This window comes from Cucumis sativus, chromosome 2 (genome assembly GCF_000004075.3).
Source record: "Cucumis sativus cultivar 9930 chromosome 2, Cucumber_9930_V3, whole genome shotgun sequence".
Lineage (NCBI taxonomy): Eukaryota > Viridiplantae > Streptophyta > Magnoliopsida > Cucurbitales > Cucurbitaceae > Cucumis > Cucumis sativus.
Genome location: NC_026656.2, coordinates 22082975 through 22326379, shown reverse-complemented (window position 1 = coordinate 22326379; position 243405 = coordinate 22082975). Strand labels below are relative to the sequence as shown.

The 243405-nt window shown below is 33.0% G+C and overlaps 35 protein-coding genes and 1 non-coding gene across 54 annotated transcripts; 17 read left to right on the top strand and 19 right to left on the bottom strand.

The window, feature by feature from the left end:
* The first annotated feature begins 9109 nt into the window (after positions 1-9109).
* On the top strand, positions 9110-13975 carry LOC101216715 (tRNA (carboxymethyluridine(34)-5-O)-methyltransferase). The gene is made up of 3 exons (XM_004138593.3): positions 9110-9375; positions 10717-11825; positions 12497-13975. Exons 2-3 carry the CDS (start codon positions 10738-10740, stop codon positions 12582-12584), a joined length of 1176 nt encoding a protein of 391 aa, XP_004138641.1. The 5' UTR covers positions 9110-9375; positions 10717-10737; the 3' UTR covers positions 12585-13975.
* A 563-nt stretch (positions 13976-14538) lies between these two features.
* Positions 14539-20002, bottom strand: LOC101216716. Its single transcript, XM_004138761.3, has 7 exons — positions 19632-20002; positions 17815-19227; positions 16852-16907; positions 16533-16766; positions 16150-16441; positions 15570-15766; positions 14539-15129 (listed from the first exon to the last, which is right to left on the bottom strand). The coding sequence occupies exons 2-7, from the start codon at positions 19141-19143 to the stop codon at positions 14976-14978; spliced, it is 2262 nt and encodes a 753-aa protein (XP_004138809.1). The 5' UTR covers positions 19144-19227; positions 19632-20002; the 3' UTR covers positions 14539-14975.
* A 1382-nt stretch (positions 20003-21384) lies between these two features.
* LOC101216949 (pentatricopeptide repeat-containing protein At4g18520, chloroplastic) lies at positions 21385-23812 on the bottom strand. Its single transcript, XM_004138762.3, has one exon. The coding sequence runs from the start codon at positions 23693-23695 to the stop codon at positions 21836-21838; it is 1860 nt and encodes a 619-aa protein (XP_004138810.1). The 5' UTR covers positions 23696-23812; the 3' UTR covers positions 21385-21835.
* Positions 23813-24356: 544 nt separating this feature from the next.
* On the top strand, positions 24357-28849 carry LOC101216948 (uncharacterized protein At4g37920). 2 transcript variants are annotated; one of them, XM_011651614.2, is made up of 6 exons: positions 24357-24657; positions 25456-25850; positions 26120-26291; positions 26902-27146; positions 27493-27680; positions 28399-28849. In XM_011651614.2, the coding sequence occupies exons 1-6, from the start codon at positions 24501-24503 to the stop codon at positions 28556-28558; spliced, it is 1317 nt and encodes a 438-aa protein (XP_011649916.1). In that variant the 5' UTR covers positions 24357-24500; the 3' UTR covers positions 28559-28849. The 2 variants fall into 2 exon arrangements, with proteins under 2 accessions (XP_011649916.1, XP_004138642.1); XM_004138594.3 differs by having other exon boundaries at positions 24358-24657; positions 25459-25850.
* Positions 28850-29462: 613 nt separating this feature from the next.
* Positions 29463-33461, bottom strand: LOC101217188. The gene is made up of 3 exons (XM_004138595.3): positions 33327-33461; positions 32613-32740; positions 29463-29935 (listed from the first exon to the last, which is right to left on the bottom strand). Exons 2-3 carry the CDS (start codon positions 32683-32685, stop codon positions 29715-29717), a joined length of 294 nt encoding a protein of 97 aa, XP_004138643.2. The 5' UTR covers positions 32686-32740; positions 33327-33461; the 3' UTR covers positions 29463-29714.
* A 337-nt stretch (positions 33462-33798) lies between these two features.
* Positions 33799-39211, top strand: LOC101217189 (probable disease resistance protein At4g27220). The gene is made up of 4 exons (XM_011651905.2): positions 33799-33885; positions 34065-36919; positions 37376-37921; positions 38245-39211. The coding sequence occupies exons 2-4, from the start codon at positions 34106-34108 to the stop codon at positions 39001-39003; spliced, it is 4119 nt and encodes a 1372-aa protein (XP_011650207.1). The 5' UTR covers positions 33799-33885; positions 34065-34105; the 3' UTR covers positions 39004-39211.
* Positions 39212-42070: 2859 nt separating this feature from the next.
* On the top strand, positions 42071-47871 carry LOC101217421. Its single transcript, XM_004138596.3, has 13 exons — positions 42071-42316; positions 42416-42503; positions 42868-42967; positions 43080-43153; positions 43253-43324; positions 43654-43731; positions 44671-44795; positions 45042-45114; positions 45518-45579; positions 45657-46037; positions 46180-46276; positions 46730-46938; positions 47488-47871. The coding sequence occupies exons 1-12, from the start codon at positions 42234-42236 to the stop codon at positions 46928-46930; spliced, it is 1434 nt and encodes a 477-aa protein (XP_004138644.2). The 5' UTR covers positions 42071-42233; the 3' UTR covers positions 46931-46938; positions 47488-47871.
* Positions 47872-48239: 368 nt separating this feature from the next.
* On the bottom strand, positions 48240-51480 carry LOC101217422 (uncharacterized protein DDB_G0290685). Of its 2 annotated transcripts, none has more exons than XM_011651612.2 (3): positions 51328-51480; positions 50935-51068; positions 48240-48908 (listed from the first exon to the last, which is right to left on the bottom strand). In XM_011651612.2, exons 2-3 carry the CDS (start codon positions 51046-51048, stop codon positions 48468-48470), a joined length of 555 nt encoding a protein of 184 aa, XP_011649914.1. In that variant the 5' UTR covers positions 51049-51068; positions 51328-51480; the 3' UTR covers positions 48240-48467. The 2 variants fall into 2 exon arrangements, with proteins under 2 accessions (XP_011649914.1, XP_004138812.2); XM_004138764.3 differs by lacking the exon at positions 51328-51480 and adding an exon at positions 51218-51242.
* An 11652-nt stretch (positions 51481-63132) lies between these two features.
* Positions 63133-67678, top strand: LOC101217648 (transcription factor TGA7). 3 transcript variants are annotated; one of them, XM_004138597.3, is made up of 10 exons: positions 63133-63521; positions 63867-64008; positions 64623-64804; positions 64904-64978; positions 65106-65165; positions 65248-65328; positions 65398-65455; positions 65673-65944; positions 66458-66679; positions 67186-67678. In XM_004138597.3, exons 3-10 carry the CDS (start codon positions 64637-64639, stop codon positions 67366-67368), a joined length of 1119 nt encoding a protein of 372 aa, XP_004138645.1. In that variant the 5' UTR covers positions 63133-63521; positions 63867-64008; positions 64623-64636; the 3' UTR covers positions 67369-67678. The 3 variants fall into 3 exon arrangements, with proteins under 3 accessions (XP_004138645.1, XP_011649911.1, XP_031737433.1); XM_011651609.2 differs by lacking the exon at positions 63133-63521 and adding an exon at positions 63671-63687; XM_031881573.1 differs by lacking the exons at positions 63133-63521; positions 63867-64008 and adding an exon at positions 64012-64226.
* A 1139-nt stretch (positions 67679-68817) lies between these two features.
* Positions 68818-73605, top strand: LOC101217891 (protein disulfide-isomerase 5-2). Its single transcript, XM_004138598.3, has 5 exons — positions 68818-69241; positions 70903-71006; positions 71240-71613; positions 72031-72335; positions 72986-73605. The coding sequence occupies exons 1-5, from the start codon at positions 69026-69028 to the stop codon at positions 73310-73312; spliced, it is 1326 nt and encodes a 441-aa protein (XP_004138646.1). The 5' UTR covers positions 68818-69025; the 3' UTR covers positions 73313-73605.
* A 483-nt stretch (positions 73606-74088) lies between these two features.
* LOC101218128 (receptor homology region, transmembrane domain- and RING domain-containing protein 2) lies at positions 74089-78187 on the bottom strand. 2 transcript variants are annotated; one of them, XM_031880729.1, is made up of 5 exons: positions 77790-77930; positions 77453-77556; positions 77099-77326; positions 75789-76193; positions 74089-75013 (listed from the first exon to the last, which is right to left on the bottom strand). In XM_031880729.1, exons 2-5 carry the CDS (start codon positions 77493-77495, stop codon positions 74415-74417), a joined length of 1275 nt encoding a protein of 424 aa, XP_031736589.1. In that variant the 5' UTR covers positions 77496-77556; positions 77790-77930; the 3' UTR covers positions 74089-74414. The 2 variants fall into 2 exon arrangements, with proteins under 2 accessions (XP_031736589.1, XP_004138647.2); XM_004138599.3 differs by lacking the exon at positions 77453-77556 and having other exon boundaries at positions 77790-78187.
* Positions 78188-86952: 8765 nt separating this feature from the next.
* On the bottom strand, positions 86953-87891 carry LOC105434677. Its single transcript, XM_011651605.2, has one exon. The coding sequence runs from the start codon at positions 87773-87775 to the stop codon at positions 87188-87190; it is 588 nt and encodes a 195-aa protein (XP_011649907.1). The 5' UTR covers positions 87776-87891; the 3' UTR covers positions 86953-87187.
* Positions 87892-89047: 1156 nt separating this feature from the next.
* Positions 89048-92480, top strand: LOC101217649 (uncharacterized membrane protein At4g09580). The gene is made up of 4 exons (XM_011651604.2): positions 89048-89559; positions 90905-91175; positions 91257-91427; positions 92034-92480. The coding sequence occupies exons 1-4, from the start codon at positions 89324-89326 to the stop codon at positions 92163-92165; spliced, it is 810 nt and encodes a 269-aa protein (XP_011649906.1). The 5' UTR covers positions 89048-89323; the 3' UTR covers positions 92166-92480.
* Positions 92481-93086: 606 nt separating this feature from the next.
* On the bottom strand, positions 93087-96524 carry LOC101218368 (subtilisin-like protease SBT3.6). 2 transcript variants are annotated; one of them, XM_011651601.2, is made up of 3 exons: positions 96236-96524; positions 96045-96142; positions 93087-93332 (listed from the first exon to the last, which is right to left on the bottom strand). In XM_011651601.2, exons 1-3 carry the CDS (start codon positions 96457-96459, stop codon positions 93277-93279), a joined length of 378 nt encoding a protein of 125 aa, XP_011649903.1. In that variant the 5' UTR covers positions 96460-96524; the 3' UTR covers positions 93087-93276. The 2 variants fall into 2 exon arrangements, with proteins under 2 accessions (XP_011649903.1, XP_004138648.1); XM_004138600.3 differs by lacking the exon at positions 93087-93332 and adding an exon at positions 94130-94461.
* A 2433-nt stretch (positions 96525-98957) lies between these two features.
* Positions 98958-105687, bottom strand: LOC101217892 (erythroid differentiation-related factor 1). Its single transcript, XM_011651600.2, has 9 exons — positions 105305-105687; positions 105053-105174; positions 104067-104274; positions 103386-103911; positions 103067-103318; positions 102787-102978; positions 102631-102705; positions 100002-102524; positions 98958-99730 (listed from the first exon to the last, which is right to left on the bottom strand). The coding sequence occupies exons 1-9, from the start codon at positions 105475-105477 to the stop codon at positions 99416-99418; spliced, it is 4386 nt and encodes a 1461-aa protein (XP_011649902.1). The 5' UTR covers positions 105478-105687; the 3' UTR covers positions 98958-99415.
* A 3387-nt stretch (positions 105688-109074) lies between these two features.
* LOC101218603 lies at positions 109075-118572 on the bottom strand. 6 transcript variants are annotated; one of them, XM_011651598.2, is made up of 6 exons: positions 117669-117850; positions 115946-116059; positions 115800-115870; positions 114855-115436; positions 113371-113416; positions 109075-109303 (listed from the first exon to the last, which is right to left on the bottom strand). In XM_011651598.2, exons 2-4 carry the CDS (start codon positions 115950-115952, stop codon positions 114855-114857), a joined length of 660 nt encoding a protein of 219 aa, XP_011649900.1. In that variant the 5' UTR covers positions 115953-116059; positions 117669-117850; the 3' UTR covers positions 109075-109303; positions 113371-113416. The 6 variants fall into 6 exon arrangements, with proteins under 6 accessions (XP_011649900.1, XP_011649898.1, XP_004138649.1 ...); XM_011651596.2 differs by lacking the exon at positions 109075-109303 and having other exon boundaries at positions 113260-113416; XM_031881148.1 differs by lacking the exons at positions 109075-109303; positions 113371-113416 and adding an exon at positions 118455-118572 and having other exon boundaries at positions 114637-115436; positions 117669-117802.
* LOC101218129 (gibberellin-regulated protein 9) lies at positions 110766-113158 on the top strand. The gene is made up of 4 exons (XM_004138767.3): positions 110766-110910; positions 111022-111045; positions 111737-111797; positions 112471-113158. Exons 1-4 carry the CDS (start codon positions 110857-110859, stop codon positions 112650-112652), a joined length of 321 nt encoding a protein of 106 aa, XP_004138815.1. The 5' UTR covers positions 110766-110856; the 3' UTR covers positions 112653-113158.
* Positions 118573-120572: 2000 nt separating the features above from the next.
* Positions 120573-125683, top strand: LOC101218369. The gene is made up of 7 exons (XM_004138768.3): positions 120573-121193; positions 121699-122550; positions 122787-123142; positions 123644-123855; positions 124461-124717; positions 124839-125017; positions 125164-125683. Exons 1-7 carry the CDS (start codon positions 120938-120940, stop codon positions 125245-125247), a joined length of 2196 nt encoding a protein of 731 aa, XP_004138816.1. The 5' UTR covers positions 120573-120937; the 3' UTR covers positions 125248-125683.
* Positions 125684-126150: 467 nt separating this feature from the next.
* On the bottom strand, positions 126151-126636 carry LOC105434762. Its single transcript, XM_011651904.1, has one exon. It carries the CDS (start codon positions 126634-126636, stop codon positions 126151-126153), a length of 486 nt encoding a protein of 161 aa, XP_011650206.1.
* A 2024-nt stretch (positions 126637-128660) lies between these two features.
* Positions 128661-134578, bottom strand: LOC101218991 (probable magnesium transporter NIPA4). Its single transcript, XM_004138603.3, has 9 exons — positions 133950-134578; positions 133752-133808; positions 133023-133113; positions 132779-132939; positions 132525-132652; positions 132305-132442; positions 131610-131702; positions 129124-129229; positions 128661-129040 (listed from the first exon to the last, which is right to left on the bottom strand). Exons 1-9 carry the CDS (start codon positions 134128-134130, stop codon positions 128943-128945), a joined length of 1053 nt encoding a protein of 350 aa, XP_004138651.2. The 5' UTR covers positions 134131-134578; the 3' UTR covers positions 128661-128942.
* Positions 134579-135674: 1096 nt separating this feature from the next.
* Positions 135675-139288, top strand: LOC101219234 (5'-3' exonuclease). Of its 2 annotated transcripts, XM_011651594.2 has the most exons (6): positions 135675-136105; positions 137382-137549; positions 137750-137984; positions 138163-138385; positions 138484-138639; positions 138851-139288. In XM_011651594.2, exons 1-5 carry the CDS (start codon positions 135728-135730, stop codon positions 138611-138613), a joined length of 1134 nt encoding a protein of 377 aa, XP_011649896.1. In that variant the 5' UTR covers positions 135675-135727; the 3' UTR covers positions 138614-138639; positions 138851-139288. The 2 variants fall into 2 exon arrangements, with proteins under 2 accessions (XP_011649896.1, XP_004138652.1); XM_004138604.3 differs by lacking the exon at positions 138851-139288 and having other exon boundaries at positions 138484-138826.
* A 1072-nt stretch (positions 139289-140360) lies between these two features.
* On the top strand, positions 140361-141853 carry LOC101218604. Its single transcript, XM_004138769.3, has 2 exons — positions 140361-140852; positions 140952-141853. The coding sequence occupies exons 1-2, from the start codon at positions 140530-140532 to the stop codon at positions 141436-141438; spliced, it is 810 nt and encodes a 269-aa protein (XP_004138817.3). The 5' UTR covers positions 140361-140529; the 3' UTR covers positions 141439-141853.
* Positions 141854-142173: 320 nt separating this feature from the next.
* LOC101218842 (pentatricopeptide repeat-containing protein At1g79490, mitochondrial) lies at positions 142174-145185 on the bottom strand. The gene has a single exon (XM_004138770.3). The coding sequence runs from the start codon at positions 144801-144803 to the stop codon at positions 142332-142334; it is 2472 nt and encodes an 823-aa protein (XP_004138818.1). The 5' UTR covers positions 144804-145185; the 3' UTR covers positions 142174-142331.
* A 1221-nt stretch (positions 145186-146406) lies between these two features.
* On the top strand, positions 146407-151335 carry LOC101219471 (RNA pseudouridine synthase 3, mitochondrial). The gene is made up of 10 exons (XM_011651592.2): positions 146407-146600; positions 147127-147449; positions 147808-147873; positions 148215-148373; positions 148625-148672; positions 148769-148849; positions 149557-149673; positions 149802-149903; positions 150123-150281; positions 150862-151335. The coding sequence occupies exons 2-10, from the start codon at positions 147138-147140 to the stop codon at positions 151231-151233; spliced, it is 1416 nt and encodes a 471-aa protein (XP_011649894.1). The 5' UTR covers positions 146407-146600; positions 147127-147137; the 3' UTR covers positions 151234-151335.
* Positions 151336-152536: 1201 nt separating this feature from the next.
* Positions 152537-154048, top strand: LOC101219073 (hypothetical protein). The gene has a single exon (XM_004138771.3). The coding sequence runs from the start codon at positions 152613-152615 to the stop codon at positions 153759-153761; it is 1149 nt and encodes a 382-aa protein (XP_004138819.1). The 5' UTR covers positions 152537-152612; the 3' UTR covers positions 153762-154048.
* A 930-nt stretch (positions 154049-154978) lies between these two features.
* LOC101219710 (vacuolar protein sorting-associated protein 52 A) lies at positions 154979-171053 on the bottom strand. Its single transcript, XM_011651591.2, has 22 exons — positions 170673-171053; positions 170406-170481; positions 170009-170103; positions 169736-169793; positions 168731-168826; positions 166781-166882; positions 166282-166365; positions 164862-164942; positions 164361-164504; positions 163176-163267; positions 161597-161678; positions 160136-160318; positions 159093-159208; positions 158941-158999; positions 158441-158541; positions 157778-157828; positions 157291-157470; positions 157058-157192; positions 156593-156667; positions 156155-156212; positions 155717-156069; positions 154979-155600 (listed from the first exon to the last, which is right to left on the bottom strand). Exons 2-21 carry the CDS (start codon positions 170430-170432, stop codon positions 155765-155767), a joined length of 2124 nt encoding a protein of 707 aa, XP_011649893.1. The 5' UTR covers positions 170433-170481; positions 170673-171053; the 3' UTR covers positions 154979-155600; positions 155717-155764.
* A 1263-nt stretch (positions 171054-172316) lies between these two features.
* Positions 172317-176291, top strand: LOC101219951 (transcription initiation factor IIA subunit 2). 2 transcript variants are annotated; one of them, XM_011651589.2, is made up of 5 exons: positions 172317-172639; positions 172710-172763; positions 174245-174393; positions 174486-174536; positions 175715-176213. In XM_011651589.2, the coding sequence occupies exons 3-5, from the start codon at positions 174265-174267 to the stop codon at positions 175853-175855; spliced, it is 321 nt and encodes a 106-aa protein (XP_011649891.1). In that variant the 5' UTR covers positions 172317-172639; positions 172710-172763; positions 174245-174264; the 3' UTR covers positions 175856-176213. The 2 variants fall into 2 exon arrangements, with proteins under 2 accessions (XP_011649891.1, XP_004138655.1); XM_004138607.3 differs by lacking the exon at positions 172710-172763 and having other exon boundaries at positions 172318-172639; positions 175715-176291.
* A 470-nt stretch (positions 176292-176761) lies between these two features.
* LOC101220187 (transcription initiation factor IIA subunit 2) lies at positions 176762-184580 on the top strand. Of its 2 annotated transcripts, XM_031880803.1 has the most exons (5): positions 176762-177137; positions 180746-180814; positions 183170-183318; positions 183422-183472; positions 184146-184580. In XM_031880803.1, the coding sequence occupies exons 3-5, from the start codon at positions 183190-183192 to the stop codon at positions 184284-184286; spliced, it is 321 nt and encodes a 106-aa protein (XP_031736663.1). In that variant the 5' UTR covers positions 176762-177137; positions 180746-180814; positions 183170-183189; the 3' UTR covers positions 184287-184580. The 2 variants fall into 2 exon arrangements, with proteins under 2 accessions (XP_031736663.1, XP_004138656.1); XM_004138608.3 differs by lacking the exon at positions 180746-180814 and having other exon boundaries at positions 176766-177137.
* A 1437-nt stretch (positions 184581-186017) lies between these two features.
* Positions 186018-188774, bottom strand: LOC101220426 (phytolongin Phyl1.1). 2 transcript variants are annotated; one of them, XR_004214439.1, is made up of 3 exons: positions 188482-188774; positions 186950-188235; positions 186018-186796 (listed from the first exon to the last, which is right to left on the bottom strand). XR_004214439.1 is itself a non-coding variant. In XM_004138609.3 (2 exons), exon 2 carries the CDS (start codon positions 187948-187950, stop codon positions 187120-187122), a length of 831 nt encoding a protein of 276 aa, XP_004138657.1. In that variant the 5' UTR covers positions 187951-188235; positions 188482-188774; the 3' UTR covers positions 186821-187119. The 2 variants fall into 2 exon arrangements, 1 of the variants encoding a protein (XP_004138657.1); XM_004138609.3 differs by lacking the exon at positions 186018-186796 and having other exon boundaries at positions 186821-188235.
* An 841-nt stretch (positions 188775-189615) lies between these two features.
* Positions 189616-193648, bottom strand: LOC101220662. Its single transcript, XM_004138610.3, has 5 exons — positions 193222-193648; positions 192708-192778; positions 191734-191839; positions 191404-191536; positions 189616-190165 (listed from the first exon to the last, which is right to left on the bottom strand). The coding sequence occupies exons 1-5, from the start codon at positions 193299-193301 to the stop codon at positions 190001-190003; spliced, it is 555 nt and encodes a 184-aa protein (XP_004138658.1). The 5' UTR covers positions 193302-193648; the 3' UTR covers positions 189616-190000.
* A 1001-nt stretch (positions 193649-194649) lies between these two features.
* LOC101219311 (myosin heavy chain, striated muscle) lies at positions 194650-200070 on the top strand. Its single transcript, XM_011651588.2, has 12 exons — positions 194650-194916; positions 195045-195131; positions 196098-196231; positions 197080-197138; positions 197231-197285; positions 197378-197428; positions 198288-198348; positions 198717-198757; positions 198825-198923; positions 199091-199138; positions 199371-199490; positions 199631-200070. The coding sequence occupies exons 1-12, from the start codon at positions 194868-194870 to the stop codon at positions 199697-199699; spliced, it is 873 nt and encodes a 290-aa protein (XP_011649890.1). The 5' UTR covers positions 194650-194867; the 3' UTR covers positions 199700-200070.
* Positions 200071-200194: 124 nt separating this feature from the next.
* On the bottom strand, positions 200195-207860 carry LOC101220898 (probable sucrose-phosphate synthase 4). 2 transcript variants are annotated; one of them, XM_031880474.1, is made up of 14 exons: positions 207552-207860; positions 206195-206284; positions 204611-204810; positions 204378-204441; positions 203978-204177; positions 203423-203903; positions 203104-203235; positions 202788-202919; positions 202509-202685; positions 202221-202274; positions 201990-202052; positions 200965-201807; positions 200742-200869; positions 200195-200585 (listed from the first exon to the last, which is right to left on the bottom strand). In XM_031880474.1, exons 1-14 carry the CDS (start codon positions 207765-207767, stop codon positions 200297-200299), a joined length of 3069 nt encoding a protein of 1022 aa, XP_031736334.1. In that variant the 5' UTR covers positions 207768-207860; the 3' UTR covers positions 200195-200296.
* Positions 207861-208585: 725 nt separating this feature from the next.
* TRNAL-AAG lies at positions 208586-208666 on the bottom strand. The gene has a single exon. It is a non-coding gene; the product is annotated as a tRNA-Leu (tRNA).
* Positions 208667-213919: 5253 nt separating this feature from the next.
* LOC101219550 (probable carboxylesterase 18) lies at positions 213920-215241 on the bottom strand. The gene has a single exon (XM_004138773.3). The coding sequence runs from the start codon at positions 215120-215122 to the stop codon at positions 214121-214123; it is 1002 nt and encodes a 333-aa protein (XP_004138821.1). The 5' UTR covers positions 215123-215241; the 3' UTR covers positions 213920-214120.
* Positions 215242-217808: 2567 nt separating this feature from the next.
* Positions 217809-223694, bottom strand: LOC101219792 (eukaryotic translation initiation factor 2D). 2 transcript variants are annotated; one of them, XM_031881349.1, is made up of 9 exons: positions 223318-223694; positions 222698-222809; positions 222351-222541; positions 222164-222258; positions 221651-222079; positions 220923-221031; positions 219433-220081; positions 218773-218942; positions 217809-218288 (listed from the first exon to the last, which is right to left on the bottom strand). In XM_031881349.1, exons 1-8 carry the CDS (start codon positions 223450-223452, stop codon positions 218821-218823), a joined length of 1842 nt encoding a protein of 613 aa, XP_031737209.1. In that variant the 5' UTR covers positions 223453-223694; the 3' UTR covers positions 217809-218288; positions 218773-218820. The 2 variants fall into 2 exon arrangements, with proteins under 2 accessions (XP_031737209.1, XP_011649889.1); XM_011651587.2 differs by having other exon boundaries at positions 218808-218942; positions 223318-223693.
* Positions 223695-226367: 2673 nt separating this feature from the next.
* LOC101220030 (dynamin-2A) lies at positions 226368-239137 on the top strand. 2 transcript variants are annotated; one of them, XM_004138775.3, is made up of 22 exons: positions 226368-226825; positions 227768-227818; positions 227934-228054; positions 228374-228466; positions 229022-229083; positions 230121-230238; positions 230594-230936; positions 231605-231752; positions 232568-232669; positions 232794-232913; positions 233235-233318; positions 233455-233582; positions 233699-233783; positions 233922-234054; positions 235409-235485; positions 236057-236113; positions 237060-237201; positions 237307-237458; positions 237651-237764; positions 237871-237938; positions 238056-238225; positions 238378-239137. In XM_004138775.3, exons 1-22 carry the CDS (start codon positions 226664-226666, stop codon positions 238608-238610), a joined length of 2763 nt encoding a protein of 920 aa, XP_004138823.1. In that variant the 5' UTR covers positions 226368-226663; the 3' UTR covers positions 238611-239137. The 2 variants fall into 2 exon arrangements, with proteins under 2 accessions (XP_004138823.1, XP_031736909.1); XM_031881049.1 differs by lacking the exons at positions 226368-226825; positions 227768-227818; positions 227934-228054; positions 228374-228466; positions 229022-229083 and adding an exon at positions 229588-229610.
* The last annotated feature ends 4268 nt before the right edge of the window (positions 239138-243405 follow it).

Genomic DNA, 243405 nt, shown 5'->3' with positions numbered 1-243405 from the left:
AAATAACTTGCTTATATGATAATATTAGAAAAATTGTAAATATTATATATTAAAATTCTAAATGGATGAATTTTATAATGTATGTGTAATTATTTTCCTCTCCTATGCATTTTCCTTTCCAAAGCAGTAGTGATTGTTTTTGGTTTGAAAACTAAAGAGAAATGCAAGGGCTGCTGTACTTTTTATTTTTATACATATTTTAATCATTCTTCTTTTTTTCTATACAAATTAAAATTACGCTTTCTAGTTTCTAGTACAAAAGTACGACTTTTCATACAAATATATATTGTAGAATATTACACTCAAGCCTTATCTACTAATCATTGTTACGTTATGTTCACATTTACCTTAAATAAGATATTTATTTTTTAAAAAAATTGAAAATTATATAGAGAAGTTTGCAAACATAGCAAAAAAAGAAAATTATGATAATATAGTCTAATTTAATAATTTGCAATATACAAAAAATGAGAGGTTATGAGTTGTCTTTTTCTATTTTTTTTTTTTGTCGTATCATGTAATTTTCTTATTATTGATTATGGTTGATAAATGTGAATAGAGAAAGAAAAATGGTTGAAAATGGTTTAGTTAATTAAAACATTAACAAATAATATTCTTTTCACAGCATAACTATAAGAGAAAAAGATTAATAAAGGAATTGAGGTTGTAATTTAAATTAAATTTCGTTGATAGTAGTAAGGAAATGGACAAGAAATTTATGGTCGCATTCATAAATTATTGGATCCGCCAGCGAATATGAAAACAAAATAGCGAATTTTATTTTTTTAAAAAAGTGGTTTATAGGCTAAATTCCATGGACATGGAAATTTTACAAAAAAAAAAAAAGGAAAAGTAAAAGGATTTTGAGAAGACATGGATGTAATTTTTCCACATCAAAAGAATAATGATTCAATATTCATTTTGATACAATTTCCATGTAGTTCACATCACTTGATTATTGGCTTTTTAAACTTTGTGGACTTGGAAATAAAGTCTCTTTTTTATTATTTTTTATTTTTATGTCATTTTAGTTATTCTATTTAGTAGTTGGTTTACTTTAAGTCAATTCTCCTAATTTTAGTCTAAATACTTTTCATATATTCTTGATTTTAATTTTAATTTTGTTATATATTATTATTTTTGCTATAAATTTTGAAAATATATATGTCACATCTTGTAAAGCACACATGTCCCAAACCTCACACTGTGGCATGCGACGCGACTTGCCGTGACAACACGGAGTTGGTAGATTTAGCTCTGCGCATTGAAAAGAGTGTGGGAGGAAAGAGACCAATTTCAGAATTTAGTGAAAAAGAAGAGAAGAAAAGTGTGGAGGTTCTAGTAAAAAGTCCAAGTATGCATTCAGTCAAAGATTGCGTCGGAGTAGCAATCCAAAGTGGAGGTGCACTGAATGTGGTAAAAGACATTCAGAGGTTTGTAGGCGAAATAATATTGTTTGTTACAAGTGTAGGGAGAACATGGACATTACAAAAGTGAATGCCAAGTTAAAACTAAAGTAGGCGAGGAACCAGCGCAAATAGGGGTGGTGTCACACTCAGTACAACAACCTTCACGAGGAGGCTCTCCGGTAGACAAAAAAAAAAAGGATTGTGGATATAGAATTTTAGGGACGAAATGACGAAATTCTTAAAGAAGGGGAGAGTTGTGAGCGACCCATGTATGAATCGAATGGTCATTTTGAAAAATAAGAAGATAAGTTAAGGATTACGAAGAAAGAGTTTTTGAAGAATTAAGCGTTTTGATGTTTGACGTTGAGTTAAAGTGACACAAGGTGAAAGAGAAGGTGAGCAAGACTAAATGGGTGGTTTGAGGTTCAACGCGAGCAAGTTAGACATTGAGAGTTAGATAAATTTTGATTGTTTTATAATTTTTTTATACACTATGCTAAAATAAAAAGAATAAAATGTGGTTTGATACACGTGATGCTTACAAAAAATTATTGAATGATTTAATAAATGTGAAGAGTATGTAAAAAATATTTGCAACCATCAACTCTAAGGGACAAAAGGAAAACCATGGCACATGTTTTTCTTCACCATTAGCCCCCACTCCCTTTATATGCTTTGCCAAAAAAAACAGAAATTAAATGTTATTATCTTTTTAAATTTGCTATAAATAATAGCAAACTTTACCGTGATGATTAGGTAAAATTTATTTAACGATTTCTGAAATCACATTAGATAATTTATGTATATCTATAGTATATATAATCTATACCTACATATATATAAATAGGTTGGAGAAGCTTCATCTTTTCATTTTGCCTCTTTCATTTAACTAATGGTAATTCTGTCAATTTTAAAATGAGAAATTTTTAAAAATTTGTTAAATAAAAATTTAAAAGAAATTTGTAAAGTCAGCAGTTGTTAAGTTAATTAACAATTAAAATCTAATACATTAATAAGATATTGATTACACTTTAATCTTTTTAATTCCAAAAACGTTAGCTTCCTAATTTTAAAATGGTAATTTTAAGTATAACATTAACACCAATTTTGAAAATTTTAAGAACTTGTTAAATAAAAATTCAAAAGAAACTTGTAAAGTCACCTAAGTTGTTAAGTTAATTAACAATTAAAATTTAAATATAATTAATTTAGCTTCCTACATTTTCATTTAATCTTTTTAAAATTGATTTTCATTAAAAAAAAAATAATTGTTACAAAACTATCCACTAACTAATTAATTAAACACTTCACACTAATAATAAATAAAAATAATTTTATGTTTAAAGTCTCTTCTTATTCTACAAGTTTAATTCACTATGTAAAATCTATTATGCTAAATGAAAAATATCATTATTTCAGTTTGCGATGAAGAACAATGATATATAAGTATGATAATCATTGAGGCCACGCCATTGGAGCATCAAGTCACGTACAACCAAGATGAAAGGGTGAATCTATGATTTATTTTTATTGTATTTCATAATCATGGGTTGCTTTTAAAAAAATTGATAATTAATAATTTATGGTTATTAGTATAAAAAAAATTATTAATAAAATATGTAAAAAAACACACAAATACTTCCAACAAACTTTTCTTCCATTTAAATATTTATTATCTAATAATTTACTACTTTACTTTGCATTTGTATTGTGTAGAAAATATTGTATGAAAAATATAATTTAATAAGAACGTAATAAAAAAATACAATATACATATTTGAAAATATCATTTAAAATGTTCGATTTATTGTGTATATTACAATACCTAATATTAAACAAATAATTTGTTAGCACAATTTCTATGATATTTTTTTTGGAATTTTTTAAAATAGAATAACTGACAAACTATTTACAGTTCATAGCAAAATTTAATCTAAGCCCAAAATGAATAACTAAAATAATTAAGTATATAGCAATATTTTAAAAAAACTATCCTCATCCAAGATTTCATATACAAAAAAGATATTTTATATTTGGTAGACGGTCTTGAACCAAAGAACAATTTGAAAAAAAAAATAAAAGAAAAACTACAAAAGAAGAAGAGAAAAATACGATGAAAAAAAAAATAGCAGGAGAGATAGAAGAAAAATGATGAAAAGAAAGGGCAAATCTGGAATATTTAAAAAATGACAAGTTTCATGAGTCTTTTTCATTTTGTTACACGAGTCGTAAATAATTTGTCGATTTGTTATATTTATGAAAATTAACCTTTCAATGACTAAAATTTCATAAAACTCAAGTAAAACTCAAATGTTAAATATCAAAATTCAACATTTCTATTACAAACTTAAAAAAACTTCATAATAATATGTATGAATTGTAATATTTATAAGTTGTAATATATATTTTAATAATATTAGAAATTCGAGTTGACCCAATTTGGGCTGGATTGGGTTAACCCGAATTTCTAAAAATGTCATCCAAACCCAACTCGAAAAAACATAAAAAAATTCAATACAACCCAAGCCAACACTTACAATTTGGGTTGGGTAGTTCGAGTTGTTCGGATTGTTGAATTATTGGAACACCCCTACTAACCATATTCAACTTTCCAAAATAAGTTAAAGATGAGCATAATCATTCACCCATAAACAAAAAGTTAAGCAATTACCCTTCACCAACAAATAAAGTTAAGCAAAAAATGCACAACCCACCCGATCAATACAACATGCATATGAAGTTTTTTTTTCTGTATTTATTAACTCATAAACTCACCCATCTTCACACATAAATACTCATATCAAGCAATTAAACAATCCACTCCTCAACCCCCGGGGCCGATTTATTAAGGAGTCAAGGGGCACGTGCTTCCCCTCATATTATCTGTTTTTGTATTTTAATATTAATTGTAAAGTGTCAAATTACAATATATATTAAACTTAGCTCTATTTTAACTAAATTTTTGTTTTGGTATAGTGGTTGTGCCCCACTACTTTTTATTCCAAACGTCAATAATTTTATTTTTTCAAATATCAAATTTCTTCCTAAATTTCAACCAGTAAGATAAAACCCTAACTTATTTCTTAACCCCATTTCTTATCTAACAAATATTTAGAAAAAAATACAACAAAGTCGGTGAAGTCCTAACTTATATACTAACCTTCATTTGTTTATCTAACAAATATTTTTAAAAAAAATGCAACAAAGTCCGTGATTCAAACTTCCACTCTCTCAATAATATTCCATGAAGAATGTATTATTTTTAATTTTATTTTCTTACCTGATGCAATTTTAAATTCACATATTTACATTCCAAAAAATCATGTGAAAATTGTCGGTATTTCTTTATGTGGTGAATGTTATTGGATTATCAGTAAAACGCCAAGTTATTTTTTAAAAACTTTTTAGTGTGTTTATTATATAGTGTCTGGTGCCACTATATAAACTTTTTGGATCCGTCATTATCCCCACACAAAACATATTTAATCATACAAGTCACCCCCTACACAACAAATCAAGAAAATAGAATCCACCCCTCAACACATCCTAGTAAGCAAAGTTCACCCACTCCTCGACACAAAAATAATAAGAAAATTCACCCACCCCTATGTGACAACAACAAATCAAGAAAAGAGAACCTACCTCTAACTCTTTCACGAACATCTTGTTCATTCAGAATCATCTTAATATGAAACTTTGTCGCCTCTAAAAGTTGGGACACTCATTCGTAACAATTTATCTTTAAGTTTGATCCACTTCTTGTTCATCTTTAATAATAACATTTTTCCGACAAACTTGTGAATTTAACACAAGTTACTAACATAAAAAAGTAAAATAAATTGGTACAAATAAGAACACCTGAAAATAAAATAATCTCAAAGATTAACTTCGCAAAATCAACCCAAAAAAAAATTAGATAAATTCAAAAAACAATTTGATCAATCCAAAAACAAATTTATATCATTTCAAAAAGATGACTTCAATCAACTCAAAAACAACTTCAAATCAACTCAAATGAAACTTTCCTCTACACAACTCTAAATTCACGAAACTTCCCTCTACACAACTATTATAAATTCAATCAACCAAAAAAAAAAACTTTTTCTCAAAACAAAAACAACTCCTATCACATAAAACAACTTCAATCAACAAAAAAGAAAAGAAAAGGTAAAATAACTTCAATTAACAAAGAAAAAATAACTTTAATCAACCCTAAAAAAAATCTTCAATCAACCCCAAAAAATCTTCAATCAACAAAAAGAAAAAAAAAAAAAAAAACTTCAAATAATTTCAAAAAACATCTTCAATCAATTGGAAAACAACAAGAAAAACAACTTCAATCCACCTCAAATAATCTGCCATCAACAAAACAAAGCTTCACTCAACAAAAAATCAAATTGAAGCTTAAAACATAACTATTCAATAATACAACTTTTATTTTTGAATAGGAGAGTTTGTCGGAAAAAAATCAAAATAATTGAACTAAAAAGATTTTTAAAAAATTAAAAAAATATAATATAAACCATATTCATGGTCGATAAAAAAAATAAAAACTAAATAGAAAATTATAAAATAAATCCCAATATGATTAAAAGAATGAAGATTTTAAAATCTTAGATAAACTAAAGGTTGTTACAAATGATTTAATTTTTATGTTGAAAAAAATATAAAGGAATGAGATTTCCCGTATCAACGAAATTCAATTTTAAAAACCACAAAATTCAGATAAACACAAAAAAAAAATTAAAATTCAACATGATTTTCTAAAGATAAAAGGAAGAAAAGAAGCCTAAACCTTCGTAGATTCCTCTCAAGAACACCCACAAATCTTACTTAATATTAAAATAGTTGTGAACTTATGTAATATTTGCTTTGGTGAAGAAAAAACTCTCGAGAGATTTGCAAAGGAAAGATCCTGAAAACAAATGGAAGAAATGGATTAAGTGAAAATTAATCCAAAAGATCTCTTTGTATCTTAACCATTTAAGTGGGATGGGTAATTATCAAAATAACTTTGTCCCAATAACTCATCCACTAATTAAATTTACATTAATTAAAATAAAACAAAATTAATATAAATTTTAACTATATTACATCATATATAACAAAATAAATTAAAATATTTATGAGCTATAACAAAATTTTGAATTCTATCGATGATGGCCACGGATAGACTTCTATATCGTAGAATCTAAAAACTTTCCTACATATTGTAAATATTTTGTCAAATTTGCTATTTTTGACAATTCCTTTGTAATCAATGCTTTAATTCTCTCGTATGACTTATAGTTCTAATATGAATCGAATCCATATTAATTTTAACTTATAGTTTATTTATGAATCTTATTCATATTATTATTTCAATCATATTTAAATATTAATTTCTCTTATAAAAACTTTATATTATAATTTATCAAATACGTTATATTAATTGTAACATATACAATTTATTCTCTTTAATCAATTTGAACAATTCAAATTAAACCAAAATAAATTTGATTATCAGTTATCTTTATTGAACTAACACCAGGATCTTATGAACCTGTAGATTGAAGCTTGAATGATATGAAATTAATTGATTAAACTCTTTAATTCAATTAATCTCTATCCATTAACTATCGATCATTTCACTAAAGACTAACAATTGCAATTTTTTTACTGTAGATATATTTCTATGTCCATTAGTTAGACCAATCGACAATGCAATGACCGTTCACAAATTGCTCGTAAGTACAAGTAGACCAAAAATGATTGATTTACCCTTGTAATTACATTTAACTCCTTAAATATCCTAATTCCTTTAATGAATAATAAGTTATAGTCTCATTACAACGAACTCCTCTCAGGCCAAGAGAGGGTGTAGCTCCACATTGTTCAAGCCCTTCAGAGAGCAATTTATCTACTTACTCTATATATAGAGAATGAGTGAATTCCTTTTTGTGTAACTGTCACACCCCACCCTATAGACCTGCTTGCTTGTCTTCACGAGACGAGGTGCAACTTGAGCATTATTGACGCAATTAAGCTCGAAAGTCACTCGTCTTAACTTCCTTAACATAGCTAAAACGCCATAACACTTAATTTAACAAAAGTACTTTAGGCGATAAAGAACTTAACACGGAACGATAAAACAACTTTAACTTTTATTACCAACAAGGCGTTTAGTACAACACTATATACAGAAACAACACTTAACCAAAAATACAACAACAACAGTTAAACTTAAAACGCCTGGTAGCTCCTTGCCGCTAGCAAGCCCAAACTTCCTCTCCTCTTTGGCCTCCGCCTAAGTCTAAAAGATAAATTTTAAAGAATAATTCTAAAAGACTTAGTGGGGTTTTATAAATCATTTTCGTAGTACCATTTCAGAAACATGATTTCGCAAATCCATTTTAACAGAACAAAATAACATATCAAATCATATAAATATATCAGTTCGTGCAATCACTATTTCACATAACACATCTTTTCGCATAAATGATTCATCTCAAATAAACTCGCATAGTTAACAATCATTCATTCCGCTAAGGATCCTCAATCATCCTCTACGCTATGTCACGTAATTTCACATTTGAACTACTAAGATTATCAACATCCGAGGATATAAATATTTGTCCTTGTTGCTTAGGCCACTAAGCTTTATACGCTCATTTCAATGCATAAGTCAGCTTCTTATCACCATGTAGCCCCGAACACTTCATGGTGGTCTTGATTCTTTATATACACATAGAAGTTAGCATCATATCAATGAAACAACTAATGATTTGAAAACCATTTCATAGCATTTAAATCACAGTTATCAAATCAAGCTTTAAACGAAACTTATGCTTGAAAACATATAAATTTTTCATAGAAATCTCTTTTGAAGTATTTTCTCATTTGAAATCATCTTTCAAAATAGTGAAGATGAATCACAAGAAAGATTTTAACATGAAATTATTTAAGAAGACACTCACAAACTTTACTAAAGAAGTCCTTCTTCTTGCGTAGCTAAACCAACAACACTTCAACACTTTGCTTTTCTTCTTCAAGACAAAAGGACCGAAGTCCTCTATATAAGAGTTCTTAAACTAACTTAGTCATGCTAAAACTCTTTTCTGTTTGCTAACTCCTGCTTCTTAATTACTGAAGTATTAGATAATTGTATCGTCTTAACATCTTTGCGAAGAAAAGTTCTTCAAATCTCTTTAAATATATATTTTTTTTGAAAATATGACGGAAAAAAAATAATTGACTAAGAAAATCAAAATGAGAAAACAAGAAATTATTGCTAATTTTGACTAAAATTTTCAATGCAATTGTGATATTTAAATAAGTTTAAAAACAAACATTCGTCTTTTTTTTTATGAAAATCAATTACAATAAAATTTTTAAAAAATACATAAATGCACGAAGTAATATACTAGAATATTGCATAAAAACGAGTTCAGATCTAAACTTTAAAGTCCTTTAATGATAAAGGTTCTCAAATATTAGTCAAAAGCATAATTAACCAAGTTGAGTGAGAAATTTTCGTATACCTACACGGAAGTATAAACTTTAATATCAATATTATTCCATCCTCAATTCCAATCGTTATAAATAAATAAATAAATAAATAAATAAATAAAGGAAGAGATTTTATTAGAAGTTTATTAAAATGAAAAAAATTAAAGTTAAAAATTAAGGAAATAATATAATTAATTAGGTATTAAGAAGAGTGGTAAATGAGTGTAGAGTGAAACTAGGGCACTTCATCTTCTTCGCTTGACGACGAAGACCACCAACCAACCAACCAACCACTTGAAGAAAGCTCCCATTGCGAGATTTGTGCTTCCATCTTCTCTTCTTCGTTCTTCTCTTTTTCCAATCAAGAATTAGATTCCACTATCTCAACCTTCCATTTCCTTTTTTTTTTTTCTTCTTTTTTTTGTTCTCTCTAATCTTTGAGCTCAATCATGCCCCCATGCTGTACTTGAGAGCTATCGTGAGTTTCTTTCTCGCTTTCTAGATCTATTTAAATCATGCTTTGGATTTTGTTATTTGTACCGTGTTTTCTCTACTTTCATACTGCTGTTCTTTGTTAGTTTCTTACATTTCAATTGCTTGGGGGTTTTTGCTTCTTACCCTGTTTTAGGATAATGGGTTTTGTTTCCTCCACCCTTTATTTGGCCCCCCTTGGAAAGCTGTGAAGATTCAATGATGAATGTGATGATATTTGCTATGATAATACGGCCAAGTTGCTACATTAATGTTAACCCATTTCATTATTGCCTTGTCCTTTTCCCAATCCTCCGATGTCTACCGTTTCTATTGTCCATATTTTGGCTAGACCTGTCTAAATGAGATTTCCTTTCCTTCTGGATAAAGACCTTGCCCTTGCTGTAATTTAAAGAATCAAATCCAGTATTTTAGAGGGAGCTATTCGGTAAGATTGAAGGAACTGAGAAGACCCAGAATCCTTGATGTGTATTAACAGTGAATGAATAAACAATTTATTAAGTCAATGACAGGACTTGATGTTTGGCTATCGTTCTGTAATCTATCAAAGCATGGATTCGTGGGGTAAAAGAATTCCAAAGAAGAGGATGTATTGTCTTAAGAACTGAGAATTCCAAAATAACTTTCGAAAGAGTTGCAGGGAATTTGCAATGTCTCATATTATTAAGCCACTGAAAGGAGTTGATGGAGAAAATAACTGAGGTTTCAAGCCTCTAGTATGTAATGCTGCAATTTGAATGGCAGTCATTGAGCCCGTGCAACAGCTTAACTGAATACAATTAACTGTGTTTACAGTTTGTTTACCTCGTCATTGTTTAAGATTTTGAAATGAAAAGATTTATGATGGCTTGTTTCAGCACATTTTTAAATGGATAATGAAAATTGGAAAAAGAAAGAAAAATGACAAAGGTTATTATTATTATTATTTGTATTCAATTAGGATGAAAACAAAATTAACTTAATCAAACAATTGTTTTTGGTAGGAAGATGGATGTTTGCAGAAGTGAAACACAGGGATTTTTGGATCTTTTAATTGCTGCATTATACACAGCCTCTAGTTGGAGAGCCTAGTATTGAACTTACAATAACGATTATCTTAATTAGTTTATATTGGGGCGCTTCTTATAATCACTCTTGTTGTGGCTTGGGAGATGTTCTTTAAGCCTGCTCTTTGTAGCCTTGGATTCTAACTAGATTATTGTGTTTTCTTTTATACATGCTTGTTCTTATAAAAAAATGTTGTTGTATATGTATATTTATAATTGTCCTCTAGATAGTTATAGAGCTGCAATAGTTTTAGACCTTATAGAGCCTTGGTTTCTTGCAGGGTACATCTAACTGAACTTTTATGCTTCAATCTTTTGACCGTTCTTCAAGAGTGAGCAAATACTTCTGTCATAGTTGCAAGATCTTTGGTTTATCCTCTGTTGTAATTGGTAGCGGGCATCATTTTAGACTTAATAGTGCTATGAAAGAGATTAAAATCAAAGGTGGTTCTAATGCAGATCCTCATCCGTTAAACGATGAAACACATGCACAACTGTCTTGTGCTATTCAGGGATGCACAGCATCAAATGTGCAGTGCACCCCTGAAATTGAAAAGAAGTATGTGCATCGTGTTTATGATGCCATTGCACCCCACTTTAGTTCCACTCGATTTGCAAAGTGGCCAAAAGTTGCATCATTCTTATCCTCATTACCTCTAGGGTCTCTTGTCTTGGATGCTGGCTGTGGTAATGGAAAGTACTTGGGTTATAATTCCAACTGCTTTTTTATTGGATGTGATATTAGTGCCCAACTTATCAAAATTTGTAATGAACGGGGCCATGAAGTTTTGGTGGCTGACGCTGTAAATCTTCCTTACAGAACTGGTTTTGGTGATGCAGCCATCTCCATAGCTGTATTACATCATCTAAGTACAGAGAACAGGAGGAAGAAAGCAATTGAAGAATTAATACGCGTTGTCAAAAAAGGTGGCCTGGTTTTAATAACAGTCTGGGCTGTTGAGCAAGAGGACAAATCTTTATTGACGAAATGGATGCCACTTTCAGAGAAGTATGTTGAAGAGTGGGTTGGACCTGGTAGTCCACGCGTTCGTAGTCCATCATCAATGGCACTTGAAAGCATTCCTGAAATGAATGAAAATAATTCAGGTATTTGTCTAAAGGATTCTAAGGAAAACTTGACTGGAAGCATACCAGAAAATAAACCTCCACCCTCTCAAAGTGAAAATGATTTGGCGAATTGCAACCACGAAAACTTATTGAAGACCCAACAAGAGTATTTTGTCCCATGGCACTTACCTTATCATCGTGCGGAAGTCAGTGGCACGTCTGCCAGTGCCCTTGCTAGTGGTTTGGCAAAAAAAGATGATAAGAAAGCAGCTGTTGTGTATAACAGATACTATCATGTTTTCAGTGAAGGGGAACTTGAAGGGTATTCCTCTCCCTTATCTCTATTGTATGATTTGTTTTTCTGGTCTCCTGTCGATTGTTGCATTTGAGTGAGTCTCTTGAATACATTTCATTTCAGATGTGACTGTGCTGTTCTAGATCTAGTGTGTTCAATTGTGTCTTTTATTCCCTTCCTTCGATACTCTATGCATTACATAAGCCATATATTTTTGGCAGAAAACTAGCTGGATTAAAATTTTAATTTGCCAACTAAAAAAGTTGCAAGAAGCATCAGTAGCAGTAAAGTTCAGTTTTGCACATGGTAGTTGATACTGGTCCAGTTGATTACCCATAGTCCATTTTAGGAATGTATGGAGTGTAGTAAAGGGACCTAAAATTAAGCTTATCTTCTTTTGATGTCTAATTTTGGGTTATCAGTGGCATATATTAATTTGTTCCTGGAGCAGTGCCTTGTTACTAGTTCAAGTTCTATTACTATGTCATTAGGTTATAACTGGTAACCAGGATCATTCACAATTTCCTTATCATTCCTTCATTTGACTTAAGATGCCATCTCTGTAGAATTAGGGAACTCAATATATTGTAATTCAAGACATATTCTTTTTCGATTTCTTTATCCCTTTGATATACAAATACATTTCTACATAATAATTTGTTCTTTTACCTGCCTGTTCATCTTGGGCGCATTTGTAGGTTGATTTCTGGTATGGACAATGCTGTAGTAGTCGATCGTTTTTACGACAAATCAAACTGGTGTATAGTTCTTGAGAAGTTGGTGTGAGTATTTAAACGAGTTCATTGCCATAATGAAGATATGATTCGAGCATGTCTGCCTGCTGTGCGAACTCAAGTCAGGCTTTCAAAATAACTGGCCCTGGTAAGTAAACTGCTACCTTGGCTTTGTTCGTATCGTCCAGTAAAGGTGTGGGGATGGAAGATCTGCAGGCTCTCTTGGAGAAAATGCATGCACTGTAAGGATTTACAATTGTATTATGATGAATAATCCGCTGGATTGTCCTTTGGTTCAGTTCTAGATTATTTGCATTGAAAAAGTTGGGCTTCTTTCTAATAAAAACTTGTTTTTACCATCCCATCTCTTGAGAAAGTTTTTAGGAATAGACAGTTTAATTCCTTTGAGGCTCAGGTTTCTGGTGCAAGATTTTCTGGATTTAGAAAACACCAACTATAATTTGTTAATTTGTCAAATGGGATTGGTTAGATAGCATGGACCGTTTGTTGACGTTTAGTAGGTCACTATTTATGGGTGCAAGTGTAGCTTGTCAGTAGGGTTATCGTTTTCTTCCATAAAAATCCATCTTGAAGTTCAACCTTTTTCCTGCTTTGGTCACTGAGTCTTCATGTTGTAGTTTTTAGTATCACTGAGTTTTTGAGAATATGTGCATTTGGTCCTTTGATCCTTCAAGAGATGTTTGATCACTGAGTGAAGTTAGTAAATTTGTGTTTGGAGTGTAGAGTTGTAAGATCGAGTTTTTTTATTAATTGTGGATATTAGAGATAGAATTTATCTAAAAACATAAAAATTTGAAGAAATGAAAAGATGAAATTACTTGATCATGATGTTGATGTGTGCTAACTTCGTTAGTGTTGAGTTGTTTATTTCGTTAGTGATGTGTGCTAACCTCGTGATTATTAGCCCACTGGATATAAGGGTTTGGGACCCTAATCTTTTGCAGGGGTTCTCTTTTTTCCAGTGTATGGTTAACTCTTCCCCCTTGGGGGAGTTGGTCTTCTTTTCCGCGTAGAGGATTTAGGTTCCTAGAAAGGTGAGGTTTTTACTTGGCAGGTTCTTCATGATTGTATTAGTACGTTGGATAGGCTTTCAAGGAAGGTGTCGTCGTTAGTTGGGCCCTTTTGTTGTATTCTTTGTTTGAAGTTAAAGGAAGATGTAGACCATATTCTTTGGCATTGTGAGTCGCATTCAGCATTTCATATGTTCGTCATAGAGATGTTAGAGATATGATCGAGGAGTTCCTTCTCAATCTGTTCGGGTGGTTTTCTTTGGCACGCTAGTGTTTGTGCCGCACTATTAGTGTTGTGGGATGAGAGGAATAGGATTTGTGGAGAGGGGCAACGGTGAAATATGATCTCTATTCTTTATGAGAATTTGGTTTTAAAGACTTTGTTACTATCATTTAAACATGATTTTGTGTAGTTGGGATTCCCTTTGTGTAGTTGTCTCTTATATTTTGTGTGTCTTCATATTCTTTTTCTTAATAAAAATTGTTCTTATAAAAAAATATAAGCAATTGCCAAATGAAGCAAAACAATAATTTGAGTTTTATATTTTTAATACAGAATTTTCCCTAACCTAAAACAACTAAGCTACTAGTTTGCTACTAGTTTGTATTTTGAATGTAGATTATTTTAGTTTGGGTTATAATAACGTGTTTAGTGTGGAAATTATTTTCGTCTACTAGGAAAATGCTAAACACTGGCAAATAGTAAATACCGTAGCTAATTGAAAGTTTTTAAACAGTGTTAAAGAGAACTTTTAACTAATTGGTATGATTATTACCTTTAAACAATATGAACACGTATAAAGGGTTAGATACTATAAGAGTTTAAAATGTTAATAGGTGGTCTAAATATACGTTTGTTCACTTTAGTTCATTCATTTCTTTTTAAAAAAACTAAAGTGATCGTTCACATTTAAAAGTACAAAAACTAAAATGAATATTTTAAAAGTACATATAAAATTAAATCACAATCAAAAGTACGTTGATCAAAATAGTTTATACATTTATTCTCGCCGTTCAATATCACATAAATAAAACTTATTTAGAACTAATTCTTTCAAACAAATCATAAGTTTTACATATAGAAAGTGATCAAGAAACAGGCAGTACTCTTGTATTTGGTCGTATCATATTTCTTTCAATACAATATGCACACTACATTCTGACGCACAATTACATAGTAAACAATTAAGAAAAGAACTCCAATATTGTTGTTGGCTTTTAAGGTACTCAGAAGGAAATAAGTTGGCTTTAAAATACTCATCAATGTTGTTAATTTCTTCTACTTTTGCCTTCCCTACACCGTCTCATGAGCCCTTTTGGCAATACTTACTTCCAATCTTCATACCTTTTGGTTTGGTTTGTTTGTATGACGAAAGCGGCAGCACTTTTGCGATTATTTGGAGCCAGCAATGTTAACAGTTCAAACCCCAATCATATGGTTGGTATAATACCTTCAATTGGGAACTGGCAAGTAATTCAAGCAATGTTTGAGAATCATCTGGCTTTAAGTAGTTTGAAGCATGCTTCATGGCTTCTTGCTCGTTCTTACCGAAGTCCGTGCTAAACCTGCACAACAATGGATGTGATAGCACAGTGATCAATATCTGTAATTACTATCAGATGTTTGTGACACAATAAAAGGTGAAGAGGCTTGAACACTCGCACGTATATCAGAATCAGAAAAATAAAAAATGAACATAAGGCTGTTTAGATTTTTCTACCATGTCCCAGATATTTCCATCCAAAAGTTTTGGACATAAGGTCTCAGGAGAATACTGTTCCACGCAAAATGATTTACATACAAATTTACAAGAGTCCTTCCTTCCAAGACAAATGAACAAAATTAAAATTATCAAAATTTTAGCTATGAAATGATGATTGTGTTTGTGTAACTAAGGGAAGGGAAGCAAGTCTACCACAAAGTAGGACTCTAAATGAAAATTTAATGAGGCAAGAATGAAACTAAAATACTAATCAAGGTTTCTGGGGAACTGTTTTCATCTTACCATTTAAGAATCATATTAACCGATGTAGCATTGTTATTCAAATCCATGACAAGTCCTCCTTCTCTTAAGAAACTTCGTGCTGCTTCCACCAACTCATGATCTATATTGCCTGGAGAATAGCATCGAAGGGCAGGCCCAGATCGGGTACCACAAACTAGTGCAAAATGAATTAAAGGCTCCACATACGGAAGAGAAGCCTACAAAATAAGAAAAGTAAAATTAGCCGGACGACAAAATCTTGAACTACCGAAGAGATTCGTACGAGACCTAAAGAAGTTGCCCCACTTGTAACTAAACAGGAAGACAAACTGACAGAAAGCAAGACTATTCATTTTAAGCTTATGATCAACTATCACAAAAGAGTCAGATGACTGTACTCGAGTTAAAACTTGTATGCAGAAAAAGGGTGTGGTCACAAAACCTCAATGAAAAAAAGATTAACGAACACCAAAGGCAACTTAGGACTTTCATGGATAATCAGCACATTTAATAAAACAAATATTTTTTTTTTACCAACTTGACATGTAATCTTGTTCCATTAGATCATAAAATTAGTAGATCAGAAAGGGGGATTTCTCACTTTGGAACGTTTATCTCTTGCACCAAATGGTTTCATGAGATTGTAAGGTGGTCTCTGATTGCCCCTCAAAATTCCATTTTGAATAGCTGAGAGTGAATAGGTGGCCCCTCCAATAACATATTTGAAGTCTCCGAACAATTTCCTTCTTTCCATTGCTCCAACAGGATGTCCACATACCAATATTGCATGGATAGCCATCATATTATAGAGATTAATAAAGAAAGCGATCTTCTCTTCCCGTGCCAAATTATGCACTTCAACTCTTTGGAGCTCTTCCACAATTCTCAAATACCTGTCAAATATTTGCCGTCAAATCAAGACCCTTGTATAGACTGGAAAACACTTGGAACAATCTTCTTTCACAATTTAGCCAATGAACTGACCTAGCAAATTCCTCACTCCCATGAATACTTCTGTAATCTACATGCTTTCCATCCTCTGATACATAGGCTTCCAAAATGGCGAAGGATAAAAATCTCAGCCTTGATGCAATATCTGTTATTGGCTTTGGTTTCACCTCAATGATACCTCTTGCAACGTTGTGACATTGAGTTGCCACGACGGGATCATCATCCAAGAACCGGTATAAATGGCTACCATCTTCAAATAGATTTTCCCTGAAAACAGGATTGTTAATGACAAATGAAACGGGTGGCAACCATGGAAACTGAAAGGAGAAGGCAAGAAGCTGGAGTAACTTACTCGAGAACATGTTGGAAGAAAAGCTTGCTTGCGAGCTTTCGTCCAAATTCAATAGCCTGATCATTGCACCAAAACAATAATTGTTTTTATTTTTCAAAAAGAAATCGAAGACATCTCAAGGATCATTTAGAGATCGCATAGCTAAAGACTTGAACTCAAACATCAAAGTTAAGAGCAATGTCATGCAGTTACTTAACACATTTTTGTAGAAAAGAAAACTGGAACTACCGTGTCTACAAAGAGGTTAGTATTTTAAAGCCCCATTTCTACAGCTATAGCTACAGCTACTAGGAAAACATACAATATCCACACATTATTCTTTGCTCCATAAACAAATAAACGGAAAAGCTTAGAACTTTAAAGCACTGTCTTTTTGGAAGGAATAAATCTAAAAAAAAACTGACCATTGATATGAACTTCCTACATGCCTCCAATATGTTGGGGAGGGTAAAACTTCCTTACTACAGAGTCTCGAAAAAGTGTTTTCAAAACAAATTGCTTTAATAGTGTATACCAACCATTGATCTGAACTAGTAATATTGGAACAAAAACCAATTTAAATTTAGCATGAATCAAATACAGAAACAGAAATTTTATTCAACATGGTGGGTCACAGTGAAAAAACTAAGAATGAGAATGAAAATCGAAAGTGTAAACACCCAATTATTTGTTTAGACCGAGAAAAAGTTACTTTCATTGAACATTCCGTATGGTATATATTTCTTTGTTTTGTAAAGCATTGTAGAAAACTTCAATAATATATTACACATGAATAATAATCATATTAAAGGAATGCCTACATCCCAATAATCTGGGGAAAGACTCAACATAAGATTAAAAAAAGCTCTCTAAGACAGACTCAACAGAATCATATTAAGAGAGATAAATAGTGAAACATTTGTTATTTGAATGAGGAGTTTTTTCTTTCTAAAAATATGACAAAAGGAAAAAAGTCCGACTCACCTCTTCTCTTTCCAAGTATTGATCCTCTGACAAGAAATCCACAGCTTCTGAGCCCAGGAAACAGTTGGTGAATCGTCGCATTTTGCAGTACCGGTCCTTGACAACAATTGATTCTTTCATTTTTCGAACAATCATAGCCAATTCATCAACAGTCCCACTACTGGAGACATCATCTTCACCAGAAAGTGGTGGTAAAGGGGCTTCAAGGGTTGGTGCTTCGGCTTTCAAATACTCAATTTTCTCATCAAGCTTGCCAGACTCATCCAACTCTTTTAGTTCGTTCAAACCTCCAATAAGAACTGTATTAAAAAATATCCTTGGAACGGCAGGGGACCCAGCAAGTTTCTCAAGCTCCAACTTTCTACTCGGATAAACATCAATATTGATCTCAACGTATCCAAGTCTCTTCCAAAACAAAAATAGTCTAGCCTCTTTGCATTCTTGACAACCTAACCGTGTGTACAATACAATTCTGCCTTTTATAACAATATCAAAGATTGAGTCTCCAGTAACATCCTCAAACTGCTCGGTTTTGATCTGTGCATCAGCATCACGTGTTATCTTAATATAGTTGAGAGGATTCCAATTGGATCTATCCAATGGTTTTTCAGGTATTTCCTTGGCTTCATTTTCTTTATTGGAACCGGAATCATCCTTAGTTTCCTCGGAAGGAGTATCTGGACTTTCTTCATCTTTTTTTCCCGAAAAACGACGAAGAACAGTAGACACTGCAACAACGCCCTTTTCTTTAACAAAGTTCTTTAGTGCCAAAGCCCTGTCAACAACACCTTGGCTCTCTGTATCACTATCCATGGAACGGTTTGACAAACTCCCACTACCTTCAATCCCAGGAACTTCAGTCCCATCAAAAACTGGCTCAGGAGATTTCTCCTCGCCAATAACTTCCCCAGTTGGTTGATTTGATCCAATTTGAGCCTTAGAACCTACAACATCATTGTCTGAATCATCTGACGACGATTCAGATTCTACATTCTTATCCTCGTCTAGCTTTTCATTAGAATCACCATTGCTAATAATCTGGTCCGACTTTTCACCTTCGGATTTAGACTGGAAATCCAGTTTGGCCTCCACCTCGTGATCCACTTCACTTTGGACAATCTCTCTCTCCACTGTTTCCTCTTGAGCCTCACATTTCGAATCGTTGTTCTTATCCTTTACTACTTCATCAAGCCCTTGATCCTTTGCTTGAGTGGCGCTATCCCCACTAACTGATAAGGGCTGTTCAATCTCCACTGTAGACTCTCCTCCATCATTCTGTTTAGAAAGGTCACGTTCCTCATCCCTTTTAGCAGTCGGTGAAGTCGCCATCTCTTCCGTACAGTTTCAGTCGTCCCTAGTAAAGTTAGTGTTTCCTCACTCCCTCAGCACCTCTCAAATTTAGCACTCAAGAGCCTGCAAAACGATCGCCACAATTGAAAGAGTTGGATGCAAAATAAAACAAAGAAGTAATCCAACCATATCTATGGGGAAAGAAATCTTAGCAAGTTCAACAAAAACCACTCCAATTAGATTAGCTCCAAGCAGAGTACAGAAACAAAACTTCTCAACGTCATAAACAACAGCACCATCAACGCCTCGGCATAAAAACGAGGGTTAGTCAAAGTGAATTTCTCTCACTAGAATCATCACTCACACACGACACACATGACTAAATATCAAACTCCTCCACTTCCATTTCCAAAAACCTTAAACATGATACAAATAAAAACACACACACAAAAAGTCGTCGATGATTTAATATCATCAAAGAGGGATGAACAGAATGGAAAGAGAAAGAAGAAGAGGAAAAAGCATACAGGATTGATGAGGAGGAGAATTGAGAAGAGTGTAATATCGGTGTGGTGTGGGATGAGAAAAACGAAACCAGAATCCAGAATCCAGTAACAGATCTTTGTTGACGAAAACGGAGTGATGAAGAAGGTTGGATGATCCAAAGGGGTTTGAATTGAGAAGAAACAGCAGAAACATGGTAGAAATAAAGAAGAAACGGATCAAAATATGTAGAGGGGATTGAAGATTACAGGTAGGAATTAATTGTGACGAAAGTTTCCTTAAACATTTTCGTTCATTCTTTGTATTTGAATAGAAACCGCCGGAAGGAGTTCGTAAGAAAGTAACGAAAAAAAGAAAAAAAGGTTAGAAGCGGGAAGTCCGTGCGCTGAAAATAGAAAAATAAAAATAAAACACAATAAACTGTTTTTCTCTTTTGACGCCGCCCGCCCGCCCGCTAAGCCTTTTCCTTTTTTTCCTTCTCAATTTTTAATTAATGCTTTGACTATACTAAAATACAACGTTACGTATAATTTAGCCTTAACTGACATATACAAATGTTCGTACTCCATGATCTCAAAGAAAACAATATATATGTTTGTTTTAATACAAAGGGAGTGTTTGATCCATCAACTTTATAAATAGATACTAAATAATTAAACTTTAATAGTAAACACAATCGAAAAACTTAAGTTATATGCCAACTTGTGTGTAAGTTGTAACTGATATATATTAAGTTGAATTTTCAAGTCTTCGTACTTTATAAAAAAAAATAGTAAATGTGTTTACTATTAAACTGTGTTTGTTTTAATATACAAGAGACTGTTTGGTCCACAAACTTTGTAGTTAGAGTTAAAACTGAAACTTAAAATCAACCGTATAAAAACTATACATCGTTGAAATTTATGATTTTTTTCCCCATTTATCTCATTTTTCATATTTATTAAGAAAATGTTTTTTACAACTCTACCTCACAAATGAAAACTAATACCCAATGGATAACAATTGTACTGTCTTCTTATTGATTTACAATAGTTTGGAGAAAACAAAATAACTAAAAATACAACAAAATGATAACTAATATCATCGGTTTAACATAAGCTAACTATACATGATAATAATAAACACGTTTTCTAGTTTCAATAGATTAACTTCAAACTTCATAATTCAACTCGATGCCCAAAACACCCTTTTGGGGTTAGTACATAGTATACATATTTTGTTGAATGACGTATCATAAATCAATAAAAGTTATAAAGTAAGATTTTAGCTCTCGATTGGGTCATGTAATATTTTTTCCTTTTAATGTTTTATGTTATAGTCGAAGATATATACCTTAATTAGTTGATTCATTCTAAAATAGATGTATTACAATCAAACAGAGAGGTTAGGTTTCCTTTTGAAATTTTTTTTTTTGAGAGGTTAGGTTACAATTAAGATTTTAAAAAATCACCTCCATAATTAACGTTAAAATATGTATACTATGTACTAACCCCAAGAGGAAGAAACAATTATAAATAAATAAACTTTGCAAAATAAATAAATAAAAAGAAACATTTAAATTCGTTAAAGACAAGAAAATAAAAACTATATACCTAACTTGAACCATATTTTAAGTGTTGACCTAATTTTGTATCCAATCAATATCTCAAATCTATTTTTTTCCCTTATTGTCCATTTCTCCTTATTTCAATTAAAAAAATTGATAAATAATAATAATAAACCAAGAAAAGAAAATTTTGTCTCGTCGAGATAAGGAAATAGAGCTCGGGATGTATATAATCTAAGCAATCTTAAAGATGGTTAAGACATATACTCGTGATCAAAAGTTTGAATCATTTGGTCTACATGGTGTAAGAAAAATAACATTTCTAAAGATTCATAGGGTTCTATCATATGAAAAGCAAATTTAAGTAGGGGTATTCATAGAACTAGATGGGTATGGATTTACAAAGATTACATTGAATATTTTTACAATTAAGTAGGGTTGGGTTGTAAAATACATGATGCATGGAGCAGATAAAACATCTCAGCTAGGTGGGGTTAGAGTTTGATTATTTGTTTCTCCCCTCTTCAAAACTTTTGATTTATGGAGTGATAAGAGCACAAGAAAGTTATTCAGATCATTGGCATTCCAAATGAAACAGGATGAACAAGTGCAAACCTCCTCAAGATGGCAAGATTTCCGTCGTTGAATGTCTGAGTCTTGATAACCATTGTAACTGGGAGGTCAATGAGTTTGCAACCTATATTCAAGTGATGAATCCACATCACATTTCACATCTCCACAAGCTCCATAAACTGTTCCAAGAATGTAATCGTCCACTTCGAAACCTTCCGCCTGCATCCGATACATGAGCTTTAATGCCTCTCGGCACAGACCGTTCCTAGCATAACACAAAATCATGGCCTTCCAAGAAACCAAATTCCTCACCGGCATACTGTCGAAAACTTGAGAAGCTTCGGTTACATATCCACATTTTGCATACATGTAAATCAGTGCACTTCCCACAAAAACATTGGACAACGCAGATGTTTTGTTTGCGGAAGAGTGGATCATTTTCCCTTGGAGGACAGCTTCCATCTTGGCACACGCTTTTAAAGTTGACGAATAAGTAAAGGAATTTGGTTCAACACCTTCCTCTATCATGTTTTTTAGAAACTCAAGCGCCTCGGACTCGTGCCCAAGATGAGCACATCCAGAAATGATGGCTGTCCAAGAAACCACATCTCTTAGCGGCATCAGCTGAAGAACCATCGAGGCCTTAAGTTGATTCCTACATTTACAGTAGAACCAAACTAGAGTGCTTCCTATGTGTATATTAGTTTGAAATGAATTTTTTACAATCTGGGCATGAACTTCCCTCCCAGTCAATGATGCCTCAATCGAACCGCAAGCGCGGAGAATACTTACAATGGTTAAGTTATTGGCAGGAATCCTTTGCCTCTTCATCAACCTAAAGAGGTTCAGAGCCTCCTCACCGAGCCCCTCCCGTGCATAACCAGCTATGATTGACGTCCAGGTAACCGTGTTCCTATTCCTCATCCCGTCGAATACTTCTCTAGAATCTGCCAAGTTTCCGCACTTGGCATACATATCAACCAATGAAGTCCCAACAAAAACATCATTCTTGATTATTTTCTTAATTATCAAACCATGTAACTGTCTCCCAATCTTCAATTCCCTCTCTTCTCCACAAGCCTTGAGAACACTGCATACGGAAAACTCGTTTGGTAGAAATTCATCGCTTAGCATATTTGAAAACATCGAAATCGCTTCTCGTCCAAGCCCTTGTTGGGAACAAGAAGTTATCATGGAAGTCCAACAAACAACATCACGCCTCCGCATACGTTCAAATGCAACAAAAGCACTGGAAATATCTTTACATTGTGCATAAAAGTAAATAATGGCACTGTCAACAATCAAATTCCCGCGATTACCTTTCACAATAACGCCATGAATTTGCCTCCCAAGCTCAAAATCCAACCTCTTAGCACACAAGTTCAAGATGCAAACAAACATCTGCCCATTTGCTAGCACCCCGCTCTTGACCGAATCACTGAACAACGCTAAAGCTTCTTCAGTCAAATCCAAATCAATATATCCATTAATAATAGCCGTCCAGGTCACAACACTCCTCATTGGCATTTCATCGAACACCTTTCTAGCATCAACCAACATTCCCAATCTTAAGTAAGAACTAAGCAAATTGTTTCCAACATAGATCCCAAAACTTGTAAAATTTCGCAAAATGAAAGCATGTACCGCCCTTAATTTCTTGACGCTACGACTAGAGCGAAGCCAAACCCCAATCAAATAGGGACTCAAACATCCACTCACCGACTGATTGCTGCAAGATTCTACATCGGCGTATTCTTCAGTAGTAGTACATTTTCCCGTTGCGCAAGCGACCGGCAAAGCCTTGGAATGGTCTTCGACAAAATTGAACGGGAAACTTGTGGAGCTTTTACAACGGTTGAAAGTAGTGAGGTTCCATTTGGAACAGGTCCGCCGTGTGGATAGTGACGTTGACGTTGGTTGAAAAGTTAAACAAGGCGGTGATTGAGAAATGATAGCCGGCGAGAACATAGCCGGAAAGTGGTTTGAACTTCCCGCCACGGCCACAAATTCGGGTTGAAAATTAGTATGTCTTTAATTTCACCGGATAATTTGAAGCACAGCCGTTGGTCGGTTGGACTTCCCTTGTTCGGGCTGGGGGGCAAATTTGGTAATTCACATTGGATATTTAAAAATGAGGAATTTAATTACATTTTTTTTTTCTACCTGACATCAGTTGAGTTGAGCTCATGTCCGCAAAAATGTTTTTTTGTCCTACATCGTTTTCTTTATATTATTTATTTATTTACAATTCTTTTTTTTATATCATTTTAATTGAATCAAAGTTTATTTTAAGTAACTACGAGAATGAATGTTATCCATTTCTTGTAAACTCTAACGGAGTAAAATGTGTAGAAGAAGTGGTAGTTGAAAAAAAATAAAAGATTGATAATCATCTTTTTTTATTCTAAAATATAAAACCAAGTTGAAGAGAGACTTAATCAATTAGACACGTTTGTGAAGATGCAGATTACCTAAACTCGAACAAAAAAGAGGACAAATAAGGTCCCTTTCGAGTTTTTTTTGTTTTTTTATATATATATATTTATAAGAGTTCTCTAGATTTTTCCCTTAAAAGTAAATAAGCAGAAGTATTTGTATGGATTTTATTAATTTTATTTTTTCCTAACTTTTATTTGTGGCTTTTAGTTCATTCCAAACCGCCTAAGTTATGGAGTTTAGCCCTTAAACCCTAACAAAATCCCATTCCGTTGAGAGAGGAAGTGAAGGTTTTGTTGTTTCGGTTCAATTCTACATTCTTCTTCCATATTCCACAATGGAGCTTCATTCCGCAACTCTCCACACCTCATTCTCCTTCTCTATCAGAAGCACACCTCTTGCTCACGGAGACGCCTCTGCCGCTTGCTCTCCCTCCCTGCCATCGCTTTCAAGAATCACAATTCGAAACTTTTCTTTGGGTTCGAAAAGTAGAGGTAATTTTGCTAACTTTGAACTTTGTTAAGTTTCCGATGAGTTGCTAAGACTGAACCACGAGTTTCATACCTCTCTATACTTCTGTACTATTGCTCGATGCTTTCAGTTTCATCCGGGTGAGACCTCTGTATAATTATGCATACTTCGAGGAAAAGGATTGAGATTTTGATTCTGTGTTCTCTTTGGTGTTCTGTTCACTATACGAAGAATAGTAGTCTGAGAGGCATATTATCCATGGCGGATATAGAGAACGAAGGTTGAAGACGAATTGGGGGGGAAAAAAAGGAAAGAATGGAATTAGGTGGCGATAGAAATACAACTGATACCATATTAGAAGAAAAGACTTTCTTTAATAAAATATCTCTCGTTTTTTACTAATGGCTAGAAACATTGATATATACACATGTGAAAGATTAAAAGGAGAATACAACGTTGTTATAGAAATAACTATTTTTAATAACAAATAATAACAAACTAGCTTCTAATAACTACAATATTCTCGACGTGGAAAAATGGTCCTTAAGAATTATTTAAACCGAAGTGTCGAAATTCGGCCACAATTTCTATATATACGCATGTGTGTATTGATGTGTATAGCTATGCATTGGTCTAGATGCTGAATATATGTTGTTTAAGTTATTGATTCCTTATAGTTTGTGTTTCAAGCTTCATATTGACTTAGCTAAGCAGTCACAAAGTGAAGGTAGTATGAACAGTCTAAAATTGCAGAAATTTAAAAGAATTGTGACAATGTTCTTTATAAAGTAGAGTGAAGTATTAGTAATTTTGTTGAATAGCAGGGTTCCCTTCACTGGTATGTCATGATAGACCAAAGAAGTCATCCTTTTCTGCCTTTGTCAGAGGGGTGAAAGCAGTACCCAGTGATTGCAATTCAGAAACTCTTGATTTATTGAATCCCTCTTCTGATGAGCCAGTAAGAGATGTTCAAAATGCAAAAGACAGTGTTGAAAACTTGGACCAGCATAAAATGACCAAAGTGTGTGATAAGCTCATTGAAGTCTTCATGATCGACAAGCCAACTCCAAAAGATTGGAGACGGTTAATTGCTTTCAGCAAGGAATGGGACAATATCCGTCCTCATTTCTTTAACAGGTGCCAAGATCGAGCTGCCTCTGAAGATGATCCTGGTATGAAGCATAAGCTGCTTCGTTTTGGAAGAAAGTTGAAAGAGGTATACCTTGGGATCTAAAAAAATTCATAGTAAAAGATTTGACATAAGAGTTGTGGACCTTGTTTCTGTAATTTTGCAAATAAGAAGAGTAGAAACTGACACTTTGTATCTAAATGAAGTTAGGTCTATTGTTGTAAAACCCATAGAGGATGAGTTGCTGAGGGAAGAATTGAGATGAAATGTTGACAATGGTTATTTTATTGATCAGATAGTCGTAGTATGTGATTTGTCAATCAACCTTATTGTTTCCTTCTATGAAATTTCCACAGATTGATGAAGATGTGCAGAGACATAATGAACTTCTTGAAGTTGTCAGAGCAACATCACCTTCAGAACTTGGTGAAATTATTTCTAGGCGTCGCAAAGATTTTACGAAAGAATTCTTTGTGCATCTTCACACGGTGGCTCAATCTTATTATGATGATCCGGCTAAGCAAAATGGTAATACTGCATACTTTACAGTTGGGAAAATAGTAAAGAATAAATAGCTTCCAAGAGGATGAGGAAGTGTGGTTTAGAAAGCAATTATATTGGTTGAAAATACCCTTTAAAGTTCTAATTATCGTTTCAATCTGGTCCTTAGATTTTAAAATATTACATTGATTTTTGAATTTAATTTCCATTTAATCCTTAGGATTTAAAAGTTTTAGCCGTTAAGTCACGGCTAATATCTAATTAAAAGTTTCAATCTGGTCCTTAGGATTTAAAAGTGCGTTAACTCACTGCTAATGTTTACTTAAAACATTATCATTTGAAATGACCAAATGGAAACTACAATCAAAACTAAGGGCCTAAAGGATACCTTCCCTATATTGTTTTTTATGCTATTCAAAGAATTAGTGGCCTCTTAGAAATTGTTCCTTTATCATAAGAAGTCCTGAAGAGTAGCTAGATTGGTTAAGACATTATGTATCTGTCAACTGTTTGAACTTATAACTCCACTTTTTTTTTTTTTGTTAAGGATGTCTCTGGTGAACGTTTTTTTTTAATTTGCATATATGGTATTGATAGATGAACTGATATCCACCCCCACCATATTTCAATTGATAAGCTTTGGCAAAACTTGGGAATTCCTGCCTTGCTGCTGTACAAACATATGATGCTGCTACTGAAAACATTGAAGCACTGAATGCCGCAGAGTTGAAATTCCAAGATATCATTAATTCTCCAACTATAGATGCCGCTTGCAGAAAGATAGACAATTTGGCAGAGAAAAATCAACTTGATTCTGCATTAGTGTTGATGATCACAAAAGCTTGGTCAGCTGCAAAGGAGTCAAACATGATGAAAGAGGAGGTAATGCGTTTGCTCTTCCTGATCGCTCCTGCTGGAAACAGGTGGTTTTATGGTCTTATTTCTATGATCTTGTAGCTTGGCAAGGCATCATCCAACTATTCCCGAAATTTCAAATGATTGTTTAAGTTAGTAATCATCGAAACTTCCAATAACGCTTCAAATACAATTATCTATTTGAATGAAATTACTACAGCTAAGGGCACCAGGGTAAAAAAAATACCAATTATTTCTCTTGATTTTACGTGTTTCTATGTTGCCTCATGCAAGCAAATGGAGAATGTACGTCTTCAGTTGTTGCTTAATGACTTTCTGATGGTTTTATTGTTGATTTTGTTCTCTTTGTTAGGCGAAAGACATACTATACCACTTATATGTCACCGCAAGGGGAAACCTTCAAAGATTAATGCCAAAAGAAATCAGGATCCTGAAGTATCTTCTCACAATTAATGATCCTGAGGAAAAATTAAGTGCTTTGAAGGATGCATTTACCCCCGGAGAAGAACTTGAAGGACAAGATGTGGACTGCTTATACACGTATGCTATCAGACCTTATTGTTAAGAATATACTGAAATACTAAATATGCCATAGTTTATTAGCTCGACCAAAATTAGCGATTTAGCATGATATCAGATCTTCTATGTTCAGACCCTTAGGGTTTTATTTTCTTATCTACAATGTTGTTTTTCTACTTGTTCGATACTTGACATTGCACCATTTCTTGTAGCCTGCAAATGGGATGTTAAGAATACATCCAAACAATTAGATATTAGCGGTGAGTTAATTAACACCCTCATTGTCGTCATACCTTCTCATCAAACAAGAAAAAAAAAAAAAGAAAGTGGGTGATGTGGTAGGATTAGAGTAACTTAGGTATCTTGGTAAATCCTTAATTGATTAGGATTATGATTAGTTTATTTGATTAATTAAGATTAAGATTAGTTTACTTTACAATTCTCTATTTCTCTTCTTGGGTCATAACTTTTGACACATAATCAAGACTTTCATTTTAGCATTAGTATTGGAGATTTCTCTTCTTTTATCCATTTGGAATTTAGGCTGCATCAAAAAGCCTTAGTCTTGTTCGTCCTCGTAGATCTTTCGAGCCTTTGATGTCCATCTAGATAAGAGTACGAATACTACCTTGACTTTACATTTGCACAACACCAACCACAATCACTTGAATGCTGTATGAAAAACGTCCTTCAGAAAGGCAATCTTATTAGGTTTATTCTTGTTTTTGGAAACTTTTAGGACCCCAGAGGAGCTTCACACGTGGGTAAAGACAGTGGTAGATGCTTATCATTTCAGCAGGGAAGGCACCCTCGTCAGGGAAGCCAGAGACCTTATGAATCCACAGCTCATCGTTAAACTTGAAGAATTGAAGGGTCTCATTGAGAAGAAATTCATGTGAGGTACTAAAGGATTTGGTAGTTAGGTCTTAATTAGTGCATCAAATGTTGTATAGTGAACTTTTTTCTTTCTTTTTTGCCTTTTTGTGTAACAAAATGAATATGAACAATGTATTCAAAATAATTTATTTTTTACCCGGAAATAGAGTGTAGTTCAAGACTTCAAGTGGTGAGATATTTGTACCTGTTTTGCAGTTTGTATCCTAATCTGCAATCGTAACCAAGAGAATGAGATTTATTGATTGTGTTTACTAATCCATTCATAGTAAAAAGAGAATTTGTGGTGTTGTTTACTTCCGTATTGTAGTGAAATATCTGATTATCATAATGCTTTTTTCTATTTCTAATTAATAAAAAGATAGTGACTAAAGAAAAATGGTAAAGGGTTGAAAGTTGGTAGAAAAAGTAAAGCAATTGATTAAAATTGTCAATATAAGATGATGTTTTATACATAAATTTAACATTTGTTAAAGATAAATTTGTAATTTATTTAATTTAAATGAGTTGGTTTTGATATTAGTTTAATTTTTATATTTATTTGATTTTAAAATACGTTAGTTTTGATTATATTCCGTATTTTAGAAAGTTATTAAGTTTCTACTTGTAAATAGCAACTTAGAACCGAGCTTTTGTTCTAGTCTTTTATCTACAATTTGTTATAAATACAATTACTATTTGATTAACTCCAAATCACCTTTCGGTACTAAACATGAATAGATGACAATCACTTCTAAAGGTTTGATTCCAAACAAAAAATTGATTGTTTGAAAATAAATTTTACGATATGAATTGTACCCAAATTTCTTGAGTTAAAATTACTATCCCAATTATTGTGACTACTTTATCAGGGTGTACTGATTTGTAAGATATCATATTCATTGTGCAGAAAAATCGTTGGGAACAAACTAAAAGCAGATGCAGGGAGGGATGATATTTAAAAGATCAAATACCTTTTATGTCTAAAAGGGAATGGAACAAAAATGTCAAATAATGGGATGTTGATGAAAAAACTTATTGCCAAAATCAGAATCCACGTTTCGAGTTTCTGTGCATTTTGACGTGAGGGTTTATACAAAGTTAAGAAAACGAACAAGACCAACAGAGGCGCAACGAATCTTCATATCGTGCTAAAATGGCATACGCATGTGTTTGGTCAAATCATCCAGAGGCTGTCTTCTTCTGCTGAAAGACGACTGCATAGATTGGAACACCCACGCCAATGCTGAATGCAGTTAAAACTCCAAGCGTCATGGTCAGCTTTTGATATTTCATCCTATCCAAATTGTACATATGCTTCGCGTGCAAATAATATGGTTCATCATGTCCGTGAGCATGTCCTCCCATTCTCTTCACACCAGTTGAGTGAAACCCTCGATTAGCTGTGGCATGAGGTTGAACAGAACCATCATTTTTTAGGATTTAGAAACCTTGATTTAGTGCATTAATTAAGAGACAAATGGATGGAATAATCTATGGAAAACAGATATGAACACAACAAGAACAGGATAGCACGCCATTTTTTCTAAAAGTCTATGACATGGATATTACAAAAAAATTGTTTGCTAAAAAAAGATTCAAATATATAATTTTCATACCAGAAAACTAAAAAGTCAAGAAGATTGTGCAATTTTACTCTAAAGAATAGTCGTGATGCATATTGTTCTCAATATTTATTAATTATTTGATGCAACTATAGTATGAAAATGGGAAATCCAAAATGTCATTCTCTAGCACCAAGAAATTAAAATATCTCAACTAAATCAGTAAACAAAAATTAAGCGTTTGTTGAAGGAAGACAAATCTGGGATGCATTGCTCGTAGCCTATGAGATCAATTGAGGCTTGGAATATATAAAAATAAAACAGAAGGCTATGGTGATAAAACTTGATGTTGAAAGTCAAAGGCTTTGGAACTAAATGAAGACTCTGGATTTTCAACAGCAAACTTTTCTGTTATCATCAATGGCAAGCGGAGAGTTAAATTGAGAGCCACCAAAGTCTTAGGCAAGGGGTGCCCCCTTCTTCTTTATCACTATGAATACGATGGATTTCTTAAGCAATACTCTTACTTTGACATCAAACCATGATTTTATTAAGGGTTTCTTAAAATGACTCGCTTCTAACTAATCAGGTTTAGGGTGCGGACTTCATTCACTTTCTCCAATGATGATGTTTTTATTGATATTCTTTCTAGTCTTGTAGGATTTTTGGGGGAAGCTTGAGGGCTCAATGGACAGAGATTTGAATTTTGGGCATAAATTATGATGTTGGCTAGTTTCCATTGCCAAAAAAACGTGATTGCAAGCTGGTGTTTGGCCAACAGAATGCTGTCTATGAAGAGCAATTTCCATTTCATTTTGACAAGACTGGTAGAAGATTACATTCCTAGCAGCAATTTGCTACTTTTCATTGCTTCAAATCCCAGCTACCGAGGCCAACCATATTGAAAGAAGCTTAATTTTTCTTGGGTTTCTGGAAAGAGGGGAAGCAACATATCGTGCATCGTCCAATGGAGCAAACTCAAGTTTAGATTGTATGACACCTTAGGAAGATCAAGGCTAAATATGGTTTGTAGCATTTTGATCAAAAGCCACCCAAGAAGTGCAAAAGTCTCTTGAAGTATCCCTTGTCACCACATTCTCAACCAAACATACCTCGCTTACAGCCACATCCATTGCTTGGTCTGAGATGGAAAAACTACTGTTTCTAGAATGGCCACTGGATTGGGGATGGTACCCTCAGTAGAAGTTATCCCGAACTTTATACCAGTGCTGAGACCAAAAATTCCATAAAAAAGGTTCAGAATCATGGAAACAGCTCTTGGATTCTAATCTTTAGAGTGAATCTAAAGATGAGATTACAAGATGGGTTTCTTTCACTCAAATCATTCCCACCATTCAGCTCAGAAATTAGGATGGTCACTGGATTTGGAGCTTTGAAAGCAATAGCATCTTATTATACTCTTTGGTTTCTCATCTCAATCTGAATGCCCCCACATCATCGAAGGATCTTTACAAACAACTATGGAAGTTTTCTTTCCCGAACAAAATTAAGTTCCTTCTTTAGAAAACTTCCCATTCTTGCCTAAACACAATGGAAAACAAAAAATGCCCTTGGCTCTACATTTCTCCATTTTCATGCTACCTTTGCAAAAGAAGCACCAAAGCACAAAATCATATTTCATTCCACTATCAACTTTCAGCTGCAATCGGGGCTGACCATCTCTCTACTTGCCCCCTCTTTGGACACCATTAGTTGGATCACAATATTGTTAATTGATCAGCCTTTCAAAACTAATAAGGGGCATCTACAGTCTATTTTGATCCAGGCAATTTTATGGAAGATTTGAGATGAGAGATCCAACATAGTTTTTCATGACAAAGAAATAACTGCCGGAGATTTTCTTGAGTTAGCTATTTTCCATGCTTATTACTGGGGTAAAAATTTACAACCCCTTCAAGTTCATAGTTTTTTTTTATATATCTGTGGGTGTCCAGACTAGCTTACGTGCACCTCGACTAATCTTACGATCCAACCCACCTGACCCTACAACATTTTGGTGTTAAAGAAACTTGTAGAAAATTAATTTTTAGGTAGGTGGTCACCATGAATTGAACTCAAAACCTCTACTGGGCCAATCCATGATGGTTCCCCTTCAAGTTCATAGTTTAATTTCCTTGTTGCAAGGTGGAGAAATACATTTAGCAAACTTATTTTTTCATATATAAATATATGCACACACATGCACTACTTAGTAGTGCCCTATGCAATGTTCAACGTTCAAGCGTAGAAGTATTTGTCAGAATGTTCAAACTTCATTGTCATGTATGCATGAACTAAGTTTTATGATAAACTTTTGTTGTTCTCTGACAATTTCTTTTAGTTTACCTACACTTTGATTAACGATTTGATAGTTTATTTATTTAAAATTGTTGGAGAAAATCCTAGAAATCTATTATGAACTTGAGAAAGATTGTTGCAAGTTAAGACCATAGGAAGAAAGTGTAATACATAAGGTAAAGTAATTCTAAATTGCCAGCTAATAAAGTAACAAAACCTGATTTCACCAACAATGGTTCTGAAGACTTCAGCAGCTTTGCACATGACTTCACTCCATTGCTCAAAGACATTTTCTCTGCTGGCAGTTAGTTCTCCCTTTTCGGTAATTTGGTAAACCAACAGTTCCTTTAAAATGAAGATAATTTAATCAACTCATACTCATACAATAAAATAATTACTAAAGGCCAGTTGTGTGTGCCGGGAGTGGAGAACCTCGCTCACAAACAAACTAGAAAACCAAATAATCTAAAACTCTTTTTCATGTTTGGAACAAGTTTAGGGAGAAAAAAAATGATTGCAAATTGCTGATTTGGGTATTGAGACGGGGGCAGAAACACCACAATTTTATCAAGATTGCAGACCTACAGAAACTAATAAATACACAAAAAAATAACACAAAAATAAACAAAAGGGATAAAGCGAACATCCCAGATTTCTACGAATAATACTAGATGGTGAATATAACAAAATGGAACACAGTAATTCTTCAACTTCGTCATCTGCTTCATATAAACAATAAAGCAACCATCGTATTCTTCATTCAGACAATTACAAGATGCAAGCAGAAAAACATCCCAAACAAATCCGTGTCTGAACGACACAACAAGGAGACTACAAAAGTCCATCAGAAACGGATCCTGAAGATTAGTTTTCATTTAACTAGAAATCATGAAATGAGATCAACAAGAAAGAGCGAAACTTGATGGCTTACAGGGTCGAGAAAACTGATCCCTCTTGCTTTCGCGGTGACGAAGATCGAAGGAAGATGTGCACAGGAAAACCAAACCTTCTACTTTTAAATTGGGCCGAGGGTTGTTCTATGGGCTGGGCTTAGTTTCTTAGGTAGTTTTTTTAGGAAACGGACATGTATGACTATTTTACAAATAGGATATAGAAACATTTTTAAAATATTGCCAAAACTATCCTTTAGACTTGTATGACTGATAATACATTACATCAATATTTGCAACGTGATCTATCAGTGAAATTGACTTATTTGTAACATGATCTATCAGTGAAATTGACTTATGGATATTGCCATAAGATTTTTTTTCATAAAATTAAGGCTTCCATACTTTCATTTTAAATGAGTTCCCGGTAAACTTTTTAGATTTTTTGAAAATGTTGTTATGTATTTAATGATCGTGGCTACTTCTTCTTCCATTGACTCCTCAGCTAATAATTTTGGTTTTTCTCAGTATTATCTTCTTCTTCATTTTTCTCTGCAATATCTCTTCTCCCTATCAAGACCATCTTATTTATTCAATCAGGTCAAATATTTCATCCCTCACCACTTACTCATCAATATATTTCTTTGAACATCTTGTGTTTTTTTTTTTTGGATAGTTTTTACTTGGTGATCTGTATGTGTTCACTTCTACTTTTTTGTTACGCAAAAGCTTCATAGTTCATTCCTTGTGGGTTTTTAGCTCTTAAAGTATTTTTGTAGGTTTTGATCATCCTTTTCAAGATCAAGAACAAGGGATAATAATGGACATCCTTGTTTCAGTCACTGCAAAAATTGCTGAATACACAGTTGTGCCCGTTGGACGTCAGCTTGGTTATGTAATTCACATTCATGCCAACTTTCAAAAACTTAAGACTCAAGTAGAAAAGTTGAAAGATACAAGAGAATCTGTGCAACAAAACATCTATACTGCAAGAAGAAATGCTGAAGACATAAAACCTGCTGTTGAGAAATGGTTGAAAAACGTTGATGACTTTGTTCGAGAATCTGACAAGATATTAGCCAATGAAGGTGGACATGGTAGACTGTGTTCCACCAATTTAGTCCAACGACACAAGTTAAGTAGAAAAGCAAGCAAAATGGCGTATGAGGTTAATGAGATGAAAAATGAGGGGGAAGGTTTTAATACGGTCTCCTATAAAAATGCTATTCCATCGGTTGATTGTTCACTGCAAAAAGTATCTGACTTTCTTGACTTAGACTCAAGAAAATTGACTGCGGAACAAATCATGGATGCACTCTCTGATGATAATGTCCATAGGATTGGAGTGTACGGGATGGGGGGTGTTGGTAAAACAATGTTAGTGAAAGAAATTTTAAGAAAAATTGTTGAGAGTAAGTCTTTCGATGAGGTGGTAACATCCACGATCAGCCAAACACCAGATTTTAAAAGTATTCAAGGACAACTAGCTGACAAGCTAGGTTTGAAATTCGAACGAGAAACAATAGAAGGAAGGGCACCTATTCTACGAAAGAGGTTGAAGATGGAGAGACGTATCCTAGTTGTGTTGGATGATATCTGGGAGTATATTGATTTGGAAACAATAGGAATTCCAAGTGTTGAAGATCATACAGGATGCAAGATATTGTTTACCTCTAGGAATAAACATTTGATCTCAAATCAAATGTGCGCCAATCAAATTTTTGAGATAAAAGTTTTAGGAGAAAATGAGTCATGGAATTTATTTAAGGCAATGGCTGGTAAAATTGTTGAAGCAAGTGATTTGAAGCCTATAGCCATTCAAGTTGTGAGAGAATGTGCAGGTTTGCCTATTGCTATTACTACTGTTGCTAAGGCATTACGAAATAAACCTTCCGACATTTGGAATGATGCCTTGGATCAACTTAAAAGTGTTGATGTGTTTATGACAAACATTGGAGAAATGGACAAGAAAGTGTATTTGTCACTAAAATTGAGTTACGATTGCTTGGGATATGAAGAGGTCAAGTTATTATTCTTGTTATGCAGCATGTTTCCAGAAGACTTTAGCATTGACATGGAAGAGTTGCATGTATATGCCATGGGCATGGGTTTCTTACATGGTGTTGATACTGTGGTAAAAGGACGACGTAGGATTAAAAAATTGGTTGACGATCTTATATCTTCTTCTTTGCTTCAACAATATTCTGAGTATGGGTACAATTATGTGAAAATGCATGATATGGTTCGTGATGTAGCTATATTTATTGCGTCTAAGAATGATCACATACGTACATTGAGCTATGTGAAAAGATTAGATGAAGAATGGAAAGAAGAGAGACTATTGGGTAATCATACCGTGGTGTCCATTCATGGTTTACACTATCCTCTCCCAAAGTTAATGTTACCCAAAGTTCAATTATTAAGGTTGGATGGACAATGGTTGAATAATACGTATGTGTCAGTGGTACAAACTTTTTTTGAAGAAATGAAAGAGCTCAAAGGTTTAGTATTAGAAAAAGTGAATATATCCTTGTTGCAACGACCATTTGATCTTTACTTCTTAGCAAACATTAGAGTGTTACGTTTACGGGGATGTGAATTAGGGAGCATAGATATGATTGGTGAATTAAAAAGGCTTGAAATTCTCGATCTTAGTGGATCTAACATCATCCAGATTCCTACAACAATGGGTCAATTGACACAACTGAAAGTGTTAAATTTATCTAATTGTTTTAATAAGCTCGAGATAATTCCACCAAATATTCTTTCAAAGTTGACAAAACTGGAGGAATTACGTCTGGGAACTTTTGGTAGTTGGGAAGGAGAAGAATGGTATGAAGGAAGGAAGAATGCTAGTCTTTCCGAGCTTAGGTTCTTGCCACACCTTTTTGATTTAGATTTAACCATTCAAGATGAAAAGATTATGCCAAAACACTTGTTTTCAGCAGAGGAGTTGAATCTTGAAAATTTCCACATTACTATTGGTTGTAAGAGAGAAAGAGTTAAAAATTATGATGGAATCATTAAGATGAACTACTCTAGAATATTGGAAGTCAAGATGGAATCAGAAATGTGCTTGGATGATTGGATAAAATTTTTGTTAAAGAGGTCAGAAGAAGTGCATTTAGAAGGATCAATTTGTTCAAAGGTTCTTAACTCTGAACTGTTAGATGCAAATGGCTTCTTACATTTGAAGAATCTCTGGATTTTTTATAATTCAGACATTCAACATTTCATCCACGAAAAGAACAAGCCTTTGCGAAAATGCTTATCCAAATTGGAGTTCTTATATCTTAAGAACTTGGAGAATTTGGAAAGTGTAATTCATGGTTATAATAATGGTGAATCTCCTTTAAACAATTTGAAGAATGTAATCGTATGGAATTGCAATAAATTGAAAACCCTATTTTTGAATTGCATGTTGGATGACGTTTTGAATCTCGAGGAAATTGAGATCAATTATTGTAAAAAGATGGAAGTGATGATCACTGTGAAGGAAAATGAGGAGACAACCAACCACGTTGAGTTTACTCATTTGAAATCTTTATGTCTATGGACTTTACCACAACTTCATAAATTTTGCTCCAAAGTTAGCAATACCATCAACACATGTGAATCATTTTTCAGTGAAGAGGTACATTCCATCGACACATATTTCTATGTTTAATTTCTATATACACATCTAAATTAAATTACCCTTTTGTTCATTTTATTGTTCCTCCCACAAGTTCCTTCTAGTATTTGTGGTTAGTAATGATATCAGGGATCAAATTTTATTCTTCTTTGTTTTAGAAGACACTCTTCTCTCAGTGTAGAGATGATGAACCCTTTCTTGTTTCATCCATTAATAATATTATTTTTAAACTACTGAAGTATATAAATGCATGTTAGGTGATGTTCCAGGAAGATTAAAAGAAGTATATTTTAGAATTTTCCTATCCAAATAAGCTGATTTGAAGTAATCGTTTTGCACAATTTGTTATGGTAATTTTATAAGACTATATACATTATATGTTGTTAATTAGTATCAGCTGTGATGATTGTTAATTACGTTGTTTCAAACTGAATTTTCAAGTATAAAAATTTGTAGGTATCGCTTCCTAATTTGGAGAAGTTGAAAATTTGGTGTACAAAGGATTTGAAGAAGATATGGAGCAATAATGTACTCATTCCCAATTCCTTTTCCAAACTTAAGGAAATAGACATTTATTCATGCAACAATCTTCAAAAAGCATTGTTCTCTCCAAATATGATGAGCATTCTTACTTGCCTTAAAGTCCTAAGGATTGAAGATTGTAAATTGTTGGAAGGAATATTTGAAGTGCAAGAGCCAATTAGTGTTGTTGAAACAAGTCCTATCGCCCTCCAAACTTTGAGTGAGTTGAAACTATATAAACTTCCAAACCTTGAGTACGTATGGAGCAAAGATTCCTGTGAGCTTCAGAGTTTGGTAAATATAAAACGTTTAACCATGGATGAATGTCCAAGACTTAGAAGAGAATATTCAGTCAAAATTCTCAAGCAACTTGAAGCACTAAGCATAGATATCAAACAATTGATGGAGGTTATTGGGAAGAAAAAGTCGACGGATTATAACAGGTTGGAATCAAAGCAATTGGAAACTTCTTCTTCCAAGGTACATTATATATATATATATATATATATCTTACAACACATCATAATTAAATTGTTATCACTAAATAATCACTTTCTAGGGAAAATCTTGTGGAGTGAAATATTGTTATTGGAGGTTCAATTGTTTATGTGAAAAAAGAATAAGCAACAAATCTCTTAAAGTAAAAGCTATGAATATAACAGTGTGATTTGTTTCTTTTTTCATGTAGATTGTGTTGTTAGAGAAGTAAAAATATTTTTGAATTTGTTCTACTTTATAGAGCATATATATTCAATTTAAATGTTATATATAGAATCTTAATTAACAAATTAGTAATTGGTCAGGTTGAGGTTCTACAGTTGGGAGATGGTTCTGAGTTGTTTCCGAAGCTTAAAACTTTGAAGCTATATGGTTTTGTTGAGGATAACTCAACCCATTTGCCAATGGAAATTGTACAAAACTTATACCAATTTGAGAAGTTTGAATTAGAAGGAGCATTTATTGAAGAAATTCTCCCCAGCAACATATTGATTCCTATGAAAAAACAATACAATGCAAGACGATCTAAAACTTCACAGCGTAGTTGGGTTCTATCTAAGCTACCGAAACTTAGGCATTTGGGGAGTGAATGCTCACAAAAGAATAATGATTCAATCCTACAAGATCTGACCTCTCTGTCCATTTCAGAATGTGGTGGATTGAGTAGTTTAGTGTCATCATCGGTGTCTTTTACGAACTTGACGTTTCTTAAATTGAATAAATGTGATGGACTAACCCATTTGCTGAATCCTTCGATGGCTACAACGCTTGTGCAACTTAAACAGTTGAGAATAGGAGAATGCAAAAGGATGAGTCGTATAATTGAGGGAGGATCATCAGGTGAAGAAGATGGAAATGGTGAAATTATTGTATTCAACAACCTACAATTTTTAATCATTACTTCTTGTTCCAACCTAACAAGCTTTTATCGTGGAAGATGCATCATTCAATTTCCATGTTTGAAACATGTATCTCTTGAGAAGTGTCCTAAAATGAAGTCATTTTCATTTGGAATTGTAAGTACATCTCATTCAAAATATGAAAAATGTTTCTTTAAAGAATGATGATGATGATACTCACTATCGTCCAAAAGAATCCAAAGAGAGATAGTGGTGGAAATTGATATGAATTTTATCATCAGAGAATACCAGAATTCCAAATTTGTTTGGAGAACAGGTTAGTATGTTTAATTAACGTTTTAAATGCTAATTAATTTTTGTTATTTGAACATTCTTCTTTGAATAAAGTTTGAGGAATAAGGAATTGTATCGATATTCTTCTGCACTATAAAGCAGTTTATATGATTTCATCCACAAGGAAGGTACTCTTCAAACCTCAACGGGAACTTTTATGATCGTATTAACATCACTCTCGAATATATATTTTTAATTATTCAAAACCTTTTAAAAGAAATCAATAATTAAAAATATGTGTTTAGAGTGATTTTAAACTCGACAAAAGGTCTTGTGTATTGAATTTTTAATGAATGATATGGATGATTGTTATCAATAAATACATGTTCAGTAGTTTTCGGTTCCTAAAATTGTATAATTAAATAAGTAAGAGAAAATGAAGAAAAGGGAAACATTTTGTTGCTTTGATTATTATTTTTCTTAATTGAAACGTGCATTGAAATAACCAAGATGCACTCTGATGGACACCAAATAGTGTTGCTAAGTTGTGGGATGATATTTGCATGTTTATTTGTTGCTGCTCCTTTAGACGGAGGCTTTTCAAACAACTACCGCCCTACCTCTATCTCTCTCAATTTGTGTGTCTCGTAGATTAATCAGGGTGTTACGATTGTGTCAACCTAGTTAAGATAATCTAGTGCACCTACTGACTCATACTATATAAATTATTTATGGATAAAGACACTATATATATATATATATATATATATATATATATATATATATATATATATATATATATGTAGATATCAATTTATCGTTTGGTAAACCATTTGAGTTTTTTCTTTACTTGGTCATTTGTGGATGTGACTTTCTCTCTTCTTTGTTCATTATAAGATTTATATTTGTTTGTTATTATATTATAATGAAATAAATATTGAGAGGTAAATTGAAATGATTATTTATCACAAATAACATGAGAAGAGTTGTAGTTTACTTTCATTTTTTTAAAGTACATTAAATGACGATAACTTAAGATTGACATTAATAAAAAAAATGAGAATATAAGTGGATGAGTGACTTTTTTATAAATTAAAAATAATATTGTAAATTTAGAATTTAGCAATTTTATAAAGAACATTCTCCTTCTAAGTCAATTTTAATATAGTAAGGATAAAGATTAGAATATTATATTATATATATAAAGATCTAAGATAATTTATAAATAATTTTCACACCGATTTTTTAAGTTTCAAATCTTTGATTTTAATTTATTTCATTATAATAGATAAAAACACACTTTTAGATCCATTTGATTATGTTAATTTAGTTTTTAAAGTTTCAAAATAAACACTTTCGTTTATAAAGTTATAAAATGCTTCTAATAGTTTCTTAGTTGATTTGACCCTTTGTTAACTAACGAAAAAATGACATGACACAATGAGTAAATGAGGTGACAATAGGAGTGTAAATGGGTTAGATTAATGAGATTCTTTTGGAATAACTCAAATTTTCGGATTGATCAAATTAACAACACAAATAAGGTTTTCAACCCAATTCAACTCGAATTGGTTGGATTGTTAGGATATTTATTCATTTTTTTCTTTTTTTAAGTATATTATTTATTAAATTAAAATACTTAAATTTGTCTACTAACACATTTTAATAATTAAAATTTCATAAATAAAAATTAAACTCAAATTCAACATATCTATCCATTACAAACTTTTTTAAAAAACTATGAATTATAATATTTATAAGTTGTAATATATATTTTATAATATTAGAAATTCGGGTTAGTTTGGGTTTAGTTGGGTCAACCTATAATTAAAAAAATGTAACTTGAACCTAACCCAATCCGAAAAAACACAAAGAAAATTCAATCCAACCTTTACAATTAGCTTAGGTAGTTTAGTTGTTTGAATTGTCGGATTATTTGAACACCCCTAGATAATAATTTATAAATAAATTTTAATTATTTTTCAATATTATGCGAATTTTTCTATCATCAATAAGTATCATCCACTTGCAATGTCCAAAATGTTTGATTTTGTTATGTTTTACGTACATATGCATAATAACTTTGAACTTTAAGCATGGTAAGTTTTTAGCACAAACTTAATTATAATTTTGTTAAATGGTATCTCAAATTTAGATAAGTGGGAAGAAATGCTTGTTTAAAATTAAAGTATGATATGAAATTGATTGAAGTTTTTGTTGAATTCTATAGGTATTGTTGGTTAAAAACTTCAATCTATTGAATTTATAGTTTATTACAGGTTTTAGTATTATTATTTTCATTAGAATTATTCGATAAATTAGGTTTAGTTGTTAAATTCGATAAATATTTTTGTTCATTTCACTATTTTTGATAATTTTTAAATAAATTTAAATTAATTTAAACCTAAGTAATTAAAAGTAAATGTAGTCAGACATTTTCAAATAAATAGTAAAAATTGAATAAAATATTTATAAAATATAAAAAACATTTAGATTATACTAAATCCATTCATTGATTATCAATATCATTGATAAAAGTTTATCAACGTCGGTTAGTCTTTCATTGATTAATAATTCACTGTTTTTAATAATTTTTCGTACAACATTATTAAACATGTAAAACTAAATGAAGCTTAAACAAAATTTTATTATCGTATTTAACATAAATTAATTTACCAATCTAATATTTCAAACTTTTTTTTGTTGCAATTTCTAAAGATAAAATTGACCAAAAATATTTTTTAAACATCCATATTTTTTTAATATAGTAAAGATATAGATACATATATAAGGATTGAATTAGCATAATCACGTAAAGCCAATTCAATAAATTAGATCATTTGGTTGTAAATAAATAAATAGGTAAGTAAATTAAAATAACCCTTCATAAAACCCTCAAGGGTTAAAGTTGAGTTCGAGGGGGAAAAAAACCTCAAATATTGAGAGATCCTCTTACGTATTTATTATTTATGCCTTCATTATTTGTTCATTGGATTGGAATATAAATAAAGTTTTAAACGTGAGATGGCATTTCAGTTTCCACACCATCGGCTCCCGCGGTTCAAACTTTCCCCCTTCCGCTCCGACTTCGAAATCCAAATTCAGATTATCGTAACCACAATCTGATTCCACCCACCAGATTCATGACTAGGAATTGATCCATGATGAATCGAAAATTCTGCAACTGCGCTATCTGTGAGAATTCAAATCAAGCTTCCATTTGCACCGGTTGCGTCAATCTCAGGTATCCACGTTCTTCAATACTCTAATTAACTTCCCTGCTTCATTCCGAGTAGATGCTTGTTGAATTCAACTCATCTTTTTCGTTTCAATTTTCCGCCAGATTGAATGACTACAATTCTTCGTTGAAATCATTGAGAGCTCGGCGAGATGTGTTGTATTCGAGGTTGAGTGATGTGCTTGTGGCAAAGGTTTGGTGGTCTTCATCATTGATTTTCGGTCTCTTTAATTTTCTCCACGTTTGAGGTTTTAACTGTCGTGAATGTTCCTTTCTGAAATTCCTCTACCAAATTACCGGGAAAAGAATCTTGGTAGAGTTGCTTTCTAGAAATTGCTGACGATATGGCCGATGCTTCTATTTTTTCAATTATTCTTTTGTTATTTCATCAATTATTACATAGCATTCGATCTTATGTTTTTACTTCGGCTTCGTGTAGTTCCATTTCTTTACTGTTGGTTATTATGTAGGGAATAGTATTATTTATCCATGCAATGTACTTGTGGAGAAAGTGCCCTGGTCCAGAAATTTTAATTTGTTTGATTGTTGCTTCTCAGGGGAAGGCAGACGACCAATTAAACTGGAGAGTGACAAGGAATGAGAAACTTACGAGCTTAAGGGAGAAACTCAGGCGCAGTAGAGAGCAACTCGAGCAAGGTTTTTGAACCTTCAATAGAACATTTGAAATCAATCTATTCCCTTAGATGTTTGCTAAATTATGTTATGTGCAAGTGCTTATCAAATTTAAAAAATTATTTTATTCGATCAGGAAAGGCAGAGATTGAGATGAAATCCTTTGATCTCCAATTGAAATATGCAATGCTTGAATCAGCCCGTTCAGTGGTACTCCTTTTATTTATTTTCTATTTATACTAGTTGTATTACCTTTCCTCCTCTCTATTTAAACATCGAGAATGGTCGTTTGTGGATTTTTTTATGCAGTTGGAAAAACAACGACTCGAACAACTGGAGAAGGCATATCCTGACCTTATTAGCACCAAGAATCTGGGACATGTATGAACTACATTCCCCTTTTAATATGGAATTTATTTTCTAACCTGTCTTTCAAATCTCGTTTCTTTCTAATATATTTTTGCATTAATATACTTGTTACATGTGCCATTTATCTGCACGAACTGTTTAGGCTAAAAAAAAATAGGGGAATGTTTGAACATATATAAATGTAGACAGTTAAACTTTACTTGGTTGATGCCTGAGAATTATGGTTCCCCACCACCCCCACACCCACATATCAAACTATGCTGAAGAATTCTATTTTTTTTTAGTTGGACCTCTTTCACAGTTAACTCTATGCTTAATGTAAAAATGTTTTATGGAAACAGATGGCAATCACCTCTGAACGCCTTCACAAACAATCTGTGGTCATAAAACAACTATGCAAATTGTTTCCACAACGTCGGGTAAGCTCTTATCTGTATGTTCATTTCACTTCCTGACTGCTTAGTACATGCTACTCACTGCTGTTGGCTTTCTAATGAATCATCTTTTTTCATAGACAACTTGATTATATGTTGCACAAAAATGTATTTGGATCTTTCCCCATGGTTACACTTTAGTATTCTATTATTTCAATATGAAAATAACTTTTTTGAAGCTAGTACAGAAACTATCAGGTCTGCTTACTCAAATCTTTCTCCTTTTCTTTTCTTTTTGTCTCAAGAAGTTTAGCATCTGGTCTAGTATGATGAGCCTTATAGAGTTAAAGCTGCAACACATTTCCTTGCATTAATGCAGTGCTTTGTTTTGGAAGAATCGGAAACGGTTCTTACAGGAAAACTACAATTTGAAACCTCTGTATGGCTATGAATTAAAATTTTCTACTTGCATATGAAATAATACCCTTCTATCTCCCTTCGACACGTACTTGTAGTTAAGTGATGTCAGTTTAAGCCAAGGGCTCAGACCTTTTAATTTTTGGTTGCAAATCTATTTTTACTAACAAAATTAAAAAGGGATAAACTTTTTTTGGAGTAGTATACACAATCAAGCTAAAGAACATGACCATTATGGGTTGGTCTAGTGGTAAAAAGGAGATATTGTATCAATATCTAACTAACAGGTCATGGGTTCAATTCGTGGTGGCCACCTATCTAGGAATTAATTTCCTACGAGTTTCCTTGACACCCAAACGTTGTAGGGTCAGACGAGTTGTTCCGTGAGATTAGTTGAGGTGTGTGTAAGTTGGCCCGAATACTCACGAATATAAAAAAAAAATTCAAGCTAAAGAACGTGCTCAGTCCATTAAGTTAAGAAAATGTTTCAAAAGGATGAGAGTAGTTTTTTTTTTTTTGCTGACAAACGTTTTCCCTAACGTGTCCACATTCAAAATATGATTGTAGGTACTAGTTCGTGGGGAGAAAGAAGTGGGACCCGGTGAACCATTTGATCAAATCTGTAATGTGAGCTTACCAAGAAGTCTGGATCCCCATTCTGTTGAACCATATGAGCTTTCAGCTTCTTTGGGGTATCTTCTTCTTTGTCTGAACTATGATGGTTGGGTTTTGAATATTTGTGGTTTATCTGTACACAACACAGATTTTGTAAGATTATGCTGCCTTGGATTCATTTTATTCTTCCTGTTGGGAATGTGCTGTCTCATTTTCTGTACTCCTTACTCCCAAGTGTTATTGATGAGGGCTTCTTCCTGCATTTTTTTATAATCCAATGTTTTTTTCTCATTTAATTGACGTCTCCTTGATTTAATTGGCAGATATATGGTGCAACTTCTAAATCTTGTTGTTCAATATTTGGCTGCACCTGCTCTTCACACCTCGGGTTTTGCAGTATGTACAGTTCTTAAAAATTTCTATCCTACGATGGCTTGGTTAAAATATTTGACAAAAAAAGAAAGTTGTTGCTTATCAAAGTCACTGAAAATTATTTTATAATTATTTTGTTTTCTAATTATGGAGATGGTTAAAGTTGTGGATTTTATCGATAATCTTGATGGTTTAATTGAACATACAGTGTTGTGGAAAGGATAACTGATAATAATGGCTACAAAACTCCTTTTTGTGTCCCAGAAGATGTAAGGGGTTTAGTAAATTTACGTTGTATGAGATGAAAGGATTTCATCTATAAGTCATTCAAATTTAAATTAATATTTTTTCAGTTTTCATTCTTAGTTGTTATTTTCGGCACATCTTCTTTTAGTAATTTGTTCATTCACCTATGCACATATTGTAGGGTTCTTGTTCACGCATATGGCAAAGGGATTCATATTGGAATGCTTGCCCATCTTCTCGAAGGTAAGTTGATTGAATTTGTAACCTGCATTCCAAAGTCTTATTTGTAACTTTTGGACTGAAAGCAATGAATTTTACAGCAATGAGTATCCAGTCTTTATGCCACGTCAAAGTTATTGTTCAACAAGCGGGGAGAATTCATGGTCTGATAAAAGCTCTAGTAACTTTGGGGTTGCTTCGTTGGAATCAGAGAGGAAACCACAATTAAGTTCACTTGAAAATAGAAGTTTCAATTACTCCTCCGCTTCTCCACATTCTATTGAATCGCACAAGGATTTGCAGAAAGGGATTGCCCTCCTAAAGAAAAGTGTAGCATGTGTTACTGCATATGGCTATAACTCCCTTTCTTTAGACGTTCCGTCTGAAGCTTCAACTTTTGAAGCATTTGCTAAATTATTGGCTACTCTTTCTTCGTCAAAGGAAGTGCGTTCTGTTTTTTCCCTCAAAATGGCTTCTTCCAGGTATTTTCATCAAAATTTCACTTTTGGGGTTTTTTCTGACTTTTAAACTTGCTTGCTTCACTAAGTTTTATTTGTCATACAAGAAATGTAGTCATACGGCCTAACCTGTCTGATACACTTGGTTATATCTTCTGCACTCAAGGTCCACCAAGCACATTCAGAAACCGATCAAATCAACGTGGAATGTGAATTCCATCGCATCCAGCATGCTGTTCGAGAGTGGACATTCACAAATAATGGTATGAATTTGCAACTTGACGTTGAATTTTGTATGTTGCATCAATTAGTTATTTAGGTTCTCCCCCCTATCATCTGTTAAAAAATTTAGTTATTTTAAATAAATGAATACAATCATAACTTTCTGTCTCCCTACCATTACCCTCATTTAGATTGTATACTTTGAAGTTCGTTAGTTATCATCACAATAAATCCGTCATATTAAAATCAACTGGAAATGCATGCAGATTTCTCCGGTTATTTCTTCTATATTTTCTTGTCTCTTCTTCTCTGGTTATTTCATATTCCTCTTCCCTTGTTATTTTCCAAATTGTTAAATTAATGACACTCCATATATTTAAAATAGAGAGAATGGATAATCTTGAGAGTACTGTCTGCATATCTGCGGCACTTGGTTTTGTTATTATTTTTTTTTTTTCATTATACATATATTTTTTTTTTGCGTATGAATGCAGAAAACCAATTATGAGAGTAACCTTCCAAGTTCTGCTTCGAGTTATCTTTATGCCACTGAGTTCTCTGATACTGGAAAGAATGATTCCTCTATTGAAGGATGGGACCTCGTAGAGCATCCAACTTTTCCTCCTCCACCTTCCCAAGCCGAAGACATCGAGCATTGGACTCGAGCAATGATCATTGATGCCACCAAACAGTAATTTAATGGGTAACTAAACTAACACTCTTTTCTACTTTTTGTTTTTTTTTAAAGCTGCCACCAAAATCAAAAACACCTAATATTACTTATCTCATGCTGTTTGTTTCTCTTGTACATGCTTTAAATTTTCCTTCTCCAATGCTGTTTCTACTTTGTAGGTTATGTTTTCAAAAATACCCATCTACACGTACAAACACAAGAAAGATTAATCAATCAGTTGTAAATTTCCGAGTTTTGAAGATATATTAGCATATATATATCCTCAGATCGAATATGTCTTGATTTTAGTAGCCTTGCAGTTCAACGTGGATGCAAAAGAAAAATATTTACGTGCATCTGAGTTTGTGTACCCCACTAGATTGTCCAATTATAACTTGTCACATGATAAACTCTTTTTATTTTATTTTATTTTTAATTTTTGTTGTGAATGGAGGAGAACGCATAAAGATGTGTGCATCTTAGTATTACCCGCTCATTAACCCCTTTGTAATATCATCATTTTTGGACTACTAAATGCATATTTATTTCCCTCTTCTTTTCCGTTTGGTATCACATCAGGTTCATGAAGATAGCGCGAGAAAGAGAAGTAGTCGGAACTACCCAATGCTCGACCAGCTTTCGACATGTAAATAATTATGGAGACTTCATAAGGTGTACATCTCTGAACATATTTAGGTTTAGGATAACTTTTATTATTCCATCATATCCGGATTTATTTAGAATTAGGATAACTTGCAGCTATTTCATCATCTTAGCCAATATTATTCTTGGATTATTATTATTGTTTCCCCTCCTTTATTAATGGGTGCACATATAGGAGGAGTTTGTCGATGGGGACGTTTTTCAAATGTACATAGAAACTGGCCTTTAAAATTAGTTCATTCCCTTTGGTGTTACGATTTTACTAGACATGAACACTAAGGTTCCCCCCTTTGATCACTATTTGACTTTTAGTTTTTGAACGCTAATTTCCATAGAATTGGCTATTATAGTTTATGGATTATAATAATTTGTGTATAGAATTTAAACTATTTTAGTTTGGATAGTAAATAGATAATTGTTTGTTATAAATAGTTGCGTACACTCCCTTGAGTTTTTCATATATTTAATATATAAGTAAATTTTCTTTCACCACTGGTTTAAGTTTTTGGGTTAATTGATTATTTAAGACAAGACACTTTCTTACTAATGTTTTAAAAAATCAAGTCAAAATTTAGTAATTACTTAAGGTAGTTTTCAAAAACTTTTTGAAATTTTTAGAATTTGGTAAGGGTTATGTGAACATGTAACAATAGAAAGAGCAGTAGGTGTTTGTTGAATCAATGGAAGAACTTTCATAAAAAAAACTAAAAACATTAGTGCATACACAAAGGCTATAACACTAAGATAGCGATTGCTTTGTTTAGGTCAAATTGGCTGAGAGCTTTTAGTCTCCAAAACTTACAATTGGAAGCAAAGCAGTCTCATTAGGATAATTAGAAAGCGCTTTCACTGTTAGCATATTTTTCCTTTTTCTTCTTCTTCTTCTTTTTCTTTTTCTACTTCTTTCTCTTCTTTGGTGGTGGAAGGGTTTCTTCATCATCCTCTTCTCCTTCAAAGTTGTCTTCCTCTGCATCTTCTTCATCCACGTCATCATCGTCTTCATTATTATCTTCATTGTTCTCATCACTCCCACCATCATCATTTTCTTCTTCTTCCTCATCACCACCCTCACCACTATTCTCACTCCCACCATCACCATTATCATTGCTACCATCTTCTCCTCCTCCGTTAGCACCATCTTTAGTAGGAGGAGCATTTTTACCTTCTTCTCCATTTTCATGCACATCTTGATCCTCTCCAAGTTCGTTATCGCTGTCGTTATTCTCATTCTCATTTTCTTCTCCCTCGATCGGCCTTGTCGTCTGACATTTCCTAGACTTGGATTTCCTTTTCTCGTCGGATGCATCAATGACATCCATCTTATTCGAATCAAGGAACTGGATGAACAATCAAATTTGAATTCATGTCACAACAAAAATATACCCCCCCAACAGTGAGTTAAACAAAATGCAAGAAAGAAGTACAAGCTAATTATAAACTATCTACCAAAAGGAACCAAAAAAGTAGAAGCAGGAATGATGATAAGAAAAGAATAAAGGAATAAACGGAACTCCAAAAAGCGATGTGATTCGATTTCTCGTGGCCCCAATTCGGCTAGGGGAGGAAGGTGACATAATGGGCCAGGGATGCCATTGTTGAGCCGAACAAACACAAGATTGAAGTTTATGTGAAAACTAAATGGGTTGGGTTTAATTTATTCATATACACAGCAATTATATTTAAATTATTAACACATCTACTAACATTCTTTTTTAAAAAATTGCAAAGTTGCCAAACTTAATGAACTTTATATATATCTATATATATATATATATATATACACATACATTTTTTTTCTTTTTCTTTTTCATTTTATATCTTTTTGTGATAAAGAAAACTCTCTTTTCCCCTTTTCCTCCTTTTTTTTTTTTTTGTTTAATAATGTTTACTTGAGGAGGTGGATCAATTTTCCAGATTTATCTACATAAGTTCACAAACTTAGAACACTAATTTCTTTTTACTGAGAAATTGAGATAGAATTAGTGAACTTCACATTTTGTTTTTATACGTGACGTCACAAAATATGAACTCTCATTTGTTAGTATTTCTTTTCATTATTTTTGTTTAATCTTTTAATGTTTACAAACTCTCTGACATTTTTCTATCATCTTTACCTTTTTATTTTTAATTGTTTTCTAGTCTCTTTTGTACAAGAAAATAAATTAATTTGTTGATAAAATCATCTTTCCGTTTTAATTTAAAGAGTTTTTAACATTTGAAAATTATTTACGATATATTTTACAAAATTTAAGAAACATAAAAACTCATACACAATGTCCACACAAACATGTATAGAAAACCTTCCAATAAAACAATGAAAAGATCGAGTAAAATCATTGGAGAGTTTGAAAAGTAAAAGAAAAAAACTAAGAGTTGGTGGCATTATTGAAAAAACTAGAGAGAAAAAAATCCACCCTCACCCCTAAAGTCAAATAATTAAAAAAACGAGAGAGAAAAAGAAATTAGGGAAAATCTCAACAAATAAAACGACGTTGAGGAGAGAGAGAGAGAGAAAATGGAGTCTTTCCTACGTATTCGAAAAAGCAATTGTAAAAAATAGCTTTAAGAATTTGGCTAAGTCTCATTTTATGAAGATTCTAAATAATGACAAAATTTTGGCTCGATTTTTACGAATAATCTTAAAAGTACAACACCATATTCTTGCAAATATTATTTAAAATAGCATGAGGTTGAAGAAGACAGTTTTACTTATTTATATTATTTTAGTTATAAATTTAAAAAAATAAAGTTAGAAGGAAATTTTGCTTATAAAATGATTTTAAAAATGGAAAATAAAATGTGTAAAAAGTCAGAGGACAAAAAGCCTTGGGAATCTCGCCTATCATGAGTTCAAATAAAGACAAATTATGGTCTATACTTTTCAAGTGTTAAAGTTCTATTTATATATATGTGTTTTATGATATAGTCATATGTTCCGTTTCAGTCTCTAGTCATTTGCATTAAAACAATTTAAATGAGGTTTAAATCTAATGGTCTCCTTCAACTTTAATCTTTAAAGGACGAAGGTTCATATTAGTCTTGAAAATCTTATAACAACAAAATATTAGTGATGTGTATTTATAAATATTTTTTGATTTAGCTTTGAAAATTGTTCTTAAACGTGTTTGAAATTGAACATTAACAATACAATCTCAGGAGATATCGTATTGTAACAACAATTAAAAAGGAAAAGAACACGGGAAATTATTCCGACTTAAAATCACTTTCTGCTTCTAACCTTTTCTAAAAGTAAAATTCAAAAGCTCACAAAAAAATATTTAAAATAATAAAAGACAGAATCATCAACATAACAAAAACGATCACTAACGAAGTTGAAAGAAGAAAAGAGAGGTTTAACTTCACCTGAGACGAAGCAAGCAATTCGGCCAAAGCAACAAAGCCAAACAGCGTCGCCGAAATGCCTCCGGCAAACGTTAGAAGCAAACGCTGATGAACAGAAGCAGTTTCGATCTCCATTGTTGTACGGTCCAAAAAATCTACAAATAAGTAGAACGCAAAAACAACCTACTAAGTTAGATCTACTCACAATCCAGTACTTTAAACAACCGCAAGATCATAATAAAGAACAATCAAAATTTATTTATATATATATATATATAAAGAAAAAGAAAACAGAATCGAAAACCTCGAATCATCGTATCTTCCAGATCTGAAAACCTAATCACTAATAGAAACAGAAAACGAAGAAGAAGAAAATAGAAAGAATAGGTAGAATAAGGTTAATTAAAGCGTTACCTGTGTGAAGAAGTGGAGCAGGAAGGAAGAAGAAGAAGAAGAAGAAGAAATGAGTAGTGAGGGAGCAGAGAGAATTTGAAGGAAAAAAAATGAAAGAAAAGGAGAAAGAAAAACAGCGGGAAAGTGAAAGGAAAATGAAGAATGGGAAGAAAAGGAAAGGGAAGAATCAAATTAGTGTGAGAAAAGAGAGAAATGAAGCTCAGAGAGTGTGAGGGAGGTTTGAATATGTGAGACGTGGCAGAAGAAGGAGCGTTGGATATGATTGGGTTGAAGAGAGCGAGAAGATGGTGGAGATTGAAGGAATCTGAGAAAGGGTGTGTTTGGTTACGGGATTAATGGTGGGAATGGAATTAGAATAGAATAAGAAATAGAGAGTATCAATTCTAAAGGTATCATATGTCCCTTTTTCTAAAAATAATTTAGAAAAAGAAAAAACCTCATTTATTTCTTTTCTTTTCTTTTCTTTTCTTTTCTTTTTTTCCATAAAGAAGAGATTCTTTGTATGGGTTATAACTTCTAGTAAATCTCCTCATTTCTGTACACTATCCCAATCAATGGACTACATTTGTAACAATAAAGAAAGACCGATAATTTCTATATATTTTTTTGTAAGGTAAATATATGAATTTAAAAATTACATTAAAAATCAAAATTTTGTTAAAATAAAGTATTATTTAATATATATTATAATATAAAACTTCAAAATTAATATTAAAATACAAAAATTCATAGTGTGAGTGAAGCACATGTTCCTCTAATCTTTTAATAAATCCGTCTCTACAAGACTTATTCTTCATGCTCTCTCTTTCTTTGTTTTTTTCTTTTTCAATAAACTCAAATCGTTATCATTAAAAATATTTCATTCAATAATTAGATTTCAAACTAATCCTTTTTTATATATGATTGGTGGGATAATTTGAATTGAAAGAGATTGTGCATATATATAAATTTAAAATGATCAATTCAAATACAATGACAATAAAAAAAATATAAAAGTTAAAATAATGATATAGGAAATAAATAAATAAGTATAGAAGAAGGTAAAGGAATAATGAGATATCCTTAGTTTTTCACCTAAGGAGGGGGGAATCTGAGTTAGGGTTAGACGCAAACGGTCGTTTTCGCACCAAAAATAGTTTCTCTCTATTCTCTAATTAGACATCATCATATCCAACGAAAGTTTGATGAATTTTGCTCTTTTTGAAAATGTTCATTGATTTTTTTTAAATAACTCAAAATATTTCCATTAGGATCATTTTTTTTTTGTTTAATTAAAATACTTGTTCATACACTCTCAAATAAGATGAATTATTATGAATAACAAAAAAAAGTTATATACAAAATATAACCCAAAAAAAAACTTAAATGAATTATAAAGAAGTTGATAATTTTTTTTAGATAATTTCAATTTTTTGTTACATTTGAGAATGACTGATGTAGAAGAATGAATTATATCAATAATTACTACACTATCTTTAGGTAGGTACAATAATAATTCTCATAAAATGGGCATTTAGAGCAATGTACCTTTGACAACTCTTCAAGGTGGAGCTATTCCTAATAATTACACCTTTTTATAAAAAAAAAAAAATAATTTTCAATAACAAAAAAGGAAAATCACGTTCAACCAAACAAGGGATGACAAATGTCGCTAAACATTAGGTTATCAACATTTACTATTAACGTTGCGAATAAAGATTATGAGCCTATTTTTTTGAGATAAACACGAGGTTCTATGTTTTAAAATCAATTCATAATAAAAATAGCAATCAGAGAAGAATATGTAATTAGTTCATTTTCTTCGATAACTATTTTTCTTGTACAACCTAAATTTGATTTAAGCGTTTAAGACGTATTTAGAAACCACGACGATGTATTTTAATTGGTAGATATGGTTGAAGTTGTGAGTAGCTAAATTGCAACCACTTTTTGGAAAAGAATAATAAGCTTTTAAGCTTTGCAACAATTTTATTTTTTTGAAACCTTTGTGATTTGTATTACTTTTTTTAGTTTAAAAAGTGAATAAGATATTTGATAATAGTGTTTCTTTTATAAAAAAAAAAGTTATTTGATTCTACTTTTGTATACGAGAAGCCGTCTATTTCAAAGTGTGTGGGTCAACTACTACTCCATATGGTCACAAAAAGTTAAGTTCTCTTTAACATGTGTAGGGACATTCTTTCTACTATGAGTGCAAATCTCATCTATCAATTTGGTTTTCAATATAAAATTTATCATTTGTTTGGATTTGTTATTGGTAATTTTAGATTGAAGGATATAATTGACATTTAGTACAAATAGAAACGATAAAGTCAGTAAAAAGTATGATATTGGTCAAATGGCGACTAAAGACACAAAAATGGACCTAGGAAAAGGTTAAGCCAACAATGTGCTCAGTCTCAAGCAAGGTTGAGACGTGTTTGGCCTTGGAGATTGCTTTAGGCCCATGATATGACCCAAACAAGATGCTCGATCTTAGCTATGTCGAGATCGATCCTAGACAAACATGGAATTGGTCTTACCTCTTATGGAATTACAAGAAATAATCCAGATAACATTTTATATAAATACATCATTACTCTCAAAGTCTCTAGCTTTCATGCTCTGTCTCTTATTCTCTAATTTAAGCATCAGAGTATGTGGCATCAAATCGATGTACGTCTTTTTTTTAGAAGTCACATTCATCGTCTCCTTCATGAACAAATTCAATGTTTGGTGTTACATGAAAGTTAAAAGTAAATTTACATTTTCGTCAAGATAAAATTGAACCAGGGATATATACCCTTTATAATAAACTTTAACCCATGTCACTTTTAGTATTTTAATTATAATATGATGCATGCATTTTTTTTTCTTCTTTTGTTTAAAGTCATCCATTAGGATGGTGCATATATGTTATATGATATTTTAATCTATTAAAGAAAAAAAAGTTTAAAATTACATTGTTTATTTTGAAGTTTGTTCGTTTTATCATCATACTTTTAATCGATGAACTAAACTCCAACTATCTTTAAAAAGTATGGACCAAAATGGTAGTTTAATAATAATAATAATAAAAGAAATATATCTAACTTTAATTTAAAAAAGAGATAAAAAAAAAAGACTTAATTCAAAACAAAAACAAACGTGAAGATAAAATTGAAAATATGAATATACATAGGACCTAAATATCCATACTTTAGTACAAATGACACAATATAAATTACAATCACTAAAAACAGAAATACACCATGATTAAGACTTACATCTCAAAACAACATCCGATCAAAACATTTTTATTGTTTTTCAAAAACAAAACCCAAAACTTCCAATAAACATTCAAAACCCTAAATTCCCTCTTCAAATCGTTCTATGCCAACCTCCCATCAACTCAAAAACATATGGTTCAAAAATTGAGAAAACCGAACCAACTCTTTTTTTCTTTCAATTTGAATTCTTCCACAAATGGGCCAGCTCAGTGTACCAAATAAGTGGGCTGTGAGTTTCGTGCCACGTCAAAAGGAACTCCTAACCATTGGGCCAGAGAAGGCCTGTATTTTCAGTCTATAATTGTTTGAAGTGATTGATGGGCTTGATCGCTTGGATAATTTCCCATATCTTAACAAAAAAATTACAAATGACCAAAAATAATTTTCTTAACAAAAAAAAAATGTCATCATGAAAAATATTTCTAATATAAATATAATAGCTTATATTACAAGAATATAACTACCAATCACGTGCCAACAAGTACAAGAGCTTAGCTTACTAGCATCTTTCACAAAATTTGTAGTTTGAATCCTCTTGTCCTCAATTATTGTACTAAAAAAAACAACAAATCTCATGTGTTGATGTCAAATTTTGACCGAGCATTTTAAGGGAAGAGAGCTTACTTGCAAGTACAGATAAATCTATACATCGGTTTGGTGTTAGCACAACCACTTTGATGCTTATGTTAGAAGATTGTAAGAAGAATAAACTATTTTAAACTGTGTGAATTGCTTACATAAGTTGTCCCTTCGACCTTACTTATAGGATTTAGTCCCTCCCTATTTAGTCGACTAGGAGTGACCCTTCCTTAGTTTGAGGCCGAAAGACCCTACATGCTTACCGAGGTGCATTAGAGTTTTTTCCCTCTTTAACCTAGCTTATGTTGGGCTTTTGGCCTTTAGGATTTTATCATGAGCTTGTCTTCGTGAGTAGTCGAGGCCAATCGAGCCCATTCTCTTTTATTTCTTTAGTATTTTCTTACCATTCTCTAGAATCCACCCTCACAACATGGATTTCTGTATAAAAAAGAAAACACTCATGCCTGTGGTGTATGAATCTTTATGAACTAAACAAAATATAATTTATAATAAATTGTTATTGAAAACCAACCATATATATGTAATGTCTTAAGTACTAAAAGACATATTATAAACAATATTTTTGTTAAAAGTTGAAGCATGAGACAAATATGAATCTTTATAAAAGACACTCAAATATGGTTTAAATTATATTAAAAGAAGAAAAAAAAAAAGTAGAAGAGTGGTGTGATGAGTCCATAGGGAAAAAAATACAATAATTTTGTAGGGGAATTGGAAGTGATATATTTATTTATAAATTTGGGTTTTGGGTGACAAATTCATCACTCTTAAAAACACTTTTAACACAAAAAGCTTTGCTCCCTTTTCTTTTTCTTTCTCATTTGTTCTTTGCTTTATTGTTATTATTATTATTATTTGGATGCATTACCTTATGTGTATTATTATTTGCATCTCTCTCTGCCCATCTTTAGGTTCCTCAATTATTTGGCTATTCCTTAAGTAAGAATCTTACTGGGTTTTATTTTTTAATATATGTTTTCAATTTTTTTTCCTTTTGAAAAATTAAATCTCACCAAAATTGTTTAGAATGAGTTGTCAAAAAGTCACAATGTAATTCAGAACTTACGGTTGAATTGACGGGTTTTTGGTTTGATTTATATTACCAAAATCTTACTGTTTAGTTTTGAGCATAATCATTATTCTCACCATTTTCACGCCTCACAATTTTGTTTATGCTCCATCATCGATTTCTCATTATTCCAATAGTATTCCTCTAATTTTCAAGAATTCTAATTACATTTGACCACGATGTTACATGTTTAATATTATGACAATTACAAACACTTTCTTTACCTATTTGGTCATTACAATTTTATAAATTTTGCAACGTTTCTAAGCTTTTGTCTCAAGGTTTTCTCAATTATTTGGCTATTTCTTAGTTAAGAATCTAAATAGGTTTTCTTTTTCTTTTTTCTTTTTTCTTTTTTTTTTTGTTGAAGAAAAAACAAAATGTAAAAAAGAAAAACACTTTACATGCAAACACCTTTATAAGACCACATGAAGGCAACAGAAATAGGAAGAATTTTAGTTTTAAAAAAAGGGAGAAAAAGCAATTCCAATGGTTGAGAGTGTTTCCTTCCCTTCCACCACCAAATACTACATTCCAAGAATAGATTACATTTTCACACTCCTTTTACTTATTACTTAATTCTCTTCACAATTATTTCTCTATAACTTTTCCTTTTCCTTTTCCTTTTCTTCCCTTTAATATGTAATTAATTCTTTCAAACTTTTACTAATCTTTTATTATTGTTTATCATTTTATGCGTTAACATTTCACATCAAACGTTTTCTAAAACTGAAACAACTAATTATGAATCTATTAGTTTAGATCTTAAGTAAAGAACGATGTATTCTTCTTAGCAAGTGAGATTCTTCTTTTGTTTATACTTCTTTCATTGTCGTAGTTTTCTTATTGACAATTTTTTTTTGTATGAGTGCTCGTCAGTTAACATTGTCCTATGCTAATTTTGAAAAACAATTGACATAAAGCAATAATTAAGCACTAATTAAGTCGTACTCAAGATCTTGGTCATTCCATAACGCGACAATCAATTTATTACCACTCAATATCTACATCAGTTAATTAACCCACAATCTTTCTTATTTACCAAATTTATGAATCATTATAATTGAATTATATTATTGAGATATAAATTAAAGAAAAAATATATATATATATACAATTTTCTTTTAAAAAAAACTCAACTATAAGTATAAAATGATTGAATTAATTCATTGTCATCCCTATGATAAATTCACAACTAATATTAGATTAACAAATGAAAATATTGATAAATCAATAGTTTATATTAATTATTATTGATTTACAAAATTACAATTCCTCTTTTTTTCTCTTAATTTTAAATTCAATCAAATTGATGTACCCTTCCAATAACATAATTTATAATTGGATTGATCGTGTCCTTAATTCCAATAACAAATACATATAATTTTCTTGCCGTGTTTCTTTTCTAAGTAGAATGTTATCATAATTTAATATACGTATTTTTTAAAAAAATCATAAAGTGTTGAGTTATTTATTTAATAAGAAAAACTAAAATTAATTATAGTGCAAGAAAGATAGAAGAATTAAGATAATCAACAATATAGTTTAAAAGGAGAGGTTACACATGGACTATACTTTAAAATTGTAATTAAAAGAGAGCCACCAATAATATACACATACACACACACATATATATATATATATATGTATGTATGTTATTGTTATATTATTATAATTTATTCCATAAAGTGATGATATTTAGAGAAATTCATGGCCAACTTTGCCATATTCTATATTCAATGAAAGATATCAAAAGATTCTCTTTATAAATTATGGAGAGAGATGGGTAGATTCTCTAGTGTTTTCTTGGTTTAATATTATGCAACTCTTTTACTATAATTATAACACACACACAAATATATTAATTAAATTAATAAACCTTTCTTTTAATTCTTACTACCTTTTAAAATTTTAATTCAAACAAACAACAATTTAACCTATGGTAATTTCAAAATAAATCAATTCATGATTAATATATTTTAAACTACAAAGGTTAATACTTTTCTTATCTATATAAGAAATTAAATTAATATAAAGTAATAAAAGAATTAATATGGACTAATTAACTAGCTATTTCTTACATATTATATAGCCAAAAATGTTAATTGTTCTATAACAAATTATTAATTTATATGATAATCTCGTTTCTAAGTTTGTCTTAAAATTAAAAAAAAAATTGATAACATTATGTAATATTTATTACTTTTCATTATTGTCTTTTAAATTTTAGTTTTATTAAAAAAAACTTATCAAACATATCAAACATTTCAACAACAAAATTAGGTAGAAGGCTCCACCATATAACAAATACCTTAGCTTGAATCCACCGATTAAATTTTATTCGTTTTATTTTTATTTTTTTAACGCATCATCGCATTCCTTAGGTGCGTCATATTATTCTTTAATTAAATGAAAGATCGAACATTTTACGTATTAGATCTTCACGTTTTAATATTTTTAGATTGTAAATTTGAATAGTATATACAATAAATATCTAAAACATAGTATTTTGATGGGGGGATTGGGAATCTAAGATGTAATCCAAGATTAGTGGTTACCTTAAAAGTGGTTTAGGAAAATAAAGAAGTGAGTTAGTTATTGGGTTTATTATTAATTAATAAAATGAATAGCAATAGGTGATAGGTGTTGGACAATGGACATTGTGTTGTGTGCATCATTATCATTATCATTATTATTAATCAAATTGATGTGGCCAAATATCCCAAAGCAAAAGAACCTTACTTTCCTTTACTTTTCTTTATTTTTTATTTTTTTAATTTTTAATTTTTTAATTTTTTTTCCTTTTTCCTTTTTTCTTTTTCTTTTCCCCCAAAAAAAAAAAAGTTGACGTCTCTCTTATTTATTTTTCCTTTTCATTTTATTATTTGACGTAATCTCTCATTTCCTCTATCTAATTCAATCCTTTTCATTTCTTTGTTAACTCAAGAATATCTCTGTTTACCAATTTGTATGGAAGCAATGGCCCAACAAAACCCACAATTATATATAAATACTTTCAAGATGGTTAGGATTGGATCGGGTCGAAGAATTTTAGTGTGAGAGATGTGTATACAATCATTTAAAAGAAGATTGGATTCGCGAGAGAAAAATAACTTAATTAAGATTAGTTATAATTAAGTATATGAAAGAAGGAATTGAAGAAGATTTGTATTTCAACGTGTCTATGGAAAAGTATATGAAACAAACGTGGTTTACCTGAAATCGCCTGTCTGGTGGTGACGTATGTGTGTGGTAGGAGAAATTCAAATATTGTTATTTTATCTACTTTTGCAAGTCTTTTGAGAGTTCTTATATTTATATACTCTATTTCCAAAACCTTATAAATTAATCTATTTTACGTGTGAACTTACTATCGAGTCATTTGCTTAGATAGGTTGTCAAGTCATTTACAACATTGAGCTGAGTTATAAAATCACAAGTCAATATGCACATTCAAATAAAGATTATGTACGTATTAGGTAACAAAATTATAAAGATGAAGTTCTTCTCAGAGAAAAAATGCAAACATGAGAAAATGTAGAAGATAAGGCTCTTCGATAATAGTGTAAAATTCAATAACAAACACTAATTTTGTTAAAGGTCTTTTTAAGTACAACTTAGAGTGGGAGAATTTGAACTCGAAATCTCATGTTGGCATAACAAACACAATTGATAATTGTTGAGTTAAATAATTGATGAAGTTTCGGTAAAAAATGTTTTGAACAATTTTTTTTAAGGAAGGTGACATATAGAGACGATTTCAAATAATAATACAGTGTAGAATGAAATTTGGATAATATTATAGAAATTAATTGAACTAATAGTTATATACTTATAATAAACTATTTAAAACTTCCGAAACAAATCAAAATAAAAATAAAACTTTGATGAACATCAACCGTACATGATGTTACGTAAAGTTAATGCGGTATGTTAGAACAATATATTATATAAAAATGATGCATATATAATTTAATAATCAATGTATAATTTAAGTGATTTGTTTTATGATCATAATTAATTAGTGCTTAAATTCATTTAATAAACTCATAACTGAAAGTTTAGAGTAATTAATTTGTCCTAAATTTGACAAGTTAATCATACTTTTAATTCTTAAGTTTTTTTTAGTTTAATTTCAATTTTGTTATATTTTTAATCCTTGAGGTTTTTTTTAGTTTAGTTTTCATTTGGTTACTTTATTTTTAATAAGTTATAAATAATGTTTCCACTTATTTTTCATCACTATTCTCAATATTGTTTATAATTTATAATCTTCATGTATTATTAATTAACTATCTCAGATCAAACATCAAAGAAAAATTAGATCGAATGACAAAAACATTTAAAAAAACAGCTCATGACTATTTTTTGCATATTGCGAATATGGCATAATAAGTGATATCAGACGGTAATCATAGAGCTATCAGACAGTAATCATAAGACTATAAGTCTCATCACATTTAAATTTGCTATTTTTATAGATTTAGAAAATGTTGTGACATGAGCTCTATTATCATAATTTTTTTTTGCTACTTTTGCAATACCCCAACATTAAAAACTCAAAGTAAGAAAGGTAAAATAATGAAATAAATGAATAAAATCAAAACTAAATTAAATATTCAAGCATAAACAAAATTTAACATAAAAATTGCATTAGATGACAAAAAAAAAAAAAAAACTTATACTACCTTTTTTTGCCTATTACAAAATTTTCAAATATGAGAGTTATTCACTTTTAAATTTATTATTTTTATAAATTTGAAAATGTAACTGACATATGATAGAACAAACTTTTTCGACTAAATTAGTTATGTTATTTATAACCTTCTGTATAAAATTTATTTTATACATATGGGATGATAAATTTAATCTAAATCAAATACACACAATTTTAATACTATTTAGATTTACAAGCAGGCAAATTAATAATACACATATAGGTTAAGCACTTATTTTTTTTTCTTTTATAATTTTCACACTCTTTTCAATTATTTACTAATTAAAATTGCAGTTGAAAAGAAATAAAGACATAAAAGAGATAATGGGAAAAAATATAAAAAAGGAAAGAAAAGGGAAAAGAAAGAAAAAAAGAAAAAAAAGAAAGATAGGATGGTGGACAAGTCAGTCCAAATATAGATGGAAAAATGCTTTCTCATCCAATAAATGCACAAAGAAGCTTTTCTTTTCTTTTCTCTTTTTTTCTTAATTAAAAATAATTTTAGCATCTTCTTTATATGTCATCTTCTTTTATTCTCTTCAGTCCTCGTGAATGAATGAATGTCTTTGCTAGTAAAAATTATATTTGATAAGAAATAAAAATAACGCTTTCCACTGTTGATTCTTTTAATAATTACTCTTTGTTGTTTAAGTTTGAAAAGAATTCGAGTATATCTGTTTCTATTTTATTTTACAGAGAATTGAATCTTCAATCTTTAGAATGAAAGACGATACTTTATTCTGTTATGCTTATATTGACTAAGAATTCAAAGTATTTAAGTTTTAAATTAATAAAATACTCTAACATTTATATTCTTGCTTCCAAAATACAGGTTTAAAATTAAGAAAAATATAAAAACGGAATCTAATGATGGAATTGGTTTGGGATGGATGCAATATCTTTCCGAACATCTCTTCTTTTAGTTCAATAAGAGGTGGAAGAAAACGTTGAGTTAGAAGGATAATTGATATATTGACTAATTATATTTAAATTTGTAGGAACCAAATAAGACGTATTATTTATATTTATATTTTGATAATTTATATATGAATTTTTATAATTTTTATTCGTTTCAATTATTTAATAAATGATTAAAAGATAATTTTCATATAAAATTCAAATGAAGAAATGTTAATCCAATTTAAATATTTTACTATAACCTCATTTTCTTTTAAATTTACATGATTTAAATTGTAGAACATTTTATATAATCTAAATTAATTGAAATAAGTTTAGAAAAAAAATGTTATAGATAAGTTAGCATTCAAAATTTTATTGTGTATCATAAATAGGGAAGAAGAAAAAAAATTTAATTTAAGAGGATATAATAATTTAAGTTAAAAGTAAAAAAGATTATAAATATTTTTTAAAAGAAAACTTATTATTATTATCTTACAAATTTATAAAAAAAAAAAAAAACAAAATATTTATACTTCACACCAAAAATGGACTTTCCATACAATTTTGTAATATTTTACAACATTTGCAAAAAAATTTACCATTCCAAAAAAGATTCTTACAAAATTACTTTTGACCTTAACTGAACAAAATTCAACGGAAATAAACTTTATGGGTCTAAAAAAGATTATTATAAAATTACTTTTTTTTAGGTACAACTCGAGAGAGCATCTTAATTGTTGAATTATACACTCTAGCTTTTATATACTTTTAATCTACGTGTTTATAATCGATGAAATGTTAAATGGAATCCAATGATGGGATTGATTTTTGATGAAATTGACAGTCAAATTATGTTATTTTTTTTTTTCTAAACAAAATTTGTAATCTTCATTCGTTTAAGAATATTACATCATCATATTGGAAATTGAGAATTACAATTCCCCCAATGAAGGAACAGATGAGACATTTTTTCAGTGAATGAAAATGAAAATCAATCTTCCTTTTTTTTTCTTTTGTGCTAAGAAAATATCCTTCACCACTTTGTTCAAAGATTCAAACTCCATATTCTCTCTCTTTGAACTTTGAATTTTTGTTGTTAATGGAAGCTCTACTCTATCAATGGCGGTTTTAGAGAGGGTTAAATGAAGTAATGTTTAATTAAAATTATTCTTAGCCAAATTATAGTGCAATTCACTTTTTGTTGTTAATATAATATATTCCTTATTTCTTAGTTGTTCTTCCCCGCATATATATAAACCTTGCTTTGCTTTCATCATTTTTGGCATATAGTCTTCAACAAAGAGTTGATTTTGAAGTTTTGGAGTAATCTAGTTATTGGGTTATTGAGGGATTGAGGAATTTGTGCGAGAAGCTTCAAAAGACTCCGAATCTATGGCGAAAATGGATGGTTCATCTGATCTTATAGAGGAGCTGAAGATGCTGATTCGAATATAATTAGAAGAACGATCCAAATTTCATGGCTGAATAAGGCTGGGCCCAATATGAAAGGGCTCCACAGTTGGCAGTTTTAGTAGTTCATTTTAGAAAAGGTGTGGCAATGGACATCAACCTCGAGACTGCAGTAGATTCATGGTGGACAGCCGGAAATGGCAACGTCGTCGGAAAATGTACGTTAACTGGACGGAAAGAGAGGCGTAAGGTAATAAAAAATGGCGTAGTTTAAACTTTAAAGCATAATTATTGGGGGGGTGGTTTTGCTTATCATTCGAGAAAAAGAGCTTAAAAGAATCCACGTAGTTGTAATCGAATGGCACGGTAGCTTCACTCTCCCATGGTGGAAAATGAGGTCATATCGACGTTAACAGGTGATTGACAGTAGCATTTAGGGCAAAAAAACAAAGAGAAAAAGGGGGGGAAAGAAGAGAGAGAGAGAGAGAAGGAAAGAAAAAGTTAAAAATAAACTTGTATATAAGTTAGGTTCTGTATCTTTTTTCCCCATTGTTGAGTTGCTTTCTTATTCTTTGTGTTTCTTTCCAACTCACAGGGAAGTGAATGAGCGAGGAGCTGCATTTCCTTGTTATTTTATTACATTTTGAAGGCTGCATCATTTTCATACCTTCTTTAATCCTCCCACTATCTCAGATCATTCTGTGGTCATTTTCTACTGTTATTGCACTTGGATTCAGGTGGGTTTGCAACTCAACTTGTTTCATCAAGAAACAAAAACACCTGTGTTTTTCTTCTTCCTATTCTTGTATGGCTCTGTCTAAGGAATCAAAACTGTTTTGAGTTGTTCTTTTCTGAATTGAATTTGTCCCTTTCTTCTTCTTGCTGTGCGCCAACTTTCTTGTGTTAGTTATTGCTTAGAAATACAAATTTGGCCCCGTTTTGCTTATACACACAAGTGAGTTTATTACATGTGGGTGACACTTGCTACAAGTTTCTTTTCAGAATTGAAAGGGGATGGGAATTTGAAGTTGTGTTCATAATTCAGTTGGCTTTGATTTGTGATTACAAACCCAGTTCTTTTTTGTTTTGAATGAAAGGAGCCTATTAGATGGAATAGTTTCTAGAGAATGATCAATATTTTGATGGGTTCCAAAAGCTGTTAACTCAACTGTAACCTCCTTTTGTTTTTCCCTGTTGTGGTTCTTCAATTCTGTTTTTTCCTCTTTCCTGTTATTCTTTCTGTGATTTGCAGTTCAATTATTCTGTATGACATACCTTTTTTCGAAGTTGAAAGATGGATGTATTGTCTTTTTCACTTCTAACACTTGTTTACTATTTTCCATCTTTTCAGTCCATTTTACTCTTATGATTGGTCAGCAGAGTATGAGCTCTTCATCAACTCAACTCTATGCTTCAAGAATGGGCATCTATGAGCCATTTCATCAGATCAACTCATGGCCAAATGCATTTGGTAGCCGACTAGATACGAGCATATCACCTATTACTAAAGTGGACGACTGTGTTGACAATAAAGTGAGAATACTCTATATTGGCTCTTGTTAGAAAATCTGAGTTTCCAAGGTTATCCTCTTGTTGTTGGATTCTGGTCATTTTTGTTTCCTGACTTTGTAGCCCGAGTTTGTTCCTTTTGAATCGATGGATCATCTCGAGAGCAGTCAAGAAATGAACAAGCCAATCGACGATAAGGTAAATAGACTGCAAACCATCTCTCTCTCCTGCAATCTTCATTTCCTTTGTTCTTTTCACATGTTCCGTTTCCTTATTTTCCTTTGTGCTCTAAGTTCTGTGTACCTCATCCAAAACACATATGCAGGTACAAAGACGTTTAGCACAAAACCGGGAAGCAGCTCGTAAAAGCCGTATGAGGAAAAAGGTGCTGAAAGGCAATCATTTGTATAAGTTTTTGTTGAGTATCTGATGTGTGATTTGAGGACTTATTGAACTATGTTTTGCAGGTTTATGTGCAGCAGTTAGAAACTAGCCGTTTGAAACTGGCACAGTTGGAGGAGGAGCTAGAAAGAACTAGGCAACAGAAGGTAAGATGGAGATCATTTTTTCTTGTACAGTCTTTATTGTGTATGTTAAACATGAATTCTTTGTTGCAGGGTAACGGCTGCTTAGTCGACACCAGTCACATCGGATTCAGCGGATTGGTAAACCCAGGTTTGTGATTCTACGGAGCTCACCTCATACCTTAGTTTTCATTAACCAGTTGAGCTTACTTGGTAGCCTTAGCCTTCCTCTGTTTCGTTATCATTCGACAAACGGCAGGAGGTCTTTATTTCTCTTCAAACACAAACATAATTCTAACTGTACAGTTCTTGAAAGAGAGAGTCTTTGAGTTGGTTTCAATCTGAAATTTCTGCTATTTAACTTTCAGGGATTGCTGCATTTGAGATGGAATACAATCACTGGGTTGAAGAGCAACAGAGACAGATCAACGAACTTAGAAAGGCGCTGCAAGTTCATACAACTGATATAGAACTCCAAATTTTAGTGGAGAGCAGCTTAAACCATTACCACAATCTATTTTGCATGAAAGCCAAAGTTGCAAAGGCTGATGTTTTCTATTTAATGTCTGGTGTTTGGAGATCATCGGCAGAGCGATTTTTCCTCTGGATAGGCGGATTTCGCCCTTCGGAACTGCTAAATGTAAGAACTTATGTCTCAGTTAGCTTGATCTTAAACAATTGTTTGCCACTTACTCCATACTATGCATTCATTTTATTAGTTTATATTACAACCGTGTTTGGTTTGGTTTCGTTTTGGTTAATTGTACATTGGTTATGCTAAAAGGTATCAGTTATTATTTATATCGGAGCTTGGAATATATATGTTTTCTAAGGGAATTTCGCTTCCATTTTTATTCCCAAGTAGAATCTGATGAAGTATCAGAAGCAATCCTTTGGAAATCATTACCAAAATGTTTAGTCCTATACTTGATGATCAATGATAGATAACCTTTGATTGACATTTTACTGAAATTGAACTTTACTACGTCATTGTTAAGTTAATATATTCTTCTCCAGTACTCTCAATATTCGGTTAGTCGTCACTATTTCGCATATGCCAACATGTGCACGTTCTCCCCTTTTGCGTTATATAGCCAAATAACAGATTGGTATCCTAGTTTAGATGGTAAAAGACTTTCATATATGATGACAGGTTCTCAAACCATACCTCGAGCCTTTAAATGAACAACAAAGAGCAGATATCCACAAGTTGCAACAGTCGTCTCGGCAAGCCGAAGATGCACTCACTCAAGGAATGGAAAAACTGCACCAGAATCTATCCCTCAGCATTGCCGGTGATCCTATAGGAAGCTATATTTCTCAGATGGGTGATGGAATGGAGAAATTTGAAGCATTGGAGAGCTTCATAAGCCAGGTAATTATAGCACATTCTTCCAAATTAAATGTAGTTGATTGCCTTTCTGTTCCAACTTTTTTTCTCACATTCACTTAATTATTCTACATACATATATGCTTGCTTCCTCTTTCTCTTGTACGATTGTGGCATGATTTCTAAGTAAAATATTTTCCAAAATCAAATCTTCTCATTAAGACTTTTCATCCTAGGTACTGGCTAACTGATTTCATTAGCATTAACATTTTTTTCTCTTTTTAAGAAGTATGTAATCTGTTGAAGCAGATTCTATATCTTCAAAATTATTCATATCTTCAAAATTATTCACTTCTTGTAGAGTACCAAATCTCAAACAGAAAGTATCCCTTCCTCAGAACCCTTTGTGTAGAAAAAACAAACTGCTCAAGATGCAATTGGCTTATGCTATTGAAATGATCTGCATTTGTATTTCTTTACAAAAAAAAACTAGAATATGACAAGTGTATGACAATAGTTTTTGCTTCGATCCCGAATGCTCACTCGTTCAGCCGAGTGTGTGTTACTCTTTTCTTGAACAGGCAGACCATCTCAGGCAACAAACTTTGAAGAGAATGTCTCACCTCCTAACCACGAGACAGGCAGCACAAGGCTTGCTCGCTTTGGGCGAGTACTTCCACCGTCTCCGTGTTCTTAGTTCGCTCTGGGCCACTCGACCTCGTGAACCTGCGTAGCCATGAAAAGCTCAGAGATGTTCTATTCACCATAATATTCAATACCATAAGGCATAGGACTACAAGGAATGTATACTTTTGCCTCTTATGTAAAAAAAGGGATGCAAATCCTGTTATATAAGTTTCACTGCTAGCCACATTTTAGTAAGCAAGTTCTTATGGTTTTCAAAATGTAAATATCAATAGTTCTTATAATGCTGCAGATATAAGCAACTTAGTTCATTAATTTTATATAGAAAAATTATATTTTTGTATGCTTCCAGTGTCACACTTGGATTCTTATAGGCAAATAATTCCACATTATTTACCACTACCAGTCTCTTCTGTTAGTGTTGGTTGTGCTATGATTTTATACCATTATAGACCAGGCAACTTTTGAAGGTCGATATAGGATTCAACCATTTTTTTTTTATACAAGACCCAACAACATTATATAATTATTTATGGTAGAAAATTTGTAGGGAGTTGAAGTATAATCATGTTTATTGAGAATCAGAAAAGCGTTTGAATGCATGTTGAATTGAGGACGAAACAAAAATTTGATAGTGAAACATGAAAACAATAGAAAATAGAGTTTATTTGAAAACTGTATGAACATAATCAAATTTCTTTTATAACAATTCATGCTCAAAATGCTCGATACAGTCGTGAAATTGTAGCAAAAGTACTTAAGCAACCATTCAACATTCCATATTTTCTTATTAGTCGTTAGGTCTTTATCCTATTAGGGGTTGAAAAAGTTATAGAACTTATATGTTGAATGACCGCTTCTATTCTGCTTCATGTGTTAAGTTTTAGAACTTTTAAAAATTTCATTTCGTGTCTCTAAGGACAGATTATTGTTGACAAGTTGTTCAACATTGTTTGAGAAAATGAGTTACTGTGTTTAAGGGAGTCTAATTGCAGTATAGTGCTCAATAATCCAGAGAAAGCCTGATATTATCAAAGAGAGCCAATTGAGTATGAAGTACTCAGAGAAGTCTAGATGATCGTCGAGTCTAATATTGTCATTTACCAAGATTGTCTATTAAAGATAAGTTGCATACTTGTAATCCACACTAAACATTCTTCTCAATTGGACAGACCACCAAACAGAGGTATATTTTAGCAAACTTGGTTACTAAATTTGTTGTGTTATTTTCGTTACTCTCTCTTTGTTGCATTTTGTTAATGTCTTGTTATAACATTAGATCCAATAACGTATAGTTAGTTCCATGTTTCTTTTTTCAACTATCTCTAACCATATATAATGATATTTTACCATATTTGTAATTGTTTTATCAATTAAAATAATTATCTTTTTTAAATGACGATTGTAAATCGATATCTAATAATGATTTAGACAAAGTTTATTAGTATTTATTGATTATAGCTAAAAGGAAACATCCATGTAAAATAACTATCCAAAAAAATTAAACTTTAGGGGAAAAAAAGTATTAAAAAGAAAGGTAAATGATGGAGCGAATTGAACTTTGGAAGTAATTTGGAAGACATTTCAAAATAACTATAGAGTCTGCTTATTAGAAATGAATCAAACTTTCAGATTTGGCGTTACAAAGAAGAACAGCTCGTAGCGAAAGAAGAAGAAATTTCATAATCAAAACTCACAACGACAACGATAGAGATCTTTTTGATCCTGAAATTGAGCGCTGTGACGATGCGGAGATCCTCGCAATTTCTGGTTCTTTTCCTCCTTTCAGTCTCATCACTGCCATCCTTTTCCTTTTCCACCTCGGAGCTGCCGCTCACGGCGGATGGAAAAGTGTTGGACCTCGACGATTCCAATTTCGATCTCGCCATTTCATCATTTGATTATATATTGGTCGATTTTTACGCCCCATGGTGCGGCCACTGCAAGCGTCTTTCTCCAGAGGTTCCTTGTTTTCTCTTCCGTTCTATTTAGATTATCTTGCGTATTCCCGCTCTTAATTCTATATTTCTTCCAGGTTATTTTTATCTCATCAAAGGAAAATTTGTTAAAGCCTTAGTATGAAAGTGTAGAGTGAAGTAAGCGGAATCGATCGAGTGTTGAATTACTTGTAAATTGTAATAGAATCAGTTCGTTAATACTATGGAGGACTTAAACACAAATATGGTTTTGGATAGAACAGCAATGAGGATACTGAAAATATGAATCTTCCACGTCGGCTTCATATATTTGGAGCAACTGAAGTCAGTTCATTATTTATTATTATAGGGGATTATTACTTTTGAGAGTTTTTCATCTGTTATTTGCTGATTCTAACTGATGAATCTGTCACCTTTTTTTTTTTTTTTAACTATTAGTTTACTAGATGATTGATCCTTCTACTTCGTGCTCCACCATCCGTACACCAATTCCATCACATATTCTTTGAGTTGTTATTGTTTTTTTTAAATTAATTATTATTGTTGTTGTTTTTTGTGACCTGATTTCAGCTTTATAAGAGGCAAAAAATGTAAAGGAATTTTGGTGCTGGAATCTGGATTGTGTTCATGATATTCTTTAGGGGGGTTCTCTTCGTTCTTATTTAGATCATAATGGATCTTGGTGGCTAAATCCATCTGTTGTTATCTTCTTGCCCAGTTAATTTCTTTTTATCTTTGAAGAACATTTGAAAGAGGAAGGTTAAGATGGTTGTCCAGATGGAGGATTAACTCTAATGTTAATTCCTAGAGGAGGAATTCATTTATGTACCTGCATACCTACAACCTCTTTGGTGTATTCTTCGTACGAGTTTTAGCATATAAGAGCTGTTGTTTGGTTCAGTCTAGTTCCCCACAGTTTCTGGATTAGTTCTTCTGTCTTGAGGTGTGAGCTTCATTTCAAATGAGTGTTGCGGGTTTTATTTTAATGTTAAGAGACAATGGTCCAACCTGGGAGGAGGTACGGTAGGTAGTATGTAGTATGGATTTGGAATTGAATGTTCGAAGGCGAAGGTGCATTAGCTGTCTCGATGTCTGATACGTAAGTATCCGCCTAAGTTCTACTGAGCTAACCATCCAATCTAAGCAGTAGTATCTCAACTCAAGGTCTTTTATGCCCGCAAGAGGAAAGTGATAAGAAAAGTCTCTATCTACACGAAACACACGACCACAACAATCAAATAGAAAGACTACGGCTAAAGAAATAATATTTGAAGAAGTTTTTGCTAAGTTGGCTCTTACTTCGTATGGAGGGAGATGGTTCTTGCCTTCTTGGAAGGGGTGCAAGTTTCTTTAATAAATTTATTATGCATCAAAGACTCCAGTTTGCAGATTTTGACAATTTGGTTTGGGATACCATCACTAGTAAGCTTCAAAATCTTTGATTGTCAGCAATCAGGAGGCTTACTTGTAAAGTTCTTTACAGGTTTTTTGGTTGTCGCTCTGATTGGTTTGTTTTTGGACTGCAGTTGTTATTCTTCAGTCTTTCTCTTGTATTTGATTTGCCATGTCTTTTAATATGCTGTATGCCATTTGAGTCGAAATACATATTTCGCCCAAAAGCGTAGTCTATTATGCACAGAGTATGCATTCTTTTGTTCTCTTAATTTTTTTTCTTCATTTGTGTAGTTGGACGCTGCTGCACCTCAGCTTGCCAGATTGAAGGAGCCTATAGTTCTAGCAAAAGTGAATGCTGACAAGTATACTAGTCTTGCTAAAAAATATGACGTTGAGTATGTCACTGACCCTGATTCATATCTCCAATGTTATAAACTATAGGTTTATTTGTATTAAGTTTGGAGTTTAGTTGTGCCTTTTGGCTTAAACGTAGAATTTAAGTACGAATCTCCATTAGACCATTTCCCTGCTCAATAAGCTTGCTAGTGAATACCAGTTCTTGAATTATATAAAGGGTAAACCATGATTTTCTTCTACCTATGTTAACCTCTTCTTTTCTTTTTGGTAGTGCCTATCCTACAATCAAGATCTTCATGCATGGTGTCCCAGTAGACTATTACGGACCAAGGAAAGCAGAGTTACTTGCCCGTTATCTGAAGAAATTTGTTGCTCCAGATGTCTCAGTTCTTGAGTCAGACTCATCAATTAATGAATTTGTTGAAGCTGCTGGGCCTTACTTCCCTATCTATTTGGGTTTTGGTTTAGATGAATCTGTTATTTCTAAATTCGGTATCAAGTATAAGAAAAAGGCCTGGTTTTCGGTGGCAAAGGGTTTCTCAGAGGATATCATGGTGTCTTATGATTTTGATAAAGTTCCTGCTTTGGTTTCTATCCATCCAAATTACAACAATGAGCGGAGCATCTTTTATGGTCCTTTTGAAGGTTGGTTTGCATACTATACTATACTATACCTAATCTGTTTAATTTAGCATTTTCTTAAGTTCTTCAATCTGGCATTAGAAGTTTACATTCTTTTGAATGTTTCATGCACTGTTGTAGGAATGTTAGACTGCATAAGATTCATTTTGCACTGGCTAGTCACTTATTGAAAGAATTCGAAACCAGAGGTTTTTTATATTTGTTATGAACTCCTAAAGAGGCTATGTTTCCAATTGCTTGAATTCGAACCTGTTGCTTGTTTACACCATATGTTTCAGCTTGAGTTCTCATCCATTTTCATGAACATTTCAACAACATTTCTTGTCGTGTATATAGTACTTCAGGTTCATGAACATCCATCCGTATGGCTCTATGTATTCTATTTTAAATGGTGTAAGCCTTTCTGTTTGAATTGTACAGAACAATTCTTGGAGGAATTCATAAAACAAAGTCTGTTCCCTCTTGTTCTGCCAATAAACTACGACACTCTTAAGCTACTAAAAGACGATGACAGGAAAATAGCACTCACAATTGTGGAGGATGAGGATGAGGACCAGACTAAGAAGTTGATCAATTTATTAAAGGCTGCTGCATCTGCTAATCGTGACTTGGTGTTTGCTTACGTTGGGGCTAAACAGTGGGGAGAATTTGCCGATTCGTTTGGAGACAAGAAGACTACCCTGCCAAAAATGGTCATTTGGGACGGGGAGGACGATTACTTAATGGTAAGTTCTCATTAAATGCAAATTAAGCATATCATACTCATTAAAATCTTTTAGACATGCATGTGATAAAATGAAATAATAACTCGTGCATGTATCTATTTCAAAGAAACAAGTTCTCTTTAATAGGTTTAATGATTTAAAAAGAATTGTTCACTCAATTAGTTCCACTTAATGATGCAGCAAGATGATTTTATCTTAAATATGATCCTTCGGCCAAAAAGGCAGTATGATATTTTGCAACTCCTTTGGCCTATGTATGATCTTTTTCCCTCTAAAAAAGATTAACATTAGTAGTTCATGGAAACAACCCAACTTCAATAGTAAGTACCATTGAAATTTGCACATTTATCAAGGAACTTTATCGAGAAACTTCATCTTCTCCTCTATGCCTTAACATTTATCAAGTAATTTCATCTTCCCTCTAAATCTACTTTTTACAATTATCAAGAAACTCCATCTTACAACTCTCCACCTCAAACACAAACTTACTTGCTCCAACATATTAACTTCAACTTAAGAACTCCACATAGTGGGCCAAACACCCTCTAAATGATTGTTTGCTTGCTATGAAGTTGTCTCTAGAATTAGAAAACTGTTATTTTTTCTTAGCATATGCATTTCATTTCATTTCTACTATTGTGTTTTTATAGGTTACTGGTTCAGAAACCATCGTCGGGAACGACCATGCATCCGAAATCTCGAAATTTATTGAAGGATACAGAGAAGGAAGAACTGAAAAAAGAAGAGTTGCGGGTCCTGCAATTCTTGGCTTCATAAATTCACTAATAGGCATCAGGACGATATACATCATTGTAATTATTGTTGCAGGAATAATGCTTTACCAAAACCTCACCAAAGACGATAGCGAATATCCAAGAGTCGATACTTCTGCACGGGATCAGGTTGAGCAAACCAGCAGCAGCTCTGCCCCAGAGGTTGAAAGGTCTGAATACAAGGCTGGTGACAAGGAAGATTGAATGTGGATTTTGGTGGAAGTTATTGTTATTAGGACCTTCGAACGGCTTAGGAAAAAGGCAGATATCGGCAAGGAATCAGAAATGAAATTATGTTGGGAGCGATTGTGAAATAACTGATGAAATGTGTAATTTGGTGATCAATTCCCATTCCCAAGCCCCCCATCGTATACCTCCTTGCCATAGGAAACCTATAAACTTATATTTGATGTATTCTCTTACTTTACTTTGGATATCATTAGGTTTTTGGCTCAATTTAATTGACTATTTTTAATTAGGAAGCTATTGATTTTTAATAGTATGTACCTGAGGAATGGATTTAATTATCCTATAACATAATTTTTTACAGATAGGAATAATTATCGATTGATTAGAGTTGGTTTTTAATTTAGTAGTAAAGTGTCAAACTGAGTAAAGATCGAATTGATTTTACAATTTTTTTTAAATTATCAAATTTGAAACTTTCCAAAACTAACTCTGACCAATTTTTTTCATTTTCTCGATTTTCGATCCATCATGCTAACCCCTAAATGAATTTTGTAAATAACATTAGCAAGTTTATCATTTGTAATAATTTTCTAAAAAATAATTTGGTTAGAAGATAAATGGAAGAAAAGAAAAAAAGACAACCCTTATGAACTAATTATGTTAAAATTGATTCATAGGGTCTCAAAGAAGTGGTAAATTTTTTTACAAATGTTTCTTTCATGGTTAGGCTCTTATATTTAGTATCCACTTCCACTCCATCTATCATCTATATCCCAAAATTTATTAAAGAATTCCAAACAAACCCACCGCCCACAAGAATTACTCTGCTTCACTTTCATATTTTAAGAAACCAACCTCTACAACATATGTATGTATGATGTACCACAGAATGGAACACTTCAAACCCAAAATAAATGGAGCAATAGTAAGGAATAATATACAATGAAGCCGGCCAACCAGGCTATTTAGACACGATCACGACTAACAAATCAATTTACAGACCAGATGATGTCATTGCCATAACCATACCTCACCCCACCCCTCGACCCTCTATAGGTTGTCAATGTCTGTGAACGAAAGATTCTCCAACGCTCTTGCTCTTGCTCTTGCTCTCATATCAGCATTCAGGTAGAGACCGAGTCGAAGCGAATGGAGATAAGCTTGCAGCTGACCCACTACAATGCAAGGGGTTATGTTGATGACTAGAAGAACCAATGATGCTTGGTGAGGCATTGCTTGGACTAGGAATGTGCGGAATCATGTATCTTGAATGTAAAGGTGAAACAGATGGGTAACACGAGGAATATGGTGAAATTAAATGAGAAGTGTAAGATCTTTGGGAAGATGCATTTCTGAGTTCAACTGAACTTCTGCTCACACTCAAGGATGGAGATTGGTGGTAGGAGGATCTCGGAGATTGGTGGTAGGAGGATATCAGAGACTGGTGAAGGTAAGGGGTGCTTGAGAGAGAGTGGTTTCGAGATACCGAAGGTGATCTTAATGCTGGGGATATTTGAATGGCTGAGCTTGGTGGTAATGATGATCTAGAAGAAGATAAAATAGAGGATGAAGCAACCGAACTGGGAGCGCTTGAAAGCAATGGTGTCGATGCTGAAGGTGGTGGATCACCGGTGCTAGTTCTTGCATCTCGCTTGCAGACCGGGCAGAAGGTTCTCCAAGCAGTAAGCCAAGAGTCGACACAGAGGGCATGAAATTCTGAAAATTAGTTCCAATTAAACTATATTCAGTAATCAAATCAAAGATGTTAGCTGCATCATATATATGAAACAAATGCAGGTAAATGCATGCATGTAAGCAAAGAGTTCTGTGGTTATATGTGTTGTGGCCTTTTGGTTGGAAAGAAATTGTCACATTTTAATGGAGCAGACAGCCAATAGGATGTGGTTCTTGTTTTTGCTAGGTTCTTCATTTCCTATGGGAGTTCTTTCTCTAACTCTCATTTTCATTATACTCCTCCTGTAATGAACACAAAGCGAGAAGCTTTTTTGCAAGATTCTAGGAAAGTTCTTTTGTCTGTCCAGCTTTCTGCAAATTCAGTGAATTTTTTTTATTTTCCTTCCCCAAAAATAGGTGCATATATAAATGGGAAGTTGGTTAATAAGACATCGATTAACCACTACCTTGATGATTTTTAAATTTTTTTACAAATATGCTACTTGTTTTATAAAGATTAAGAACCCATTTATGTTTACCTAATCCACGAACGTTGGGCCTCTAAGCTATAGATGGAAAGGAAAAAAGACACAAGGACCAGCCACACCAACAGAGGTTCTCTACAGCACAAAGTGCAACAAATAATTACAAATGCAAGATACATGCATAACAAGAAAAATATCAACTTCCGAATAAAGGTGTGAAGGGTCCTCTCAACCCTTTGCCCTTAGGTTGTCTTTTTGGATTTTTTATAAATATGCCTTTCTTTTTCTTACCAAAAACAAAAAAAGGAAGAATAATAAAGGAGTGAACTTACTGTGGCGGCATGGTAGAATTCTGAGCTTCTCACCAGGAGTATAGTCCTCAAGGCATATGGCACATGTCATTGATGTGCAATTATCCTCTAAAGCCGTCGTAAATATCAGACTTGGCATTGCTTTTACTACACGCCTGCTCATTCCCCGAAACTCTTGAGTATGAGAAGATCGAGGACGTCCTCGTCTTATTCGATGTCTTCGAACGAAGAAACAAGTAGCAAGCACTGCAGACATTGCAAGAAGAGAAATAAAGGAGATAGCCATGATGGACCATGCAGAGTTTTCAAAGCTTGGAACTATCCATATTTCAACGTTAGCCAAGCCTGCATACTTCTTCAATGTCTCGCCAGATGTTTTAGTAACAAATACAGCATGTATTCTAATACCAGCCGAGCTCCCTGCCACTGCAAACTCTTCAAAGTCATGACCAGGAAATATTCAAGCTAACAAGAAAATGTCTTCTTTTCAAAACATTTACTCTTATGCATGCATGCATGCAATAATGGTTAACCAAATAACACCATACCCATTAACAGAGTAGGAAAACCAGGGAAAAGTAAAAGTGTGAAACTTATAATTATCTAGTATGGGCATAAAGCTTACATTGATAAAGCAATAGCATCAAGATATCAAAACAATTGCAACAATCATATACAACAAACACAAGATAGCCTACATCCAGGATTCCAGTGACCCCATAGCATATATGCAAACATTGTTGAATTTGTGCAAAAAGAAAAGGACTGTAATTCAAGAATTAGATAAGTATTCTAATTGATGAAGTCATTTAAATTTTTCTAGTTTATCATTTATTTCATAAATATAAAACAAAGATATACCAAGACCAAGAACATTCCATACAATAATGATTGAATATCAACACTGAAAAGACATCTGATCCTATTGTGGCAATCTTTCTAGACAAGATCCTTCAGAAAAAGAGGGACTAGTTTTAAGAGAAGATCTTGGATGGACAACAACCAACGGCTATGTAAGTTTTTATTATTTTTAATTTTTTAAGAAATGCTATTTCAGTTTCTCCATTAAAAAAATTAAAATTTAATTCAGCAAGTCCTTGAGGTATATTTATTTTAGAAGTATTTGTAACTACTAAATTTAATTCAATGTTTGAAAGTAGATAAACCATCATTGAAGCATCAGTATCTACACTACAAGCAAATTGAATAGATGCAGCAAGCATGGCAACATAGACATAGTTAAAACTAATAAATCGTATAGAAAGTAATCCACTTCCATAAATAGAGAATGGCATGTAGACTACGTAGTTAACAGTGCAAAAAGTCATTACTCGCAATTAAGCCACCATCTTCATTGTCATAAATGATTGCAGCTTTAAATCCAGCTACTTGAGCTCTCCTCACTTTATCCTCAAAGCTACATCCTCCTCTAACTATAAGCGCAAATGGTGAACTGGTGTTTACAGGCACCACAACTTTATTTTCCAATGTCGAGCAAGCATCAAGAGGCTTTGCCAGATATAACACCCCAGGTTCTCCCGAACTTTCTATTGAAGGAGCTGAAACAAGAAATTCCATTCATAAATAACAGAATCCATTACGGCGATTTAAGGGGGGGAAAACAATAAAAGAAAGAAAGGCATCGATAACATAACTGAATCCATAATCAATCTGTATTACATTACATGTATTTTCACTGGCCACCTCTTTTCCTTCTTGCATATCCATATTCCAATATCCAATTTATCTTCTCAAAACATAAAAATCATCCTAAATCGCCATTTACTATCTGACAGAATCTTAAACAAATTGATTAATTAATCCACATTAACAGCAGAATCTATACAGTAAACCACGAGTAGGGATGACGAGAGCAAAAACATTTAATCCAGTGCCAGACTCAGAAACTACTCAGCAATACACAACAAGACAATTGAGTTAGGGGAAATTTGGAAATAATGAAACGAGCAGACAAATGGAGACAATTAGAGTATGCAAAAGAAAAAGAAAAAAGAAACTAACCGAAATTAGCTTCAATGGAGTCGAAAGAAAGTGTAACGTTGGCCCCAATCAATACGACATTAGCTGCAGAGCCGGAAGAAAGAACCAAAAGCAGTGAAAACAATAAAGCGAGACGTGGATTCATAGGAGTCAACAACAACAACAACAACAACAAAGCCATGGACCGAAAAACCCTAATGAGTAAAAGAGAAAAGGGTGATGACAAACAAAGATTGAAAAGAAGAAGAGGAAAAAGAAGAATAGGGTTTATAGAAAATGAATTGAAACATCAGCTTCCATTTCTCAGAAGGAAAAATCTGCTCGGTTTTCCTTGATTCATTCGCTGGGAGATAAACTCTCTCCTCGTTCAATTTGCTTACTCCAACCAACAACAATATGGAAAAAGAAAAAAGAAAAAAAGAAACAATATGTGATAATGATAATGATTATGATAAGTTCATAATAAATTGATTTGAGCCAAATATTATTTTATTTTATTTATTTATAATAATATGTTCATCCTTTTTCTTTATTTTTTAAAAATAAAGAAAAATGAAAAAATCACTGACCATAGATTTAACAAAACAACTCTACTGGTAACTCTAACTAGTATGCATTTATAGTGGAATAATGGAGTAATTATTTTGTTTTTGGTTCTTTGAGTAGTTAATGATTTGTTTTATTTATTTTCTTCAAAAATAAAAGTTAATTTAATATATTTATATTTTTATATATATATATATATAATAAAAAGGAAAGACAATGATTTATTATGTAGAAACAGAAGTGCATATCTGTCATGAATTATAATGATTTAGAAGTTTTCTTTGTTTAAAAAGAAAAGAAAAGAAAAGATTTGTTTTTGAATTTTAAAATAAGGTTTGGGATTAGCATCTTCCAGATCTCACCATATTCTCGTCTCTATCCATTGTTTCTAAACCGACCAATGGATATCAATTGGGCTGGGCTCTCTTCTCCTTTCGTCAATTTGGGCCAGCCCCATTTACATCTCTATTTATTTTAAGAGATAGTTGCAAGAATAGAGATAGTTGCAAGTAATTATATTCAAATCAATGAAGTATATAGTATAATTTAAAAAATTTGTAAATATAGCAAAATTGTCAAATTTTATCAATGATATAAGTCTATCACTAATAGATCATGTTACAAATATTGGTCTATCATTGATATACCATATGAAATCTATCAGCAATACAAGTCTGTCAGTGATAGTTTTACTATATTTGCAATTTTTCTAAAATGTTGCTATATTATTAATTATTATTGCTAAAATAGACATCCATTCCAATTTTCCTTATTTTAATTATAATTGAAAATCATTTTAGGAATAATAATTAAAAAATATAGGAATATTTTTTAAAAAATTACAAATATAACAAAATTGTCGATGATAAATTTATATCGACGAATTTTATTATATTTACAATTTTTTAAAAATGTTACTATGTAATTAATTATTTTGAATCTAATTTCTAAATTTGCAACTATCTCTTATTTTTTAGATTACATAGTTTTACCTTTGATTTTTTTATAAAATAAAATTGTTCGTAGTGTTAATTTTATTCTCGTTGGAAAGAGAAAATACATTTATTTATTTTATTGGTCGATTTAATTGGAGAGATAAAAGTGCATTTATTTGTTGAGATTTAATAGATAATGTAACACTAAGTTTAAGAATGGAACATAAAACCAATATCACATTTTGACACATTTTGAATGGAGGGGATTCTAAATACGTAAAAGAATTAAAAGTTAATATATTTGTTCACACGAGATTTCTAAGAAACGTATTTTGTGAGATTAAACTTTGTTATATTGATGAATATTGTGAATACAATCTCTAGTATTTACTCCTTCGATGCTTTCTCTCGAATACAAATTAAAAACTTAGAATTTCCTGATCTTCGGTCTTTAGGATGTTGTAGTTGCAAGTCTATTTGAGACTCGGTCTTATGGAATTTAAGGAAAGTTTGTTCTTCCAAGTCTTCAATCTTTCAGAAGATAATGATCTCGAAGTTGATAAGAACTTGCACGTCTTGAGAGCTTTATAGAAGATTTAAGAACTTGCACGTCTTGAGAGCTTTATAGAAGTTTCAATCTTTCAAAAGATGATGATTTCGAAGTTGATAAGAACTTGCACGTCTTGAGAGTTTTATAGAAGATTTAAGAACTTGCACGTCTTGAGAGCTTTATAGAAGATTTAAGAACTTGCACGTCTTGAGAGCTTTATAGAAAGTTTGAATCTGAAAAATAGATTTAAGAACTTGCACGTCTTGAGAGCTTTATAGAAAGTTTGAATCTTCAATTTTTCAGAGCTTCAATATTTCAGAGCTTCAATTCTTCCTTCAACAAAAGACCTTCTCAAATGAATGACAAATGTCTCTATTTATAGAGAAATTTTATGAACTTTAGGTGGGCTTTGGCCCATTTGCTTGTTGAGCTTGAACTTTGACAAATTTGTCTGTTGGGCTTAGGCTTGGACTTATTTGCCTTATTGGGTTTTGGACTTGGACTTGGGCCCATTTGCTTGAATTGAGTAAACTTAATTATCAAAATCCAATAAAATATAATTATCGAATATTTGTTGTGATGATGTGACAAAATTTAATTGACCGAAATTTCTTGCTCAACAATATTTATATCAACAAAGTGTAAATTTGTTTTCGGTGGTTGAATCATCCCATGAATTTTCCTATGATACATGTGAATGAAGACAAAGCAGACATAAAGAACTCGTGTTGATTTGTAGAGACAACTTTAATTTCACTCTTTGAAGCTTCAAGATACATGCAAGGATGACAGTAAAGTCATAGACCTTATATTATATGCTACCAATTAAATCAACTTATTTAGAGAAAGCAAACAAATTTTATGGGATTGAAAGCAAACAAATCAACTTATCATGATAATTGTGTAAATAATCAATAGAGCAAAAAAAAAAAAAAAAAAAAAAAATTGTTGACATTTACCATAACTGATATAAACTTGTACTATCAACTTCAATGATAAGTTAAATCTTTCCACTCGACGAATAGAAAAAGGAACATCGATACTAACAATTCCTTACCATTAGTGCAAAGATAAGATTTTATACTTCTGTGTGAAATCAGACCCGCATAGACTATTCTCATCTTTTCTATCAATTTTCACTATTTCAAACTTCTTCACTATTTTATCAATTAAAGTATCTATAAGCTTTACTTATATAAATTTAATCAAATCAATAAAAGAGATTAATAGCAGTTAGATCATGACGTAATCAGAATGAATCAATGGTAATTTAAAAAGTAAATCTCGTGTGAAGATTGGTGTAGTTTACACAACACATAGGGCTCACGTCCAAATCTGTAAACAAAAGTTGCAATCCAATTGATGAGTGAATGGTGATCAATATGATTGCGTCGAATAATTATGTATTACCATTATGGTTGGGATTATAATTATGATTATGGTTACCCTTTTAGAGAAAAAGCTATGAATTTTGACACATCTATTTATAATCTTCAATGTTACGTTTGGCTATAAAAGGTAAAGTTAATCAAATTTGATAAAATTCGTAGTTTTAGATAAATATAATTAAAAGCAATCCAATTACATCTGTCTGATCGTTGTCTATTGCAATTATTAATCTACGAATACACGGATGTCCATTTGAATGTTATTATTTATTAAAATTGAAAAGTATTTAATTGAATTCTCATAGTGAGAGTTTGGGTTCCGTTGATGGAAAGGCGATTGGTTAATAATAATAAAAGAGTATTATGAGGAGAAGATGAAGAAGAAATAGATATCTTTCAGTCTCACACATGTAGCTGTCTTGCACGTGCTTCCCCTTCATCAAGTCTCTATCTCAATATAATCAATTAAACTTCATCATTTATTATTACAACTTTTTTTCTTTAAAAGAAATATTTTATAAAAAAAATAAGAGTAAGTACACCTTAAATAATTACTTCATCCATGTGTCGTTTTCAATTTCTTTTTTTTCTTATTGTTTTATATAGTTGAGATAGGAAAATTAATAGTATAAGTTCATGTCAGTTGAACTATGCTCATGTTGATTCATTAATGTACATTTTAATAACTCTTGCGAGTTTTATGATTTGTGATTCCTACGACGAGAACCCGATTGTTGTGAAAAAGTTCTAATCTCTTATTGGTTAAATAGAGCTTGTTGAAAAAATTATTTGTACTAAAACGTTTCTAAGGCTTTGGAGTTAGTATTTGGTTACTCAAATTGATTATTTGATTATAGCAAACCTTTTGGCGAACTCAAATTGATTATTTCGAATTTCTATTTCCATGATTAAGGACAAAATTCAAATATACTCAAAAACATATACTTTCAATGTAAACAAAACTATTATATCAACATAATTAAACGTAGATAAAAATAAGTGCATATACTAACAACCTCAAAATTAGAGGTTGAATTTCATGGTTTAGTTTACTCTTTTTTGTCATATCCTGATATCGTTGGTGGTAACATTAGGATAAACATTTTCTTCTGATGATCCAAACATATAATTAATAGATGCCAAAAATTATTTCTTTTACAATTTAACATTATAAACACGGTCGTAAAAGATTAAATTTAAGAATTTTTTTTCCTTTGTTATTCAAAAGTGTAGAAAACAAAATGACTTTTTATTTCACTTTATTGGAACATGTGAGAATTATTATTATTATTATTTTGTGTGTGTATATATATTTGAAGAGAAAAGAATTATAATTGGTGTGTGGATCACAAAGGAGATTTTGTCTCCCACTATATGTGTCAAGTAGTACCCCTATTCACATCATACTTTATTAATTTATTACCCAAAAAGCTTTTTCTTTTTTTCTTAAACAAAAACTAATGTTTAATGTATGTATACGTCCCATCTTTACGAAAAAATGAGAAAAATTACGATGAGTAGCGTAGGAAATGAAACTATTTATAAAATATAATTAAATTTTTGAATGAACCGAAAAGATCAGTTTAATAGATTTTGTTATATTTTGTAAATAGTTTTAATATTTTACTATTTTTGAAAATGCTCTTATCTTTATATAACCATTTTATTTTCCTTTTGAACAAAAAAAAAAAAGTGTTTGTTTCACTATTTTATTATCATTCTTTACTTTCACATTCACTTCCTAAATATTAACATGTACTCAAGTTAACTGACACTTGTATTATAATAATAATAATAAATCTCTTCCTACTATTAGATATTAAAAAAAAATTGTTTTTTAATATCTAAACGATTTTTTTTTATTGTAAATTACAACAACAAAAGTGTGAGAGAGTATGTTGATGGAAAACCATAAAAGATCTCGATGGCTTAATCATCTAATAGTCAATTAGTTTTGAAAAGAGATCTCATACTATATAATATATAATATGGTGAAACCCAAATAGTCTAAATGAGAATTTGGTCCAAAAAGTGAAGAGTACATTTAGAATACATTTTTTTTTAAGTGTTTAACTTTAAAACATAAGCAATTTTGAAATAAATTGGAGTGCTCGACAACTCAAGATCGTTTTTCAAGTGTTTTAATTAGTTTTTACAAAAAAAAATGTTTAAATAAAAATAAACTTTTTGAAAAATAATTTTTTCCAAGTGAATCCAAATAAGCTAAAGAACTCAAAAGAAACATCATCTTGAAGTGACATATTGTGAATCCTACGTTGAGAATATTAAGAGACCTTACACATAGACTATAATGTCCAAACAGTTAATCGGTCCAATAAATTAAAATTGAGTTATCAACCTTCAATCAATAATGGTAAATAATTAAAAAGAGGGCACCAACTTGAATGGATGAGTTATCTCTTTACTATTTTACTTACAATTTACAGGTAGAAGGGTTAAAATTTGAATAGATAATAACGCCAAACTCTCCTATTATATCTTGATTTTCGATCACAAAGATAATATTATGTAATTGTCCTTTCATTGACTTTAGATTTAGGGTTCTCATAGCAAAAATGGTTTAGAATTTCAAATTATTTAGGGGTTTTATTATACATACTTTTGGTATCCATTCCTTTTTGGTATCATATAACTACAAAAGTAGTAGTGGTTGAAAATTGTCAAAACATACACAAATATATATATATATATATATATATATATATATATATATATATATATATATTATGCACCAAAATGAATGTCATGATCACAAATTAATTTGGTGGTTGAAATTTGAATTTTGATGACATTATTGAATTTTAAATCTCATATCAATAATTTAAAATTAAGTTTTCCACTACTAAATTGTAATTTCTTTTTTCACTTGAAAAATGTGTAGTTTTTTTTTAAAAAGAGAATGTGTTAAAGATAATCTTAATCAAACTTAAAACAAAACAACACTAAATTAAAATGGACTAAATTAAAATTTTTACTATGTCACTGTTAATATCAAATGTGATTATTACACTAAATAAACTTAATGCAATTTTTTTTAGACTTCTTAGGATGTGAGATACCCTACATGTTCGTTTGAGACAAAACTTTTTTTGGGTTTTGATGTGAATCCTAAGCTCATTTTACTGCATCTCAAGTATCCTTATAAATTTTATGAGTTTTGATACCATATTAGATAACATGAGGTTTTATCTCAAAACTAATTAATAACTAGAAAACGAGCGTATGAATGTTATAGAAAGTGTAATGAATGTTGATGTGGATCAAACATGTGTGTGTATATATATATATATATATATATAATATAATATAATTTTGTAATGGAAAAGAAGAAAAAGAGGAGAAAGAAAGGGACCATCAAAGTGATGGTGTGTGATGATGAGCATTTGTTGTTCATGATGGTTCCATTCACTTTCTCTCCTCAATACATTAACACATTCTCTATTTTCAATTTCCATTATTTCCATTTTTATTTTATACTAAAACAATTAATTGCAAGTGGATTTCATCCTTCCAAATGTATACAAAAAAAAAAATATAAAACAATTCAATTCCTTTGGCTAGGCTGATCAACATTCGACCGAGATCGATTTTTCGGCCAAACTGATTCCAACCAACCACAAGTCGTTAGCAAAAAACCCGATCGAACCGACTTTCACCCTCACACCGACCGACCAAAGCCAGACTCTCTTACAAAAAACTGAAACCGATCGACTTCGGTTTGGTCGGCTCCTTGCCTTTTGCTACGAAATAAACTTGTTTTCAACTTTATATTTCAAATTACTTGAATCGTGATCCTGTAAAAAATAGGTGAATTCAACAACCTCTTGCTGATTGAACTGAGTCAAGGGAATGATGTATACAATTCTATATATATATTATGGTGGTCAATCTAAGTCAATTACTTAGATATACTCTCTCCCAAATTATATAAACAGTACACCATGCATTTTTATATTTAAATCTCCCTTCCTAATGAACTAAATACTTTTTTTAAGAAAAAAAACTAGATTATATATCAACAACTGACTAACCATTGATGTATGATTTAAATATACAAATTATTGATTAATTGATTTGATTAAAATCTTTTTCATTATTCAGCACCCAACTTGTTGTCTTTTTCTTTCAAAATGTAAATATATATACAAATAACATTAGCTCATTTAATTAAAATAATACATCTTAGGGTGGACATCTTCTATTTTCTTAGCTAACTAAAATTTTGTCAGTATTATTATTTTAAAAATGTTTACACTAATAACTTTTTTTTTTAAAGAATATTATAGTAAAATAGTGCCAATAAACATTTTAATTTTCATGATTTTGAATGAAAGATAAGGGTTGTCTTTTTCTAAACCCAAAGTTTTCTATAATTGGAATATATAAATACATTATAGAATGCATGTTTCTATAATTAATAAATCAAAACATACGAAAGTCAATTCAAGCACAAACACATCTATATATAGATAAAAAAAAAATCTTAAAAAAAGTATAGATAAAATATATTTATTATGTACCTAAAAATTGATGGTTCAATAACACCTTAATTGAATATAATAAAACCCCAAAAATAATATCAATAATAATATTAAAAAAAAGTTAGAGATCCTAAATTCACATAATAAAAAAATATTACAACCTACAAATTGAGATTGGTAAAATACATCCCATCCTAAAAATTCAAATTCAGCCTCGATAATTTACATGCACACATATATTAGAATTTGGTTCCAAAAGCAAAATTTACATATAAATCATAGTGATTTAATTTTAACCTTATTTAAATTATAATACTAGCACAATTTTTTTAATTCATATTTTTATTTAGTTCATGAACATATTTGGTTGGTGATCTTTCATATTTGTGTCTATTTGACTCTTTTAAAAGGCCCAACAAATTTCTAAAATTTAATTCAAACAATTTTCAATCAAATTTTCTTTAAAAGAGATCTAACTTTAACATTCGAGTCTCACAAATTCCTAAATTTTAAAAGATGTAACATCTATTTTCTATCGAGTTAAACAAGACAAAGTATTAAAAGATCAAATAACTTACTTGATTCAATCATTGTTAAAATATTTACAATCAATATATAATTAGAAGTGGAGAGGTAGGTCAACAACCCTCAACCTCAAGGTCACCTCATCTCCCTCCCAAGAGAACCAAACTTTATAAATCCGTACAATGAAAGAAGAGGAATGCACCAACCCATTCTATCTTTCTAATCACACACAAGCAAATGTAAATATAAATTTATTTTTAGTTAATCCAAGTAGGCCCTCCAAATTATATCAACTAAACATATCATATAGCAAATACGGATTTTAAAATCAATGCAAGTATGATAATGAAATATTCAATTTAATAAGTTTAGTGAACCCAAATCTTAAATTTTCACACAAAATTGATATAAATAATATTTACTAGAAAAAAGAAAAGAGAGGATAATATAGATTGGTCCAAAAGGATTAATAAATTAAAAAAGGTTTTTAGAAAGAAAATAATTAATAGTGGGATTGATTTATAATTTAATAGAATGGTCCAAAGAGGAAATAAGCAAAATGATGATATCGTAAATTACAAACACAATGTCGGGGAGTGTCACATGTAAATAATACAATACAGAGCAACACAATAATTTAACTCACAAATAAATAATTCAATTCACATATGATTTAATAATAATGATAATGATGATGATGATGATGATGATGATATAATTAAGAAAAGAAAGCAGAGATTAAGAGACTAATTTTGCAACTTTTCAATTCAAATTTTGAGGTAAATTTCACAAACAAATCCAGCGCAGTAATCACAGATTAACAAACCCAAATTGGGATTAAGCCATCATTCCATATTCATAATCATAATCATAATCATAATCATTTCACCACAAACAAAGAGATTAATTAAACTAAACAAACATTTAATCAAATCACCAACTTATCTCTTGTTTTTCTTTTTTTTGTTCTTCTTCAACCGCCGGTGCGCTGGTTAAGCAGATCGAACGAACTCCTTTCCGTTCTAGGAAGGTAAACGATGGATTCCGAAACGCCGCATGTCCGTTTACAAGAAGAATACAGATTCAAGAATCCGAAACGATCGCTCAGACTTCTTGTAATCGCCTTACCATTGCTACCGCCACTCCAGAGCTCGGCGTCAACGGCAGCAGCGTTGGTAGGTTCTTTAGAGCATTCGAGGAAGGCGTCGAAGAAAGGATCTCGCTGTGCATTTTGGCGGTTCGATTTCCTCCAGTCTTGAAACCCGAAGCGTTTGGAAGAGGATGGGGTGGTGGAATTGGGAGGTAAAGGAAGGAAAGAAGAGAGAGGAGAGGCGGAACCTCGTCGGAGCCTGGCCGGAGACTGTTTTTTGGGGATTCCGGGTAAATGCTCCCAAGAGAAGGGAATGTTGCCGGAGAATGATCGGATCGGAGTGGCGGCGGCGGAGAAAGGAGAATCATCGGGGAAATAGTAAGAACCGCGAGAGGAAGAGGAAGAGGAAGAAAGGGAATTAGAAGAAGAAGCGGAAGAGAATGAATGAGTCCGGCGAGAAGATTGAAACATTGTATTCACTTTCTTTTTCTTTTCTCTTTGATTCTTCACATTCTCTTTTTCAGAGAAATTTGGGAATCCCAATTTGGCTTTTTGCTCAAACAAAAACCCACTTCAACTTTCTAACATTTTTGTTATATATATATATATGAATTATAATTATTATGTAAGCAAATTGCAAAAATAAGGTATTACTTGCAATTATACCTTTAAACTATTCATCTTTTTTAAAAAACCTATTCCTATAATTATCAAAATTTGATCAATTTTTTTTAAAGATTATATCAATTAAGGTTAAACTAAATCCATCTTAAAAAGCTACATCAAATGAAACCTTTAAACCTATAGGTTTATTTCTACGTTTATAATTAGTTTCGAAGGTTCAATTTTAATATTTGTTAAGTTTAACGAAAACTATCATCATAGTGGAAGAATGATTATTATTTGAGGTAGTGATATTATTATTTGAAAGAAAAGGGAAAGCAAAGAGAAAGTGGAGAGATAAAGGTTTGATTTTAATAAGAAAAGGATCTTTTTTGTGGTATACAACGTGATTAAGTTTTGCAGTCTTTTTTTCTTCTAAAATAAGTTTCCTCCTTTTTGTTTTTCTTTTCATCTCTCTATCTTGTTTTGTCAACGCTGGTTTATGTTTTAAGTTACATAAAATTTGACCATAGTTTAGTTTATCTGGCATCAATTTTTTTTCTTTCTTGTTATAGATTCTAAATTACTCCATCTAATTAAAATAAAAACCAAACAACATATAATTTAAAAACAAAATAAATTTTTTGAAATGATTAGAAAACCAATTTTTGATTACGAAGGACCAAGAATGATTTAACATTAGATTAAAGATAAAAACTTCCGGAATTGAATAAAATTGTAATAGAAGTAAAAAAAGGGAGGGATTGGGTTTGGGATATGCTCGTGTATTTGATGTCATTAAAAGAGGTATCAAAGTATAATGGCCATGTAAATTAAACATACATTAAATTCCTTACTTAAAAAATCAAAGACAGCGAATAAAAGATTTGGATCTAATAATTAAATATTTCTTTTAGCCAAATTGAAATTTTTATTGAACAATTAAACTGGAAGAAAGGGGGAAGTTAATTGTCATAATTGAGATAATTAATTAATTGTTAACTGAGCCACTAACACAAATGTGAGGTGTCAAATGGTTATTGGCTTAAGGTCCACGGTTACCGTCTGGCCTCACCCAGAAAATGCTTATCAATTACTACTTTTTATTTTTATTTTTTTTCCGTTAAATAAAAAAAGAAAAGAGAGAGAGAGAGAGAGAGGAAGAAAGGGAATTTTCTAAATACAGAGGTCAAAAGGATTCATTGAGATTGAGAATTATGAGAAATTAAAAAAATAATAATTAAAATTAAAAAGGGAAAAGGAATTGATTGGTATCGATCATGTGGTTAAACCATGGTTTTCTGGCCCTAGCTTCCGGTAACAGTGCCCATCTCTTGAGGCGCGGCTCAGCCGGTAGCCGGTCGGAACCCACTTCTTTACGCAACCACCTTTGAAGATTCTGCAAATCCAGCGTTAATGGCGGCTCCGAGGAATCTGGTGCTGAGAGACGAAGAGAAGGCGGAGATGAACAATCCCGCGGCGAAGAAGATGAAATCCGAGAGATATCCTTTCTCACGGTGGGGATTGACGGTGGCGTTAGGTAGTTTTTTAGTCTATTCCGCCGCGCTCTTCTGCATTTACCGTACAATGCCGGCCGCTGATTTCAAATACATTAAGCTTCCACGTTCGCTCGCCGATCTTCGAATGCTCAAGTAGGTGATTAATTAATTTTATTTTGGATTTTTTTTCTTTTTTTTTTTTAAAAAAAATCAAATTTAATTAATCTTAACTTAAAAAGGTTCCTTGTGTATAGCAGAAGTTGCTTCATGTTCATTCATTTCATATTAACAATTATCGTGCTTATCCTTGTTTATTTCATCCTAATATCTCTAGTGAATTGCATCAATGTGCGATGGATGCATTAATTAATGAATTTATTGATTGGATTGTTGTGAAATTTTTGTGGCTTATTGTTTCACAAGGGAAAGCTAAGAGTTTAGTAAATGATAGCTGATTTGGTATAGATATGGATGGGCAGTAAATTGGTGCTTCCAAAGCCTTATTTTAGGGAAAGGCATTCATTGAGGAGGGGAAATTCTAGGATGTTTTGTTCAACTTTTTGGATACGTTCGGGCCCAACTTTCTTTGGATGGTGTAAACTATTATATCCCTCTAAATGTTCAAGTTTCCCACTCTAATAGTTGGAGCTCTCAATTATTATAATCCAACCTTGACTTGGCTATAAATTCTCATGGTTTACCCAAGACACAAATTATTATAACCCACATACTATAATACTATAATAAAAGTTATAGAACAAATGAAATTTTGAGATAAAAAAGTAAATGAAAATTTGAGATTATAAACTCAAATCACCATTTAAAGGTACTTAAATGAAACTTTGAGATAGAAAAGTAAATGAAAATTTAAGATTATAAATTCAAATCACCATTTAAGGGTACTTAAATTAGAAAAAAAAATCTAGAGTAGGTATTCAAGGTTTTGAGACCTTTGAATTTGTGTTTGGAGAGGTAGGAATTAATGAAGAAGAGGAAAGAAAGCTTTCAGAAATGACTAATGTAAATTTTGATAGAGACACCATAACTTTTCAGATAGGTAACTGTATAACTTACAAAATATTAGGTGACGGTCTAAATCCTCTGTTTACCAAACTAAGTCATAGAATTACAGTCTATAATTAGTCATTTTCAACTAAATTCAACCCATTTCTCACCACCCAAAAAAAAAAAGAAAAGCTGCTATACTTTATTAATCATCATAATGTTGTTCTTGCTTTAGTTTCGTTTTTGCTGTGTTGACTTTTCCTTTTGGTGGGTTCCATTTCTGTTTTGATAGTTTTTCAATTATAAACCCATATAATTTTATTTTCTCCTCAATTAATATTGATTGTCGGTCTTCTTCATGTTTCAAATTCACGAGGGGAAAAAGTGTTAGATGATACGATTAATTTACCTAACCTATGACTTAAGCTTTTGGGTCAATCGGTGATTTAAAGTATTTAAGATACGTTTGTGTTTTCTAAATTTTGGGAAGCAGAGATCATCTTGGAAGCTATGCCAAGGATCACACTGGACGGTTCATTCTGGGATATTGTTCCACCTACATATTTATGCAAACTTTTATGATACCTGGGACAGTTTTCTTGTCATTGTTGGGTGGAGCTCTTTTTGGAGTTGTTAGAGGCCTTGTTTTAGTGGTTTTCAATGCTACGGCAGGAGCTACTGCTTGTTTTTTTCTCTCCAACTTAATTGGTAGACCTTTTGTTTCTTGGATGTGGCCTGAAAAATTGAAAACTTTCCAATCTGAGGTAATTGAAAAGTAACCTCATTTCATACTCTTCCTGTGTTTATTCCTAGTGATTTTCACTTACTCTATTCTGTGATTTCAGATAGCCAAGCAAAGAGAAAAGCTGCTTAATTACATGATCTTTCTCAGGATAACACCAACACTACCTAACATTTTCATAAACTTGGCATCCCCCATTGTCGATATACCTTTTCATGTTTTCCTTTTGGCTACACTCATTGGTCTTGTTCCTTCGTCGTACATCATGGTCAGGGTAAGTTTCTTTGGTCTTCCCAAGTCTTTGTCTAGACTACGTTCTTCAAGTTCATTAAGACCCGTAACTATCTTGTTCTTGGTTTTTTTTAAAATACAAAAGTTGAATTCTTAACTTTTTGGTTTTACCAATTCTAATTCCTAGCTATTGCATAAACTTGTTTTAGTTTTAACTATTATTAGTTTGCCTTGGAAACTGTATATTATAACACCATTGATTGCAGGTATTTACACCAAATGTTTTAATGCACAAATCAATGAGATCATAATGAATATAACCTCAATACTTATAGCTAAAAGGCCAATTTGTTCATTTAAACTCTCACTTTCCACTTGTATGTTTTGCCTCATTTTACGGATTATTTATACCAGCACCTAACGTAACCCATCTGTCATCTTTACATATTTATGTTCTATTTTCTTTCTGGATGTGTAATTATGAAAACGCTTTCTGTATATCATATCTTCGTATTTATGTGTCATTTGGCTTTGTGGGTATTAATTACGAAAACGATTTCTATTTTACTTTATGGCACATGAAGATTTGTTGTGACATGGTTTTCAGGCATTTATCATAGAGTTTCTAATCATCTCTTCTTTTAAACAGGCTGGTCTTGCTCTTGGGGATCTCAAATCTGTCAAGGATTTATATGATTTCAAAACCTTGACTCTACTTTTCTTCATTGGTTCTTTGTCAATACTTCCCACTCTTCTAAAGCGAAAGCAAACCTATGAATGAAGAAGATTCTACATACAGGATTTTTCTTTTTACTAATTCTAGTTCTATAACCATAACTTATTAGAGGATGTAGACAAAGATTGGAGAATCTAAGTCAAATTATGGGAGAGATGTGAGATTCAAGGATTTTCCCCTACCCAACAGGATCCATCACAATCTTCTGTGTTTATCTATTGATGTGACTCCAAGGGTCTAAAGGCCATTTGGAGCGTAAATAATGTTTCATGTATATACACGAAATGTCTAATATTTGAATCTTTGATAATTATGTATTTTGATATACTAGATAATTAATGTCTAGAAGTTAAATATGTATGTTTTTTATTAACTTTTGTATATATACATATAACAAAATTAAATGCAAGAGACCAATGGATTTAATCACCAATTTAATTTCTTGTTATATAATTTATTTAATAAAAATTTAAAATAAATGAATACTTTTATATTAAAAACTATAAGTAATTAAATTAATATAAAATTTATAATAATAAGAATAATAATAATAGAGGTTGTTTTTAATATAGCAAAACATAAAAAGAATCAAGAATCTATCGATAATAGAAACCGATAACTTTTTGATAGACACAGCAAAAAAAAACGTCTATCAGTATATAGACTTAATAAGTTCTAAAATTTTGCTGCATTTTGTAGCTATTTTGTAACAGTTTTGTAATTTATATATGAGATTGGAACTTTATATATTAGGGGGCGCTAAAACTTTATGGCTCATTTTCTTGTAATTTACCAGCTGTGAGGTTGGAACTTTATGATACCTTGACTATACGTGGTATTATTTTGTTTATAAAACAAACAAGGCCCAGTGCTTATTCTTTTGCACTTTGATTACTGATACCTAGAAGCATAAATAAAAGATCTGTAGCACTCGCTAAATGCTACAAATCTAGATGCAGGCTTTGCTTCGTGACAGACTAGAAATTCGAATTGTGAAAATCTATAGATCTTTTTACTGAGTGAGTGTTGGGCAACATGCTGATAACATAAAGTTTTGCGCTAAAATATAAGAACTATAACTGAGTTTACAGAAGGTGAGACTCACTCGTTAGTACGCCATCTTACACCCGACTTGAAGGCAGCGGAACGAAATCCTTCAACGGTGCAACCCAACCTGGCTGTCTTGAACAACCTGTAGAACGCCTGGTTGTTCTGCCAAGCAAAGCAGATAAATTTGTTTGGTTGTTCAGGTAATGAGTGAACATCAATCTAAAACAACATTTAAGGCAATTATTGCCAAAAGACAATAATATACACAGGACTTTTCACCATCTCAAAGGCAATTATTGAAGCATATGTTGAATTAATAAATCAGATTCATGATTTATATAAATATCTTCTTTAGTTGATAAGAAGCTGGATTTGAATCTAAGCCTGAATTTATAAACATATATACCAGAAATTATGGAGAAAATTACTGCCCATTAGCATAATAAGACTATTGTTTGACGTTTTTACTTGTCATAAATTTCTAGTTAAATGTGACAATACATTCAAAGGATTTAAAGGATAGTTTAAATAAACAAACTAAATGACAACTTATTTCGTTGATTATTGAGAGAATTAATGAAATAAACGCAATATAAAGGATCATTTAACTTAAACTATTTCAAATGAGTATGAGCGTGTAAACATTAGAAGTGGTTTGAACGAATCCAAGATTCAAGCGTGGCTAATTGAAGACAGGCAAAATAAAGGTCAACCATTAACTTATTTTTTCTTTGTAATTTAATAATTAAAAAAAAATCCTATGTAATTTAAAACTTAACGCCTAACCTGTTAGATACCAGTGTGGTTGATTTATTAATTGGAGTTACGGTTAGGAATATAGTGTGATTAAAGACTTGTCATTGTTAAGGTCAATGATTTGATTTTAAATATATTTTAGTTGTTCTTTGATAATCTTTTATATCAACACAAATAATTATCAGATACGTGGAAGAAGACAGTTAACAATTGATTGCAATAATTTAGGCATGAATGATATACAAGCAAGTCGTAATGAAATTCATAATACATAACTTCATCATATAAGTCCTACAAAAAAGTCATACACAAGAGTATGAAGTGATAGGAATCTCAATGCATGGTCAGCTGCGCCTGCCAAGAAGATCCATGCAATACTCATATTTCTTGTTCATATGGAAACTAAGAAAGCAATCGGTCTTTTGGACATCGTCAAACAACATTAGAAAAATCTCAAGAGCATTGTTGGAGCTCAAACCCGGTAACCCATAAAGTTCATCAACCAACGATTTGTCCTTCTCCTCCTCTTTCTCACCTGTAATCAAGTACACAATCCTTTGAAGCTCTAAGTTATGCATTCTCATCTCAAATTGAAACTTCCCAATTATGTTAGTTAAATCGACCCATTTCCTCTTCCTTCCTCCAACGGATATTCCTATAGCCCTGGTAAGATGATCATTGATGCGACCCTGTATCTGACACAATTAGTCAACCACCAATTATCTATTGGTCGTTTCCTCCTCTTCTTCACCCCTCACCCAGGGTACAACCAACCTTAGAAGCAGAACGTTTAGCATTCTAGAAAAATGTAGAAAAATCTCTTAAGATTTCAATAATATCAGCTCGTTTTCTCTTCCTACCTCTAAAGGATGTTACTACGGCATTTGATTTCTTGTCCCCGCCTATACCATGCAATGCTGGTGGGTCTAAAATGAAGCAAAGGAAGGAGACGCAGAGAGCGGTAATGGTTCATGGGAGGGGTGAGGAGAATTGTAGGGTTCATCCAGAACAGCAATTATAAAGAAAAAAAGGGTGGTTAGTGAGGAAGATGGGTGTAGTTAATAATATAATTATTGATAGTAAATTAGATTCTTCAATTTGATTGAGGAAGATTTAAAAGCACAAACGAGTTCGGAGAAAAACAGTAGAACACACTATGATTTTTAAAATGAAAAAAACTGGAACAAAACACCAACGCATTAAACAAAATTCAAATCAACAAAGGAACGAAACCAAAACCAAGGTTGTTCGGTTAACTAAACCAAACCATTAGTGCTACAGAAAACAAGAAAACTACATCAACAAGTTCCACCAAGAGATTAACGGATGAATAATCAGAGGAATTAACAATTAGAATTTGGGAAAAAGGTCGACCAACCTGACAAAAATGGAAACTCGAGTGCCAAAGATGAGGCAGAAAGAACCATATCGTCAAAACAGAGCACCCGACTATTTCTTCACTTCTCTTTTCCCTACTCATTCTTCCATTTTACCAATTTCTAACTCTCTCTAACTCTGTCAAGCTCCTATCTCCCCCAGCCCAGAAACTTCCTCTCTAGTCAAGAATCTGCTTAGCAGAGGCGATAATGGGAGCGCAAATGTGTGTGTGTGTGAGAGAGAGAGCATTTCCTCAAAGCAAATGAAGAGAGGAGAAATTGAAGAGAGAGCTTCATCCATCGCGATAGAAAGAGGGAAAAAAGAGAGGTTTCACTGAAGCAGATGGCGGAAGGAGTTCATAGAAGCGGCATCAGAAGATGAAGCGCCGTATGGAAACCCAAACGCATGGAAATGAGACGCGTAAACTCAATGTGTTAGATATGGGTGTGCATTTTGGGAACCTAAATCCAAAATATAGGATGTACTTAGGATACCCTTTGCTACGTAAAGGACAAACAAAGATAAAACGATGAATGCAGAAGATGAAAACTACTCAAAGCTTAACTCATCACTTGATCAGAGTAATGAAGATGATGAACCTCTAGACATCATCCTTGATCAAATTCAATCAACCCAATTACAACAATGGATTTCGCAAACTAAAGAATCAGTAGCAGCAGTCTCATAATGATTATAACTTAATTATCTACTCGAAAACGCAACTACTGAAGCTAAACTTACGGGAAACTCGAGAAACCTGGTCGGGAGTGAGCTTTGCAGAGAATCCACTAACAGCCGTCTTGTAACTGTAAACAAGCGCATCCTTGGCAGCCTCTTCACTGGAAATGCAAAAAAGAAGCATAGGTCCGATCATCTTATTTTGCATTTCGAAAAACATGAACCGGAAAGCAGAGAGAAGTAAAGAGACGAACCTTCCGAGAGCAGAAGCCAGGGTTCGGATATGGAAGTGCTTGGGGTCCTCATCCGGAGGCGTTTCGGTGTACACAATGTGAACTGCGGGGCGTGAAGAGGGTATGGATGAAGCTATGGAATGAGTTGAAGAAGCTTCATCAGAATCAGCCATGGCAATTGATATGGAAATGGCAAAGAAAGACACTAACACAAACAATAATTTCTTAGGGTTTGTGTTCATCATTCTTCTTCTCTAATAAAAGATACTCCCGATTCAAATTTTCAAATACAAATAGAACATTACATGCCATATGTATTTATGGAAGAACGAACCTAATATTATATTTTATTATTAATTTTGAAGAGTTAGATTATAATATATAAATTTTGTTGATAGAATGTTATCAATATCATCCTCAACAATCACACATCTCATTTTATAGATTAATAAAATAAAATTTATTTTATAGATTAATAAAATTAATTTAATTAGAAAATTTGTGAGTGTTTTTAACAAATATTTTATTACTATCTAAAAATAAAATTTAAAATTTGGATGAGTAAACAATACTATTTGGCTGAATGAAATGTGTAATTTTTAGTCGCCCTATGTGTCATTCTACATGAATCCATGTGCCCCTTCTATGGGAAGTACATGTGCTTTGTGAATATGCATACTTGGTGTCATCCTTGTGTTCATATATTGGTGGTTTGTGGGTTGAATGGAAGGACATTTTAAATTCAATCCAATTGTTCAACTCAAAAATTTTATCAATAGATTGGATTGAGTTCACTTTTTAATAATGTTTATTTATTATTGTATTTTAACGAATCCATGAACCAATTTAACATTTGTATTTTTTAACCGAATCCAAATAATTTCAACTCAATCCAAAATACACGGTTAGTTTACTTTTTATGGATCATTTTGGAAAGTGACAAAACCACTTTTTTATTTTTATTTTTAGCAAATGACATTTTTTGTCACGGTACTTTATAAATCACCAAAATATCCACATTTCGTCTCTAGAGTGTAATTAATCTGTGTTATGCATTTATGAACCCTTAGGGGTATTTGGCACGAAGGAATCAAATGTTTGAAAATTAAATGCCTGTGAGTTTATTTGACGAGGTTATGATATCTGGGTATTACAAATGTTCGTGTTTGGAGTGCAAGATTTGAAATTTTGAATTTTTTTGATGCCGGTGTTTGGGGTGCTCATTTTGAATTCCTAATTTGTTTAGTTTTGTTTTTTATTATTAATTGTACGTCCTAAATTTAGTTTGTATCTTTAATTCAATTTTTTTATTCTATTGAGTTTAATGGCAATAATGTAAAAACAATAAATTTTAATATTAGATAACAATAAATTTGATTACAGTTGCATTAACATGAATGGTCTAAATATGAATATTACAAACCATTCACAAAATATAAAAAATCACGTAATCGAATGAAGTTTACAAAGAGTTCTAGTTAAGGAACGTTAAAAATGGTTTAATAAGTTTCAAAATAAGCATAACCGAAAAGGTAATGCAAAAGGGAAAGTAAGTAAAGTTACATTTAGCCATAGTTGTGGTTGTCTTTCTATGACAAGCATGCAATGTGTTTTAAACCGCTTTTATCAAAAGATATCTAGATAAAAATGAGTCTTTTTTTAAAAAAAAACTTTTTCTAAATCAATTCAAATAAGTCTCAAGTCTTCTAGTTAAATTGACTAACGAAAAAGTTAAACAATGTTATTAAACTAAAAATGAATCATGATATATAATTACAATTTCTATTAATATTTAATTTATACTCGAGATTACAATAGATAGGTTATCAATTTCAACATTAAAAAAAATGTAATAAAATAATCAAAATATGCTAAAATCGAAGGAAAGATTCATTTTAAATAAATAATAGAAAAAAGATAATTAAAAAGAAATGATCTAATAATAATAGTTATAACATAAACTCTAAAAAGAAAAGAAAACAGAAGAATGAAAAAAAATGTGTTATTTAAAATGTATTATTGTGATCAATCAAACGCGTATGAAATGAACTCAGAAAAAGATATTTGATTTATTTTTATTAAATTTTTAAGATTTACACCAAGGTGGTGATAAAAAATTCGTCCACTGAGTTTGTCAAAAATGACACCCAGTGATTGATCGACAATGATCACTAAGAATAGTGTTTGGGGTTGGTTGATGAATTTTCTTGATTGAATAAGAAAAAAAAATATAACTCATACACTTGAATAATGTTTACTATTCAATTTCATGAAAAAGTGTAGAAAGTCTTGGTGAAGATGATCGATGATCAACTATCGCCAATTTTAAGACGATTGGTTGGTTTCGAATGTATCATTTTCGTTTTTTGCCATCGGTCACAGAGAATTGTGGCAAAAACGATCAAGAATAAAGAGTTTTGAAATACTAATAAATTAATTAAAAAGAAACCAGTAAATATCAATGTCTTACTTCTACACAAAAATTATAAAAAGAAAGAAAGAAAAAAAAAGTTTAAATTAGTAAATAAATATTTTATTATTTATAATGGTGACATTTTAATGTATTTTGTTGTCTTCCATGAAATTTTCTTCGATATAAAGGAAATATTGCATCAAACTTTTGTATTGAGCACTATGCCTTGGAATTTAGTAATGTTGAATAATTGACGATGATAGTTGATAAAGGAGATTATTCAAGTGGATTGAGCAAGACTTAGAAACAATAGAAAACAAGAAAATTATATGAGCAAATTCAAGCACGAAATCAACCGATGAAGAATCAAAAGAAATAATTACATAGAATTTGGGAAAAAGATAGACCAATTTAACTAAAAGGAAGAATTACCAAAATTCTCACCCAATTAAAAAATTCAAAATTCAATTAACAGCTTACTTGGATGCCAAAGATGAAGCAGGAAGAAGAAGAACCATCTCGTTAAAACCAAGCACACCACTATTTCTTCCATTCTCTCCTAACTATTTCCTCGTACCAAAGCAAACAAATGATCAAAAGCATATAGCCCGTCATAGGGGCCTCCCGCTCGGGACTGACTATGCCAAAAGCGAGAGAAACACCCACATTGTCGACCAACTTTCGAGTGATTTCCATCTCTAGGAAGTTTGTTTCAACGATTTGAGGTGATAATGTGAGAAAGCTAAAAGTGGGTGTGTGTGTGTGTGTGTATACATACAAGTAGGTAGTCAAGATTCCAATTTTGATGTCCATATGTTATGCATCTTGTGAAGTTCTCTTAAATCACTGGACTTCAAAGACATTTTGTAAAGCTCCCTTAATCTTGAAGCTTCACTAGATTTGTTTGGTGTCATTTGAGGTTGAGATGTAGAAGATTTGCCTGAATTTGTTGGAAGTGTCATTGCCACCATTTTCTTCAATAGCATTTGCAAATGATTCCAAAATTTTGAATGAATTTCCGAGTACTTTGTTTTCAGAGAATCTGCATCAGTATCGGAGATATGTCGTCCTTCAAGCATGCGAGAGAATGCCAATTCTAGTATCTGTAGAGAAAAAAATAAGTTATGAGTTATGATGAGCAATCTAAACTGGCACCCAACCCTGAAGAACAGACACCGAAACTATTTTCAAGAACGGTCAATGGCATGAAAAATCGTTTCCAAGAAAAACCAATAAGTGGCCTGGTAAACCAAACAAAATCAAGTTTGAAAACTGAAAAGAAAGCGCTATTTCGAACTCAAGGTTGAATCTCCACGAGTCCATAGCAAAATGTTGAAGGTTAGAGAATGAAATATTAGAGAGAGAGAGTCATACTGCATTCGGATGTAGAGAGCTTGACAAGGTTAATGAAAGAGATGATCGTTCAACCAAAATGGTCAGATACATAGTGGGATGTGTTTTAGGGCCATAAAACTCCAGGGCTCTCTGCCAGTTCCTATCAGCCAAGGAAGCATACTGTTTTACCCGTTGAAGAATACTGTTATCATCTTTAGACAAGCTCTTTTTCCAGCCCTCTGACTCCAAATACTTCAAAGAACATTTCTTTTGATAACAAGCTAGTTGGAAATAAGCATATGCAGCTTCCTGTTTACGTATGTCACCCAGAGATTCATATATAGATAGTGCCTCTCTAATGGCATCATTTGCTGAAATCTTGTGCTTTTTCGATCCTTTCTTGGATCCTTTACTATTAGGATTTGTGTAACCTGACCCAACATCCTCCGATGATTCAATATCATGTACCTCGTTTATATCTAGCCTTGCCAAAAGCATACCAAGCCTCAGATACGTGTGAGCAAGCTGTGTGTAAACCTCAGCCTTCAGGTTGCCAGGCACAGCAATAGCATCTTCAGCAACACCGTTCAGTTCGTTTTTTGCTGCCCCGTAATATCTTAGCGATTCAGTATATTCAAGTTCAGCAGTCTCCAATGCTTGATAATATGCATTATGTACAATTGCATGTGCTTTTAGATCTTCAAGTTTTGACACTATCTCCTCGGCTAATGCTCGCCTACCATGACCCAAATTGCAGTTAATCAGTATGATGTTTGTATGATCAGAAACTGCTCTAAATGCCTCAATGGCACCTGCAAATGCTGTTTCAGCTTTTTTCAGCTCTTTCCTTTCAAGTCTCCATCGACCTAGTTCATTGCAAACCCAACCCTTTTTACTCATAACAGATTGCAGTTCAGCAGATCCAACAGGGAGTTGCCCTAATGCCTTTCTAGCTTCTTCATAACAGCTTAGGGCCGCAGTTAAATTGCATTCTGATCCTCTAGAAACAGGACCCCCAAGATACTTGAATATTCCACCAGTTTTAACTTTCTGAGATTCCTTGGAATTCACATGAGATTTAGAAGTCGCACTAAGAACACAACCACAAGTCTCCACACTATCCTCCACTTCTTCAGAATTACCCACAGAAAATTTTGCCCCAGAATGAACCCTGTTGCAAGATTTTACAGGGACTTGAGCATTTCTTTTTGTGTCTAGATGTCTAGGGTTAGAGCCCATTCCATTCTCAATCTTTGAACCATTATAATCCTGTTCACGATCTCCTGAGACAGAGTGGCCAGTGGAACTCTTAAAATGCGTCTTTTTATTGGGTTTTCTGCCGTAGAAAATTGATTCCCTCCTACTACTGCTAGCACTGCTTCCACTGTTTGCCCTATCACTCTGGCAGCTGCAGTTTACCAAAGAGCAAGCATTGCAGTTTTTAAATTTCCCAAGCTTCTTTTTGAGCCGATTAACTTCTTTCACAACTTCAGATGAGATCTTCAATTCTCTAGTGGAAACATTGTTTTCTGCTTTTTCAGAGGCCTCTCTACCGTATATAGAATGAAACTCCACATATACATCACCAACTAATGTCCATGCCTTGGCCCAAAACAGATACGTGGAAGAATAATGGTCTAATGAAATGTCATCACAATGCAAATCAACTTCTTTCAGATCTTGATTGAATGATCTCAACTTTGCATCTTTATCATTCAATTTATTCTGCAAAAGTGGGGTTCCAGCCATTGAGGAAATGAATTTAGTCTCTTCAAGTTCCTGGGGCATAGATCCATAAACAAGACATGCCAATTCTACAACTTTTAAGGCCTGATGCAGCTGGCCGTCCTCCTTATATGCTTGACCAAGAGCTAAATAAGACTCTCCAAGCAAAAGAACCAATTTCCATAATCTATTGTCCAATTTTGATTTTGGAAGCCATTCACGAAGGTCACAGACTTCAATACAGTCAACGTCACCACATGCACAGACAGAGATATTAATAGGAGAAGGTAGGCTATCATGCACCGCACCAATATGGTCCACCATCTTTGGTTCTGAGCTTTGTAGCTGGCGCATCCATCTAAGGGACTTGATAGCTTGAGAAACATGATGTATTGCAGCTAACTTGGAAGATATTGGATCAGCAACAGTCTGAACTACATGTGAGGCAGTAGGAGAAACGTTACAAACTGCAAAGCTTTCCTCGTCTTGGGAATCTTCTTCCACCAACGGTGGTTCTATCCCAAGTGGATCTCTCAACGATATAATTCTTGGAGAAGATACATAGGCCTCTGACATTATTGATGAAGAAGCTTCTGACAACAAATTTGGATGATGTTGATCACCTTCAACGAGTTTGTCTTCTACTACAAGAGAGGAGGGACCATCACACTTACCTGTTTCAGATAAACTGCTTAGAAAGTCCAAGGACTCTTCTTCTTCAGCATCCACAACTTCAACTTTACATCCCAGTGGAAGAGAATCTAGAGTTAAATCTAAATCGTCATCGTAGTTTAAAATGAGCCTTGCAAACTGTTCATGAGCAAATGCACGAACCACCTGCTTACCACGGCCTTTATTATCAGTTATCTATATATTAAGTAGAACTTTACCACAAAACACAAAAAGATGCAATCTAAGGTACTGTTGGAAACAATATCATTACCAAGTGATCAGGCTCATCAAGAAAATCTAAACACTTCTTAAAGAACCTCGCACATTTAACCTTGTTAGAAGGATTCTGCAAAAGAGAAAAATATAATTGCAACCAAACCATTTCCAAGATGCAAAAACAAGAAATAGAAGCATAAATTTTCCTCACCATAGAAAGTGAGAGCCGGTGGGCTATACGGTAGAGGAGTGTGCCAAATGAAAATAAGGAGTCACATCTCCCTCTATATAGCATTGAGGGTAAGGAATTCGAGCTATCATCAAAATCACTAGGGGAATGGTTCTTAGGGATTAGAGAAAGATCAAAGAGTTGAATCCCATCTTCACCTGCACCTTTATAAAGCTGCAAACATTTGACAAGGTTAACGATCCATGTAAAATTAACTTACAATTCATATCAGAGATCTGGGAAGGAAGAAAAATGTGATTACCCAATAAGCCCCAGGATCTTGTTTGCAGTTTTCTTGGAGAAATCTCAAGACAGAGAGGCCATTTTGTTGTACAACATAAGGATGAAAAGCAGGAGTACCGTCATCTGAGACCCCTTTCAAGAGGAATATATCATCTGTCTTCAGAAGCTCATATCCTTGAACAACACCATTTTCATGATAACAAATGGCTAATTCAGGAACACTTGCCATGACATTGTCAAGCCAAGCTTCAAGCCAAGTTAGTGGAGTGACCTGAGAAAATAAGTGTTAACATAAAAATAATCATTAAACAAAGTTAGTCAACAATACCATGTCCCACCTGTCGAGTAATATCCCATAAATGCAAACTCACAGCAATATACTTTTCATTACTGAACAGAAGCAGATCACTACCAATAAGCATACGGAAGTTGTAAAATTGCCAAAACAGAACTCGTAGGAACTCATCATCACCAACACTTCTATGCTTTTCAGACTCTTGATTCGAGCACCTAGGCTTCCCACCAACTTCTGAAACCTTTTTGACGGGATCATGCTTCTTACTTCTTTTACCCTTCTTGCTTCCCCAAAAGAACGCATCTTGCTTAACTTCCTTATATTGAGCACAAGAATTAATATCCTTTTGTGAAGCACCGTCAGTCTGCTCGAGGACCTGAGATGTACTTCCTCCGGGAAGAACAGATGACTTAGATTGTTCCTTCGTTGTAGTATTGTAAGTTGGAGGGCAATCACAAGCCTCCATTCTAACTGAATGCATAGCAAAATTCAAAAATAGAGATTGTTCTGCACACTTTGATTGGTTTTTATGCCTCCTAACCAGCTTTTCTCCTTCTTCAACATCAGGCCTACAATTCCACATGTCAATGAAAATTTAACATCACAATTACATTTCCCATGACATCTAACATCCAAAATAAATCACCTAGAAAAATGATAAAGTATAGGTGAAAACAGCATGACTAAAATTTTGACGGCAAATAAAAGACTGCCAAGTACATACCCTGTACTCAGAACAAGTGCTTGTCCAATGCGATAAACAGCAATGGACAATCGAGCCTTTGCATAAGGCATTTTAAAGATCTGCTTAAGGATGTCAGCCGGAGCTATCACATCTATTTCATCTCCATATTCGACCAAACCAGATACAGCAAGAGCTTCACACTTTCTGGTAAGATTTGAAGCAACAGCACCCCCATCCCAAGGTAAATCTGAAACATGTGAATGCTACTGTCATCCAAGTAACATTATAGTTAAAAGAAAATTTTAGAATATAGCGGAGGGATAAACTAGTTCAAGGGAGATCTTAAAAACTATAAAGTCATGCTGCCCCGTAGAATAGAATGGAAACTCCACCCAAACAAAAGTCTGCAGACTTCCAACTGTATCTTTGGCAAATATCGCCTACAAACATTATAGAAATTAAAAAATAGGATTTGTCTCCAATTACAGATGACACTCTAATCAAGATCAAGCAGGGAAATGATATCTCCTTTGTCCTGTGATTTCTATCCACCTTTTATGTTCAAGACTCCATGCATTATTGATTATGAACCACGATAGAGATAACGAATTAAGACCTGGGGTAAATGATACTTGAAACAAGGAAGTCAGTCAATATGTGATAGAATTGCAATTCCCGGCACCATAGAAAAAACAAAAACAGTTGGTTAAGTCAAATATATTCCTTCCAAGACATTAAAAAAGGGAGTATTTTGGTTCAATGACAAGAAACAGTCAATAGAAGTTGCACTTATCTACTTCCACTCTAGAATTACAATCTCATTGCCACTAAAGTTCAGTTATCTTCTTCAACTTTAGAATTGCGTAAGGCTACTATATCAAACTAAACAGATGTCTCGCGTCAACACAAGAAGTTAATTTTATATTTGTAATAGGCCAGATCATTAAACTACAAGGTTTGAGCTATGTTTCGCAATGCGCAATATCAACAAAATTATAGCACTAAACTTAAACGCAGAAACAAACCTCCAGCGTCCTTTGACTGTAGTGCCCCAATTGGGAGAACCTTTTCATGGGAGTTCGAAGGAAGTGGAGGTAAATTGAGATCTGTCTCAGTCGGAAGCACTCGATACCGCGGAGCTGTCACGCTTTCACAAAAAAAAAAAAAAAACCACCGAAAAAGCCAAATTAATTCACTCCAAATACTAAACAAGAAGAAAACAATTGGCATGAATGTGATGAGTAATAAAGAAATGGAGGGAACAAGAAGTTCAATACGTTTGGCACGAAGGAACAAGAGCAGAATTGAAGGCGTGGAATTCTTTATCAGTTGGAACGGGAATAGAGCCGCAGAGAAAACCACTGGCAGGTTTAGGCCTCACAATTTCAAGTTTTCCTATGCATTGAACCTCTCGCGAGGAACCCTCAGAAGACGCCGGCGACGCTTCCATGTAATTAACTTCAACGCCGACGAGGTTAGGGATCTTCTTCTTCGAATTTCTGAAGGGTATCTGAGTTTACGGATATGGCGGTTCCAACATCCCGGCGTCCGTCCGTCCGTTGATTGGTGGAGTATCGTCGTTATTCTTCGATAGTGAAAAATAATCATTTTCGAACTTTTTTTCAAAAAAAAATTAAATATGAAAAATCGTCTTCTAGGAGCATCCGGATTTTCTCTTTTCTTTACTAGGTGAACTTCAAATTATTGATACCCATAAATATAACATGAAGCCCAGGCTCAAGTTGTTTTTTAGAAAGCCCAGGCCCAATTTTAAGCTAAAAGCAAATGGCCCATATACAAGCACTAGCCCAAATAATAACACACTTTGGGGGCTTTAAACCGGGCTGCCCAAATCACCTCCACAGGGTCTCCAATCCAACCCAACCGAACGAACCTTACATTTTTGGGTTTGCTTCTTTTTTTCCATTACAACGATAGAATAGTTGCAAATATAAAAATTAAATTCAAAACAATGAAGTGTATAGCAACATTTTAAAAAATTTGTCCAAGTCTATAAAAGATAGAAATTTATCACTAATAGATCATGTTGCAAATATTGGTCTATCGCTAATAAGTCATAAGAGTCTATCAACGATAGAAATTTATCACGGATATATTTTGCTATATTTACAATTTTTAAAAATTATTGCTATATACTTAATTATTATTTCTAAAATTGTCACAAATTAGAATTATTCTAGAATGATTACTATTGTATTTTAATTTGTAATTAACTTTTAATTTTCGATAGTAGGAAGGTAGTGTCTCTTTTGGGTTCACCAATTTTCATTATTTTATTAGATCGAATACTCGTTTGAGCTTTATGAACTTTGATAATATGTTTGATAGTATGAGATTCTATTTTAAAACCAATTGACAACAGAAGAGTAGCTCATCTATATTATATGAAACGTGAGTCTTGTTGGATTTTTTAATATGAAATTGTCAACATAACCTACATCCACGCTACATCATCATTTGATCAACACATGCAAGTTTGAGTTAAGCTAATCTCATTCATGCAAAAATAAAAGTTAATAACTCATCGATCTTTCAGACGGTTGTAACTTTAATTTTGAAATTTGAAAATTGTTATTACCTTAATTTCACATTAGAAAAACTTCTACCTTAATTCTAAATTTGAAAACAAATTTTAAAACTATTTCGAACTTGAAATTTCACTCTAAAACCAGTGAACCTTTCGGATGATTTTTTAAAAAATTTATTGAAAGTAAAAAATCTATAATTTATTATATAAAAAAATAAGAAGTATAGAAACAATATTTTCAAAATGTAATATGTATATATAACTTTTGTGGTATAAGAAACGATTTTTATGATACAATTAATCATTTGTTCTCTTCTAAAAGAAGTGAGTCATATCATCGTCATTCTCGATAAAGACAGTCAATTTGGAGATAGTTCAATATAAGAAATATTGAGTACTCTCTCAAATGTCAAATGCTCGTATTCACCTCGATCTATAATTCTCGTGAAGAAATAATCATAAACAAATAAAAAAAAGATATGGCTTGTATTTTTTTATCCTAAATATTCTCTTAATTGAAATGAATTTGAATTGTGAAAGCATTCTTATTGTCCTTTGCTTGCAGCCAATAGCCATGGTTTGCCTTTGCCCAATTAGATTTTTTCTTATGTTTAAAAAAAATCTCAAGGGATAGTAACTTTCAAATGATATTCTTCTTCATCTCTTTGAGAATGTGTTTACACTGCTATCTTTGATTGCCCTCTCATATTATAATAAATATATATATATACGTGAGCATAGTTCAATTAGGTTAAAATCTCTTGCACGTTAATAAATATTGAAATAACACTTACATCGAACATGTGTGCACTTGTTAAAAACAAGTTGGATTTTAGAGAGAGAATGACCTACGTTCATAATCCTAATGAAGATCAAAGAAGAAGATAACAATCAAAGGTTTTTTTGTAAATCTAAAATTTTTTATTGTTTTTTAAACGAAGAATAAAAGGAAAACTCTAAAAACGTTTCGTAAATGCTAAATAGATAGAGTTAACTTTTCCAAGCGCACACTTTTAAGAGCTCTTATATATACATTATTCACAATCTTTCAACATAGACAAATGATCCTAGAACAAATTTCTAGTACTACGTTAGTATAGAAAATTTTTGCTTACTATCTTCATTTATTCTTTGTCGTCGCATAAACAACTTTTAAACATTCAATAAACCATTTAATGAAGTATGAAATAATCAAAAGAGAGGTTACATGAACAATTCGTAACCCTAGAAATTTTCTCAACCATGGTAAGTCATTTTCCATTCTTGTATTTTTTTTAGACAAGAAATGGGAAAAAAAAGAGCTCACCCCAAATTAAAAAGAATAACAACAACAACACATTTAGAGTATAATGTGTCAATTAGTGAGACCCACTTGGTGGATGATGTGTATAGTAAGCAATAGGATATACTATGGCAGTATTTGATCATTATCATTGTTATTATTATGGATATATATATATATATATATATATATATATATATATATATATATAGATGAAAAAGACATTTTTAAATGTAAATTTAAATGGAAAAAGACATGAAAAAAGAAACCAAGAAATTGAAGAAAAAAAGAAAAAGGAAAAAGTGTCAACACCATTACAGCTAGCAATTGGGTTGCCATGGGGTATTGCTATTTCATGGAACCCTACAAAGCTCTTTGAAAGTTACTTTTCCCTTCAAAATTCTCTTCTGAAATTGACTTATGTCTCATATAATATTTTAAATAATCAGATCTATAATAATAATAATAATTAAATATGTTAAGGAATATAAATAAAATAATAAAAACTATTGTTCATGTCATTCTTTTTATCAGTATTTTTAACCTTTTTTTAAAAAAAATTCAAATCTAGAATGTATGACTGATTTTGAAGAAATGAAATTCCCTTAAAAAATTCATCATTTGTACAATTTAGTTATTAATTTAGATGAATTATTGTTATATATATATATATATAAGTCTAAGTCTATAGAAAAATTCGGACATCCACGGTTGATATGTGTATCTCTAAGCGTCAATTATGATTTATCTCTTTCTCGAGATCATCATCCAAAGACTTTGATATCATTTGATGCAATAGGTTAAGATATTAGACCAACTTCGTGGCTAAACAAAAGAATAAAGAACGTTGTATATTAAATGATGATCACGATTCCCATTACAACCTTAAAAGAACACACAATTAGCTAATTAATTTAAATTAACCACTAAACCATTACAAATTAAATTTATACAAATTCATCACTTTTTTTTCTATACTACTTTCTCAAAATTTTAAATTGATTCTCATTCATTTAATTATTTTGTTTAAAAATATTTATGTGGTCATTATTACATGTTTGGGAGTGTTTTGAAATTATTAAAACAGTTTGAAAAATGTCTTTGATTGCTTTAGAATTTATTTAAAAGTTCAAACAAATTTTAGATGCAAATTTCAAATCATCAAATTTGGTTTGAAATGATTAAAAGCACCATTCAAGTGATTTTAAAAGACTACATACTGAAAATCATAAAAATATTCTAAATTTTACTTTATTGCAAAAACTGGTCCCTTGAAATATACAAGATTGTATGATATGACCCTTCCACTGCTCATGGAATTCCTTCCTTTTCCATTCTTGTAAGTTCGAAAAAACTTTTGGTATCAAAAGAAGTGGCCAACTTTTACAAAGTCATAACCAATGCAAGTTTTTACCACAGCCATTGACACAATCTTCTTATTACAACCTATTAAGAAGTTAAATAAATAAGTTAAATGTTCAATCTCTCATTTTTGTAGTTAAGAAAAATCTTTTATAGATGAATAAAAAATTAATTATGGAATTTTAACTCAAGGCCAAAGGGCCTATTTTTTTTTCCTTCCTGCAAAGTTTGAAAAGTTTTTACGATTTCAAATCCGCAAATGCCATTTTTCCGATCTTGAAAATTTAAAATTTAATTGTAATTGCTTTTCAATTTACTCTTAAAACAACCCAATGAAAATGAACTTCAGAGTAAAAAAATATGAGCAATCTTAATTAGAAATTGATCAAGCCTATTGTAATGTTAGTTAACAAAATAAAATAAAATTAACAAACCTAAATGGTAAAAAGAACACGAGTAAATACTCCTTTCTGGTCTCTCGAGATTTTCGAGCTTGTTTTTTTTGCTTGGTTTCAGGGTTTTAAAATCTTATGCTTTTATCTCTAAGCTTTGAATTCGATTACGACGTAACCAAGATATATATATGTATGTGTGTAGAAGGTTCGTGTAATTGATAATGTTGGAGTGTTTTTGTGGTAGAAGAATGACCCAACCTTAGTGTATGGGTGTATGTCTTTTTTGCTTTATATATGTTGGCCTTTTGGATTCATGCAAAGAATCACTAAACACAGCTGTTTATTCTCACCTCTATAAAGCCAAAAACAAATTATAAAGATACCGACATCAATGGGATGACTTTATTACTATTGATTTAAAAAACTTGTAGGATTGAAAGGTCAGAATCTACCACATATACATTATGTCAGTTGAACTAAATTTATATTATTGACACGTTTACTATCTAAACTAACACACCTAATTCATCACTAACAACATAGAATGAGAGCACCATCTTTCAAATCAAACTAAATTTTGTTAGGTTTTAGAAATATTAGAAGTTCTCAATTGTCCATGGTCTTCAAGTAAGTGATTATCTTCAAGCACAGTAGAAGAAGCAAATATTTGATTTCTAATCATTCCAATTTGGAACACTTTTAAGTTAGTTATATTTAGGGTTCTAGGGAGAGATTTTGTGCAATTGTGTACGAATTTTTTCCCTCGTGTATGTTTTTTCTCAGGCTTGAAGTTTCTTTACTATTTTTCGGCTTATTTCTGTCGTACGTAGTCGTGGAAGGGCGAAGATGAGCTTAGGGTATTTGTGAAAGAGGTGTTTCTTTTGAACCACTCCACCTTGTAAACAAGCCTTTGAATTGTATGCATGAGAATGTGGAAAAGTGATACGATTGGCATAAAGTTAAAAGGAACAAAACTTTGCTTGGATGACTTTTTTTTCCCCTTTTAACAGTTAATGGCAGCAAGAAGACAATGAAAATTTAAAAAAACAAAAGAAAAACCAAATAATAGATGTAAATTAAAGGACAAATACGTAATTTTACTCGTTTTTTTTTTTTGTCTTAAGATGGAAAAGGAAAAACCCATATATATTGAAGAGGTATTGCAACTATATATATCCCACCATCTTCACCACCTGAAGTTCATCAATCAAATTCTCTTTTTAGACATATCTTTTTACAGAAATGAAGCCACTCAGTCTTCTTTGCATTTTCATTATTCTTTCCTTTCTCCTTCAGGTAATATTTCTATTTTTATGTATACATATATTTTTTTTTACATTTTACATGTTTTCATTTTTATTCAACAAATTTCATTTAATGAATTTTCTTTTATGTATTTTGTTGTAGGGTTTTTCTGAGGCTATCGCTACCGTGAGTGTTTAGTTTCCACCTTTCCATCATTACCTTTTCTACGTTTTGCAATTCATTGAATTGAAATTTTGAGATTATTGTTGAGGCTTATAGCTAATAATTGTTGGAAACAACAGCTGCTTAGAAACTCCAACTTGTTGTAGTCTCTTAAAAGTTGGTGGATAGGACTAGCTCACTCCATGTTTGAAGCTCTAAATATAATAGTTGTTGTTTTAAACTAAATATCATATTTTTGCTATAATACTAACTATTTGTTACACTATTTACTATATTTATTCAGGCTAAAATAATATACACCTCAAGCACAGATTAATACAAGACTAAAATAGTTTGTATTCCAAACACAAACAATTATAATCTACCAACTATTATACTTCACAGACTATAATAACTCGAAATGTTCCCTCTTAATCACCAAAATTAATTTGGTCATAGGGTTCAACATGACATGAGTATGAAGGAATGAGATACAACTTCGGCTTAATATATAAGAAACATGATGAGAATGCATGTAAAAGTAGTTTGAATAAATGAAAAGTTAAAGAAGAATATATGTGATTTCTAAGCCTAGTTCTCAACCTTAACTAATTAAGCTAAACAATATGTCCGAAATTATGAGGAAAACAAAAAAGTTAGGTGAATGAAAATAATTATAACAATCATATGAATACTGACATTATATTGGATTCAGGTGGATGAAGGGACCAATACAGTAGCACTCACCAAAAAGTATCACTATCAGCCAAAAATCAGTAAGTTGCCATAAAATCTAATAATGGTAATAATACATATAGAGAATTACAAGTTTATTCTTTAAAACTTTTATCAGATGTTGAATAAGTTTTTAAATTTTAAGAACGAATAAATCTTTAAACTTTCAATTAATATAAGTATAAATTATCGTTTTATAAATCCTCAAATGTAATTTTTAAATTAGCAAATTTACCTAAGTTGAATTTTGTATCTAATAAAACATTAAACTTTTAATTTGTAGGTTTATTTTTTAAAAAAAAGAACAAATGATAATCAAACATGGCCTAATAATTTTAGTTTCAAAATTTTGCTTCGTTTTTAAAAACCTCAGTATAAACTAGATAATAAAAACAAGAAAATTTGGTGCAGAACGTTTATATGCTTAATTTTCAAACAAAAACAAAATATTACAAAACAGAACTATAGTTTTCAAAAACTTATTTTCATTCATACAATTTGACTAAAGTTTCAAGTAGTTCTTCAAGAAATCTGAAAATAACCGTAAGCAATTGAGGAGAAAACAAGCATAAACTTCAAAAATAAAATTGTTACCCAAAGGAGCTTTTAAAAATTAAACATGTAATAGAACAAATATTTTCATTTTTTATATAAAGAAACTTAACACAAAATTTGGAGTGAAATTAACGATCGGGTTGGATTGGTTTGGAGTAGATTGTAAAAGTGAATGTTCAAGGAGATGCAGCAAAGTGTTCAGAAAGAAGATATGTATGCGTGCTTGTGGGACTTGCTGCAGTCGGTGTCACTGCGTCCCGCCGGGCACTTACGGCAACCATCAAGCTTGCCCTTGCTATGCTCGCCTCAGGACCCATGGCAATAAGCCCAAGTGCCCCTAATTTCCACTCTACTCTTCCAACCCTACTTCTACACTATTTTCTTTTATATATTGGAGGTCGTTTAATTCTTTGTACTTTCCATTTATGTTTATATACTATTAATGTGTACAAAAATGCCAAAGTGAGCATTGCACATTTGGCATATAAATGTGTTATTGATCAAGATGTTTCAACCTTCCAGTTAAGATACTCATTAGGCTTAATTGGGTTTTCGGTTTGAGTATCTTGATTTCCTTCTTAAAATTCATTATGTTATGGAATTCTTCTAGAAGGATTCCTTTTGTTAGTGATGATAATTTATTGTGGGTGAGTGTATTTTGCAAGAGTTTTCCTCCCAGGCCAACTATATGGGATTGGTGTTATTTACCTATCAATATATTGAAGCCAAGGGTTTCTCTTGCATTTTCTCTCTTTTTGATTATGTTGAGTTTCCCACCTCTGTTGTACTATATCTAAGTGGCTTGTGTTGCTTACAATTGGAATAAAAATCAGTGTTGTATTTTTTTTATGAGGTCCAATTTTCTAATTGATAATATATTTAAGTGATCTTTGGCAACCACCTCCCTAGCTCTTATGCAAATATTCAGTTTTTTGAAGCCTTGCTGAATGCTGCATCTATCCTCCCATTTTTCTTTCGGGGTCCTTTTAATATTCACACATACTTCTAAATATTCTTTAACAAAATATTCAATTAATATAAATTTAATTACAGGCATACCTATCTTTTGGGAATATTCAACCATAGATTGAGAACCATTATAGCTCTGCAAAAGAAATAAAAGAACAAGATGATGATGAAGCAAAAGAGAAGGATATTACAAATAATTGATAAAAAGTAAAGAAAATTGTTTTAGAATATGCTTTTATTGAAGAGAAAACATAAATTGTGTATGTGTAAAAGTAAAACGACAAACCAAGAATTTTGTCGCATTTAGGGAGCCCATTTAGAGACAGGGAGAAAAGAAGATGCTACTTCCTGAAGTCAGTAAGATGTTGCCTTTGCACAAACAGTTTTTCTTTTAAACAAAATTTTTCATTGATGAAATGAAACGGGACTAATGCTGGAAATACAAAATATGAAATTAGTGCATAAACGCGGAATTAAATATAAAATATTAAACTAGTGCATAAACTTTTGCTCAAACTTTGGATGGGTTGATATCATGTTTTTAGTCCATAAACGCGGAATTGAATAGTTTCATGCGGTTCTTTGTAAAACATATATGTAAAAGGAATATTCTTATTGTAATATTACTTTTTCATTAAAGAAAGAAAAGCACAAAGGGCATAAAGAATATTATAATTTATATCTACTACGCAAACTTTATGCACCAAGCTTGTACTCGTATCAAACTCAATTAGAAGTTGCATAACTAGAAAAATAACTTGTGGTGGGTTGTTTTGTAAAAGAAACTTCATTTACAATAACAAAAAATCAGTTAACATATGTTATAAGCCACTGTAGTATAAGAACTTGTTTGTTTTTTATTTTACAAGAATGGACAATTGTTTTACGCAAACTAACTCGTTCCGAAATGTTTGAAGTATGGAAGCTATTTTTCCATAGAAGAATTGAGCCAAGAGTCAATAAAACACACATAGTGGCTCTCTATTTCCAAATATGCTCTTAACTGTTCAAGCTATCAGATAAAACTTTGATAATTTTATTTTAAAAGAATATACAAATGAGAGAGAACAGAAGGAGGGGAACAGGTTACGCATTTATGAACATGAAAACAATGGTCCAAATAACTGAATCGGTATTTCAGACATGATTTAGAAAGACATGAAATGTGTAGCTTCATGTATACTTATATAACTAGGCTATTTAAAGGGTTCCTTGAAGTAACCTAAAATTAAATAGGTTCAAAAACTATCATGGAATATAAAGTCTTACTAAATAGATACTCAATAACTCTTGCTAGAATTAATGGGGTCTAGTGAAGAGTTTAAAAATAGAAAGTACGAGTAATAGTCTCCATTACGCTAAGCTAAACATATTCAATTGTCTTGCTTCCCATTTCACAATTTCGAACTCTTATGTGTTTAGTTGAAGAAGATCTTTCTCTGAACATTGAATTGTTGTACAAGGTTTGACCGTTTATATTCTTAATTCTAACAATTTAATATGCATGAATACAGTGTTGTGGCTACAGTTCAATATCATTAGTCAATATAAGAAATTCTGAAAAGAAAATGTACCTAGAATCGAACCCAGCATCTGGTGCATTTTGCTATGCAGTCCCCTTTACAATCAACATAATAACCCAATACCTTGGGATTACGCAGAAGAAGATTCCTTAGTGATTTGCCTTGAATTCCCCACTCTTTGTCCAACAATTGTACGTTGGTTTTCAGCTCCTGCTCAAGATTGCAGCCAAGAACTTCCGGGAATTTCTTTAGCAGCTTAGAGAGATCGTCATTAGAAAGGCCAAGCGTCCTCAGATATTCCAGTATATCATTTACAATTTCAATATTAGGAACTTTCTTCTCTCTGTCTTCACCCCAGTAGGGTGAATGAATGTGGCCGAACGCCTTTCCAAGCATCTTATCTTGCTCCTCAACACTGAAGCTGAACACAGACAGAGCTTGCCGACAAGCCTCCCATGTCTTCTTATCTTCATCACTTAATATTAAGCTTTCAACTTGAGTAGATGAACAGATTTCCCACTTCCTAGGATAGGGATTTTGTCTTCTCACACCCTTTATCGTATGCTTTGCAGAATGACAGGAGAAACTCACATGTGAACATACAGCATCTGATATGGCTGTGGCAGTGCAGCGCTGCATTGAGAATTAAGAATAAGTTATGAAATCCTAAAAAGAGAAATTATAAAATCATTATTTGAGCAATTCAAACAATATAACTATGAAGTAAATGATGTAACAATTATTTGCTCATTTCCCATTGCATTCCTGCAAAAAAAAAAAAAAAAAACCTACTAAACCTTCACATATCTCCTCAATGGTATGATTATTGAAATCACCTAAAAAACCTCGTATTAATAAAGATATCCGTCCTTACTAGTATATCATGGTTCTTTCTCTTCCCAACATGGGATTAGTCCCATTAGCACCTAATATTTTCTCTATTATGATGTGTATTCCCATAGCATTTAACTATAAGAGGCAAAATTTGCTACTCACAGTAGAACAGCAGAAACGAGTAGCAGAATCAATGGTTGATATGGGGGACGCCAACGACTTTCCTAGCATCCCTGTAGCATATTAAGAAGTTTGGTTAGAGCCAGCTGTACCAACTATAAAAAATGTGATTATCATAACACATTTACCATTCATAAAGCATGTACCATCTCACACAAAAGTTTCTTCCAATTCTTTTTTGATACATGTGAGTGTATAGGTCAGCTTACATGAACCTTGACTTATGTCACGAGACATCCCACCTGATTTTACAACATTTGAGCATCAAAGAATTTCTAGATTTTATTAAAACATTTTATTTGAACCAATAATGAGTTTCACTCAAATATGGAGAGGATCCAAGCAAGTTAATGCAAAGATGTGTTCTATCAAAGACAGAGTTTTCAAGTTATAATTAGGGGCCCTTGCAAAAATAACAAAATAAATTATGATAATAAGACTTATGTCACTACATTTTTAAATTGCAAAAGTAACAAATTTAAAAGCCGATAACCCTATGATTACCACCTGATGGCTGCTATCACTAATTTTGCCATATTCACAATATGCAAAAAATAGGTGTCATGATCTGTTTTTTTCTAAATGTTTTTGTCATTTGATGCAATTTTCCTTATAATTACGTCCAACAAAAATATTTTTTAAATAGCCTTACTACCAATTACAGTTGATCAACGAGGTAGTAGACAAAATTCCTCCCAAAATTATGTCTTAGTCTATTGAGATGGTCAGCTTTATCCAAGTTCTGAGTTCAAGAGAAGAAAAGGACTTTGATCAAGAAAGTCACCGGAAATTGGAATAAAGGAGAATCCAACAAGAACTGAGTATATAGAAAGGCCTCAACAAGAACTTAAAGTTTCACAAGTATGCCTCCAGATAGATATAACAATAGATGCTCCCACAAAAATATTTTTAACTGAAGGCTATAGTGAAATCATTCAAGAGTGCGAAGTTTTGAATTCCGAAATAACATGCTGTCACAAAATAATAGGCAACCCTATGCAGACAGGTGGCTAACTAGGATCTCTTCAAATTCAGTTCCCACAGGTAAGATTGGTTACCATGCTCAAAATAGAGCTTTCAAAAGATTCATGGAAACAAAAAAAACATAAGTACATGAAGAGTGAACCAAAAGTGGTTGAGAATCTGAGATCCTCTTAAAGGAGATTTGATATGCAGTCATTGAATTTGGTAATTGAGTTCAATCACATTCATGGGTCATTCACACAAAGAACCAGAATTACTCATGAGACTAGGAAAAAACTCATTGTAGCCCATTATGGAGATTTCGACTTCAATCCGTGGTATTTTACTCTCCACCTTAATGAGAATTTTCATTTTAAAATTACATGCTTGATTATTTTAAAATTACATGCTTGATTATTATTATTACCGATCTAGGGATTATCCCATGGTCAAGATGTCGTTTAACGAATAGCGAATACTCCAGCATGTTAAAAAGAAGTTACTGCACAACCTGACATGATCTTCCAAACAATGCAGCCACTACGTTTTTTATTATATCATTCAGCAAAAATTTCAACCAATGTCTTTCTCAACGATCAGAAGTGAATCATATGATATCATCTTCAATAAGGTAGTATCGGCAGTATACAGGTACAGAGTTGAACTGGTTGTTCAGAATAGGATCAGAAGCTCAAGGGGGCATATATATGAATATTCTCTTAATTGAACTGAATTCCGATCAAAACCGAATGCGAAAAAGAAACAGTTAAGTAAGTCCAATTAATAAAAGGTGGTACGTTATACAAAACGAAACAAGGATTCCAGCAGAAGTAAAATTAATGAAAGAAATGCAGACAGATTATGGAGATGAAATTGGAGGAATTGTACCTGAAATTAGAGGGATTGGAAGTGAACAGCTTATTTAGAGTTGAGATTGTGGGGCGGAGATTGAAGAAGAAGAAGGGCGAACCACAGAGTATGTTCACACTAAGAGACCAATCTTCGTGTCCTTTGCTTGTAGCCTAAAGCCACAACCACATAACATAACCCCTCCTTTCTTTTATTAAACCCTTCGACCAAATGGACGGTATAAAAGATCAACATTTTTTAGTTTTATTTTTGCTTTGTAAAGAAATGAGGATTACATGAGATAGCCATACGTACAATCATTGTTCAATTTTTTATATACTCTTTCCATTTATTGCATACTTACCCACGATCACGTATCCAAAAATCATATGCAGTGCATAATCATTATATCAAATACAAAATATAGTAAAAAAAGTGCATATATATATATTGTAATCTGATACTTCAAAACTAATATTAAAATATAAAAACTGTGAATGTGAGGGGCACGTGCCCCTGATCTCTTAATAGATCTATCCGTGCTTCCACAATATAGGTTTAAAAAAATGGTGAGATATGTTGACATTTAGTAAGATCGGATCATGAATCATTTAAGTAATGAATTTGGGAACATGTCCAACGTCGTGTTGAAAAATATTGGTAACTCTCAACCTAAGACTCAAAAATTTCAAAGAAGAAATAGAGAAGTCGTCTCAAAATAATGAGAGCAAAAATTTCAGATACTAAGAATGAAAAAGATTTAGTTATTTTTAAATTTGAATGTTCTAATTATATCATAAAGCCTAATAAAAGATTTATAGCTACCTGGATGGATAAGAAGAAGTTAGTGAATTTAACGAGGAAGTTCGAGCACTTGTTGGGTGCATCTATGAAGATAGCATTGAAGATGTGACATAATATAATTGTAGCATCTGAGGCAACAATTAACGATGACGATATTACTTAATCCAAAAGTGACTCCTGCATAAAATTTTATAGAAAATTGCTAGAGGGCTCTAATTCTTTAGTTGCTAAAAAAGAAATAAAAGAGAATCTAATTCTAGAGAATCACATGCTCCTAAAGAACAATCTTTTAGTTGAAAAAGGAAGTTAATCAAGCTAAATTTGTGCTCGAGATGAAGAACAATCTATGCATGTAGGAATGTTTTACTTTAGAACAAATGACTTAAACAAAGTGTTGTCCATAGGGAAAAAAAAGTCTCTAGAGATATGTGAGGTTTTGGTTACTCCAAGATACATCAAGAACCTAGTTTCTGAATTGCTCTTCTTATAAACATAAGAATGTTGAAGACAAATTGGTTATGTTCATAAAACCCAAATGTCACACGAGAGCTTTCAAACTCTGAATGTGGTAAAAGTATAAGCTTTCATCACACGTCAAAGGACCTAAAACTCTTAATATGATAGATGACCTATACCTCTCATTGCCAATTGATTTTGAGATGAAACCTTATATAGAACCCATAAAGCCCAACATAAGTATTCACTCGAATGTAAATTTGGGACTAGAAAAAGACCGGTGAATCAAAAGACACGAGTGTTGTGTCATTGTAAGTCCGTTTTAATATTTTTCTCTAAATAAGTTATACCATGTTGTATAATATTGTTCTATAATTCACTAAATGTCCGGCCAAATTTTTTTATGATGTTTTGATTGAGAAATTATTAGGACAAATGTTAGAAACAGTGCATCAAAGGTTTCATCATACAAAACTAGCACGCTTCTTGAAGAGTCCTTCAAATACTTTTTTTTTGGTCCATTTTGAACCAGAAATTATTAGGACAAATTCGACTAGAGGTAAGAGTTGATATAGAATTTGGAGAGATCGCATGTAATTTGAAAAAATTAAGTAAATCTCAGTGTTAATCTCGACAAAATAATACTAATTTTTTATATAATTAGACTTTATCAAAGAAATTTGGTGCAAGATTAACATCAATATTTTAAATCTAAATCCCAAATCTTACCCAATACTTTTTGCAAAATTTGATCTTTAATTTTCTAAAATTTAAAAATGTTGTATCAATTTTAACCATGTCTAATTTGTTAAAATATTTGGTAAAGATAACCGAATTTGAAATTTTTTTTGGAGGGATATAGGATTTAGCATCCGATTTGGGAATATTACATTAAAAAAAATAGTAAATTATGAATATGGCTAAATGTATCGAGAATGTCCAAAAGAATCAATAAGTTAAAATAATCAAAATTTTCTAAACCTCGATATCGACCTGATTCGAAATGAACCAAGAAATAACTATTAAATGAATTTTCAAAAGTGCGCTAGTGTTTTTATGGTGAAAATTTTATATGCCTGGTTTTTGACAATTTCTCATCTTATCATAGGGTTAAAATTGCAACGTTTTTAAATTATAGATTTAAATTGTAACCCTTATCCAAATTGACAACTAAGATATCTATGATTTAAACTCCTCGACTCCAATGTATCTCTTTTTCGACTCGTTGGACGCATATTCTATTTTATGGTATGTATTTTCAAAAACCCTTAACTTTAAATCCTCACCGTAGTGGATAATTAACTCACTTTTAAGGTGTAAACTTAATTTTAGTTTAATAAACATTTAAGTTTCAATAGATCCATCTAACTAACTTAAAGGTGAAAATTTGGAATTATCTATAAATTTGTAAACTAATTAAAATATATTTAGTGATAAAAACTTTCTTCTTTGAAACAAAACATGGATTCTCATTCTCATTCTCTACTTTCATTTAAAGCATATATGAAATATGATTCATACTCTCTTATTTTGTATATAAACTTTACCAACAAACTTTAGAGTCCTCAATTATTCCCTTTTTAGTAACTTTAGAGATTTTTATTTTGATCAAAATTTAAAATAAAATGGGGGATTTAGATTTGGAGAAGAAATAAATAAATTTACAATCTATAACTAATATTTGAATGAATGCGATTATTTAGCCTAATGTTTTTCTAAGAACACAATTTAGAGTTCGGATTTGGTTGATTGTTGGATTGAATTCAACGATTCCAGAGATTCGTGAGAGAGTACTCTCTTCGATAATCATTTTCAATTCAAACACAAACCATCTACCATTCATAAAACTCAACTAATTCTGTTCATATTAATCAATCGTACTCTCAAATCTCAGATCTGTCGAGTTGCTCGTGATACACCTCCAATTCTCCGATTTCTTGTGATTTTTGTTTAACCCAATTGTGCAGAGTCGAAGAATGAACTTCAACTCTTTCTTTTTCGAGTAACAGAAGGGGTTTCTTGCTGGGGTTTGATGATTGAATATGTAAATGGCGCAGCACAGGCAGTCGGGGACGGAAAGGTATGGACCACGCTCACATGATGCGCTTCATTCTACCAACAATGGCGCTTCCGATCACGTTGCGGTTGGAATTCGGTCTACGGCTTATAAGCAGGCTAGGGCTCGTAGAGCTGCTCGGTCCGATAAGGGTAGAGGGATCTCCGTTGGGGCGATTGTCTTTGTTCTCTCGCTTGTTCTTGTCGTCACCGTTTTAGCTTATTACTATTTATTGAGAGACACCAAAGGTCAGTTTTAATTTCTCCTTTCGGGTTTTTTTTTTTTTTTTAGTTTATGGTGGGGAGATAAACATTACAACAAGCTAGGAAAAAGAGAATGCAATAACATGCAGTACAGATTTGGATTTGGAATGTTAGGGATGTTGAAATTCACTTTTTCTAGTTCAATGGGTTTAGTTCAATCTTCCTTTGGAATTGATATCAGTCAGTCCTCACGCTGGTGGCGCCTTTCTATTTTCCCCCTGACTTGAAAATACCTATTGGGCACTTTGAAATTAGTATTTTTCTATCACCCTCAATCTAGAATGGGTTTGTTGCAGAGAATTACTTTGTGAAATTATGTGTATTCCGGATGTCAAATAGTTTGAATAGTGGTTTGTTTGTTTACCTATGTATTTTGCTGCTCTAATTATTTTTGTTTGTGTCATTTGGTTGATGTCTGTTTATTTTCTGGTTACAGAAGTGCTTGTGAAATCTAGTTAGCCTTTAACTGATTCATACTGCATTGATGCAGAGATTAGTAACTCCAACGTTGAGGATGATGCCTTAAAGAACGACCCTGATTTCCTTGCAAATGTTACTCGGACAGAGACAACCAAAGTCAGGTTTGGTAATGGTTTAGTTAAGCATGGGCGTGATTCAAGGTATTGGGATGGGGATGATAGGAGAAGGGACCAAGATTACAATGAGGATGTGGTGGACCATATGGCTACTATCAATAAGGCTACTGGAAAGGGTGATGTTCCAGTGAAAGTGAGTGAGGACCAAAGAGAATCATCTCTTGAACAGTCTCAAAACAGTTTAGATAGGAAAGACACTGGACTGTATAATGAAGCTGGTCGTAAGGAGCTGAGGAAGTATGAAGCTGAATATGAAGCTTCAGTCAAAACCTCGGGTCAATTGGAAAAAGAAGGAAATGAAGACAACCAGGTATCTGATGAAGATGATTCAGAAAATTGGAATGACACTATTGATACAGATGATGAGTATGAAAATGGAAGTGATAGTAAAAATCATGCTATGGAAGAAGATGATGATACAGAGCGTGAGAAAGGGGACCATTCTGATTCAACAAGCTTGACAGAGGAAGATTCTGGCAAATCAGTTAATTTTGTTGAAAATGAAAACCCCCACAATGATGACAATGGGAAATCCCTCAACGTGGATGATGGAGAAACCAAGTATCAGCAAGAGGATGAGAATGTTGAGACTTCCAACCATTCACTTGATGAGGATTATACGTCAAGTTCCCAGCATGTTGATAAGGCTAATCAAAACTCTAAACATGTCAGTGTCACTAATAGTCAGCATACAAAGAGGTCAAAATTGGATCCGAGAAAGAAGCCAAAGCATCGAAAATTTTCAGGTACTGCCATGTGAAAAATTAGAGGGTTTAATGGATCATATGCAAAATAGTCTCTTTCCTAGATTCATATGCATATCGCCTATTGGACAAGAAATCTCGATATGTATATTGTATAACTTATCTTTAGTATTATACATCAATGACTGGAATATGACATTTTTCTTTCGCACTTTTTTTTTTAATAGGATATGAGAAAAATGTTCTTTAAAATGATATGTTGATACTCTAACTGGCAGGTTCATCATGTGAGATGAAGTTCTTGAACTCTACTGCACAAATTCTTGAACCTATAGAAAATAAAAAATTTGTTAGATTCACCTTGCAATACACTGACACAGAACAAGATCCAAGTAACCAAGAAAAATGGATGCCTAGATTTGCAGGGCATCAAACTCTGCAAGAACGAGAGACATCATTTTATGCTCAGGATCAAAAGATAAATTGTGGCTTTGTGAAAGGTCCTAAAACTTTCTCAAGTACAGGTTTTGATCTGACAGAAGATGATTCCAATTATGTCAGTAGATGTCACATTGCTGTGGTCTCCTGTATTTTTGGGAATTCGGACCACCTGAGGTCACCTACTGGGAAAACGGTATAGTATTCCTTTCTTTCTAGTTAGCACTTCGCGTCTAATGTTTATTCTAAATCAACCTACGAAGGAGTTAAAATGTAAATTGAAAGATGACAAGTTCTGATTCTACACGGTACTTTTTCTCCTGCCTTAAAAAATACAATTTCTTTATCCATTTTATTTGATTGTCTCATGCTATATATGTTATTAGTCACATAACACAGAATTGGAAAACCATGCTGTTGAACTGCTTTTAAGGAAGCTTGGTGACTATTTCGTTCTTTTTGTGATTTTTAGGGTCATCAAGCTTTACTTCCCTTTATTTACACCTCCTATATTCTGCTTCTTACATTGCTTTTTTTCTTCTTTGCTCGTGAATCTCTTCTCCTTATTTTGCTTATGTATATGCATGGATGCAAGTAAAAAATTTACGGAAATATGCTCTTAAAAATTCTATATTATACACGAACATATAATGTTTTACGGCAGACAGTAGTTGAGTCTAGTTTGCCTTTGTTTCAGGTTACTCGTTTCTCAAGAAAAAATGTCTGCTTTGTCATGTTTATGGATGAAGTTACCTTGGAGACTCTTTCATCGGAAGGTCAAACAGTGGACAGAATGGGTTTTATTGGCCTATGGAAGATTGTTGTGGTTAAAAATTTACCGTACACTGATATGAGAAGAGTTGGGAAAATACCAAAATTATTGCCACATCGAATTTTTCCTTCGGCAAGGTGAGATATAACACTGTTGGAACATGGTTCTCAATATCCTTACCAATTACCATGCTTTAGAGGGTTCTTTTTTCATCCTTCCTCTTTTCTTTTCATTTTTATTAAGTAAAATACATGTGTATTTTTTATATTAGGAATGCTTTCTCTGATAATGGAACTTGCTATATAAGAGAACGCCTGGATTTTTCAGTGTAGAAGTACTCCTTTCTTTCTATTCTTCACTTAGAGATTAACCATCTTCACTCTCTTCAGATTTCCTGTAGGGTGTTGTAGGTTGCTCGTCCCTATGTGCTTTCAATTGGAGATTTTATTTTTAAGATCTAATATGCTTGTGTATTACTTGATCTCCAAGAATATATTCTTCTGTTACCTATTCCAAATGCTGGTCGTTAGAATTTATTGTGGAATTGGTCTTTGGAAAACTCGCATTTTCACTTTCCTTAATTCCACCATATTTTCAAGTGGCTTGTTTAAATGAAAATTGGTAATAAAAAAATCCATCCCCCCCCCCTCCCTCCCTAGAACTTTTTTTCTGAATTCTAATTGGTTATTTTATATGAACAAGATTCAACACTTGTGTCTAATATTTTGCAAACTTTTCTCAGGTATTCAATCTGGTTGGATAGTAAGTTACGGCTTCAATATGACCCTCTGCTAATTTTGGAATACTTCTTGTGGCGAAAGGGTTATGAATTTGCAATTTCAAATCACTACGACAGACATTGTGTATGGGAAGAGGTGGCTCAGAATAAGAGATTAAACAAGTATAACCATACTATCATAGATCAACAATTTTCCTTTTACCAAGCTGATGGATTGAAGAGGTTTAATGCATCAGACGTAAATAAGCTTCTTCCCAGCAGTATGTTGTCAAGAGCTTTTTCTTTTTCCTTCTCTTTCTGAAGTAATTTGCATGTTATTATTGACCCCCATTGCTTTATTCTTGTGTTGTTGACATTTTCTTTTCCTGTCCACAAATGCAGATGTGCCTGAAGGATCTTTCATCATTAGAGCTCACACTCCAATGTCTAATCTGTTCTCTTGTCTTTGGTTCAATGAAGTCGACAAATTTACACCTCGAGATCAACTAAGCTTTGCATACACATACCAAAAATTAAAAAGGATGAATCCTGGAAAGCCTTTTTATCTTAATATGTTCAAGGTGAGCAAATCTGCGGAATATCTTTTCCATGTTCACTATAATCTCAATCACAGAAGATCCACAAACTGCTCAAGTGAAGCATAGGAAAGGGATACTAAAAATTTGGAACCTATAGTATTAACAATTTCTTCATCCTGTTTTTGCAGGATTGCGAACGAAGAAAAATAGCAAAATTATTTCGTCACAGGTCAGATGAGAAGCGAATTGTTCATAAAAATGCAATGGAGTAATGTATTATATATTGTTACGGTTGCTGGTTTGATAGAATTCGCTTGGCAATACACCTCTTGAGTGCTTGTTGAGTACTGAGTATATACATACGTTCTTGGTCCACCAGTGATGGACAAAGCTGCCAGTCCTAAACCAAATTTTGCTATTGAGGTTTACAAACTTTTGAACATCTTATACCAGCAAATTGTTAAACACAGAGTTGAAGATGCAGTTATTACTTAACATCTCCATGGAGGAAGGCTGGGAGCTGCACTATTGTTTTACTAATGGCAATTTTACTTTCTATTCTTGCTTCATTTGGAGGTAAGAGAGTTCAAATTCATTTGTACCATTTCTATGACAATATAAATTGTGTAATACTATGTCTCACAAGCCGATTGATATGAAGTTCATTTGAAGAAAATTTTATGTTCCATTCTGTATCTATTCGATGCTTTTGCAACTTTGAAATCTCATTTCTATATGGTGGTGTAATCTTTGATCACAAGATCCCATTCGATTCGTTTTGACAGTTAGTTTTTTATGTGTATTTGGAATTGCCAACTACACTAAAATCTCTCATCACTATTTGGGGTATTTTCTTGGCGACATGTCTTGATATTCTTAACTTTAGAACTCAAAGATAGAACAAATCATGTTCGTATCAACTTTAGAACTCAAAGATATAATTGAGAACAAATCATGTTCAAGTAAAATTGTAACTATATTTACAATACCTCGTGGATGAATGATACACATATCATCATTAAGAGAGGATAGCTTCCTTTTTCAACTTATTCACAATGTATATATGGAAATTGGAAAAGAGGTATTACTATTAACCAAACAAATTCATCTTTATTTCATCCCAAAATTTTAAAACACACAGCAAAGACCAAACTTCTTGAATCCTTAATTCCCAATCACCATGTCCGAGCTTTGAGCTTCCTGCGAAAATTATGTAAAAACAGAAGCTTCTTCAGCACCTTCATTATCACTACCACACTCGCCATCCTTGCCGACAGCATCGCCCCGCTGCTGCTGCCATCTTCCATTGCTTCCTCTGATTCCAAGTCATCAAGTTCTGGCAACCGACGAGACCCAAATCTGGAACTCAAATTCTTCAGCAATTCTTCATTGAAATCTTCCCACAACATATCCATCTTCTCATCTTCTTCGTCATCGCTGTTAATTGCTATCTCATTAGTCCTTCTGCTATCGCCTGAGCAAGAATTGCTCTTTCTATGACATCCATTACTTCTTATTTCCGAAGAACAATCAACATTTCCATCGCTTTGATCTTCTTTCTCATGGTGGTCAATTGATTCTGATGCAAGAGGAGGTGATTCAGTGATGGGGGTGGAGCCGCCATTAATGGGTTGGAAGCTAAAGTTTTCTTGAGCTTCCATGGGTGTGGATTTAGATTTTAGAGGTTGATTTGATCAGCAAATTGAGAATCTGGGGGAAAGAAGAGATGGGAAAATGGTTGAAAAGGATTTGATTAAGTTGGGGTTTGAGATTGTTTATAAAACAGAAGAGACAATGAATCATAGAGTTGACAAAGGAGATTGGGAAAAGGATATCACTACAACTAAAAAAATGATTTTGAGTTTGATAAGTTAACATCACAAATGGAAGTAATTACATCCATATGAAGCAAACTTGTTTGTCAATTGTCATTCCTCCAATTTAAGAAAAGGCATTGAAGGGCAGGTGGCCATCACTTTTTGCATTATGAAGTACTTCATGATATGGCCTTCAATCCACCCTAATTTAAATTTAATTATAGGCAAGTTTGAAATTTTTAGTTTGCCTAAAAAGTTTTAAAATGTGTCCAAAAAATACCCATAAACTTTCACAGTCAATTATTGTTTAGTAGGTCTTAGTAAAAATTATTGTTTTAGAATTTTGTGAGATTTTATACAACTTTATGTTTAAACTTACATATTTTTGTTTTTATTTTGTTTGATGAGAAAATTGGTGTAAAATTTAAAGAATATTTTAAAGAATTTTCAATAGTTTAAAAATATTTTTAAAGCATACCTTTAAGGATAAGTGTATTCTTCAAGTTTTTTAAAAGTAAGTATTTCTTACCTAAACTATAAAGTTTAAAAGTTTTTTTTTATATATAATTTAAGCTAAATTATATTTTTAAACTTTTCTAAAAAATATATACACATACAAACATATATATTTAGTTGAATCAATTTATTAGTATTTTGAGTTTGTTGGATTGAACCATCAACTTTTAAAATGGTAAATGATAGTTTGTTTTTTAAAATTAAATTTGGTGTTTGTAATTAGAAAAAAAATAATTTTGGGTTATTTAAATTAGATTAGAAAAAGTAGTTCCAAAAAAAGGTGTTTATTTGGATGTATTAAGTGAAAACTTATAGAGTGGGGAAATAGATTGTTGGTACTAATTGTTTGTACATAATTATAATTATAATTTAACTATGGAGATGAATGTATTAAGATTAATTTGTAGGGGTTGATGCTATTTCACTCCCCACCCACTACTAAAGTTCTCTCTTTGGAATGTTTTCTTTACTTTTGTTTAACTTCACAAAATGGGAAAAAGAGAAAGTTACCAAATGCCTTCATTTTCAAAACCTCAAACTTAGCACTCATCTTGTGGTGCATACCATTTGTCACTGCCAATGCTTTTGGATGGTAAATTTCCAAACAATTAACCCATCCTTATATATTCTTCCTAACCATTTAATCATTTCAACTTTAAAATCTTTAAAATAATTCATACTTTCAACTTTATAACAATTTAGTCCATAAACCATAACATATATAACCATTTAAACCATTTAATTTTTGTACTTTTATTAGCCCTGGAAAGATAACTTAACCCTTGATGTAAGAAAAAGAATCAAAATTAGATGCTAATTTTCATTATTTCATTATTTTTGTACTTATAAAATTGTTGAGTTTCTAAATTAGTTTATCGGTTTATTTATACAAAAAAATCTCAATACATCTTACCTCAATTTCTATTATAGAGATTAAATCGTACAAAAGTTAAAGTATAGAGACTAAATTATTACAAAATTGAAAGGACATGGACTAAATTGTTACAAACAATAATATTTGAACTAAATTATTACTTCCACCAAAGTTTAAGGACTAAGAATGAATTTCAACCCAAACAAAAGCATTGTTGATTGAAACCTTTAATAATTGTTTTGTAGGGTCATTCTTAAATAAATGCAAGGATGATATTTATAGATTCAAGTGGTAACTAAGTACATTTCCAATGGGCAATGCTACAATGAATTTCTATTAAATGAAGAAAGAAGTGAAGAAAAAGGGAGTCCATGAGTGAAGTTTAATCAAGTATGTAAAATTGTCCTTCTAGCTTGCTCTACAAAGCCAATCTATAAGCCAAGGATTCCTTAAGAGTATACTTCTTGGTGACAATGAATGAATGATATAATATATAGATGGATAGATATATATATATATATATATAGTATATAGAACACCGAGGTTCCTAACAAACCAACATTAAAAAAGGGAGTTTCAAGAAAGAAAAGAGATTACCATCCTTCCACAACCATGCTTGTATCCTCTTCCAGTTTATCCAACAATGTTCAATCACAAAGCCAATGGCAGTCGTAGCTTCTCCTAAAATTTTATGCACGAAAATGTAACATGATGATAAAAGTGAATTCGCAGATCTAACGACTAATGTCTAATCTTATGATCATAATGATGCTTGACGCTGAAGTGGGATGGCTTCGAGTTCACAACCATCTTCCGTGTGTTTAGAAGGTCGCATTGAAAAAGATGGTGTTGATGAAGCTACAATGAAACAAAACTTCAATTATGAGATATTTTGTAACTTATATGGATTGAAACAATGGAAGGAGGAAGTGATGACCCACCCTCAACCATATCCTTCGTTCTGTGAAGAAGAAAAGTACCGGCGAGAATTGTCACAAAACCACACATTTGGGTGAAAATCTGGATTGCACCCTGTCGATCCCAATCCTGATAAGAAGTTAAGGAATAGGTTAATCAGCATCAACAATGAAAATTATTCCCGATGAGTCCCGAAAGTTAAGAATGGGCATATTAAAAAGGAAATAGATATAGCTCACCACTGTTCAAAGTGCAATAACGACCAAATGATAGACCCCCAAGTACATTGTACACACATGATTAAAACAGGAAAAGGCAACAAGGAAAGAGTAATGAAGTAATGAGAATGAAAAGAGAGAGCACAGTTTGGAACTTTGTATGAATAAGAGCACACAACAATTAGAAATTCATGAGTGTTCGTGGTGAGTTCTATCAATTGATCACTGATATGAACAGTTGCAGACTACGGATACCAATGGAAGAAATGTGAATCTTTCATTGTTTCTCCTTAATGCTATCATATAGTATCATGTGCAAATGTAAGCGCCTTTTTCATCCATGTATTATTTGTTAGAAGGAAAAATGATATGCTCTTGATAAGGAAATGGTCAGTCTGATAGTCAAGTTTCTAGTCCTAGTTAAAGACGAGTTACATGGAGTAACCATATCATCCGAGCTAGACCCCTAAAATTAGGTCTTCACCAAATTCATGCTAAAGAGTAGGGACTACACAGGGGACAAGTTGTTAGAAAAGCACACATGATAGATATCATATATGTTAACCGAATGTTGTTCAATGTTCAGCCTCATGAACACCCCACGGCTACTTTCTCATCAATGATGAACAAAGTATTCAAATGTTGGTGCTTTAAAGGCATTCTTGTTTTACGCTTGGAATTGGAATGACCACATTAGGCATCCAAATGTCATATTCACTATTCTTTAGAAGCATGAATTGTCTGCCAACTTCATGGGGTGTTTTTTGCTAGAGAACCGTTGGAGTGTCTAGGCAACATTGTGTTAAAGTGAGGATTGACTGCAGGTAAGTTCTGTCTGATATTGGATTGGTACTTCCTGCCTTGAGTTCTTTCAAGTACAACAGACGAAGCTCAAGAGAAGTACCTTTTCCCATCCACAATGTGATGCACAGTCGAATGTGATCGTTGTCTTGGAAACTATTTGAATTGCTTTGTGTTTGATAAAACTTGGGTATTGCATATGGTTGTTGCTATGCTACAGCCAGGTTTTCATACAAATATTTCCATTCTCCAACTCACTACTCCCTTTGGCTGGCTCAGCATTTCTATAGTTTGGAGAAGTGTGGATCTCACTTTAAATTAAGACTTTAGTAAGAGGTTTTTCTGGAGGGTTTGTTCAGTGGATTTTAGCAGTATTGGGAGTTTTGTGATGTCTTGCTTTGAAAGGAATTTAATTATCTTTTCTTGCAAACTTCTTTGGCTAGATTGTTTCGTGTCAGCTGGATTGAAGGTCTCTACTTAATGTTCTCTTCCCGAGCCACTGGTGTTCTTTTAAGGATTTTTATTTAAATTGGGATGCTTTTACACGCGTAAGTTATTACATAAGATGAAACATTTGACTGAAATGAGAAGTAAGGAAACCACTTTTAAGGTGAGAATCAGGTATTCCTAAACAAAATATAATTGACAGAAGTTATTGCCACTACGCCTCCCTGAGAAGGTTGCTTCAAATTTTTATCATTTCCCTTAACCACTATTGGGTACATTGATCTTGTGCTTCGGTTGAGACTGACTTTTAGTTATTCTATTAAGATTCAAGGAAAGAGGCTCTCCCTCCTATCTCAATTGACCCCTGAGTTCAAATTGTTGATAGAAATGATAAAACATACTAGGCATATGAAAAGCTTTTCACAGGATTATATACTATTGGATTTATTTTAGATCGAACATATCCACATGAGTTAATGGTCTTAAACTTAATTCATCCAATCTTGATACATAATGTTCTCAAAGACCAACTGCAAGCAATTACCTTGCTTGTGCATTCTTTTGACCAATTTTTTCCCTTTCTATGGGAAGAGCAGTCTAGCTTTCATTTGAGAAAAAATGAGTAAAAAAATAGAACAAGTAATGGAAAGTCCAAGACAACAAGACGGAATCTAAAAGACAACTACTAACCTAAAAAAATTATTGATTAAGAAAATGATTTTTCTAGACGAAAGAACATAATTGCATAATAAGCAAACAGGACAATTGGCTTACTAAAAGCCTCCATAATTCATGAAATCAGGCAACAGCAACAGTAGAATCGATATTGGAAATTATGAACAGAAAGCTGCTCATCGAAAGCAACATCGATTTCCCTAAAAATTTACAACCCACAAATAGAAATACAAACATAAAATAAGAGGAATATTTGTCAAACTCACAAGTGAAAATCTTAAACTTAATGTGTTCATTGCCTCATATTCATCAGTCGGGAGAAATCAATAATGTGAAGCCAAGGGAAAATAAGAGTTAAATGTCTTTACCTTAAACATAATTATGCTAGCCAAGATGGTCAATGTTGTAAACATCACATAGTATGTAGGGGATACTACAGCAGTGTTGAAAGTATCAAGAGCCTACAATAATAATAAAATACCATCAGAAAATCTCAAATTCTTTTTTAAAAACGTAATCAGAATGGTCATTGAAACTAAGAAGATATTTTCATCACTTCCAGGTTATAGCCTGATAGTTTGTATTCTCAGTTCACGTGTCCGATAAGAAAAATTATGATCATGTCATAGTTTTTCTGATAATTGAAGTTGTATATTTAGAAGTTTGCATGGCACATTGCTCAACTTTATTAATTTGTAATTCATTTATCAAGCATATCTGACTAGAAACCTAATGAAACTTTCAACTGCTTCAATGCAGGAAGTTTGGAATTTTAGAACATGATATCGCTTAATACTTGTGACTATTTACCACAACCTGACAATTGATCATAACAAAAGATTCAGAAGTTCATTTTGAAATAGCAAAAGGATTTTGCCAAGAATGTGCCAACTTCAACCATACAGCATGCTGGAACTACCAATAACCAACGTATGTATACAGCTAACCAACTATATTGTGCCAATTACCAAAAGATTAAGGTCGAACACTAGTTGGTGATCCCTCAAAAGGCAAAAGTGGTTAAATAATTAATTCAATGCTTTGAAATAAAAAAGATGGATACCTTGTTTAGATAATTCATTTGAATGATCACACAAGTAATGACAATCATTGTGAATGCCCAAGTTTGAGGATATGTTAATTGATTCATTCCCAAAAATGTTAACTTCAGGGCAATGCCAAGTGCTTTAACACTCATAACCTGTCAATGCGACTTCAGAAACTTTAAATAGGTTGGTGTAAAAACTAAAAGGAAGAAAAAAACAGATGAAAAACTTACATACCGAAAGTGACCCCACAATAGAACAAACCCCTATGTAGACCATTACATATGTCTGCCCATAACGAGGCACAAAGTGTATTATGAGTATGAGAGTTGTGGCTATCATGAAAGCAGCATACAGAAGGAAAGCTACAGAAAACATGCACATGTTACATTAAGGAGAGAAACCGTCAGTATATTGATACTGATACTCACACAAAAGTTAAAGAAAAACTTAAATGTGGTAATGGAAACAGAATGTCCTTTAGTGTATACCTGGTTCTGTCGCAAGATCCCACACTTCCTTGACAGATACTATCTCACGCTCTTGAGGTGCATGCAGAACAATTGTTGTCGAACCCACAACACATAACACACAACCAAGAATACCAAAAATGTTTAATCGCTCCCTTAATATAATATGAGCAAGAGCAGCACTGCACAAAAAATGCCACAAAAATGGTCAAAACACGGTGAATGCCAAAATGTGTTAAAAACTATGACAGTTTTGTCATCTTGCCTGATAATTATACTGAGTGCACCAAGGGGAGTTACAAGAATAGCTGGTGCAAATGCATAAGCTGCAAAATTAGCAATTTCTCCTACAACCACTGGCAAGTGCCACGTGAAAAATACATCCATTAGAATACAAATCTTTCTGATGAAATATTTAATACTCAAGGTTTTAGTAAAGTAAGAACATCTCAGCTAAATACTTAAGAAAGAAATGCAAAAGGAAACGGAGATCATAATGCAACAAATAATTCTCTCTAGTATTCTCTTACTTGCAAATAAGAATCCACCTACGAAGAAATTGAGGGACAAATATAGAAATAACTGAAGAAGCAAGGAAACTGGGAGAAGAGGGCGTTGTCAAACTTGGAACAGAAGAATGAATGAAAAAGCATCAGAAGCCAATGATTACTACCCACAAAATGGAACGAACTTAGAGAGATTATCTTAGTCTAAAGACACGCAAACACGTGGATAATATATTCCCAAGACACTGATATCAAAAGCAAGAACCTAAATGCATCCGCTTATCAATGTATTAGCCACCGAGGAACAACAGAAATACTTCAGGTACCATTCATCATCTACTAGTTTCGAAATGCGCAATAGATAGAATAACTTCAATGGTTACTTCTTCTTAATTGGGGGGCTTACAATAATTCTCAAAATCATTTCTTCTCAACGAAGCCTTTAAATAAAACACAGCAGCAACCACGTAGATTGGAAGAAACCTTACTAGTTATCATGCCGACCCACCATAATGGTTCATACAAGTAAGAATAACCGCCAGCGCCTGCCAGGTAAAGATTAAGATTAAGACGAAGATTAAGATCAGTAAGGAAAGGCAACCAAAATGGATCCAAAAATCACACGTTCATCTGAGTCGAAAAGTTTGAAAAGAGAAGGGATAATAAAAAAGTGCATTCATCATCACCTGCCCTAACACCAGAAGCCCCGGCTATTTTAAGGCCTTTCTTCTTGACAATAAAGCTGGCACCAATGAAAAAACTAGAAGACAAAGCCAAGACCAAACCCTTGATGTTATCACTGGACATGCCTTTGCGAGGGTCACTCCAGAGCCTCTCCGAACTGGAAGCCGGCCCACTAACCGCCATGGCTGAAATTGAAGGAGCAGTTGAAAATAAGAACTCATAAATCGAAAAGCATCCATTCCATACGATCCATGCAAACTCAATGTAACCCCATCATATTGACCATGCTAATCAGAATGAAGGCGGTTGAAAGAGGTATCATCGAAGAGAGAGAGAGGGAGAAAAAAAAAGACAAGGGAAAATGAGGGGAAAACAGAGGGAAGGGTCGATCGCGGGGAAAGGATGATGAAGAAAGAGAAATTTGGATTGTTCAGTGACGACGAAGATCAAGGAGATTATGGATTATTGATTATTGATGGAGAGAGATGATCATGAAGCGTGGAGAAAAGGAATGGATTGAAGATTGAGGATTGAGGAATTTCGATGGTGCGTTGTATTGCATTGCGTTGGGTTATGGTTACAAAAAGGATGAGATGGAAGTGATCAACTCTGTTATGGGTTTGCTCATACAAACGCCTTTGGAGCCAAATTTCGTTACCAAATATATTAAATTATATACACACATATATTTTTTTTAATATATATTTTGTTAAAATACCATTTTACCCTTCTCAATCTCAAATTTTATTATATTTTTGTAAATACTTTAAACAATTTTTTCATTTATCTAAGTCTATAAAACATACACTATTTTCCAAAGTTATAAAAGAAATGTTAATATAGACATTTTTTATATAAAAAAAATTAACAACTAAATTTATTGAAAGAAAAACTAAACCCAACTATTTAGAAGTACAAATAATAATATCGACTAGTTTTAGAGTCTTTTAACTTTTTTTTTTTAATTCGAAGAATCATTAAGATGACAGATTCGAACTTTTGACTTTATAGTTTTTTTTCATATGAACAAACCAATTGAAACTATACTCTCAAAACATAAGTACGAAAAACATATTTCTAAACATAAGAGCAACGCCAAGAAAAAACTATAGCTATAGTAGCATGAGTAATTTTATTCACCTCCAAAGAATTGTGATAAAAACAATGTCGCGTAATAAGCACTACAAGGCTAGCCGATATTATTCATCTAACATATTACATTACTTGCAAATACATTATTTACCTTCATGAACATAATTTAAAAGACTTGAAATATATATGATTTTCTTAACCATATCAAATTATAAACTTAATCTAATTGGATCTAATTGATTAGTCACTTAATATAGGTCATATCATCAACTTATGAGTAGATACACCTAATTGAAATTTTAAAGTTTAAGTCTGTGTTTAGTAATGATTTTGTTTTTTAAAACTAAACCTAATGATAATCTTTCTCCCTCAAACTTTATTTATTTATTAGATGGCTTTTATTACTTGTTTAAAAAAACTACATCAAAATTTAAAAATTTGAAAATGGAAAAAATTAGCTTGGAAAAACCAAATATATACATTGTTGTAAGAAATTTTTATAAAAATGGACTAAATTGTGTAAAAAAGATAAAAGAAAAAAACAAAATAATTAGAATGAAAAGTTGGATAAGTAAAAGTGTAATAAATAATAATAATAATAATTCATAAGTTTATCTATCTCATATAGTTTCCTTCAGAAATTTCGTTTTTTTCCGCGTCATTTTTCTTGATAGAGAGCCGTACTAAAATGGCCGAGGCGAGCGCCAACATTGGCGTTAATTTTCCGCCATTTTTGAACTCTTCATCGCCTACTTTCTTACCCTCAAGAACTCTGAAACCCGAATTCCCACTAACATCCAAACTCAAACCCAATACATGGAGAACAAAGCCGCTGAATCTAACTGCCTTTGCACCATCTTCTCGTCTTACTTCTGCGGCTTTTACTCAAACGGATGACGGGAAGTTTCAGCCAAGAATTGAAGCTGATAATTCAAGGACGGGAAGGGTTTTTTTCCTGGATGTAAATCCTTTATGCTACCAAGGTAGCAAACCTAGTTTGCGCAATTTTGGTCGCTGGGTTTCCATCTTCTTCGAGGAAGTTAGCCACAGTGATCCTGTTATTGCTGTGAGTACCATCGTCTCTGTATTGCATTTATTATCAGTAATGGCGAGCGATTAGTATGTTTAATTTTGTATGCTGTATATATCTGTATACACACGCTACTGAGTTGGCGCTTAATTTTTATACATTCTTGTGGATTTCGGTTCCAATGTCTGTGTTCAATCCATAATGATGGCTAGGTTTGATATTCTATGAATTATCGTGGCAACTGATTTAACGTATTTAACCATTAACCATCAATGAAAATTCTATGGCTCCTCTATAGCCAAATGGGACACAAAGGTGCTACAGATAAGCTCTCCTAAGAGTTACGAGTTTTAGCCCTGCTTTTGAGCTCCCGTCTCCCGAAAAACTCTCGTATCCAATCGATAGTCATTTGGGGAAACAACAGTTCAGCCGAGACTAAATGCTTTCAGAAGTGACGGACATCTGCATAATCTCTTGATGATGAAAACACGAGCATGTTTCTTTTTATTTTTTAACATGGACCTTTTCACTTTGTTTATGTATGGTTGTACTGTTGTCGAGAAGACATGTTAGAGGACATTGCATGACATAAGGTCTCGAATTTTGTCCACAATTTGTAGGTTGATTTTCTCAGTGACTTGAAGGTTGTTCTTTGTTCAAATGGTGTTTTCTATTTTATGTTTCTAGATCATTTCCAAATTTGGAATGTTGAGTGCCCGTGTGTTCTATTTGCTTCTTCAATCAACTGTTTGTGGTGTGGGAATTACAAGATCAACTTTTAACCGAGAATAAAATATGACTCCCTGCCTGCCCTCCAGCTGAATAGTGTTTCTAGTACTGAAAGTTGGGTAAAATTTTGGATCTCATTTTCTTTAATAGAATTTTGGGACCAATGTTTAGTGCATTGGTTAAATGTTAGGAACTCATCGTCAAAAGTTTTGAGGAGACATTTTCATTTCTCCTTAAGTGTACGTGCAAGTATATTGAGTCTTGCATTATTTTGTGGTCTTTTGTTGGAGTAAGTCAAGTTCATCACTTGGAAGATGGATGTACACAACCATGTAATGCTGCCATATGATTGCTTTTCAATTTTTCTTTGTGCATCAAATTTCTCCTGACTCTTGTTACGCTGTCCCTATAGCCTCGTAACTCAGATTTCGTCATTTTCTTATTTGCATTGTCGGATAGCTAGATATTTTACTTCGAGTGAGGCTTGTTTTCTTTGACTAAATTTCTCTTAATAAAGAAAATGTTATCAGAATCAGTAGTAGCATTATTTCTCTAACTCTTCAAATTTGTTTTGGTTCTGCAGGTTTTTGATGGGGAAGGAGGTAGTGAGCATCGCAGGCTGTTGTTACCCTCATATAAAGCACATCGGATCAAATTCACGAGACCACCATCTTCAAAAAGATTTACAAAGGGAAATTTTAGAACGTCATACCAAGTGATAAGAGATGCTCTAAGAAGCTGTAATGTTCCAGTATGTGATTTTTGTCTAAGTCTAAATAATTTGTGACATATTTGGTTGAACTTATTAATTGTGGTGTGGACTAGCTGCTGTTAATTGCAGCAAGCTGACCTCTCTATTATTTAGGACAAATTTGTTGCTGTCTGAGTATTAATTTCTTAAAGGACACGTCAGGGGTCTTCTTTTTCATGCCAAGAAACTACATCTTGCAGGTTGTAAGGGTTGAGGGTCACGAAGCAGATGATGTTATTGCTACACTTGTGGAACAAGTTTTGCAAAGAGGGGTTCGGGTGGTAGTAGCCTCTCCTGATAAAGATTTCAAGCAGTTGATTTCAGAGGATATCCAACTTGTGATGCCTTTGCCGGAGCTCAACAGATGGTCCTTTTACACCTTAAGGCACTACCTAGCTCAGTACAACTGTGACCCGTGCTCTGACTTGAGTCTTAGTAAGTACTCTGCTACAAACATAGAATGTAGGAACCATTTATAAAGAAAAGTTCAGACACACATACCATTCTTTTAAAATCTAAAAAACGATCAAGCCCTTTTGAATATATGCATGTGTTGACAAAAAATAAAACTAATAATAAATGTTGAAGTATGGTATCGTGATTTGTTGCATAGGATGCATTATGGGTGATGAGGTAGATGGCGTTCCAGGAATCCAACATGTTGCTCCAGGATTTGGTCGAAAAACAGCATTGAAGCTCTTGAAGAAACATGGTTCCTTGGAGAATCTACTCAGTGCTGCTGCAATCAGAACTGTGGGCAAACCTTACGCACAAGATGCACTTACAAAGTATGCCGAATACCTGCGAACGAACTATAAAGTTCTAGCCTTAAGGAGGTTCTTCCTTTCCTTTCAATTTCACCTTACGCATGTCCTTAAATTCTAGCTGATTTCTTGACTGGGTTTTTATGGCTTTTGGTCGAATTGTTGTACAGAGATGTTGATGTTCAATTTCAAGATGAGTGGTTAGTTGAAAGAGACAGACGAAACGATTCGACCATTTTATCTAAGTTTGTAGAAAACAATGACAGAAACTTGCTCGTTCAACCATCTAAACAGGTCTAAATCCCACTATGGGTGAACACATACAGGTATAAAACTAGCTTAGCCTTTGTTAGATTATGATTTTATGATTGGAAAATACACACCTCCATACTATTAGTTGCTGAGATAAAAAAAAAATGTATTATTTATTTTCTTCTCATATGTTGTGGAATGAACTAATCTATAGACAGTATCTTAGGGATCTATTAGTACACTGTTTTTACTCTAAACAAATGTCTCTGTCATTCATTTGTTCAGACAGGTAACTAACATCATCAGGTGGGTTAAAAAATATTCTAATCTGATTTCGCCTCTACTTTACCTCCTTCCAATTCCAGCTGAGTTTAGACAAAAACAAGAAAAATTGTTTCAGTGATTGCATTGTAGTTACTCAGAAAAGGGAAAGAAACAGACGTGGAAGGAAGGAACAAGAATTGAGATGTGTGCTGCTTGTCTTGATTTGGGTAAACAAAACAATAGTTGTGGTAAAACTAAAAGTAGTAGGAAAGGCAGAATGTTCTGAATTTTATTCAGATTCTTGGGGAATATCCTATTAGAAACAGACAGACCCAAATAGCAAAAGCTGTTTGTTGATTTTTGCCACTTATTAAAAAGAAAACCATATCATCTCACTTATCCACATTCTTGGATCTTTCCCTTTCAATCAAAGTCAAAACACGTCAAAGCTTAGCTCAACTGACACATGTATGTTTCTGCAGATAAGAGGTTTCAGGTTCAAATTCTAACCCCAACATTTATTACAATACCTTTATAAATAAAAAATCAAAGTCAAAACATACTCTTTTGAATTTGAAAATGCAATAAATTTTCTTTCTTTTTATAGTTTACAAATGCATACTCAGTATTTGAGTTACTCTTTGATTCTTTTCGGCCAAATATTTATATTCCACTATTTATTAATAAGCTTAGTATTAGTATTATTATTATTATTATCTTTTAATTTTTAATTTAGAGAAGGTAAGTAAGTACAAAATTAGGTGAGGAGAAATAGGCACTTAATGTGATTTTAAAAATAGAATGGAGCAATTGGTAATAGCAATTAAGGCAATTGAAACAAACGTGATTGATTAGAGAGTTGGACTAAAATCGAGTTGGACCAATTAAAAGAGATGAAATCTATCCAATAGGAACCAATGAAAATGATGCAACTTAATAATTAACAATTCGAGTAGAGAGAAAAAAAAAAAAAAAGAACCCAAAATAGAAATTGTACTCTGCCATAAGAACTCATAAAACCTATCTACTTTTTGTTCATTTTGTGTAAGGGTCTTTCGCACAACAAATAAATGTTTGAATTTTGAAAGTCATTTTTGTGAAAATTATCTAAGTAGCTTTTGAAATAATTTATTGTATTTTCTTTTTATCGTTTTTATCCAAATAATTTGAATAAAATTTCAAATGTAATATAATAAAAAACAATTGTTGTTGTTACAAAAATTTAGATTCATTCTTCTGATATAGACTATATCATATTTACAATTTAAAATATTACTTTACACTTAACATCTCTTAAGTCAAATGGAGAATTTTTCCAGGTTAATCATCTCTTTGAATTAATTTGTAAATGCATTAAACATGTATCAATTCAAATACTAAGAAAGTTAGAAATTTAAATGGATACAATTATTTGAAATTTTGTGATTTAAAATAATTTTTTAACAAAGAGAAAAATTCAAAGCAAAATTTGAAATAATATATACTAAAAAAGAATTAAATTGTTGTGTGCTGTTTGTATATGTAAAAGTATTTGAGGAGCGTGAGATGGGCACGCTTAAAACCACACAACCCTCTTAATAATAATCCCTTTCTCTTTCTTTCTTTCTTTCTTTCTTTCTTTCTTTGTGATTCCAATTCAATCCGCCATGGATTTCCTTAACAACTACTGAACCCTTTCTTCTCCACCAAACCTCACTCCCATGGCTCTTCTTCTTCCTCATCTCTTCCCTTCACTCTCCCTTCACTCCAAATCCAAAGACAATTCTCTTCTCTTTAAACCCTCTTCTTCTTCTTCTTCTTCTTCTTCTTCTTCTTCTTCTTCTTCTTCTCCTTCTCTTTCGCTTACCAGTGTTCATTCTCCTCAGCTTCAAGGCTCTCAACTCGCTTCTCCCCCTGGTTCTCCCGATTCCCGTTCCGATAAGCCTAGAGATGACTTCTATGTCAATCTCGGCCTCGCTGTTAGAACTCTTCGTGAAGACCTTCCTCTAATTTTCACCAGAGACCTCAATTACGACATTTACAGGTACTTTTCTTTCTTTCTTTTAACGTACGTATTTCTGTTTTTCTTATTCATTTCTTTCTCTCGTCTCCTACTTATGTTGTTCTGGTGGGGATTTTCCAGGGACGATATAACTTTTACTGATCCTCTCAACACGTTTACTGGTATTGAGAGGTACAAATTGATCTTCTGGGCTCTGAGATTTCATGGCAAAATTCTTTTCCGTGAGATTGGAATTGAGGTTTACAGGATTTGGCAACCTTCTGAAAACGTTATATTGATTCGGTGGAACTTGAAGGGTGTTCCTAGGGTTCCATGGGAAGCTAGGGGTGAATTTCAAGGAACTTCTAGGTATAAAGTGGATCGAAATGGGAAAATTTATGAACACAAAGTTGATAATTTAGCATTTAATTTCCCTCAGCAATTGAAGCCAGCTGCATCAGTCTTGGATTTGGTTTCTGCTTGTCCTGCAAGCCCTAATCCAACTTTCTTGTGGGGAACAGAGGATTTGCATTGTTCTTCATGGGTTGAGCTTTATCAATCTGTGAGGAGAAGTGTAGGAGGAGAAGGGTATTTGATTACACAAGATGGATTTCTTACATGTTCATAGTATATTTTTACAATTCTGCCTTCTTGAATATAGATTTTCTACTACGTAGCCTTTTTTTTTTGTTTTGTATTCTCACAATTATCATATTTTGATAGCAAGTAATAGAGTATAATAAAAGGAAAACGTTGTAGACACTCTTATGAACAGACTCAAGGATTTGGCAGCCACGGTGGGGGAGAAGGAGGAGGAAACACAATGGAAATAGAAGTGGCAGTATCCAGAATTGTCTTATTGTTCTGTGTTTGTTCTGTCCACAATCTTGTGAAGAAAATGATAACATTGTAGTGAATAACTGTCAGTTCTTTATATATAGGTAAGTGAGGTGGGTGGTGACAGGTTCTTGTTTATTTTGATGTGTTATATAGCTATGTATACAGATGATATTATTGAAATTGTATAGTTCTTTTTATTGCCATTCTTATGTATCATGAGCTAAAAGTAATGGGGATGAGATAAAAAATATATTCTTTTTTTACATATGATTCATTCCCCACATGTCCTTCAAAATGAATGAAAACTAACATTTTGATTAGGTCGAAGTACACTTACTTACCACATCTCATATAGTATTATGTTGGGGATATCACTTCCGCTGCAAAAAGTTCATGGTCATATCTATTGCGTTTTTCATTTTTTTTCACGCGATGGAATATTGGAGTTAAGTGGAGAAATAGAAAGTATGATAGACATGACCATCAAATTAAGGCTACACTACATAAAATGCAATAAGTAGACTTTCAAGCAAGTGTAAGGTTAGTTTTCATTTGTTATTTGAGGCAAGTCAATAATTGTTTAGCAGAGATGGAAATGGATACGACTTTGAGAAAACTTACAGGTCAAAATTGTTGTACATATCTGGAAAAGCAGATCCATTTTGATAACGCAGTTTACAATTATGCTGAATTCCGGGAAATTAGGGGTTTGGGAGGTGAAAGAGATCTAATTTCAGGTGCTGAACTCGGAAAGAGAGTATTCAACTTGTGCATGAGAATATCTGATCTTGATGGAATCTCATTCAGAAGGAATTGTTGGACAATTGGTTTCTTGAACCACTCCATCACGGAGTCTCCTGTTGCTCTCAGAACCACCTTACTGACCTCAAATGGCGATTCCACAGAGCTCAACATTTGAGCGATCACAAGCTTCAGAGTAGGTCCCGTAACCAATTTTATGCGCCTTGGAACTATTCCGTAATACAACATTCTTTTCCTGAACCGATGGAGAGTGTGCACAACTGCTATTAGAGCAGCACCAACTGACAAGTTCCTAACATCGAGGGACCAAGCAATGTGTTGATCAAAGACGATGGCTTTTGGAAAGAGTTTATTCTCGTAAGCAACTTTCCAGATGCATCGAGCTCGATTTATTTGTCCCATGAGAATGAGATAATTGAGGAGAACATTAACAAAGTATTTCGCACTGCTCTCTTCCAGCTCATAGTCAATGCTCTGAAAAAACTCCCTCACAAAAGATAAAACCGGTTGTTTTCTTTGTTCTGTTCCAGTGAAAAGTCCACACAAAAAAGAATGTGCCTTGTGTTTTGTAGTACTGAGGATGGACATCAAATATCTCTCCTTTTGCTCTTCTTGACACCTTACAAGATGGGCCAAGATGGATGTGTAGAGTATAAGATCAACTTTTGCAGCAGAGTTTACATAAGTTTCTAAGAGAGGCATAGCTGACTCGTACATCCCTTTCTTCATGCATGACTCAAACAATTGCCTGATAATAAAGCTATTAGTTCTTATTCCAGATGAACCCATGAACTGAAGCCACCTCAAAGCAGAATCAACAGAACCTTCCTTAATATACACCATCAAGACGTCGCTAGCGCTCACACTGACAGAGAATCCCATGGCCTTCATTTCAAGTAAAACTTTTGCAGCAATATCGATAAGTTTCTTATTAGCCAGGAGTGTCAATAGAGAAGTGTATGTATTTAGCCCGAGCCTCAAACCTGCATTAGTCATAGAGTTGTAGAGTTTCATGGCAGCATCTACGTGCCCTGACGCTGCCTGCATTTCCAAGAGACAGCAATAAGTCGATGGGATGGGAAGAAATCCAGCTTTCTCCATTTCAGTGAAGACAGACATTGCAACATCAAGTTTCCCTGATTTGGCATGTGACTCGACAACCATAGAGTACAAACCAAAGTTAGGCTTAAAACCTGCCCTTTTCATATCATCCCAAAGCTTGAGAGCAGTATCCAATTTCCCAGCCTTAACATGTGATTCAATTAAGGAAACAAACATCAAAGCGGATGGTCTTAGCTCAAGCAGCTGCATTTCCATGTAAATCTTCATCGACGTGTCAAGCCTCCCAGCTTTCCCCATAGAATCCACAAGAGATGAATAAACATTTTGGGCAGGACGATATTTTTTCTCTTTCATCTCTTGAAAGAGCTTCATTGCTGCATCAAGACGACCTGATTTTGCCAAGCATGGTATCATCAGCTCAAAGGTAGATGCATCTAAAGAACACTCTGCTCCTGCCATGCTCTCATATATCTCGAAAGCCTTGTAAGGTAGACCCTTGTTTAAGAACAAGGTTATAAGAGAATTGTACGTTTGGGTATCAACCTTGAAACCTGAATCATGAATCTTCTTAAAACAACAGAAAGACACTTCCAATTTCTCAGCTTTAGCCAAGTACTGAATCACACGATTATATGCACTGAATGAGACAGTCTCATCACTGCTCAAATCACGAACAACCTCATCAAACAACAATTGAATTGCATCAAAATCTCTTCTCTGATTCAACCCATCAAACAACAAACCATAGCACTCATCATTTGGCGAATACCAGGACTGCCTCTTCGCCCAACGAAACAAGCTCAAAGAAGCCTCAGCATCATCAATAATCTTCAATACTTGAGTGATGTGCGTCATATTTGGAACAAATTGGAGCTTTTCAAGCTGGGATTCCAACTCTGGACCCCATTTCCACCTCCTTACAACCTCAACTATCTTTGCAACAGCCGATGCATTCAGAAAGGGCTTTTTGAGTCCACCCACCATTACATGATCATCAACACCTGGTTCAACCGATCGAACACCTTTACCAGAGAAAATCACACTCCCCGACTCATCTAGATACTCTATATCCTCAGTCCACTCTCTACCCCCATTCCCACTCTCCTTTCCAGAACAATAAGATCTAGTAAAACTACGATTATTGAAAACATGTGGGTTTTCAAGAAACTCAGAATTTCTGGGTCTTAAAACAGAATCCGCTTCTCGCCATGGAAACGATGAATCGAACCATCTTGTCTGGAAGAGGAAGGAACCCGATAGAAGAATTCGACGTTTGTGGAGTGGATTTGAGGACCCGAGAAGTAGTTGTACAGCACGAAAAGGAAGCATACTGAAATTGGGTTCAGTCGTTCCCTTCACTAGATTGTCAAACTGAATAAAAAAAGGAAAATGGGAGAGAAATTTGTTCAGGTACCCATATGGTTGTCGTGAAGAACAGCCGGTTCGGTTGCAGACATTTTTACAAACAGGTGGTGGGCAGCAGAGTTTGAGATTGTATTCTCAAACGAAACGAGTGGGGGTTGATTAGAAAATAAATGCCCAGACCTTATAGGAAAAATCTTTCTGATTCTTATTGGCAAGTGGAAGAAATGGGAGAATGATTGATAACCTGAAGCTTAAAGTCTACACTGAATCGGCTGGGCAAAGGTTCTCTCCTACCTTCGAATAGCAAGAGTGTACTTGTCCACTTCTTTTGCCTTTATACATGTCGTTCCCTTCTTTTTATTTCCCATTTACGATTTTAGGTTTTGTTCTAATATTTTTATTTTCTTTTTTTAAACTATCATAATTTACTTTTTTTTAAGAAAATAGAACATTTGGAGGTTTATGAAATTTTACTTTAAGATTGGTTCGAAAAATATTATTTTTAAAATACAAAAAGTTGAGTTTGTAGTAATTATAGGGAGTTATTCAGGGAGTTGACACGAATAAAATAAGAGATGTGATTGTTTTAATAAACAATGAGTTGATACAAATAACGAGATAATAAACTTTTTAATTTTAATTATTCATGAATTAAATGTGAGTTTTCTTTGTTCGACCCAACCCAACTCTTCCCAATCACCAAGAGAATTATCGTTATTTTAACTGTAGGTATAAATAAAATTGTTGAAAGTTTAGTATTCATGCAAGAAAGTGTTAACAATTTCTATCTAAGTATTAACCTATAATAATATTTTTACATTTCCTTAAAATTTAAGGGTATTCTTAAATAATTTTTGAAAGCTAAACGATGCTTTTTATACAAAATAAGCGTTTTCATTCCAAAATGATAATAAAGGTATTTTTGAAATATTATGAAAGTTTATGAATAATTTTTACATTTAAAAGTTTAGTGAAATTTTTGACACAAAGTCAAAAGTTTAAGGACTTTTTTTTGTAATTTAGCCATAAAATATATCAATTTTTTTATTGTTTGTCAAACTAGAAAAGGAAAAAAAATTTACATACCGTTTGGTGCTTTAACAATTTTAAATCGTGAACTAACAGTTGTATCTATTATCGTCATCTTGAACATAATGTGTTTAATATAGACTATAAGTTATCGATATATTTATTTATTATACGTATACATATTCCTTTTAATATTGAATATTTAAATGATAGTTTAAAAGTTTTCTTTTAACTACAAGTTGTGGGATAAAATATGGGAACAACTCTCAACAAAATCTTGCGTTAAGATATTTGCCTTTTTGAGTGAATTATGTAGGTAAAAAATTTACGGTTTGGTTCACCAATAATTAAAAAAAAACAAATAATTACGATGATATGCTTTTAAATTTATTATTTTTATAATGTTAAAAATATGACAGGGACTCTGTTGTCATATTTTTTGAGGGCTATTTTTGCAAACTTCTCTAAACCCTTTTTTAACTACTCCTCGTATAATAATTACCCACTAAAACGTCCCTAATTATTTTTAATTTGATACAATTAGCGGTTGTGGTCGACGCCATTTCTTATTCTTCTTCACTCCGTCTCCTTCTCTGTTTCAGCAGCTACAAGCGTTACCGGCTCCTCTCTCCCCTTTCATTCGCCGTCGTTGCCGCCTTCTTCTTCCGTTCGTTCCGCCGTAGTTTCCCTCTGGCGCTTATTTACTGATTTTTTACTCCCTTCTTGTTTCTGGTATTGTTCCAATATCCATCTATACATTTCTTCTTTGTTGAGAAGCAAAAATTAGAACTTTTCTGATGAAACAATGGTTTAGGATTTGTTTGTTTTTCTCTTTTGCCTTTAATGACTTATTTGTCCATTTTGCATAATCTTATCGTGCTTTACAAGATAGAAATTTAGCTAAAAAAAAGAAGCAATTCTGTGAATCGGGCTAATTAGAGTATTTCATTTTTGCAATGAGTAGAGACTGAATGAATGAAAATCTCTGATGTTGAAAATAAGGGACACTTAATTGGACAGTTGAAACTAACATACTTGTACACGGGAAAGCGATGAAGCTACAAACAATTGAAAGACATTTTGAGCAATTTTCTTCCCGATCAAAACCATATATTATTAATTTGCCTGTGAACCTATTCGCTTGCCTTGTAGGCAATTGCATAGGGAGGTGTGCATTTCTACTTTGTATTAAGAACAATAAAGAAAATCTTACTTATCGTTGCGGTCTGTAACCGTTATGCGCTGTTTTGCTTGAAAGCTTACAAGATTATGCAGCGGAGCATGCGGCGGCATCTTTTACTTGCAACCAGATGCTACTCTAGAATTTCTCCACCACCACCTGCTTATGCTAAGCCTATCATTAGAGTTTCCAACAACATAGCACAGTTGGGTAGTCCTAAAGAAGGCCCAAAGGCCCGGCAGCTCCTATCACTGCCCCCATTTCCTGGTTACCCTTTGCCCGGGAAGAATCAGGTTGGTGTCTCTGGGGAGTCAACTCATGTCACTGCCATAAGATGGGTCAAGTATTACTTTGATGAAATTCAAGATTCTCAAATTCAGTCCCATTTCAGAAAAGGTCTTGTAAGTACGAACATCTACTCCTCTATTAGCTTTTCAAGTATTAGCATGTTATTAAGTTGTGAAAAGTGAAGTTGTGTTGTTTTCCACTGTGTTATGGTTGTGTTCTTTATTGTTTAGTAGTGTTAAAGGACCTAAGCGAGCATTCTGGCATTTCACATTTCGCATTAGAGGTGTCAGGATTGCTCAAGTCACGTTTCGTGTCGCACGGCAAGGTAAAGACGCGTGCGGGGCGGGGCGTGACATGTTTAAGGATATTCCATAACGTCAAAGTTACTTATGAACCCACAACCCCAAATCAAGAAAGAGGAAAAGGATTGATGGTTATCTGATCAACTTAAATTTATCTTCCTTTTTCCAGGTCCAGGTGGAATGCCCACAATTGGGTGGCTTGGATGAAAAAGGAAATTTGAAACCTATGAGAAAGGTACTGTTTCTTGAGTAGATAGCCTACTCTCTTATGATTCATTTACCATTTCAATGACGACATTTTTTAGAAGCTTCTGATCTATTGCTTACGTGTACATAATATCTGGTTTCATTTTGTTCAATCCATGGTGGCCACCTATCTACAAAATAATTTCCTACGAGTTTCCTTGACACCCCAAATTTTGTAGGATTGAACGGGTTGTTCCATGAGATTAGCCAATGTGCACGTAAACTAGCCCAGAAGCTCATGGATATTTTAAAAAATCTGGTTTCATCTACTTATTGAAGTCATTCTTTGTTGGTTGTAAGACATTTAACTTTTTATTAGAGCAATTTCAGATCAGGAGTGGTGAGATTATGGAAACTGGGGCCCGGATCCATTTACCCGTGTCAGTTGCAGAGATGAAGGTTGCTAGGAGATTTGACACTATACCAAGTGGCACTCTATACCCAAACGCTGATGAAATCAAGTACTTGCAAAGGCTTGTCAAGTACAAGGCAAGTACTGAGTTTAACTTGCATTCTCCTCTTTGCTGTTTGCATCAATCTCCTCTTTGCTGTTTTATCCATTGATATACAAGCTGTTGCTATATAACATATACTCATTTTCTTGTGTAATATCAGTTACCTGAGTTGAGATTGATGGTTAATTAATTTCCTTCTCTATATTGCTTCATTTTACCATGGCATATGATTTTTGTTGTGTGCTAAACGTGATTTCATTTGTTTCTTAATTTTGAAAATTTCAGGATTCCGCTATTATCGTGTTAAATAAACCACCGAAACTACCAGTCAAGGTTTTCCTCTTATTCTCGTTTATTTCTGGTGGTGGGTGGGCAGGTGGGGTTGGAAGTCTGTGCTCAGACATTTTGAAACAATTATGGTATTGTCAGGGGACTCTCCCAGTTCATAACAGTATGGATGCATTGGCGGATGCAGCATTATCTTATGATTACGATGATGGACCCAAGTTGGTAGGCTTCTTGTTTGCGTTTGAGAAACTGTGTAGATGTTATTAAAAAACTGTGTTGTGAATGAAAACAGCAAGGACACTATTTGTTAGCCATTTGATCTTTAATTTTTGGCTTTTAGTTTTTGAAAATTGAGCTTAAAAACACTACTTCTCCCTAATGGTTTCTATACCTCGTAGGATTGTTTTTAAAAAACCAAGGTGTCGTTTGAGAACTAAAAAAATGTAGTTTTAAAAAATTTGTTTTGTTTTTGGAATTTGACCTAAAATCAAAGTTTTTAGTTAGGAAAGATGTAAACCATGATAAAGAAGTTGTAAGAAAACAAGCTAGTCATATCAATTTCAAGGCATTTGTCTCCTAGACTTGAGATAAATTTGTAGGGATAAAACTCCGTTGTATTTGTAGTGGGTTTTTCTTATTTTTCTACAATCCAAAGTTTTGGTTTTCATTGATAACTTAACCCCAACTAATCCCAACTGTAAGAAGTCATATAAAAATTATGTTTCCTTCATTTCAAGAAATGGTGTTTATTTCTTCAAAATAAGAATGTATAAGCTATGTTTCCTTCATTTCAAGAAATGGTGTTTATTTCTTCAAAATAAGAATGTATAAGCTACTATATTTCTTATTTTTCATCATGTGGCATCTTTGGTTGCTTTGTTCTATACTCAATGCTCTTCCTGTATCTATTCTTATGGATGCACATTTAGGTTCACCGTTTGGATAGAGAGAGCAGTGGGATTCTCTTGATGGGGAGAACAAAGGAAAGTGTAGACCACCTGCAATGGCTATTTAGCAATATAAGAAATGCGAAATTTACGTGTAAGGTGCTTAATTAAAAAGAATGCATTTATCTTCAAGATGTCATTTGTCAATCATCTAGTAACTATGGCCAAGAAATGTTCTAGTATTTCTAATTGTTTAGACTTTACAAAATGCTTGACAACGATCTTAGGCTTGGGAGGAGGCATGTAATGCAACATATCAAAAGTATTGGGCATTAGTAATTGGTTGTCCCAGGGAAAGAGAAGGCGTAATCTCTGCGCCTCTGTCAAAGGTTCTCTCACTATCTCTCTCTTTGGGGTCAATATTCATAATTCTCACTCTTTTCAGGATAGATTGATAATTATTATACAATCATGTTCGAGGTGCAATGGTTGGCAGTTGGTTTATGTGTAGTTATTGGAACTCTGCCTTTAGATCTTGAGAATATGGGTCAAACAAGTTTTTCGAGGATCAGTTCATGTCGCTTTAATTATGCTATAATTGATTGTAGGTGCTTCTTGATGATGGGAAGACTGAGAGGGTTGTCTTGGCAAACAAAGCATCCATAGAAGCTTCTCAGGAGGCAATCACTGAATATCGTGTGCTTGGTCCCACAATAAATGGTTGTTCATGGATTGAACTTTGCCCTCGTACTAGTCGAAAGCACCAGGTACTTCAAGCGCTCGCTTTCTTCCCCCTATGCACAAGCTTGTTCAAATTTATGCATAAAATTCTTAGGGAAAAATATCCAGTTTGGTTCATGGTTTCGAGTTTAGTTTTCATTTGGTTCCCATATTTTAGAATGTTGCACTTTTATCCTTGAGCTTTGAGTCCAATTTTCATTTCATCTTTGGATTTCAAAAGGTAATTTTTCTACCCTTGAATTTGAAGGGTAGTTTTCATCTAGTTCTTAAGTTCCAATTTTAGTATGGGAAACTAATAGGGATTCATAATTAGTGAAAATTAATTTATTCATAATTAATCTGATAAACATACATTATCATCAAGAACCAAAAGTAATGAGTTAACCCTAAAATGAAAAATTCAAAAAGGAACTGAAACTATACTCAAAACTTAGGAATAAAATATACAATTTTTTACAAGATCGTAACTGTATGATCTTTAGTACCAAACCTGTAATCCATCAAGGAAAGTGTTAATCTGCATTCATCTGTTCTGATTCTTTATGGAGACAAATGCTCCTTCCTACTCTATAGTAACTTCATTTTGTACATATTACCATCTTTCAGCTACGGATCCATTGTGCTGAAGCTCTGGGCACACCTATTGTTGGTGACTACAAATACGGTTGGTTTGTTCATCGGAGGTGGAAACAAATGCCCCGAGTCGACGTTGAGCCGATCAGTGGGAGGCCGTACAAGTTGCGAAGACCAGAAGGGTTGGATGTGCAGAAAGGGAGTGTTTTATCCAAGGTGCCTTTATTACATCTTCATTGCAGAGAGCTTGTTCTTCCCAATATTGCTAAGTTCCTTAATGTTTTTTATGGTAAAGGGCCGAATCGGCCGGTATCTAGCTTCGACTCCGATCTCTTACGTTTTGTAGCAAGAATGCCATCCCATATGAGAATTAGTTGGAATTTGATGTCTTCCTATTTAGTATGATTATCTTTTGAGTTTTGTAAGTTATATTTTTGGTGTTAAAAATAATGTCTCTTAAAGTTCTATTTTTTATATATGATAACCCGATAAATTTATGAGGTATAATTCACAAAATAATATGTATATATATATATATATATAAACAAATTAAATTAAAAAATTCCTGAACAGACCCTTACCCTTAGAAGGATCTCAGAAATTCAGATTTCTAAATCCTCCTCATTTCTGAACTTCAAACATAGACATCTAATTCCTAGATCTCAAACACATGCACATGTAATTTCAAGCCATTAGAACCCATGAAAGGCATCTGTAATTCATAGGTATTAAAACCCTATCAAATAAGTCCACGAACATTTGATTTTTAATGCACATCAAAGGTCTTAAATTGAAGGTAATATAACTAAATAATTGGGAACTAAAGATTCAGGTTTTAGTGATGTTTAACTTTTAAAAAAAAACTTTGTATTTTCAAGTTTGGCTAAATTATAGAAAATATTACTCAACCTTGTAAAAATGCTCTTAAATCTTTAAAAGTTTTTGTTTGAAAATATCTTTAAAGTTAGTTTTGGATAAAAATTATTAAAATTTTATTTAAAAAATACTCTGAACTATTGAAAAGTTTTAAACATACCATCGAATATAAAGAAAAAAAAAACTATCATTTTGTATAAGAACTAAAATTGTTAATATCTTCCTGGAAAAACAACTCTAAACAAAAAATGTCATTCATCGTTAGTATCGTGATAAATTTATTTGAAATCGTTAGGTTTTATGATATTTGTTTTATGGCTTCAGTATAAAAAATGTCAATGTTTTGAAAAGAAGATGATATATGAAAATGCTGATTCTACACTATACTTTCTTCATTGGTAGTTGCTTTTATGTTATTCCCGTTGAGGTATGCATTTTGTATGAAAGGTAGGGTTACTTTTTATTTATTTATTTTGACTTGAGGACACCTAGTACTTCAATTAGAGTTTGTCATTCGGTTTATCTTAAGAGACACTTGAATTATCTTATTGTAGTTGTTTCAACTTATGTTAGAAGAAGGAAATATATACATACTTCATTCTCCTTACTATTATGCATTTTTATTTATTGAAAAATGATTCTCTAAGTCAAGTTACAGTCAACATTTATCAATTTCAAATAAATTTAGCATTACACCAATGATAAGAATAATTTTTTTACCTATAATTCAAGAACATTTTTTAAACTTTTCAATAGTTATGTAAACTATTCCATCTAAAACTAACCATTTCAAAAGTTTATGATTATATATATAGTTTAACCTTTTAAGGCTAACACAATTGTCAAAAGTAGCAGTGGGCAGTGCATACCAGGCCATCACCCTCGCAAACCTCTTCTTTCACTTTCCAATGGCCAATTTTCTCCGCAAACCTTCTCTACTACGTCTCTATGCTCAAGACCTCCGGAATTTCGCACACAACAAAACCACTATTGGCCTCAATTTCCTTTCTTCTCTCTCTCAATCCCCTCAATCAACCAACCATCGGACACTCGATTACCTAATCCACACCATCGGCCTCTCCAAGGATTCAGCTCTCGCCGCTGCCAAGAAAATCCATCTCAAACCATCCTCGGATCCCGACTCTGTTCTTGCTCTCTTTAACGCCTATGGATTCACGCCCTCCCAGACCGCCAACATCTTTTGCAGACAACCCAGACTCCTTCTTGCTGATCCGGACAAAACACTCAAGCCCAAGTTCGAGTTTCTCTCCAAAAACGGCATATCTGGTAACTTTCTCGTCGACTTAATCTGTAGGGAGCCACATATTCTTCGAAGGAGCCTGGACAAGAAGATTGTTCCATGTTTTGATTTTCTAATAAATTTCTTTGGGTCTACTGATTGTATTGTTTCGTTATTTTGTACTACACATAGGACTCGTGTTTTGCACACGTTTTCTGAATTTATGGCTCCTAATATCGAAGTATTGAGAGCTAATGGGGTGCCCGATTCGAGCATTGCTAAACTGTTTTGGAAGCGCCCAGTTGCACTGTCCAGGGATGTGAAATGGTTTACTGACATTGTCGAGAAGACGAAGGAAAGGGGGTTCAATCCTTCGAGTTTGATGTTTATTAATGGGCTGTGTATAGTTTCATCGATGAGCAAGGACAGATGGTTATCGAAACTGCATATTTTTAGAAGTTATGGGTGGTCAGATGAGCAGTTTCAATCTATGTTTCTCAAGCAACCTTGTTTCATGAATAGGTCCGAGGAGGGTTTAAAAAGGGCATTGGATTTCTTTATGAACAAATGGGACTGGACACGGGAAGAAATTTACAGATACCCAATTGTGCTCATTCTTAGTTTTGAAAAGAGGGTGATGCCTAGGTCGTCTATCCTTCAGCACCTCATATCAAAAGGTTTAATCAAGAGGAAGAGTCTTGGCATGGCATTGAAAATTTCCGAGCACGAGTTCTTGGAGAAGTTTGTTATGCAGTATCTTTCAGAAGATCCCCATCTATTAGAGATGTACCAGGAGAAGAAGAAGATTGCGATATAACGAAAACTTTCTGCTTCACTTCAAGCAATTTGTCTATTCTGCTACTAACTCTGCACTTCATATTATGAGGTAAACTCGTAGGTTTGTGTGCAATGGTTGTGAAATTTCTCACATCTTAGAACTTTGTATTTTGATCTCTTAGGAATGTACCAACTTGCATGAGACTGCGCCAAGAGAAGTAACTAATTCTGATGCTTAATTTTAAAGATTGATTGGTATTCTCATTGATGATTGTGGAGTTCATCTTCCATTTACCATTTAGAGAGAACGGTTGTTGCCTTTTGTTCGCGGGGTGTGTGCTCTTAGTGTTGTTTTGAAGTAGTTTGTATCTCTTCGTTTCTTTGCTTTCTTTTTCTTTCTGTTTTTCTCTCTTCCAATACCTTTTTGAAGATTGTATGTATTCTTGACCTTTTTTCTGCATAATGATTTAAATGAGATTTTTTACATAAAGTAAAACTTCTTAGCCATTTTTTTTTTCAATTGTACACTCATTTGACTTTATATAGTTTTTTCTATGATTTAAAAAGTGATCTTCAATGTGAATATTGTTTATATAGGTTTAGAAAAACATTATTTGATTGGTAGAGAATTTTTTTTCAAATTTGTATTTAACGTGAAAACCGAAATAAATAGTTAAAGATTTTTTAAAACTGTATTCAATGAGAATATATAGTTTTTTAATAAAATTATCTGATGATTTAGATTTGAACTAATTACTAAAAGAGGCAAAAAGGAAAAAAATAATAATGCATCTCCCGTAAATATAAAATGTAATGAAACAATGTGAGTAGTGAGTGAAAATTTTGAAAACGTCTTCTCCACAAAATTTTGAAAACAAGTACCAAACTAGCTATCTTTAAGATGTTTCTTTGGACAAATAATTCTTTTGAAAAATTAAAGACAAAACAAATAATTCTTTTGAAAAATTAAAGACAAAACAAATAATCTTTTAAGAACTAAAATAGACCATTTAAAATTTGAAAGAAAAAAAAAAAGAGACATTGCAATAAGATTCCCTAGCTTTCCTCTAAACCTCTTTTAAGATAAAAATAACAAATAAATAGCATAAAGTAGCTAAACTAGAATATAGATGTATTAGCAAATCTCCGGCTCCCTATAACAATATTTTGTCAAAGCACTCAAATAATTTATTTAGAACAATGTTTTAAAACTAAGCTCTAAGAAAGAACCTCTTTAGACACCCATTGCCTATAATATAATGAAATCCAATTATAATGACCATTAAATTTGAAACTAGAAAAGAAATAGGTTAGTCTACCAAAGATGGTGTGATAACTGATAAGCCATGAACGACATGTCGTACCATGGAGAAACAAGTGTGTGATTAATGTTTATATATTAACATCTCAAACAAAAAAAAAAAAAAAAGGAAAATATGAACCCCATAAAACATTAAGCTGTCAACTACCTATCTGCTCCAAGTCCAAGGCAAAACCTTTGCTTTGAAAATGAAATTCTTCATAAACATTTTACTCTTGCAAATTAGGACCTTGATGTGATGTAGGCCATTTTCCCTATTTTTCTTTTAACTTGGAACAGAATCTTACAACAACCTGTGATATTTCAATTTTAACTTGGCTTCTTCTTCCTGTTCCTCTGGGATTTTGCTTGTGGGGATGGTTTATGGAAAAGGATTTGTGTATCAGGGTCCATGGTAAAAATTGTACACAGCAAATTAACTAATGGTGACACAGGTAATGTAATGTCTTGGCACTGAAATGTGATAGAAGGGTGAATGCATGTTGACCGGATATTTTCGGAAGAACCAAAACGAAAGTGTTGTGCATAACCAAACATTGGAGACAGCTGCATTGGCACCTGCAATAAGAAATAATAGCGTAAACAAGCATGCTTACCCACACTAAACATTTCGTGAATCGAAATGTGAAGCTCAAGAGAAAAGAAGGTAATGATGTTGGCTTCTGCTCGCTTACATATTATGCGATCTTCATTTCTGGCTCTTCGTTCTGATTTCCTCAACCTTAAAAAGTTCTTGAATATTTCCTAATTTCATACATAATTGAAGAAATGGACACTAGATCCTTGTTTAGAGCTGAGCCACCAACGATCCGCTTTATACAATCCGACAGTCTTGTGTAATAAAGGAGCAGTTGAGTCAAAGCCGCCCTTAGGATTTCCATTCCACAAAGGAAATTACTGAAAGAAGTGATGACATCTTTGTGCATCAACTCGATTGCAGCTTTCCATCTGCTTGCAAAATCCTTTACAAGGGGCTCTACTTCAGCCACAGTAATTGGTCGGTCAGGATTTGAACTTAGGTCCTCCGCTGAAAAAGATATTTGTTCTATAAGTTCATCGCTTAAAAAACCAACGAAGTGACCAAAGTCAATAAAGTTTGATCAAGCACTTACAGCCACGGGTTTTAACGAACTTGATAAGTTGGCTAAAATGCTCTGCTAAGAGTTCTTCCTGCATGAAGGCAGTGTATCCTCAGACGACTCACAAAGCATGACAAGAAATTCTAGAACATTATACTTTTGTTATTAAAAAAAGACACGGGGCAGAAGGGACGTGCAGATCACATAAGTAATGTTGGTATCTTTTGATGGGTGCAAATTTTAGCATTTTAGCCAATGTAAAAATATAATACAGATTGGTGTAGCTAGTCTTCATCTCAAAAGAATTTCGATCACTGTTTTTTTCATTCAATTAAAAGGCAAATCGTCAAAACAATAAGAAAACAACAGCGTGAAGGTTAAACCATTTTAGCAATAAACTGCAGTAATCAAATATTAATACCAATAATGCAATTAGATATTTAAAAAAAAAAAACATAGCAAGTTACTTGCCACAAACAAGGCTGTGTTGCTCTTCAGCAGATCCTCGAAGTGCACCAGAATTTTCCCACCCTCCGGACCAGCTTCCTGAAATCAATAAAATTTATCACTGAAGGACCTTCGTAGAGCCATAAACAAACTCATATGTGCTGTGCCCCGGCTCAAGGAAAAAACTGAGCAAATAATCTTGCTCAAGAAGTTTTTTTTTTTTTTTTTTCTCAATGAGGGGTTCAAAATTATGATAAGACCATTTCTTTCCAATGAACTCTAGGAAGCATCATTTTTCTTTTTTACAAAGAAATGAAGTGTGACTGCAGGTTTAATAGAAAAAGGACTGCAAGCCATAACGAGGATAGGTTACGCTCTTGGCATTTCTCCTTCTAAGCTTTTGTGAAATTATAGATTCACATTACCTACTGAATTTCTATTTCATTGATTTCATTAGGAAAAAAAAAGACAATGAGAGCCGATGCCTACCTTCAAGACGGAAATTGTCATATCGTAGTTATTTATAAGAAAAACTGTCTGTGATTTAGCTTTTGAAAAGGTTTTGGCAAGCTTTATAAGCAAATCGTCAATTGCCATTCTTAGCCGCTCCAAGTTCAAATCAAGCTGCAAACATGGCAATGTATATACACATAGTGAGGCAGTGAAAACCTGAAACAAAAAAAAGGAGAATAAGTGTATCCTGTTATTGTGATCTGATCTACCTGTCCATCTCCATATTCGACATTTAAATGGATAAGTGAAGCTGTAAACTCAGCGTATCGCCTCATGACATAGTGAGGATGCACATCATCTTCCCACAATGTCTTTACATTTGCATTCCTCAGACTGCTGAGGTGCATGTCAAATACCATCTTAAAACGAGGCCAAAGAGCAATATTAACCTGCTCAGGATAATCAAACAACCAGGTTATACAGTTCATAAGCAAGCAATACAGTTATCATCAACCATCTTTGGATATCAAAAAAATATAACATTTAAACATTCATGTTCAAAATTCTCCCTTCCTTCTATTTTCAAATCAGCAAATCAGTTCCTCATTTATTCTAGTCATTCTCGAAAGCTCACACAAAGAGGAGGTTCCCAATCATAGCCCACATAAACTGTAGGGGCCATTAACGAACACCATCGAGATTAATGGAACTATCAAGAAAGTTAAGCAGAAGTATAAACTTCCAAGAAACACAGACCTTGTCTAAATATGAATCCAAGCAAGGTATACGCCGCCGCGACATGATGAGCTGGACATATAAACATTGTCAGCCAAAGGATATATCATTAGGTAACAAAAGATGCAACCAAGTGAATGAGGAAGTAGATGTGTTGCAAGATGTTCAACACATTGGAAAGCAGAAAAAATATCAAATAGAAAACTGAATATGAAGATCCTATTTTATATTTTTTTATTAAAAAAAAAAACTGAATATGCAGCAAAAACAATGTCATAACCAAGTTGCATAAACAGGCTTTTCTAGAACAAGTAGCTGATATATCCTGACAAATTATGTAACTCTAAAATCTCGGCAATGATTCTGGGGCCATATCAATTCCAGCGTATTTCATCTAATTAAAAGAGAGGTAACCCATTAAAGGTTTAAAATAGAAGTACATAATTATCAAGATAAAGGCATGCTCTTAGAACTGAAAAGATGTCAACTTGATAAGTGAATTTAAATAATTAGAAATTTCAGAAATGATCTAAATAGTAAGCTCCAACTTGACATGTATTCCTACCAATATCTCCTAATTAAGGCTTATGCCCATTATTGAACTAATATGGAAGCCCAACAGCAACTATTTTAGTTTATTAAGAACCCATATAATTAGCACCAGATTAAACTAAGATCATGTACCTGATGCTGATGAATAATCAGAATCATGAGCATTAGACCAATTGCATCATAACTGTTCGGGAGAATTGAAGTGAAGTGTTCATCAATGACAGCAAAAGGGCCTGATTATTTGAGAACTAATGTCAGATCATGTTAACCTCACCAAATCACTATAATAACAAAAAACCAAGCATCTTCCATTCAATATCTTTTCCTTAGAAGAAAAGTCTGAACTTGTTCAATATGATTGGCCAGAGCTTTCACACAAAATGACTCAAGGAATAAACATAGTTCTCTGTGTGTGTGTGAGAGAGAGAGCGAGAAGACGAAGAAGAAGAAGAGAGGGAGATGCTTCTGCATTTTTATGCATAACAGATTTAAAAAGAAAAGAAATATAAGACCAATAGCATAACCTCTTTGAGGGGTGAAAACTCATAATAAAATATTCAAACTCACATTGGCAACTTAACATCTGTTAGATATGTTAACTGACAATAAGCCAAGGATTCCATCATAATTACCTGCGAAGATGTCATAAAACATGGGTTCTTCCCCAAAAAAATCGTCACAGAAATTATACCTGTGAAGTAAAAAAAAAATTAGAAAATTGACAAACTTGTTACAAATAACACTCTGAAGATAATAAACTAAGGAAGAGTGAACTGTGAAGTACTCAGAAGTGGCAGTGTCCATTAGAAGCTTATGCAAGCTCCTAAAGAGAACTTCATAAGGATACTTAATTGAACTGGCTTCAGCTATATGTGGAATCAGAGCAGGTTCGTCAACTTCCTGAATAGAGTTTACACCAGGACGTGTAGCAAATCCAATTAGTAAAAATCCAAACTTATATATAGATGTCATTTATTAAATGTGAATGTACCCGAACTCATTTGTTCCACATCCAAACTAGTTAAGATTATTATTTAAAGCATCTAATTCTATTACATCAAAATTAAAGTGCAATCTAACAACAAAAGAACAAAAAATAAAGGCTAAAATATGAAGTTCAAATTGATGTCTAATTAGTCTCTAAACTTTAAGAAAGGTTTAATAGGTCCCTCAAACTTTACAAGTATTTTAGTAAATCCCAAAAGTTCCAATTTTGAATCTAATAGGTCTTTGAACGATTTGAAATCTTTTAAAATTCACATATAGACAAACAATTTGAAAGTTTTGGGTCATATTATACATAAAATCCTCCATTCATTTTGAAGAATGTAGTGCATGTTAAGACTTTATGTAGGGCAAAACCCCACGCTTTGACTGCAAAAGCTAGGGCAGTAAAGCGGCCATGGAAGCCCCCACTGGAAAGTGAAAATGTAAGCCCAACGCACTAAGAGTGCGCCACAATTTGAAAAACCTCTCCCTGTGGAATACCACGCCACCCCTAACTCAAGAGGGAAGCGCTCGGCCTTGGGCTTTTTTCTTGCATGTTAAAGACTTAAAATTGAAATTTCAATAACTTATCATACACTTTTAAAATTCGGACCTATTAGACAAAACCTTACAAGTTCAAGGAAAATTTTGTAATTTAATAAATAAACAAATATGCAACTTTACATAAACAAACTCATGGTCAACAACACTAAGCTACTAGTTCAAACAAGAATGAAGAAATGAAGAACTACGAGAAAAGTAAGTCACAAGTTAGATTCAAACACGGGTGAGTGAACAATGTGATCAAGGAGGTTACAAGAATTAAGAGAGTAATAAAACCTTTAATATCTTTATTCTATCACCAAGTGCAAAAACAGCAGATCGGTTCTTCAGTGGTTCCCTGCCTCTCAAGAAAAGACCTGAACTTCTAGCCTCCACCCCAATCAGATCATTAGATGTCGCTATGTCTAACTGTAATTTCTCTAGTGCCTGTATGTAGGCACGAAAATGTGCACTCAAAACCTGAGAAACATGAATATTAGTTTCAATACATCAATAACTCAAATATTTAAACATTAATAATATTGAGACTCGTTTCCTCTTCAAAAAAACAACATCAATAACTCAATACTCATTAGATAAATGATTGTCCCATTAAAAACAGGAAACAATTTTTACTGATGCATAAAAACATGTCAGTGAGCCTGCTGAAAAGCAATTATGTATTGGACAAAAAAACGCATGGCAACATTGGCAAGTAATCATAAGAAAGAGATAAAAGTAGTTGTTGGATCTAAAAATACCCCAAATCATTTATTCTTATGTCCAATTAAATAGGCATTGGAATAGTGTCAACATAATGCCATATCAATTCCAAAATAAGAAATAGCGTAGACTTGAACCATGCAGAAAATTTGTTCTCTGTAGTCTGTACTATGTTCCAATATCTTGAATAGATAAGTCCTTATCACCCCTTGGACCATTTTTAGTACTTACTGTTTGTTACATCAATCACAAGAGATATCATAGCAGCCTACTCGATTCCATGCTCACAAAAAATTTCTGCCAGAAATAAGTGATAATTAGAGAATGAAAAGTGAGGTATGTGGAAACCAATAAGAAATTTCTTCATCTTCTGCAGGGAATATAGAAACCAATGCCAAAGTTTCTGTTGGGAATGAGTGATAAGCACATCTTCCTCTCCCATGGATAGATTCCCTTAAGAGGAATGTGAAGAATTGGTTCCAAATCATTACCACTTTTTATATATTTTTCCTCTATTTGTTTGTGGATTTCAAAATAATTTAAGAGTATGTTTGCAATGACGTTCTAAGTGCTTTTAAGCACTTAAAAATTCATATGAAACCATCTAACTTGATTGGATCCCTTCAATGTTAAGTCACTTTCAGTGCTCTGGAGTTGATGAACTACTTATTGACACTCTAACATGCCTAGAAGGTTTGAAGTATTCATATGGTCTCATTACCTACATGGTACAACTACTGACAAAGTCTGACAAAAAATCCATTGCGAGTTGTTGTGTCCAAGAGGCAATATACTCTTAACATAGTGGGCAACTAGCATCACATCATGACAACATCAGTGATTTGGAACTCCCAGGTCAAAATAAATCAAGAAAACCATGAATTATCCATACATAGAGATAACTCAAAATAATAATTGCATAAATTATCTGAGTAATATATTGTCTAAGGATTTGAATTGGTGTCTTCCTCTTCCACAACACGAAATTAAACCATCCACACCTTTACAAAAACAAATGATGTCTTAAACAATTACCTTGTTCATTGTATCAATATATGCCGTCCGAACCTCGTTGTAAACTTCTTTGCTATGATCCTTGAGGAAAGAAATAACATACCTACATTATCATTAAGATAGCAGAATCTGAAAAGGTATTCCATGATAAACTTTGGGTACACAAAAAAGATGCAAAATCATAGAATAATATTGAGTTCTATAGATAAGAAAGTACATGGGAAGGATTAAATAGATCGCTGTTGAGACACACATTGATCAATTTCTTCATTGTGCATAGAAGGCACAGATTATAATAACAAACAATCAATGAATTAACCAACTATAAGTATACAAGAAGTAACGCAGGAAAATATGGGTGTAATAGAATAGTTTCTGAATCTGCTCATTAAATTACATATAGAAGAAGGCAAAGAAGATCCTAACTTCTGTATCAGACTGGAAGATGGCCAGTGGCCACAGAATTTTCTTCTGCAAAGATCAGTTGAATGGTAGGGAGGTCCACAAAATCTATTTTACAATATTCACACACCCCTGATTCATTAGAGCCATAATAGGATACTTTTATATATATCCGTGAGTATCCAAGTCAACATCTGCGGACCTTGACTAATAACATTTGGGTGTCAAGGAAATTGACCTATAACATTTGGGTGTCAAGGAAACTCGTAGAGAATTAATTCTTAGGTAGGTGACCAGTGACCACTAGATTGAATCCTTAACCTCTTAGCCATTTATTGAGAGTCAAGATTATGTCTCCTTTTCACTATAAGGCCAACCCCTGATGGTTAGAGCTATTAAACCACCAATTCATCCAAAAGCTTAAGTTGGTGGTTAAAGGCAAATTTAATTATATATCACTAACACTCCTCCTCACTTGTGGATTTGAAATATTTGAAAGACCTAACAAGTGGAAATCAATTTTAATTTGGGAGGAAACGACAATGCAGGGACTTGAACATAGAACCTCTCTGAACCACCTGCTCTGATACCATATTAAACCACCAATTCATCCAAAAGCTTAAGTTGGTGGTTGAAGGCAAATTTAATTATATATCACCAACAAGAGCCACAACAGAATGCTAGCATACATGTAAGATAAGTGGGAGATAATTGTAAAACTCAACTTCAACGGGAACCTTTATGAGATGGAGAAGAGAAGTGGTGTCCTCTTAGCACGAGTTTTGACAACGACAGACCTTCAATACACACGATAGAAGAAATGGAGGATTGAGGAAACAAGGTACTTGTGGCATGAACTCTGCTAGGTCTTTTTTCTTTTTTTAATAAGAAACATTTCATTGTTAGATGAAATAAGGGGAAACCTCAGCACCTAGATGTTTGTATTTACAAGAAGCTCTCCAATTGGAAAGAAAAGAAAAAAATATAAAGTATAATGAGTATATGATGCTTAGATTTACACCAAACAAAAGCTAGATAAAACTAAATCCATGAACTGTTCAAAATGAGCGTAGGAATTCCTGAATAATATAAATACAGAAAGTTATTGGAAAATTAACTTTCTGAATATCTGCTTATTCCATAATTGGCAGTCTTTTCATCTGACAACAAATGAAAAGGCAAAAATTTTGGAACTTACTTGTACTTCAAAAGAACACTCTGTTGAAGAATCTGAATATTTGTCTTGGGTTTTCTCAAAGCCTGGAGTTTCTGGACAAGGAAGTCATAGACCTGAAAAACGATAACATAGACAAAATGCATATAAAAGTCCGTCAAATAACAAAAAAATAAACAAAAATTCAATAAATGCTACATATGCAGTTAAATTGGAGATCTAGCTGCACCAAGTTAGATGAGGATACTGAAAAAAAGTTCAGAACTTTCTGCCAAAGAAAAATGATTTTTTCCTTTGAAGTTTGCGAAATAAAACCAAAATAGCAAACAGTAACATATTCTTGAAATCAAAATTCAAAATTTATTGTTTAATCAAGTGACCACATCTTTCATCTCTAAATATGAGATAATCAAGACATCAATCTCATCTAAAAACGTCATTAATTTTAATGACGCATAAATCCAAATATACATGACCAACCAAACTTCCAGAAGTACAAGGGAATGGTAATACCATGTCAGTCTTCACTCATGTTACATTCCTAATATGTCCATTATGTTACATGCTTAATCACCATGGAGGTGTTTGGGGCATGGAGGGGGATATTATAATTTGTGGTTATTATAGTTTGTGGTTTATTATAGTCTGTATTTGGGGTGTAGATTATTGTAATCTATGTTTGGGGAAGTGAGGTATAGTGAAAAGGGGGAGTGAGGAATAGCGACATAGAAGAGATGGGAGGTGAAGAATAGTGAAAGGTGGGAATGAGGAATAGTGACAGATGAGAAATAAGGGCAAGAGTAGAATAGTCCTAATCTTAATCCTAGGATTATGATAACCCCTAGGCAAACATGGAGCACTCCACTCCTTCATAGTCATAGGGTCAAACGCCCCCTACGTGACTGAGAACTCATAATTTCATTCTTAAACAAATTAGAGATTAGAACAACAGGAAGAGGGAAAAAAGTTGCATCCTGTTCCTGAATTGCCGAAGTCAAATCTGGTGTTATAAAAGCTACTCACAGTAAAGCTGGAAGGGGGTTTTGAATTTAATGTCTTTTCTACAAATTTAATTTAACTACTGCTGTACTACCAGAGTCCTGTGAATGAGGTTGGTGTAGATAGCATACTACTTCATAAATATCCCTAAGAAACACAGGCTAACATATATTTCCAAAGGAATACAGCCACTGTGAGACAAAGCACAACCTTAGACACTGCTTTCTGTCGGAGTTTTTCAAGCTCAGGCTGTACATCCTTTAGTGCTTTGGAATTTTTTATCATTGGATCCACTTCTGCGACCACCAATTTCTTACTTAGAATCTCAAGAGTCCTCAAATATTCATCATTAACCTGAGAAAGAAAAAAAGTTCACTGGAATATCAACATAGGCATTTCAATGAGAAAAAGAGAAGGAAGCATGAAGAAATTTCAAATTAGGTACCACAAATTATGCAAGGACAAACGAAATCGAAGAACATGTAATTTTTTTCCCTTCTATTAGAATGAGTGATATTTATTCATTACTACTAAATATATATGCATTTTTAAACAGGAAAACAAAACTGAATTAATAAGAACGATATACAGGAGAAACTTGAAAAAATTAAAGGATACCGAAAACTAATTTAGAGCAAGAACAATAAGAAAATGAGTAGAAAACAACGCCAAGTTCCAAATGGGAGTGAAGTGTACAGATACCGACAATACCTCTCCATCAACAATTATGTCTATCATTCTTGGAGGGACAATGATCTCTTCGACAAACTTTGCCAATTTTGATTCTGCCACCTGAATAAGATTGTAGAGCCTAGCACATGAGAAAAAAATGATAGAGTAGGAAGATAAAATAGTGATGCATGTAGTATGCTGAGTTAAAATAATGAGTAAAACTAAACGAAGATACAATTCCTCTTTTCAACAGAAAGCAACTGCTACAAGAATTCACATGGTGTCTCACCCACAGAAGCATTAAAAAGAAAGAGGAAAGAAAGATAACTTTCAGGAATCCATAAAAGCATTTACTGAGTTAAAACAATGAGCAAACTAGATGAACATGCAACTTTCTTTTCAAAAGAAACCAACCGCGACATGCATTGCCCAAAAAGAATTCTCACTTACAGAAGTATTAAAGAAAAAGAAAGGCAGAAAAAAGAAACTTTTCAAAACCAACTTTTCTTATGAGAAAATTTGTCATTTCGTAGATGATATGAAATTACAAGAGGGAAGGAGAGCTAAGCCCAAAAAGGTCTCATTAACAACTTCTAGAGTACGCGGTGAGAAAGCACATACTATTTAAAAAAAAATGAAAACAACAATTTTCATTAACAACTTCTTGAGTGCACAATGAGAAAGTGCATAATATTTTAGAAACAATGTGCTCGTCCCCACCTGAAAAGAAATGCCAAGAATGGAAAGGATTTCTAAAATAAGCAAGTGAGGAACACCGTAATATCAAAGGTAAAATACTTTACCATCTCTTGGTATTTTATGGCAAGTGTTTAGTGTTAATTTGATAGTATGGGGTTCCATCTCAAAACCAATTGGCAATGAGAGGAGTAACTCAACTATCTTATATGGAGTATGAGTCTCCTTGGATTTCCAATGTGGGACTTTCAACTTCTCCAACATTAAGTTATGATAAGTTTCTCAAGAAACGTTTTTGTTAAAATGCAGAAAATTCAAGGGAAAGAAATATAAGTGAAGATTTTCACACCAATGCTAATTATGTTTTGCTCACTAAATGAAACTAAATCAATGACAGTCTTATTGATGAATAAACAAAGTTGCAAAAAACTCATTATGGGAGATAAAAAGAAAAGGAGAACACTAATGTTATCAAAATATGATAGTTAAAAACTCCAAAATGCCATAATAAAATTATCATAGCACCTGAATTTCACTTCTTCCTATGCCTTGGCATTTTATATAATATAGTAATACTTTTAATCACAAAAATTTCTTTAAAGCTTCTGGAAAAAAAGAATGCATCTGATACGAGCGAAATTGAACAGCAATGGATATTATAAGTAAGCAAGCCATTGTAACGCCTATTGAGATCCAAAGACTTGATTCTTCAGTTTTTTCAAATTACCAATGTAATGAAGTTTCTTCATCCAATCAAGAATACCTTGCGATTCTTGAGCTTCAGACCCATATCCATTGACTTCTCCTGCAGGACTTTAATGTCTGCACTAATAGAACCAATTTCGGCCTGAAATTTTTTTTAAAACATAAATATATTAATTCATTGGAAGAATATCTAGAATGAACAAATGTAAATGGAAGAAACGATGTCATTTTTAGTGGGGAGGTGGGGAGAACAGTCCCAATGAACTCATTTAAGATGATATAAATGAACAATTGAAATTAAATTCAAGGTCAGTGTAATTCCATGTGCATTCAAATCTGAGAAAGATAGCCTAAAGCCCCACAGTATATCATCTAATGAGGATTGACGATCATCCTGAGGAATCAAATGCAACTTAAGAAAACAGGAATCAGGTAGAAATTCAGACTTCAGAGATGGATATAATGACACAAAAACGCTACATGCTAATACAAGCAGATTGTTGCACTTCACTAAAAAGTTAGATATTACTAGGGTGCAAGACAAGCAGCTGAAATACCTGGAAACCACTGAGAAGAGTTTCCATCTGTGATAAGATGTTGTCGCAGTCGCGAATTTGTTCATGAAGCGAGACTAAGTTATCACTTTCTTTAATATATTCCTGCAATGTTTGAACAATTCAAAGTGACCCTTTAATACTGGAACTGTTTCTTCAACAACTCTTTTGTTCATATATGACAAGAAAGAAAACCGAATACTATAATTAATGAACCACAAACATGTAATAGTGTACGCAAGTTTATGTGCAATATTGCTTTTGGTAAGGAAACAAGTCTCTTTACTAACAAAGTGAGTGAGACTGATGCATACCGAATTGAGAGGAATTATTAATGTTTAAAAGCTGTGAATATAAGAAGACGGGTACTCAATTTCATCAATTCTCGATGTCGATTTTCCTTCCACCTTAGGTCGCACCAGCTCCAATTTGAAAATAGTTTCATAGTCATCATTCCCATGGACGATTTCTTCATCTTTGTTTATTTTTTCTTCCTCGTCCAATTCAAGATGTGCAATCTCACATTGATTTCATTTTTCTTTGGTGACTTTGGTTTCGATGCTTTAAATTTCAAAGACGTTTTCTTCCGTTTTTTAATTCTTGTGTGGGTTTCCATATTTTTGTTCGTCACTCAGATCTTTACAATTAATTTCTTGAATTATTTTAAGTTCTTGCAAATTGCTCCACGTTTTGAGTTCTCTCTCCCAACAAACGTTGGGTTTTCTTGATTTCCTTCTTCATTTCTTCAAAAATTTTACAATTGGTGTACAAATTGGGTGTTCTTGGTAAGCTTCTTCATCATAATTGTTGTAAGACCGATTCTTGAATTTTCTTGCATATTTCTCCGTCTTTCTTGGTTGTTCTCTATAGCAATATTAGTCCCAAATTGTAGTTCTTCTACAAAATTCCATTCTTGCAAAATTCTGATAAACCTTTTTTTAAAAAAAAAATTTATGGCATGCTCCCTCTTGTGATCGGCGTCACAAAAAGCTTCCCAGTCTTTCACCAATGGCAGTCAATGTTGGCCCAAACGACTGCTCCAATACCAAATCGACTTATACCAAATGAGTGAATTTTATTAATGTTTAAACGTTGTAAATAGAAGAAGAAAAGTACTCTATTTATAATTGAAAAGCAAACATATCATGATCCTAATTAATAAAAGAAACTAATCCTAATAAACCAAAGAAATTAATCATAATCCTAATAGATTAAGGATTTGACCATACCCTATTCTTACTACGTCAGAGACTAATGCTCAAAGCACAAGAGAGTTATCTAAAGAGCGTTAAAGAAAGACATATGGATCAAGAGACGCACCCATACATCTCAACTAAATTGACACCCCCTTAGAGCCCTCATCATTTCTTACCAACAATCTAAAGGAAAATAAAAATATCCCCCACTTGCATGGTTAACGAAGATTAAAATAGATCTCTGCAAGTGCTGCCAATTTTAATAAGAGAACAGTTACAATTAAATAATTAACAATGCCATCTTGAGGCAGGAAAACAAACATAGATCATGGAATTCTGAACCAACCAACAAACCAAATTATGCTTAGCATCCACCTTGTCCTAATTGACCACATCTACTACTCCCAACATGCCATCGTAAATCTTTAAAGATGTCTGAAAATTAAAATATTTATGAGAGCAAAAAGAAAGTAATAGCCAAAGCGCTCTTGCAGCACCAAACAGAGTACAGATTGATGTCTACAACTACAACATTGCTTGATCACAGGCAAGACAGAATAATAAATTCACTTTTTAAAAACATAAATAACAAAAGTTAAAAGTATTCAGGCATAGAATTGGAAACCTAAAAGATTAAGAAATGTTGACGACAAGAGCTTAGCTCAATTGGCACATGTGTGAACTCAAAACCAAGAGGTTTGAGGTTCAAATCTCCCCACCCGACTTGTACTCAAAAGATTAAGAAATGTTGACAAACCTGTATGGAATCCAGCTCAACCTGCCGCAAATTGTTTTCAACTCCCTTTGTGTACTCCCTTAGTTTTACACCTTTAGAAAGTATGTTCGTAACTACCTGATTAATAAAGAGTTAAAAAAATAAAATTATAATAATGATAATTTAAAATAAAATAAAATAAAAAAATGAGGAACTCTTTCAGCCTTTCAAAATACAGACAACACCGTAAATATATCATAGTACATGATGCAAACTTCCAAAATAGTCAACACGACATTTATACTGAAACCAAAGATAGAGTACACATCTCCAATATTTGACTAATTGATCAGAATTTTTTTGGGATCAAAATACAATGACAACAAGTGATTGAACGTGTTGGTCAAAGATTATATATTTGATGCCTACAGAGAAGAAAAATGAAAATCGTCTTAAGTTTTATGAAAAACAAGCTTTCATTAAGCTGAATGTTCTCCTGTTGGAAGCTCTTAGAGCATTAGGAGAATGTTACTTTCTAAGATTTTTGGTGTTGGTTCATCAAAAGTTTATTTCATAGGGTTTTTAGTTTCTGCATCGTTCAAGAGTTTTCAGTTTGCTCTTTGTTGGTCTTTTATTGGCCGGTGGTTGTTTTCTTGGGTTTCTTCAATAGTTTGTTGCAGCTTTTGTTTTCTCAATAGTTGGAAGAGGCTTGGAGGTCGAAGTTGTTTTGAAAGTTTTCTCTCTTTCTGGTTGTACTTGCTGAATATAACTTTTCTTTTTCTCTCCTTGTAAGTGTCATTTCCTAAACATTTAATCTTTTTTATTACATCAATGAGAAGTTGCTTCTTGTTTAAAAAAATGGCACATTTATAAACTACAGTTAAATCAAGGAGTCTAAATGTACAATAACATATGAAATTTGAAAATAATAAACTGATTGGGGAAAAAGACACTACCACGTGATGTAAGACATGCTGATAATGATTGTAAAGCTAAAGCTCTAATCTCAATCATACAAATATTACACTGAAGTTAGAAATAGCTTACATCATCATCTTTACATTCTTCGAGTTCTTGCTGCAGTCCTTCCAATGAAATGTCATCACTGTACAACGGGACAAATTAATCCTATGATGAAATTTGTAATCCAATGGTAGAAGGTAATAAATATAATAACAAAATAAGCACGTGGTAGTTTTCTTAAGTAATGTCAATCTTAGCCCACTCTGCAATTCCGGCCATCATCAAGGTTAGGACGGCTGGAAAAGAAATATTGTGTATGCTTCATACAGGAATAAGAAACATGAGCTATGGACCTACCTACAAGCGTCTTCCTCGACGGTCAAGTCCCCAACAAATGATTCCAAGTCAAAAACATTCTTCGGGGTCTTGTTGGCTTCATCGTAAGATTGATTCTGCAGCACATAAAGAAAGCATGAGAAAACATATAATAATACATTGCTATCCACTCCAATATTTAATTGAGTTCGAGTTTGAGCTTAGCTAGCACTACGCAGTTTAACTTCCATTTCATCATTAAACGTAAATAAATTCATAATCTTCACTTTTGAAAGGTCTTGTAGCTGATACCAATATCCTCACTTTTCGTACCACTTGAAACACGGTCGTGATTCGTCTCAATTCCAATGAAATTGCTTCTATGATACTCCAACCAAAAATCGCTCAAAAATTATTAGAAGGAATGTAAGTTACTAACCACTTGGTCGATCGCAGTGTCGGCCATACCGTCCGAATTGGCCAAGTGTGCTCAACAGACAGTTCGCCAGCGGGATCTAGATTCACAACAAACCAATCGGGTCATGGAAATACAAAGTCGGAGCTTGTTGCATTCACAGTTAACGATCACTTGATCGTTCACCAAGTAAGCAAACGACAGTCGAGATCAAAGAAGGAAACAGATCAATTTAAGTACAAATGCAAATTTGCATTTCACTGAAAAAATACTAGCTAAATTCACACTGACCCGAGGCGTAGCATATGTTTTGAGATGGAAGAATCGGGTAGGAATGTGAGGGTTTTACAGATCTGAGAAGGGTTCGAACGCCGGAGCCGGCGGAGCCTCTTTGTTGTCCAATTCCTCAGTTGCGTCCCAGAATTCCGAAATTGATCTGAAACGACGGAAACAACTGGACGCCGGTGACTTCTTCAATGTCGTCGAGAGAATCAGAAATGGGTTTCTTGTCTGAAGAATTGAATTTGAATTTACAGATTGCTCGATTAGATTAATCGGAGGAGCAAAAGTTGAAGCAGTTCATGTGTATCCGTAAACAACGTAGCACCCGCGAGATTGGCTTCTACTATATTTACTTTTCCACAATCTTACTTCTTTTCTTTCCCCTTCTTAACACATTTCTATTTTGCTGTCCTCTAGACTTAATTTTTTTTTGTTGTATATCTCAATTTCCAAATAAATAATATTTTTGTATGAGTAGTTTAAATACACTGGAATAGGTATTTTTGTTTTGAAGGAAATTGGAATAGATGACTATTTTAGCAATAATAATTAAAGATATAACAACATTTTAAAAAAATTATAAATATAGCAAAAGATAGATTTGTATCGCTTATAGACTTCATATGTTATACAAGTGATAGACCAATATTTGCAACATGGTCTATCAGTGATTGACTTATATCATTGATAAAATTTGACAAATTTTGCTATATTTGTAATTTTTTTAAAATTGTGCTATATACTTAATTAATTTGAATTTAATTGCTAAATTTGCAACTATCCCTTGTTTTTATCTTCTATATAAGATAATTATTTGTCCGTTTGAGTCAATTTTTTCGACATCCATTTAGTTTGTTTTTAGTCGGTCTAACGCTTGTAAATTTATTTCACTGACATTTTCTTTTCCAACTAATCAACTTTGATTTAATCGGACAATTTGATTTTTCGGTCTATCATGCTCACTCCTATTATATGTTCGATATATATATGTCAATTTTAGATGTCGAAGTTTTATTATTTTACATTTTGTATTTTATAAAAGTCTCAAAATTTTAACTTGTTTATCATCCCATTAAGGTGAGAAAGTCAAAGCAATCATCGACAATCTAACTCAATCGTCTTATAGGAATAAATTCATAGTTTTAATGAGTTTCTATTTCATTTCTTAGTTAGTTCTAGCTTATAAAATCTATGGTATAAAAAGTAAATAATTTTTTTGCTCACCCAAAGCTTTTGTAGCCAAGTTGAGTCTATTATAATTAAAAACCTATGAATAACATACCAATGATTGATTGCAACAACTCCTTGCCCTGTATTAGGCACTAATTTTGAATTAACTTGAGTACTTAAATTCCATTATAACCCATTAACTTTCAAATTAACAAAAACTTCTTTTTCGTGCATTGTAAGGTGTGAAAATAAAGTTTGAGTTTAATCTTTATATTAGCTAAATTATACATGTTTGGATATTTAAAAAGACACTCATACAAGTTAGATGCATTTGATATAACAAATATTTAGATTTATAACAAAATATTTTGAATTTTAATTTGATAAAGGATTACGAAAAAATATATAAAAAATACATACATATACTATTACAACTTTCATTATTTTGTGAATTTTGTTTTAAGAAAGGAAGAAAGCAAAAAGAAAAGAAAAAAGGAAAAGAAAAAAGAGAAAAAAAGGAATGTAGAAAGCCCTAACAAAATTAATTCTCCCTCTCTTTTGCGTGGAACAGCCCCCACTTTGAACTTTCAGCCGGCCAAGAAATCCTCTCTCCGATGACGATTCGCAGCGACTACTAATGACCGAACCACTCTCCGGCATCCCATTTCTGCCTTCATCAACCACGCGAGATTCGTAGTTCCAGCGACGGCGGCGCTTACATCCTCCAGTGGCGGTGACCATCGACACCCTGGAAATCCACGCGGTCTGAACACCCTGGAAGCGACGCTTTCCTCCCTTTCGTCAAGGTTAGATACTTACCCATTGTTTCAAGGCTGGATTTAAGTTACCCACTTCTTAAGGGATCGTTATATACAGGTATTCGACCACCAACAAACACGGATTTGGGTTGTTTTGAGTAAAAATTAGCGGGTAAACACTCTAAATTTATTTTCTAACTAGTTCAAGGTTCGTTAGATTAGTTTCTAATTCTTGGAAGTCATTTTGTACGTTTGAAATAGTTTAGTAACTATTTTATCACCTTGCAGCAAGGACTCAAGTCTGTTGTCTTGTTGAGTTTTAGTAGTTAGAACTCCGTTTAGAGCCTTTTCAATTGAATTTGTGTAGATGTTTGAATATATGTATGATTAATGTTAGAGAACATAACACATAAGCATAAAACATATCATAGAGTTTAGAATGGAAAGTATTAGAATTATTGAGAATGTCGATGGCCCTTTGTGGAGTTAGTCAGTTAGGCCCACGTTGACTGAGAGATCGGTGGCCTTGGATAATATCAGTTGGAGCCGGAAAAGAGGTCGTTGGCCTTGGATATATCAGTTAGGGTCAATGGAGATCGTTGGTAGCGTTGGATGAAGTCAACAAAGTTGATGGAGAGTGTTGATGATAATGGATAAATCATGTCGGTGCGCCTGGGCACGATTAGCTGGGGTCAACGTGTTTGAGGTATTCATTCAGAATTTTTTGTGAGAGTTAAGCTGGAATGTTTACTGAAGTTGTATTAATTTTCTATTGGATCCCATTCAGAATTTTTTGTGCGAGTTAAGCTGGAATGTTTATTGAAGTTGTATTCATTTTCTATTGGATTCTGTCGTCACTTATCCAATAGGGAAACGACGACAATGGTTTCCTTTCTTTGCTCGATGAGTGTGACTTTTAGGAGGGATGTGTTTGGAAGCCCAATCCTTTGAAGGCTTCTCTTGTAAATCTTTCTTCAAATTGTTGTTAGGCCCCTCCCATGGTTGCATATTGGTTTTTGGCGCGGTTTGGAGGATAAAGATTCCACAGAAAATCTAGTTTTTTATCTAGCAGGTTTTGATAGGTTGCAAGAACACCTTGGATGGGCTTGCTAAGAAGATGCCTACGCTTATGGGACCGTCCTGTTGTATTCTTTTTTGGAAGGAAGAGGAAACCTTAACCACCTGCTTTGGGACTGTTAATATGTGAGGCTTGTGTGGTCTTGTTTCTTTCAGAAGTTTGGTTTCCAGATTGCTGGACAGAGAAAGATCTGTACCATGATCAAAAGGAGTATATCTTGTATCGTCCGCCTTTCAAAGAGAAAGGTCGGTTTTTGTTGCTTTCCAGAGTGTACGCCATAGTTTGGGGTTTTGGGGGTGAAAGGAACGAGAGAGTTTTTAGACTTTAGAGGTTTAGAGAAGGACCCTTCTATGTTTGGTCCTCGGTGAGGTTCCATATTTCTCTGTGGGATTCCATTGGTAACATTTTATTAAGTTGGAAGTCTTTCTTGTAGAAGGCTTGTTTTTTGATGGCCTGGTTTTGTTTGCTCTTGTATTCTTTTCATTCATTTTCAATGAAAGTTGACCATTTTTTTAAGAAAAAAAAAAGCAAAACTAGAGTTTCTATCTTAGCTAAAGAGCTTCAATATTTTGCAGATCTTGATTTCTGAAGAAGAATGGCAACCTTTGAACTCTACCGCAGATCAACGATCGGAATGTGTTTGACTGAAACTTTGGACGAAATGGTTCAGAACGGTACTCTTAGTCCCGAGCTTGCTATTCAGGTTCTTGTCCAGTTCGATAAGGTATAGCCGAAGCTGTTAGGAGATGCGGTATACTTTTTATTTGTGTTTAGAATTTAGGTCTTGTTTGATTTAATTTGTTACTGCATTTGCAGTCGATGACTGAGGCTCTGGAATCACAAGTGAAAAGCAAGGTGACTGTCAAGGTATTTTTTTTTGGCTTGACAATCTTTAATGCTATAAATTTATGTTGCTAAATAAAGTCAACGTTATAAATTTGAAACATATTTTTACTGATAAGAGGAATCGGTTGTGTTTGCCTTGCTCGTAGATTTCTCTGTTTGTGCTCTAGTGCATGTCTAGAACTCGAGCCAAATTATTTTGTCAATAACACATTACACATTTATATGTCGAATGGTGAGAATGAGATGATCAATGTGGTACTTAAGTGACTTGGCTCTTCCACCCCAATAGCTGACTTTTGGTGTGTGGTTTCTCAAGGTGCTTAAGTACCAAACAATTGTATCACAGCTGGTTGTCAACGTTTTGGAGTAGAGTCGCCTGAGGGTGCTGACCATGTATGGCTGAGTGAAGTATTACTGGATTAGCCACTTGGATGTCGGCTTTTTGGGGACAAGGTATTGTTAGGAGCCAATGTAGTGTGGGGCGCCGTTGCCCCACATTGGTTAGAATAGTTGACCAATGTGATACTTAAGTGGCTTGACTCTTCCACCCAAAAGCCAGCTTTTGGGATGTAGTTCTCCAAGGTGCTTAAGTACCTAAAGTATAGTGGATATTCTCCCGGTCTTTTGGTTGCCATGTAGTGAATAGAACCATGATATAGGAATGAAACAGTGTACGGTATTAAACCATTTGTATTGAGAGATGGTAGTGTTTCTTTGGTGGAACTTTTGATTTCTAGGTGATTCGGTTGGTATTGTTCATTCTATTCCTTGCTTCGATGTTTCTTGATTTTAGAAATGTTTTTCCCTATGAAATATTGCTCCTTGGAAAAGTTTATCTGGAATAAACTTTGTAGTTCTGTGTTTTTGGAATCTGGGGACAAAGTCATCCCTGTTGTTAGAGAGGTGGCCATATCAGATTCTACAATGAGTCTTCGTGAGTCCACAGCTATTGCTTTCAAGTTCTATGTTCAATTCTATGGATGTTGGATTTTCTAACGATACTCAGTTGAAAGTTCATCACACACACACACACAGATTGTACGAGGACCATTGCTCTGAAAGAAATTATGAAATCATAATCACACAACAATGTTTTAGCAGTATAGTTAACGTATGCATGACATTTTGTTTGTCTTGAACACTTTCTTTCTGGTGATTTCTAAATTTCTTTGTCCTCGTACTGTCTTGTCATGCAACAGGGACATCTACACACCTATCGGTTCTGCGACAATGTTTGGACATTCATTTTGCAGGATGCGTCGTTTAAAAATGAGGATTCCAGTGAGAATGTTGGAAGAATTAAAATAGTAGCATGTGACTCAAAGTTACTGTCACAGTAAGCTCTCATACATCAGGTTTATTCAATGAAATTTGCATAGTTATTTGCTGACGATGGAGCGAAGAACATTCACGGTGAGGAGGAAATGACCATCCAGGAAGAGATTCAAACGTGATTCTCTAAAGTCATCAACCCAAACAGCAAAAAGTTGCATTGACCATACATAGACTGTAACTGGCTTCTAAAGTTGATTGCATAACAATTACACGACCCGGCTTCTAGTTTAACGATAAAATAAAACATGATATGTGTTTCAATACTATGCTATTAATTTCCTTTGAATCTACTTTCTGTACATTAGAAGAATTCAAATTACCACTTCGAAAGGAATAAACTTCATTGGAACTGTTTTCTTATTATTCATTATTTCAGTATCATTGATGTTAGGTTTGGGAGCAAACATTATTGAATAATAAGAAAGAATCAAACATTTTCCACATCTTTTTTTATAGCAAACCTCTTCAAAATTCATTTCCTAGGGGAATCATCATGATTCATGTCAACTCCCTTTTACTATCTATGACAACACCCCTTTACTATCTATGAAAAGTTGTATTTGGTAAACAATATTTTATTTCTGAAAATTTCTGATGATGTGAATAGTGTAGATTTTGGAAACAATTTTTTATATATCTATCATGTATTTAATTTTTACAATTTAAAAAGTAGAATTAAATTAAATAATGTATATGACGTTTCATGAACACTAACTTTCTTTCTCATACTAAAATTATAGATTTAAAATTTTAAACATAATCATTAGTAAATTAATAATAGGTTATCTCATTTGTGTAAATCTCATGTATAAATATATGATATAAAACATGTGTAAACATTTACTTAAAATTGCCAATGAATCATAGGTATGGAAACATAAAATACAAATATATGGTTTTCCGATTAGAGCTCTATTAAGTACCCTAGAAATCCCTTTTCGTTTTATTTTGTTTGTTCGTTTCAATAGAAAGAGTAAAGGAGGAAGGAAAAGCAAAAGCAACGGGAAACCCTAACCAAGATCTTCTTCTCCCTCTCTGCGTGTTGCTTCAACCGCCTAAGTCATCCTCTCTCCAGCCACCACTGGGACAGACCTTCCTCCGCCATCCCGTTATTGTCCTCACCTGCGTGCTTTTTCATTAACCACACGACACTCGAAGTTCCACCACGCCGGCGCTTCCATCCTTCTGCGGTGGTGACCATCCACGCGAAACCCACAACGTTGACAATTTCAGAGACCTACACGCTCTAAACACCTTGGCGGCGACGTTTTCCACTCTTTCGGCGAGGTTCGACGCCTATTCATTGTTGGATTTAATTTAGCCACTTTTTTACGGCTCGTTATAGGCTGGTAGGATTAAGCATATTCGACACTAACCAGGATTAGGGTTGTTTTGGGTATGAATCAGCGGGTATAACAATCTAAACTTCTTTTTGAGCTAGTTTAAGGTTCTTTAGATATTTGTAGATTTGGGATAGTTCCGAAACTATTCGGTCACCTTGCAGCAAGGACTTGAGTCTTTCTTGTTGAGTTTTTGTTGTTAGAACTCCGTTTAGAGTCTTTTGAATTGGATCTAGGTAGTGGAAATTAGTTTTTAATTCATGGATATACTTTATCTGTAGTTTAGACTTGGTTTGAGGTGCTTGAGTTGAGGTTTAAGGTTACATTTGGTTAGATTACTCATTCAGTCTCTGGATAACGTTTCAAACTAAGTTCTAACATTTAAAACTGTGTTTTACCATGTCAAGAGATTAATAGACACCTTTTATTGATGAAATGAAAAGAAACTAATGCTCAAGGAAAACAAACTCCGGAAGGGAGTGGAATACTAGAGACAAAAACAAATACAACAACAATTATATAATAAATAAAAAGAAATGCAAGGCTCTTTTAAGCATGACTGTTGTGCTCTAACCGTTGGAACCATGTTGTATGATTCGCTGAAATGCTATCAAGTGTCTATTGATATAAGCATGCTGTGCAAATGTTTTTTTTTAAACAGAGACGAACTTCTTTAGTAATAATATAAATTCAAAGTACAAGAGAGATATACATTGAGTGTAATAAAGAAGCTTAAAGAGGAAAAAGCTGGCGGGATCAGAAGGTGTACCCAGACATCTTAACTAGGTTGACACTCCCTTGGCACCAAAACATCATATTCCAATTAAAACACTAAGTATTGACGAAAAAGCTGGATAATAATCAAATGTGTCCAGCTTAATACATAGGGCCGAGGCAGAGTAAAATGCAAAGAAATAGAAGCAATACAGAAACAACACCAGTGACGAAAAAGCTGAGCTCAACGTAACAGCTACTGTGAAATCCAAAAACAAATTATAAAACTAAGCTCCAAAGAAGGGCTGCCGAAGAGGAGGGAAAACTGTCTGATAGAAGCAGGCGACGACACCAAAACAAAGATTAAAGGATTGGTTTGGAGAGGAAAACTGCCCAATTGAGGCAAATGTCTTGAACGGAGTAATTTACAAATTTCTTATTTAAAGAACACCAAGCTTCCGTGTTTCGTTCCATGGAAAGAAGAATTTCTAGTCTTGGTCTTTCCATATTGTGAAAAATCCGTTGGTTTCTCTGAAACCACAATTCAGCGAGAAGAGCATTAGACAAATTTAACCCTATTAGTCTAGGCTTCTTTGGAAGTGGTGTGCCCTCCAGAAGCTGAAGAACTGAGGAACAAATGGTGGCCCTCCATTATCTCTCAATGAAATTGTCTATATTTAAAAAAAAACATTATCTATGTAGTTTTAAGCATATAACATGTTGTAGATGACCCTCAATGGCTCTGGTTTAGTTAGGTTCGGTGCTATGAGTTTAGAATAGAAAGCCCTTGGTGGACTCAGTTGGACCCAAAAAAGAGGTTGGTGGCCTTGGATAGTATCAATTAGGGCCAACAAAGAGGTTGATGACCATGGATATATTGGTTAAGGCTGACAGCGATCGTCGGTGACCTTGAATGAAGTCAATGTGGTTGACAAAGACAGAGCATTGATGGCCTTGGATAAAGTTTGTTAGCCAACAAAGAATGTCGGTGGTCCTGAGCACGATCAATTGGTGCAACGTCTCTAGGAATTGTTCAGAAAGTTTTGCGAGAGTTAAGGTGGAATGTTTATTGAATTTGAGAAGTTTGATTTAAAACTATGTGTGCCTTATAGGATGTGATTTGACCTTTACTGCTGTTTTATGTTTTTGCAATAGTTGTATGTATGTTGTTTGGTGGCCCTTTAGACATAGGCTACTGCATTGGAACATTCTCAAGGATGAAATTAACAAGTTGTTCTAAGGCTTTTTTAAGAAGGTCAGTGCCAATCTTAATAAGACTTATATCTGCTTGATTGCTAAAAAAGTTGATGTCAAGAGGGTTAGGGGTCATAAGTGTTGATTTTATGGAATCAATCTATATTTCATTTATTACTTAATAGAGATACAAGCTATATATAACCATAGAGAAATACACTTAAGGAAATAATATCAAATAATATCTCCAGAATAATATCTCCTAAGAATAATATCTCCTAAGAATAATCTAATTATATTAATACCCTCCCTCAAACTCAAGGTTGAAATCACAAACTTGAGTTTGCTAAGAACTAAGAAAAGAAACAATATATCTAGAATAGAATAAAAAAACCCGAAGAACAAACACACAAAGAACTTCTAGGCTAAAACAAACCCACGAAGAGCGAAACGAAGAACTTCTGGGATAGAAACATAGATCCTCGTATAGAGATCTATAACAGAACCTAGGAAGAACGAAACAAGAACTCCGGGGGCAAAATGAAAGAGCAAAACTGAAGCAAAGTAGAATCAAATCAGGATGAAAACGTGGTCTGAATTGGGCAGGAGCGTTTCGTCATCAGAATGGAACTGAACGAACTAAACTAAAGCAAGTCAGAATCAAACTGAACAGGAAATCTGGGTGAACAGAACGAAAACTGAAGAGAGCTGAGAGGTTGAGTAGATAGAGAACTTTGCGGCGTTCTTCGCAAAAAGAGAAGATGCGTTTCATGACGGCGAGCTTCACAAATGGAGAGCGGACAAAGCCGAACCTGTGCGTCGTCGGCTGTGAGTGGAGCGGAGCGGTGGATCATGGATCTGAACAAAGATTCACCCTCTTCAGGATCGGGAGTCTTCAATCTAAAGAGATTGTCTGGTACGAGTAAAGGGCGGCGGCGGCAGGTCGGTCTGATCTTGAACAGTATGATTCGAAGGCGAAAGATGAAATAAAACACGGATCTGGAAGTCGAAGACACGAACAGAGATGCACGAACAAATCGGTGCTTGCAATGTGCGCACAAGTAGATCTAAGTGAGGACGAATGGAGAGCGGATATGGGTCGAGAGTGCGACGAACTGTGGTGGATGGAAGGAGCAGTGATGGCGGAAGGAGCAGTGATGGCAGAAGGAGTAGTGGCGGCGGCAGCAGAATCAGAGACGAGGATTTTGATCTAGGAGGCAGAGCGAATTACTTGGAGACATGATGTGTATTGATTACTGATGGGTATGGCTCTGCCTCCGTCGACGAATCAACGGAGGCAGACGAATCAACGGAGGCAGACGTGCAGGGATGTGACGGCTAGAATACAAGGAGACTTAAAACCCTATAGCTCTGATACCATGTTGATTTTATGGAATCAATCTATATTTCATTTATTACTTAATAGAGATACAAGCTATATATAACCATAGAGAAATACACTTAAGGAAATAATATCAAATAATATCTCCTAAGAATAATATCTCCTAAGAATAATCTAATTATATTAATAATAAGCTGATTAGCCTTACCACCTGTTTATACAATGTTATTGCCTAGGTGCTCTAGAAAAGTTAAAGAAAGTTCTCCCTCATATATTTTCCCTGAACCAATTTGCTTATGTGGCAGATTGTCGATGCCTCCCTAATTGCCAACGAGCTGATTGACCTCTACGCTAGATCCAAAACCAAAGTTGTGGTAATTAAACTTGACATTGAGAAGATATTTGATATGGTTGGTTGAGAGTTTCTTGACAACATTATGGTTGTCAAGGGTTTTGGCAACACTTGGAGAAGATGGAGTATGGATTGTTTTTCAACAACTAACTTTTCCATTATTGTCAATGGATAACCTAGGGGCAAGAATCAATGATCAAAGCCACTCATGGTCTTAGACAGGGGAGTACCCGTTCCCTTTTATTATTCACCTTGGTAGTTGATTGCCTTAGTAGAATGCTCATGAAAGGGTTAGACACTAATCACATAGAGGACTTTGTTGTCAGAAATTACGGCTTCAGGTTATTCATGTACAATTTGCGGATAAGGAAATGCTTGCTATCCAGTCTTTTGAGCAAACATCTGGTTTTTGCATCAACCACTCGTAGTCAATTTATGGGCATACACTTAGACTATGGATCAATTGTTTCTAAGGCTGCTTCTTTTGGCTATAAGGCTGACGGCTGGCCTTTGACTTATCTTGATTTAACCCTTAACAACAAACCATTCTCTTATTCTTTTTGGGCGCCCATCATTTAGAAGATTGAAAAGTGCCTAAATAATTAGAGTCATAATTATATTTCCAAAGGAGGTTAACTCACAAAATCTAAGCCACACTTAGCAATTGTTCCACATATTTACTCTCTATTTAAGATTTCTTCCAACGGCGTTGATTAGATTTAGAAACTTCTTAGGAACTTCCTCTAGAATGGACATAATGATAAGAGAGGTATTCACTCTCTTAATTAGCAAAAAGTTGAATTCCCTACTTCTGAAGGGGGCCTTGGATCGACTAATTTGAAGGAAAGGAACAAGAGTCTTTTGGCAAAATGGATATGGAGATATCAATTTGGGAGAGATTCTCTTTGGAGGTACAAGTACCTCATCGATGCTAAATATGGCTCCCTGTTTTAACCACAAAATAGATTCTTTAATGATGATGAGGTCAATGAATGGTCTGTTTATTCAAATTACTTTTGCTCCCTAATAGGCCCACGGTAGATGACACGTTGAGATGGATTTTTGGACAAATCTAGCAAGTTTACTTTTATAGTGCTCTCTCATCACCTTGCCACATGTGGTAATGGCCAGAATTCTGCCCTTCCTAAGGATATTTGGAGAGGCCCTATTCCTAAGAAGATTTAGTTCTTCTTATGGGAGGTCAGTTATGGTAGCATCAATACAACTGGTGTTCTTAGCCAAAGGCCCAACAATCCACCCCAAATTGGTGTGTTCTTTGCCACCATTGTAGTGAACCAATCATGCATATATTGGTCTATTGGAGGGAAATTTTATCATGCTTCAACTGTCATATGGTTTTCTCAAATGATCCCTTCATCCTCTTGAACTTGCTTCCCACAGGCCATCCTTTCAAGAATGAGAAAACGATCTTGTGGACCTCCACCATCAAAACCTTCTTTTGGCTTATTTGGAATGAAGGAAACCATTGTATCTTCAAAGATAAAAAGATGGAATGCAATCTATTCTTTGATCACCTTTTGTATAATTTGCTCTCTTGGTGTAAATTTTTTTTTTTTTTTTGTGATCACGGCCATACATTTTTTATTTCATAGTGTAATAACATTATATTATCCCTCAAGAAATCTTTTGCCCTTTCTAATTTCATGCTATCAATGAAATTATGATTTTATGTTTCTCATAAAAAAAAAAGTGTGGGCTACGTACTAAGTGTGTACTGACCTCCCCAGATTTTGTAGATGTTGACATGACGAGTATTGCAACCTTGGTGATGTTAAAGAGAGTGTTTGAGGAAGATTGACTATTAGGCATATCTCATTGCTTTGGTTTTTTGCTCTTTATAAGATTGTTTCATTCGAACTTTTGAAAATTGAAACATTCTAGATTCAAGTAGGTTTTTCAATTGGCTTTGAGTTGAGAGTTTGTAATAGACTTTAGTGGTTTCTGCTGCTTGAGTTTGACATTTGTCTGACTTTGTTTAGTTTCAGAAACATTTTTTGAATTTTACTTGGTAGCTTTGAATATTATTTTCTCTAATGATATTGAATACCAAAAAGTTGGTGGTATTTATGTTTATATTGCTATGTTGCTGAAATTTTTATGAAGTCTTACGAGTTACAAGTCTAATTTTGGTAATGTTTCCTAAGTTGGAAACAAAATTCGTTGAAATTAGTCTGAGTGGTATTTATGTTTATATGTTTTTATCATTCCTTTTTGAATTGATCTCTCACTTTGATTTCAAAGATTTTTCCAGCTTTCTCGATTTCTGACAATATGTTACAAAATTTTCTGAGTTCTTTCAGTTTCAGTTTTTAGCTAGATTTTCTATCTTAGCTAAAGAGCTTTCAATATTTAGCAGATCTTGATTTTCGAAGAAGAATGGCAACATTCGAACTCTACCGCAGATCGACAATCGGAATGTGTTTGACTGAAACTTTAGATGAAATGGTCCAAAACGGTACTCTTAGTCCTGAGCTTGCTATTCAGGTTCTTGTTCAGTTCGATAAGGTACAACCAGAGTTGTTTCTTGTTTGGAGATCTATATTTTGGATTTGTCTTTAGGATTTAGGTCTTGTTTGATTTAATTTTGGACTGCTTTTGGCTCTTGCAGTCCATGACTGAGGCTTTGGAATCACAGGTGAAAAGCAAGGTGATTATCAAGGTATGTTTTTTGGCTTATGAATTAGACAAACCTTCAATGCTATAGATTTATGTTGCTAAATAAAGTCAACATCATAAACTTGAAACATACTTTTATTGATAAGAGGAATTGGTTGCTGCCTCAAATTGAATGGAGAGCCATGATTGTAGTAAGAGTTTGTAGTTTCTTGGTGGCACTGTTAATCCGTGTGACTGGGTTGCTTGGGTTCATTCGATTCCTTGCTTGTTCATCTCTTGATTCTTGAATAAGTTTCTGTGGAATAAACTTTGTAATTCTTTGTATTTTCGGAATCTAAGGACAAAGTAATAACTGCTTGTTAGGGATGTGGCCATATGAGGTTCTACAATGAGTCTTACTGAGTCCTCTACTATTGGTTTCAAGCTATATATTCGATCCAATGCTATGTCAGATTTTCTAACAATACTCAGCTGAAAGTTCATCGTACATCAATTGGAAATAACAAAATCATAATCACACGGCAATGGTTATTAGGAGCTGGTATAGTTAAACATGCATGGGATTTTGTGTAGGTCTTATGTCTCCTTTAGACATACAACCTATAGAACAGAACCTGTTCAACTATAGTCGTGGATTTTGTGTTTAGGTCTTAAAAAACAGCTCTCTATGATATTTCTAAACCTCTTAGCCCTTTTACTGTCTCGTGCTGCAACAGGGGCATTTACACACGTATCGGTTCTGCGACAATGTTTGGACATTCATTTTACAGGATGCCTCGTTTAAAAATGAGGATTCCAATGAGGTTGTTGGAAGAATCAAAATAGTAGCATGTGACTCAAAGTTACTCTCACAATAAGCTTTCAGACATCAGGCCGATTATTCAATGAAATATGCATAATTATTTGGTGATGATGGAGGGAAGAATAGTGAGTCAGTCAGTCACGTTGAGGAGGAAATGGGGCATCCAGGAAGAGATTCAAACGTGATTTTGTAAATTCAGTCAGTTACACTGACCATACATTTGACTGTAATTGGCTTCTAAAGTTGATTAGATGATAACATTGATACCATCCTTCTTCAAGTTCAATGATAATAAAACATAATGATGATATCTGTTTCAATGTTATGCTATTAATTTTCTTTTGTACCACTTCCTTTCAAACCCAAAACTTATCAATGCAATTTATTGATATGCCAAATTTTCGTACATTAGAATCACTTGAAAAGGAATCAGTTTGATTGGATCTTTTTTTCTTATTAGTCATTATTTCATCATCATTGATGTTAGGGATCAATCAGTATTGAGTAGTTCATTTTGATGGGTAAAAAGTATATAATTGTGTTAAAAAGTAACAAGTTTTTCGAAGGGAAAAAAATTGTTTACATTTCTTGTTCAATAGACAAAGTATGAAATTTCTAATTCCAGTCACCACGGTGTGTGTGCTAAATATAAAAGGGACTATAAGGGTAGAATTTTTATGTCCTCATTTTGTTTGAACATGGGTTAATAATTTCTATTTTACCATTTGTTACAACTATTTAGGTCGAGGTGGTTGTACACAAAATGATGCAACTTTTTGTGTGTAAATGTGATTTAAACAATAGATATGAAGAATATCCCGAGCGAATAGTAAAATTATATTTGAATGAACAATCATGTCCTTCGCCTTATTTATTGAGTTGGTTATACGATAAAGTGGCACATCGTTTCACAAATGGATTTGGATATAGTTTACATCATACGTATGAAACATTACGATCTAATTCTATCATTTTCTTTCTATACGATCTAATTTTATCATTTTTGCAACTATTTAGACCAAACAATCTATAAAATTTTAAAACACTCATTGTTAGAGAGTTAATTGGGAGGGAGGGGTACTTTTGAAAAAAAATTAGAAAAAAAAAGTTGTTTCAAAATAATTTAGGTAGATGACACTATTTTCTTGTCTTTATTTAAGTGAGTCCGTTTAAGAGACGGATTCTAGCCTTTTATTAAAAATTTTATTTGCTTTCTCAATCACCGCTAGAATAGGGTTCATTAATTTAAGAGTTTCAAAATTCATTATAACCTATGTGAATATTTTGTTCTATTTTTTACAAATTTTATTTTATTTTAAATTAAAAATAATAAAATTATTTTGTATTCTAGATTTTATGTTTAATTTAAATGTATATTATTTAAGCAATTTCTTTTCAATTCTTTGTTTTTTTTTTTTTTGTCTGTTATTCCTTATCTCCTACTCTTTATATATATATGCACTTCTATATTTTTTTAGTTTCTAATTGAGTTTATTTCTATTTAAAATTTTGAAATTAAATTTAAGATTTAATTATTTTTAAAAAACGTGTTAAATTTGCTTTTTTTTAATGTAATCATTTTTTGCATTTCAATTTGGAAGTAGGATCATACTTTATTTTAATTATTTTCTTGTCTTTTAAATTTTTTTTTAGAAGATAAGGTACAGTTTTAGTTCAATTTGAACCCTAATAGAAAGAATTAGGAATTTGTTTAAAAAACTTTTTTTCAAATGCTTTCTATATTGGTTAGAATGCATTAATAATCTCATACATAATGAACTTAAAGAAAATGAAAAGGCTAAAATACAATCATGTTTTTGAAAATGATGTTTTCCCAAACAAGATCATAGTCTACACAAATCTTTGAGCTGAAAACAATCACACCTTTCAAAATGAACACACAAGCTTTGATTCTCTTATCGCTTCAATACAAATTCTTTACACTTTCGTCTCCTCCACCCAACGCACACCCATCCACGGCTTTTAGGTACCACAAACTTCAGAGTCTCTTCTGTCCAGAAAGAGTGAAACTTCTCATTTGGAAAATCTCAAATTCATGTCTCAAACACAATGGACAGCTTATAGAGAAGTTGCCCATGGATCAACCTATCTCCTTCTTGGTGCAGCCTTTGCCATTCCAACAACACAACTATCCAATGTGTCTTCTTTGATTATCCCACATCTAGAGGGATCTGGACAAAAAGCATTGTTGCTTGCCCTAATGAGGCATCAAAGCTGACCAAGAACGTCTATGGCTTCGTATTATTTGTGCTGTTCTATGGAAGACATGGGATGAAAGGAATGATAGAATCTTCCGAGATAAGAACAAGACAACAAAGGACATAATCGGCCTATCATTCATAGTGTTCCTTTCTTGGAGCAAAGACATACCCAGCTATACATAGTCACGATTCACATTCCCTTATTGCAAATTGGAAACACCTTTTTTTGTGGACCCTCTGGTTGGGTTCCTTTTGTATACCCATCGATTGGGCTCCTCATGTACCTTTGGATATCTTTAGATATTTCATTCAATCATTGAAATGTTCACAAGTACACATCACACTAGAAATAGGTGGGAAAATAGTGTTATTAACAAGTGAAATATCATAGTCAATTAAGAGCCCAAAACAGATATAACAAAAGTAACTATTAAGTTGAAGAAATCCGAAGTGAGATGCTAAAATACAATAGCAATAAGTATAGGAAAAATCATACCTATTAACAATTCGTCTGCATATACATACAACATTTTTTATTCTGCAATTTTCAGAAGTGTAACTCAATCAAGGCCCTTCAGATACACGTTCGCCTCATTTAACATATCTCCCTCGATCTAATCTCCCCTATTTCATCTTTCAAGTTCCATGTACAAATACATAAAACTCTCAGCGGACACAAGAAACTCCATTGCAGACAATCAACCAGATAACAAACAATATCAAACATACAACAGCATCAACAGCAAGTGCGATCCTCACATGACGCCACCACCTTCTCCGGATGCTTTGAGAGTTCGATCTCCTCAATGGATTGCTATCTTTTTGCACTGGAATTGCAGACCCTGATCCGCCCTGATTACTGGATTCCAAAGAGACTGAATCAATCTTCAAACCTCTGTCCGTTGATTTTCTATGCTCCTCCATTTCAATTCCTCTCATTGTTATCACATGGTCCTTTCCCTTTTTCTTCTCTGGTTTGTTTGACTTCCCGAGCAAAGGGGCTTTTGTGGAAGCCAAAACATCCACTTGCCCGTTAACGTTGCTTGGAGATGGAGACAAACCATTGTTGGAGGATGGGGTTTCAGCCATCCAATCCTTACTATTGTGGGAGACATTCTCCAATGAGGTGATTAACTTAGAAATTACAGGCACTAGCTGTTCTTGCAAACTAATGGAGTTCATACTTGAGAAACTCCCTCGTGAACCCTTTTTTGCTACCCTTTTGAATTCATCTCTCAACTGCTCTAGAAACTGGAGAAGAGGTTGATTACCAATAACTTCATCAGCAATTGCAAAATAAACAGATCCTTCTTTCATCAAAAACCCAAAAGTCTTTTTACCCAATGTTTCAAAATACCACTTGTGATATGGAGGGGCACTTTTCAAGCATAAATCAGCTAAGTTCTCAATCTCCTCATCACCATTACTATACACATAGAGCATACGTTCCCCCCTTGAAACAGAACAATAATGAATTGTGCCATGACTCAGATCCATTTGAAGGATGGAAGATTCCCAGCAAATTCAACAGCACACAGAAGCAAAGCAACTCCTAGAAATGAAGACTAAACAAACACTCACTCACTCCCTCTCTATCCACCTTTCGTTTCGAAGTATCTGATATCCATCATTCTGGATCTTCAAACGACAAAATTGCAATTGATTTTCGCGAATTTTTCCAGAAACCAAACAAATTGCAAGTAAATTATCGGTTGCAGATCAAAGCAATTGGGGAACAACCGATGGTACTCAGAAGAAACCAGCCTACTCCGGTTGAATATTCTGGCATTAGAAGGAACAAAACACAGAAAGCAAGTTGAGCATAATCGATTCAACAGATCGTCTTCAAACGCGTTAACAGTTCAAAAAGAAGAAACAATACAAAAATCAAATTGAAGAGATCAACAGAAACCAAACAAAATAGCAAATAATCAAGAGCAGTAAGAACAGTCCCGGATGACATCAAAATCCTAAACTTAAAAAAAAAAAAAAAAAAAAAAAAAGAAGAAGAGAATAATCATATCTCACCTAAACCAAATTTCCGCAGCCAAGGAAGAGAGATGGTGAAAAAGAATCAATGAACAATCACCAAAAAACAAAAGGCATTGGGGGAAAACGAAGAGGAAAGACACCGGCGAGGAAATTAGGAAGAAAGAGTTTCCAATTGGGACAAATCGGTGGGGTTTCTCATATTTGACTTTGTCCGCTGTGTGGAAGACTTGGAGTAAAGGGAAAAATCGGCGAGGAATTTTCTCCCTTTTGGGGGGAATACGTACCGTATTAGTAGTAGTAATCGGACGCCTTTGTATTAAGATTAACATTTCGTATGTTGTTAATTATGGGATCGCATCAATGTTTTATCTAAAGTTTTAATTAATTTAAGCACAATTAGTATTAATATGTGACAGATCATATCATATGACATATACATATTGGTTGCCTTTTGAGTCAACATACGAACACAATAAAGAAAGAAAGAAACATTGTGTTTCCTTCGAATGGAAGGAGGGCATATCTATAAGGATAATTATTTTATATGCACTCACTCAAACATATTTAAATATAAAGTTTATGAATCAATAGATAAGCATAAAGTACAAACGCTAATTGTTCAACTTTGTTAATTAAAATTTAATGAATCAAATAGAGTGTTTATGAAATAGCACAATGAAAATATAATAAAATTTAGATTACTCATAGAGTTGAAAATATAATAAAAATATAATAAAATTTAGATTACTCTTAGAGTCGATAGTTCATAATTCCATTAGTGACATTTTACCAAATAATTATAATCTGCAGCACTTTTAAAAAATACAACATTTAGTTACGTAATGATGAAAGGGTCTCTGGAAGTACAAATATAAATAATGGTGAGTTGAGCCGAATTTGACATTTCTAATTAGAAGGAACCATCTGAAACGTCGAATCAGAACCAAGTGGGAAAAAGGGCATTCAACAATGTTTACAATAAAATTTAAAGCATTTTCTTTGATGTATCACCAAACTCCATTAGGATGTTGAAAAGGAAACATTACCGTTGTGGTCCATCTAAAGTTCATCTAACACCTCAATTACACCCCCTTCAATTTCAAAACTTGACATTTCAAAGGTCTATTGGTGAAGGTAGGTTACACATTCAATACAATAATACAATGAACATAATAATACTAGGGATTTCAATAATATAATGTCATGTCAAAACGAGTACAATTCCATTCATACATTCACACATGAGTGTGTTAGTAACCAGCCATGATATTTGGAGTTTGAATCCTCTCTACCCATTTCAATTGTACTAAGAAAAAATAATAGCCTTGCATTAGAATCATTCTGTAATAGTAGCCAGTCCAGCTTTCATGATAGTTTGATCGAACGTTAAAATTGTAATCGTACCATTACAAAGCGAAGCAACTGAAAACAGATAACAGGCATCTAACGAGTAGAGTAATGCGAACGGTTTGTGATACATACAAAGGAAGGTTACCATGTTAATTGTGAGTCACCCAAGTTTCCAGGAAATGCACCATTTCTGAGATCCTTAAAATCAGACATCTCTCACCTTCAGTTTGATGTCTGTGTGTGAATGAGGAGGCTTCTTTGGGCTTGAAGCAACAGTGCTGAACTTGCGCACCAAAATCTTGAAACATGGTAAAAACAACAAATATCCAATGCCCAGAATAAAGGGTGCAGCAACAAGCCATCCCAACAACTGCCAATTTTGATCCAAAGCTTTCTTTCATCCAGTTTGTTAATGTGAACGAAGCAACTCAAAATGGCAACATACAAACTAACATTTTCATATTAGAACTGAAAATGTTGAGAGATATAGACTTGGTTGGGGCTAGCTAATAACAAGCAATTGATGTATGTGATGACACAACATAGTAAATATAATGAGCAAAAATCATTCCAAAGATGCTTTTGTTCCTTCAAAATCAATTTTAATACGATGAAGAATGTGTTTAAATGTGTAAAATTAAACAATGTTCATTTTAAACCCTAAAGCAAGATTACTGGGGAAAAAAGGAAACGAGATAAACAGAACACAAATGGCAATGGTAAACATACAGAAAGCAGTTCGAGGTTTCAAGAGCAGAGTGAGAGAAATCCCCAATAGGAGAAGATAAGCAAGTTCACGCATCTTTCCATTTTGCCGTTGTTGAATGCCATACAGACCATTCCAATGAGTGAAATGAACTATACACTTGGCGCATCTTCAGTTCTTGACAAATCTATTGTCTTTCCCATAATGAAAGTGTTCATTTCACTACACTAGTTTGTCTTTCTTTTATGTGAAGAGACACAAGTTGTCCATTCACTCTAATGTGTGTGTATTCCAAGTGAGTTAAGACCGTAAGAGCTGCTACTTGTCACCCTCTTCTAACACGCTGAGACCATTCATGACTAATATTTGCATCAAAGCAACTTCGAATCTCAGTTTACATGAACCTTTGTCCTCTCTTCTACAAGTATATATCATATCCCTCCCCCCTCCCTCTATCTTTCTCTCTCATCTTGTACAAATTAATCTGCCACACATTTGATCGGTCTACTAAGTTTTTGTGAATATGTTTGCATCAACAGAACCGAAGTCTAACCTCTCAAACTCAGAGAAATCTTTCACAATCCTCACATACTCCTTAAAGAGCTCAAATACATAAAAATGAGTTATCGCAAGTGAAGATTTAGTGTCAATAAAACCTGAGATGACCCCCTTATTGTGTACCCAGCTGATAACAACACTCTAAAATGGATCTGTTATAATAAAATCGTCTAGCTTCTCAAACCAATTCAGTTCATTAATTGAAGTATTTGATCTTGAGAACTGCAACTAATAGGTGATCAGATCTTATAGTCTAATCCTACGGAAAGACAAAAAAAAGTAACAATGATAATTGGTCACCCTGCATGAACAGCGCTGATAAAAGAATCTAGAAGAAACCTTACCAAGTGAGCAATACTCAAAAGTACTTCATGCGAAGCTTCACCAGTAAAAACTTTTTTCAAAGCATCAGGTGTAAAGGGGAAACGAGGTCCCCCAGAAATGGCTTCACCAAAGCGCAAAAAAGGCACCACCAAACTTCAGAGGGAATAAAAAATTAAATCAACAAATGAAAAGGACGAAACGTCAAGCCTCAGAATTAAGAAATGCATGCATATAAAATTTATATGAAACTTTTCTTGAAATTTACCACTTCACATCAGAATATGAGAATAAGATCCAACTCGACAGTGTTTGCTTTTATTGTGATGTAAAATACTGAGAAATACAAATACCTCAATTCTATGGGAGTAGCAATAAAGTTAGCAAGCATCACTGTTGGAGCATGACAAAGAGATCCAAGAAACGCAATTGCAAACCCGCATAAGAAAACAGTGACCCCTGTATTAATGAAAATAACTATCACCTTAACGGCAGTGTAAACTTCACATATTATTTTAACAGATATAAAATTATCCTAATATCTCTAACAAGTCGTTGCAATAAAAAAGGTAGTTTAGTGAAAAATAACAATAACCAAGAAAAAGAATAAGAGAATGAATGGTGCTTCCTCAATGACCCTGATACCATCTGTCCTTGAATTCTATATTGTTTTGGTTTCTATCTAAAAACAATAATAATGCCCACTAGTACCGACAATATATTCACCTTTTCTGATTGACATCTCGTCAGTCTAAAATGTTTTGTACTGATTTTAAGACAAAGTCTGCTTAAATGTTTATTATTATCATCATTATTATAATTATATAGAAACAAATGCTTTCCTTGAGAAATAATGAAAGAATACAAGAGCATAAAAAGAAAAAAAGACCACGGAAATCCCATTGACAAAAGGGTTCCAACTAGGTAAGATATTCCCTGGAAGATAATTGCAAAAAGCCTTCAAAACCAATGCCCAAAGGGAAACATGGAACCTCACCAAAGACCGGACCTCGCCAGGTTCCCACTCCATACCCCAAAACACTCTATTGCTCCTCAAGTCTGCTTAAATGTTTATACCTACCTGAGGATTTAAATACTACTATGCTTTTAACAAGAATCAAATAACAAAACAATATCGAAGAAACGGTGATAGACAAGGTATATATATACTGTAATAACCAAGAGAGTAAAGCTTCCGCCTTCCATCTTATCTTAATATAAACTTGACCACATTAAAAAACTTCACGTCTTAAGAAAAGTAATGTAGTTAAAAGTAAAAGCAACAGAGTGCATTAATCTCTCTATTTTAAAGGATATATAAATATACCGCATATAGGAAATAATCCCAATGTTATGCCTAGAGCTGCAGAGAATGCCAGTTGCTTCGGCTCGGCGCCCCTTCAAACAACAAAACCAAGAAAGAACGAGTAGAAAAGTTTTAGCAATTTCTTCAAGGTCTATCGTCAGAAAATTAAGAGAATAGCTTTAGACCCTTTGCTTCATTGGGAATAAATGTATCAAAAACAACTCCCATAATCCATGAAAAGATAAGGGAAAGCATAATTCTTGAACTCGCTGAAACCAACAGCTCTAATTGGCCTATCTCCTTCTGAGATATGCTTTTCAATCCATCCTAGAAGGCCAAAAACTCAAAATAAAATCAAAATATGCTTCCAATCAAAGAAGAGCTGCAAGCAATATCTAATCCTCAAGATTAAAAACCGCATTCAAAATTTGTACCAAATGAAGAAAAAAGTCCGTCAAATTCCTATTCAACAAACTTCAATGCTCCGAGAGAAATAAAATATTTGGAAATCGAAATGTGTGGTGAGAGGAAGAACCTTTGAAGGATTTGGAGGAGAGGATCGACGATTTTCTGGTTAAACCAACTGGTCGAACGGGCATGTCCTACTGTTGCCATCTTCACCTCCAACAAATTTGAAAATTAAAAAAAGCTTTGTCTCCGCCCGGAGCCTCGATCGGAACAAAAAATGAATCGAACGAAATATAGAATTTCCTTTGTTTGTGTAGATCACTCTTTAACTGGATTCGGTTGAACAATAACCTCTCTCTTGCAAGAATATTATTCCTTCCCCTTCTCGAAAGTCCGGAGAAGATCGATTATTTCTACTGATTTCTGTTCGGAGGACCACCGCCGACCAGAATAGGGACGATCTGATTAGTTTAGCATTGCCAACGCCACGCTTCATAAATACTCCGGGTTTTTTTTCTTTTCAATTTTAATCTTTTTCATACAAATATAGTCTAAGTCGTTAATGTAATATATATTTACAACGTTTCTACCATTATATCATCAAATTTCTAATAAAACATTTTAAACTTTGTTAAAATTGAATCCACGAGCGTATAATATTTATAAAAATTGAATCCTTTACTTCTATAGTCCATACAAATTATATAATTATTCAAAAAAAATGATTTTTCATATTTAAATTTTAAATAAATTTAAGTGTTTAATTACAATTACTACAAACTTTAGGAGTAATTTGCTTTAAATATAGGAAAAAATCGAAGTTAATTATAAAAGATAGGAATAAGTATCTTATCTTATATTCCATATAATTAAGTATATAACCCTATATGTAAATATAATAAATTCGATTAAAATTTATCGATGATAGAATCTATCACTCATCAAATATTGGTCTATAATTATAGATCATAAGAGTATATAGGTAGACCACAAGAGTCTAAAGAGTATCATAGATAGCAAATTTTTAAAAAATATTGGTGTATACTTAATTATTATTTAATGTTGTTATATACTTCATTCTTATTTTTAGAACTTTTACCGATTACAGTTGAGGACATTTTAAAAAATAGTAAAATATATTAAAGTATTCATAAACTATAACAAAATTTTGTCAAAAATGTCGTTGACAATTTTCTTGTAATTATACTAAAAGTTGAAAAAAAATTACACCTCATTGTAGTTGATGGTCATATGAGAGATAATAATTAAGGATACAATAATATTTTTAAAAAAATTACAAATATAACAAAACTATCGTCGATAGGCTTTGATAGACAAATATTTACAACATAGTCTATCGATGATAAACTTATATCATTGATAGAATTTGATAAATTTTACTATATTTATAAAAAAAAAATTAAATTTTACAATACACATAATTATTTTGAAACTAATAGCTAAATTTATAACCTAATTCTCTTCTAAATTTGTTATTTAGAAGAGGGGATATGAGATTTAGAGTATATAGCATAAAATAGAGGGGGAAATTGAGGTTAGTTAAAAAAATAAAGGTGTCCGAGAAATCACAAAGTTTTCCCTCCATATTTGATCTCTCTCAGTTTGGTTGGCACTGTCGTATCAGAGTCTGGCGCGCGCTTTATCGCTTTCCTTCTTGGCTTCCGCTCTGCGATTTCAATCGCTTCAAGTTTTCTCGGCACCCAACAGAAACTCGAACTCAATCACAGCCTCTTGATCTGCCAACTGTCGACAATGGAAGAGTATTTGCAGTACATGAAGACATTGCGCTTCCAAATGAACGGTATAAGTACCGGCTTATTCATCTTCATACGACCAAATTCAAGTTTAAACTCACGGAAATATATTTTTTGAGTTATTGTGGATTTAGCAACACTAATTTAGATTCATTCTGTATCTATCTTGTCTTAGACGTGGAGGATCAAGCTATGAAGATATCTATCCAAGAGCATATGCACTTTGCTACTATTCAAACCATGGAGAACGATCTCAACTCTGGTCAAGTCTCTACTTCTAGTTCGTTCGTTATTTGTTTTATATTAACGTTTTTCCTTTTGCAACTGGTATACTATTTCAGAACGTACTCTTTTTTTTTTTTTGACTGAGATTTTGTATTTTTATAATCTCTTTCTTCGTAGATCGTCCTCGATTATCATTATTTTTTATTTCAATTCAGATCGTTCTGAGGATGTTTAACTGATTATTGTTTTCATTTTTTCGCTCAAAACTTTGTAGCATCTAGTATGCTTTTTGCTCACGTTTTCTCTCCGGTTTCTAAATTCTTATGATATATATACATTTCGACGAGTGAGTAGCTTATTGGAACGGAGCTTTGGTTAGTTCATGCTATTTTCCCGTATTATGTTTACTACAACCGTGAATTTACAGAGTGAAGTTAAGTTGAATAGTTCTTCTAATCCGTTCAAAGAATAGCATAGACCTTCTGTCCTCAAACAAGTTGACGGGATCAGCCCAAAAAATCTACTCAATTCTCATTATTATCATTACTTTTTGCCAAGGCATTTCCAAGTGGTAAAATAATCCTGTTTCGAGATATCTTGGTGGTATGATAACTCCGAAATATTATCCATGAAACGTCACATAAATCAGCCAAACAGGACTAAACTTTCATTTTATTTACCTATGTTTATTATGTAATCCGGTACAATTGTATAAATATTTTAATATAATATATTATCCTTTACTGATGATCTTTGAATGAACAATCAATTACTTGTTGGATTGTCATTCTAATTTCTTTACTGGAGGCGCTCTCACTGTACTTTGCCTACAAATCTATTATTTTTTTGTAGTGTCATTTCATCTGCTCCCAGCTCAAGTTGGCAGCAGACTTATTTTTCTTTTTTGTCTTAAGACATTAGTATTTTGAGCAAGCGAAAAATTTTGAGCTGTTAGATTGAATTGCTAGATTAGTTTGCTTTCACTGACGACATCTTGATGCAGCAAAAAGTGAGTTAAAACAACTCAATGAAGATGCTGAGCGAATGATGCAGGCTAAGGGTGAAATATGCTCTCAGATATTGGAAAAACAAAGAAAAATAGCCTCTTTGGAGTCTGACATATCTATACTTTCACAGGTAGTCTCTTCGCTGTACTGTTGTTTGGTGCCTTCTGTTCTTTCCCTCCTGTTTAGGTCTAAAAGCTGTTTAGAAACTGCTTTTAATTAGTGTAAAAGGACCATGCTGTAGCATCGACATCATAAATAATGGATCTTTACTTCGTCATTTCTCATTGCCAACAAAAATGTAAAAAATAGAACAAAAAGTTGATTTTTTCTCTCTTATTACACCGCTAGTATTGAATTTGCTGGGTGTAAATTCAATGTATTAGATTAAAATTAGTGTAGTGATGAACTAAGAAGGAAGTCATACTGAGCGACCTCAAGCGTCCTGCTTGAGGACTTAAGCCTCTCCATGGCTTGTTTTTGGGCAATGCAGAAATAGCAAAAAAAATTATGATAGTAGGATCCATGTCACTACATTTTCTAAATTGCAAAGGTAGCAAATTTAAAAGCGAATAGCTCTTTGATAGCTCTCTAATAGTCCTATGATATATCTAATTACTTGTCATATTTGTTATATTTACAATATGTAAAAAAAAGGTGTCGTGGGTGACTTTTTTCTAATTTTTTTTTGTCGCAATTTCCCTTTTTTTTCTTGGCTTAGTCAATCAAATTAGTGAGCCGAGGCTGGATATTTTCCCCAACTATTGTATCTGTAGTAGGTTTAATAGAAAAACAGTTTCTCTGATGCCTAGTTTCAATAAGCCTAAAGAACACAGGGAACTATTTTCTTCGATCACTGATTCTCCTGTTTAACTAGAGAAGAAAAATATTTGTCTAGTTTCTATCCATCATGGATTTCAAAGAATACTATTTTGCAGCAGCCTCTTGTTTGTTATATACTCTCAACTGTTTGATATTCAGACTCTCGAGCTCATTCAGCAAGAAAAAGTCAGTTTAGGAGCCAAAATTATTGAGAAGAGGTAATTGAACGAAGCAATATGAAGTTACTAGTTCTGCCAGTGGTATATGGTTGTGTTATTAACAGTAATATATTTGACCATAACATTGATAGTACTTATTATACCAAAGTTGCTGAGGATATCAGTCTCAAATTCCAAGATCAGCAGGTTGAACTCCAAAACCTATGCTATATCAATTATGAATTTAAATCCTTTATTTCTGTTTCGAAATTTAGTCTATCATGCAACCTTTGGTGTAGGACTGGGTGAATGCTAACATGATCCGCGGAGAAGTGGACGAGCAAGATTTGGTATTTTCCACTTGATCATCTTTACTGTCTCCACTATTTCTCATCATATTAGTACATTATGATATATTTCGGCTGTCCTTTCTTTGCACTTATGAGATTGCATGGTTGCCCCTTGACTGCTTCAACAAATATAACCATTAGATTTTCTACACTGGTTTGAAGAGAGTTATTAAGCAAGTATCCAAGTGATTCTTGCCGTTACTTTAATTTAATATCTCCTTATAGCAAACTAGATGTCTAGATCTTTTGAGTCTGTCTATTTCAATTTTTACAGCTCATAAATAATTATTCCTTCTCAGGTTCTAAATAGAATCTTCCTCGGTCCCTGTATGTGAACTTAAATGTTGTTGTGGGAGTCTATTAAATTTTCCTACTCAAGTCTCATCTTATTTTACTCTCATAATGGCATTCTTATGTGCATATGTAGTTTTCCTCTGGATTTTAGTTTCAAGAAGATTTGCTCTTGAAACAAGGAAAATTTTTCCTTGATTATGACCTTTTTACTTTTACCATCCTTTAGTTACTTTCTCCTACCTGTTTTAAATGGGATTCCAACAAACAATCTTGAGAAGTAGATATTGGGCCTCGATGTTTTCAATAAAATCATCTTGTACTAAATCATCAAACTAAGTGGAGGGAAGATGATTGAAGTGTTCGTTCTTGACCTCAATCCTTATTCACCAAGCAAGTAAATTGGAGTTAAAAGCTTGTGCTAGGGCCAATCAATTTATTTACCACTATGGCTGAAAATTTTTAGATTTTAGATCATCTTTTTCAATCTCTTATGTTTGCAGGGTTGAATTTCCCCTAAGTAGAATAAGTTATTCTCTCCAGCATAACCGATTAGAGTCTATTTCAGGTTAAACTTGAAAGTGCCAAGCAAGCAAGTGACACGGAAGGATTTGCTGATACAGTTGGAGGTAGTTTTGGACCTCCTACCTCCTCTTCAAATTTTTAGTTAACTAATCATAATTTATAAAATAGTTTACTTCGAAACAGTTTTGCTTATTTTTATCCTATTTGTAACTAGTTTTGCATGTATATTTAGAATGGACGATAAACTAGAATCGTCAGGCATTTTTCAATGCTTCTCAAAGTATAAGGCCTTTTGAATAATTTCTTTTGGTTTTTGAAATAATAGCAATTTGATCGATAGCATGGCAACATTTCATACAATGGTTTTCTAGTGAAGTTCAAATGTAAAATTTGGTTATTTGAGCTTCCATTTATGATTTAACAATATAGCCATTGTGAAATTCGTACTGATTTATTTCCTCCTCAATTGTAGGGATCTCTAGCACCCGTATTTACAGCAATCCTAACAATCTGGTATTAAACACCTGCCATGGAATGGCAAATTTGTTGGACCATAACGTCATCTAAAGTTAGTTTTCAGGTCGAGAGGGAAGATCTATTGGGTAAGTTGGAATCTGCGGAAGCCAAACTTAGTGAAGTTTCAAAGAAGAAATGTGCAGTTGTTTTGGAAAAGTCCAAGGTAATCAATGTCATCAAAGACTGTATGCGAGATTATAATAAGAGTGCTTCCATTCGCAACTTCCTACCATCTCCATATACGTAAAGGAAAAGAAAGATTAGCTATGAAGATAGGAACATTTTTAACTGTAGATTGCTAATTTGGACGAGCATCTATTTTTGTTTCAGATTGAACAGTCGATTGAGGAGCTTAAGAATGAATTAAACGATTTTAAGGTTAGTGTACGTGGTGCTGATATTTACTCTTTTTAATAAATTAAGTTAGTTTAGCTAAGTTGTCAATCAGCTGCTTTGTGATCAGTACATATCGTAACTCCTTTTTCTATTGACTTACATCTATCTCCCAACTGTAACAACCATTTTTACATCCAATTATGGGGGCAATTTAGAATCAACCTGTTTTAATATAACCTCTTATTTAATAATTTTTCCTGGTTAAAAACTTCAGCCAGAACTCAGAGCAATGGATGATGTTACATTGGAGGAAGAGTACAAGGCTCTCTTATCAGATCAAGCTGGAGAAACTGAGTATTCACAGTCACTTCAAGACAAAATTGCAAAACTGAAGGTGATTTTCAACTCAGCAATTTTATCTTAACATTTGGCGGTTGATTTTAATTATTATTATTATTATTATTATTAATTTTTAAACTACACCATGGAGGTTCTCCTTTCTTTTAATAAGAAAGAGTTATGTCGTAATTTTAGGGAATTTCCAGTGTGATTAAATGCACTTGTGGAAAGGAATACAAGGCTGGAGTAGGCTTATGTACATAATAATGCGAACAGTTATGTAGTTTGGGAGCGTGAAGAAATGGGAGAATGCTAACCACTATACAGGCAATTGAGGGGGGAATTGATATTTGATGGTGGTCCTGTTGTAGAATCTGTCAAAGCTTAACTTGCTGAAGTATAATTGCTTCTCTTTGTAATGTGCTGTACCTAGTCTTTTTACAACAGTAATGTTCTAGGTTCTCAATCGTATTGTTGTGGAAAAAGTTGCTACTAGCCTACTACTCAGGATAATAAATAGTTCGGCTCGGTTCATAAATCTTTTACATTACTATAGAGTACTGAAATCAAACTATTTTTATCGTGCTGGTGCTACTGTTATGGACACTAATAACAGCAATTTGTTTTGGAAATTATTATGATTGTTATTTTGCACCCTCCTTTTCCTGTAACACTATCAAGTGAAAATGCTGTAAAATGCACTTTTATGTGTACCTAGTAAACAACCAATTATGTACCTTTTATAAACATTGATGTTCGTACGAAAAGTGAAGTATATTCTTTTTATTATGGCAATTGCTTCTTCTTTTTTGTTATTTACAATGTGCCAACAGGACGAGAGGATAAAAAAATAGTGGGTGTCTAGTAGCTCTTGATCTCAGCAACGTTTAGTGCTGCCAAAAGATCATGGACGCCATAACTGCCCTCTAAAATGGATATGTTAGGGCTATCACGTGAGAGTGTGGCTATACCTTCTTTGTTAAAGCTGTTTTCACTGTGAAGAAGTTTTTCACTCCCATTCTCAACAGAACCTTTCAAAACAATGGTCTTGTGGAGGCCAGCTAGTAGGTCCTCATGATCTGTATCTCCTTTGTCTCCAACAAACACGACCATTTTGGATAGATCAATTCCCCACTTAATTGAAAGGTACCTACCAAAGATGACAGACATTTAAGTAATTTTTTTCTCGTGTTCCCCTTTTGTAATCTTTGCAACGATAGTTCATTTTTATAATATCCTCTTATTATCATTAAAAAAAAAAAAAATCTCTAGACTCTTTGTTGTCTCATGGTGAAAAGATACTAACCTTAGTGCCTGTCTTCTTGATGCATATAATGGTAACACATTTAACCTTGATGCCGCTCGTACATAGACGATATTGCACCGGAATCCTCTCATCCGCAGCCGTTGATGAAGGTCTTCAGTCTTCCTAATCTGTCAAATACATTAGGATTCTCATGAGAAATCTTCAGTTCTAGGCCACAAATTCATTTTCGAGTCAGTATAATAAAGCATATTTGGATGCTTACATTGGCAATTGATTTCACACTGTAGGAGCAGCACCTTGAACTCCATAGACCTACATGTTCTGTGATGTCATCCTCGTTCCCACCTTCCAACTTAGCAAGCCTAGTCACTGTCGATCTGACATTCTCTCCTGGCCATCTATACTCGATGTGTGATTCATAATCTGTATCAGCTGATGTATCCCGCCAGGGATAGTACAGCTCACTTCCACTATTACACACCAACGCATCAAATTCTTCTGGGCTTACCTGGCACCATTTCAGTGCCTCCATTGTTTCTCTTAAGCTCGATCCTGTTAAAAGTACATATCCTATGCTACCTAAACCCAAGGTTGAGCCAGTTTGCATCACGTTCTTAATTGTTGATCTCAAGCTTTTAGTATACTCTCCATTGTTATTATAACAATCTGTGGCTATTACAAACAGTCCTTGCCTTCTACCTGGATAATGACTTGCACTATCATTGTTATTAGAGGAAACCATTCTTTTGGTAATTGCTTCAACAAGTTCCTTCTGCCTCATTGCATCATCAAGCTCTCCATTGAACTTGAATTCTCCTTCTATGGTGAATCTTAATGAAAGATCTTCTAGATCCTTTAGGGAGTCACTCATGGGTTCCTCTGGAATTGGCACAATCTCATGGCGGGTGGTAGAATGGCGGTTACGACAGTACTCAATGTGAGATAGATAGTTTTTACAGTGTTCTGTCCATGAAAATCGGTGTATGTTTTTAAGGCTGTTCTTACGACACTCGATCCACAGGTTTTTGTCAGCAACCAGCTTCAAAAGAGCATCCGCTATTGCCTTTTGATCATGTGGATCAACGAGGAGCCCATTGTGTAATGCCTGATAAGACATTGTTAGTTTGATTATTAATGATGATTACAAATCGTTGTAGAAGACTAGAAGTGACCAGGATAAATATTGTCTGGCATTAAACATGGTACAAAGAACTTATTGAATACTACAGGTAGGACAATTACAAATTCAGATATAACTAGAGTAAGTTATTTGCTTGAAATGCGTACCTTTAAGATATCCACAGGTCCTCCATTTTTTGTGGCAACAACAGGTAAGCCATAGGCAGCTGCCTGCAAATTTAGATATGGAATCAACGTGCTGATCAGTTATCAAAGCATTTTTCTCGTGGATTTCGCACTTTAGGCACTATTTCTGATTTTTTTAGGTTTCAATTAAGCATTATTATAGGCCTGGGATGAAGTTCATTTTAATCTGTGAATAAAGTGTGAACTTTTTACCTCGATGAGGGTGAGGCCAAAAGGTTCGACCAAAGCCGGGTTGATGAAAACTCCCTTCAAAAAACAACACCAAGAGGAACTATTAGAGAATGAAATACCATTATTAGAATACTTTAACATCAACTTTGCCTATTTTATGGTGCACCCTGCAATGGTTAGATATTTTCTTTGTTATAGGTTAGTTCTTGCAAACCTAGGCTAACTTCTCAAACGAACAATCTCATCCTAACAGTTATGCAGAGATTAAGTCGTTTAATTGCATTGTATTTATTAGCATGGGCAATTTACCTTTGTTTTTGCTGCCAAACAATAAATTTGGTGAACTTCAGATTGCTTATGGTGCTTGGGGTAAGCAACTTGACCGTATAAATCATACTTATCAAGAAGCTTAAGCACAGTTATCAAAACACTTGAGCTGTTGGTGGACATTTCTTCAATATCATCTCTGTTACCAAGAATCAGAACCTGCAGCAAGAATAAAGAGTCAGCAACAGTTTGTCCTTGTATATGGCTCTGGGTCTGGTATTATAAGAAATGGTAGAAGAAAGGGAGGAATTATATTATTACCAAGTTGGCCAATTCCCTCAGGGCTTGACATTCTCCAAAAGCCTTAAGCAATGTGGTGACATTTTTCTTAGGGTCAGGGCGAGATAGTGCAAGTATCATTGGCTTGTGAGGATTTGTTAGAAACCGCATAATCTGCATCCAGTTTGTTCTATGAGATTCATTGAGATATTCTCTCTCCTTGCTAAAGAGAAGAAAGCTGAAAGTAATAATATCAATCTGTACTATATTTCATTGGGATACTGAAATCAGTTGATTTCACTATTTCCAATTTAAGTTTTTCAAGAACAGTACAAAGAATGAAAGAAGAATGTGAAACCTCATTCCAGATTGGAGGTATATTTCTATTGCTTTGAGCTCTGTCTGATCCAATCAATGATTTTAGGTCTCCGTCGCCTTCCGTTGAATCTTGGATTGTAACATTGCTGAAATCCATGCCTGGAGGTATAACCTAAGGCCAAAGGGTGAAAAGTATATACTCATGACCAAATATTCCAGTAAAAGTTTCCTATTTTCTTTCTCTATCTTCTAGATATGACAAATGAAATAAATGTATGTGAATGAGTGTGGGCTAGTGGTAGCTATTCTTCTTAATGTATGAAAAGATAAAGGTTCAAGAGGTTGCATGTATAACATACCACCATTCTAGGCATGTATCTACCAAGGCAACTCACTCCTCGCTGCCTTCGAACCCTAAGCTTCCTCTCCAACTTTAGATCAAAACCATCATACAGTCCCCATTGCTCCTCTATCTCTTGCCTTGTGCTAGTAACCACCATCTCAGCAGCATCCAACCCCAACTCCTCTGCCTCAATTCTTCTCAAAATATTATAGGTTGCATTGATATCCTCTCTTGACAGCCTTCCTTGTTTAAGCAATTGTTCAAACTTGTTCCTACCCAAAGAATGTCCTGTTAGCACCATGGGCACATTCAGTGCCCCAGACAAGTGAGCAGCCACCTCCCCTGCATCTGCATAGTGACCATGGATGACATAAGGCCAAATTGGATTTCCTCCTGCAACTTGTTCACCCAGAGCTCTTGCCATGTTAGCAATGTGGTTTAAAGCTCCATCAACAAATTCAGGTATGTAAGGCCAGAGGGATTCTTTTGGTATGTATCTGTTACAAGATTTGCTTCCATATTAATTGTCACTATTAGATTGTAAATGTTCAGGGGGGAAGGGAAGACATACTTATCACAAGGTCCACAAGGAATACGAATAATGTAGGCACCACAGCTACCAGTTCCGTCAGATGGGCACGACAACATCTCCACAGGCTCTCCATAACTATAATCTACCTCAGGTGAGGAGATCTGTCTAGTTAGGAGATCAACCCGGTGCACCCCTTTTGTGTTGGCTAAAGCTCGAGCAAGTTCAACTACATATTTGACCTGAAATTAAAGGAGCTACAACTGTATTAGATAGATAGGTAGATATCAGTTATATGCTTTAGATATTGTTAGCTTTGTCGTGCAGGCTCTTTCACTGCAGAAGAATATTGCTCAAGGAAGAATATAAAGCGGCATGTTTTCTTTCTCTTTTACTTTTTCTATATCTTACTGCTTGTAAAGAACTTCAAATTTTATCTTACCTGGCCACCCGTATCAGAATCTCGTCCGAGTTCCATGTTTTCTCCTCGCACCAGCCCATGGATACTGGAAGAATCACAGACTTCATATTAGAAGGTACACATATTTATACTAATTATTGCTGCACACGCATTGTTCTTCTGGCTATTTAATTGAATTTACTCATATCTAATTGTTTATTGTTCAAATCTCTTTTATGATCATCCATTGAAATTAGAGTAATTGAATGTAATACCTGATTAAGACAATATAAAGGTTTCTAGACTTTTCATCATCTGACCAAACTTGAATGTCAGAATTAGTATTAGGACTATCTTTGATAGACTCGGATATGTTAGTGTCCCCTTGCTCCTTTTCTCCCTCTGAGCTTCCTGAGAGATCGTCGGAAGCATCGCTCCGACCTTGTTCTCGTTCCAGTCGTCGGGTTGTTAATTTCTGTTCATCATTCCAAGCTATCTGTTCATGTCACATAACATAAGACTATTTGCAAGTATAACTGTGCTATAGCCTATAGCTACTGTCTAGTGCCTATCTAGTTTAGATTGAACTTCAAGGATCTGGAGATGTAGGAAACCAAACAAGGATTTTCCCATTTTTTCTTTTCTTAGATGAGTTTGATAGAGCTTATGGATGAACAGAAATTTGTTTTTAACAAAACTGTACCATGAGAATTGCTTCTCATTAATATAATTTAAAAACAAAAAACAGAAATACTAGCTCGCATAAAGTCAGTGAAAAAGAAAATAGTAAAAATACAAACAGTGAATACACGTATGATGAAAAATAGCCTAAGAATATAAGAGTTTCTAAAATTAGAACTGTTTTGCAACCATTTTTCTTTAAAGCTTTTGTTCGTGTTTTTTCAATTTTAAAAATGGTTTTTGACGCGTCTTATAGTGTTCTAAAATTGTTAAAATTATTTTTTTGTCTATTCTAAAATTCTTCCGAATATACTTTTGATTGTTAAAAATGATCTATTTTAATAGTATAAAAAATATATTTAAATAGGTAAGATTATAGGGTACTTTTAAAAAAAGCAAAATAAATTAAAATATTTACAAGTTATAGCTAATTCTATCACTTTAACATATTAATGACTATCCGTTCTAAAATTATTAAAAGTCATTAATATGCTAAAGTGATAGAAGACTATCCGTGATAGAATTTGTAAAATATTATAAATATTTTATAAAATTTATCATTTTTAAAAATTTTCTTAAAATTAAACAAATTGATTTTTTAGTGAAATACGAGTCTAAAAAATTTTAAACCCGACAAAAATAATTTTAATCAAAATATCTCACAAATATGTACAAAATATGAAGAATCAATTTAAATGATAAAACTTCATAAAATATTTTCGTATATAGCAAAATATCACCATCTATTTTAGACACATGCATTCTATTGTAGATAGGTTGTAATATTTTATAAATATTTTAATTGATTTTGCTATATTTAAAAATAACTCACTCCAACGACCATTAATTTTGTTTTCCACCTGTTGCAAACTTTTCATGTCAATAATGTGGGTTAATTTGATAAATATTAAAATATGAGGAATTAAATTTGAAAAAAAAAGTTAACCAAGGACTAAATAAAAACAAACACAGGCGACACTGGGGACCAAAAATTACCAAATTATTCTTCTGGGTCGGCGGCTAATAAGTAATACAGTCGTAAACTATCTATAAAAACCATAATACTCGTTAGTAGTTAATTATAACTTACGATTTTAAAATTAGTTCTTTATTTCAAAACTAGGATGCATCAGTAGTCATATTTGCTAGAAATGAATTGCATGCAGCTTAAAACTCACCCGCTTCTTCTTGCGAGCCAGATGCCAAATGCGCCAGCACATGTTTTCTAGTCTATTATTGCGATCACGCGTATTCCTAGTTGCAATCACCTGTCAAGTATAATATATCCCGTCATATCAATTCTACTTTTATCCTTCAAACATACATACACTGCTTCCATTTTCTTTATCTTTTATGTTTTAATGTAATTTTCGACTATGGGGGATCATCTTTGCCATGTTTATATTATCTGTATTAGAAACATATGAACTGATATATAGTTTATCAGAGTTTTCAAATCAAGGATGATTATTAGAATCTCTCATGTTAATTAGCATTGAATTTTGATGATTTGATTATATGAGTACTAAGCCTTTGGGCAGTGCTAATTGCCTAATTTTACAGGAAGGAATACAGTTTAGCCTTTTTTTGTATAGAAAGAAATCTTGAAGCCTGAAGGCAAAAGGGAGATTTTCTATTAATCAGGTACAAGTCTCAACTATATTGATATTGCGTATTGATTAAATTTCTATATCTATACCTATACCTATTCTAGCATGCAATACACACTTGGATAACCTTTTGGTTTCCTAACCGTTAGTTTGCAATTTAACTGAGAGCAAATAAAAGGGTTACACATTTACATATATATTATTCTCTTACAAAAAGTGGCCAAAAAAGAGGTATACTACAGTGAGGGAGCTGACGTTGCTTTGCTTTTAGATTGAAAAGGAATATATACTCTTCGTATGTGTCATGTTGTCTTTTTTTCCCCCTCTTTTTGTTTCTTTTTATTAATAATTAGGAATTCCATTTTCTTTTCTATTCTATTTATTTTTAATAGACAAAAAAATAGAGATGGGAAATTCAACGTAATGTTATAAATAATAAAAAATAATAATTAGGAACTACGAATAAAATATGTTGAGGATAATAATTTTTACCATGCATGCACTTTAGGTTAAATAGTTACACCTAATTTCATACTTCCCACTTTTATACACAAAAACAATATAAACTGTTTCATGATAGTTTCTTATTAGGTTAGCTCCCTTGTGCTGCACAGAGATAGGTGTATAGCCCAGGGAGCACCCAAGTTTTTTTCTTTTTTTCATTTTCTCTGGTGTGTGGTTTAATTTGAGTTTGGGCTGGCAAGAAATGGGATGATGCAAATGGAAGATGTAGTCAAATATTTCACTTGGGATAACAAGATAAAGGTAATCAAACACGGTATGAAGTAAATAAAATATATATATATATATATAGAGAGAGAGAGAGAGAGAGAGAGAGAAGAGAGTTATGTGTAGAGAGAAGAAACAAAAAGAGAGAGAAAGAGGGTAATTAATTATTAATGTGTGTAAATGAAAGAAAATAAACCTTGGTCCAAGTTTTGTAGAGATCAGACTCATCAAAGCTGTAAACAACCTCTTCAACAAAGTATTTTGTTGGACAAAACAACTTCCCTTTCTTTTGTTTGTCTTGATCAAACCTCGCAATTCTGTGCTTTCCTCCTTGTTTTTTGCTTCTGTTGTTGCTTCCTACGTCCAGAATCGCTTCCAAATAGCCATGCAGCCATTCATTCCCACCTGCCATTATATTACTCTCTTTCTCTTGGATCAATGAAGAAGAAGGATAATGATCAGTAGGATTTTACTCGTCCCAGCTTTGAAAACTTAGGCTAGGAAATTGGCCATTTAAATACTCTAAGAAAGGCATCGAATATATCAACATTTTCAAGTTTTTTTTTTATTTCTTATTTTCCTTTTCTAATACTTGCAAATCCAAGAAAATTAAAGCCAGGATTTGGTTCTCACTTCTGTTTCTAAGCCCATTTCTGAAACGCATATTACCCAAATAACCCTTTATAATATTCTCTTCTTTCTATTCTCCAACGTGGAACCCCAGCAATTATTATTGTTCCAAAAATTCTTTTGCAAAACTATCACCATAACCGTGTGTCATATTCCATAACTCTCTTTTGGCTTAAGGTCCCAAAAGGAAAAGGTTTAGTTGCCTTGATCAACGAATTCCTAGAAGAGAATATCCATACAAAAAATATTTTAAAATGCATCTGCCAATTTTCCTTACTTTTTATTTTTAATGTTTATTTTTTGTGATCTGAGTATTAGCATGAACTTAAATGCTTTTCTTAAAGTACAGTTAGAGATAGGAAAATTATTTATATGCATCACATCCATACACACCTTCGGATTTTAATAAGTATCTTTTTTAAAATAATTCTATTTTTCACAACAAAAAATATCTAAAATATATTTGAATTAATTTAATTTTCTTTGAACTATATGCCCTAACAAATTAACCATTTTAATAAACAAGATATTCTTACTTTTTTCTCCCTCTTCCTGAATTTCCAGCTGATTGAAGGAAATTAAAAAGGAAAAAAAATTGAGTGTTGAGAGTGGGATTTGAACCCACGCCCTTTCGGACCAGAACCTTAATCTGGCGCCTTAGACCAACTCGGCCATCTCAACTTGCTTGAGATGACCCACCTTCTTTATCAATATATCCTATTCCTAATACGACATTGATCCTATTCATCCATACGTGTACTCTCAACGTCTAGGCCCAACAACAAGTTTTAGGTTATTCCCCTCTTCCTTTTCCAAATTCACTTTTCCTGCCTCTGCATCTTCATCGTATGTCCCACAGCCATAACCATAAATCTTATGTTCTATAAGAAGAAGAAGATATAATTTAGTTTCTGTTTATGTCAGTTTGATATATTAAATTCTAACTCTTCTCAAATCATAAGATTTTGTAATTTACCTCAAAAATATTCTACACTTTGTTTTTTTAAGGAAGGATAGTATAAATATTATTTTCATTAATTAGTTATCAAGTTGGTAGTTTTAAGTATATAGTAGAGTTTGTTTTTTAAAAAAAAAAGAAAAGAAAAAGAAACCATTCCTGTTCTTCTTAATTCAAAGAGGAAGAAAGATACTGAAATAGGAAAAGATAAAAGGAGAAAAAGAAAGAAAAAAGTTTCTGGGTCTTGTAACTGAAAAACATCAATTTGTTTGAGTTATTAACTCTTTACATTTACATTGTGACTCTACCACCAATCAATTCTAAACAACTCAACACCTAAAATCCCTTTTATGTGATTTTTGTGTTATTTAGAAATAGTAACATTGACTTGTTTTCCCACTAAACTGTTGTGAATGTCTAGAAACGACTTTCTTTTTGTCTTCTCTAGTTATAGAATTTAAACCTTTCACCATCAACTTTAGTTATATATATGTACACAATACAAGACATTAGACCGATGTGAAGTTTTCAGAATCTATTTTGGGAAAGTGAACAAAAACGTATTTGTAAAAGATTGCATAAGAAAACAGAATTTTAAAGGTGGAATAAACGGTAATTATGCTTTGAATTTATTTTTAAACAAAACAATAATATTCTTAATTCAAACTATTTATTGTGTTGTGTTCTCTCCCTTTTGATTTTTAACCGTTTTTTCTCTAGGAATTGAGTCCAATAATATAACATTGGTTTGTTATTTGAATTATAATTTGGCACACTTGTACTTACTGAAAATATAAAATGAAAATTGAGTCTATAACTCAACATTTTAAAATTTACGGAATAACAAATTAACAAATCTAGTCCAATTGAAATTTTCGGATGACCAAAATGTCCTTATAGTTAAAAATGTAGAATTGCATTTGATTACCATTTGATTGTTATCATGTTTTCATACCCATATTGATGGATCTACTATCCTCGATCTCTTTAAAACCTACCAAAATCACCTGAATTGAATTGAACATCAACAATTTAAGTATGATCCCTAAGAAAATAAGACATGAAAGGTGAATATAACAATATTCCATACAAATAAAAATTAGGCAAAAGAATAAGAACTTAGGGGTAAATTAAATTATTAAGATGATTGAAATTTACTTGTTATGTGATTGATACCATCGAATTTTCAGTTGATATTGATTGTTTTTTCTATTACACTATGATATACTGATTTTTGCTAATTAATGTCTAATTTGTATTTGACAATATTGATTGTTATTTTATACTTATTTTGTTATTTAATACTTGGTTGATTGCTATTTAATATTGATTGTTCTAATAATATCCATTGCTATTTAATTGTTGTTTAATTACGAACTAATATTAGTTGTAAACCATATAAATTGTTACATAATAATGCATGATGATATTAATTCTTGTTTGACTATAACAATTAACGTTTTTATTTTAAGAGAGCATATAATCTCAGAATGTTTGTGAGTGTACCGTTTTTGACAATATATATCTAATGATATTCTTAATACACCTTTTGTCTTTGTTTAATATTTTTGTGACAAAAGTGAGATTTGACAGAGTTTACACTTAAAAAACAAAACCAGAATTATAAAGATATGAAGAAGAAAGAAAAAAAAGGAATACTTTGAATGTATAAACTGAAGAGAAAGATGATTTGTGATTTCGTCATTCGTCATTCGTCATTCGTCATTTGGTGGGTTCATCTCTTGATTTTGATGAGATGATCAATTCTACCTTCGCTTGTTTACGTATTATGTTGATAGTCAATGTTTTATTTAAAAGAGTATAATTATAAAGTATTTTGTTCCTCTCTACCAAATATTTTATTCTATCAAACAATAATGATTTTACCGATTAACTCATCTTACTTGCGTAACATTATTTCATTCTATTCCATTCCTCTTCTTTAGAAGAAATATAAAATTAGTGAAAATATTGAACAGTAGTTTAAAATAGTATATGTTTGTTTAAATAAAATAAAATAAAGAAAACATATAATTGGTCTAATTTTTTTACTTTGGTTCACTTTCGTCTCTATATTTTAAAATGTTCATTTTAGTTTCTATATTTTTAATTTCGGTTTCTTTTTCTTTATAACTTTAAATAGTTCACGTTGGTTCTCTTAGAAAGTCTCGCATTAGAAAAATGAAATAGACTCGCACTTCATATAAAATAGATGAGCTACTCTCTTATTGTCAATTGATTTTAAGATGAAAACACATACTATTAAATTTAACATGATATCAGAGTTCATTAAAGTAAAATGGGTATTTGATTTAAAATAGGTGACTCATTCAACAAAGTGACAAGTTCTTGTATTTTTTATTTTTTATTTTTTTAATTTATTTTGGTAAAAGTGAATGTGAAAGAACCAAAGTGCACTTTTTAAAATTATGAGGACCAAAACCAACCGTTTGGAAATAACCAAAAAGTGGAGTAGAGAAAGTATAATATTATTTAATTGAAGGGAGGTGGCATCAAACCATTAATGTTTTAAACGGGTAATTGATCATTTAAAAACTTTCATGTGTATTTAGTGGATTATTAATGAAACTATTTTAATATGCATGAGACGAGACATCTATGCTTTTATTTTTGAAGACAAAAGTACCCTCATCTTCTTTATCTCATTTTCTGGATTTGTATTCTTATTCCCATCTATCACTTCAAAATATCCAAAGAAAAAGTTAGCCCTCATTCTTTTTAATATCACAAAAAACTCTTGATTTTCCCAATTCAATGGATAACATATTATTTGATATTATCATTTATCACATGAAAATCTCATTTAAACTATTAGTAAAATTTTGAAAGAGAAAAAAAATAAACAAATGGTATCTTACTTTCATTCAAAATGCAAAGATTGGAACAGGTTGGAGTATTGGTTCCATAGAGATAAGCTAAGCTTTCTGATTTTAGAAGTTTGTGATTATCATTATGCCCACTTAATTATTTCCATTTGCTCCTTACTATTCTCTCTTTCTCAAACCTCATTATTCCTTCCAATTAATAGTTTATGTTTTTTTTTCTTTGATGCTTTCTTTCTTAATGAAATTTTGCTCTTCCAAATCTTCAATCTCTGATGGATTAAAGCTTTGGGGTTCTATAATTAAGGTTATGTTTAGGTGAGTTAATAATATTTTTATGATTGTCATCTTCAGCCTTTTCAAATCTCCTAAAAATGAAGGGCAAAATCGTTATTTACAGAGTTATCATGAGCCTTTGGGCTTGGGCTTGATTATCTCTTGGACCCAACAATTGAACTTGGGCTTGGACCATGGTCGAGTTTTGGTCTGACATTTTATTTAACGGCCCAATTTTCTATCATGACTTTCAATTATGATGGACCTAAACCGCATAATTTACGACCCAATCCAAAGGTCCAATTATGGTTCTCATTAGCTTGGATCCAACGAATTAGTTTGGTTCATCAAAACTTAGCCGATCATCTTTATCAATTATAGACTTTCTAACTCCAACATATATCAATTAAAATTTAAAGTTTCAAATTTGATAATTTTAGCGTAAATATTATTTTGATCTTGATGATGGAATTTCTAGTAATTTCATTTTTTTCTCTACCTCATTTTATAATCCGATGAACCTATTTTCAATATGTACATATTTTATATGGAAGTTTTTTGTTGAATATGTAATTTGGATGATATTTTTGCAAACAAGCTTATTATAAATACAATGAGCCTATTTGCAACTTATAAGGCATAATCTTGAACTAAATGAAACCAAAAAAGCTTTAACTACTCAAGCTATACTCTTTAATTCATTCACAGCGTTCATAATAATAATTATTATTATTAAAAAAAACTCAAAATTTGCATTATTAGAAACGTTTAGCATGCAATTTTGAAATCAAATGCCTCGTAATTCGATGTATGAGAACTTACTTGCTAAGATTTTGACACCTAGAAATTACAAATGCTAGTGTTTTGGACTTTCGGGGGTAAGATTTGAAAGTCTGGATTTTCTATGTCTGTGTTTGAAATGATGATTTTGAATTTTTGGGTTTAGCTAACTATTTAGTTTTTTTTTTCTCTGTGAATTGTGCATCCTAAGTGGATCATGTACCAAATTTTTAATTGATTTTTTTTTCAATTTAATTTTGATTACCGTTGCATTAACATGAATGATCTAATTAAGAATATTACAAATCATTCACAAAATATAATAAGTTACGTAATTGATTGGGGTTTACGAACATTTTAGTTAAACATAGTTATATTTAGCTATAGTTATGATTGTCTTTCTATACGTGTAATGTATTTAAAACTATTTTTATAAAAAAAATCAAATAGAAATAAAGTTTAAACTTTTTTTTTAAGTCAATAATTACAAAGTCCTATGGTTAAATTGAACAAAAAAAATGAAAAATAATAATAAACTAAAAATAAATCATGGTGTATGTGATATATAACAAAGTAAAAATTTACTAAAGGGAAAGAAAAATTAATTTAAAACAAAAAAGAGAAAATAGATAATTTACAACATTATCTAATAATTATTATTATTAAAAAAAGCTCATGAAGAAAATAAAATACAAGACTGAAAAAATTTGTATTTTAAACCTTATTGTTATGATTAAATCAAAGACTATTTAGAATGAATTAGAAAAAATAGTTTTTCAAAAGCTTGATTTTATTAATTTATCAATGTGTCAGAGTTGGGGATTATAAGTTTGCCAATGGAATTGTAAAACATGCAGCCAATGCAGCCAATGGTCGGTTGACAATGTTCACAAAGATGATGTTCGTAGTTGCCAACAAATTTCATATAAAGACTGTCATTAATGAATGGTGAGGACTATGTCGCTAATGTTTAAGACGATTGATTGTCGTCGATCAAGATGTTCACATGACAATAGTAATGTCCAAAACTGTAGGTCACCAACGATCAATAATTGACAGTCAAGACGATTCAAAGACTACGATCAAGATGATTCGAAACTAATGGTTAAGAGGTGAAAATAAATCATCGATTTAGTTTTTTAATTTCATTATTCCAAGTGTCCAAACATGAATTTGAGTTCAATAGTCAAAACTCCTGGTTTCAAACCGATCAACCCAAATACCCCTTATGTACTCCCTTATATTGGGCTAGCAGTTACCACTTCTTTACCTTATGATTTATGAAATTTTGTTGATGAATTGTTTGGCATCTTGGATGAGCATGGAATATTCCGGAAGATCCGGTTTTCCAATAAACCCATGTGTTCCATTGGGATACTCCACCACCCGAACTTCTTGACCCGATTTCTTCAGCCATTCAACGTACTCTCTGTTACGATCTCTTAACAAATCCAAACCCCCAATCACGACCAGAGCCGCTGGAACCTTCACCCCCGAAATGCTCGACCCAACCACGTTAGCGGCCGTATGATCCCGGTTCGAACCGACCGGCAACCACGCCTTCCAAAACCAGTCCGTCATTTCCAGAGTCAGTCCATAACCTCTCCCAAATCGAATCTCTGAATCCCTTCGCTCTTCTCCTCCAAAAAATGGCTGAATCAAAATCATACCTACAATCTTGACCCTCTTGAATTCACTCTCCGCCGCTCTCACCGTCACGTGATGAGCTATGTTTCCTCCGGCGCTTTCCCCGGCGATGAAACACCGCCTCAGATCAGCATTTTCAGGAACAGTTTCGGAGATCGCTCCTTTGTCCATTGCTTTAAGAACGTGAAATCCGTCGTCGAATTGACTCGGAAATCGGTCTTCCGGTGCGAGTCGGTAGTTGACAGAGATGACAATGGCTCCGATTTCACGAGCAAAGTCGCGACAGAATGTGTCGGTGGGCGGAGCATCGGCAGAGCCGTACACAAATCCGCCGCCGTGGAAGTATATGATAACAGGTAAAGGATCGGAGTTGGAGAATGTGAGAGGGTTATATACACGAATCCAAAGGTCGGAAGTGGAGGAATCGATGGTGGCGTCAGATGCAGCGACGCCTCGAGAGGTGAAAGGAGGTAGTTTACGGTCAAAAAGGCGGAGGAAACGGCGGTTGACGGTAAAATCTGATCGGAATGCTTGTCGGAAAAGGAAGGAAGTGAATAGATCGGCAAGCTTGCGCTTCCATGGTAGAGTGGGAAGTGAGGAATTAGGAGATTGTGCGTCGCCAGTAGAAGCCATTCTGAAATGTGAAAGGTAATAAATTTAAAACTATAGAGAGTTCATATAATACTAAGAAACCTCTGAAATTGTATCATCCATCTCCTTCAATCACTATCTCTTTCCTTTTTTATAGTTTAAGTAATCAAATATACTTTATACTAAAATTATACTATAAAACTCTTAAATATAATAATAAGATAAGATAGATAATTAGGTTAGCAAATTATTTTACTATATTTATAGTATTCAAGGAAAATAAAACTTTGTTATAAATAAACACAAATACTTAACTTCAGTAATTTTTTTTTAAAGCTTTTTCTGTGTTCAGTATAGAAGCTTTATTTTAAAAAATTAAAATATTTGAAATTCACTCAAAGTAGTTTTTAAAAAATAAGTTTCTTACCAAATATTACAAATATTTTTCTTAATTAATTCCAAACGAATCTATCGAAGTATTTGAAAGAATGGTTAATTTGGTATTTTCACAATGGTGCGTAGTGAAAAATTGTGACCAATATATGAACAGAAAATGAGGTTGAAATTTACTTCTTTCGTTACAAACAAATAGAAAGAAAATTTAAAATTTATTTTAAGTTGTGAAATGACAAATTTTCAATCAATAACTATATAGAAATTTTTTATAAAAGATAAAGTGAAATCTAAACATTACCTAATTAAATTGTTTATTTTTAAATAAACTACTTTCGTGACTAAATTAGAATTTAATTAAGAATTAGATTGAGACTGAGAAAAAAACATCCACTTACCTTTTACTTCTTAATTTTTATACGTGTATCAAATTAATCATTGAAATTACATAAATATATCAATTTAGATTTTCAACTAAATTAACAATAATAATTATTAATTCGAGGTTTTAAATTGATATTTCAATTCTAATATTAATATTGATTTGGTAGGTAGCGTGTAAGAGAAGGAATCATGTTATAGAAGAAAGAGACAAGAAGGGATGGAGAAATGGAGAAGGAGACTATGAAACAATAAATTATTTTCATTGAAATGAAAGATGTCAATAGCATAGAGTAAATGATTTAAATGAATGACACTTGGTAAGTGCTTTATAACCTAAAGGATTAAAAAATTAGTAATTGAAAGAAAAGAAAGATACGTAATTGGGTGACACCATATCTCAACTACCATAGAACCAAATTAAGGTGGTGGTTAGGCCTCACATGTGATTGAGATTAGATATGGCAATCTCTCAATCACATTCACCTAATTAATTTCACATCCAAACTCCAATTTGGATGCTCTAACTCAACTACTACACCCCAAATGAATAAACTCAATTACACTACAAGAACATCTCTCGGCGTATTAAGCCCCGCAACTAAAAATAACAAAGATAGTTTGCAATTAATCGATCACATACATTTGTACGCTTGGCTTATATCCTGTCTAAACGATTGTACGCTTGTATCGAATCTAAACGATCTAGATGATCTCATACCCAGTCTAATTGGTACCTTTGTACCCAGTCTAAACAGATCGTCTAAATATTGGTACCTTTGTACCCAGTCTAAACGGATCGTCTAAATATTGATACACGATCGTTTAGATCATTCATCAATATCATTTAAATCTTGTAAGAAGAAGAAAAAAAGAAGATGAGAAATGAAGAAGGAAGAAATTCTCGGAGAGCAAATAAAAAATTGAACAATATTTACATAAATAATCATAATATTATAAACGAAAGAAAAAATAATAATATGAATAATAGATTAATAAACCGCAAATAAGAAAAAAAAGAGTGAAAAATCGTTTGCGTTATTGAAGGATAAACTTGAAATTTATAAAAATATCAGGAACTTTTTTATTATTTTACATATGTCGTAAATATTTCGGTGTTTAGTTATATTTATGTAAATTAACTATAAAATATTTGTAAATTTCGGTGTTTAGTTATATTTTTTCAACGTCTTGAATGAACATGGAATATTCAGGAAGATCCGGAATATACAGGAAGATCCACGTTCCAATCAAATCCATGGGTCCGATTTGGATACTCCACGACCCAAGCTTGTTGTCCCAATTTCTTCAACCATTCAACGTACTCATCACAATCTCTTAAGAAATCCAAACCCCCAACACATATATAGTGTGCATCAAAAGATAAGTGAGCTTAAAATACATTTAAAGAATAGTTTTGAGTAACTTTCAAATACTCTATTTTTTTTTAAATAACTTATTTTTTAAATTAAATACTTAAAAATATAATCCAAATATATAAAAAAAAATTCAAGCACAAAATTTGGTTGATTTTTTTTTCGATGAGCCAACTTCGATTTGATTAGTCAGCTTGGTTTTTCAGTCTACTGACCTGTACGAACTTAATTTTCAAAAATAAAAATAGAAAACAAAACGGTTATATCTAAATTAAGTTAGGCCATGGCAAGTGAGTCTGTGTTGATATAAGTTAAATTACTGCATTGATGTACTAAACTCACACCATGTTATTACAAGTCAAAATCCCTTTACAACACTAACCTTTAGGCTTGAAATATATTTTGTAGAAATTTTAAGAAAACATATACTTCTTCATATCTTACTTGTTCATTCTATATTATAGACCAAAGTTTATCAACTATTTAAAGTAAAGGACCAAATTACAAAAGCTTGTTAAGGGATAGAGCTGGTAAATAATTTAAAGATAACAATAAACTTAGGATTAGATGTCAATGGGTGAATAACAAGACCATTGAACCAATTCATTAGTGTAAGAAAATCCCTCATATGTTTTACAAAATCATGTTTATAAATAATCTTAGGATTAAAAGTCAAGTGATAAAACAACAAGAGCATTAAAATAACTCATTAGTGTAAGTAAATCTCAAAAACATTTGACAAAATCATCTTTGGTTTGTCCTAACTACAAACATTTTCTTTTACACAAGGCAGCCGAAAACACGTGATGAACAAATTTTAGGTAAATAAACAATCAGTGTCAATGAAACTAGAACCAATTTTCCAGCCTAAAGAGACGAATGAGGAATCTTCTTTTTACTTTGTTGCATGAATCAAATTTTGATACCTCATTATCAATAACTTCTATCATATCTTTGGATTCAGGCTTTTTCCTTTGCATGATGCTGGCGCTGATAACAGCAGATCTTGACTTGATATCATAAGACTGGGATTGGTAAGTTCCCTGTAAGATATATAGCTGAAAGTAAAAACAAGTGTCAATATTAACTCAAACTGCTTAGGCTTCAATACACAGCCAGCATATGATAGTCAACAGCAAAAGTATAATAATGGAATATACGTTTTTAACATATCCGTGTACACATAGTTAATAGTCAACAATACTAACAACCTCTTTTTCTATTAATTCCCCTTTCTAAATCTTAAGTTCTTAACATGATCGGTCCCATAAGACTCTGGTTTATAATAATTGGTAGTAGCTTGGACATGTGTAGAAATTGTATCGTGTTGATGCAATGCAATTCAGTGATGAGATCAAGTTGACCCATGTGGTCATTTCCATGGTAAATCAGACAGGGAAGGCAGTCGATGAATAATATAGCATATCAACGTTACTTCACAAATGGAAAGAAGCAAAAAGAGATAAGGTGGCCGTTCATTTAATATTAATGAGAAAGAAAGATTAAAGGTAATACCAACTATTCTTTAACAAGACTACATACATCAAAATTAGCAGTAAGCATCAAGACCAACTAACCAGCTCTAGCCTCTCATTTCCTTGTTTTATCAAGTACTTCAATGTACTTTTTTGGAATTCCATATTGTTCGATCAGATGTCTTGCCAAGTCATCAATGACTCCACCTTGGACCACAACTTCATACCCTTTTTTACCTGAATTTGTTTTTACTAAATGCATCAGGAGAATCCATATATTCAGAAAGAGAACAATAAAAATTATCAAATGAATGTTGTGTTCATTCGGAATTTTGGCATCCTATCCTTAGAAAGTTAATATCTTAACCAAAAGAATTGAAAATTTGCTAACATCATTTAAAAAACTTCCCCATCAAGAAACGAGAAAAAGTTGGAAACAAAAGGAAAAGAAGAAGAAAGTACAGCCTTCCATACTCCATGCAATTCGTAACTTATTCATTTCCAAATGTTGAAATGAAAGTTGCTGATATCCATGCGAATTTCCCTTGATGTCAGAAATAATGTTATTGCAAAAACAAACAACTCTAGCTTTTCCACTCTCCTTTCCTATTAGAAAAGTCTCATTTAACTCCTCATTTGTAATTTCATACCACCGTTCAAAATTGTTACTCTTGAGAAAAAACGAAAAAAACAAAAGAACAAAAGATATGTAGACAGGTTATATTACCAGGCAACTCTGCCACCGTCGTACTGCAAGCACACTTTTTCTGAAGCTCTGAAGCCAATGCTTCAGCATCCAACAAGAACGTTTCCAACCCAGAAAGTCTTGTCACTTTCTTATTTCCTTGGCGTCGCTCTGTCATTATTTGAATAGTTTTTAATGCACCTTTGCGAACGACAGACTCACTTCCTCTTGTTACAATGTGATGAGGTTGCATCCGGCTGATAAATGTTGAGCCTATATCTCTTTTGTGAATTTCTGTAGGATACGTTGTTCCTTTCTTAATGGCCCCCTTGAACAGTGAATCGCATAATATTGCATCCAAAACCACTCTAGACTTATCTGTTGGTTTCTCCAATTTTTCTTTCTCGACGTATTGGAAGACAATATCAGTAGCCTCTGCTGAAGTGTAAAGTTTGCTAGTGTCTGCCCCCACAGCAACAAAAATGGGATTGACATGCACACTTGGCTTGTATATCTCTGCTACTTCAAGCATTTTATTGGATGAACTTTCTTTCAGACCGTGATGATTATTGCTCTGATCAATTTTCTCTACCTGTTGCTTCTCTGGTTTAAAGGAAGTATAGTCTGGATGCTTACGGTTAACAGAGTACAAAACCGTCTCTTTTTTATGCTTATCTTCTTTCACTGTAATCTGAAACAAATAAACAATATATTCAATGCACATTTGCACATTAACTGATATAAGTAAGCATTTCATTTTTGTTGTTTTTCCCTGATAGGAATCAAGATCTTCAGGTAATGTATCCAACTTCAAAAACCAGCCTTCATCCGATAGTAAACTGAAAATTGTGCGTACTTTGTTTGAGGAGACATATAAAGGCAGAACAAAGTTTGAGATAGCATTGTTTTTTAAATACTTTGCCTCTGTAGGGGAGGATATAAATTGGAAACTCTTTCCATCATTTATTCTCTCTCTACCTTTTTTTCTACTGATAAAAAACAAATTCTGTTCAGCATAAAATGGTAAATAAAAAGTGGGGGGGGGGGGACCAATTTCCAATCCTAGTGAAGAACTCCAAAAGGTACTCGAATTTGGTTAGTTATATTTTGCCTCCATGATGAATAAAATCAAGAAATAGGAATTTTCATTGCAATGGTGGTTGTTGTCTATACTAACATTTATCATTAAGAAGCACATGAACAAGCCTCCTTATGTACGTGGTCACTAAGATTTGAACCCTATCATAAAAATAACTGAATTATAAATTGAACTTCATGCCTATTTTTCAATCTATATACAATACGCCTGATTTTTACACTAATATCAATTTATATACCTACCCATTTCTTACTAAAAAGGCAAAGACAAAGAAGACGACATTGCTTGTTCTAAAAAATCAACTAGCAAAGCATAAAGATGAACTATGCGTGGTTTTATTCCGTCTTGCTTGGTCATGACTATGAGGTTTTAAGTTTGATACAAAGTCAGCAGTTCATTTTGAAACTAAGAAGCTGAATAAAAGTAGCATTACCAGTCCAGCAGAGGATTTAGCTTGCAACCACTTAGACAATTTCTTGTAGGAAGATTTCTTGATGTCTAGCATCATCCCAGGAGGCCGACAAGGCAATACATGATTTGACCTACATCAGGCAAAAAGTGAATGAAATATAGTTATCTGCTAGAAAATTAAACAATGGGTCTTCAAATTCACAATAGTAAGCATTCAAGTCAAGAGCTTTTCTATCAATCAACAGACATTTTGAGGATGTTCCACCCTCTGCCCACCCCCCTTTTTTCTCCCACACACACCACCTCTAGATTTGGTTTTCAAGTTGTATTATATGATTTCTTTTCCACTTTTCCAGTATTGTGGTCTGTCTTACTTCTATGTCAGTACAGTTCTTTTAATATAAAAGATTAGTTCTTCCACAGATAGTTTAAAAAAAGTCAAATTTCATAAAAGATATACTAAAGGGCCGACAGCCAAGAAGAAGAATCAGTCAGAAACACAGATGTTCCTAGTGCTGCGAGCTACGATATGAATCCAACACTGGTAACGATGGATGTTTGATTCCCTAGACTACTACCCTAGACTACATAAATTTAGAATAACACTTAGAACGTGAAAGAATTGTCAATTTGTATCAAATATTCCATATGATTAAACTACATGGAATATATTAAAAACTTAAGCCTTCAGAGGGAAGCAACACAAAGCCCTCCTATGTCAGAATTTTATGACAGGTCAGAATTTCTTACCATAGCGTGCTTCCAGGAAGTGGAAAATCTTTGTCTTTCACTGTTATGTGCAGGGCTTGAAGAAGACATTTATCCAGAAGCTTGTCCACGTCCTCAGCTGATAGAGTATGCTGCACATTTGGTTCCTCAGTGGAAATATCATTTACAACCTTCAAATCATTCACGCCAGAAACGATTTCATCAGTTGTTGAATCTGTCTGTGCTGTTGGAACAACGCCAGGCTCATCAAGAACATCGGTTGTAGTTTCATCAACAGATCCCCCAACTTCCTTATTGCCGCTGTCATTCTGTCCATAATTTGTAGCATCACCAGTTTCAGTATCTTCATAAGAGTCATCAATTTGTGAAGATGATGCCAAAGCAGGATCTCCATATACAGCATCTTCCAAAAATCCTGCATTGGGCACATAATGACCCTCTACCGATCCCCTGAAAAATAAATTCAAGAGAGAAAATCGTGTCACACATCGATAATTGATCACTCTGTTTCTAAACCAATTTGATCAATCTCACCAAAGGGTATCCCTGTAGTAGTGTAGAATTCTCAGAGCCTTTCCACGTAAACCTGCTTTTAGTGCTTCGGTGCTACTCATGGTGGTAACACCAACCTGCATGAGACCTTCAGGTTGAATAGAGTGCTAACTTGTCTTCACAGCCAAATTTAAATTGCAACATAAGATCAAATTTCAGTGGAACTTACAGCAATAGGAGATGCATTGCCGGGGACTTTCACAGCCCATGGTTCCCCAGATAAAAATGAAGGAAGACCTTCAGCAGGAACGTGAATACCAGGGAACATCAAGTCTGCTCCTCCAATCACAAAGCGAGAGACTTCACCCCCCTTCAAAAAAAAGGCAGGCAACAATTCCGGTACCATCCAGAGTGCAAAAACTACAATGGAATTGAGAATGTTACTAAAACCAATAAGACTGAAAGACAATCGTTCAATCCAAAAATAACTAAAATTCTGCAAAGGAAAGCTTTAGGAACCCTCACAATAACTAATCGCAGTGGTGAAATTTTTAATAGATTCTTAGGATCAAATACCTGTGGGGAATATTTCATTTCCTCTCCCATCAACGTCGAAAAACATTGGAAAGCCTCCTTCAACGCTATATATGTGAACGCGATTTTGGAACTTGGCAACAGAAAACTCGACCTAAAACATATTAATTTAGGATTTATAGAATGAAGTACAGGGGTAGATGATGATTACTAAAGAAAACAAAAGTGAACTCTATGGTTGGCAGTGATGGAATAAATATAATACTTGCAAAGGAGATTTGACAAAATATACCAATAAGCCAAGAAGACCATAATCTCCCAAAGGTCCTCTTCACTCTTTTACTCAATTGCTGCCATTTCTTTAAAATTGAGCTATCTAGTGACAAATTCTTCTCCTCCACGAAATGAGTAAATATTGAAGGCATGAAAAAATTATGTTTAGTTTGGTAGCTACCCACGCAAGGTTCATCGCAATGCTAGTACCAAGACAACTTTTTTTCAGGTAGATAAGAATTAGAGTGCAGGATTGATCTTATACACAAGTGATGTTCAGCGGTAACTTAAACAAAAAACGATTAAAAAAAAAAAGTCTCAACGTAATCTGGAAAGCTGTTGCCATTGTTAAATTGGGACAGACAAAATTGATTGGAAAATAGCAATACCTTGGGAGGAAGCAAGAGATCAATATCGGCATCGGAAGCTGCAGGGAACCTTTCTTTAACAGTCCTCTTCAGTTTCTTCCTGTCTGCACCAGATAATCTCTGCTGCAACTTCGCCTCTGACGCCTTCTTGAACATATTGTTCCTAAATCGTTTACTCGCTGGAGCTGGAGGACGATGGAGAGTGATGAACGCAGCGGGGGAGAGAGGAGCGTGGCCGTAGACGTGAGCGATGGGATGATTGTGGGAGAAGGAGACGTCAATGTTACTTTAGGAGAGGGGAAGCAAGTGCAGTGCAAAGGTTTCGTCCAGGTTCTTTAGCCTTTCTAATGAGTTCCGGAGATGGTATAGTTCTGGAACGGTGATGAGATATACCTAAACAGTGATTCTTTTTCTCTCTTTTTATTTATCAATAGATTTACAATAAATTCCAAACACGTTCTTTAAAATGTCAAAATCAACTAAATTTTTGTTAGAGAAATTAAAAAATACATTAGATTTTACAAAATATTTACCAACTTTAACCAATTGTAATAGTCATTCTACAAATATTTTAATTTATGTTTCTATTTACAAAAATACATTTTCTTAAATAGTTAAAAATTATATCATTTAACAAAATATTTACCTAATAAATTTTGTTTGATGAAAGGTAAATAATTTATCAATTTTTCTATTTTAAAAAATAAATTATAAATAAAATTAATAAATTTGTCAAAATATTTATAAAATACAACAAAATTTGATAATAGATATTGATGTCTTTCTATGAGTGTCATTGATAGACAATAGACAGTTATAAAATTTTATCAATTTCTATAATTTATATAGTTTAAATTTTTTCTATAATTTCTATGCCTTTTAGTTTATTTTACTTTTTGAAAGAAGTTAATTTTAAAAAAAATATTTTACTATTTCTTCTATTTACAATCATTTTCAATCAACATTGTAAAGTAACTAGACTGATTAACCCAACTATCTCGTTTTGCTCTCGAAGGTTGAGATCGAGGCCAACTTAACTCTCTCGTTTTGAAAGGTGCCGAAGAGAAACGAGATGAACCAATTGGATTGCTCAACCTAATATGCTCACATATACTACATATGGCAACTTGTCCAATTCGTTTTGATAAATGCTTGGAGTATAAGTCAACTTTTAGACATACAAATTTTCCCACCATCTAAAAGTTGATTCCTACTCCAACACATGTATGTTAACATGTGATCGAATTTGCTAGAGTCGTGAATGATTTTCATTCATCTATTAAATTGCAATGACATTACACTCAAATGTAAAGAGAATTGCTATTTAGTCGTGTTTATTACAAACTAATATGATAACAAAAGAAAATCATATTATTACATTTTATCATAAAGCATAATAAAACATAGATGTTTACCCTAAAAGTCGTTTTATATTCATAATTATTAACTAAAATATGGTAATTATCTCAAAGAGTAAACGATGGCCTCAAACGATAATCAAACATAATCGAATTGATCATTCTCTCACTTGCAATTAAAATTACATGATGGGTCGATATTTTTAAATATAACCTCAACAAAACAATAAAATGATTACTGGGAATGAATTATAAACTTAGACTTCAAGTAATCATGTTTAAGAGAAAAGGATAAAAACTTGGTACAAAATATAACAATAAAAATCATCCTTATCACAATACATTTTTAAAATATTATTAATAATAAATATTAACCAACCTCGTTATAAATTTTAATATATTTTGATTTAAATTAGTAATTTTTTTATAACATATTTAAATATTTTCTTTAAAGTTAAACAATTATTTTGAATCAGAGAGAAAAGACAAAAGTGTAAGGAAAAGAAATCAAAATCTGGAATAATAAAGAACTATTTAGGACAAAATTATTTATTTTCTCAAAATATTCTTTTAAGTCATGTACGTCTTAAACTTTCTCCCAGAAAAAAGATACTCAAATAATTTAAAGTAAACAACAAATACCATTTCAAATAAAAGGTTCATTATCATTATGGAATTTGTATTTATTTAAGAATTCAAATCTCGATTTTTGTTCTCATAAATTTAGTAAATTTAAAAAACACTCAGCTAATATTAAATAAATGGTGAAAATTTCCATCTCCTATATACACACACATTTGCATTAAATTTGTTAATACTGTATCTTTAAGTATTGATTTTAAATAAATAAATACAAAGGTTTGGATTTATTATTGAAACATTTTCAAATATAAAATAAAATAAAACAACTTACAACATATAACAATTTTAATTTATTTGAGTTTTTTTTCCATGTATTTGGTAAATAATTTCAATTTTTAGCTATCTACTAGATTTTTTCACAAATAAAAATAAAAAGGCATTTTTAAAAATAGCAAAATAAATTAAAATATTTACAAACTATACAAAATTTTGGATCTTATCACTATAACATATCAATAACTATCGGTGATGAAATTTTTGATTTTTTTTTTTGTAAAATCTACTATTTTTAAAATTTTACTAATAAAAAATAAAAATAATGCAAAATATAAATAAAAAGGACATTTGCAAAAATATATTTTTTATAATAATAAGACTCATGCGACTAAATTTTCTAAATTGCAAAAGTAACAAATTTAAAAACGGATATCCTTATGATATATCAAATTACTTATCATATTTGCAATATATAGAAAAAATGTACTATGAACGAATTTTTTTTCTAAACTTTTTTTTGATATGATCGGATGCAATTTCTCTAAATAAAACTTAAACACAGTCGAAAAATTTATTTAGGATATATTTTTATTGTTTTACATAAAAAATAAAATAATATAAGTTATAATAATTGTTAAAAAAAAGTCCAATTAGTGAAGTTGAAATCCACACTTTGATATTTATATATACAACTAAGCAAAAAAGAAAATAGATCTGAGGTTCAATTTCTTCCCCCGCAGAGTCATATTTGATATTTGAATAATTAAATTAAAATTAAAGGTATGATTTGATTAAAGAGGTGAGATATGTTGTCATTTTCGTATAATAATATAAAATTAAATGAACGATAATAAGAACGAGGGAAAACTGAGTGAACACCTCCTCCAGCCTCCATCAAATTATTTTTAGAATTACAAAAATAAGGAAGACGGAAAGCTGTTCGTTTTTGCCTGACATTGTTGCCATTCCAGCAAGGGAAGGAAATAAGCATTACCAACACAACAATATCCTCATTTTTCTTCTTCTACTTCTCTCTTCTCCCGAATCGATTCCTATTCAGAGATCTATCTCATCACCGCTTTTCCCTTGCACCGATCCATCTCTGAGTTAGATCCAACTCTGTTATCACCTTCTTCCTCATCCTACAATCAATGGATTCAGTGGAGGCTATCGAGGAGTTGGCTCAGTTGTCGGACTCCATGCGGCAAGCTGCCGCTTTGCTTGCCGATGAGGATGTCGATGAAACTTCCACCTCCGGTGCTTCCTCTCGCAGGCCTTCCACTTTCCTCAACGTTGTTGCCCTCGGGAATGTGGTAAGTTCACATCTCTTCTGATTCCTTATCGAATTACATTATGTAGCTTTCGCGTCTATTTACCATTTGCGCATGCGTTGTTCCTCAAATTCCCGAAAATTTCACATGGAAGTGGCAGATCCTATCTGGATTGGATCCTAGAAATTCCGAAACTCGTGATTTTATTTTTAGAAATGTACGACTCCAGTTATTGAGATCGACAAATGATTATAATTGCAAGGGGATGTCCTACTTTCTGGTGATTACTGCAAGGCCATTGGATATTCGAAACTGTTTCCATGAGATCGGGATGATGGATTGATTTATCGATCTAATATTCTGTATATCCATGTAGCTATTGAAAAGGCGTTGGTATGTTTCCTGGCACTGGCAATTGAAGTTTGCCAGACCACCAAGAAAAGCGATGAATCTAGCTCTGCTTCGATAGATTATAATTCATCTACAAGATTACTCGGCAGTTTTATACTTATACTTTAGATATCACTTGTGATAGAGTACTTGTTTCTGTACATTCCATTCCACACTTCTCTAAGTTTTATGTCGAGTAGAGAGCATGAAAATGTAAATTTAGAAACATCTTGAAGAGTGAAGAAAATATCCTGTCCTATAAATATGGAAATAAAATGACATGGAGTTTCCACCATCACTTGAAATTGAATTGGCCGTGAGTACTATGCTTCTTGATCATGGTTCTATGGGTATAGTGCTATTAGCTCTACATTTATTTTATTACACTTTTCTGTTGTCTCGAGCATTTGAAGAAGAATATCCAGTACTTCCTTAACTGAGCTTCGGAATAATTAGCTGGAAGTGGACAGAAAAGCAAAGCCTGCGGTTCTCATTTTACTTTGCAACCGAAGTGCTTGTGCACCAGTATGAAAGCTCTTGCACCTTGCTATCTAAAACATGGTCAGTGTCCTGATTTGTTTTTTCTTTGTCCAGGGAGCTGGCAAATCTGCAGTTTTAAATAGCTTGATTGGACATCCTGTTTTGGTAAGTTGGATTTCACATGTTCGCAGAACCTACTTTTAAGTTCTAGACATACAATTACAAATGCCCACATCAAAATCATCTCTTTGCTGAGTTTATATCCATGTTTCTGTTCCAGCCAACTGGGGAAAATGGTGCCACTAGGGCTCCCATAAGCATTGATTTACAGAGGGATGGCTCATTGAGCAGCAAATCAATCATCTTGCAAATCGACAATAAGTCTCAGCAAGTTTCTGCAAGTAGGTGACTATAATGGATACTCTCTTTGCTTTTACCCTGAATTACGGTTTTGTGCTCATGTTTCATGGATGGTTTGATAATTATTTCTACAACACGTAGTTGTTACATTGATTTCTTTTCTTACTTTCCTATAGAGCTTATTTCCCATTGAATTTGTTTCTTTACTTAATTGAGCTGCGCTTTAAGTTATTAACAACTGATAGTGTCCTTGTTGGTAATTTTCCAGAGTTTTTCCCCCTTAAAAAAAGTAAACAAAATGCTTAACTAATCCATATTCTACTCTATGTTTTAATCTTCATTTTCCCTATATTTATGCAGGTGCTTTGCGACATTCTCTGCAGGATAGATTGAGTAAAAGTTCATCTGGCAAGAGCCGAGATGAAATCTACTTGAAGCTTCGAACTAGTACAGGTAGCTCATGATTCCATGATTAATGGCTCACAATTTCTCTATTTTATCTAGGATGTAGTTTCATGCTCACGTGATGGAATTGTGATGGAAATTGGCATATGCATGACAGTATAACAGTATATTGATTCTTATGTTCATGTCTACTAGAGTTTAAATGTTTAGGCCTTTTTTTTAGAAAAATGAATGTTTGGGTTTTTCAGAAGTAGTTTTGAAGTTGTTCTAAGAAATTGAAAATAGTTTTCTGATTCAGAAAATTGAGTTGGTGGTTGTCTTTGATATATGATTTTATAGAAACAGTTCTTATGAAATACAATAGAGCATCCTTTTTTTATGATGATTTTTTAAAATAATACATATATAAATTAAATTAATGTTTTAAAAAATATATGTTTAATTAAGTGTGTTTTATTGTCTAGCAACTCAAATTTGTAACTATTATATCTGTAACAAACAATAACCTAAGGTAAATAATGGTATTACTCCAAGAAATATCCTTTCAAATAATAGATGTTTTTGTATCCCTTATGTACTCGAGTTAACAATTCTTCCTCTCAGCACCACCATTGAAATTGATTGATTTACCTGGACTTGATCAGCGGAGCGTGAGTGAATCAATGGTAAGCATAAATTTCTAAATTCTACTTGAGGAGTTGTTATCTATTGATTCTCTCCATTTCTTTTTTGTTTCTAACGGTGCAACACTAAGGGTGGAGAATTGTGGTATACTTATACAACTTTAAAGTCAGACAAATAAATTATGGTCCTTTAAGAAAAACACACAAAACAGTTAAATGGGAAAAGTTCAATAATAAGGTTAAGTATTATCTATAATCCTTTCTTTTACTGTAATTATGATAATTTGATCATCTTTTTAACCTTAGAAATCTTAACTATATTCTCTCTCTCCTATCTATCTATTTTCTTCTTACCTAATTATTATAATTTCCAAGATGATCCGATTTTTCGAAATTGCATGAAAAATAATTCAGCTGATTTATGATTGTAGTTACTAGTTATTAAGAACACGTTTCACTTGTTTGTAGTTTTTAGGGAAAAAAAGAAGAGTGAATCGTTAACTGACAAAGAATCCACAAATGTTCTTGGAGGGTGAGAATTCTCCTAGGGAACTTGTTATAGCATGGAGGTAGGTTTGACTTCCTTTGTAATCGGGTGAATGAATGATGAGTTTTCTTTTTAAGAGCGAGTCGTGCATTAAAAGAAAAACTGCCAAATAGTGAAAAAAAAAGAGAAATAACAAATAGTTGGGCTTGGAAAGTGGAAAGCTACGCTCAAAGGCTTCAAAAAGAAATTAATGGAGAGTTGCTCTTCTAAAGCTAATTGGTAGTTCGTATAAAATAGTATATCTTCAAGCTAACACTAATATGGTAAGTTTGAGAGCTCTAGGCTTTCTCCAACTATTGAAAATGTTCTTTATTAATTTTAAATAAACCATAGTTTAAATATTGATAAACAAGTAGAATAAGATAACTCTTGTTCAAGCAACACATCATGGTAATGTTTAGAAGACAATACACGGTTTTGATTGGTGATATAGCAATTTCAGAATTAAATGAACGTTGGTCACTTTATTAATTTTGCGAACCTTTCTGTTTTGGTCAAGTGGTTTCAGTGACAGTTAATTTTTCTTATATAGATTAGTGAATATGGTGAGCACAATGATGCCATTTTGCTAGTCATTGTACCTGCCTCTCAAGCAGCTGAGATTTCTTCAACTCGTGCACTCAGAATGGCAAAGGAATATGACGGTGAAGGTAAATTTCAATTCCAGGAAAATTAGGATACACTTGCAGTTTTATTACATCTTCTTAGGAGGGAGGGAAAATTATATTTTCTTTAGTCCTGTAGTTGCAATAGATCTTTTAATTATTGATTTACTTTTGTTGTGGAATGTAGGTATTTTTATATGAGATTTAGCACTTAGCAGCATCTTTTTCTTGATGCATCTTTCTCACTCCTGAGTCCTGACTGTGTTTGTTTTTTTTCCTCTTATGTTCCCTTCAATTGACATTATTTTGTGTCCAGGCCTCTACTGCATTGTGATGAAACATCTCCTCCTTTGCAATTAATTATTTTTTGTTAAAATGAAGAATATCGTGTTGATTGCAGGAACTAGAACTATTGGGATAATTAGTAAAATAGATCAAGCTGCTTCAGATCAGAAATCTCTGGCTGCTGTACAAGCTTTATTATTAAATCAAGGACCACCAAGGGCTTCAGATATACCATGGATTGCTTTAATTGGTCAGTCTGTTTCTATTGCTACTGCACAGTCTGGTTCTGTTGGCTCTGAAAATTCTTTGGAAACTGCATGGAGAGCCGAGAGTGAAAGTCTAAAATCCATACTGACTGGAGCCCCTCAGAGTAAACTGGGTAGAATTGCTTTGGTGGATGCTTTGGCTCATCAAATACAGAACCGTATGAAAGTCAGACTTCCAAACCTATTATCAGGGTAATTTCTTTTAGATGCTAAATCATCAATATATTTTTTAGCCTACACTTTTACATAGCTTCTAGATGTACTGTGTTACATTTATATGCATGCAATGTAAATTTTTTTCCAGTTTTATCCAATTTTTCCTATCCATTTTTTTAATCCAATTCGAGTTGCATGACTAGATCATATTAATTTTTATCATTATTTTATGCCAATATAACCTTACAAATTGGAATCTTTTGAAGCTTAGGAATTTCTGGATCTTGGTAAGGTTTGCATCTCTATAGGTGGATTTACTTTTAGTTCCCTTTTATAACTTTTGTTGGTGTGTGGGGATATCTCATCTCATCCTCTTTTGTATTCTCCTTTTGGAAATGAACGTTAAGCTTCTTATAAAAAACAGAGAAAGTTTGAACTTCACTGGTTCAACTGATGGAGGTTTTTGGAAAGAAAATAATAAAAATAATTTATTTATTCATAAACGAATAAATTTTAATTTTTGTGACAATTAATATTTAATTTAAAATTTGAGAATGTATTTGTGGGTTATTTAGTTGAAGACTGTGATAAGTGACCAATAAAGATAATTTGTATCTTTATCTTGCTGCATAGGGTATTTTGGTGTACTTCTCTGTTAACTGCCTTTCTACTTTCTATTTACTTCTTAATTTACTACATGCTAGTCTACAAGGAAAGTCTCAGCTTGTTCAAGAGGAGTTATCGAAATTTGGTGATCAAATGGGGGAGAGTTCTGAAGGGACAAGAGCTGTAGCTTTGCAGCTCTGCCGTGAATTTGAAGATAAATTTCTTCAGCACATTGCAACTGGTGAGGTGAGTGATATTAATTTTATTTTAAGCTCTCTTTAATTGCTCTTTAGTAATATCACAATATGGATGTTGATTTCGTTCTTGTTGCTGCTCCAACGTAGGAGAATTGGTAATATGAACCTTTTTTTGTGTGTTTGTATGACACAGATCTTCTTAGTTCCAAAATGCCTACGTTAATGGACAATTAAATAATAGGTGGAAAGATACCAAACTTTCTGTTCTGGAAGAATTTTGAAACTATGATGTAATTAAGTTTACTTCACAAGTAAAAGTGAACTTTATTTAATGAAAACATTTAAAGACTTTCGAATTCAATTGTGAAATTAAAATGTAATTTTCTTTGTTTAGCACTTATCTTTTTGGCCCTTGTTCTCTCTTGGAAAGCTATCCTTGTATATTTTACTTTTCATACGGAGTAAGAAGTTGGTAAGACTTTTACGTTTTTGAATTAAAATTAAAATTGAAATTAGTTTAAATTATTAATAAAACCATTCTTCTAAAATACCTCATATCTCAACAATTAAGGGTTTTTTGTGGGGGGCGGGGGGTACATTTGAGTGTGTTTCAACCAAAGATTTTATTAAGTTCAAAACAAGAAAAAGAAAATCCTCAGCTTAATGTAGTTTCTAATTTTCTAGTCCAATATTTGTCATCGTTTGTCCTTTCATCAAGGTAGTTTGTATGATGACCTGATAACTTTTCTTCTAATATAAAATAATACCTCACTCTGAATGATTATCCCGGCTCATACATTGAAGTGGTGCAACAATTTCTTTAATTAGGGGGTCTAAGTTGCATCTAACGATTTTCAATTTTAGGGTGCTGGTTGGAAAATTGTTGCTAGTTTCGAGGGAAACTTTCCAAACAGAATCAAGCAGCTCCCTCTAGACAGACATTTTGATATCAACAATGTCAAGAGGGTATGTTCTTGTGTGCTTTTCCTCATCAGTTCTGTTCTTCTGGCATTGAATATTTTGTTTTACGTTTAGATTTTATCTATATTTTGTAATTTTTTAAAATTTTCTTTTGATTATTTTGCAACAGATTGTGTTAGAAGCTGATGGGTATCAACCATATTTGATATCCCCTGAAAAGGGTTTGCGATCTTTAATAAAAGGTGTTCTAGAGCTTGCAAAAGAACCATCTCGTCTTTGTGTTGATGAGGTAAACCTTACTGGATTTGGTTCTTTAATTGGTTGGCCTTTTCCCTTCGTCATACGAAGTTCATTTCTCATGCCCGGAACAAATTAAAGAGAATTTGCATATTTAAGTTTGATCTCTGTCATCTCATTTGCACATTCATTGTCTATGACTTTATATCAGGGATTGAATTACTGACCCGTTTACCACACCTTTTCTTTTAAAAAAAATTTAAAAGTTTGTTTTCATCTACCTTGCCAAATATGAAAGAAGCCACATGTTCATCTTTTAGCTCATTCTGCTACAGAGAAACTTACAGAGTTCTTTCTTGGTTGATAAAAAAAGGTTCATCGCGTTCTAGTGGATATAGTTTCTGCTGCTGCAAATTCTACACCAGGTCTTGGAAGATACCCACCTTTCAAGAGAGAGGTATGAGACACAAGTTTGTATAGTTTCTAATGTCATACTGCTCTTTATTCCTTTTGAAGAAAATATGGTATACGTGTATAGCATGTTCTTTGGCCCTGTGCCTCTATATATAAAAGTATCATCAATTTTCTTGAAGATTGTCGCTCTCGCAAGTGCTGCATTAGATGGATTTAAGAATGAAGCGAAGAAAATGGTAGTTGCACTGGTTGACATGGAGCGGGCTTTTGTGCCTCCACAACATTTTATCCGATTGGTACAGAGGAGGTACTTCTATCAACCTCCCCCTATGTTTTCCTGAACCCACATAATTTAAACTTAGCATTGAAAAATCATTTATATTTTCCTTATAACATAATTTCAATGTATTTTGTATGAGTTAGGATGGAGAGGCAGCGTCGAGAGGAGGAAGTGAAATATAAATCGTCAAAGAAAGGTCAGGAGGCAGAGCAAGCAATATTAAACAGGGTATACAATCTCTTCCGCTTCAAATTACACATAATTGATATAATATTTAGTTTTCTATCACTTTTCCATGCATGTTTACCATAAGCATCTTGCTAATTATTTTTCTCTTTTCTCTTTCCTTGTATTATTTTGGGTCAGGCAACTAGTCCTCAAACTGGTGGAAGTAGCGGAAGCCTGAAATCCATGAAGGAAAAACCAGGCAAAGAGGACAAAGAAGTACAGGAAACTTCTGGTTTGAAAACTGCAGGTCCAGAAGGGGAAATAACAGCAGGTATGCACTTGTTGTGTACTTTATCAGTTCTGCTAAATGTTAGCAGGCTTCTCCATTTGTTCTGGTGCAATTGATGCGCATTACTTTATGGAAATTTCGAATTTTCGTAAGTTATTAAAACATCTAGTCTTGCTGTGAAACTTTTGTTGGTTGAGGTGAGGAACCAAACCAGGACACTTGAGTTACTAATTTATGCTAGTAGATCTACTTTTGTCTCTGTGATTGGGGGCCAAAATATGTACAGACTCATGTCTTAGGAAATTGATGGAGCTTGAGTTTGAATGTTTATCGGGGGCTTTTAGGGGCACTGAGTTGACATAGGATGTGTAGATTTCATGTCTGTGGAGTTCATGTCTGTGTTTGGGGTGCAGAGATGAGTTCTTATGTCGAGGGTATCTGATGCAATTTATTGAATTTTAAATAATATGTTTTCTTATACTTATTTTTATTAATTTTTTTTCCAATAGTTTTACCTATCTTTGCTTGAAAAAAATATGGTTTGCACTCTGTTCTTTTGTTTTCTTCTTTCTTTTTGGTAATAAACATGTAAAGTTGGTGGGCCAAACAATGAGTTGGTATATTATACTAACTCAACTCATCTCATGTTGAGTTAGTGTTTTGGAATAATGAAAAATGATTTCAAGGACTATTCTGTTGAAGATTTGAGTTGCAAGCCTCCATGTAAATATATAAACATAAACACATTGTCACACTCACAAAGACAACTAAATGTACTGTCAAGGTAGCACAAATTGAATCATTCTTTTCTTTATTTTATATTGTTAATAATTTTTTAAAGCTTTGGTGATTTTACTAATGGGCCATCTAGACAATCCTATCTCTTGGTATATCACATTACATCGGGAGCTTTTATGACTTTGGGAGATGGGTGGAGAACTAATTTTAGAGTTGTTTTCAAATATAGCAAAATGAACCGAAATATTTACAAATATAGCAAAATGTCACTGTCTATCAATGATAAACAATGATTGTTTGCTATATTTGTAAAATATTTTCATCAGTTTTTTCATTTAAAATAATTAGCCTTAATCTTATTCTAGAGATTTTATGAGGCCAAAAGATAACTATGCTTAGAGGCACAAACCTCCATGATATGAGATGTAAACTTTGAAGCTTAGATTTTATGCCTCACTGAAAAACCAGCATCAGTTCTTGGCTTTACAAGCCTTTTCTTTTCAAAACCTCAATTATCTAATTTCTCATCTGGATAGTCTGTCAGATTATCAGATGCTTGGTTAAACATTTCATTCCCTATATTGTAAGGCCAGTCAGAAGTATCTATTTTTGTTTCTATGATGACACGAGTTAACTATGAAATTTTCAAATATGCTAGGTTTTCTGTTAAAGAAAAGTGCCAAAACAAGTGGATGGAGTAAAAGATGGTTTGTTCTAAATGAGAAGACCGGAAAGGTATGCATATTTTTCTTTTATTATTTCCATTAGCTATTATGTACAGTTCTGAAGGCTCGAAGAATGTTCACGTTGTAGATTTTCTTTTCCATTACTCAAATAACTAGTGAATCAAATCCCTTTGGTTATGGTATGAAGTAGTTGCATATGATATTATTTTGAACCATATCTTATCTACAAGTACTAGTGAACCAAATCTCTTTGGTTATGTATAGTATGCAGTAGTTGCATATGATTATATTTGAATTATTTGCTAAGAAATGTTCTGATATTTTGATACGCTGTTAGCTTTTTCACCTTTCGTTCGTGTGCTCATCCTGTTGCTTTATATCTCGAGAAACTTTGTGGGTACTTCAACCACTTTGAAATTCTTTTGATGATCTAAGGTGTGGGTTATGATTGTGGCTCTATCTTAAGTTTTAAGATGGCTTCTTGTATACTATATCTAATTCGTAATGTGGGTCAAATTATGAAAGGAAATCTGTGTATTTCTTTGTGTAACTGTTGCTGATTATCTGTCTACCATCTAATCAAAGAATAGTTCTTACAAAATTTTCCTTTCTTATGTCAGCTTGGTTACACTAAGAAGCAAGAGGAGAGACATTTCCGTGGTGTGATCACTTTGGAGGTACGAAGAACCATTGGTTCAGGGATTATTAAGTTTTCTAGTTCTAGATGTGGTCGAGCATACTAAACTTTTCTCAGAAAGTCACTTTTTAAACTATAATTTTTAACTATGTATTCTTTTAGCCAGTAACATCATTTTTTAGGGATAAGAGCTAGTCGACTAAAGATATTATCGATACTATCATTCATAATGCCTTTTTTTGGTGCAAGGATATAGCTATACATAGTCATAATTTTCTTTTCTTTTGCAAATTGGAAACAATTTTTGCATACCCGTTGATTGGGTTCCTCATGTACTCTTGAATATCTTTTGGATACTTCATTTAATCAATGAAATTATTTCTTATTAAAAAAAAGTTGTTTTTGAAGGTAGCATAATGTGTATAGATATTTTGATAACAGACATCAGTTAATGAAATGAAACAATATAACTAAAAGGGGTGAGTTGGATATTCATCGGCAAAGGCTAACATAATAGTTAAAAAGTTCCGCTTAATATTTATCAGATATTCGGAGAAGTTCTATGAACAAGGCTATCTGGATTGCATGAAGCCAAATCTTTTCTTAGTTGGTGTAAACTATATCAATTAGTTACTTGGATTAAGAGCTGGAATTGAAACTAGCATGCAATTCGCCATTTACAGAAAAATATTACTATTAATACATAGCTGCACCATCTATATTCCCATTTAAAATTTGTGCGTATAGTTGCATTATTGAGGATATATTAATTCATCTTGGTGAAGAACCTTTCTTGGCTTTGTATAAGAGCAACTTTTCTCCAATGATATAGAATTTTTCTTATTCTTTCTTTTTGCCAATGCCACCTTCATCACCTCTATCATAGCTGATGCTCAATTTAGTCAATGCCTGGGTGGGTAGCTGATCTTTTGAATAACTATGGTGCAATATTTGAGTAATCTTCTCTGTCATAAATAACTTTGCAGGAATGTAATGTTGAGGAGGCTTCAGATGAGGAAGAAGCTTCTTCTAAGAGTTCAAAGGATAAGAAAGCTAATGGACCAGATTCTGGAAAAGGTCTCGTCTTCAAGATCACGAGCAAGGTTGCATATAAAACCGTTCTTAAAGGTTTGTTCTCTGTTAATTTTGATTCAATAATTCGGTAATTGGGAGTGTATCCTTCAGTTAATTTGTTTTTCTGTTTCATGTAACAACTGATTCATCTCTTTTCAGCACATAACGCTGTTGTCTTGAAGGCTGAAAATATGGCTGACAAGCTTGAATGGATGAATAAGATACGAAGTATTATTCAACCTTCCAGAGGACAGATGAAGGGTCCTGAAAGTGGTCTTCCGATGCGGCATAGTCTTTCGGATGGTTCTCTTGTAAGTTACCAACTTGCATCAGTTTCTTTATAACAAGTTCTTGATATTAGCAACTTCTGAGGAGCCAACGGGTTATTTTTGCTTTATAAGATTTTGTTCTTCAAATAATCCACTTTTTAAATTGTAAATTATGCATTTGTTAATTTGGAAAAACAAGTGACTGTTTAGCAACATTGATTTCACTTGATCAAGGATACAATGAATAGAAGACCCGTTGATCCTGAAGAGGAACTACGGTGGATGTCCCAAGAAGTTCGTGGCTATGTTGAAGCTGTCTTGAACAGTTTGGCTGCGAATGTCCCAAAAGTAAGCTTGTGTTCAATCAGTTTGCTCTGCTTATCAATACACTCCTCTTTGCTGTGCGATGAGTTTTAATTTAATATCTTTCTGGTTGGTTGGTTGAACTGAGCAGGCAGTTGTACTCTGCCAAGTTGAGAAAGCCAAGGAAGATATGTTAAATCAGTTGTATAGTTCCATCAGGTGAATCCAATTCTGCTTGTTTTTTCTACATTTGTTAATCTATCTGTGATTGTGGCATTTCTATTTCCAGCTTTAATTTGCTAATGATTTAGAAAATCATGTTTTATGCTTCGATAGTGCTCACAGCACAACAAGGATAGAGGAGCTACTTCTCGAGGATCACAATGTAAAGAATAAGAGAGAGCGTTGCCAAAAACAATCATCTCTTCTTTCTAAATTGCTACGCCAACTCAGCGTACATGACAACCGAGCAGCTGCTGCAGCCAACTGGTCCGATAGCGGTGCAGGTATTCAATCAATAGCTTTCATTTATGTTTGTTTCTTACATATCTTTGTCATGAATCTTACTCTACAGTTAGTCGGTTTACATAGACTCGATTCCTTGGAGCTTGATTTTTATTTTAGTTTATATTGAACAACTCTTTTCTTTTCTTTGCAGAAAGCAGTCCGAAAATGAGTGCTTCATCAGGTGAAGACTGGAAATCTGCGTTTGACGCTGCAGCCAATGGTCGTGCGAACTACAATAGAACTTCATCCAATGGTCATAGTCGACGTTATAGTGATCCAGATCAAAATGGGGATTTGAACTCACGTTCAAGTTCCAACAGTCGTCGCACTCCGAACCGGATGCCTCCACCCCCTCCCCCATCTTCGGGTTCAAAGTACTTTTAGCTGGACTGAGTTTATACAATTTGACATTTTGCTTATCTTCATCAATATTTTTTTTGTCGGGTGGCACGCCAGAGTTTGGGTACTCCAATCTTCTTACATTCATATGTTTCTACTAGTCCGATACCGGGGTGAGTCCGTGACCAGTAGACTTCCCTTTGGAATCTGGAAAGAAGATTAGGGGTGTACATAGAAATCAAAGCTCCATATTAGCTTCCAGAGGTCGACCTTGCCCCATGTTACGATATTCGACTCAAGAAAGTATCCTTGAAATCTCCCAATATATTCTTATTCCTTCACATTCATAATATTCACGTCTTGAGATTTTGTTTTCCTTCTTTATTGTTTGCACCCATTTTTGGACACTAATGTATTTGTCTTGTGGTGATAGTGATCCCAATCTCAAACATATACTCTCCTTTGATGGCATTGTAACAATTGTATACTTTTCATTTAAAAAAAGAAGAAGAGGAGACTGGTAAATCTTTTCGAGGGTTTAAATTCAAATGCTCTGCCCAATTCCCCTTTTCTGATTTTGTTTTTAGGTAAATTTACCTCTTCTTCAAAGATATTCGTAGTGATTGCTATATGTTAAACATGTTGGTTTGGTTGCTTATGATTCTCCCTACCTTCTAGATTATAACATTAAGCCAATACAACGATATAAAAAGATATATAGCTATACTAACTTTGAGTGATAGGAAAAAATAGGATTTGGATGGGATATGGTAAGAGATAATTCCTTAAGAATTTGTTTCAATTCTTTATATAAGCAAATTATTTTGTCATTTTTAATATAATAACAATAACAAACCATCCATATTTAACAAAGCAAATCAAATCAAAGGCAGATTTTGCCATTTTCCCAATATTTATATTTTGTGTTGACTATGCCATTTAATTTTATTTATTTATCAATAATACAAAAGTTATCATTAGTATAACTTTTCAATGTTCAAATCGAATCGCAATGATCTCCCGCTAGTTATATAGCTTTTCGTTGATATCTTCCCCTTCTTCGGTTGGTAGATCTTTGATTTTCTTTAGTTCATCCTTTTGTCTTGAGATCACATCCTTGTTAAGTGGGATTCATACATAATGATATTGAAGTAATTTTGTTAGCCATCTTTAGGCTGCATTCAAACGCAAAGGAATCGCAACTTCCTTTTTCTCCTGCTCTTCTTCAAGCTATACAACGATCTTCTGTTTACGTCCTCGTTTTCTCTAAGAACTGAACCTTCGAAATGGCGTTTGGAAGATTGTTGGATGTAAAAACATGAATAGTGACCGGACGTTCGTCTTGCCGCTTTTCTACCATGTAGGTCCATCAGATGTCCGAAAGCACAGAAAATCAAAGAACTCTCCAACAAGATGAATTCCAAAGATGGAGGGACGATCTCACAGAAATTGCTAATTCATCTGGTGTGGTTTCCACACAGACTGGTAATCTTCAAACTTCCTTTTCATATTTTGTTTTGTCACTCCCCATTATTACTTTGCAAACTAAATTATATTTATGTCGACGATTTCAAACTAACTGGAAGGCCCATTTTGTGAGTGATTTTAGGTCAAAATCATCATCATCACCGTTATTATTACTTTGAGAAGGTAGGTCAAATCATTTAATTATGTTTACTTCTTACAGTATATTGTATTTTGATGTTTGGTTTCAAGTTTTTGGAAGTGTTTGATTTAGTTAAAAATGTTTAAAATTATTAGTGCTGTTTTCTTTACAAGTAAATTTGATGGTTATCCCCTTCTTGAGAACGAAAGAGAAAATTCTGGTAAAAATAAAGGACATAAACTACCAGATTTACAAAAGAAGCTTCTATATCTCAAGTTATGCAGGAAGAGAATCTTCAAAGATAGGCAATGTGGAAGGAAGGGGTTGCTTATTGTTCTTGGTGATATTGATTACATAGAACAATTAGAGAATTTAGTAGGAGAACGCATTCAGTTCGGAGTAGGAAGTAGAACCATCATAAGGACTAGAAATAGACAACTTCTTACTAATAAGGTGGCAAAAGAGCAATTGAGTACTGATGTGGAAGCTTTGCTTCACTTTAGCTCTCAAGGTTTTAGGTTCCGAAAAAACGTGGAAAGTGCATTAAAATGTTTGAGAGAGTAGTAAAACTAAGCTTTGAAGCAAGGGAGAGAATGCTAAATATGCTACCTCAATATGGAATGCTTGCGGCAGTGTCAAGCATGGTGCCATTTCTGTACTCAGCATCATCAAGTGTCATATTTCTTAGAAGCAATTTTGAACTCTGGATGCATGCCTTCATTCAAGAGATCTGAAAAGCACATGTTTCAGAAATACTGTAAGTCTTTCTTAATTAATTTAATGCATATAACAAAATAAATTCCTGTTATAAAAGTGGCAAATTTAAAAATCCATTAGAAAATCGTCTATGGATCGAAAACGAAAAGGTGAAACTATCTCTTTTTTCAAAATATCTGCGTGTAATCGTTCCCTTAATTTTTAGGTTTTCAACTCTACTTTTTTCTTCCTTTGCTCGACGTATTCAAATCTCGTTTTGAACATAGATCTCATTATCTTTGAAGGTAGAGTTCCTCTCTCCATGCTTTTCAGTCTATTAGTAAGCAAATATATTTCTTCTTTGAGTCTGTCTATTCAGATAGAACTTAGCATAGTATATATCTTATACTATATAATATATATATATATATAATTTATACTATACTTTCATTAACTATAACATTTTTTTCAATTTCACTTGGGTGAACATGTATTTTTTTTTCAACATCAAACATATTGAACATAAATTAATTGTTTTTACACTATAGTCGGCAACTGTTGGCTTTTTTGCCCTTAATCTCAAATTAATTTATTTTAATTATTCAATTAATTTATGTTTTGATGATAACAAATCTGATTTTTTTTATTGACGATTTTATTAATTTGAATAGACCATATCGTAGAGCTTGGAAAAATGATTCTAACGCCTCTTGAATCACCCAAATCGAAGTTCAAATGAAGAAAATATTGCTAAAAAAGAAAAATACCGACGTGGCGACCAAATATTCAATTTGAACCAATTAGACAAACGCCCGTTGGAGCAATGTAGCTTTTTGTTATGTTTTATTGGCTTTTATAAAGAAAATGAATTTAAAAAGAAAATGACTTTAATATTATTATTATTTCCTTGTGTTTAACGGCTAGTTTTTTTAAAAAATGGTGAAGTTGTTTTATTGGTTTTTTTTTAAACAAAATATTTTGAAAAGACATATTATTATATTATTATTTGTATTGTGTCTAACGGCTAATAAAGTTTGAATTTCAACCATTCATTTTTCTTTTACTTATATCTAATGATCCAAAATGATTTTGAATTTATCTTTCATCTCTTTTTAAATACTTCACTTTTCCCAAATTTTAAAAGAAAAGATCATTAAATCTTTACGATGCTCAAGCAAAAAGTCAACATTGTTATTCTCTCTAAAGCTTCCAATTTTTATTCTTTTCATCTTATTCTTGAGAGCTTCTTATTGTATTGTGAGGATTAAATTTGTGAGCTTCAAATTGTATACTCACTCTTTTAGAGAGTTTTCTTTTGTGTGATTTAAAAACTTCAACATATTGTAACGGTTGGATCCTAACCCGTCGAAAGGATCGAGTTTACTCTTGAACCCGAAAAAGAAGCCAGAATCGGTTTGGCTCAAATCCGTGGAACCGAAAAAGGAGCCAGAATCGATTCGGCTCAAATCCGTGGAAAGAGTCCAAAGAAGATTTTCAATCAAAATCCCAGGAGGTGCTTAGGAAAGTGGATGTAGGTTGAGTTTAACCGGTCTTATTCTCTAACTCTTTTCTAATTATTTTTTAATTTAATTTTAGTTACATATTCTTATTGGTTGAGTTTGATTGTATACTTCCATTCATATATTTTTATCAATCTTGTTATTTAACAAAGTTTACAAAATTCTTTATTTAAATTTAAAAAATATCTAATTGGCTGATTTTACTTTCAAAAGTTTATTTAAACCCTATTCACCCCTCTAGGGTTGCCAAAGTTTATTTAAACCCTATTCACCCCTCTAGGGTTGCCATACCGATCCAACAGTAACTCCATTTTAGGCTAATATACAATGTTTTTTTATAACTAATGTTTAAACGAACGAATGTAGTGAACTATATTTTTAGAAATGGACAACTCAGACCCATCTAAACTTATTTTGCTTTTTATTAAGTTCTTAATAAGAAAAAAAGTAGCACGTCTGTTTATGTTAAAAGAACATATGAATATGTTTTTTTCACTAGTTTTACCATTTGCAATAATTTTTAAACAAAATTAAAACTGACTACATATTAATCATCATTTTATAACATGTGAATATGTTTTCTAAATTTAGAGTGAAAATGCTAGTGGGTAAATGATAATTTTATTGTTTAACAATATTTATAATAAACAAGTAGAGGAGATTGTTTATAGTCGTAGCAATAACATTAATATACCAAAATATTTACAATATAACAAAATATCTTGATAATATATTATTTATTACTATTAAATTTTACAATATTAAATATTTTCAACAATTTTATCATTTAAAACAAAGTATAGAAACTACAATTGAACAAATTGTGAAGTATATGTATTAAAATAATATTGAAAAATTGTGAAGTATATATACTAAAATAATATTGAAAAATTGTGCTTAGTGACAATTTGAGTTTAAGATTTGCAAACTTGTCGTGTACTTTTTTCATTTTGCAAATATGACAAGATTTGCAAATATGATAAAAGACAAGTCCGATCTAATGCACTTATTTATAGAT

Coding starts and splice junctions, on each gene's coding strand:
- LOC101216715 (XM_004138593.3), top strand. CDS start 10,738: ATGCTTCAATCTTTTGACCGTTCTTCAAGAGTGAGCAAATACTTCTGT. Junction 11,826..12,496: donor AGTGAAGGGGAACTTGAAGG/GTATTCCTCTCC, acceptor GCGCATTTGTAG/GTTGATTTCTGGTATGGACA.
- LOC101216716 (XM_004138761.3), bottom strand. CDS start 19,143: ATGGCGACTTCACCGACTGCTAAAAGGGATGAGGAACGTGACCTTTCT. Junction 16,908..17,814: donor AATACTTGGAAAGAGAAGAG/GTGAGTCGGACT, acceptor TGCAATGATCAG/GCTATTGAATTTGGACGAAA. Junction 15,767..16,149: donor CAAGAGATAAACGTTCCAAA/GTGAGAAATCCC, acceptor CTTATTTTGTAG/GCTTCTCTTCCGTATGTGGA.
- LOC101216949 (XM_004138762.3), bottom strand. CDS start 23,695: ATGTTCTCGCCGGCTATCATTTCTCAATCACCGCCTTGTTTAACTTTT.
- LOC101216948 (XM_011651614.2), top strand. CDS start 24,501: ATGGAGCTTCATTCCGCAACTCTCCACACCTCATTCTCCTTCTCTATC. Junction 24,658..25,455: donor TTTGGGTTCGAAAAGTAGAG/GTAATTTTGCTA, acceptor TTTGTTGAATAG/CAGGGTTCCCTTCACTGGTA. Junction 25,851..26,119: donor TTGGAAGAAAGTTGAAAGAG/GTATACCTTGGG, acceptor AAATTTCCACAG/ATTGATGAAGATGTGCAGAG.
- LOC101217188 (XM_004138595.3), bottom strand. CDS start 32,685: ATGTCTTTGAGCAATGGAGTGAAGTCATGTGCAAAGCTGCTGAAGTCT. Junction 29,936..32,612: donor ACCATTGTTGGTGAAATCAG/GTTTTGTTACTT, acceptor CTCATGCCACAG/CTAATCGAGGGTTTCACTCA.
- LOC101217189 (XM_011651905.2), top strand. CDS start 34,106: ATGGACATCCTTGTTTCAGTCACTGCAAAAATTGCTGAATACACAGTT. Junction 36,920..37,375: donor AATCATTTTTCAGTGAAGAG/GTACATTCCATC, acceptor AAAAATTTGTAG/GTATCGCTTCCTAATTTGGA. Junction 37,922..38,244: donor TGGAAACTTCTTCTTCCAAG/GTACATTATATA, acceptor GTAATTGGTCAG/GTTGAGGTTCTACAGTTGGG.
- LOC101217421 (XM_004138596.3), top strand. CDS start 42,234: ATGATGAATCGAAAATTCTGCAACTGCGCTATCTGTGAGAATTCAAAT. Junction 43,325..43,653: donor GCACCAAGAATCTGGGACAT/GTATGAACTACA, acceptor TTATGGAAACAG/ATGGCAATCACCTCTGAACG. Junction 45,115..45,517: donor TTCACACCTCGGGTTTTGCA/GTATGTACAGTT, acceptor CACATATTGTAG/GGTTCTTGTTCACGCATATG.
- LOC101217422 (XM_004138764.3), bottom strand. Junction 48,909..50,934: donor AATTGCTTGCTTCGTCTCAG/GTGAAGTTAAAC, acceptor TTGTTCATCCAG/TTCCTTGATTCGAATAAGAT.
- LOC101217648 (XM_004138597.3), top strand. CDS start 64,637: ATGATTGGTCAGCAGAGTATGAGCTCTTCATCAACTCAACTCTATGCT. Junction 65,456..65,672: donor CAGCGGATTGGTAAACCCAG/GTTTGTGATTCT, acceptor TTTAACTTTCAG/GGATTGCTGCATTTGAGATG. Junction 65,945..66,457: donor GCCCTTCGGAACTGCTAAAT/GTAAGAACTTAT, acceptor ATATGATGACAG/GTTCTCAAACCATACCTCGA.
- LOC101217891 (XM_004138598.3), top strand. CDS start 69,026: ATGCGGAGATCCTCGCAATTTCTGGTTCTTTTCCTCCTTTCAGTCTCA. Junction 71,007..71,239: donor GCTAAAAAATATGACGTTGA/GTATGTCACTGA, acceptor TCTTTTTGGTAG/TGCCTATCCTACAATCAAGA. Junction 71,614..72,030: donor CTTTTATGGTCCTTTTGAAG/GTTGGTTTGCAT, acceptor TGAATTGTACAG/AACAATTCTTGGAGGAATTC.
- LOC101218128 (XM_004138599.3), bottom strand. CDS start 77,949: ATGGCTTTGTTGTTGTTGTTGTTGTTGTTGACTCCTATGAATCCACGT. Junction 76,194..77,098: donor AGATGGTGGCTTAATTGCGA/GTAATGACTTTT, acceptor AAGAGTTTGCAG/TGGCAGGGAGCTCGGCTGGT. Junction 75,014..75,788: donor AATTCTACCATGCCGCCACA/GTAAGTTCACTC, acceptor ACTAATTTTCAG/AATTTCATGCCCTCTGTGTC.
- LOC105434677 (XM_011651605.2), bottom strand. CDS start 87,775: ATGTTTCAATCTTCTCGCCGGACTCATTCATTCTCTTCCGCTTCTTCT.
- LOC101217649 (XM_011651604.2), top strand. CDS start 89,324: ATGGCGGCTCCGAGGAATCTGGTGCTGAGAGACGAAGAGAAGGCGGAG. Junction 91,176..91,256: donor TGAAAACTTTCCAATCTGAG/GTAATTGAAAAG, acceptor CTGTGATTTCAG/ATAGCCAAGCAAAGAGAAAA. Junction 91,428..92,033: donor CGTCGTACATCATGGTCAGG/GTAAGTTTCTTT, acceptor TCTTTTAAACAG/GCTGGTCTTGCTCTTGGGGA.
- LOC101218368 (XM_004138600.3), bottom strand. CDS start 96,459: ATGATGAACACAAACCCTAAGAAATTATTGTTTGTGTTAGTGTCTTTC. Junction 96,143..96,235: donor CTGGCTTCTGCTCTCGGAAG/GTTCGTCTCTTT, acceptor TTGCATTTCCAG/TGAAGAGGCTGCCAAGGATG. Junction 94,462..96,044: donor CCAGGTTTCTCGAGTTTCCC/GTAAGTTTAGCT, acceptor ACTTGATTACAG/GTGAGAAAGAGGAGGAGAAG.
- LOC101217892 (XM_011651600.2), bottom strand. CDS start 105,477: ATGGAAGCGTCGCCGGCGTCTTCTGAGGGTTCCTCGCGAGAGGTTCAA. Junction 105,175..105,304: donor CTTGTTCCTTCGTGCCAAAC/GTATTGAACTTC, acceptor TTTTTGTGAAAG/CGTGACAGCTCCGCGGTATC. Junction 104,275..105,052: donor ACAGTCAAAGGACGCTGGAG/GTTTGTTTCTGC, acceptor CACATGTTTCAG/ATTTACCTTGGGATGGGGGT.
- LOC101218129 (XM_004138767.3), top strand. CDS start 110,857: ATGAAGCCACTCAGTCTTCTTTGCATTTTCATTATTCTTTCCTTTCTC. Junction 110,911..111,021: donor TTCTTTCCTTTCTCCTTCAG/GTAATATTTCTA, acceptor ATTTTGTTGTAG/GGTTTTTCTGAGGCTATCGC. Junction 111,798..112,470: donor TCACTATCAGCCAAAAATCA/GTAAGTTGCCAT, acceptor GGTTTGGAGTAG/ATTGTAAAAGTGAATGTTCA.
- LOC101218603 (XM_031881148.1), bottom strand. Junction 115,437..115,799: donor CTCGTTTCTGCTGTTCTACT/GTGAGTAGCAAA, acceptor TTCTCAATGCAG/CGCTGCACTGCCACAGCCAT.
- LOC101218369 (XM_004138768.3), top strand. CDS start 120,938: ATGGCGCAGCACAGGCAGTCGGGGACGGAAAGGTATGGACCACGCTCA. Junction 123,143..123,643: donor GGTCACCTACTGGGAAAACG/GTATAGTATTCC, acceptor CCTTTGTTTCAG/GTTACTCGTTTCTCAAGAAA. Junction 125,018..125,163: donor TTTATCTTAATATGTTCAAG/GTGAGCAAATCT, acceptor CTGTTTTTGCAG/GATTGCGAACGAAGAAAAAT.
- LOC105434762 (XM_011651904.1), bottom strand. CDS start 126,636: ATGGAAGCTCAAGAAAACTTTAGCTTCCAACCCATTAATGGCGGCTCC.
- LOC101218991 (XM_004138603.3), bottom strand. CDS start 134,130: ATGGCGGTTAGTGGGCCGGCTTCCAGTTCGGAGAGGCTCTGGAGTGAC. Junction 132,653..132,778: donor GGATCTTGCGACAGAACCAG/GTATACACTAAA, acceptor TGTTTTCTGTAG/CTTTCCTTCTGTATGCTGCT. Junction 129,041..129,123: donor AACGAAGGATATGGTTGAGG/GTGGGTCATCAC, acceptor GTTTCATTGTAG/CTTCATCAACACCATCTTTT.
- LOC101219234 (XM_011651594.2), top strand. CDS start 135,728: ATGGCCGAGGCGAGCGCCAACATTGGCGTTAATTTTCCGCCATTTTTG. Junction 136,106..137,381: donor ACAGTGATCCTGTTATTGCT/GTGAGTACCATC, acceptor TTGGTTCTGCAG/GTTTTTGATGGGGAAGGAGG. Junction 137,550..137,749: donor TAAGAAGCTGTAATGTTCCA/GTATGTGATTTT, acceptor TACATCTTGCAG/GTTGTAAGGGTTGAGGGTCA.
- LOC101218604 (XM_004138769.3), top strand. CDS start 140,530: ATGGCTCTTCTTCTTCCTCATCTCTTCCCTTCACTCTCCCTTCACTCC. Junction 140,853..140,951: donor CTCAATTACGACATTTACAG/GTACTTTTCTTT, acceptor GGGATTTTCCAG/GGACGATATAACTTTTACTG.
- LOC101218842 (XM_004138770.3), bottom strand. CDS start 144,803: ATGCTTCCTTTTCGTGCTGTACAACTACTTCTCGGGTCCTCAAATCCA.
- LOC101219471 (XM_011651592.2), top strand. CDS start 147,138: ATGCAGCGGAGCATGCGGCGGCATCTTTTACTTGCAACCAGATGCTAC. Junction 148,374..148,624: donor AAAGGCTTGTCAAGTACAAG/GCAAGTACTGAG, acceptor TGAAAATTTCAG/GATTCCGCTATTATCGTGTT. Junction 148,673..148,768: donor CACCGAAACTACCAGTCAAG/GTTTTCCTCTTA, acceptor TGGTATTGTCAG/GGGACTCTCCCAGTTCATAA.
- LOC101219073 (XM_004138771.3), top strand. CDS start 152,613: ATGGCCAATTTTCTCCGCAAACCTTCTCTACTACGTCTCTATGCTCAA.
- LOC101219710 (XM_011651591.2), bottom strand. CDS start 170,432: ATGGCCGACACTGCGATCGACCAAGTG. Junction 168,827..169,735: donor AAGAATGTAAAGATGATGAT/GTAAGCTATTTC, acceptor TTTATTAATCAG/GTAGTTACGAACATACTTTC. Junction 156,668..157,057: donor TGACAATTTCCGTCTTGAAG/GTAGGCATCGGC, acceptor TATTGATTTCAG/GAAGCTGGTCCGGAGGGTGG.
- LOC101219951 (XM_004138607.3), top strand. CDS start 174,265: ATGGCAACCTTTGAACTCTACCGCAGATCAACGATCGGAATGTGTTTG. Junction 174,394..174,485: donor TTCTTGTCCAGTTCGATAAG/GTATAGCCGAAG, acceptor CTGCATTTGCAG/TCGATGACTGAGGCTCTGGA. Junction 174,537..175,714: donor AAAGCAAGGTGACTGTCAAG/GTATTTTTTTTT, acceptor GTCATGCAACAG/GGACATCTACACACCTATCG.
- LOC101220187 (XM_031880803.1), top strand. CDS start 183,190: ATGGCAACATTCGAACTCTACCGCAGATCGACAATCGGAATGTGTTTG. Junction 183,319..183,421: donor TTCTTGTTCAGTTCGATAAG/GTACAACCAGAG, acceptor TGGCTCTTGCAG/TCCATGACTGAGGCTTTGGA. Junction 183,473..184,145: donor AAAGCAAGGTGATTATCAAG/GTATGTTTTTTG, acceptor GTGCTGCAACAG/GGGCATTTACACACGTATCG.
- LOC101220426 (XM_004138609.3), bottom strand. CDS start 187,950: ATGGATCTGAGTCATGGCACAATTCATTATTGTTCTGTTTCAAGGGGG.
- LOC101220662 (XM_004138610.3), bottom strand. CDS start 193,301: ATGGCAACAGTAGGACATGCCCGTTCGACCAGTTGGTTTAACCAGAAA. Junction 191,537..191,733: donor GCTACTCCCATAGAATTGAG/GTATTTGTATTT, acceptor TTCCCTCTGAAG/TTTGGTGGTGCCTTTTTTGC. Junction 190,166..191,403: donor TTTTGAGTATTGCTCACTTG/GTAAGGTTTCTT, acceptor CAAAATTGGCAG/TTGTTGGGATGGCTTGTTGC.
- LOC101219311 (XM_011651588.2), top strand. CDS start 194,868: ATGGAAGAGTATTTGCAGTACATGAAGACATTGCGCTTCCAAATGAAC. Junction 197,286..197,377: donor TCAAATTCCAAGATCAGCAG/GTTGAACTCCAA, acceptor CCTTTGGTGTAG/GACTGGGTGAATGCTAACAT. Junction 198,758..198,824: donor ACAGCAATCCTAACAATCTG/GTATTAAACACC, acceptor GTTAGTTTTCAG/GTCGAGAGGGAAGATCTATT.
- LOC101220898 (XM_031880474.1), bottom strand. CDS start 207,767: ATGGCAGGTGGGAATGAATGGCTGCATGGCTATTTGGAAGCGATTCTG. Junction 204,178..204,377: donor ATTCTGATACGGGTGGCCAG/GTAAGATAAAAT, acceptor CTTTAATTTCAG/GTCAAATATGTAGTTGAACT. Junction 202,053..202,220: donor TTGGCCTCACCCTCATCGAG/GTAAAAAGTTCA, acceptor CTAAATTTGCAG/GCAGCTGCCTATGGCTTACC.
- LOC101219550 (XM_004138773.3), bottom strand. CDS start 215,122: ATGGCTTCTACTGGCGACGCACAATCTCCTAATTCCTCACTTCCCACT.
- LOC101219792 (XM_031881349.1), bottom strand. CDS start 223,452: ATGTTCAAGAAGGCGTCAGAGGCGAAGTTGCAGCAGAGATTATCTGGT. Junction 222,080..222,163: donor TACTACAGGGATACCCTTTG/GTGAGATTGATC, acceptor TTTATTTTTCAG/GGGATCGGTAGAGGGTCATT. Junction 221,032..221,650: donor CTTCCTGGAAGCACGCTATG/GTAAGAAATTCT, acceptor TGCCTGATGTAG/GTCAAATCATGTATTGCCTT.
- LOC101220030 (XM_004138775.3), top strand. CDS start 226,664: ATGGATTCAGTGGAGGCTATCGAGGAGTTGGCTCAGTTGTCGGACTCC. Junction 233,319..233,454: donor ACCCACCTTTCAAGAGAGAG/GTATGAGACACA, acceptor ATTTTCTTGAAG/ATTGTCGCTCTCGCAAGTGC. Junction 233,583..233,698: donor ATCCGATTGGTACAGAGGAG/GTACTTCTATCA, acceptor TGTATGAGTTAG/GATGGAGAGGCAGCGTCGAG.